This window comes from Coloeus monedula (assembly GCF_965178545.1).
Source record: "Coloeus monedula genome assembly, chromosome: 3".
NCBI lineage: Eukaryota > Metazoa > Chordata > Aves > Passeriformes > Corvidae > Coloeus > Coloeus monedula.
In genome coordinates this window covers 67,875,240-68,163,597 of record NC_138783.1, presented here as the reverse complement: position 1 = coordinate 68,163,597, position 288,358 = coordinate 67,875,240, and the positions used below count along the sequence as shown (strand labels likewise).

At 40.8% G+C, this 288,358-nt stretch overlaps 1 protein-coding gene across 3 annotated transcripts; it reads left to right on the top strand.

The window, feature by feature from the left end:
- Positions 1-47,173: 47,173 nt before the first annotated feature.
- On the top strand, positions 47,174-281,949 carry KLF12 (KLF transcription factor 12). Of its 3 annotated transcripts, XM_082278415.1 has the most exons (8): positions 47,174-47,305; positions 112,154-112,217; positions 137,237-137,326; positions 193,521-194,052; positions 208,655-208,790; positions 221,110-221,169; positions 259,051-259,208; positions 274,747-281,949. In XM_082278415.1, the coding sequence occupies exons 2-8, from the start codon at positions 112,197-112,199 to the stop codon at positions 274,926-274,928; spliced, it is 1,179 nt and encodes a 392-aa protein (XP_082134541.1). In that variant the 5' UTR covers positions 47,174-47,305; positions 112,154-112,196; the 3' UTR covers positions 274,929-281,949. The 3 variants fall into 3 exon arrangements, with proteins under 3 accessions (XP_082134541.1, XP_082134543.1, XP_082134542.1); XM_082278417.1 differs by lacking the exon at positions 137,237-137,326; XM_082278416.1 differs by lacking the exon at positions 221,110-221,169.
- The last annotated feature ends 6,409 nt before the right edge of the window (positions 281,950-288,358 follow it).

Genomic DNA, 288,358 nt, shown 5'->3' with positions numbered 1-288,358 from the left:
GTAATCATGAAAGCATTGTGATGAATAATATGTTCTCATTTAGATGTTTTGAGGCATTACTTTTTAGTTCACTACTATGGTATGAGTTCTGTGTTTCCTTTAAAAATACTCAAATACTACTTTTGCTGGTATCCTTGCTTTGTTGCAGATTTGTTGGGCAACTGAGAGCCTGTTCCTAAAAGGATTATATTTCATGTTTGGGAAAAACTCTGCTGTAAGTTTTAAAAAGAAGTTACACTTCTTTTATGACCTGCGTTCCTCTTTCTGCGCACACATCCTGTGGTTGTAATCTATTATTCTGATCAAGTTTGTCTTTTTACGATGAAGGTAAACATGCATTTAGAAAATGTCCTAGTAGTGTATTAACATGGAAATGTGGTTCCAAGTAGCAGGAACACGGTGATCACAAGCGATACTTGGTGAAGGAAATCACTGTGTTTAACAGTGTTGAGATCCGGACTATGTCTTAATTTTACAGTCCCTGCTTAAGTGCTAGGAATTTTCAGACTGAATAATTTAATAGGCTACCAGGTCTGAAGATGAAGTCAGAATTTGTAAGGGAGGATGCAGTGTTCACAGCACAGCACTTTTATTTAACACTTAATTATGAAGCTGTGCACAGAGAAGCTTTTGAGATTGTTGCCATTAGAAACTGAGCCCTTGTGGCTGGAGTTATGGTCAGGCTGCCGTCTCCACCCCCACCTTCCTCCCCTGCCCTCCTCCTGCTCCGCTGACTGACCTTCCCACGCTTGGCTGAGCTGAACCTTGAGGTGCTGCAGTGTTTTACATTGCTGGGCTGTAAGGTTTGAGGTGTGAGCGTGCAAGGGGTGGTGCCATCTGTGGGGACAAGAGTCTTTTCTTTTGCTGAAAACCTGCCAGCTGTTATTTAATATCACTGAGTATCATGTAACAAATATAAAAGCTGTATGTCAGGGAGAATGTCTCTTTTCCTACTGATCCAGGCTGGAACACAGCAAAGTTTCCATTTACTTCTAGCTATTGTGTAAAGAAAGCTCCATTGACCTATTTTGACACTCAGCCAGGGAGGTGACTCCATCAGTCAGAAGCTGACCATTTTTGTTTCCAAACGCACCCACCAGAATTTTAATACTGTGCTTTGTTTGAACTGAAAGGCTGTCATTTCAGTGCTTTTTGTCACCACTGATCTCAGCCTTATGTATTTTACATGGTATTTTGGAGATACACTATTAACCATCATTATAGTATTCTCTGTGTAAAATTATTTTGTGTGTAAGCCTGAAGAAAATTTCTGGTGAGTTTTCACATTACGCAGTGGCACCAAGTGATCTTTTGTGCAAAGATAACACAGGTTTGCTCTTTTGTAACCTCTTCTTCCAGGGAGATTCTGATCCTTCACCGGCACAAGGCATTTGAAGTTCTGCAGCTGATTTTTGCAAGACCAGGAGCAGGCCTTGAGGTCTTCTAACTCTACCTGTCACTGAGCATCTCCCCAGCTGGGAGCCAAGGGCATGCAGGACATAGCGGGATCAGATCCTGAATTAATTCTCCTGGGAGTAATAGATCCTCAGAATGATTTCTACAGGCACAGCTTCCAAAGGTACCCGGTGCTGATACAGAGCAGCACAGAGTAGTTTTTGCAGATCAGCAGAAGAGTGGTCACTTTAAGCAACACGGCATAGGAAAATATTCTGTAGAGAACAATTCATTAGCAGGACATTACAGCCTTTAGTCTGGACTTTCGATGGGTCGAACTGAGGGAAGAGATCCCTGTGCATCATTTCTGCCAGACAGGATGCCTTCAGGTGCACCTAGCAGCATTTTTGCTGTTGTTGTGAGAAGAGAAAATGAGCCCAGTTGTCGAAGATACTGAAAGCAGGGGATTTTTTCCCCAAAGGTATAAACATCAATTAGGCACTGAAGCTCCACTCACTATCAATCATTTGAAAATCTCGTTCTGCATGATGCTGCCTGGCCTCAGGGCTGGAGCAACAGCTGGGCACTGCCTTGTGCTTTGGTGGGACTGTGGTCCCTTAGCCCACTAAGTGGTCCCTTAGATCCACTGAGATCTTCATGTCAGGGAGGGAGCTCTTTAAACTCTCCATTCATTACCCTTTTTGAGAACCATACCACATTCAGTTTGAATATGTAACCAAGTCTTGGATTAAGGAATGGGCGTAAGCTTTGTGCATGGAATCTCTTGAGTATAAGTGAACGTCTCAGCTGGGATGGGCAGCAGAACCTCTGGTCTCTACCTTCAGTACCTAGAAAAACACTGGTTTTGACTGATGCAAATATATGTTAAGCAAAGTAAGAAAAATATAATTTATTTTTATGCAGTTACTGAGCTGTGTGAGATGACAGTAATTATTTTTACCATTGCTCAAAAACCTGCATTTTAAAGAAAATATAGGAGTTCAAATATGTTTGGCATTTGGGAAAGTCAGAAGAAATATTACATGTTGATTGACAAAACCAGCAATTTTACAAAATAATCTTAAAGCACAGTATCTAAAAAATGCTGTGATTATCTGAAATAAATCTAAGCAGAGGGATGTAAAGTTGAAATCTAAAAGGAATTTTCATGGAGATGTGGTGAACATATCGACTGATATAATTTCTGGTGAGATAAAAGATGGTAAAAAAAAAGAAATTGCTTACAGTTTCAGATATTCCCTTTACTGTAGCAAACTCACAAACTGTATATTGCCTTTTGCTTTCATGGTCAGAACTCGTATTTTTGCAAAAGGATGTCTTTCCAACAACAGACACTACATTTACAATAAATGTCTTACACGCATTAACTGTAGCTGTTTTCAGTGTGATTTTATACAAGCCAAAGTTTTCCAGTGCTTTAATATTCCACCAGACTGTGGAGGCCCACAGTTATACCCCTCCCTTTATCTGAAGAGAGAGAAGCTAAAGCACAAACTAGGCTAGCTAAATTTATGTCTGTCTTCTTGACAAACACTGTCCTTAGAAATTTAACATAGAGTAACCTGTATGTTGGAGATATCTCAGATATATTATGGCAATCGACAGTATTTTCAGAGTTGTGGTTCACACCTCTAGAAATGCTTGGAACCCAGTCTGTTAATTTTTTTGAATAAGATGTCAAGCGCATTCTTATCACTTCAAATTACCTTGCAGTTCTTTTAAGTGTAACCCCATAACATGACCAACAGTGAAGCTTTCTAAGCTACTGGGATACCATTGCTTGTTTAATTCATACAATAATCATTAACATACCTCATTTCAAGAGCAAAAAACTTGACTGGTGGAGAGAAATTCAAATGTGTGTTTTCCTGTAAGTCTGTCTTTGGGGCACTTGGGTGCTGGCAGTTGGCCCCTTCCCTTCACCGTGAAACCAGGCCTTCTCAGACTCCTAGCTCATCTTAACAGCTTTCCCTGGCTTTTCAGAGGCAACTGATCATCTCTATGTTCTCAGGCTCATATTCTATCTTCATTTGAAGGACTTGAGAGGAAACAGAAGACTTGCTTCCTCTCTCCAAAGAAGATACAAAATTACTTGTTCAGTGCTAGCTAGATGTTTAATGCAGAGTTTCTCTTCCTTAGCTTACATGCTCTATAAACAGGATTTCTTGGTTTAAACCCTGTTAAAAATCTTTCTAGAGCAGTTTGCCTTCATACTGTGATAAAAGTGGATATGAGGAGAGGTAGTGACCATACTTCTTCTCCCAATGAGCCAACACTGGGCAGCTACAGAGAGAGACCTCTGCCATTACCATTTTGTAGCATACACCAGCATGTGCCCACTCAATATTCATGACAGCATTCTTCCAGAGCTCTGGCTGGAGTGATTAAATGCCCATTGCAGTTTTGTGTCTTTCAAATATAGCTAAACCTTCAGAAATCTGATTATGACAGTAACCAGAAAGTTGACAGGAAAGTAATGGAGCTTGAAAAGGTTAATTTGGATGAAAAAAACTTGTCATGAATCCATGTTACAAAGCAGTATTTTCTAATCTGTGAGACTTGTATATAGTGGGCATGTGGTGGGAGAAAGGAAACTGAAAAAAGGATGTCTTTCAAACTGACAGATTTGATAATGAGAAATCTTCAGCTCCAAGTTTGGGTTTTGTTTAAAGTAAATATCTTCCTCCTGGCAAGACAGGCTTAACAAGTGAGGAAGTCTTTTTCAGGCACTACACTAAAGTAATTTTCTGACACTAATGAATCTGCATCGTTAATGCATACACACTGCTCAGATTCTCCTCTGCAATATTCAAGACTAGAGAAAGCCTCCTGAAATGAGTGCAATTATTAGGATTTCACTGGAATACATGATAACATAATTTGGCCAGCTTAATCACCTGTGCCTGTATGAGTTGGGGTGTGCACTCTGTATTTTCTGTGGAGTAAAGAACTGCTTTAATAGCCTCATATCTTTTGTTACAGATGTTCTGAAAGTGCTTGTGATGCACACTGAAAATTTCTTCATACAGTCATAAGTTTGACATTATAAGAGATTGTTTCTATGAGAAGGATGCACTGAAAGCCTGCAATAAATTATTAATCGTGTCAGTGACCCAGGTTTTGGACAGCTTAATTTATATTGAGTACATTTCTACCCAGAGGTGGCATCATTGAAATAAATGGGACTTTCTCCTCTGTAAGGAGACACAGAGCTCTGAGTAAAACTATCAGAAGCAGTTCCAAGCTGTGTGATTTTCGGAGAGAGATACTATAGGAGGAATGTGGTACATTCATAAGGAAAGATAAACCAAGCTGGGTTTTTTGTTGTATTGGGTTTTTTTTAAGCAGGAAGCAATATTGAATAATAGCTTACATATTTACATAAACAGCTCCATGAGTAAAACAAACCAACATAAAACATTAAAGAAAAAAACAACACAGATCTGGAATTTAGCTGAAGTGATAGCTGAAGCTGAAATGAAAGCTGAAGTTTCTGTAAATGATTGCAGGATACCATTTGGGTCTCTTCCTTAGAGCTGTGCAAGTTAGCCAGGCTCTTCCTAGGTGTCAGTCATATATCCTCCAGACAGGAATGCAAAGCTTATACTGCTCCGCTTTACAGCAGTTAAGATCTCAGAACGGTCTTTCCCAAGACCCTTTATTTTTGGGAGGGAGGAGGGTGATTTGTATTGATAACATGGACATGGCCCTCTGACACCCTTCTTGCAAAGACCATTTCTGAAACTCCAGGATGAGAAATTAAACTGGGGTTCAGCAGAGAAGGGAACATACTCTGACATAAATACTCACAAAACAGGCAAGGAAAAATGAGGTTCAATTAATTTAGCTGCCAGGTTGTACTTGACAATCTACACTCATTCCTAATGTCAGCCTGATCTTAATGTTGTGTTTTTATTGTGAGTTCTTGTTGACAACATGAACCACCTGCACAGTAAAACCCTGCTATTATCCACCATCACAAACAATGATTTTACAGTACATACAGTAGATTGAGTGTCATTTGGTATAAGTTGGGCTTTTGTGAAAGAGCTTAATATTTTACAGTTGCTTGTAGTAACTGTCATACCCTGGATCATGAAATTTTGCAAAAGTGTATTTAGAAATAACATTACTGTGGATTCCAGTGTGGAAGGCGCTAGCTAGCTTTTGTGATAATCAAGCAGGAGAACCATTGCTGTTATTGTGACAGATACAGCAGTGTACCTAAAAATGTACTTCCTTTTATATACAAACATTATTTAAAGCGCTAAATTCTGTGCACATGTATACATGACCTGTGTTTGCTGGACAAATTATGAACTGTAGGATCAGTATCCTGACTTCCAAAATATCTGAACAATAAGTACTGAGCACAAGTGAACAGTCAGCCAAGTCCTGAATTATGAAGGAAAAAGATGGGAAAAGCCTGAATTCAGCCATGCTGACTGAAGGTGAGAACAAGGCCAGAAGGTTTATAGGAATGTCCAGGATGAAAAAAGTTGTTCGAGATAGCAACATATAGGCAGAGTGAGAAGAATTTATCACCCTTGATAAGATGAGGGTAGATTTCCTGGGTTTAGTGAAATAATCTCAGGAGAAAGCAGCTGGCTTTCTAGTTGAAGCAAACAGGAAGCAAAAGTAAAGTCCAAGGAGCTGGGCAGGTAACTGGAGTTTGACATGGGCTTGTAAGAGTTAAAGAGACCCCCCATAAGCAACTACAAACAAAGAAGAAAGAGAGACTAAAACAGAGAGAACGATAACAATAAACGCCAGCTTGCCAAGTTTTTCCCATCTTGTGTAACAAGGAGGTATCTGAAGCAAAAACAAATACACATACACATTTGGAGCAGAAAGAAAAAAACAATATCAAGAAATTTATATCTGACCCATAAAATCTTGACAGATCTCCAAGAGAGAAAAAAATATGTTGTATTTAGGCCTATGGCACTTACCTGAAAGAAAAATATTATCAGAAATGTAATATTATTGTTTAACATTCTGGAGAACGTAAATAATTTTTTAAAAAGTTTTAAAACACGGGAATTAGTGTCTCCTGCAAGAAAAGATAGTGCAACATAGCAATACATGTGTTGTCTTAGAATACCTGTAGGTTTAAATGCCACTGAGCTTCAGGAAAGAAACTTAGATCCCTATTCATTATTGCTAGTAAAAGGTTGGGGGCTTTTTTCATTAGATTTGAAATCTCTCTGCAATGGTCTATGTAGAGACTTAAATTCCCAAATCATCTTGAATGGCTCCAGTTACGTTGCTGTAGCAGTGTGTGTTATACCAAACCAGCTCATCCTTGGGGGCTTGGATCGCCCCCAGCTCAGTGCAAGCTCTAGGCTTTGTAGATGCACTCACCTCTCACGGGACTTTTTCCAGCAAGCCTCTGTAGCTGGTTCTTAGAGGTTCTCAAATGCTTACTGCTCTTCAGTGAGCATTTTATTAGTTATCATCCCTCCAGCTGCAGGGATCTTTACCTTTTTTCACTGATGAAATGTAGCCCATCTCCCAGCTCTGGTGTCAGCTGCCTTACCTAGAAATGAAATACATCACATTGCAGATAAAAGCTGTGTTGATACCTTGAGATCAGACCTCCTTAAACAACCACCACTTAAATTTAGGTGTTGTAATGTGGAACTGAGTCCTGCCAGTGCTAATTTCACTTTACTCTGTAGCCTCTGGTCCTCATGTCAGCTGGTGCCTGCCAGCATCAGTCGTTGGTGAAGTGCTTATAGTGCTGACAGCTTCTCAATTAAGTGCTCTGGCACATGATGCCATGCTAATGGCCTGCCATTTTACCACCCTGTACCACAAAAGCTCAGACATCTGCTCCCAGATGGGCTGAACTTTATGTTTCCACAACAGTAAGGATCAGGGGATGACCCTGCACATGCAATGTTGTAGAAGATATCCCTACAGATAACTTGGTCAAGAAGAGAAGGTAGATCAATCCTTCTTCAGGCTGCTGAAGAAAGCCTCAGAATTAGAGACACGGCTGGTTACAGACGACTCTGACCACCACAGTGTCTGCTGGAAGGATAATATGGCACAAACAATCCATTGGATTTGTGGACTATATTGAAAACTTTTTCTTGATGCAGGTGATCAGTGAACCAATGAGGAGATGTTGGACCTAAAGGTGAAGGGCAGTGTGGACTGCAGCAACTGTGAGACTGTGGAGTTTAGGATCCTGATAGAAGTGAGCAAAATAAATAGCCAAATTACAGCTCTGTACTTCAGAAGAGCAGATTTAGGTCTGTTCAGGGAGTTTGTTCATGGAAAACTGTGCTGCAGGGCAAAAGGCCCCAGGAGAGCTGGCTGATCTTCAAAGACAGCCTTCTCAGAACACAAGAACAGCGCACAATGTTCAGAAAGTTGAGCAAGTATGGCACAAGGCCAGTATGGATGAACATGGAGCTCCTGCCTGAGCTCAAACACAAGAAGTACACAGCAGGTGGGAGCAGGGACAGACTACTTGGGAGGAATGAACAGACGCTGTTCAAGTGTGTAGGAATAGTCAGGAAAGCCAACGTGCAACTCCAGTTTAAACCAGCAAGGGAGAAAGGGGCAATAAGGAAGGTTTCTTTAAGTGGACCAGTAGCAGAAGGAGGACTAAGAAGAATGTAGAATAATGAGAATGGGCATTGCTCAGTGGGGCAGGGAATCCTGTGACAAGGGATATGGAAAAGGCTCAGGTACTTGATGCATTTTTTCCTAAATTTTCCTTGGCAAGTCTGCCCTCCGGCCCTCCAGGTCCCTGAGCCTTCTAGCAGTCTGCAGGCATGAAGTAGTACCCACAGTAGGAAAAGACGGAATCAGGGAGAGCTTAACCCACTTAGACATTCACATGGGATGCACACAAGGGTGCTGGAAGAGCTGGGTAATGTCATTGTGATGCTCGTAACATTTTTGAAAGGTCATGAGAGTTTCAAAATGGGGAGGTTCCCAATAACTACAGAAAGGCAAACATTGCACCTGCACTCAGGAAGAGCATCTGTGTAACTCCAGGCTAATTAGCCTCACCTCCGTTCCTGAGACCGTTATGGAGCAAGCTATTGCTAAACATATGAAGGACAAGAAGGTGATTGTAAGCAGTTAGCATAGACTTTTCAAGGGCAAACCATGCCTGACCAACCTAATTTCTTTTCTATCAAGAGGAGGGCAATGTGTGTTGTACATTTTGTGTGGCAAGCTTTGCCACAGTGTCCTGTAGTATTCTTATCACCAAACTAGCAAGATATGGGCTAGAAAAATGGATGATAAGGTGAGTGGAAAATTGGCTGTAACACTGGGTTCAGCAGTTTGTGATCAGTGACACAAAGTCAGTTGTATGATGGCCATTAGCTATTGGTGTCTCTCAGGAAGCAATACTGGGACAGCAGTGTTTAGTCACGTCATTGATGACCTGGCTGATGGGACAAACCACGTTCTCCAGAAGTGTGCAGATGACACCTAACTGGGGGGAGCAGTCACTGCTATTCAGAGGGACTTTGACAGCCTGGAGAAATGGGCTGACAAGAATTTCACAAAGTTCAACGAAAGCGAATACAAAATCTTGCATCTGGGATGGAATAAATTAATGCAACAATACAGACCGAGGGTCGGCTGACCGGGAAACAGCTTTTCTGAAAAGGACCTGGTGATCCTGGAGGACAAGAAGTTGAACATGGGCCAGCAATGTGACCTTGTGGCTGGGAAAACCAACAGCTGGGTATTGTATTAGCAAGATCTGCAGGCAGCAGATCCAGAGAGTTGGCCCTCCTTCTGTATTTGTCACTTTTGAGACTGTGCCTGGAATAGCATGCCCAGTTTGGAGGTCTCCAGTAAATAAAAGACTTGGATATACTGGATTGAGTCCTGAGGAGGCCAGCCAGCTTCTCTGAAGCTGAAGCACATGATCCATGAGGAAAGGCACTGGGTGATGGACCTCTTTAGCCTGGAAAAGAGAGATCTGAGGGGAAATCTGCAACTAAACGTTGTGTCTGCAACTACTTGATCAGGAGACATAAAGGAGACAGAGCCAGACTATTCCTGAAGATGCACAGCAAGTGGATGGGAGGCAGTGGCTACAAGGGGGAACATTTAGATACAATTTGGGGTTTTTTTTAGTATGAGGTTGTTTCAGTACTGGAAGAGACACAGAGACACTATGGGAAAAACACTCCATCCTTTGGACATGTTCAGGACTCAACCGGACACAGATCTGAGGAACCTGATCTGCTTAGTCCTGCCTTGAACAGGGTGGATGAGTGGCACCCAGATTTGGTCTACCCAATTCTGCAAATCCATGATTCTATGTCACCTGGTCTAAGGCTTCTACTATAAAATCCATAATAGGAGGAAGGAGTAAGTATTGATTGTAACTTGATTTAAAAATTCTCAAGTGGGGATGAAGATATATTTACAACAGCAACGTCTAGAAATCAGCATGAAAGGTTGCACAGCCGTAGCACTCTAGAAACATCCCAGATAGTGGTCAAGGGAGTTCCCACCATGTCATATAAATCTAATCTTGTTCTGCAATTTTTAGTGTTGTGTCCATTGTTGGAATTGCTCCAGCAAACACCTGTGACAAATTACAGTTCCTATTTTTATCTGGGTAGCTGGAGGCTCAGAATCCAGTTTCAGGCTCTGAGAATGACTGATCCTCAGCCAAAGAACACAGATAGCCAACCTGTATATGGCAAATACACTTAGTAATAATGGAACACGAAACTGAACTAAAATAATAACCATAACGATATGCCTGGTCAGTCAAGAAATGCAGATTTTTTTTCACCATCAGCAATATTTAAGCCAAAGTATGTAAGAGCAAAACAAAAAATAGAAGCATGTCACAGAATTGGGACATTCTGCACATGGGTATAACCCATCTGAAAAGAAATATCTACAACAAAATACTGGGAAAGGTACAAAACTCATAACTGTCCACAGTGTAGATTATGCATGCTAATTCAACCCTCTGTGAACTAGCATTTCTAGCAAGGCTGTTCCAAAATGTTATTAAGGGCACTGCAGCATATTGCAGAGTGTGTTGGCAATGCCAAAAACAGAGGGAAATCAGGAACACAGGAAAAACATAAGACAGCTGCCAAATACTGGTTTTCTTTTAAGGTGGGAAGCAAAGATACTGGGGTTTTTGAGAGGGAGGAAAAAATGCTGGCATGTTTTTTGCAGGTCTGTTTGTAAGAGCTGAGGAGGCAAAATGTAGTAGTTGAAATGGGTTTAATGTATTCAATTTCTGTGCATAATTACACCGGGGGGAACACATTTGACAAGAAACCAATAGTAATATATCAGCGCCTGTCTGGGAGCATCTCAGCTGTTACCATGCAGCAATTCATGAGCCCTTGGCTTCCACAGTTTCTGTCAACAGAACTTATATCTGTCCCCCAAAACCTCAAGTCCATGCCACCTGAAATTTAAAAAAGGGTCCATGTACTGCAGTTTGTCAAAGGCAAGTCAGAAGAGTAGTGAGTGAAATCCTAGTTTCACTTTTACTCTTGCAACATGATCGTTTTCAGGAAGTTTGTCAGTGAATGCAAACAGTACGAACTGAAAAACGCGGGACCTCTATTTTATAAGGTTCTTATCCAGTTGGGTCACTGGTCTCAGAGGATCGTGGCAAATGTTGAAGGGTTAAAATTCAGATGCCGAATGAAGCAAAACTCTGTCAGAGTATCTGATGCTGAGTAACCACTGAATCACACATGGTATCAACAGTAAAATGCACTAAAATTTTTAATTCTTTTCAATTAACATCAGTAGAGGAGGCTAATGGTAAGAGTACTGTAGAAATCTGAGGAAAATATTATTAATATAAAACCAAAAAATATGAGATATGCATTTAAACCAACAAAATTGAAACTATGAACAGTTGTGACTGATTTAAGGACTTCCATTCAGCTTTGTTCATGAACAGCCCAGATGTTATGTTACTGCTCCCCAGCTGTTTGCTACAGTCGTTTTGTAATAGGTCACCCTTCAGCAGAACTGACAGGAGGAAATGTATGCCCATGAACAATCTCCTTCAGTGCAGGAATTGTACTTTGTTCAAGCCCACCTTTGCTGGTGATTTCAGACTGGCTGTCAGCCTCTGTGTCAGCACAGCAGAGGCACAAGCACAGGTTCCCTCGTGAACCAGCTCCACACTGGTGATAGTAATGCAGGCACCAGGAGACCTTTCAACCTTGCAGCAACATTTGCTCAATTACATCTATCAAAGTCTCGAGCTCACCAAGAGAGTCTTGTGCTTTTAGAGGGTTTTTTTTCCTTCTTTTACATGGGAAAAGAAGTCGAGGGGCTGACTTACAGGGCTGAGGGGTGAAGGGCAGCTGCTAAAGGAGCAACACAAAATTAAGATCTAGGACTTAATTCTTGTGCAGAGACTACATTGGAAAGAAAGAGACAAAAGCTTTGGAGCTGGTCTTCCAAGGACTCAGTGGGTTTCACAACGCAGGTGAGAAAATAATATTTTCTTCCTTTTACCACTCTCCTATGCCCCCCTGTTCAAATTCCTAGGAGGACACCCTTTATCCCAAAATAGAAACTGCTTTGGAACAGGACAGAGTTAGTGCTCTACAGGAGGAATGCAAGTGAAACAGCAGGTAGCATGGGCGCAACTTCCTGGCCAGAGCACGAAGCACAGTGGAAAAAAGGGTGGAATTTTTCACTTCTGTATAGGTCCAAAACCTGTAAAATGAGAGTGTTTCTCATCACATTTCTGTACAGAAGAGTTGGAAACATTTTTCCACGCTTGATGTGAACAGAAAATAAAGTAGCTTTTTGACCATTTCCCTCCCTATTGGGAAATATTGCTTTTGAACATCACTGTCTGAGTTGTTTTTAACAGGTATTTCACCTGAAAATACAACTTTCTGATAGTCTAGGGGTTGTTAAGTTACACACAGACAAAGCTTTGATGTGAGGAAAACAGTCAGTTGAGAGGAGACTCCTGGCAGCTTTGAAAAGTGTTTGAGACTCTGGAATAAAGCAAAGAGAAGCAAAAATGTAAATTTCATACAGTGGAAATAGCAGATCTCCTTCAGAAATTAACCCAACAATACTTACAGGAAAATGAAAGTACAGCTGAGGCCATCACCTTCCTGCCTTTGCAAGCCAGAAGGTACTTTCTTTTTTATTTTCGTGTTTCTCATAACTGTATTGTCGAAACTAGAGGTCGCTACCTCAGAGAGACTGACAAATGCAGAATGATGATGAGAGCAAATGGAGAGGGACTCTTTGGCATTAGTAGGTAGGTGTATCAAATTTTTGTCTTTACTAGTGAGAATGTAATTTATGAGGTGTGGATGGAAGGTAATCATAAACCACTTCTTGCCCTTGTCAAAAGCACTTCACAAACAGCCTTTCTACACTTTGGAGAGCACATGCTTCCTTTTTTTCAGATTGAATTCACATCTGTGGAAAAATGCATTGGTTGTAATTTTCAAAACAGCATGGCTCTGCAAATGACAGTTTAACCTGCCCCTAAAAATAATTTTTACATTTCTAAAATGCATTTATGCATTACCAGATATACTGCTGTAAGCTGTTGCTGCATCCATAAGACACAGGAGAGTACTGTGAGAGCACAAACTGCAGAGGTTTCCAGAACAGGTATCCAACTCTGATTCAAAAGGTCAGACATCCCTGACATGAAGGTTTAGCAGAAGTGCAACAAATCAAAGTCTTAAGGCAGATTGTGTATCTGTAGATCTGATAAAGAGAAAATACCAAACTGTCTGATCTTAGATGCAATTCAGATTACTGGTGGAGGTGAGCTAGTAAGGAAAGTACTAATTTTACTGTTGTATTACCATATCTAAAACAAAAGTATAAACTATTAAATACATAATAATAGTGTATTAGCAGCTGTTGCTATTGACTTATGGATGATCCTCCAATACTAGCTGAGATTTTGTCTAAATACTCCAGGATAATGTTTGCAAGATGTTGCACAAAATCTATTTCAGAAGCCACAAGAAGGAGACTTAGGTATTGGAAGTATAAGAAATGAAAAGGAAATATTTTTAAGTTTGTTGCAAATGCCAGAAATACAAGCCAAGCCAAATGAAAGAGCTCTTATTGGCACCACAGAAATGTTTGGACCCCTGAAGCAACATAGGCATAGGTTTGTTTATGCTGGCTGAAGAAACTAATATTTGTCTGAACTTGCTATTTTCACTTTCTTCTGATACATTTACTAGAAAATATTGCCACTAAATAGGCAATTATTCATAACAAATTATCTTCTAGTGTAGAAAGAACCAAATGCAAGCCACAAAAATTAATTAAAGAATAAAGATAACTTACAGAATTTTGTGGAGAGAGGAGTCATGTAGCTGCCAATGCTTGTTATCCCAAATCTAAACTGTTTTTAGAAAACAATATCAAAATAATAAAGCACTGTAAAATAACCTGCACAACCAGACTGATCTGTATTTAGATTAAATTACAGAAGGGCAGTGATTAAATTTAGGTTGTCATCCACTGATATTTTACTTGACAGGATGCTGAAACCCACTGTCTGCTGAATAAAGAAAGGAGAGCAGCAGGATAAAAAGACTGATATTATCCAGGAGCTGCCATCGCTTCATAAACTGATTCTATGCATCAGGGACTAATGGTCCCAGAAGACAATGTCATGCTTGTGTGAGAGCATCACTCTTCAAATATGCTGTGAAAGGATGGGTGACCCCCTCTCAGAAATGGTAGTAAGACCTAAAGATTAGCAATCTTGGCAGAAAATGCTGTCATGCTGAGAACATCTTCCCTGAGAAAGTCTCTGGCATAAACCTAAATAAATGTTAATTGCTGAGCCTTATGAGGCTGCCATCCATGCCCCAAAGGACCTTACTGGCCTTGGCCACCCTTGCCTGAGGCCTCCCCCCACACCCCGCCCAGGGCCCAGAGGCCCCATTTCAGCCCAGCCTCAGGCATCCAGCCCTGCCCTGAGAAATGCTGGAGGTGACCTTCTGCCCAAAATATTGTTTGAACTACCATCCTGGATTGACCTCGCACGGGGCTGGCGGCCACGCATGTGCCAGATGGCCACTGGGCTGTCATCTGAACCCAACACTGCTGACTTACTCTGAGAGACCCTTCATGTGTCAGGCTTGTTTCTCCACTGGAGATTTGCTGTACATGACAAATTTTTGTTTCAAGGCCTCACTCTCATTTTGGTCTTTTGAATGGCCTGACTTCAGAAGTTCCTGTGAATTAACCCATTTCAGCACCCAGGTGAGATGCTCTTACTGTGCTTCTCTAAGAAATGTCTGGGTTCCAGTACAAAAGCCTGCTCATAAGGCTTTTCCCTGTTGCAGCTGAAAGAACTGTGTCCTTTTCTTTGTAGTCAGTTACCTCATGCATGAAAATCATCAGTTGTCGTAAGGGATGGTTGAAGACCCCAGAACTGATGAACTTTCAATCCTGTCACTTTTAATACTGACCATATGCCTGTCGCTTCAGTGGAACAGGAAGCCTTGCCCTTTAGAAATCAGTGAAAACAGCCTTTTGAGCCTTCACAATGCCACACCTTTATTTGTGAGATCAAAGAGCCAAATATTACAGAATTCCTGTTCTCCAGGTGGGTATTTAAGTAATTTTTCCCGTTTCAATGTTTTAAGTAGTTCATTCCATGAGTTCCATGAGGAAGAATTTCCATTTTAATAATTCTTGAGGACCTTGTCTGAAATGTCTTTGATTTTTCAGAATCCTTATCAAATTGCAGACACCTGAGCTGCACTCATTGTTCCAGCAGGATGACATACAGCAATGTGCAACCTTCCTACACTTTTTGAGTATAAATTTCTGGATTATGTGTAATAATTGCATTACCATGGTAGAGTCTGTTCACCTGATTTATTTCTCTCAGGCTTCTTCAGATTTATTTCTCCCCCCACTATTTGTAGATGAATGAGTTTTCCTGTCACCATGCTGAAAAACATGTAGCCTTGTTAAACTATTTACTGAACTCTATGATATTGTCTGGTCATTTCCCTAATATTTTAGACTTTTACAGACTTTAGGAGGGATATTTTTGCCCTTTCTTTATCTGTGATGACCATTTCAACAGCATAGAGGTCCAAATCATCTAGGAATATTCTTATTCAGTGAAGAATTCTCTCTTACAGCTGCTGTTTTAATCCCATGAAGTAGCCATGTTTCATATCGACTTTGAGTTGATTTGATTCTCAGTCTTCCAGTTAATTATGATCTTGAAGTATCTTCAGCTGTATAATTGTACCTAAAAAATACATGCCTCAAAATGCAATAATTAAGCCTTCAGTCAGTAAAGGTGAATTTAAATGAATACAGATAATCCCAGTTTTGCCAGGGACAAATAAGTTTAATGGCAATGTTTTGCAGGGTCGTGCAAGATTCCTGGAGCTGATTTTCAGTTCTTGTCTCTTGCTCATTCAGGCAGAAAAAAAAGAAGAAAAAATGTATCATACTTTGCTCCCAAGGTAGAAATATTTCCCATCATTCAAGGTATGTTTATTACAAACAGCTAAATGTAGCACTGCTGGTCAACTGCCACTGAACTGCTGCAGTGCAGTCCATCTCCCATGGTGGAAGAAGAGGAGGGAAGGAAAGAGAAGAACGTAAAGCACAGAAGACTGTAAAACAGTTTCCAGGCCCTATCTCACTTCAGCTCCCTAAAACCTTTCCATTAAAATGCATTGTGCAGCATCAGGAAAACCAAATCAAATTTTGGTGAAAGAAAAGGAGATGATTTTGTGCCTGTTCAGTATAGCCATGAATGCTGACCATTCCAGAACAGCCACAGATCCAGAAGAAAAATATTCAAATAAGAGGATGGTTAACCTCAACATGAGGCATTCCACATTGATAGTGTTTTGATTTCAGACCCTATACTGTAAGCACATCTGATAAATATTTAGTGGCTTAACTGACCCTGAGGAAGCTGAGAAATGAGTCACTGAAACTAGAACACCTGTTATTTATGCACTCAGTTCATAGCCCAGCTGCAGGTAGGATAAAAAGGCTCAATTCCAGTTGCAAATGCAAAGTATTTAAACATGTACTTACATATGCATTAAGTAGATCATAAGCAGTAATCAGATCTATTTATTTCTTTTTCAAAATATTTGGATGCATTTAAAATCAAAATTAATCATTCTCCTACAGTACTGTCACAGTACCACTTACAAACAAGTCTGAACCAAAAAGTATTAACACTATAATGCTAATATTCATAAACAGATCCCTGGGAAAAGGCTGATAGTAATTACAGTGAGAAAATATATGGATACCATTTAAAAAGCCTATAGAATCTATTTTAAACCACATGTCCACTGAGTTTGAAACTAGAATATAACAGAAAATTTTCTCTCTGGCAATACTCTGTTTGGAGTAGAGACCATATACCTTTCCTTGTGCTGGCATTGCATTTATCATGGTGTGGAATGTTAAAAAAAAGTTTAAAAATGGTGCAGTTGCAGTCTTAGGCAGTCAATAGGGCTGTTTTCACTGCTTTCAAAAGGGTAGAGTTTTCTAGTTTGTTTTTCCAGAAGGCTGATACCCAAAAATATCCTGGCACATTTATTAGAAGTAAGTATGAATAGGAAGCAGTTAAAAAAATGCACAAGCCAGCTCAGAGGAGCTGAAGTCACTAAGTCCCTCTTAATGAATAATCTAAGTTTCAGGTACCTTTTATTTATATACCTCTTTTGCTTTAACAAAAAGTATCAATTTAAAACACAGAGCTGAGCTGTATCCCATTTCCCCTCCACTGTTTTAAATAAGATATCCAGATTCTTTCCATTTGTCATGGGGCATTAAGGACATATTTTCATCGTGGATTATATAGTATCAATTGGTAATATGCCATGTTTCTATGGACCACAAAACATCATATAACCTGGAGCAAATTCCAGATGCATGGAAAAAATTATATTTGAACTACAAACCATGAAAATCTAGGGGAAGCTAGGCCTCTTTGGCTACAATTAAAGCATGCAGTAAATTTGTTCCACCAACAGGTTTTCCTGTGTTCAGTGATTGACAAGGTTTGTTCAACTCCTACGGCACTGTGCGTCCTAAAGTTTGTGCATGAAATTATTGCCACATATGGATGATACGGATGCTCTGCAAATGGAGAATGCAAAAGTGATTAAGTGAGGGAGCCAAACCCCAAGGACTTAGTTTACAGCCCTTTATGTTTATAGTTATATTCCTCTCCTTAGCAGGAGACAATACTTCCTTTGACTTCCAAGTCAGTTTGTGACTGAATGAGTGTAGTATTAATCACTTTGGTAAGTCTCAGAGAAAAGTCTTCCGTCAACAGGAGGTGAATCTTCTTACACTGCCCTGCCACTGGCAGCACCACACAGTGCCCCTGGCTTTTCCCCAGCTTGATGCCAATTTCTTCTGACTATTCAACTCCTTCACCTTTTCTGAGGATCCCGAGGAATCCTAGGGATGGCCATGGTTTTGTAATGGTTTTCATCCTTAGGGTTTTCACTAAATCTGCTGACTTATTTCAAATCAGTCATTAAGCAATTACGTTAGGATCATTTTCTTGGTCACCCTAACTCAGGCCAGACTTTGAACCAGTAGTCTTAGTAGGAAAGGTGAAGTGTTATTACCAGTTCTCTGGTAGTAGGTTTTCAAAACACCTTACAAGTAAGTCACTTACTCATGGAACTATCTGTAATGACACAGGAGATGTGAAAAGATGCCCTTTAAGTAGCTGGTTTCCGAGTTTTCTGTAGCAACCATCAGTTTCTCTCTACAAGCTTTATGTACATCTAATACCCTCACAAAGTCATGTTTGATGGCTTCTATACATCAGTGTTGTAGTAGTTAGGGGGAAAAAAATAACTATAGGCCAGTTTCACGGCCAGATTAATTTTTATTGCAGCCTTGAATTTTTGCCACACTGTTATGATGGAGGACCATAATAATCTATCACAAGTCTCATTGGATGTCACTGTCACGTATGTAGAGTGCTGGATTGAATTTGGTACAGTGGCTGTTATTTTTACTAGGAAACATTTCGACTGCTTCGTTATTAAGATGCAAGGAAAGATCAACATGTGCCTGACCTCTGAATACTATAGGTGCTTTCGAAATCACATGAATTTTCCTTAAGGTAGTCCCTTCATCCAGAGCTCCTATTGCTAATAACATCTATTTTTATACTTTTTTTTTCCAAAAAGATAAATGCAGCATAGGATATATGTGTAAATTGAAGTAAAAGAGTCACTTCCCTGTTTCACACTTATTATACCTTCACTGAATTTGGGCACAGAGGTTGGTGTCTACTCTGAAATACAGTGATTTGAGGGCAATCTATGAAAAGCAGATGATATAGATAAGGCATGAAAATCAGCAGGTCTTGTGGTATTTATTTTCCAGAAAGACCACCATGCTAGGTGTGAGTGAGCAATGAATAACAAAATTTGTGGAATAAATATTGCAAAAGAAGTGTTGTTTATGATAGGAAATGCCCTGACTTCTACTTTTGAGTCTATAAGTATTTTTAAAATACAGTTAGAAAGTTTTATGAGCATTAATGGAACGGTAAGGTTATGACATTAATGTGAACACTGCTCAGAGGAAGTAAGTAAAGCCCATATTTTTAGAGAGACAGGACTTTACAAAAAAAATGTTATGTTTGGGATTTATTTTGTTTTGTTGTTTGACTGGGGTTTTTTTGGCAGTTTAAGACAGTTCTTCCTGAGGTGTAGGACTGAATAAGTCCCTATTCCACATATCAGGACTACTGCTAGGAAAGATCTGTTTCCTAGACCAGCAAGTACAAGATGCTTTTCTTACGATTAAAAGACAAGAGGAGTGATGGTGTGGTCATGCTGAAGTTGGCTGTCTCTTTTTTTTTTCCTTTTGTGAATATGGCATAATATATGTGTGAAGCAAAGAGGCAAACCTGATTATCAAGGTAAAGAGTGAAGTTAAACACTTTGTTTTGAACAGCCTGTCAAGATGCTATATAGCTGAAAGCTTCTTTATGGTTTGTCACAATATAGCAGTATGTCTTGTACCTACTTTTCCCTCTGCTTGACTGGCATAGGGATTTAAAATCACTTCTCAAATGTATGTTCTGAATTCTGTAGGAGTTTGCTGGCTTGCTGTCTGATATTTCTGATTTTTGAACATAGACACATAAATCATTACCCTTTAAAGCCTCTTTTAAAATTTATTAGATTATAATCAACAGGGATCAATTTAATAAAAGCAGGAACACTTTTTAAAAAACATTAAATCTAACCAAAATTATTGCGACATTTAAGAGCAAAGTGCAAGGTGCTTACTGTTCCAACATTAATCATGTGCCAGGACAGATGGGATTCATTTCATCTCACTATAGCGATCTAAAAATTAGTCATCACATCTCATCTACTCACCTAAATTCCTATTAAATCAATGGAGAGAGACAGGAATCCCCAGGGGGCACACCAGCCCATTCTCAGGTAGGTGAGATATACACATGCTTCTTACCAGTAGGTACAGACAGAACTCGTTGATGTAAGACAGATGCTTCATTTCTTTGTCACAGGTAGGGATTTCATGCCGTTTGAGATCACTTAAGATACCCAAGATATCCATGTGGGTGTGGCAGATGGGACCCAGGGTTGACCCACAGAATACCTTTCCACAGTGGCAGCTGGAGGCTGGACAGACAGAACTGTGGATACTTCGGAGTTCCTAAAAATACACTAAATATATGACAGTTGCCTCTAAATTGTGTCCAATGACTGTAAAGGGAGCTCCAGGACATATAAGTCCCAACACTTACCTGAAAGTATCACTGCCACACTACCTAAACCTGGTAAGTAAGTTTACAGAAGAAAGGAAAACTCAAAACTGACTTAAAGGTTTGCTGTACAAATACTCAGAAAAATAATCAGGTCTGCATTGAGAGAGCATAGTGCAGGACCTCAGTTTCTCCCTTCTGCCTGCTCTGGGACACATAAGATTGAGCTGAAGATCTGTGACCACCAGATGAAATTACCCCTGGGGAATGAGGCTGGTGTAGGAAAAATTGAATAGCTCATACTAGCACTAGTTATCACCCCTGGTATAGGCTAATGAAGGCAGATTAGCAAAGCTGCTTGAAGTTACTGTGGCTTGCATGAGGCCAGAAATGGCATCAGAGGAGAGCACCAGAGTAGGTTTGGAAGAACAGCATCCTGCTATTTCAGATGACTTTCATTCTTAGTCCAGGAAAGGGTCAAAGACTACCTTCCTAAAAAAACCTAGGATTGTTAGAGGACAAAAAGGACATTAATGCTCAAAGCAACAGAAAGCTTACAAGCAAAGAACTGTTGTGGCTTCCTAGCTTCCCATGCCAAAGCAAAGGGAACACTATGAACCACCCACACTGCCTTTACCACGACCCTCTGCCTCTGTCCAAGTACCACATGAGAGGAAATTGTTCTTGACTTGAGCAATGTGCTTAAAAACCAAACCTCTGCTTTCTACAATCTTTAATTTACATGCTTATCTTACCAGTTTACCTTTAGTGTAGGCTGACTTGGCACTGGATTGGTTGCAACAGTAACTTTAAAATTTTTGATGTTCTTTTATAGTTATTCTCAGGTATTGGTTACATCAAAGTTTCTTTTTGTAGTTATGCCCCTTGCCTCCCACCATCCTGCTCCCAATGTTTTCTGTCGCTGAAGAGGCATTTCGAGCAACAGATGCAAAGCAACATTTAACAACAGGTTGACCTTGCCTACAGTATGTTGACCCGTCTTGCAAGTGGACTTCCTTGTCTCTTTGACAGCCTAGTAAGAAAACACCTCTAGGCCCCATACAGGAGCAGGAAGAATGGGAAGTTCCCACAGCCTCCAGGATTTTGTGCCACACATCAAGAACTTTTCTTTTGAAGAACTATTTTTTTCTTTCACTAGGCATTTTGCAGGACTTCCCTGAGGATTTTGCAGCCTTCCCTTTAAGGTATCCCCAAAGATTGTATTCCAGTGCAGTACCCACCTCAATGGGAACTGAGGGTTCTGGTTTTTATGTAAGTCATGCTTCTTAATAACCAAATTATAAACTCAAAGGCTTTTTTTCTTTAGGAAAAAGTAATATTCACTTAGTTGTCCTCTCATCTTACAGTTCAAATTCCATTTTTACCCTTATTTAATATATTCTTTGCATTTAAGTTCTCCAAGTCTGTTTTCCCTTTAGTTTCAGTATCTAATTAGGGCTACATGCATTAAACGTGCCTTTATTTTTGCTTTATCCTTACCAAAGCTGTAAGTTGGAAAAATTACTTCTGTCCATGTCCAAGCCTCAAATACTGTTTTTTAAACACATGCTGTGTCCCAGTCTGAAGATAGCTGTACTCCTCTGAGAGCTCAAGTATTTTAAGTACTCTTGCGATGAGAAGTGCTCTATATATGTTGTAGTGTTATAAAATGTTCATTTATAGTTGCCCTTTTTCTTTTTTAAGTGTAGATTCATATGTCGTGATTAGAAGTTGTAAAACAGTTCAGCACACAGAAGAAGAGCAATACATTGTCAGTAATACCTCCCTCTCTGGTATTTGATTGTTGAAACAAAGAGGTCTAGTGGAATGTTTGGCTCTTAAAATTATGCAGCTATGTCCCACAGAAGCTTAGCAGTTCTGGCAGGGCAGTAATTGTATTTTTCCTGAGAATTCTTTAAATTATCTGGGCACCAAAAAAAAATAATGACATTTTTAAAGTGGTGGATTCAGCTGGGGCTAAGCAGATATGAGCAGTCTGTCTTCATTAGTGTTTATATGGCGGCATTGCTGAGGGACACCAGTGACAGACAGGGACTGATTGTGCTTGGCACTGAACAAACAAGGTAGAGTTTGCTCCAAAGAGGTTATAACTTAAATACACAGGTACTGGGAGCTGGGGAGAGAAGTGTTGCATCACTCTGGAGGTTGGGAGTTGAGGCTGAAGAAGCCCCTTCTCCCAGAGCTGAACACCTCTAAACCAGATTGCTTCTCTCCTGGAGCCCTGGTCTTCATGTCACAGGTGCCCTTCTAGCCAGCTAGGGTGTTTTCTGCTGTGAAACCAGTAATGTTCTGCCTGTGAAGTAGACAATATTGATTTAAAAAACAAAAACAGAAAAAAAAGAGCCAGGCAAATCTGCTTAGAGCTGTCAAGGTTAAACTTTGAAATGATTAGTCACTTTCCATTGCAGTCAGTGCAAACATTTCTTAAACATTTCTTTTAGCAGTCACTTACATGAATAATTAACTCCTGTGACCCTGCCTTGTCACTTACTGGTTAACATGGTCAAATGCTATCATTAACTTTCAGCATTAGATGTGCTCTCTCATACTTTCCACCTGCTGATGCAAATGCTTGGTCTCCAAGCTCACATTTCTAAATGTAGAAGCACAAGCCCATGCAGACTCTTCAGAGGCTTCCTCCCATGCAGACAGTGAGCTGTGGTGCCACAGGATCCATACTTTCCTTGTCTTCTCGGGTCCCTTGTTTCTGGGCAGCCACCGGGAAAATGTGTCAGGGACAGAGCAGAGGTTTACCTCGCAGTGGCCTTTCTTTATCAGCAAAGCCAGGAAGCTGCACAAATCCCTGGCATGCATCCACCTTCAGCTTTCTGAGAAGCAGATAGCGTGTCTCAGCCTGTGCTTTATTTAAAGAGGCAGACCATTTGGGGTGAACAGTTAAGCTATGGAGCACTGGGGTATCATACTTGCCTGGATTTTTTTTCTCCCATCCAGAGAAAAATGCAACCAAAGTGGTGGGGGGAAATTTGCAGCTGATTGTGACTAACAAAGTGGTAAGGCCTCCTTGGGATGTTACTGACAACTTCTGAGTTCTTCCTTATGGGACCACATTTTGTAGGTCTTAATCTCGTGGGAAATTCTGTCTTGGAGACAAACACAGGATTTGATCTGAATGCAAAGTTTTCATTTTGCACTCCTACTACGACTAGGATGGGAAATTGTAACACAGCAAGCTCCCTCAGTTCTCTTGACACACAGGCAATAGCAAAATGCAATCAATCTCAAAGATTTATGTTCTTGTCCTTTTAAATCCCTACCTTGCATTACACCATTATCACAGTACATAAGGTAATGGCAGGAGTTGAATGAGTCATGGGAGACTTTCACTAAGATTTAATCCAAAATCTAAAAGCTGCCTACTCTGCATTGCCATGGCGTGGCATGTTTTTAAGCTACAGGAAATACGCTGTATTCAGCAACATCACATAATGTTAATTGCTGAATAATCTACCTCATGGTCCTTAGTATCAGTGCTGTAGGTGACAGGTTAAAAATGAAACTCTTATTATTAATTTTGTCTGTCACTAGCAAAGATAATTCTTTGGTGAAAGAGGTTACTATGGAGCCTGATTCAGGGGCAAAGACCCCCCAGAATTTAAATTCATCATAGTGGAAAATCTTTAAAATGCTCTTTGGTACATTTAACAATTCCTGTGGTCCCTCTGGGAACAAAATCTAAACCAAAATCTAACGTGAAGGAAACAGGTTTGCTGTGATGCCAGAAGTGCTCTAATTAATGTATCTGGTTTTCATGGTGATAAATGGGGTCTGTCAGAGTGTAATAATTAATTCTTAATAATGTGAACTTCTCAAGGTTATTTTGCCCTCCAGTTTCTGAAGAGCTCTCCATAACCAAAACTGATACTGTAAATAAACAAATCTTGATTTGCTAGACATGTGGTACAGGTATGTGTGTTAGTGAGCTCGGCTTCTCTCTGAAGCAGACATTTCACTTTTGATGCTCTGGCTTTGTTTGCACTTGCTTATCTGTCCACAAATGGACATGTTGACTCACACTGCCCCTGCAAAGCTGCCCAGCCTCTTCATCGGCAGGACTGACCCATGGTCTGGGTTTGATACTGGCAGCCACGCTGTGCGCCTGTGCCTCTGCTTTAATATTCTCATTTCTAAAATTATGGTCTACTTTGTTGCTGGAAGTGCCGACAAAAAGGACATGAAACGTTAAAAGGAGAGGGTGTGTTTTAAAAGCAATTGTAACACCAGGGAGGGGGAAATTTTTTTTTTCTTTCCTAAAACACTAATCTCTATTCTGCATCTGTCTACTCATTTACCCTCTGGTAACACTGTTGGCTCCCCCTTTCCCATCAGTTCTCTCTCTCATGGAAAAACTGGGCAGGAAGAGGTCATTGAAAACATTCTTGGGGATTGAGGCTACCAGGGCTTGTTGCTGCACAATTATGCAAGCAGATCCTTTTGAAAACAACTTTTAAGAAGGAAATACGGAGCTTATAGTGAACAAGTGAGAACAGTACTCAGTGTAACTGTGTGCCTAGTACTGACTTTCTGGCCTTAGACTGTAAATTGGGCTGTGCCAAGGTAGAGCTGAAGAACATGAAATTGAAAGGATAAAAATAATATCAGATAGCTATTTTTATGTTCATAATTTTAGGCTTTATTCTGTAATTTAAATTCTTAGTAGACAAAACTTGAAATTACATAAACTGTGCATTTAATAGTAAAGAAAACGTAGTCCTGTGAGCATAGGTGGCAAACCCAAACCTCCACTTAACCGTTACACAAGTCATTTTCCGGGAACACTGACTTTTTTTTTTTTGTTTTGTTTTTATTTTTAAGATGAGATTCTTTTGAGGAGTTTAGAATGGTGAACATTAAGCTGAGCTAGGTAAACACAGTTATGGATCCTGAGTAATCTTTCATTGCCAATCAAAGTAATGACTTTCTTTTGCTTGCCGTTTTTCTTTTTCTCTCTCACTTTGATTTATACCCTGGAGTTTTGCTCAGTGATTTTTCAGAAGCTGCAAAGAAGTTAAAATAAACATGCTTAGTGCTGAACAGATTCATCTTCTTTTCATATTTTCCCTCCAGTTCTTTGCCATATTCACAGAGCTGCCATGCACAATCTCTGCCTCTGGATGACAGCCCCTGCCATGGTCTGAAACCACAGCTGTACCACACAGAGATGTCCTTCTGGGGCAAGTTTCTCCTGTGGAGGGGAGGCAGTAATGTGCCCTTGAAACTGTCTGCCCTCTGGGTTAGGAAATGTGTCTTATCTAGGTCACTGGTCAAGTTATCACATCTGTATGCTCAACCATCTCGACTTGGCTGCAAGTCTGCTGCAGACACTGGGAAGCTGTTCAGGGGCAGGGTCCAGCTGCAAGATCAGGAGCCAAATTTGGGAAATACCTCTGCTATTGACTCTGCATGTCACAGATTCACTTCAGGGGAAAAAGATATGAAACTGCTAGCTCCTGGCTCTAGCACTATTTGTAAAATTCTCCTCTCCTTTTTTGATCGCTACTTTTTTGGTTTCACGTTTTACCTGTTCAACATAGGTTCACCAAGCTGACTGAAAAAGATATTAGATATGCTGGATCTTTCATACTGCTCAAATGTATTGTTCAGGAACACTGAATTTTTTGTTTAGATATGAACTATCTCATGTTTGTCACTGAGGTTAAAGTTACAGCCCATCTTACAGCAATAAGTTTGAGTCAGAGGGGTTACTTAGCACAAATGAGGGCAGAATTTTGAGATAAAAGCATAGAGTGATCACATTCCATTTTAAATGCTGTAATCTTTGTTAAGTTGTATTACAAAAATTCAAGGCTAACATTTAATAGACAGAGGGTACAAGCTGTGTGAGTGGTCATTATTACACTGCGTATATCCAGTTGCCTGTAAACTGATTTTAGTTTATTTTTACACCACTGCCACTATGGAAAGCAAGACTTGGTACAAAAACCCCAACCAAACAAGCAAACAAAAACCAAACCAAAAGCCCTCAGCTACTCACAGCTCTGCAGATGTCCCTAACCAATGCCGCTTTTACTTTAATGACTTTAGATATTAGTACCAGAGAAATCTCCAATCCTTGGGTAACTGCCACACACCCACTTCTGTGGATGCCTCCCTCCTCCTTTGCTTTGTCTGGTTTATGGCTCCTTTGCATTTTTGCTCTTTATCATTAACAGACAAGTGGCATATTGCACTCCCACCTGGTACTGTGCTTTCCTGTCTATATGCCTTCAAGTAAAAAACCCACTGAATCGATGCCTTGCCAACATGTCTAAAGATTGAAAAAATAACTTAAAAAATGCTGACATGTATTTGTTTTCTCAAAACAAACCTTGTGCCTGTAATGTTAGAAGCTCTAATTGCCTAGGGAATTTCATCCTCTGACAGTGTGAAAGTTGACAATAAAAAGGAATCTTCGTACAGGGAAGTCTTTTCATTTCACTTCACCAAATTGTTTCACTATGAATCAAGGTTGTAACTAGGATTACGAAGCAGCAAAAGGAGACGGGGCTTTCATTCAGGCCCTGTTTTGCCCTTAGTCCTGGCTTACCACCTTGTGTCCTGGGACATTCCTGCTGCTGCAGAGGTGGTGACAGCTCTGCCTCCATCTGGGAGGAATCCCCTAGGCCCGGGCATGATAAGGGGAGGGCCCTGGTACAAAAAGCATAGGACCAGAGAAGCTGCTGCTTTAGGACAAGGCTTCTGGGGCTAGAGGTGCCGAGAAGTTTTTGGAGAAGGCGCCTCCTTCCTTTTCCATGGGTCCAAAATAGACACTGGCACTTGATAACTTGCAGATATCACTGCAACAGAAGAGACCGGAAGAAAAGCAGTATCTATCTAGACAAGCCTTTACTAGTCCTCCTTTATCATCTAACTCTGCACTGGAATCAAATATTTTCAAAGAATCATTGGATCACTTCAGTTGCAAAATGCTATAACACCACTGAATCCAACCACTGCCAAGTCCCCCATGTTCCTAAACACCACATCTACACATCTTTTAAATGGTGCCAGGGATGGAGGTAGCCACTTCCTAGGGCAGCCTTTTGGTGAAGAAATTTTCGATAATATCCAATCTAAACCTCCCCTGGAGCAACTTAAGGCTTGTTATGTGGGAGAAAAGGCTGACCCCTTCCTGGCTACACCCCCTTTCAGGTAGTTGTGACTGTGCAGAGAGGGCTGTGCTGCAGCTCTGGAGGCCCCTGGGAGCCAACAGGCTTGGCAGCAGTGATACTGGCAGTGTTATCGCCCCAGGATCACCTCAGCCACTACACCAAAGCCAGAATGGAAAATGTCTTCCACATAGGCTTTGGGGAGCCACTCCTCTGGCATGTGTACAGCATCTCTCCCTTCTACAGGGCGCTGCATCTGCACCAGCAGCAGCTCAGGGTGAGGACAGCTGGGTAGGACAGGACTCAGTCTCAGCTGCTGAATGGTGATGTCTCAGGGGAAAAAGTTGCGGATATTTTATGTAAAACACACATGACATCTCGTGATTTCACCCTCGCTGTGCAAGGTCTGAGGTGTTATTGCTGGTACTTTTTTCCATAGGGTCTGACATAGCAAGAACTGAAAATGAGATGGGATACCCAAGGTTCCTAGCTTTCTTTGCAAAAACAGGGTGTAATGTGCTGAAGAGGGAGTGTCAGTCTTTGGCTTTCTTAAATTTCCTGGCTATTGTTGATTTATATCAGATCCTTGAAGCTATTTAAACACAGTGTTTTGTTGGTATTTCCTTAGTAAAATGAGCGAAAGGGATGACATATTTCATGTAAGCTTATGTAGGTATTCTTCTCAGAAAGACCCCAAGGGTTCTTTTGGCATCAGCACATCCATTAGGCAATTGTTGTTGAGATGCATAATATGTACCTGGTAGACTTTGTGGCTCCTAGAGGTTTGTCATGCTGTCTCCCTTTAAGCAGATATCTACAGCATTTTGTGTATGGCCTGCATGCAAAGTTCAGTTTATTTACGCTATATACCAAACTACTCTCCATAAAACTCCCAGGTCTCTCCTAGAAAACACTTGCCTAGGTTATGTGCCATGTGTGGAAAAATTCTGTACCAAATTACATTTTACAAGTCTTCATGCACGCTCATTTAGATGATTTATCACCCTCACAAGATCTTTCAAAGCTCCAAAAGGAAGCATATACCATATGATTATTGCCAGTGCTTACTTCTAGTTAAACCTGTCCTGAAAGAAAACAACAACAAAGAGAATATGAAAATAAATACCTTCAGAGTAATTACGCTAATTCTTGTATTTCTTTGCTCTTATTAGAAACCAGTGACAATTCTAGGAGCAATTCACAAGGACACTCATTTTTATCAGTTCACACTTGGTCTAAACTAATGGTCCTTCCACTTTTTTTTCAAAGTGGTGATAAAAGCACTGAGATCTGGTAAGAGCTGAGTTCAAAGCTCTGCCTTGCTGGCTGAAGACAGCACAATCCAGGTAGCAACCTGGGACCATATGGAGTTCCTTTGTCACTCCCAATGACAGTGACACTCTTCATGACACACTGATTTGGTCAGGGGTCAGTCAGGGGCTCAGTCCAACTGCAGGGTCTTAAAAGCAGGGAGGGCAAACCAGTGCAAGGTTGGATGGACAGAATGTAGGCCACAGTAAGGCTTCTTTTGACCTCTGTCTTGCTCACCTGCAAAATGGTCTTTTCCAGAAAAGCAGATTCTCCCTCAGAAGAGCACCAGCTTTCAGCTCAGCTCCTTGCATGTGTACCTTAAAAATGTCCCCATCAAACTCCAAGTGGCATTTACAAAGATGGTTGTGCATTGTCCTCCCTGGCTACCTACAAGGTTTGCAATGGTTACTATAAATTATGGGAGTATTTCTGATTTGAAGAGCACAGCAACCAAATTTCTAAACCCAGATCGTGCCTTTATCACTCACTGGTACCATCACCAAATCACCAAGCCTCCATTATTCTGTGTTTCTTGCACCCAAGCCATTTGCAATGGCAAGTCAAAAAAAGGTCCAAAACCAGTAAGACACTGAAAATGAGGGAAAAGTCTCTATATTTCAGACATTTTTTTCCTTAAGCTGTTTAAGTTTCCGTTCTTCATAATACTAGAACTGAGATTTTTTTTTCTCACCAATTAATTCTGTTTTGGTTCAGGATGTGCAACTAAATTACTGGAAATATTACAACAGCAACTTCTCAGAGTCTAAATAAAGTAAAACCCAAGCTATTACAGAATATATACAGCAGCTACAAAGAAGATGCTGCTTTGACTTGGAGGTCCAACAAAAATATGTTTTCCTCACTGAAAGATAATAGCAAAAGATAGTCAATACCAGATGAGAAAAAAAATCACTTGAATGATAGAGAAATACTGATCTCTTATTCTAAAACTCATGCTCACACTCACACACACAAGAGTGGGGAGGTGGGGTGTACCCTTTTTGTAAATGAAGAAGATTTGTCTCTTCCTAAAGTGAGCACTATGAATCCCCAACCATATGTCATAGCCTAAATCTCAAATAAAAGTTGCATGGGTTAAATTGATACATTAATACAAGTTAAATAACCAGAGGGGAGTATTAGTCAAAAGCTTGCTCCCACCAAAGATTTGATATATAGCTTCTGAGAAAAAAAAAAAGAGACTGCTCCATTCTGAAACAGGCCCTGGAGACATTTGGATATTATCTAATAGGAAGAGGGTTTATCCTGGAACAGACCACAGTGCATGAGAGTGACTGAGCAGTATGAAAAAGACTCCAACAGCAGAAGCACAAGGTAGTATCTATCGTTCCACCCTTTTCATTTCCCAGCCAGACATATGGCTGAATCTTGTAATTTAAATGCAGATTATCTGTCCCAGCAGGAGTGCCTGAACATCCTGGAACCAGTGTCACGTTTCAGTAGGAGTGTCAGTGACTGTTTTGTGTTGCATAATTTCAAAATATTTTGTTCTCTGCCAAATTTAAGTATTTTTATGCTTTTAAAGGATGGGTCTTCCTTCTACAGGTGCTTTTTAGTCTTTTAAGGGGTAAAGCATTCATTGATGTTTTTCTGTGCTACCTGAAAGCTAGTTTTTCTCCTGTTTACACATGAGGAATAAATCTCTCCAGTTACAGTACCAGGATAGCTGAACGTCAGAATTTCACCCTTTGGCCTGGGACGGAGCTGTAGTGTACGATGCACAGGGCCGAGCTGGATGCCAAGGGCCTTTTGATGCAGACACATAATTTAGTTGTGTAAACAGGTGTTTCACTGAAAATCAAAGTCAGTAGATATATGGCTATAGGTATAGGGGTTAGCATGTGACATTTTTTACCAGATTTTTTTTGAGGAGCAGGCATTAATAGCAAGACATACACCTTTCAAAATTTGATTGGGATTTGGACAAAATCCATGTCTGAATCCCAGGTATCCAGCCTGCCTACCTCCTAGCACTGTCTAACTCACTAGATGTTTACTCTCCAGAAACATCCTGGTCTGCTGTGAAATCATTCAAACAAAAGTTCTGAATCAGCTCAGATGCAGCCCAGTGTCAGGAAATGCCCCATGTTTTTACAGTGGGGAAACTGCAACATGCGTATCAATCAATGAGGCCCATGGAAAAGAAATAGATATGGACTGATTCTTGATAGATGTTTCAGAGATGTTTATTTCTCCAGCCGCATGGCCGGGATCTGCCAAGGAACTGCTCAATCCCGGGACCCGAGGGTCCTTGCCCGTGCAGGGGAACACAAACCAACCAATGGGGAACAAGGCTGAGCAGGGGCAGGGAAACACCATGCCTGTGCCCTCAGGGCCCCTCTGCCAGGGCTCCATGGCAGGGGGAGGGACCCCAACATTTCACCCGTTTATTTTTAACAGAAGAGATTTTAAACTTAACATTGAAAACAACTGGATAAACATAACAAGAACAGTTTCAAAACAAAACAAGCCACCCTCCTGAGTCTTTAAATGTCCAAACGGATTCTTTGGAACATCTTAAGGCTGACAGAAGGGAGACAGGACTCTCCGGGCATGCTTTGTGGGGAAACTGAGGCAGGAGAGGGTTTCTTCCATTTGTACCAGTTGGAACTCTAAACAACAATAGTTAATTTCTTCCCTCCCCCTCTTCATCCCCCACTCAGCATTGGAAAGGGATTTTTGGGGAAGCAATTGGCAAAAGCATGGTTTTGTGAGGGAAACCATGGGTGAAAAAATGGATTGGGAATACACTGGTGGTAATAGGATATAGGATAAAAGGGAAAGGTGGGAGTAGGAAAGGGAGACTGTAGGGGGAGCTTATAATGGAGATATTGTCTAACATGACTACGATTTTTAGCATATATACTGCCTTTTACAGAAACACCATCAGGCCCAGTGACGTCTGCTGCTTGTAACCCTTTTCTACCTTGCACAATTTTGAACTCCACCACCTCTCCATCTCCCAAGCTTGGGATGCATTTTTCAGGGTTATTCTTTTTAACAGCAGTTCTATGAACGAATATGTCTTCTTGGTTGTCACATCTTGTTATAAAACCATGATTTTGTTTAACATTATACCATTTTACTATTCCTAAAACCTTAGCTACGGTGATTTTTTCCTTTTTCCGAGTGGCTGCTGTTTTCTGTCTTGCTGTGTTTTTGCTTTCTCTTTTGCTTTCGCTTGCTCCCATGTTGGAATTGCCAGGGTTGCTGGGGCTGCCATGCTGTTCGTGCCTGTGCGCTCTTCCTGGGGTCGCATTTGGGGCTGCACGGGCCGGGCCGGGCTGCACCGCTCAGCTCCCCGTGTGCCGCCGCCTCTGCTCTCAGCTGTGCTGCCACTGCCTGGCACCATGCCCACGTCTCAGCCGGGCCCCCAAGTGGTGACCCCCCCGTGCCCCGCTCCAGCGTGCATTTCGTCTGGGTGCGGCTCCGCTCCACCGCCACCGCCACCTCAGTTGGGCATTCCCGGGGCTCGCTCCACCACGTGCTGTGCTGGGCCGGGCGGGCACCGCCGGGTCCCGCCGCTCCTGCTGCGCCTCGCTCCGCCGCCAACCCCGCAGCTCGTGTGGCTCTGCCCACGCACGGGAACTGCCTCGCTGCTGCTCGGAGGGGGCTTGGTCCATGTGGTCTGGGTCGCACGGACTCTGAGGTAGGCTTCCCTTCACCAGGACACAGCTGACATTGCTCAACAGTCTCGGTAATTAAATAATATTCACGAAAATATTCTTCCATCAGCATATATTTTGACTCAGAAATTAACTGTGTCCAAACGGTCTTCCATAAGTCTTTGGTAAGAATTAAATCCCAAGAAACGTAGAAAAAGTTCTTAAACAACCATGCCAGGAAGTGTTTCAGTTCCTTTTGAGCTTGAATTAAGATAAAATTTACAAATCGTTGTTCAAGAATCTTTTCACGTTTAAGGTAAATGTCCATATGCAGCTCTGAGAGCCAAGAGTCTTTCCACAGTTCCTTCATAGTTTAGAGATGGAACAGCAAAACAAAAACAAGAAGAGAAATCCGGAGTTTACTCACAAATCAGTTGCTGTCCTTAGGGATCAGGGATCGTTCTGCTTGCATATCCACCATTTGTTACAGTGGGGATACTGCAACACGCGTATCAATCAACAAGACCCATGGAAAAGAAATATCTATGGACCGATTCGTGATAGATGTTTCAGAGATGTTTATTTCTCCAGCTGCATGGCCGGGATCTGCCGAGGAACTGCTCAATCCCGGGACCCGAGGGTCACTGCTCACGCAGGGGAACACAAAACAACCAATGGGGAACGAGGCTGACCAGGGGCAGGGAAACCCTGTGTCTCCCCCCCAGGGCCCCTCTCCCAGGACCACATGGCAGGGGGAGGGCCCCAACACCATGTCATACTCTAGACTGACCAGACAAGGTGCCTAACCTGTTCTGAAATTCCCAGAGGGGCCTTAACCTTCCGGACTCTGAGTTCAGCTTTCAGGGTCTTCAGTGTTTCCCATCTCACCTTGGAAACAGGAAGGTTTTTGAACTATCAGGTTTTTGCAGCTCTTAAACACCTCAAGAATGCTTAAATCAGAATGTTGGAGAAATTTGTAGAGGGAGTAAGCTCTACTGCTGTTCAGGTTAAGTGATGGTGCAGGAAAGGCTGCGTGGGCAGAAGAACAGGAGAGAGAAAGCCTGTCTGCCTCAGCAGCTGTACACCTTAGGGGAGCTATAGATGTTGCAGGTGATACTGGATGATGAGAAGCTCATATACAAAGACACAGGCATCCCCAAAGGGATGGGGATGATACGGCCTCACAGGTAGTTTTTCTCAAGTCACATCTGTGTGGCCAACCAGGGCAGAGGTCCACACAATAGCATGCAATTAGTCACACAGCTAAATTGTTAGCATGAGCTGGTGCTATTTTGGCACTTGTCACCAGGGGCAAGGCCATATCACGTGTAGGACTGATGTGAAAAAATCAGTTGTGGCCATAGCAAGGCCTAGGAAATCCCAACTGCTAAGATTAGCTCCCAAGTAAAGGAGAAATGCCTCTTAAAAAGGCTACTCTTTAGACTGGAAGTAGGTAGCGGATTACAATGTGGGACACAGGAGAATTGACTGGATAATGTAGTGGATAGATAGAAGAGGATTCATCCTGAGCACTGTAGAGGAAGCCATACTACTGAACCTAACAATCTCTGTGGACAGAGGAGATAGATGGAAACACACTCTAAACCACCTTGATGGAATACCATTACTTTTTATGTCCAAACAACACAACTTTTCCTTTAACTTACGTGTAATGAAAATATTGATTTAAATAGAACTGAATCAAATGGGACATATCCCAGCACAAGAAACATTCAAACTACAGTAAATTTATATGTATGGTGAACGATACATCCCTCAGGAAGCAGTTATTACATTTATTGTCTAAACTAGTATGTGTGGTGCTGTGGAGAGCAATGGCATATGTAATAAATTTTCATCCCTAAGTACATAGAAAAGAAATAGCAAACTGAGAAGCTCATCAAAACTTATTTCAAAAAGTCACTGTGGTGTCTTTGTAAAGTTTCTTTGATTCTTCTCTAATTGCATGCTGGAAGAACAAAATCCCTCCTAAAAACTTGCATGCAGGGTGATTAGTGAGCAAAACTGGAGACAAAAGAGAAAGGACAAGGTAAGCAGTTTTTTGGGGGGCATTACTGTTCTTCTCACTGAATTTCCAAATGCCTCTTTAGCAAAATGTGTTTGATAGATTAGGAATGAAAGATTGTTTCCACGTTTTTTGACACTCATTAGGAATTCTAAGGAGAGAACTGATCAGCATTTGACAGCCTTCTTTTACAAGCACGTTCTTAAAATCTCCATGTTTTACTGAGAGGTTTTGATGTGCTCAAACCCCAAAATTTAAGGTTTGTCTGTGTGTGTTTCAGTTTAAAATTTCAACCAAGAAAATAATAATTTTCTATGCCTTTTAGGCTTTCATCCTTTGAAAATCTAACTTAAGGAATTCTGCCTTTTGCTTCTCACCTAGATAAACAGTCTTTAAAAAAAAAAAAAACAAAAACGAAACCCCCAAACAAATTAATGCCATCAACAACAGTAACAAATGTCCTGCCTGTGAGCACAATTAGTAAGAAAACAGCCTTAGTGGTGTTTAGCCTGCAGACACCAGTGGAGCTCCACAACCATAGATTCTAATTAAGGGATTGACTTTTCAAGAAAGATTAAAATAATGAAATGCATTTAGCTTTGCTACATGATGACAGGGAGGGAATAGGACAACCCTCAGCAACAATAAGGAGGTTGTAAACAGCAACAATGGACAAGAGCTGTTTAAAGGAAAAGAAAGAACATTTTCCTAGGCACCAAGAATAATAAGGAATAATGGATGCGTAGATAGAATAAATAAGTTCAATGTTGATTGTTGGTATTCTATTTCATCTTTTGAATGAACACAGAGATGTTTATTGTCAAGGATGGATTTATTCACGAACAAGGAAAATAGAAGGGCACTGATTACCTTGTTACCACTGCCAAATGTAACATCAGGTTTCATGTGACCTAGGAGAGGCTGTACCACTATATATCCGCTCCTCATGGAAAAGCTTGCATCAGGTCTGGTTTCTATGCAGCCTCTGTAGAAATGTTCACCAGAAATAACATTTACAGATTTACAAACCCACTTCATCCTTCAAAGGAGCAGTGGTAAAGCCACCACCTGGGTGCTGCAGAGAGAGGGGAGGAGCAGTCAGGAAGGCAGCGTAAACCACAGAGAGTGATATGCCCATGGTTTTGGCACTGCATTCAGAGGCAGGAGTGCTCTGTTTCTACCAGGAGCTTGAGTAGATTCTTGGCTCTGCCACTGGAATTGCTTTTTTAGGTGTCTAACCAGCCCAGTGGAGAGACAGAAATAATACGGAAGTCTTCATAGTCTGCTATTGCTGTTCAACCCTGCTGCAGGGATTTCTCCTACTTACTTCCAAGACAGAAACATTTTGGGATTAAAATAGCTCCAAAGCCCCTGTGAACACGAAGCTTCTAACATGTATTTCAAAAGCCAAACTCAACATTGTTAAGCAGTTCTAGGTTATCAAGATTCAAGCTCAAGCAGACATCTAGTTGCAGTAAATGCTAATGCTAATAACTCATTAGAAACACTGTGGTGTAACCGATTGTGTTTTTTGGGTCTTGATAGTAGAAGTAGTATTGCTGAGAGAAGAAGTGTCTTCAAATTCAGCTGTACTGCATCCATCAAATCTCTTGTTGAAAAACATAAACACTTCCACTGAAGTTACAGGATCTAGAGATGGATATGGAGCCAATACACAGCTCTGAGTGCTGAAATTTAGAGGTGAATTCAGCAAGGCTCAGAGATTGCCTTCTACATTTGTCACCTGGGAGCAGTTTCTGATAGTCCCCCAGAATGTTTCTTCTCAAACAGAAAAATAATCACCTTTGCCCCTCCCTACTAACATCAAAACCCTGCTTTTCCTCCAGCGTGTGGGCTCACCAGGTGAACACCTTCCCTCCAGTCCCTGTGGACAGAGCTGGGAACACGTATTATTTCTAAAGTGATATTTGTATCAAATTATTCAATTAGAAAGACAACTGGGAATTATTTTTTCCAATGCAGAGGATGTATGCAAGTGTAGCATTAAAGTGCCCCCCATGCAATTGTGATGGCATGTGATGGCAATATTTCCAAATAGTATATCCTACAACAAAAGGTCAGCAAGTAACCACTCAGACAGACACAGTGTCAGACTTCCTTTCTACCTGACATGCAATCTTCCCAGAAAATGAAGACAGAAATTACTGAGTACATTTGTAAAACATAGAAGGAGGTGTGTGTACAAAACCAATTATGGAAAGAATTGCTTTTTGCTGCTTTTTTCCTAGTGCACTGTTTTGGAAATTAACCTTCATATACTAATTAACCTCTGGGTGACTTTATGTAAATTAGATGGCATTCATTGCTATATTGCTATGGTAGTGTAAGTGATATAAAATGATATAAAGTTCTCTAAAGGTAGCCAAAAAGTTTCTTTTTGATGTGTTACACTTCAAAGATGCTGGAATGATCAGGCTCTCTTGGAATGAGAGACAGGCAAGAAGGATGGATAGATGAGGAAGAGAAAAGGTGAAAAGTGATGTGAAAGATCCTGGGAAGTTCACACATTTATGGGCCATATCACCAGCTTGATAAACATGCTGAGGACCACTACTCAATGCATATGTTGAAATTAATATAATCTCAGGACCTAGGCTCATACATTGAAAATTGATATTAAGGGTGTTAACTGGAGTTCTAGAGCCAGTGGTGATTTTGAAGAAGTAATTTCCATAGATCAGAAGTATCACTTAAGGAGCCAGGTGACTGGTTCCCTGATGACGTGCAATTAGTTTTCCCATGTTTCTGAGACATCAGGGAACAAAGAGTCTTGCGAGGAAATTTAACTAAGAATACAGTGCCCAGATTTATTAAGATCTGTTTTTATATCTGAAATATTTCAGACCAGACTTAGCCTAGGTGACCTGGTGTTACACATAACTACCCAGAGTACTTGGGACAGCAAAGATATGAGGAGCAACCAAATCAGTGTCAAAAGTGCTGGAATCCATGTGGAAGCCAAGTGTGACTCCTGATGTCCACTGAAGTGTTTGATATGACAAAGACATCTGCCAATTCTTTTTGATTTTATTATTATTATTCATAGCACAAAAATTAAAACATTAGACACTAAAATGTGCTTGTTACATGTTGCATTACATGTCATATATGGTCAAGGTCCTGATGTATCATTTAAATTAAAGAAAGAGCTAATTCAGCCCCTTGAAAAGATGGCTGAGGTGCTCAGCTCAAAATAGAACCACACCGTGACTCTCAACCGCCAAGAATTGCTGCCTTGCAGCCCACATGTAAGCTCCTCACATGCTGAGACAGAGGAAATTGTACTATACAACTGCATTCAGTCATTCTCCTTTACTAGTTTAAGAGACTTCCTGCTCAGTGCTCTGGCTGTGGTGAATCCCAGGCACCTGATTCTCCCCATGACACATCCAGAATAGGTATTTCCCACTGCACAGTATGAATTCAGAGCTGGGAGCCTACAAGTGACATGCAGTGAAACTCGGTATTGTCATGTTGTCTATAGATGTTAAAGCCAGGTGTCTGGAAGTTTAGCACAGTAGCAGCTACCCTGTAGGTGCACAAATTTTGCTGGATTTATCCTATCATCTGTGAAATGCTCCAAAACTTGGAATCATGCCAAACAGCTCCCTGGTTCACTGTCTGCATCAAACAGTGGATAGTCAGGCTGAGAAATTTACTTCAGGGTAGTGTAGGGTATAAAAAGGAAAATTTCAGAGAAATATTAAGGGAAAACGATGTAATTAATTATATCATAATGGCATTAGACAACTTTGCATGCTGCTATTACCTGGGGAGTGAGTTTTCAGTATGATGGAGAGGAAGGCATGGTGATAGCCCTCATGATGAGGCGTTTTGTCCTTGGGACATTCTGACCATCAAAGTGTCCCCAGTTACTCTACTGGGAGAGCAACACGCTTAACATCTCCCCCCCACCCACCCTTTTCCCAATACACTTGTTCCTGGGTGAAACAGTGGGTATGTCAAATACTGAGACATCACGGAAATTTCTGAGATGCTCTTTCCTTTTGCTCCCTCCATCTTGCCAAAAAGAGGCATTCAGTTAGCAGAACCTTTGGCACAGCAGCACCGAGGCTGCCAGCAGGGCACTATCTACAAGAGCCAGTCACTCCATAGTGCACATTCAAACCTCCACCCACTGCAGCCAGCATTTATTTGTGTCTTGGTTGGAAAGCCAGGTTCCCTCCTGGCTCCAGCATGTAAAAGAGGAGTGGAGGTTTCTAAAGCTGAGGCATGGTGATGCCTTGCAATCAGCCCCAGCGTAACTTTGCACTGCTACAAGAGATATAGCAAAGACACGATGGCATAGGAGAGGCACTCATAATAATGCTTTGGAAATGAAAAGAAAGCCTGTTCAGAGCAAAAACGCACAGACTAAGGAGAGGACAGAGCTGCCTTTTCTCTCTACCCCACGGCTGGCCTCATGCTCTGGTGTGTTTCCATGGAGGCTGTTGCTGTCACTACGTGGCTCACGCTGGAGTGTCACATTGGATGGGGGCCAGCTCAACAAGAAAAATAAAGTGAGTTTTTAAGAGGTAATGTGGTAAATGTTCTTCTCAGTCTGGCTACCAATATGTGCTGTCTAGCCTGAGGCGCGCAGCACATATGGGTAAAGCTACTGAAGTTTGGTACTTTTAACTTCTTGAGTCACTTTTTACAAAACCAAAGGAGATGCATTAGACTAATTGTGGAGATAAAAAAAAAGAAAGGTAAGGAAAAGCAAAGCTGAGTGATCTGATCCCAGCAGACTTCCACTGCCCATTTCTCAGTTCTTATTCTAGGGTTTGCAGGCTTTCCTGCATACTGGGTGATTTTCCCTGCTGCTTAGGCACCAGCAGAGCGAGCAGATGTTCACAGCAGCAGACGGCCAGGATAGCATAGCGCCCTGGCCATGCTGATAGGGCCCAGGCAGGTGAGAGTGTCCAGGGCAGCAGCAGATGCTGGCATTTGGGCCACCTGCCTGGGGCAGCTGTAAGGGTAGTCCTGCCCTCCCACTATTTCAGCAGCTGCTGGAGGAGGTAGCCTGGCTCCAGCTCCTCCTTCTGTCAGGGAAATTCAATTTTATCTCCATTGCTGAGGTTCAAATGAGTTCTGGTGCTAAGAGCTCCTCAGAGAATTTGGCCAGCCCATTTGGGGAGGCTGTGGTAGACAGGGTAACTTTTCTAGCAAAGCAAAACATAGGTAATGTCTGTTTTTCAGAAATCTGCTCCTCTCTCACTTACGGTCTGTCAAGGCACTTCAGCAGTCATTTTGTGGTGTGCCCCTGGGCTTCTGGGAGAGCATCACAACCTCCTCCTCTTTTTCCCATCTGTCAGCTCAGTAGTGACAATAGGGCAGACTGGAGTTTCTTTCAGCTCATTCGATTTCTATGGTTAGCATTTGCCAACTGCTCAACCATTTGTAAAAATCATGTCATCAGTTGTCATTAGAAAAAGAATTGATAACTGGTACTTAACTGAGCTTTGCAGTCACTCAAACAAATTCATTCTCTTAGTTCAAAAAACAGAAATCACACAAACAAGCCCAGACATTAAATGAAAGGGTTAGATTTTTTCAACTCTTAGATTGATATCCAGTGGTACAACTATGGTTAATAATCTGTGAAATTCAGCATCTAAAAAAACCCTATAACTCTTTTAAAAAAATAATTTACTCATCTGTAATGTGATATGTACAACTGAGTCCAGAAAAAGCCTCTTAATGCTTGTGAGTCATCAACATTCCATATCCAGAAAGCATACTATCCAGAAATCACCATGACCATGGATATGTCCATGATGCTCAGGTGCAAACTCTGGCATTTCAAGCCAACCTAATGACATAACAGAAGAGCTGAAAAGAACCATTTTTCATTTTCAGTCACAAAAACATAGAATATTCTGAGTTGAAAGGGACCCATCAGGATTATCAAGTCCAGCTCCCGGCCCTGCACAGGACAGACCGAGTCACACCATGTACATAAGAGTGTTGTCCAAACACTTCTTGAACTCAGACAGGCTTGGTGCTGTGAGCACTTTCCTGGGGAGCCTGCTCCAGTGCTCAGCTGCTCTCTGAGAGACAAACCTTTTTCCTGATACTCAACCTAAACCTCCCTTGACTCAGCTACATGTCATTTCCTTGAGCCCTGTCACCAGTCACAAGAGTGAAGACATCGGTACCTGTTCCTCGGCTTCCCCTCAGGAGGAACTTGTAGACTGCAATGAGGTTTCTTCCAGGCTGAACAGACCAAGTAGCCTCAGCCATTCCTCATATGGCTCTCTGTCCAGACCCATACTTGTTGCCCTCCTTTGGACACTCTCTAACAGCTTAATGTCTTCTACTGTGGTGCCCAAAACTGCCCCCACCACTTAAGGTGAGGCTGCCCCAGTGCAGAGCAGAGGGGACAATCCCCTCCCTCGCCCGGCTGGCGATGCTGTGCCTGATGCATCCCAGGACAGGGCTGGCCCCAATGGCTGTCCAGACACTGCTGACTCATGGTCAGCTTGCCATCGACCAGGACCTGCAGGTCCCTTTCTCCAAAGCTCTGTCCCATTCCTAATCTGATTCTTAATCTTTTCCATTCTTGATGCTGGGTAAATATTTCCTGAATACAAGAGTTTCTGGTACTGGAAAAGCCAAGTTGCATGGCCTTGAAATCAAAACAAAAGTTGTCAACATGAATGCCTTAGTAACACCGGAAAGCATCTGTAAGATAGGGAGGAGGAATGCTGTATGAGTAAAGAGAAAACATCTAAGTGCTTATGTATTGGGAGATTTATTCTGTTGTAATTTATTTAACCCCTTCATAGAGAACAAAGAACTTCACTAAATTAAAAACAACTGGGATAAAAAAAGTAAGTTCTTGGAATTATTTGTTAAACCTAAAATTGGTCAGGAAAAGCATGAAAGATTGTTATGATAACACCTGCAAAGAAGATATCCCAAATTTTTTTGGCTGCCTACTAGATGCAAAATCCATGCCCAGCTGAATGTGTTCCTTTGCTAACCTGACTGCAGAACACTCCTTTTTCCTGTGCACTACCCCCAGCCATTTCTGAAACATTTCTTCTGGCTTTGAAACTTCTCCAGGTCTTTAACATGATTTTGGAGCCTATGAAACCCATGCACAGGGAAAATTTAGACATCATCAGTTTTGCAAAGACACAGTGGAACGCAAAATTACCAGAAGCCATAGAGAACACAACACAGAGGGAGTTACAGGGAAAATTGGGAAAGATTGTCCTATACTATGTCTCTATCTTACCATAAGAAATGTAGTAGCTCTAATGTTCATGTGAACATCATGAGAATTCTCTGTGCCTCTCTTTATAAAGCAGTTTAAGGGATGACTCCCTTTTTTTTTGTCTCCTAAACAACCAAACAACACAGTATTTACAAGGAACTGAGATCATGGAATTGAACATAGACCTTAAAATGATGTAAGAAATTTTATTAGGGTGATATTTAGGTTCATAAATTCAGCTACAGAGTTTTGAAACGAAAATCCAGAGCAATCCATTCCCTTCATGGGCATTGCACGGACATGATGTTCAGAGCCAGGAAGTGCTCATCTCTGTTTTTTTTTGTTGTTTTTGGAAAAATGTTAACCAAACATTAAAGACATGCACAAATCAAAACCTTCCCCAGAACACGTCCTTTGGTGATTTCCTACTGCCTACTAACTTTTGCCAGTCATAGATTATACTAAATAAGGAACTGTTCCTCCTGTTCTTCTGGATCTTGAATAAGATCATAAGCCTTTAATGGCTCTTGCTATAAGATGGCAAGTTTAAAATGAAAAAAAAAAAAAAAAGCATGATCACAGTCCAAGGTTATAAAAAGGGTACAGAACTTTTGGATCAAGGGAGGGAAGCGCTAATACTGTGTGGCCCCACTTTCCTAGAATATGTGTCTTGGCAACATTGCTAATCTAAATTTGGCAAATTTAATATTTTGATCTCTGTCCCTGGAGAAAAACATGCACCTATTAATTATATCAGATAAGTTTCCTCTCTTGCGTAGTGTAACTGATCTCCATTATATACTTTATTGTATCATAGAGGCTGCATTGTGTACACTAAGACTGCCATTTATGCACTGAGCTAGGTTGTATATTTTGGGGGGGGCTTTAATGAGAGTGGGCTGAAGGGAAGATTTCCTGATAGCCTGTTTAAGAACAAACAATTAGTTTATATGAAATACAGAAAAAAATACAAACATGGTGTCCAAAAGCTCCAGTGTTCACACCCACAGAATAGTACTGCTGATGTCTAAGCGAGTCCCATGAAATACAACTGTGATGCTTGATAGCTGTACTTCCATGTTTTAGATTGACTGTTTTGGTTAATGGCCACCTAGAAGTTGACTGTAAAGCTTAGCATTTGATGGCAGAGTGCCATGTATGTTGAAACATTTCATAAGTACATTCAAAGAAACAGAAGTTGATGGCCTGGCCCAAAAGAGTCTGTGCTCTCACGCTTGATGGCACCTGTCAGATAAAGAGGCAAGGTCCACATATTCATGTTGAGCTTAACACCAGTTTGAATGGAGAAAGAGTAGAGAGAGCACTTGGCAGATGATCACAGGCTGGATTGCAAGACAGCAACCATACCTGAAAGGCTGTATCTGCTGATGTGGTCAATTCCTTGGCAAAGAAAACACGTTTATTTGCCTCTATCCAAAAGGGAAGGCTTGTGAAAGGAATTAGTAATACAATCCCTCAACTGTAGGTATTTGAATTGATTATCTGTCAACCCAAAGGTTTCTCTAAGTTCAGCAAATGAACACAATCTGTCTTCAAAAATGCATTGTGTAATTTGTTAAAGCTTTTGTCTAACCACGCATCCCAAATAAAAATGCATTTAGGTTTTGGTTTGGGTAGTAAGGTTGTTTTTTTTGTGTGTGTGTGTTGTTTGTTTGAATTAGAAAATTGAACTCAATCTGAAATGGAATAAACAATAGGTAACTTAAGGGATTTTTTTAATAACTGGTGTTAATTTAAATTACAAAATCTCAGAATATTAAGCACATTACTGATGTATTTCAGATGTATTTTTATATGTTTCAGGCACACATTGTTAAAATATGTTATTGATTTTCTGTTTTCTTTTATTCTGAGGTTCCAGTGTGCTCTCCGCTGGTGGTGGCATTCCCTATTTTGAAAAATGATTGGTTATTAATAAATAACCACTTAATGCATGCTTAAGTTAAAGGTAGAAGTTGCTAAACTGCTAAATTGCTTTGAAGAGTATTATTTATTTTCATATGGATTAGGACCTAAGACAAAATTATAAACCAAGACAATGAAGAAAATTTTGTATCAGTGGAGAACAAATTCAGGAGAGATGAGAGGCTGAGGATATTAAGGGGAGATTCTATAATACCTTGTTTTTGATAGGTTTTAGGAAACTCCACTAGGGGAAGAACAGCTACAGGAAGACTAGAAAGAGCCATCTCATATTGTAAGTGGTGGGACTCAATAAAAGTGATTCAGTAGTACTGCTCTGTAGGTAATAGGGCAGAATAGGAGAAGAACTATGGAAAAAGTCTAAAATCACATGTAAACACACTTGTCAAGCTTTAGAAAGAACAAGCAATCAAAAATGGCCAGTGGGCTGATTGTTCTCCTGGCTTCAAAAGTATGATTTTCTAATTTTAGAATAATATATAGCAATAGACTGTTCAGCTTCCTGTTTCAAAATTTAGGACTGCGTTTCTGAAAGAATGGCATGCTGAAAAGTCCCGTTGATTCAGAGGAAATATAATTGAAGTTTCTTCTTTCAAGGAAAAAAAAAAAAGAAAAAATAACTTTCTAAATCTTGAGAAATACTAAATGGTTTCAAAGTATTTCTGTGTTAAAATGTAAGCCAGAACATTTTCAAACAGATGATGTACGCTCAGCTTTGTTAAGCTAGATGAGACTGGAAACAGAGGGGTCAGGTGTATGGAGTGAGCCAAGATGGTGATTTAGTAGGACAGGTTTTCCATAAAAGCATGTGATTGAGAACTACATTTCTCTATAAATCTGTGTTATACATCAAATGCTAATGTGTAATATCCCTACTTCTGTATCAATCTATTGATATATAATCACGTAATACATTCCTCTTGCAAATGTAGCTACATATTTTTTTGCTTTAGATACTGCCCTGCAAATTCATGTATATGGGTAATAGTTTTTAGTAGCAGGCAATAGACCATGTAAACAGCCAACATAGCACATAATGAAGCTCACGAAGAACAAATTTTATCACCCAATGTCAGTCAGCCAACCTCTCATGTAGATGATTTCTTTAGATATAGTCTATAAATGAATAAAATATTTCTAAGTATGACTAAATAAATATTGATGTTTTACAGTATTTTATCTGAAATTCAATGGAAATGAGCTTTGTCTTTTTTTCAGGGCATAGCAATGTGTGCAATGTGATGTTTCTCTGTTATGCACCTTATCACACTGTCTACATGCAATCTTCTTCTTGCTATCACTATTCATTTTTCATGTGCCAAGTATTCATTAATCCTTTAACCTCGGTAGGTAGAAACTAGTTTTCCTCTGCAGAACACTCAGTGCTCCCTGTTCCAAGTGGTTAAGAAGGATGAATGTTGTTAATACTCGTGTTTTTTTATTGATAAATCTGAATATAAGCCGTGCATCTGTCCAGGGAATGTTTCCAGCTGTCTTCTATAGTAGCCTGATTCCTAAGGGATTGCATATTTTATCTTTTAAAACAAGTGTTACAATGTTAACTTTTGACTTGGGTGAAATCTAATGAATCACATATGTAACTTACTCAGAGTAGCTAGAGCTGGTTCTGATCTAAACTACTAGCACAAAGAAATATGCTGCCTGGGTCATTAGACTGTATTTTAACTCTATGCTCACTTTTCTCCAAAGGAAATGATTACACCAGAGGCAACATTACAATAGCAAATCATGCCTAATCTCCTTCATGGCTTGTGGAAACATATATTTCTGTTTTATAGCCATTTTAACATTTATTTACTATTCTTTTTTTTTTCCCGTGTGGAAATAGAGGTAAGATGCAGGGACAAATAGTGAAGGGTTATGTTACCCAAACCATTTATGCCAAGAGGTGGCAGAGGACCATTATAGGGAAAGTGATGAGTAGATGTATTTCTGGCAGCTGGCATGAAATCCTCTATGGGAACAAACACTGGTTCTGGTTCTTCTGCCTTCCTCAGTAAATATCGTGCTGAGCAGCAAATATTAGTTTGTATTTACTGAAAGTAATAGCGTTTTAGCAGTAATTATTTACCTGCGCTCTGCCTGGCTTTCTGTGTAAATACACAAGCTGTATGGGCATTTACAAACACCCTCACGTGACAGGCCAACTTCCTAGACACGGGATCCATCCCTCTTTTTGCTTCTTATTTATCCAGTAATTGTTATGACTGGGACTCTCAGGAACTGTTGAGCTGACAGTGAATTTGAGAGAATGAGGGGTGGGACTCAAAGAACTTGCCATTTTCTATCTGCTCTGACCATGGCTTCTGCCAGGGGCTAGCACAGCACTCTGATTATTCACAAGGCTATTAAGCTTCCTTAAATTGAATGGCCCCCGACCATTGCCCAGAAACCATCTGAGCAGGCAGGGCTGGTCAAAGCTCACCTGCACTCTGGCCACACCGTGTTTACTTCATGCAACACGAACCACACGGGAGGAAGCAGAAAACAGCCACATCAGCTTTACATTAACAAAAGGCTCTCCAAGGCAAGAGAATCCCTAGGTAACCTGTCAGGCCAGCTTAATAGCTCCAATACCGCCCAGGCATGGACCAGGATCTTTCCACCAAAATGTTTCCCTGTCTAAACACGTGTAAGAATGCTTTTGAAAAGAAATATAGATTTGCATCTTAAGGTTTAATGATGACTCTCAAGGTTTATATTTTTGTTTCCTAAGATTCTCAAAGTTCTTTTAAAACATTAATGTAACAAAGACTTTGTTTTAAACAAACTTTAAGATTATGGAATCTGTCCTTTGTATGTTGTTCATAAAACCTTTATACAACCCAGTATCTGCAGCCCTTAACGTGAGAAAAATCTTCCCCAAAAAGGAAGTTCTCAGTTCGCAGGGGCGCGACTCCGGCTTACAAGCGCTGACCAAAAAAAAAAAAAAAAAACCCAACCACAACCCCACGCCCCGCATACTTCTCACGAGCCGCAGTCTAGCTGTGCAAAGGAAACAAAATAAAAGCGAAGGGAAATGTTTGCAGCGCTCAGCCCCAGGTAACTGCGGGGGCCGGGCCCGGCCAGGCCCTCCGGCGGCGCGGCCCTGGGGCGGCCACATCGCCCAGTGTGTCCTTTCCGCCGGGATGCCCCTCAGTGTCGTGACCGCGTGTGCCCCCGGGGCCCCTTCAGCGCTGCTACCGCCCCGTGTCGTCCCCTCGGGGCTCCCCTCAGCTCCCCACCGCCTTGTCCTCCGGAGGCGTCCCCACCGCCTCGCCCCCCTCAGCGTCCCCTCGGCTTTCCCACAGACCCGAGTTCCCCACGGGGTCCCCCACGACCCCGCACCCTGCTGAGCTTCCCCCGGTGCCTCCTTACCCCGCCCCGCCCTCGGTACCCCCCCGCCCCGGGCCTCCCCCCGGCGCCCCCGCGCCCCCGCTGCCGGCCCCGCCCGGCCCCTCCCCACGGCGCCCCGCTGCCCTGCCCCTCCCCGCGGCCGGGCCGGGGCCAGGAGGGGGAGGCGCGGCCGGGCGTTCCCGTCCCCACCCCCCGGGGCGGGGCGGGCGGCGCACCGGGGCGGCCGCGGGGCGGGGGCGCGGCCCCTCCCTCCCTCCCCTCCCTCCGCCCGGCTGCCGGTGGGGGCGGGGACGCGCCGCATGCCAGCGACGCCACCGGCGCCCGCCGTGGCCGGAGCAGGGGCCGGGAGCTGGGGAGGGGGACACCGGTCCGGACCCTTTGTCTGAGCGGCCGGCGGGGTGTCGCGGCGGCCCCACGCGAGGCGCGGCCAGGCGGCGCCGGGAGCCTCCACCCCCGGCCCACCCTGCCCGGGCTCATCATGTGACGCGGGTAAGTCGGCGGCGAGCGAGCGCCGCGGCTCCCCGGGCTGCCCCCATTCATTTCCCGGGGACGGCCGCCGGCTGCCTCCGCCGGTGCGGGGTGCGAGTGCGCGGGGCACTGCCTGGGGAGCGCGGGGCGGGCGGACAGACAGAGAGCGGGGACCCTGTGTTAGGGAAGGAAACAGTTTCTTCTCCTGCTCTGCCGCTTCTGCTCAGGTCTGTGCCGATTCCCTTTCTTACCAGGATAAACGGCTAACGTGTGTGGGTTTTGCTGCTGCTGTCCCAGCCGGCCCTCTATTCAAAAAAACAAACAAACAAAAAATCGCTCCTATACTGAAGTTAAATAATTTTGAAGAAAAAGAGAGGGGGCAGGGCGGCCCCCCCGCTTCCCCCGGCGCCGCCGGGGCGAGCCGGGGGTTAACGGCGGTGCCCTCCCTCCCCCGCTCCCTCCCCCGCTCCATCCATCCCCTCCTCCCTCCATCCCTCCCGGTGCCCCGCAGGCAGCGATACCGGGGTAGGGTGCTAAGGGCCGGCCCGAACTTTTCCCTCAACTTTCCCGCTGAGGCTTTAGGAGGGGGAAAAAAGGGGTGGGGGTGGCGGCGTGTAAAAAGCGGGGGAAAAAATAAAAAGCGATAAGTGGGGAGTGATGAGCAGCGAACTGGGAGCGCCCAGCCCTTTGTGCTGCCGTCCCCGGGGGGAGGGGGGGGGGCGTGGGGGGGTGTGGGTGGGCGGCCCCCCTGCGCATTCGGGGCTGGGCAATTAATACATAAAAACAAATAACAAAAAAGTACAAAGTGTAGCGCTCTGTGGAGGGGAAAATCGGAGTGTAACACTGTATTGGGGGAAAAATCGAACTATAACACGCTATGGGGGAAAAAATAAAAAGAGTATAGTGCTGTATTACCTTCTGCAAAAATAATTAGCTTCTTTGAAACAAATGCTCGCTCTTGCAGAAGTCGGGAGCTTGGGGAGCAAACCGCTGGTATTTACATTTAAAGCGTGTACCGAGAGCGGCTGCGGGAGATGGGTTACCCCATGGCATCAGCGTCACCCTGTAAAGCCCTCCGAAAGCTTTCCGCTGCTGGGATGAAATTTCCTCTGGGATAGGATGTGGGCTCCTATCCGCCTCCCCCAAAATCCTGCACCACCGCTGGTGGTGGGATGTTGTGGGAGGCGGATAGGAGCTACCAGACGCGTTATTTTATATTCCCCTCCCCGTGGTTTGCAGGGATGCGATGCTCCGGTCCAGAGAGCGGTTTTTTTTTTTTGTGTGTGTGGTGTTTTTTTTTTTTTCCGGATCTTGGCGTGGCATTCAGTCCCGCAAACGGGCTTGCATGGGAAATAAGATGTTTTATGCCCTTGGGGAGGAGGTACACAGCCGTTTCGGTAGGAAGCACTGAAGAGAAGTTCACTTGATCGGGGTCTGTATAGAGCTTGTAAAATCCTGCTAGCTCTTGGCAGCCCCCCTCCCCCTGAGTAAGACAGTAAAATAGTTCATTTTTTAAATGATCCATAATGAAATAATGGTACTCTTCTCCCTCCCTCCACCACCCCTTTTTTGGTTTTTTTTGCTTTTCACTTTTCGTCTCGCCACGGCAGGTAGATAATTCGCGGCAACTTTGCGAGGCTGCTTTATATAGCGCTGGCATATGGGCTCCATTTTCTGCTCTCTGGTTGGTCTACAACTCTGAAATGCACAGGAACAGCAAAGTGGTCGCAGCGTAGGATTAGTAACTGTGCTGAATAGGTCACAGATGGGGCGATAGGAGCATTTTAATAGTGACGTAAGGCTGCATAAACCGAGTCTGCATTTTTTTTTTTTTTTTAACATATTATTCGTGCTGGGGGAGGGGGAGTGTCTTGAATATCTTTCTAATGGGACGTAATCAAGTTGAAACCTCTGTCTGCAAGCTGGCATGTCACCTATCGTCACAAACCAACCGCGCATAGCGAAGGGAAACATTGCGGATTTTTTTTCTAATGTATTTTTATTTTTTTTCCCTTCCCCGTGCTGCCGGAGGCTTTGGCAGCCGCTGCTTCGCTGCTGCTGGCAGGTGCCCGGGCTGGAGGCTGGTGGATGACATCACCCCCTCGGTGACACCCATGCGCGCCCCTCCCCGGGGCAGCACCCCCACCCGCTCCCCCCCACTGCCTCCAGAACAACAGTGGTGGCATTTTCCTCTTCTAATTTCTTTTTCTTTCCCCTTTTAGTATTTTTTTCCACCCTTTTTTTTTTTTGTTTTTTTTTTGTGTTTTTTTTTTTTTTTTACTGTGCCTGGAACTGGGAGGAGGGGGGCAGTCTGAGAAGCACCTTTTTTTGCGGGGAAAATAGCTTTTGGCAAAGACGTATGCCATAGGTCATTTGATGAGTGAGTGCACCTATGCTGGATGGGCTGGGAAGGAGTTTAGGATATGGGAGATACTGTTTGTTTTCTGCTTCTGATAGTGAGGCAATATTAGACATGTAAATAGGGGGGATGGGAAATGATGTATTTTTAATTCTTTTTTTTTTCCCCCAGCCGTAGTTCATGATAATATTTCCAGGCCTTTCTTTGCTTTCTTGTAGAAAAACCTTTTCTGGAAAGGCCCCTGAGAGCCCAAGAAGACTCTGTGTAACAACTTTTAAAAATAAACTTTAAGATTCCAGGACAGGCTAACTGTGGAATCCTCTGCCAGCTGTTTCTGTCAGGATCAGCCAGACCTGAACATGCACGAGCAGAGTTTCCTTCCAGATGAGAGGAGGCAGAAATGTGGGGCTGAAATAGCTCCTCCTCTGGGAGATGTTAGAATGGGGTCAGCGAAGGGCTTGGGCTGCAGAACCCTGTGGTAGTGACCATTTTCTTCTTTGCCTAGACCAAGGCTGTGTGTGATGGTAACCACCACAGTTAAATAGAAATACAGACCATGCATTTGAGGAAAATGAGCAATGCCTTTCCTGGGTGCTTGAGGAGGTCTCTGCTGCACAGGAGGGTTGCAGAAGGTCCATGTAATTCCCATGGAGTTTTCAGTGCTGCTATGCTGTCCCATTGTTTAGATTTTGGATGGTCTATAAAACAATGGAAAGTTGTGTGCCTTTTTTCATGGCTGGGTGCATGATGTCCACTTATGCAAGCATTCCCAAAGATAGAGTGCTGTAGCCTCCTTGCTTCAGGCTGCTGGATGACCTATGTGAGCCTTGCACGGCTGCTGGCACCACTTCTCTGGCTGGCCAACCTCCTTGCTCCTTCCTTCAGTAAGTGTTGTTTGCTTTGTGGGATAGGTCTCATCAGTACAAGGTTGGTTTTGACCAAGTCTTAGTTCGAATCAAGTAAAATGGGAGAGAGTGAATGATGTATTTGTTTATTAATAAAGATGGAGATATGAAAACATTTTTACTGAAGTGTCTTGCTTATGACTTTTAAAATACTGTATCTTGATTTATTTTGTTGGAGAATGATTGTGGTTTGCCTTTCCTTGACATAACCACAAAATGAGTAAAGAAATTAATTTCCCGAAATAAAAATTTTGTTTTTAGAAAAGCTGATATGGATGCAGCACCCAGACTTTGACCTTCTCAGCTCCTGACTTGTGGTTGTTTACTACAGCTGCAGCTGTGCGTCTTTGAAAGAGGAGGAGCTGCAAACACAAGCATGCTCACTTTTCCTGCTAAGAGGAAAACATGTAATAAACATGCTATTTCAAAGTGAGATGTTAAGTAAAGTGTTGAGCAGCCAGGTTGTGGCTTTTCCTTTCCTTTGTGCAAGATGTGCTGTGCTGTATCTGTAAGAGAAGTTTTGAGTCTTGCAAAACATGAAAGTGTGAAATGACTACTTTTCCTATGCAGTAAAAAAGATTTTTTTTTAAATTAAATTCATGCTTGCGCTAGAAAGGAGAAATGATTTTGCACTAGTACTGAGGACACTGTCAACATTGTTTGTCATATGTAACCTTACCCTATGTTCAACAACTGAACTTTAGACATTCCTCTTGCTTCAACTGAATTTTTTTTTAAAGTCGCTACTAAAGGCAAAAAACCCCCAAATAACAGCAAAAATCCTATTTGATGATTCAGTGTCAAAATGATTTAGTTTATAGCTAGACAGAGGTATGCTGACATACTTGATCGAAGTGTTGATGAGACCTTGTGGCACTCTTGCAAAAGTGGGTAAAATTGGACCAATCTGAGGATAGTTGTGGAGTCAATTTTGGGTTTTTTTTTATATATATGTGTGTATGTATATATGTAAATACATATGTATATAAACGCCAGTGCTAATTGTGCTGTGTTTGCATTTTGAATCTCTCTTCTGTGCGGAAAGTTTGGTTAGACTTTGTGCCCTGAAATATGTAAACTTCTTCATACTTCTGCAAAGTTTGGTGTGACTGATAGGTTTGAAGTTTGTTCCAAGTCTGTGCTCTTGTTTGCTCCCAAGCAACAGCTATAAGCGATTAGCTCAGTTGGTCAGAGCATGGTGTTAATAACGCTAAGGCTGTGGGTTCTGTTGCTGTATGGGCCATTCATTTAAGAGTTGGACTCAATGATCGTGCAGGTCCCTTCCAAGTCAGAATATTCTGTGGTTCTACAACACGAAAAAGGTAGACTGTTCTTTAATTAGTTCTATTTACCTTTTGACTACAGAGAACTCTTAAAATAATACTGAGAGATAGAAAGAAGAGGGAAAATGAACGTAGCTTTGCCAAAAAGTATATCCATGCTGTATGTAATACTGAGCTTGTGTGGACTTTCTTGAGTTCATTGTAATAGCTCTTCATATTAATTAGAAAGCCTTATCAAAACTTTGGACTAAATGAAAATCAAATTATTATATAAATTGTTTTGTTTTTTGCATCTGTGCTGCATAATGATGTGTTTTGATCTGGAGAAGACAGCTTTAAATTATGGCGTGCCTTGGTTCTGTAGCTGTTTCTGTAATTGCCTGCATTTTTGGGATGGCATGGTGGCATGAACGATCCCAGTATTTCTCAAATATATGACAAAACTTGGGAGTGAATACATAAAGTCATGTCATATATATTCAGGGACTGTATGCCATATACTGTCTGTTTCTTTGTGCACTAAACATCTGTACACATAGCTCCTGTGCCAGAAGGGTCCCTTCAGCCACAGCTACAAGGGTAGGACTTATCTAGGTGTTGGCTTGCTAATTTTTAATTTTTTTTTTTTTTAAGTTCAGTAAAATCACAAGGATGCAAAAGCTAAGGTTTATTGGAACTAAAACTGTGTGTTAGGATCAAGGGAGATGCTATGATTAAAGACTATTAAAAGTATATACTCAGTGATACTAAATAAAGTCTGTGAAGACTGTCACACATTGACATTTCTTACCCTCTGAATGCGATCCTAGTAATGTCTGTGCTTTCTTTTAAATCGGGTTTATTTGTACATAGATTTGGGGGTTTTTTTTGGTTGTTTGTTTCTTAAAACAAATGCCCTCGTGCAGTGGTGTTTATCCTTTTGTGGGTGGCTGGCAGTGCTGGCACTGACAGCCTTTGGAATTGCAGTGCAGACCAGCACCACTTGAGTTAAGGAATGTCTGGTTAGCAGTAGCAAGCTTTTGTCCTCTCTGTGAACCAGCCTTCAGGACGGGAATGAGGCGTGCTCTTTGCTAATGGCTGGCACGGTATTTGCTACATAGCAGAGTAATGATGGGACTCAAAAATCCCGAGCTTTGTTCCTGGCCTGGCTGTGGGGCGAGCGTGTTCTCGTTGTTTAAACATAGAACAATCAAATGCATGACCTTGGACATCAGCGCTGCAAAGGGGATAATTAATCAGATGATGTATCATGTCGGGAGACCCGAGTTCTAGTCTCGCTTTTGTCATGCGTCACCTGGGACAGGCACTTTGTTACCCTCTCTGTAAGGTGGTAAGCAGTGACCCTAATTCCTTATTAATGCAGGATGTTGTCCAGTGGTCAGAGCAGCAAAGAGCACAAGGTTTTGCGTGCTAATGCTGATCCTCTTGCTGATTGCCTAAATAATTTCTTTTTCTCTGCCTCGTCCAGGAAGGGCTTTTCTGGGGGTGATGTTGCATCTCTGTTCTGGAGCCTTACAGGTCCCTGACAGCAGCATGAGCAGCACAGTGATGCTGGCAGGCTGCGTGGGTGTAGAGGGTGTGTGCACAGAGCTCAGGCCAGCTGGAAATAAGGTCAGGTCCATTCGAAGAGCTGGAGATACTATCAGTGAGCTCTGGAAGCCTTCCTGGGCATGAGTGAACTCATATTCTCATATACTTTGTTCAAGTCTTGATAGGCTGCCATTGACGGGGGTAAAGGCAACTGTCTGTCCCCCAGCATTTTCCCTCTGTGGATCCCTGAGGGAAAATCTTACAAAAAAGTACTCTTTACAAAAAAGTACTGAACTTTTCGTTTGCTTGCTTTTTTTTCACTACCTAAATTGTCAGAAGTGGCTGGTGTGTTCTCAGATACTTTAAAATCAAACTTTGAAGAACCAGTCAGTGAGCATTTCTGTTGAAATGATTGAAGTTTGTTAACTGGAAATATGCATTATTAGAAATTTGTTACATCAGTTTCAAAGAATACCTGTGACTTTTGTTATATACCATGGATGTTATTCCTTTTTTTTTTCCCCCCCGTGGTACCAGCATTTTCAGATGGTCTGCTAAAAATTGAGGGGACCTGTTACAGCAGACATAATAATAAGTTGTCATCTGAGGTAGCCACTGAGATATTTAGGATTAATGATATCAATTGCCAATTCCTCCTAGAAAAAAAGGAAGATAATAACTATGAGTATTGTGTAGTAACTTTTGATAGGAATCTGAGCAGGACTTAACTTAAAATCAGAATAATACAGAAATAGGATTTTTTTGGGTATTCTCTTTGAGTGTTTAATGCTGGTGTGGAAGAGTTTTGAGTTAGTCTTCAAGTATGGGTTGGCAGTGCTCTAGAAGAGCATGTAAAGAGCTGTGATTGATGACACTTTAAAATCTTTTAAAGTGTTGGACAGTAGTTGGAGCTCTTCCAGTTCCTTTTTCAGAGAATCTTTCAATTGCAAGAAAATTGCAAGTAGGAAATGAAAAGATTTTTCTTAAGAAAATAGAGAAAAACATTCCTTTCCACCTTCTATAAATTGGTAACAGTTACAAAGTGACTTGATTTTTTGCTTTTAACGTCTAGCCAAGGAGATCTTTTGTATAGATAGTGCCCTACACAATTTTGAAAGGAAAAAATGAGCTTTTGAAAGTGAGAGCATGCAAAGTTCATCTAGTTAGGAGGCAGATTTGGAGGCTGCTATTTCTGATAGCATTGCCATTTTCACTTTTACTTTTGAGGTCTGTATTCAGCTAAATCGACATTTGGCTAAAATGTCTTTGTTGAAAGAGTATATATTAATAATTGGGGACCTCTTATTTTGAGAAGATGGTAAATTTGTAATTTTTGATTGTGACTTTAGTGGGATAAAGTTTACAATAGTAACATCAAACAATTAAACATAGTAAACTGAAAAAAATAGTGAGATTTAGTACACTTTCTCTGCTTTGCATCGCAGCCAGGATCCAAAGTAGATTTATTTTGTGCTTGCCGGAGATGTGCTCTCCTTTGGGTTTCACATGTTGCTGGATTTAGGAACACAGTATTTCCTTTACATTGCGATGCTAAAGAAGTATGTGGGATAGGCAGGGGTGGAAGGCTGGACTCTATGCATAGTAATCACAGACACCTGCCTAAGTCAGCTCTGGTGGATAATTTGAATAAAATACTTTCCTTTTCCAAAAAAAGAGCTTAGCTCATCCTTGTCTCAGAAGTGTGTACTAAAATCATGACACCAGAATAATTCTCATGGTCAAAAGACCTTCAGAAAACCTCTCTGTTGGCTGCCAGTCCAGGAAGTCTCAGATGTTTAGTTCACACATAAATGAGTACATTGTACTTGGTAAAAAATAGGTGAGAGAACACTTGCAGTGCTCAAATCCTGGGAGAAGCACTGGAGTCCATGAAGGATTTGGTGGTGGTGAGGAAGGCATAGCAGTTTCTGTGGGCTCTTGCTGTGGCTTTAGTTGTTTGGTGTTTAACTTAGCCCATATATTGTGAGAACAGGTAGACCCAGCCAGGCTGGGATTTTCTATAGTAGGGGCAGCATCAGGAGCTCAGTGGTTTGGTACGCAGGTCCTCTTGAGGGCATAGGCTCAAGCTCATCAACAGAGATGGAAGATATTTGTACCTTCAGATCTCACCCTCCTTCCCCCCAAATACTACTGAAGTTCCACTTGTGTGGCTTTCATGGACACATCTTTTTTTCTTGCCTTAAACAAAAAGGAAATAAAAAAGAGGAATTAGAGCAAAATAAGGAAGTTTCTTCTTGTGATGGATTCTGACTGCAGTTGATGCTGCATGTTCCCATCCATCAGTTCTCATGTGTGTTTAGCTATTGCACTGCCTTCTGCCTCCTGGCAGCAGCACTGCCCGGCCTCTCTTTGGGCGAGGAATGCTGCTCTCCTCCTCTTGCTGTAACCCTTCTGTTGATAACTTTGTCATTAAAAAGCTTCGTAATTCTTCTCTGCAGCCACATTTTCTGGATTCTGGATTATTTGAAAGTGGCTTCCCTTTAATGAAAACCGTAGCAACTTTAATTATTCCCCACCCCTGTTTTTTCTTAACATTTCTACTTGTACAGTTGTATTTTCAAGCCATCTGACCAAAGAAGCCTTTATAGATTACATTTATATATATATGTGTGTGTATATATATATTTGCTAAAATTGCTACTTGCTTTGCATAAGGGTTATTTTCTCAGTTGTTTAGTGCCTAACTGCCAAGCCCTTTGAGCAGGGCTGCCTTCCTGAAAGCACGGCTTTCCATGGCAGAGAGAGGGAAAGGTGGGGCGGAGGTGCTCCCCTGCATTTTGTTGGGGGTGCTGTAGTGTCTTTCAGCAGACCAGAGCAAGCCAGGGTTATTCCTATGCCCAAGCTGACTCCTTGCATATTGCTGTGATATCAAAAATAGAAACATGAGGGTAGTGTGAAAAGTCTCTTCGTATTGGTTACGTATTAGAAATATGAAAATAATCAGTGGAAATATTCTTCTTGTGTTAGACAATGTTAAAACTAGTTCAAAAACCCTACAATTCTTATCTCTCAAAGAATTTGTAACAAATTTTTAAAGGAGAGAACAGAAATGAGACATGTGCTATGGCAATCATTTGGTATGACCTAAACCAGTAATTCCAGTCAGTGTTTGTCAGACATTATAGAGTTTTCAGTTGAAAAGCTGAATGACTATACTGCAGCTCTTTTGAAGCTTGAGGTTTGGCAGCCGTGTCAAGTACAGGAATTGTCCTAAAAGTATCTTGACAGCACTGAAACGCCATAGAAGAAGCAAAGCCACAAAGCCACATTTAACCAACATCTAAGTTGCAAAGACTTTTAGGGATTTCTGCCTGGATGAACAAGTTCGAATTTAGGCACAGATGTTCAGAGTCTTAATTGGTGGTGGACAGGTTGGCATTTAAGCAGGTATCACAGGAAGTGTACACATTGAATAAAGTTACATTCACTGGAGGCAGGACTTAGTGAAGTGAGAAGAAATATTATATATAATACCTCAATGTGGGATCAAATCGTAGTTTCACTGATTTGTATATCAGAGAAGACCATTGTGATAATCTAATTCAATTTAAATGATGCCATCCGTAGAGTATCACCTTGTCCTGCACAAACTGTGCACAGTTTCTGGGAACTGGAACATTTTGTGAGTAGACGTTTCTAATGTAAAAAAACTTTATACAGTGGGCAATCAGCTGTCGTGTTTGGTGAGCTGTTCCAGTGGTTATAATTACTCTAATCTCTGTGCATTATTTCTTCCCTGAATTTATCCATATATTTGGCTTCCAGCCACTTAACCTTGTTATACTTCTGTCTCTTAAATGAGTGGTCAACCAGTCTCCTGTCAATTCCTTCTCTGTCTTCATTTTCAGAATATGCATAATTGAACAGTATTTTACTTTGTGGCTGTTAGAGACGGTGAATTGATTTAAATCATTTTGACTTCAAAGTAGTGGGCAGGAAAACTTGATTTAAACAATCAGTTTAAATCTTGTTTGGTTTCTGCAGTTCTTACTTATTTTCCATTCCCAGTGCTGTCTGTGGGGTAAGCGATGCTTAGTGCTCTGATGCACAGCAGGTGAAATAGTCTTTATGCAGAGTATACTCAAATTTTTATTTGAGGGGATGCACTGTGTACATACCTGTATATTTGAAAAGTTTGTGGAGTTAGTGTTCATTTGCTGTGTTTGAATTTTCAGATGTTTAATATTATAATATGACTGATGTGTTTCTGATTTACTAGGTAGATCAATTTTACAATTTACTTTGTCAACTATACTTAGAAATTGGAACTTGTAAACAGTGGAAAATATCATTAAAATATTTTTTAATAATATCTTGATTTCTTTTTGATGTGCCAGATTACTTCAAATATCTTAAAATGTATTAGTGTTATAATTAACTTTTATATTCAATAAAGGAAAAATAGTACTTAGTTATTAAGAAAAACTCAGTTTCTGTTAAAACTACCCTGGAGAGTTTTGAACTAGTAGGTATCACCCTTCAGTATATTGTTTATATTAAAAGACTGGAAGAGAAACATATTTACTCAGTTTCTTTTGCTCAAGGTAGATTTTTCAATGTCCAAATGATCCAGTAATGTGTGGTGGTTGCATAAGCTGTGAGAAATAAGATATTCTGTTCTACACCTGCTTATTGATTAGTTTGTGTTTCAGTTTTGTTTAGTCTGTGGTTTTCATAGGGTAAGTAGTTTCTTTGAAACTTTAACAGCAAATGAGTACTGCTTGAGCATTGATGAAAGAGAGAATGTAAATTGGTTTCATAATTTCAAATGTAATTTTGGTGAAAAATTTAAATAAGAGTCAGAATTTTTTGTTGGGACATATAATAATGTTACAGGAAAAAGCCATTTCTTTACCAGACAGATTTTGGAGCAGCCTTGGTTAGCCTGCTCCTTCTAAACACTGTCAAAATGTAGGATTGGCCAACTACTCTTGTTTTGTGAAACCGCATATGATTTTTCAAATACTTAATTTATTCTCAGCTGATGACACTGACACCCCAGTTCTCAGGTGCCTTTTTGGGCATATCTATTCAGTGTATTATCTGAAGTATGAAATAGTATCCTTGTTGGCCAAAGGTACCAGCTGAGCAGGAGCACCCAGGCTCAGTGTTTGGTGTGCTTACCTTGTGCTGCACTTCTCAGACCTTTCAGTCTCTTACACTGTTGGTTTTTTTTTTTTCCTTCCTATGTGTTTTCAAGATCATTCCAAATGTAATAATGCTGTTATTTGGATAGTTTGCTTCCTTTCCCCTGCAACTGCTTTTCATTAATCATACCAGTTTTAAAGGAGTTACTAGGAATACCAGGTGATTTTGCTGAGCTGTGCTCAACTTGGGGAAGTTTACTCTAACAGTAATTTTATAATTGAGGTCCTGCTGGTACTCAAACAAATTGGACCTTTTCACTTTAATTATTTCATCTTTTTTGGAGACATTTTTCAATGCTTAGGTATACACTGCTCTATTTCCTCAGTCTTTTCAAAGAGATACAATTATCTAAATAAAACTTAATTTCTGCATGTTCTGACTTTAAAACTGTGATCATAAGTAACCTTGTTTTAGAGGAAAACTAAAGATGGGCCTTTCTCCTTTTTTTTTTTTTTTTTTCCTGCCGTCTCTCTAACTTCTTGGAATAACAACTAAAGACCAAAGCAAGATTTTTTGCTTGCCAGTTTTTTCGTTGTGTAGTTTCATTCAGTATGGTAAATTCCTTTCTACTTTTATTTGTCATGGAGCCAGGCAAAATGATGTAGGACACAGAGCTATCAAAAAACATTACGGTTGGAAAGGTAATTTGCTTCTTCCTGAAAGAGTGAGAAGGAAGTTCGTTGTCTGTTTTGCTTTCTTTTTGCAAATTGACGTAACTAGTGCAGATCCTGTGAGAAGGATCAGGGCTGGAAACAAGGACCATTGTGCAGTCAAGCCTTGTGCAGCAAGTTAGAGAACTGGAAAGTGGTGGTCAGAGGAAAGGTTTTATTAATGCTTCAAGCTGCGTGAGAGCAAAATGAACCAGGTAAAGAGCACTAGAAATAAATCCTGGTACAACAGAGATTTTGTGATGAAAGAATATCACTTTATGCTCTTGAGAGGAATCCAAATGGGTGTTTACTTATCTGTGTTTTAAAAAAGGAAATACATTACAAAGCTAATTTTACAATCACCGTGTACACTGCTACTGCAAAACTAATTGGTCTGTGAGGAAAGATACCACCTTTATACGATCCAGTTGACGTTGGTGATTTGTTAGTTCCAGCATTTGTTCCAGTTCCTCCTCTGTGATGGACTGTTCTTCAGTCCAGTGTCTGTTGAGGCTTTCAGTGGGATGCTTGCACTTTCCTCCATTGGGCTTGCTACTGTTTATGATCTTTATGTTCTTTAGGAACCACCAGTTCATTAAGAAATAGCTCTATACTATCTGGCAGTGGTGTGCAAGCCTCCTGAAGGAGGCTCATGAACATCTCTACATGGAACTTTTGAACTTTGTCATCTGAGTACAGTGCTTTGTGTGGCAGAGAAGAAATGTGAGCCTAAAGGATTTGTGGTCATTAGCTTAAAATCTTTCCCCTGCAAAGGCTAATACTGATTTCATTTTTTTACTCAAGTGGAATGTTCAGGTGTTGTTTCTTCTTCTTCACCAGTAATGTTGCTCTTGCTTTCTCTATGCACCAACTGTTAGCCCTTCTATCTGTTTTTACTTTTGAGTTTTTAGGGCATTTTAAATGCAACATTAGTTTCCATTGCATAATTCTAAATGTAAAAGCCAGTCATACCTTAATTTACATTTTCATGTTATAGATGACATAGCATGTTACAGGTCCCTGGAGCCCTGAATTTCTGCCGAGGATTTATTGCAGCAGTTCCTGAAAACAACGTGGTGAAGCAGTAGCCCATTGGTTTCTGGTTTGGCGCCACAGGCAGCTGGAGCTGCACATGGTGGCTCAATGCTGGTGTCTTTTATTACCTTTGGAAAAGCTTGTGGTACCTCACAAGTTGCTACATGGAAAGCGACTCCATTTCTTTCATTTAGGTCAGGCTGTCAGATGCTTTTTGTTTCCTGCTCTTGTGTAACTGGGACAGCTGAGGTTTGAGGTGACCACGACTTCACTTGCAATCAGGCAGGAGGGTCCCAGGGGTCCTTTCCTCTCCTTGCAGTCGGGGTGCAGGCTGCCTTCTTTATGTGTCCTTGTGTTTGTTCTGCCTCCAGGATCTTGGGAAAGTATTTCTGTTCTTTCCCATCTGTTTCCCTGTTGTGCTCTTGGAATCTGTGTACGTTGCCCTTCTCTGGAATGAAGGCAGGACGCAGGGGAGAGAAACTACTAAATAAAGGGGTGTGGGTAGGATAGAAATGGTCCAAGAAGAGTGAAGGTGTGTGTTTCATGTGTAAATGGTGGCAAAACCAGCCCTTTGTTGCTCAGTGTTGACTCAAGGTCTTTTGAAAACTACTTGCTGCTGAATATACTTACCATGCAACATGGATTTCTCTTATTGTGGGACTGGTTATTATCCACTGAACATGTCCATTACTATCGTCTCAGTCACGAGCTGTGAAATGACATTTCTTATTCTGCAGACAACTTCCAAGACTTGTTGCAAGACAGAAACTGGTTTTCACTAGTTGCCAAAGAAGTTTATGTACCTAGTGTGATGCCTGGTGTGTTGTGTTAAGTGATTCTGTTGCAATGGATTCATTTTTGTTATTAGAACAATCCTCTGTTGTAATGTCAGAAGTCTTCTGGCTGCTCCTTCAAGGTTTTGAGTTTTATTTTGTGTGCTGTTCTTGAGTATGTACCTTTGTAAGTTGCAGATTCGTGCTGGATGCAGTGAATTGCTACAGCTGAAGTCCATACGTTTGGCTTGATGTGTATTACATCCGGAGGAGGTTCTTGAAGGGCTGGTGTTTCTTTGGTTACCCTGAGCCACCCAAGAGCGTCGCTGTCTTACCCAGTGTTGAGTTTCTCTGAGTAAGCAAAATGCAGCATCTTGAGCTCTGAGTATGTTTTGTGTATTAAAACAGTTCCTGAGGGTCTCTTGTAGGTAGATGTGAGCAGATGAGAGGGTGTGATAGGTATTTTTCTAGTCTGGATTCTTTTGGTGAAGTTTCAGAATCTTTGTTTTTCAGCAAGAATGTTTGGACACAAAATGTTCTCTAAATATATAATTTAAAAACACATTACCTGGCTTTTTGGAAACAGAAGTCTTACAGAACTTCTAACAGACAAGAAAATAGATTTCTGTGTTGCTTTGATCTGCCTTCAGTGTGCAGGAGCACAAAAATACTGTTGCAGGCATTTTGTTTTAAAGTTTTAAGGCTTCACATTTATTGAAGTGGAATTCATAAATTTGTTATTTCTATTTAAGACTTTACTTTTTCCTCCTTTCTTCTTCAGGTGGAGATACTATGTTATTGCTACTTCACTTATAATCTTGCTTCTTCCAAAGATCCCATCAACAAAATTACTTTGAGTATATTTTGTGCTCCTCACCATTTATTTTATGTCTGCAGGATGCAGTAAGCAGTCATGCCTTAAATTGTTGTAAATATCTGTCAAATAAGAAAAATAGTAGAAAAAAGATCAAGTAAGCAGCATTCTGTTACAACATGCTACTCTGTTCCTAGATTTGATTTCTATCTTCATTAACATTTGAACTTTACTATGAGATGCATAATAGTGTTTTTAGAGATGGTGGTGAGATGCACACCATAGGAGTGATAATTTGGAAGTCGTTTAAGAAGCGCCTCATTTTTACATGTGCAAAATGAATGTAATGCTGTTTACTCAGGACTCTTTTAGGTCTACCATTGGGAAAAACATGTACAAAAGCTGAGTAATACAATGGTTATAAGATGTGGGCTTCAGATGTCCATAGAGATTTCTGTAGATGCTTGATATGTACATTTCTTCAGTTGCCTCTGCATGCTGATATTTTTTTTGGAAGATATAAGGAAAAGTGTAACTTCTTTGTCAGACTGAGAATAACTTCTGTGAGCCTTGTAGCCATGAAAAGTGTATTGAAGGAGGCTGTTTGCAAGAGGTATTACCCACTTGGTTTCCTTGGAAACATAAAACATGATTTACAAATATTGACTTGAGAAAGCTGCAGCTTAGAGGAAATCCTAAACTGTTGGTTCAGGCTTTTAAATTAATATCTCTAAAGAGTTCAGGCCATGCTGAAAGTCACTGTGTGTCCACGAAATGACATTTTTAATAATACTGTGTTTCTTGGTGTAATAGCCAATTCTGAATACTGGAGGACTGGAAATAATCTGAGTTTTACTGGAAAATGGATACTAAACTGGGAACCCTGGCTCTAGTTTCACCTGTGTTGAACAGCTCAACTCCCGACAAAATGAAACAATTGATGCTTTTAAAAGTCAGATAGTTAGTGCCTTACCACTGATGGAGTGCAACCTGGAATACTTTCTCTTGGTGAAGTTTAGACACTGTAAATTATCATTTGTATCTTGTAAATGTTTTAAAACTCAGTGGAGGATGGTTTGAATGCTCCTTGTTATGTTCACGCAAGAGATGGTATGATAAGCTTAAGTAAATTACATTCACTGGATAACTTACTTTTATTGTATAGAAATTTTCATATACACTTAAAGACTGCTGATCTTAACTTGGTCTTGCTGGCCTCATTAAATTTTTTGAAATTAAAACTGCTTTGTTCCTGGAGCACACTGTTAGCTTATCTCGAAGTTGGTGTTAGATGAATGCTGGGGCATGGAAAGGGGCATCGATATGAGAGAAGAAGTGTACAGAAGTATTGCATATGTGTTGCGAGTGCAGACTGCTGGGTAGGGATTGCGTCTGTGCACTCATTAATGAGGAGCAGATCTTGGTTCAGTCAATCTAACTGAGGTTGTGGTTTAATTTGTGCTTCTCTTTGTGTCGGTGCTGGCTTAAGTGGTTCCTGTTACCACCCATCTCCTGTGGTGCATCTCCCTCTGTCACTCAGCTTCTGCTGTCAGCAGACTGGATTGGATCAAGATACTGCCCAAACTTCTTTGGTTTCACTGAGTTGTTCTTAACTTGCGTTATTTTCCCAGTTCATCTTATTAAAGATAATCAAAGCAGAAGGTGGAGTTGTATATGGCTGAAGTTAGAACAGGTATACGGAGTCGTTTGTTGAGGATTGTAAACATGGCTGAAAAACTGAGTATGAAGGCTTAGGAAGGCAAACATAAATACTAATAGGAAGATAATTATATCCGATGAACTCTAGTTCTTTGTGTAACCAGATAAACTACATGGATTACTGCAAAGTCAGTCAAGATGGGAACAAGAGTTTACAGTGTAAGAGTTCTGCTAAAATTTGGATTGTTTCCATGTGAAGCCATTGTGCCAACACAAACTGAATTTCATATTGCAGGACTGATTGTAAGATAAATGCCTCCAGAGGAATCTGGAGAGAAGTCACTAGCTTAAACTTTGAAGGATGAAGGGATAACTGCAGTGAAGATGTACAGAGAGTTCTCAGAATACAAAAGTAGAAGATAAAAATGTATGAGATGGCAATGTGATACTGCTTTTATTATTCTGGGTTTTTTCATTTCATAATATGATGAGTGTCTTTTGAGTATCACTCACTTTAAGTGATTAGAATAGTAGCCATATAAGGTATGCAACCTCTAAGGGAGAAGCTAGGAAAAAATACACCCTTACACCTATTGCTCTTTACTGATTTTCTAGAGCATCAGCACTAAATTGGTAGTTGCAAAAACTCAGTCCTGTAAAAACATGAAGGGGACTTCATACATTCACTGTTTTTCTGGCAGAATATTGATACAATTTTTAGTTTTAGAATCCTTGTTGTTTCTAGCAAGTATAGATAGATTCTAGAAAGAGTTATGTGATACTTACTTAGCTGTTGCTTGTATAATATTGGGAGGCTTAGAGCACCTCTTGGCTTTGTGGTGGCTCCAAAGCAGCTCCAGCACAGTGTCAGTCCTCAGATACATTGGCTCTTCCTCTAGGTTATATTGACTTCTGAGAGTAAGGTGGTGAAAGAAGTGAGAGATGACATAAGCCACAGATGAAGAGAAATATCAATTCAAGTAGAAGGTAAGTATCTCTTTCTTACTTACCTTCAGCCTGTAATGTGTGGAATCTCTGACTATCAGCCAGTTGTCTTACCAGGCATGAGAGCTACAAGGTGTTAAAGCTTTCTGGACAGAGCACTTGTGTTATCTGTAAACCGCTTATGAAGGAAAGAAAGAGAGCTATTTCTGCTAGAGGAAGATGGAGACTTGTTTTCAGCTCCATGATAAGATGTTTTTCATATTGCAGCTGAAGTCACCATTTGAGATGTTCAAGGCAGGTTGGATGAGGCTTTGAGCAACCTGGTTTGGTGAAAAGTGTCCCTGCCCATGGCAGGGGGATTTGGAACTAGTTGATCTTCAAAGATCCTTCCAACCTGAGCCATTCTGTGATTCTATGTGAGAGGAGCTAGTGTGGAGGTAAGTTGGATTTGCCAAGTCCTTCGAATCATAAAGGGCTGTTTCATGTCTTCTGTTACGTGTTTGTTACCAAGCTGTCATTGCTGACTGTGAGGTTCGAGCCAGTGGCAGATGGCTTCCTCTGAGAAGAGGAAAGGATGAGGAAGAGAAGTTATGGTAGAATTGGCAAAGCCCACAGAGTCATTCTCACTGACTGAAAGGAACTAATTATTCTGGACTTGGTTTCAGGTTTACTTGGTCTGGGCTCAGATCTGCACCCTGTATGACTTGAAAATACATTCACCAAACAGCAATATACTGGACTGTGCATATGTAAATAGTGAAGTTACTGGGAGAATATTAAATACTGGGTTTAAGAGAGATTCATTTGGCAAATGGCGAGTTAAAAAGGCCCAGTTTCAGTGTACTCTTAATAAAAACCAACCCCAAATCTGAGTTACTGCCAGACACCCTCTTTAGTTAGCAAACTGCAGAAGAATGTCTGTGCAAAATAGGAAATGTGTTTACTTGGCTAGCTTTTTTGAATTGAAACATTGCAGGTATTGTGAAATATTGTAGAATGTACAAATGAGCATGTTGTCCAGACAATCACATTGAAAGACATGGGGCAGTTCATACACTGTGGTGCACCTCACTTAGTCATGGTGGTAGTCCCAAACTTACGAATGTTGAGATTTTGTGGACTTAAGAATTTACTCTTAATTGGAGCATTATAAGTATTTTTCTATGTGTGGTGGGGTGAGATGGAGGTGGGAATGGAGAGGAGGGAGGAGGAGCATCTGCTTCTTACTGAGTTAAAGGTGTTTTGTTTTTCTGAAATTAATCAGTAATTGAATTAAAACGGGGAAGAGTTGGGAACAAGGTGAGCAATTGAGAGGGGAGTTGCTGGATGACCAAAGTGGCTTTTGGTAGGGAGGCAGTGGGAGGTAGAGTGGAGCACAACATCTGGTAACTTCCTAGTGAACATGAGAACTGGTTGGGTTTCCACTTTCCAATAGGCTATTTGGGAGAATAACAGAAAATAACTGAGTAAGAGCAGCAAGACCAAGACTCATTGAATAGCAGGGAATGAGGGAATAAGGTTGTGCTGCTCAGAAGTGTTAAACTACTGCCAGGTGCTCTGCTGAAAGTGCCAAGGTGCTGCCTGCATTAGTGTACAGGGAATATTGAAAATATGTATTGGTGGGTGTCCTGGTTTGAGACAAATTTGGAGGAATGTCTGAAATGAACATCCTCTGATAGAAGGCAGGTTACAGCCACCCCTCCCCCACCAGGTTTGGAAAGAATTTTCCTCTGAGAAAAGTGGAAAAAAAAGTTATTTATTTAACAAACAGAGTGCACAGGAGGCATGGGAAAGGGAAAAAAAAGAATAATGCTAAATAATAAAATCTCGTGCTGTGGAGAGAACTGGTAAAATTCAAAGTCCTTGTGGGTGTGGCTCTCTCCTCTCTGGAGCTGGGGTTTGGCGTGGGCCCCTCCAGACCACAGTGTAGGGCCTCCTGATGATGTCTGGTGTTGCTGAACAGTCCAGAAAAGGAGGAGAAGAAGAAGCCAAAGTCCCAGGGCTCCATATTTTAGCTAACAAACAAGAAGCTAGCTACAAAACAAAGGGAATGTAACTCTTCCCTGTTGCAGAAGCGGAGCAGCCGGGCAGAAGAAGCCAGCAAGCTATCTCTGTTTTGAACACAGCGCTGAATGAATTCCATCGACTCTCCCCCGTATCCCAGAGCTAGCTTTAAAGGCACAGAACTCATGTCTGGCATAGGGCAGACAACAGGGAGTACAGTATCGTACAGTCACCCCAGGACATTCCACCCCTTATTCCATATTGTCGGCTTAATGCCCAAAGAAATATATTCTAACTCTACACACACACACACACACTTATACATGTATATATACACAGCTATGTACAGTTACATACAAACAGTAACACTCAGCAAGCAGTGGTATACAGGCATTTCACATTACATGTGGTTCTCACACAACATCAGATCCCCCTGTGGTACACAACGCGTTGTTCCATCTTTCTGCATTACCCACCATGTGCAACCAGGTCCCTGAGCAACGACAACCCCACGGATGGATTTGTACTCGAGGCAGAATTAACCCAAACAGTCTTTCCTAACAGACCTCTGACATCCACCACTGGGACCTTATCACTGTCTGCTGTATGCAGGGGCTCAGATTGGGCAGGGCCAGCTCAGCTGGTGGAGCCTTCGGTGTTAACTAACCAGGTGGCAGCGGTGGGCTTTGTAATTCCCAGCTGAAAAGCCTGTGCGTCTGCAGGGGTACATCCAGGTTGGTTGGTTGTAAGAGCAGCTCTTTGTCCAGAGTTGTGCACCTGCACAGCATCTGGCTCTTTTCTGACTCTGTCTCACTTTCCACTTGGTAGCAGAAGCTCCATCCTTGCAGGGGTCTGGAGAGCACACCTCTCTGAACCAGAGGTTCATCTCAGCTGTAGCTGAGATGCTCTACAAATAGACTAAGGTCTGTGGCATAGGGGGAAAAAATGTGTGTTAACCTCGGATTTACTGAAAGTTTAAAGAGTGAAGTTTTCACTGCTTACTCAGTAGATAGAAGAGTATCTGTTAAGGGAAATAAACCACTGCAATGTCAAAATTGAAAACAGCCACTGAAGGATTTTTTTTTAAACAGCTCTGCTTTCGAAAAGTCAAGTTTTTAAATTTGCAAGCAGCAGGCACGTTGCACAGTGGAGTTTAACTTTCAGTTCTGTCACTAGCAGCTTTTTGCTTGGGATGTTAATTTGGTGTGTCCTGAATGTCACTATAGGTAAACTGAAGTTATTCCTTCATACTTTCATCATATTGTTTGGATTTCCAATAATGAAAGATACTGTAGTCTGTAGATACTTCTTTGCTACCTTTTCTTAGATACTTAAGCTGACTTTCCTTCATGCAGATTTTCATGTTCTATCACTTTGTTTGGGCTTCAGGTTAGAAAAAAAAAAAAAAAGGTTACTTTTTTTTTCCTTTTTAATTCTTGACAATTTGAGCTGCTCTTTGCTTCCTTTTCATAATAAAAGCACAGCAGATAAATAGAGGCCTCCATTCACATGCAGGTGATACCAAAGGAATTAAATACAGACTGCTGCGTTGTCTGCTTTCATTTCCCTGTCTAAGAAAATAGCTAACTTCATTGGGAAAATACAGGAACTCAGCACTGTTCATCTTGTCCAAGTATAATACATGAAAGAAACTATTAATTCAAGCTTGCACTTATATTCTTCATAGCACTTAAAAGTTCCTCCTGTCTTGTTGCCAGCCCTTCCCTCTTAATTAATCTCTGTGTGTATAATTTCCTTTTCCCCTTTCTTGTGACGTTGTTACACTGTCCTTTCTTGTTTGGACTTCGAAATCTAACCAGGTAATTGGGCAACAGCCTTCTCCAAATTTACTTCCCAGTGGCTAACTTCTCTAGCTGATGGAGTAGTGTACAGAGGAAGATAAAGACTGGGGAATGTGGGAGTGCAGGTGAGGGCTTTCCCTTTCCATCCCTGGTACAGGTTATCTGTGAATCTGGAAATGGTATCAGTGTTCATTTTTCTCTTTTTTAAATATTGATGATAATACTTGAGGGAGGTGAGTGGTGTTGTAAAGCTGCTAAAACTGGGCATTGTGTTACTTTGGGTTGAGACAGTCTGGGTGTGGATTAGTGGTGCAGAGTTTCAGCACGTTTACTGAAGTAGCAAAATTAGCCTGAAAATTTACCCGTGGTATGTGTAGTTGGGTACTGAAAAAGTGCATCTGCTTTTGAGACAAATCAGATTCTGGTATTAGTCTTCATATTGAGACATTGAAAAATGGGGCGTTTGTATGTATTTATAAATAAGCATAGGATCTTAATGAGAAGCATTCTTTGTGGATGGCTCTCCTTAAAAGTTCTTGCACGAGTAAGTAACTGGAGATAGTTACTCCCTTCCATATCTGGGAGGTACTGAGAGTCAACCAAAGAAATTATTACCTTTGCATCATTTGCCTTTGTGTTCACAGGCATAAAACTTGGTATAATATCAATACAAAGGAGATAGTAGCTACCCTTTTTTCAAGAAGTGCTGCCTTCATTTTTATCAGTACAGATTGTGAATAGTATGAGATGTTCTTCACATCATGTCACATTAAAGGTTTACAGATTTTACCAGGATAATGGTTTCAGACAAATGAAAATGTGATTCAAGTTTTAGCTCTTGCGAATTGTAGTGGTGGTGACGAGAAGCTGAAATCTTGGAGAGGCTGGCTTTGGATAGTATGTGATTTCTGTCACTGTTTCTATTAGAATGAAGGGAGGAAGAACAATTTTGATCTTTCTCTTCAGATACCAGCTACATAAACACATAACCCTATTTGTGTTTAGTGCATCACAACTCTGTTAAAACTGAAATTAGAAAAGTAAAGTTTTAAAACTATTTTTTTCTGTCTTCATACTGATTTATATCAGAGTTACAGTACATCCAAATGAATTATTCCTCTTCAGTAAGTCTTTCAGAAAGCGTATGATTACTGTAATCAACCTGTTTGCCAAGATCTTTCGTACGGAATTTTTTGTAATTAAATCAGTACTCAAAGCACACTTCAGTTTTGCTAACAGTAGTGCCTGATCAGAAGGCCATGAAAAATAACACAGAGTACATGGGTGGTCCCTTCGAAGAGAAGCTGATCTCCTCATTTGGGTCTGTCCAAAGACTCAGTGACTGTAAATTGTGTAATTTGCTTTGAGAGCAAAAAAGCTATTCAGTTATGTTAATCAGCAGTTGTGCATCATCATGGAGTTGAGCTGTGCTTTTTCTTGTTCTGTTGGAGAATTTTATCTATAAATGTGTCATAAATGCTTCATTTTCAAGAAATTTATTTGGTTTATTTGTACAAGACAAGTCATAGGTCAGGATACCCTTATGATAAGCATTTCACAAAGAAATTTTAAGAAGTCTTTAGAGTGAGACACCGGGTGATAGATGGACACAAGCAGACACACAGGAGAGCAATGAGGTGATTCTTATCACAAAAAAAGGCCACACACAAGTCAAAACAAATGGAAAAACAACCCAGGCCTTAGCACATCAGCATCATGCTGGAAGTTTGAATGTGGACAAATCCTTGTGACTACAAAATGCACTATGTAGTGTTTGTATATATGTAAAAATGTGTTCTACAGATACTACACTTTATATATATACGCAAAGGCGGTTTTTTCTGTGTGTTTCACCCATCTCCATTTGATTGTTGCTTTGTTGTACAAGAACTGCCTTGCTCTTTTTTGAGTGTTTGTCATTTCAGTACAGCTGGTGCTTGCACAGCAAAGGAACTCATTCATAACAGTGATGGTTCACTGCTCTCACTGGTTCTTCTTGACCTCCTCTTGTTTTTCCTCTCTACTCAGAAAGCAGCTCCTTGCATCAAATCTACCTGAGATGCATCAAAATTTATTTTCCCTTAGCTTTTAAAACCATTTGCAATCCTTTATGGTTGGGGTTGGTTGGTTTGGTTACACACACCCCCCCCATGTCTTGTCCTTGCTGTTGCCATTCATTTTCCTCCTATTTTACCTAACTGGTTGACATTCAGACCAGTTCAGACCAGAGGATACATGCATTGTGATCTGTCATACTTGCTCAAAATTTTTGTCAAGGAGACAACTTTGTCCCTTACTGTGTTTTGAGTATCTTCTGGTCTCTGTCTTTACTGTGCCTTCTTTTGGAGACTTTGAGTCCTCCTGGATACAGATTTAATCTGAAGTTGGGCTTCATGATGGGTGCTCAAAACCGCTCCCCTGCTCCAGCAACCTGCTAACCCACCCATCAATAAAAGTTGAGAAAAAGATTTAAGACTGCCAGAGTCTGGTGAGGGAAGACAGGAGGCACAGAGTTAAGGGTTTTGCTGCCACTGAAAGTGGAGTGCACCTCTGCCTGTGGCAGCTGCTGTGCTCTTGACACGCCTTTTATTTTGGTGCTCTAGCCTGCTCTGTGGATGGGGAGGGTGCTTGCAGGCAGGACTGGTCCTGATGGGTTGGCAGCCCTGTGCACAGGAAAAGAGGGTTACCAGTGCAGCACTTCTGTGTGAGCTGTGAGAGTAAGAAAGGTGAAATGTGATGCTGTGTGGTCAGCAACTTAGATGAAAAAAAAGGGGGGAGGGGAGGACAAAAGACAGTGCTAACAGTTTAATGGCAGCTGGGAGGTTTTTGCAGAAGTCTGGGAAGTTTATGACAGTTGTTGATAATAGCATGCAAATCCTTACGCTTAACAAAGCTTTAGTCAGCTATCAAGTGACAATAGCTACTGACATGGTGCTTAACTCTTACGCTGTAACATGTATAGCTGAACAAGAAGTGTAAAAAAGAGGTTGCTTCAAGTCATTCCTGGCTGAAAATGCCACCAGAGGTTGAATGCTTGCCTTTTTTTTTTTTTTTTTTTTTTTTTTTTTTTTTTTTTTTGGTTGTTGTTGTTGCATTACTCTGTGTGTGAAGAGATCTTAAGGCAAAAGTGACTTGCCCAGGACTGGTTCCTCAGCCGAGGCACTTTCTGTGATGTGCTGTAATGGTTTGGTCCCTGTGGTTCTGTGGTGTTGGTGCTTTGTGTGCCGGAGCTTCCAGCATCCTGTGAGACGGCCTTTGCACGGCTGTGCTTCAAAGCTCACTCCTTCACCTCTGATTCAGGCAGCAGCTGGGGCACTGAAATTGAATCCTGCTATGTTGGAAGTAAAAAGGAAAGTCGGTTGTGGACTGTTTTTAGAGAAAACATTACGGACAAAGAATTTCCTCAAGGAGCCCAGAACAGGATTTGGTACTTCTGTGCATCTTTGTGGGAGGGAGTGGTTGGAGAGAGGAGGCAGCATTGGGCATACTAGGGCCAGCATGTATTTCAGGGATCACTTATATTTTCACTGATGGTAACTTTGTTTTTCAAATACATGATGCAAAAATGGGGCAAATAAGTTCCTAATATTCCTTGTATAGTTTCAGAGGTATAACAAGATTCTTGAGTAGGTGATGGCTCTGCTGCATCTCTGATTTTTACCTCCGTTTTTCTTTCTATTCAGTTGTCTTACACATGTATGTAACTTCAGTTGAAGTTAGAAAATTGGAAAAGTTCAAGGTCAGACTTTTTCCAGAACATGACCTCCGCTGTCTCGGGCATGAGCAGCCTGTGCCAGATAGATTCTTACTTGGCAATTATGTCTGCTCAGCAGTAACAAATGTAGCAAGGTACTAAAGAGTTTGTAATGCTCACTTTGAACAAGTTGATAAAACGTGGTGGAAATAAGCCAGAGACGAATTGAGTGCGGTTTGTTAATAGTACTGCAGCAATTCACGGTAGTTTGAGCGTTGCCCATCAGCCTAGTTCCTCCCTCTTCTACTCAAAAGTACCTCTGCCATGCTGTAGAGAAGTGGAAATACTTAAGTCCAGTAGTACATATTTCTCCTTTACCTTCCTCTTTACAAATGCCACCATCATCAGCCTTCATCATCCTTGAGTTTTTGGCAGCATTCTACTTTGTTCAGTCAGAGCCAAGTCCTCTGGTTACTCTTCTGCAGACTGCGGGGAGGTGTGCTGGTGGTGGTAGGTGTCCCTCACTGTGCTCCGTGCTAGTAAACATTGGAAGAGATGTTAAGTGGCAGGCGCCAGGAAAGTATTAACCTCTTAAGTGTTTACTTAATTTTGACTTGAAGAATGAGCCTTAGATGTAAGTACTAAAGATCCTTCCACTAGTGGTTCTTGACCTGTGTCTTCGTCCCTCTGTTTGTCCCCCAAGAAATTAAAATTGTAAGTATTTTGTGCAGATGTTTTCTTTAGGTTGTTCTCTTCCAAGTGCCCAGTAGTTCTGTCACCTGCAGACTGAGAGGGTGAAAACTGAGGAGGCCAATACAGAAAATAATGAGTAAAAAACCCGAAGGGAGCGCAATAGTTTTGGTGTTTGATATATCCCCGTACACAAGGCCTGAGTAAAGGGTAAAGTGTCTTGAAAACCGGATCTACATAACATGCAAGGGATGGTTATCAGATCAGTCAGGCACTGAGGTGAACATGCATGTGTACGTTTTCTAATTAGTCACTCTTTTCTTTCCTTTTACTCTGAATTCCTGTCCTTCTGTTCCATGATTTAGTGGAGCTATTAAAAAATCAAAACAAATTACTTGCTTTTTTCTTCTTTTTTTCCTCTGAATTTCTTCCCTGCTTCTGATCTCTCTCTTTGCAAATCAGGTTTATTCCCTCACTCCCTTCACTCGCCGGTAAGTACATTCAGTCTTGGCGGGGAAGAAGCATGGAATTGTCGTCTTCCTCTCCTTGCTCTGAAAAGTTTATCTGGCAAGTTAATGAATTTTCTTTATTCCCAAGAGCAGCTCAATAAAGGAGAGATTTCTTCTCCCAAGAGCAGTGAATGTGAGGTGATTGCCAGAGCATTGTTCTTCTAAATAGCTTATTTTTCTCTGTGGCTGGACCCTCCCTCCCCCCCCCCCCCCCCCCCCCCCCCGGCAACTATTTTTAGAGTACTTGATTGAGTGATAATTTGTGTTTAGGCTTCCTTGAAGTACCCAGTAAGGTAATGCCGACTCGCGGGTGTGGGTGGAGCTTCAGCACACTCGTGCACAGAAGCTCAGATGGAAAATGTAACCCAAGTTTTCCTAGTAGAGTACAGGGATCCCTGTGTCGCCAGTTTTCAGCTGGGCTGTTTGAGGTGGCAAGGAGAAGATAGATGACCATGATGTAGTGGTTGGATCAGCGCGCACAGTTCACACGTAAGCAGAAGTGTCCAGCAGCAGGGCCGCTCTGGCCCAGCGCTTTTGGATGACCCAAGTGCACAGCTGTAGGGGAAGGTGAGCCAACAGCTTCTCCCGAGGCTGCTGTTGCTGGCCCTCCTCACACAGAGCACTGTGTCCAGCGCTTGAGAATGAGCCGCCCCGAGATCCGTTGTCATCTCCCCCCAGTGCCTTCAAGGCGTGAGGTACATGTTCAGTGTTCCTCAGAGCACGGGAGGAGTTTGGTATGTGGGCTTGGCCAGTCTGGCCTGCCTGCCTTGCTGCCTCCCTGAGGAACTTCCTCCCCTCTCCTGCACTCTCACTCAGTGCAGCTGGATTGCACCCCGGCTGCTGCTTCTGCCTCTCTCTTCCCTGCTTTGAAAGGCTTGGGAACCTCGCTGCTGTCCTCTCTCCTTTGCTAGGAGATTGATGCATCTCTAACACAGTGTCAGTGTCCTGGGAAGAAGTGTTGCTTGCTTTCCCTGGCCTGTAACTCAAGGAGTCACTGGCCCAGTTGCAGTGTTGTGCTGGGATTGAATAATTTGTGCCAGTGACCCCTTTCAGAGGTCTGTGGGCATGACAGGTTTGAAATGATTCCTTAGTTCCTGGCAGCTTTCCAGTGTTCTTTTAGTAATGGTTTTTAGGTGGTGTAGAAAGCTTGCTTCACCTTAGGCTTAGGTCCTGTGTTGTGTGTCTGGAGACAGCTGAGCAGTTCTGTTGTGTTCTGGGTTCTGGTCATCCTGAATCTGAGGAGCTCTCACGTGCAATAACCTGCCAAGTAATTGCTGTTAAAAATTCTACCGATGCTGTTGGGCTGTCAGCTGGGATTAGTTTCTTTTGACATCTAAAACTCTCAGAAGTATTTATAGCAAAGGTGCAATCTGTGAGAGCGTTCACGGAAGTCAGCTAGCAGTTGTGCAGAAGACTGTTCTCACAGGTTAGCCCTAAAGCATTAGGGTAAATAATGGTTGTTTTGTTAAAGTAGAAATGTCTCCTTTAGGAACACCCTTTTGAGTAGGGAGCAGAGTGAAGGCCCATGCAGCAGGACACCCTGCCTTGCTGCTGTCATGATGACTTTCTGGCATGAATGTCACAGCTGCTTTAAAATCAGTTTCTCGTCCAGTTCCTTCCTATTTCATGGTTTCTCATAGCCAATTTTTCTATTCAACCCACTCACATTTAAATTTATTTCTGGACATAAATAATGAGTTAACATTTCAAAAGGCTTCTTGGTCATTTTGACTTTGAATGAGAATAGGGTCCAAGACCTAGCAGCTTTAGCAATGTTTCTGAAGTATCTGAAGTGAAGAGATGATTGGGAAAATGACCTGGGTGTTAGTGAAATAGTTAGCATAGATTTCTCACATACTCCGTTCAAACCTTTTTGCCTTACAAAACCGCCTGTAGAATTGACAGCCATGACCGCTGCCAGAGCATCATGACACACCTGGGTTCAGGTTAATATCTTATATGGGTGACTCACATCTTTGGTAATCTGATCCTGAAAAGATGTGGAGTGGTCATGGGCCAAAAAAAAGCATGTTGACTGTGCCACCTCACCTGTAAACACAATTCGAGGTTGCTCTGCTGCATCTTGGAAGTGCACAAGGGAGATGCTAAAGTCTCCTGGAACACAGCTCTGCAAGCTTAGGTGGTTGGGGTAGATGCAGCTGTGGCAGTGTTGCTCCTCAGGCTCTGGCTGGAGGCAGGGCTGTGAAGTTGTGATGCATCCCAGGCACTTGCACTCTGCGGCAATTTGTGCATTGAAATGTAAAGCATTGATTGTAAAATATTGCCCACTAATTTACTGTCTTGTTGGAGCACAGCTTACCACAGATGTCCTTATGATGAACTTGCTGGTATACATTTAAGTTTGTTTAAGAAAGTGTATGTATAACTTAGGTCATCTTCTGGATTATCTTGTACTGTTTAGCAGGCTGAACACCCATCTCCTCCTGCTCCTGGTGGCATCAGAGGTGTTTGAGTGCTTTCACTCTTGCAGGCTTTTCTTAACTGTCCTGTTTTGGTGTACTCCTGTAGCTCTTTACATCTCTTTTCTAGTCAGCCTCTCCAGAGTACCCTAAAGTTATAGCAGAATAGCAGAAGTGGGAAATTTGGGCTTGCTTTTCTTTTTTGGGGTTGTCCACAGGTTTTCTGGACAGGAATGGTTTTGCTCTGAAGTGGTGCAAAGAACTAGATCAGCAACACTGGGAGCATTTCTGTAGCTCATTGCTTTGCTCTAAACTTGCTTGTGTTTGAGAGGTTATCTCTCCAGTCATAACTTTTAAGTTGTCTTAGTTCTTGAACAAAAGATTAATTTCTGCAGAACCAGATTACACTAGTGAAGTTTTCTTACTCGCCAGGAGTAGGTAGATGTGTGAATTTTTCAGATTTTGTGTTCAAAAGAGAAATATTTTCTTTTTTTTCCCATGTAGTCAAAATGAAAGTGAATATTCAGACTTGGGGAACAGGAAATAATAAACTATCCTTTTCTACCCAGAACAGGACTGCTGCTTCTGCCAACTGGCCTCTCTGAGAGAGCCAGTGAAGTTGTCAAGCCCATCTGTTTTCATCCACCGAGGCAGCTGGAGGTGCAGACACACAACAAGCGAGGGAGGGAGGGTGGGGTTTATTTTTCCTTCCTTTGCTCCTGAGCAGCAGAAATTTTTTCTTGCTCACTGACAGCATCACCATTTCAACCCTGTCAGGATTTTGGTAGATGGAATGATCTGAAGGGGGTGGAAACTTCTCAGCTAGATAAAAGAAGCTGGTCTCAGCCTCACATGCATGTATTTCAGTGTCAAGCTGCTGTGACTGACTGGGTCGCTGAGGGTAGGTGGAATAGTGGCCATTGGGGGCTGCAGATAGGATCCTTAATTTAAACAGCAAAATGGAAATTTTTTTTGATGAAGTAAAGGTCAGAAATGCTAAGGCTGGTATTAGCTGACTCAATCCTGGAAGAGATGATAAGAAAAGTGGTACTACCAGAAGTAGGACACATATAATTTATAATTTATCAGTGTATAGGAAAACACGTTTAATGTCCTGCTGTGCAATAAATGTATCCACTACAGGATCACCAAAGAGCGATAAGATGATCTGCTTGTTCTTTTAATTCACCTTTTTTTCACCTAGTTAAAAAGAAGTTGCTTTTATTCTTTATTGTCCACTTAATCTAAGAGCTTTATTTCCTGTGCTTGTATCTGTGGGGTTAGAAGAGTGAATGACAAATAGGAGCCTGCCTTGAGGATTACGTATTTGCCACCACAGCGTATTTAGAGGTGCACCATGAAGTTCATATTGCGGGCAATTAGTGAAAACTGTTATTTCTGAAATGGGAAAATGCGATTAACTGAAGGCAGCCTGAAGGAGTGTGCTGGCAACCTCTCGGCTGGCTTAGGGAAGAGGCAGGCTGTTTTGGAGGTAGGCACAGAAGTGCTATCTCACTGTGGTGTGTAGTTAATGGAACTAGACAGAGTTGTGGCATGTCTGCATTCGGGGGTCACGGTGGTGAGGGATGCCATGATTCAACCTGATGTAGCAAGGGAGCCTTGGCAGGAAGCCACCGTGTTTATAAGAAGCAGAGTAGCCGCAACTGCCAGCGGCCTTGAAAGATTCCGCTGTGGCTTTCGCTATGAATAGCAGGCACGGCTGCTGAAAGCTCGGGTTAAAAAAAAAAAGTAGATACCAGCAGGAGATACCGTGTGAAGGAGACATGAGTTCTGTCTCCCAATAACAATAAAAATTTGTCGTTCTGCACCTTTCATGGTTGTTCTAAGAAAAGGATTGAAGATCAAATAATTCCAAAACACCAATTACGCTGATGTGTGGGAGGAGGGGGAAAGAGGAGAGCCACCATAGTTCTGGTTTGTTTCAGTAGACCTGGAGAAGATGGACTCCTTACAGTCTGCTGCTCACCTTGTTGGATTAAAAATCCTCTCCTATCAGTGGTTTTGTTCTGTTGCAGAAATCAGATGGGTTTGTTTTTATTTAAAAATGCTTTCTGAAAATGATAGGCTGTATTAGCCCAACTGTAGAAATAGTGTCTTAATTGTTTTACTGCCACACAAATACATCTCACTTGCAGCCTTACTTGGGATTTAGGTCGAAACTGTTAAAACGAACTCCAAGTTCTGCAGTAGTTTTTATTTTGTACAAGGGATGTTCTTTTCTGTCTTATGGGAAGGGAAATCCCTGGAAGTTACACACCTCAGTCAAGGCTGAATCTGTCCCAATGTGTTTTGCAGTGTAGGTAGATTATATTTATGCATAAAGCATCAGATGTGAACTTCCTAGTCTGTGGCTGTGATAACAAATGAAGCATAAGAGCCAGGATTTTTTGGCTGATGTGTTGTGAAACAAAGTGTCAGTCAGTTTTGCCTTCTCAGTGTCGTTTATGTGAAAATGGTTTAAATTGCCAAAGATACGCTAAGAATTTTTGGCCAAGCTTTTCCACTGCAAATCTGTTTCTCTACCATGAAGGGGGCATGGATTTTGCTTTTAACCTGCTATATTATTCCACATAAGAGATGATATAAATCAACTTTCAAAAGAAGTTTTGTTTTCTTTGTTAGCTTTTCATTCTGCAGCCTATTAATCTCTTTACTCTTTCAAGTCTTGGGTATCTTTCCTCTGGTGTGTTACTGTGAATGCTTAAAAGGATGCTGAGCCTTTGTGGTACCAGGTTCAGTCCTGGCTTTTGTTTCTTCCGTGTAAGGATCAACTTCTATGAGATTCCTCCTATTTTGTAGCTCTGAGCTGGGCTTGCCTTGTTCTTTGTAGGGTGCCTGGTTGCCAAAACTCAGTGCCTTTTGCTGCTTCTGCTGTGCCTGGGGCATCTCTCCTGGCTTTGCTTGCCTCTCTCAGGGAGCCAGGACAAGGGCAGCCTGCCCCTGCCACCCTTTGCTAACCTGCCACAAGGTTGGTTGTGATGGATTGCATAAGCATAGTGCATGAAATCAGTGCAGAAGGGAAGGGGTGGGGGCGGGGGGAGTGCAGAGAAAGTTGCTGGGCATTATAGTTTTGTTCTTAATTGGTGCTTCTTGGTGTTCTGCATCAGAGGGAAATTTTACAAAACTTAGTTAGTTTTGAACTTCACTGGTGTTATCTGCTTCTTCAGGAGTCAGGAAAGGGAAAACTTGAGCTTGGTTTGGTCACTGCTGGGTTTGAATTGCAGGTACAGCATGTGGGTTGAGCATATGATGAACCCTCCAGCTGGGAAGGGAGGAAAAAAGGGATGGAATCTGGCTGGTCTACACCTTGTTTTGTAACTGAGTAACTGGATTAGAGTCTTTTTACCTGGTACCTTGTTCTTGCCCAGCATTCACACATAACATGTAGTTATGAGTGCTCTTGATTCCTGATAATTTGGTTAAATGTAGTGGTATTGTCATAAAATGTCTTGATGGGTTGCAGAGGTGATGATGCCAGTCCCCTGTCTTGTGATGTCTTTGTAGAGAATGTGACATTTCCTTATATACGTTGTTTACGTGTTTTTTTTTTTTTTTAAGACTTAACAGTGGAGTAAATCTCTGGGGAGCAGCATGTGTAAGAACCCCTTTCTCTTCCTCTCTGATACCTCTGCTCTTGTGATGAGAAAAATTACTTGAACCGGAGTCCTTGCCACATTGAGACTGTTATTAGCGAGACATTTTCCATGGGAGCTTTGGACTTGATGAATTTGCCCAGATCTCTGTTTACTGTAGAGCACGGTACAAACCACTCATGCCTAGATGTCTTCTGAAGAGCAGGGATCATTGTAATTTGTGTGCTAAGAAATTAATTTTGCATCTGGCTTGGGTTTTGCCTGTGGATTTCAGTGTACAGTTCCTGGCTGCTTTTTTGTGTTCGTAAATTTACCAGACTCAGGAAGTGCCTAAAACTATGTTGAGGTGGGGTTTTTTTGTTGTTTTTGTGGGGTTTTTTTTCCCTTTTGCTCCCCTGTGGTAGAGTTCTGAAGCTGCTGGGTTGGAAAACTGTATTGCAGAGCAGTGTAAATACATAGGGGGCTGTGATGCCATTAAATCTATTACAACAAATTGGTCTTGTAATGTCTGCATGGAAGAGCTAAAGTTCACAGTGCCATTTTGCATTGCCTCCCAAACTTCCTGAAAGCCACAAGAGTCTTAGATTTTTGATGATTTGCTTCCAGCCTTAAAGACTAGCTTTGAAAGGAATAGCAAGCATAAAATCTAATCGCTTTAGGACCTCTCCAGTTGAATACATAAACTCTGAGAAGACCAGCTTCCTGTGAAAATCCTGGTTGACAAGGCAGGTTTTGTTTCATTTTTTAATGTTCTTGGGTTTTAGATTTTTGTCTGTAGACTCCAGAGTTGACAAAGTTGAGACCAGAGGGTTTCCAGCAGTCTGAAAGAGCCCTGTGAGGGAGTCGGGGTACATTGGAGATTGGACACCCTTTCTCTTCTATGCCTGTCTCTGTGCCCAGCACCAGGGTTTTGGTAGAGCACCTCATCTGGGGAAAGAAGCCTGGGTTTACTTTCTTGTTGCTGTGGCAGAAGTCAAGGTATGTGTAACTGATTGCAAAGACCTGAGGGTGTTTGGATTGGGGAAGATGAGAAACCAGCTGGCCTGAGGACTGGTCTGTCTGAGAGATGGGGGAGTGCAAGTGGGTGTGGGGAATGGTGGTGGGGAGGGACAGGCACGACACATGGTGTGTGTGTCTTGCACCCTGTCACATCTCTGGACATTGTCCTCCACTGGGCAGGAAGGGGTTTACAGTCCCTGTGTGCTTCTGGCCTGGAGCAGGTGATAGCTGCCTGTGAGAGCATGAGCCAGTGGTCTTTAGTAGCAGACACCCACAAGAGGGTTTTTTTTTCTCCTAAGTGAAATTTATAAGTTCTCTGATAAACTTCTGGTTTTGGCTGCTCCCACCTACCTGTCCAGAGCTTTCCATTTAGGTATTCAGCTTCAAAAGACGTTGAAGAACGTTTGGGTTGGGCCTCAGAGATCTAGAACTTAAAAACAGGCTAGTAGACCAAGACTTGATTTTTGGAAGGTCAGAGTGACTTTTCTTACTTGCCCTGAAGTCTAAGGGCAGAAATGCGCTGTATCTTAAGAGCCTGCATGTAGATGAGAAAGGTGCAATCCATTTGCCAAATCGAAGAGCAGGTGGTCTGATGACAGACATACCAGTAAGGGAAGCTCTGGGAAGTAAGCATAGTGATTCAAGAGAGTTTCCCAACACAGGTGTTTAAGTGAAATGTGGATTTCTTTCTCAGGGGGGAGGAGAGGGGGAAGGGAAGATCTTTGAAGATGTTTTGGTGGTGATGGTGCAAGTCACGGTTGAGAAGAATTAATTCAGTTGTGGACATGGTTACATTTTTACCTCTTCTGTGCTTCAAAATTGGGCAGAAAGCTGTAATCTTTCTTTTCCTAACCAAATTCTTCTTTCCAGGCACGGTGTAAGTGTGTGAACTCTAATGCTGAATGGAAGTGGCTGCAAGAGAGTTAGGGTGGCAATGCTAGTGTGACTCCAGGGTTCTCCAGGGTTAAGACTGTCCAATTTAACACCCTGTCATGAATCATATTACCCACTTTCCTTTTTGAGTATCTTCTGTTCTGAAGACAGGGACATTAAACTTCATATTGCTCAGTGACCATAAATACTTCCTTGTGTTTGGGTCTGTGATGCGCTAGCCAGTTAACAATTCTGTTACTTTAAAATTACCTACAGTGCCTGAAAGATGAAATAAGGCCTATGTGACCTTCTCAGGTGTTGCCTGGTGGTTGTTATCAAATACATTGCATTTGTGTCTTCCTCTTTGGGGCTGTTTCCTGTTTGAGTGTGGTGGGGTTACAGCAAGAGACTTAGGTACTTTTTTGTCCGTTTATAGATCTTGAAGAGTGGGAACTTTGGGTTCTTTTGGGAACGGCAAGAGCACAGGAGGAAGGCAGAGCATTCCTTGTGCAGTATATGGAAAACAGTTTTGAAGCTTGGAACTGCATTTCCAGATACTCAAGTTGTAATTGACTTAAAATATTAAGGAAAAAATAAGGGAAACTGCTTTTATGGTGAGAGGTGATTGAAATGAAAAGCGCATGTTCAGGGGGCTATACCTTAGAACAGTTAGAAAAGCCTGGAAAACTTGATCTTCCCCAATATAATCCTTTTTTCTAGCCATTTAGAAAACTGAAGATGCACATAGTGTGTGTTAGTTTTTATACAGCAAGACATCTTGGATAAAAGTGAGTTGTAGCTTGTCTTTTCTCCTTTTGACTTTTCTCAGTTTCTTGCCACAGATCATCTATTTCCTTAATGATGCTTAGACTCATCTAGATCTTGCTGCTCCTTCCATCTTCCCTGAGGCCATTATCAAATCATCCATGTTCTCATGACTAAGGATAAAAAAATGTGCAGATGCATGTGAGGGACAAAAAGAAGAATGAAAAAATTCCAAATCCCCCAAACACTGCAGTGCACATGTGGTTTTTCCCAGGAGAGATTTGGTAGACTGAGCCCAAGATGGCACATATTAATTATTGTTTCTTCGCATCCTTTTGGAAGATGCTCAGACGCTGCAGAGCAAAGGACCTGAATTAATTCCATTTGTTTAAATACACTCATACCTTTTACATTTTGCTTTCTTTATGGTCAGCAGACTTGAGATTGTTCTATTACTGCTTGATCTTTTTTCCTGCCTGAGGCAAACATTTTAAATGTGCTAACAATTCATGAAGCCCTTTTTGAAACTCAGATTTTTTTCTTATTTAGAACTACTCATACACCAAAAAACAGTACCAGTATGTTGTAAGAGAGGCTTTCCTCTTAGTACATTGATCTCTGCAATTGTGAAACTCCTTACAGAATAATCATCTAAAATTTCTGTGACAAAGATTTGGCTTCTTAATGCCAAAGCATTTCCTGGATTTAGTTTTTACCTAGTATTTGTCAAGACAGTGGCATTTGTTTTGATTTCAAAGCAGCTCAGTTTTCATCTGGAAGAAGTCTGAAGCTGTGTTTTTGGTTCCAGACAAGAAGCTGGAAGGCTAGCAATGCGTTCTTCCTTCTGTGGCAGGCTTCCTGTAGAAAGCTGCTGAACTGCTCAACTCTTCTGCACTTCACTGTGTGCTTTACTAATTTGAAATGTTAATGCTCTGGAAATTATTGCTTTGGTAATATAACTATATTTGGGGATCATTGCATGAAGGCGATCTCATGCAGACTTGATATCTTTGTTATATAAATATATAATTATTTATATTATATAATTTATATAAACTATATATATTTAATGCCTTATATTTAATGGTAAATGCCTTAGCAATAAATGAAACTATCTAGAGGAGAAGGGTCTTTAATTTTTAAAATTCAAAATTATTCTTTTGAGAGCAGCTTACCATTTGCTCTTGATATATTTCATGTTTTAGCTTTCAGAATTCAGCATAGGTTAGTTGTGATTCTTTTCTCAGCCATTATTATTGGGGGGTGTGATAAATATTTCAGAGCTGGGAGTGATGAGTAAGAACTGGAAAATAAGGGAGGGTGATTCAAAGAAGCAGCAGGAGCCAAGCAGAATAAAGGGAACCATAAAATATCCAACAAATACTGATCTAGTAATATTAAAGAAACATATGTCTGACGTCATGCAGCATGACTTCTTTTTAAAAGGGATTTGAAGTAGTTGCAGGACCTTGAAATTCCCAGATTTAGCCTTGTTTTCCCTACCTATGTGCTGGAGGCCATGTCTACATGAGCAGGTGATGTACAGCAGCAGATGGAAAAGAGGGGAGCAGTTGTTATTGCAGGCCCTTATTACCTTCTTGGGGTTTGGAATACATTTTAGTGTGCAGCTGGAGAGGGGCTTCTGGTTTAGCTTCTTGCTGAAGCAACCTGGTTTACAGGCACTATGGCTCTCTTGGGAACTAGGGTGAGCTGATAGTCTATAGAAGCCAACGTGCTGGTACAGAGGTGGTCTCTGTTGGAAGCTGTCTCTAGAGACAGACACATCTGCAGGGGCAGTTCAGCTCTTCTGTCTTGAGTGTATTTGAAACTTAAGGTCACTAAACTAATTAGGATATTTATGCATTTAGAGCTTACATGTAGTGAGGCTCAACTTAACTGCTTGAAGATTGGTAAAAGATTGTTCCTTTTGTTGTAGAGTTTGTGGTCCTGTGATATAACTCTTGTTCTCAGTTACTGTTTTGATGAAAGATTTGTTGCACACTAAATTATCTGAAGTTTACAGCAGACCCAAATTTCCTTAAAAATGCCCTTCTCAGAAAGGTAAGAGGTCTCAGTTCATTTATTTACTCCGAACTTGGTTTGTGGAGGGATTGTCTCTTTATCTGTTATGCTTATTTGGCCTGGATATTCCTCAGGGCGCATGGATGAATCATTCATCTCTGTGCAGGGTGAGACACTTCAGTTTTTTTAATGAATAATATTGTGGCTGAACTTGTGCTTTGTTTTTTTTTCCTTGGGAGTTGCTGCTGCATAGATCAACCAAATAGGACGTAGCTACATAAAAACAATTTTCCCCTTACCGTGTACTGGAGGTTGTTACTGGGAGTCACAGTGCAACACACCACGTGCGTGCTGTCCATTTGGGATGTAACCTTATAGAGGACCATTGCACCACGTCCCCTCTTGGCACCTGGAGCGTCAGTTAATTTCATTCCTTAGTATGCCCATTATCTCCTACAAGCAGAATGTGTTGCCCTATAATAAATAAATGATTGGAACTTTAGATGTGTTTTATAATTTGTGTATCTTGTTTAAAGTGTCATAATCACTTGGACTTTTCTTGCCCATCTGATAAATGAGCTGTAGAATTGTGTAACTGTTAGCTTACACCGTAATTCATGTGTTACTTGTGCCTTGGACCAAAGGATGAGGGAAAGACAGTAGCAGTCATGAAGGGTTTAAAATAATTGGACTTAAGTGAAACTCCCAAAAAGTTAATGCTCAGAATATTGGAATACGAGTGTGTTTGAAGATTTCAAATGCGTAGGCTTGCAGCATGTTTAATTACCTTAAATTTCCTTTAAAATACCTTAAAATTCAGTTACCTATTACATGCAAATTACTGGGTTTTGTGTGCTACGTGCAGGTTTTTGTAGCACGAAAGAGGTTGATTGCCCAAGTGAATTAATGCCTCTCACATCTGCAAGTCTTAGTTCAGATCAAAAGTGAAATAAGCCATATGTGTTCAGAGTGGGCATGTGCACACATCACAAATGCTGCTGCACAGCCTGGCCTGGTTTGAGAGTTAAGAGATCTTTTTTTCTGTAGGAAGGATTCGTGCTAAAATACTAATGTTTCATAAGCAGTACAGATTTAGCCTCAATTGTTACTGTTTTTTAATTATTATTTGGATGAACCCCCAAATCATTCTTATTGGAAAATTTCAGTCAAACTTTTTTTCCTTTTTTTTTTAATTATTAAATCTGTGCTGCAATTTTCAAGTCGTATAGCCACAGGATTTGAAGGACTTGCATTGTCTGGAATTTTTCCAGCTAGTCCAGCTGTCTTCAGAGGAACTGAGTAGCTTGGCAAACTGTGGTGTGGGCTCCTTTGTTAAATATATCAGAGAGTGAGAGAAACAGGCAGTAGCTGTGGTGAGGGCTTTATTGTATGAGTACTTTCTGTCTTTTCATCTTGATCTCCTAAAATTCTCTCTTCTTCCAAGGCTTCCCTTTTTTTGTGCCAAGTTTCCTGAGGATGTTCAGACATGGCAAGCCTGGAGTTACTACTCTGCTGTCTTCTGTGGAGCTGCTGGGGGAGCAGCAGGATGTCCTGTTGCATTTTTCTCTGGTGTCTGTACTGCCCTGAGATGTCCTGCAAAAATATGTGACACAGGCTTTGTCCTGGGGTTCTCCAGCTACAGGAATGGCCTCTGAGCATCCTCCAGGAAGGCAGGAGCAGCTTTCTCATCTTTCAGTCATAATGTGTGAGGGATAGGATTTCTGAGACTTGTTAAGACCACTGGTGAATGTGGGACTGGGGTTCTCAGGTGCTTATTTGACATGGCTTACTTGGAAGTATGGATGAACAAATACAAAGATTAAAGCAAGCAGTGAGCTGCAGGTGTGGACACTTCAGCAAACACAGCCGAGAAAAATCAATTTTTCACAAATGAAAGAGGAGGGAAAAAATCAATAGGGAAAGGACTGTTATTTTCAATTTAAAGCCAGAGGAGTTAGGGTTTGATCTTGAAGTTCATGCATTCCTGTTCTCATTCACGTGTTGCACGGCTCTTTTATTGGGAGAACTGTAGACTATGTTGTATAGAGATCATTAAATATAAATGGTTGAAAGACTGTGAAATGCTCCCCATCCTTATTTATTTATTTACTCATCTGCCTGCAGACACTTCTCCCACTGTAGTTAACTCTTGTGGATGCCACCTCCCTGTAGTATTGGAGTGCATTGAGATTTCTGTGCTGTGAAGTCCACCAGCCTTTTCCTCCTGCATGTTTTGACAATATTTAAAGCACACAAATCAGGCTGTAGTTATTGATCTATGTTTGTTTCTTTTCACCAGACTGTGATTCCATCTGTCTACCTGATGGTGTGAGTGCCCCACAAAAACATGACCAATATTTTAAGTAGAAATACAGAACTCTACTTCGCAGTACACTCTGCATGAGGTCTGGTAAATACAACGTGAGTGGACAGAACCAGGTGGAATGCAGAGGACCCTTTTGTCTCATCTTGGTGAAGCCTGCTGTAGTGGCAGGGCATAGTGCCAATTTTTGATGTTAAAAACAGAAGCAAACCAGTATTTTTGGCTGATTCCTAATTGCTAGATTCCGCATTGCCAAACACATGTCTACGAGCAGTAACCGTGTGAGAGCCATGCTACTTGTAAATCCCCTTGTCTGGGAGGTAGTAGGCAGTAGGGTGTACTGACTCTTCCTTTACTGAAGCTCTGCCTGCTTGGAAGCAGGTGCTTGCTAGGTCTTGGCTCCAGTGGCAACTCAGGAAAGCAAGCAGAAGTGATCATTAGGAAGGTACTGCCAAATTCATGAATGATCTGCAAAACTACACATCTGTCACTCTCTTTAATCTGTGATAACTCCTTCTAGTATATATATTTTAACTTAATAGGGATTATTTCTCTGCCGTGTATGACTCCAGCTATGCCAGTTCAAAAGTCTTTTGGGGGAAGCATCCACACCCACTAAAGGCTTAGAGGTTCTGTAAAGGTGGCTGGGAGAAATAAGTCTGTCCTGGTTTGTATCAGTTAATTTCTTTGCTAAAGCAGCTTACTGCTCGAGTGCAAGAATATCAAGAACACTTTTGCTGAGGAATATGTAAGTGCATGTATATATATGTATTTGTATGTACTCGTTCATGAATATGTTTAGTGTGTGTAGATGGATATGAAATACGTCAATAAGGGAAGGTTACCTAGGCTTATTTCATTTAACACCTGGTGGAGGTACTGTGCTCAGGTAAATGTGTAGCCAGCACAATGCTGTGGTCAAGGGAGAGCTAAAAAGCCCTTATAGATCTTGTGTGGGCTGTGGCAACATCCAGAGATGCCTGTTCCAGTGTAAATTGTCTGTAGAGAGAGTCTAGGACACCTTGGGTCCCCATCTGATTATTTTGTTTAGATGCTTGACATTAGGAGGAAACAGACATAGACTACAATGGCAAAAAATAATGTAAAAGCTAGGAATTTTCAAACTGAATGACTGAGGCAACTAAATGTGAATCTGACTTGGAGTGGGGTGTGTCTGAATGGCTGAGATGCTCTTTAAAATGCCTCTTAAGCTAATACGTAAGGACTTCTGAACTAAACCATAAGAAGTGTACAAATGGCAAACTAATTACCATGTGAGAACACATTCCTGTATTCCAGGAGCTCCACTGAAAACCTGATACCCCAACCTCACCCCATCATAGGTTGCTACATACTCAAAAGTTCAGAGTATTTGAGTGTGTTTTTGTTCCCTAATGGGAAATACTGGGTCTGAAGAGAGAGAGGGGGACCACTGGCTGGGACAGGTGTGCCCAACCCCTCTGGCACATTGTGTCACTGTGTGGAGAGTGGTGGGAAATCACAATTTAGTCTGGTGTTACTCTCCTTCCCTGGCAGTTTCTTGAGGCTGTGCAACTTTTTTCCCCGCCAACTTCTGATGTGAAGTGAAGCTGGTGCATCTAATCAGGGAGAGTTGTTGCAGGAAGAATCCTTGCCAAGTGTTTTGAGGAAAGGTGGTGTTACTGTTCTGAATCTTTTTTTGGCTAGAACTGAATAAAGATATGAGAGACAAACAGAGAGAAAAAAAAAGAATAATTTATGTTGGAAAAGATCTGTAAGATCATAGTGTTCGACTCTTCATTAATGCTCAAACTAACATTTTTAGGAAATTCTTACAATTATTATATGTGTATGCACCTGGTGGGAAAACAGCCAAAGAAGCTGGAAGAAAATAAGATGTTTAGTAACCAGAGAGCAGAAAATACAGAGGTGTGTGGGACCCAGAGTGCTGCTCCAGTTCTAGGTGAGGTTAATGATGGAGAGAATAAAACTATCTCAAGGCTTCAAAAGCAATCCTCAGCTTTAACTGGCTACTGTCAGGTAGGGGTTGTAAAAAGCAGGAACTTCTCTAGGATAGTACAGACTTCTCTTGCTGTGAAGTTTTATTCCTTCCACTGAGGTTGCTGTAGTAGCCAACAACTGAAAGTACTTTGGAGAATTCTTCTAGTAAAGCAGCAACCTATGTGGACGGAGGGTTCCCATTCCTCTGCAGAGCTGGAGCATGAGTATAGTAGATGTTATTTCCTTTTTCTGTCTTGCTACTGGTTTGCTAAAATCCAGAACAGCCAGGAATACTGGTATAATGAAAGTACTCCTACCATTCCTATCACCATTTTATTATGCTTGTAAAAATAGGATGTTGCCAGATATGTATATTGTAGGAGTAATGGAAGCACAAACATTACAGCTGTGTAACTCGAAATTCTGCATTTTTCTCAATTTTTTTGTCTTCTTGTTTCTTTGAACCCCTTTTTTATCTTTTTCCATATCTGGTTCATCTTCATACTAGTGTCTTATATTTGTCTGATGGTTCCTTTTTGTGGCTCACTCACTCACCTTTTTATGTCTCTTTTCATTCTAGGCTCTTGCTCATGAGTATGGATATGCAAGATGCTCTTGGTATTTAAAACCTTGTAAAATCAATAGATACAGCTTGTCTCAATGACTTCATTTTACTTCCTGATAGTGGTTAACTCACTCAATTTTCTGATCCAACAATTTCTGTATAAGCAGAAGCAGGAAGAAAGACCCCACTACACTTAACAAAACAACAGCAACTAAAAGGACTTTTTTTCATCAGAGGTATATTCTGAAGCTTCTTAATGTACTTCAAAATTTTCCATACTGAAAGAGCGATTGAAGTGTACACCATTTCTTTTGTGTTTTCTCTCTCCATCTCTTAGCCTGTTCTTCTTCCTTTTGCCCATCATTTTTTACTCGGTATATTCTGTTCTTGTCCTCATATTTATCTGTCTAGTGCTCTTTTCCCTTCCTTTGTCCATCATTTTTCTTTTTAGAGAGGAGATTATACTGCTACTGTTCCTCCTGTGCCTAAAGGTAGCTGCTCCTGCTTGCCGTCTCCCTCTCTTTGTTTCCCTCTGTTAGTGGAAAGTTTGGAGGACACTCCTCTGCTCTTGTGCAGCTGCGTTCTTTGTTGGGTGGCTGATGTGCTTGGTCTGTTCATCTTCTTCCTTCAGTGTAAAAGTTTGAGTGCCTAAATCCTGTTGAAAATCAGCATATCCTTATGTGCTGATGAAATTACTGCCCCAGTGGCTGTTCTTGGAGCTTCAGAGAAGAATCTGGTCTCATTACAGAGCAAGGCAAGGCAACCTGGTATCCACCAGGGATGGTCATCCAAGGTATGCATGAGGCTGGACCTCAGTGAGGGACTTAGCAGCTTTCTTCAGTGAGTATCCAAGTGCATGAAACAGCACTGGGAAGGTGGGTCCACCTTTGCTGCGTGACTGGTTGTGGCTGTACCATGCTTCTCGGTGCCTTCTGGAAGAGTGAGTCTCTTGCTCCTGGATGACAGAAGCTGAGTGTGGGTTTTGACCCTCCTGACCCAAGAGGAGCAGCTTAGTCCTCTGCAGCTTCTGATGGGTGTGTAGTGTGGTGCTGACCCCCTGTTGCTGCTGCTCTGTTTCAGCCTAGAAGAATGGAACACTGTCAGTTCTTCTCAAGTGAATAATATTTGTTCTTTGGGTGTGGGAACCACAGAACTGGTAGCTTGTGCAGAGGATTTGGGTTTAAGATCAGCCTCTTTTTGGTGCATTAGAAGTTTGCTAATTCTGGTCAGCTCTTAAAAGTGTGGGTGAGGGCTTTGATCCTGCTGTGAAGTGCCTCCCTCTTCCCATGCACAAAATCCCCATCACAGGCTTTGAGTGCCAGAGCCTGAGGACCATGTGCCTGTGAGCTTGGAGCTGCAATGGGGGATGTGTGGACTCTGCTGTGTACTGGATCTGCTTTTCAGGTCTGTTTGTAGATGCCAAATAATTCCACAAACTGAGGAAGTGCCTTTAGCCTTGCCTTTTAAGCCTCATAGTTTATGGGATCTTTTTTTTTGTGGTTCTGATACTAGACGGTAGTTGGGATTATGAATAGCTAGCTGGTGGTGAAAAATCATTGGGACAAAGTGAAGCAGTTTGATCTGTAGTTTGAAGGATACTTCATTGCAAGAAGTGGTAAAAAAAAAAAAGCTTTTAAAATGAAGGCTGAGATAAGCAGTATCAGTGAAAGGACTTTAAAAAGGTTGCAGCTTGCACTCATAAAGATAGGACATGTATGGAAGCAATTGTAGATAATGGTTTACCTTGAACTGTCTATTTCTTTTTATATTGTTACCATAAAAGTTTTTGATAATTTTAAGTAGCTGAAAACCTGTATTTCTTTTACTGTCTCTAGTTAAATATGTCTGCTGGAAATCCTTGTCTTCAGGGACTGATAAGTCTCAGCGGTAAAAACATGTTCTGAGCAGAAACTTAACATAGGATAACTTACCAGAAATAGTTACATGAGGTATAATTTAGCTGCTGCCTGTAGAAAACCAATGTACAGGACTGGAGAAGACCCATTGTACTGTACTGCAAGGAAGTCTCCTACATAACAGAAATGGTGGATTGTCCAGAAAAGGAAGCTAATGGTCTGGATGTGAGTGGAGTTAAGGTGTTGCTCAGTAATACTGGTAGCTTTTACCCTGGAGGGGTCAGCTTACTTAAAGAAAATGTTGTCTGTAGAGACTATGCCAAGCTATTCCTAGATGAATGTAGGAGTGTGTGCTCTCAATTAGCTTAGCAACTGGGTCCAGAATACCACTTCTCTTTTGCTGGACCTACAGGTAAATCTTGGAGGTTTCATTATAATTTTATTTTCTTTTCCTCTATAAATAAACACCTAATTTAAATTTATCTTTTGGGCTGCGTGCTGTGAGATGCCATGCATATATAGGTTTGAACATGTTTACTCATATGGAAGCAAAGTCCTGAAAGTCATCACAACATATTCTACCTTGTCTCTGATTGTCTGGTCTTCGTTAAAGTGCCTGTTGACATTGTATGTGACAAGTAAATAGCACTCGTGGGTTAATTCAGTTTCCTTTTGAAGTATGTCTGTAAAGAGAGAAATTGAGAAATAAAAATACTCCTGTGGACTCTTCATATCCTTTTTTATGAAGAGTTCTTTTTATGTTTCACTTACTGTTTTGGAAGTACAGTTACATTAAGGATTGATCCCAGTGAAGTTTAATGAGAAAATGTATAGATATCTCTGTCAACAGTAGATGAGTCCTGAGACAATTCCAGAATTATAGGAAAATGAAGTGATTACAGGGCCAGAGAACATCATTCTGCCAGCTCTTGCTGATTAATTCTTGACATCTCTATCTTGATAAACCAATCCAAAGTGTTGTCTTACATGATTTTAAAAATTCATGCTACTAATGAAGAATGTAAAAAATTCTGGGAAGTTTTTCAGTTCTGCAGTAACAGCAGTTTGCATGTTCTCTGATTTGTCCACCAGTTACGGTTTTGATGAGACCACTTGGCAAACCCTGCCCCTTGCTGTGCCGGAAGCAGCGGTCTCCATCTGCCCTTCTCCTGCCATTTGTACTCCCTTCTGTGTGTTGGTTCCAGCAGTGATTTGGCCTTTGGGCAAGCAGAGTTTACTAATCTGGATGAAAACTAATTATTTCTGAAAGTCAGTCATAGATTTGCCCATTTGGTGACCTTAGTTCTCCAAAGCATTCAGTTCAGTATCAGAGTGGGGGAACCTCTCAAGAATCGGTGACGTGAACTGAGAGTGGGGGCAGGGGGGAAGAAAGAGCTGGTGGCAGCATGCTTTTAGATGTGTCCCTCTGTTTTGATGAATTGTGGCCTCCACCAAGAACATGACTGTCTTCTAGTTGAGTTGCTGCTCTGTTTTACAACTGAGGAAGCTGTGGCTGAGGTGGACAAAGAATTTCCTAGGTGGTACAGCATAAAAAACATTGCTGCAATTGGGGACTACCGTGTGCTCAGTCTGGCACCTCACACAATCAAGTCAGCCTATTTAGATGCGGAAAAAGGAAACACTAGGCCTGTAGCATTACTGATACATTATTTTGAAGGATTAGTTACAAATTTCTGATACTAAAAATTTGAACTAGACCAATGTGGGGTTTTTACCCTGCCTTGGTTTATATTTATGCCGTTGTAATAATTGTCATAAATGCTTTTTTCCTCTGATTTTCAGTGAGAGCTAATATGTAAAACTGTATTTGCCATACTTCCCTTAACACTTTTATTACTCACCAATATAATAACTTAAATCACTTGTGTTTTCCTCCTCAGAATCCATGAGGGTGAAACTGGCTTTGTATTTCATGAATAGTATGACACTGAATCTGTCAATTAACAGAGTGTTAAGATGTCTTAGGCAGTGTGCATTTATCCTCCTGCCTTCCATCCTTCCCCTGGAGAATGTGGGTTAAAACAGCTATGTCTTGTGACTGTATTTTGAGAAAGAGGATTCTTTGCTTTTGTGGCTGGGTTTTGGTTTTTTCTTTCTTGGTGGTGTAGAGTTGGTTTTTTTCTCTTTTTTTCTCCTGAGCTGTGTATTTTTGTAAGCATATGATTTGATCACTTAAAAAATATGGTGTTTCTCTTTGAAATTACTGTCGCAATGCACAGATGGTTATGGAATAGAGAGCTGGATATTTGGTGTGAACTCTGGGGTTTGGGTTTTTTGTTTTTTTTTTTTTGATTTTGCACTGAGTACTGCTGCTGGTTACCTGGTTACTGCTTGCTTATACAGAAATGTTGAATTACCCCTGGTGTGATGGCTGCACGGGGAGGAGGGTGTGGTTGTTTGCTCTTGGGCACCTGATGACATAGTCTGTGGAGAGCCATGCTGGTGAGCATCCCTTGCTGAGGGCGGTGGCTGCTCTGGAGAGATGCCCAAAGGTGCTGTGTGTGTTGTGAGCTGGACCAAGGAAGAGCTACTTTGCTCTCTTTGAGATATTTCCCAGGGATAGATCTGTCCTATGACCCGAAACCAAGCTTGACCTTCATGATTTACAGTTGAAATGCAGGCGAAATTTTTCACAGTCTGCTTTGTGTTCATTCTTGCTGCTTCTATATGCAATCAGTTATACCACTGCAAAAAACCAAAATTAAAAATTACTGTTGTTGCTGAAAACCACAGTTTTAGTGTGGTGTTATTAAGTATTTTGGAACTGGCATACAATCTGGACACTGCATTATCTTTCTAGAAGAGAGAAAGAGTACCATCTGAGGCTGTATCACTTTTGAAGTGAAAAGGGAACTGAACATGTCCTCTCAGTCCTCAGTGCTATGCAGAGTCTAACTTGAGCATTAAAGTATAATAATAGTTGTGGATTCCATATGTAATTCTGCTGATGCAATCTGTGGAGTCCTGGGTGATTAATATCATGTATGTGTCCTGGTGCTTTGTTCACAGATGATGGGAAACTACAGAAATCTGTTGCTCCTTCTGTTTTGTCCTCTGATGAGTATTCTTCATTTGTACATAAAAATCAGAAACTTGAAATTTCCTCTTGGCATATATTTTATATCTCAGATGAATTATACATGCTTACATAAACATACCATGTGTGCAAAGAAGAAAAAAATCCACACTGGTGGAGTTAGTATTACTTTGCTTTTCAGATCTTGGAAGTTTACAAAGTCTTTGACAGAGCAGTTGATTTGAGCTACTGAAGTCCCCGAGATGTAGTCTAATGGTATGTGCTAGCGGTGGCAGGTGATTTAGCACTGAAGTAATGCAGGTCTTTATTTTCAGTTGAAAACATTCGGTCACTTTTCTGGTGTCTGTATGAGCTGTGGCTATAGCTCTTGTTATGCTAGTCGGCATCACGAGTATAGGAAGCCCATGACACAGGAACTGATTTAAAATACAGTTTGTATTGTGGGAGAGCTGAAATGTCAGTGAGATAAATAAACAATGTACAGTGAGAATTTACGATGTGATTTGTATTTCTGCAGTATAGTACTTAAATATGAAGCTGCTGTGTATTTTTACCTCTTCAGAACCATGAGTATTTGGAGGTTTCAGGATATATTAGCACATACGTATAAAGAGACAATATCTATTTTTGCATACACACTTATATGCATATTTATGATATGGTGTTCTGAAGAAAATTGCATTTCTTTTTGAGCAGCTTAGAAGGAAAATAGAATTTGGAGGGGTTTTTTTCATTCCAATTGTAAGAATGCTAAAACTTGTGTGAAGCTCCCTTGAACTTTGGGTCTTAAAAATTTGTGTCACTGGATGGAGTCTTTCTATATTGTCAAAAACTGTATTGCCGAAGTCTTAATGCTTGAAGAAACCTAATAAACACAGGAAAAAACCTCTGAATGGCAGACTGACATAGGTTGCAGGGTGTCTCTGTAGACCGTTCATTTGGTCCAGTCCCTGCTCAAAGCAGGGCCAAGTTCGTTGAGGCTGCTCTGACCCCTAGGTAGTCAAGTGTTGAATATCTCCAAGGATGAAGATCGGGTGACCTTTTGATCAATCTGTTGCAGTTTTTGATTACCTTTATCATAAAAACTTCATTTTTTAATTTCCTTAATCAGAATTCCACTTGCTGCAATTGCGACCTTTACCTTGTGTCATGTTCCTGCCCACTTCAGAGAGGAGCTGGACTCTGTTGTCTTTGCACTGTATAAAGTAGTTGCAGAGACCACTATGTTCCCCACCAATTCCTGTCCTTCCTGAGGCTCAGCAGCTCCAGCTCTCACCGCCTGGCCTGAAGTACCACCATGTGTTTTGGCTTGTTGACCTGTCCTGGACTCTGTTGTGTTTACGTCTGTCTTGTACTGGGAAGCCCAGCACTGGACCCAGTACTCCAAACGTCTCACCAGAGCAGAGAGGAAGGATCATCTCCCTCAACTTGCTGATTATGCTTTTCCTAATGTATTCCACAAGGCTGTTGGCCTTCTTTGCCAAGAAGGCCCATTTCTGGCTCATGGTCAACTTTTCATTCACTGGGACCCCAGCTCCTTTTCTGGCAAGTTTCTTGTCAGCCCCCAGCATATACTGGTGCTTGGGGTTATTCCTCCCTAAGTGCAGGACCTGCCATTTGCCTTTGCTGAATTTCACAGTGTTCCTGACAAAATAGTTCTCTTACGTGCTGAGATCACTTGGAATGGCTGTGCTGCCCTTGAGTGTACTCTGCCTCCCCAAATTTTGTCACCTGTAAACCTGCTGAAACTTTGTCCTGTCATACCAGTTCTAATGAAGCTGTTGTACAGTATTGACACCTAGCAGTTGGCTGCTAGTGGGACTTTGAGTAGCTGGTGAATATATCATGAGGCCAAGTGATCTAGCTGTGCTATGTAGTCCAGTAATGGGAGGTGAAAGACAATTTATCTGGTGTATGTGATAAATCATAGTGGAATTTTTTGCTTTACTCTAGATATCGATTTTAACCCTTCCTCTTCTAGACTGCTTATCTATTATCTCATTTTTCTGGTTTTATGTGAAAATTTCTCTCTTGGCCACGCTTCTTCTTTGCACCTCTCCCCGCACGCTGTTTGCAACTTTGGAGGCAGGGTTTCCTGTTGGCGTGTGAAAGAAAACACTAAGCTCGGGCTTGTTCACACAGGAAGGAATCGCTAAAAATGACGAAACTGGGGCACTGGAGTGTGAGCAGGCAAGCAAAAATTCACAGATACACCTGTTTTAAAGGCGGTAGGAGTGCACAGTCACAAAAGAGCAGTCAGTTGCTGGACTCATCTGCTACTTCCCTGAAAAAAACTCATTAAAAATATTAGACTTACACAGAGAAATTAACAAAGCAAAATAAATGTAAATTGTATTTTTCTGTTAGGCATATTTTGCATATCTGCTTAATCTTTTTAAAGACATATTGTGTAGAACCCTAGTTGTACACTCTAGGGTTTGAAGGCTTCTTCCATGGTGACAGTAAGCTAGATGGACTTCCCTATGATTCATACGCTTTTGTTTCCACTGCTGAGGAGTGGAGAAAACGCAAATGCAGTAGAGTGAGTTGTAGCATGTATTTGTTTTCCTTCTCTACTTCTCAGCTGTGTTTGACTATTTTTTTCCCCCTACTTGCTAATTCCTTTCCATTCCTGTTAGTCTGGCCTTGTCTTTCACAAGTGTGTATTGATGCTTGCTACTGCTTTTAACAGCATTGTTGTCTCATGTGACTGTAACATATAAAAGAAGATAATTAAAAGTTACATAATTGCTCCATACCAATGAATGCTTACAATAATGGATTTATTAATACCCTTTTCAGACGGTGCATCCCTGTGCCACAGTACAGCCTGGAAGCATTCTGTTGACCATTACCCCTCTAAATATCCAAGATCCTTATAGCCAAAGCTGTATTAACATTGTGTGATCGAATTACAATAATATTAAATAAATTAACTTGTAAGGTCTTGTCATGCAATAGAAAAAAATGCTGGTATTTTTTATGGTGACTCTCTGGGTGTGACTAATAATATACAGCCAGATCCCAAGAGATCAGAGGTATTTAGTAGTGTCTGTAGATAGTAATAACTTCCGTATGTGGTTACCTTGAGAGTGTCTATGTTTTCTTGTGTCCTTTTATTGTACTAAAAAGATTTTCATTGTAGTTGTGAAAATAGTGTTGAGTGCATTCACTACTGTTTGTTGCTAACATACAGCCTTAGGTGTAGATTTACACTTACAGATTTATATTTGTCCTTTTGTACCTTGAGTTGAGATGCACTGAAATTAAAAAAAAAAAAAAACAAAACCTGGACCAAGTACTGACTTTCATATTTCACTAGGTATCACAACCAGTTAGTTCATCAGCTCCACAGACTTTGTAATGACCTAGATGTGCCAGTATTAGAGTTCAGCAGTATCTGGAAACTTCATCTGACTAGGGTTAGCAATAGCTTTGCCTCTCTGGGAAAATAAATTTAGCCAGGGGAACACAGACTTCTGCATGAAGGAACTGCCTTTTGTCACTCCTGTTGTTTTTGGGGAGCATGGATCACAAAGCTTGTATATGAAGTCAGTTTTAAAGAAGATTTTTTTTTCCAATTTAAAAGGCTACTCTATTACCTCATACTGAGGAATGAAAATGTATTTTTCTTACATTCCCTCTTGTTCTTGACAGCTAAAACTTTATCATAGTAGTTCGTATTGCTTTCCATCTTCACATAATTTTGCAGATATCATGTGTGATAGTTGATCTGGAAAACATCCTAAAAAGACAGAGAATTTATTGTAATTAGTCATATTTGGGGAGGGGGGGGAGGTTAATCCTAATTTTGTGTTGAAAAATGTTTACTTTATAGATGTCTTTAGGAGCAATTAAAGTAAATATCACAGCTCTGGCAAGCTCTCAGCTCCATACACTGAGTATTGCTCTATTTATGGCCCTAGTGGTATACTAAAGCAGATGTTCTGTGTTTAGAATGAATCAGGATGAAATCTTGGTGCTACAGGCAGTTTTTCTTTGCAGGTCCAGTGATTCTTTTCCTGAAGCCTGTCTATAATGGATATAATCAAGATGGAATGATTTTTTGAGGTAATCACAATGGTGCGAATTGCTAGGGAGAGACTAGATGATCTCTTGAGGTTTCCTCTATCCTAGTTTTTACAATTTGTGTGAATTTTCCATTGATGACTCTTTGGGTGGCAACAGAGAAAATGAAACTGTGAAAGCAGGGGAGGGCCAGGTGATGAGAATCCTGATCAGGCACACTGCTGGCAGGAGTGGAGGAAAAAGTCAGATACTGTTCTAGCTATGCCACCCCTTCCTGCTAAATTCTTTCAGTTTGGGAATAGCTCAGAAAACGCCATGGTCTTGTGGGGTCTCGCCTCCAGAGCGGTTGCAGCTTCAGCTCAAGCTAATGTAGACCAGCTACTTGAAGGTTAATGTTAGCTTAATTTAGTCTTAATGCCCCTCGCTTCTGTGGAAGAGGTGTTTTGTCTTGGTCTAGCTTGGGAGATGGGAGGGGAGAAGATGACTTGGGCAGGAAGCTGAGTCCTGGAGAGGTAGAACTTGACACAGCTACATCTTGTCCTCGCTGTCCTCCTCAAGAGGAGTCATGTTATGACTATCTACTAAGTCTTCTGTCTTGAGAATTTATTCTCCTTCTCTTTCCTGAATCCAGAAACAGCAATAGTCTGAGCGCATTGGGTGCAAGGTATGAAGAAGCTCCTAAGAGAGAGCAGTGGTTGCCCTTTCTGGCATGCTGGTCCTCAGGAAGCTTCTCAAGAGCAGCTTCTGTGAAACTTCTGCATCCCTGATACAGAGTAGAGATGCTTGTTTTGAAGGCATTTACAGGATAGTAGGAAGATGTTTGTGAATGTCATCCCTGGGTATTAATACAAATGTGCTTCTGTATTTAGATAATATGCTCCTCCTGAACTCATTCAATAGAGTGTTTCCTTGTGGGCTCTTTTCAAATGCTGATAAGAAAAACAACAATAAAGAAAATACGGCATTATTTCTTTCAGTGCATGTTTGAAAGAGCTTACTTTGTATTTGCTGACATACTGCAGGTTAAGATGTTTCCAGTTAAGCTTGTGGCTTTTGGGTGAATTTGCTTATTAGGAAGCCAGACCTCTCTGCTTTTCATTTTGAAATGGTGCTGGCTTGTTCTAATCCTTCTCTGCTTGTCAGAGCCCTTTAAACTGCTGGCCCCAGTCCATGAAATTTTTTCTATAAAAAAGGATGACTTAACCATATTTGATGCCCTTAAGATTAGGGGCTTGTCGAGATTTGTTGACTGCTTGACACTTGTATTTTAGCGTGCCTGCTGTGCGCAGCAGGACATGGAAGCAGACAGGAGGGAGAGATCACCGGACTGATCTAACGTTATTGTCACTCGGTCAGTTGATAAAGGAAAGAGAGATGAGAAAAGTGGGCTTTCTCTGTGTATCAGGTTGGAAAATACAGCTGGAAAAGCAAAATAATCTGACAGTAATGCATGAATGGGATTGAGAATAAAAGTGATGGAGCTGGTGAAAATGGCCCTTAAATGCAAGAAGCCTTCCCATGTTAGCCCTCTGCAGCTGTAAGCCTTTGGTTTGGTACCAGGGCCTGATGGGCCAGGAAGGGATAGTAAATCTGCCTGTGCTGATATGGCCCTGTTGGGAGCAGTTTGGGTTTTAACCCTTTATGTACATTCCCTGTGTGGGTTTGTAGAAATATCTGCATGCATTTTTTAATATACTTTTTTTCTTTTTTTTTTTTAAACTAAGCTCTGAACAGACCTTGTTTTCACCTCTGTATTTTCTCCCATATCAACTTCAGGCCTATAACACTGGTTTTTGTTCTGTTCTTTTTAAACTGTAAATGCACACGTAGGGGACTCTAATTTTCCGTAGTTTACTTTTTTATTATCTATAAAACTTGGTCTCTGTAACCAAAATTTTTTATTTTTATTGACTTATATTACTTTTTCCCATGTATATTGAAATGGTTTGATTTCCTTTCCCCCCCAAGAGCCCAGTGTTCATTTTGTTTTTCTAATCTTTAATTCATTGTCTTATGAAAATCATCAAGTTACAATCTGCTTCGTACTATAAGACTGAATTACAGTTAATTAAAAATAGGTGTTTTTAATGGGTATTTTAACAGAATCTTAATTGTGATAACTCTACAGGATGCAACTCAGTAGGGGTTATCATTAGGATGATGACATTTGCCACTTGTGGGAGTTTAAGTTGTTTGCAGTATTCCTTATGTTTATTACAAAGACTATTGCAGCTACCTGTGCTTTTAATAAAACTGTTTTCAGAATCTCTTAATATTGGAACATGCAGCGATATTTGCTGTTTGCTTCTGGACTGCTGTCAGTACTTTGATTGTGTGTGGTGGTGTTATTAACTGAAGTTTGCTCCTGTGGTGATGCTCTCATAATTGCTTGGTCTTTGGTAACAAAACCTTTCCAGTAGGAGAGCACTGTGTGAGACACCTTCTGTTTCATGGTGTCTTGGAGTAGGTAGCACCAGCCACCTCTAATGCTAGCAGTAAATTCAGGATATTGAAAACTCAGAATGTGGAGAACAGGGAATATTTGTACCTAACAAATAACCAGGAGCACATCTAGAACAGAAGAATAATTAGCTTTTGTATTAAAAAAACCCTTTCATAGTAGTGGATTAAACAGCAGGATGGAGTCAGGATTTGGCTTTCTAGTGGGAATAAAGCCACTTTCAGTGAAACTGAGAGGGTTGTTGTTGGATTAGTGCCACTGGATGAGTGGTTGGCACAAGAATGAAGCTTCAGGGAAGAGGGTGAAGGGAGAGCTGTGGTAAGAGGAGTGATGAGGGTTGGTGGGACAAGCCACAAATGAGTGTTGGGCTCGCAAATTCTACATCACCTTGTTTCAGATTATAATTTTAAACTCTGTTGAAGCCACTGAATGTCAGGCAGTGGAACATGAGACTGCTCACTCCATGGGGTGAGGACAGGGTGGTCTGGTTAACAGGCTCACACCCCTGAAGTGTGGGGCTTTGAAGATGCCAGTTATGGCACTAATGCTGGGGTGTGTGGGGGGGCAACTACATTTGAGCTGCAGAAGCTTCCAGCTCACCTACCAGAAGCCTATCCTGGAATCAAGGGAGGTGGAAAGGGATGTCCAGTGGTTGAAAGGGGAGCATTTCCCTTCCTGGGCCAGGATCCTGTGTCTCAAGGGTGGCTGAAGGGTTCATGAACCTGTGAGAGGTGGGAGGATCCTTAAGGCTTGAGATCTGGACAACTGCAATCTTTCTGTGTTGGGGTAACGTGGAAAGAAGAAACTGTGTCACCAAAGGGAGTAGTTGGTGGAAAAGGCTGGGCAAACTCCGAGACACTGACAGTAGATGATGGGCAACTGTTTGAAATCGGTATAATAGCAGAAGATCTGTTTGCTATCTCTTACATAATCAAATTCCAGAGATATTTTTCAATAGTTAATCTAATTTAGGAGCTTTCTCATAATTTCAAAATACCAGGTAGTTGTATTCCTGGCAATAACCAGAGAATGGCTATAGCCCCAGTGCATCTTCAGCTAACATGTCTCCTATTGCCAGCTGAACTGCTTTAGGCATTTAAAGTCATGTACCATGTCAGGTGTTACCTGCAAGTCAAAAAAGTAATCAAAGGGAACTGATAGAAAAACAAAAGCTTTGATTGTCAAGGAGTTGTTGAATTTAATCTTTAGGGAAGTGGTGGGTCTAGTTGTTCAAGTAATTCATGGTGTTCTGAGTCGGGAGAGTTTGTAGGGGTTATGGATCATGGTGGTTAGGAAAGGACAGCTTTTTGGGTGTCTTGGGTAGAAGTCTTTGAGTTTTGCCAAAGGTATGCTTAATTCCATCCAGCATCCATATTGTCACATTGTTTTGGTTACACCTGGAATACTGAGGGGGAAGAAAAAGAAAATGTTTCTCCTCAGTGGTATTGCCTCTGCTTTTCATATCTATTGTGATTAATGGTATTTAATTAATTTGTTGCATTCTCTTCCCTGAAAGATAATGAAATAAAATGAGTCCACTTTCTGCTCTGGTAGTGGGAGTATTAGGAGCATAACCTTGGGGTCGATTCATTTCACTGGGGTGACACAAAGTATGGGATCAGCCTGGCCAAGTTAGTAAAAAAACCTTGGTCTTTACAATTGTGTGTTTCCCCATGAAATACAGGATTTTTTCACTGCAGTGTTTTTGTCTCTCATTTAGTATATCAGGTGATGTGACTTTCTTACCATTCTCAGTTCCTGATTTTCGTAGTAATTTTTTTTACGGTGATGTCTATACAATTGAAGGACTTTGGAGTGTCGGAAGCTTAGCATGGCTGGTGACACCAATTCTTGCTTGACAGTAGTATTTAACCAGCTCATGTTACTTTTCTGTTTTTCCTTTTTTCCCCTCTAAGCTCTTGTAAAAATGGGATGCTTTTCCAAGTCCTCCCTGGCTCCACTGAAATGGTGACTTCTTAAGTCTTAAAATTTAGAGTGATCAGGAAAACAAAGGAACTCAAGACTGGTTTAGAAAAACTAAAGCTCTTAAAACTTATGGTACCCTTCACTTGACAGACAACTAAGTACTGTTTTATTTAAAATGATTTTTGGTCAAAAGCAGTTGCTGGACTGGCTGTGGTGACAGTGACGCAGGCCCTTACGCTGCCGCTTTCTGCCCCTCAGCTGCAGAGCCATGAAGGGCAGCTAGCACAGGTGTAGGTGTCCGTCAGTAGGTGAGATGAACCTGCCAGTTGGCAAGAACTTCACCTGCTAAAGTTGCTCTTCAGGTTATGGTTTCTGGGCTGCGAATGTGAACCATTGCCAAGCCAAAATTAAGGGGGTTGTTTGCCCATGTTGGTCTGCAGAATGAAATGTCACTGGGTTGCTGCATGCAGATGGCAAATCCTGCAGGCTGCTGCAGTCATCTCAGTAGGAGACTGGAAAGTACAAATTACCTTTGGAAATCAAGCTACTTCTGGATTTTGGACTTAAGTATGTAGTAGATTTGCAGACTAATGTTCCCCTGGAATACTGCATGAAATTATTTCCCAACCATCCCCTTCTCCAAAGGAGAGAAGCAAGTATATTTCTGTCTAAGCAAGGACAGGAGAATAATCAGAGCATTTGTGTGTCCTGTCAAAAATATGAGGGCTGTTCAAACAAGGAGAGAAATGACAAGGCCTAGGAGGCTGATGGAATATGACCGGGTATGTATTGGGTGGGTCTCTGGACGCATGTACCATTTCCTAAGGTTAAAGATGGCTTTTGCTGAGCTTTACCATGTGTTGGGAAGCTTGAAAAGCTGGGATGGAGAGTTTTCAGTGGAAATTCTCCAGGAACAGTACAGAGATAAATTTTATTCTCCTCATTCCTTCTGAAGGCATCAAGAGCATGAGTATGCTTCAGTGATTTTCTCTGGATTTCAAATTGTTACTGAAGGATTTGTAGCTGCTGAATCTGGTAGCGAAGCTGTTTTAAGCTGGTCAGTGCCTGATGGGAGTGTTGTATTGACAGATTTTGGGATTTCTCCCTTTTCTCAACCTTTTACCTTCAATATGCTGAGAGATGATGATTAGTAATAATGCCAGCCTGCACTTTTAAGGAAGGGCAGGCCAGGAGAAAAGACATTAAAAATTATTAATTGAAACACTTGTGGTCAATTGATCAATTTTAGAGAGTGTACTTTCTTATTAAAATAGACACTTGTCGCCCACATTTGTAGGATGCCAGCCAAATAGGCTCCTTAAATTGATTAATAGCAACACTGGTGGCATGTAGTGCCCCTTGTTCAGAGCCTGATTATGTAACTACACAGTCACATATGTTATAAACATATATTATAGTATTGGCTTCTCGCAAATTATTAAAGTAGATATTATATAATGTTAGAAATGCTTTTTGCTGTGTGGATGTAGTTTTCTCTCGTTTTAGCAAGAATGTTAGCAAGTGTGAGCAAGTAAGATAACCTCCAAGTGAGCAGAGGATGAGGCCCAAGGAGCTGCTGATCAACACTTTGTCCAGAGAACAAAAGGGCCCAAAGGCTGCTCCGCCCGGAGAACGGGCGGCCAGGAGGGTCCCAGAGCCGCTATCACCGCTCTGCCCGGGGGGGCAAAGAGGCCCAAAGCTGCAATCAGCCCTGACTGTCTGGAGAATTAAGAGATCCACCCTACCATTGGCTCTTACATAGCAGGCCCAACCCCAAGAATCAAAAGAAATAAAACCACAAGGCCGAAGACTACGCATGCTCTAAAAAGGCGGGCCCAAGGAGTGGCCATGCAGATCAATTCCTGGAAAATTTTTAATATGAATAGAGAACAGACAGTAAAAATGGTATAAAAAGGACTCACCTCTAGCATCAGGTGTGCTCTTGGCAGAGCGCCAAGGCACCCGGCCGTTATCCCTTTGCTTTATTTTATGTGTCTCTTATTGTCTTTATATTAAACTCTTTAAATTCTAACAGGAGAGTGAACCTCGTTTTTCACACATAGATAGATACAATGCTGTAGATACCATACTTTTTTCTTGAAAAAGCATTTTATTGATACATTTCTAATGGAAAGCAAAAGAAGGGGCCCTAGTTTTCAAAAGTGCAGTGTTGGAAGTTGTTGTGGGTTGTGCAAAGGCAGGAATAGGAGCTGAACATTATTATCCACTATGTAGAGCAGGATGCATTCAGCTTATGACTTTTTTTTGGAAGCATAACTCTGAACCTGGAAGTTGGGTTTCTTCAGTGTGTACCACAACTTGGAATAGCATTTGCTTGGTTTTCTTTGCTCTTTTTTTCCCAACTTTAGGGTAAATTGTGGAAGCCTGTCCTCTCTTAGGTGCTGTGGTTATAGCTGGAGAGGTCAAGGCCACCTCATAACTATTGCCACCTCTGTTTTAGAGGATCAGAATAGATTTGTTTAAGCAGTTTGGGTTTTTGCTAAGTTATCTAGCACTGATTGATGCAGTGAGGTAGAACTTGCATATGTGGGCACTTCTAAAGTGACTATATCCAGCTTGGTGCTTGGTGGAACGAGGCATTGGCTCTTGCTGCCTATGCCAGCCTCAGCAACATGAACGCTGATTTTACAACCACCTTCTGGTGATGTATAAACCTGCAGCTTGTTTAGCTTTTTTCTGCTGCTTGTGGGAACTATTTTGTTCCCTTTTTTAAAGGAACCTTAATGGGCACAACTTACCTGTTTCTGCTTACTCTTTAAGTGGCTTTGCTGTGAATATTGGCTCAGAGTGCTTGAAACTGTGGTGAGGGGAGAGCTGCATGGTATTTTTTCCACAGAGGGATGGTGGTTAGTGCTGTTCTCTAACTTTTTTACAACATCTTGCGCAGTGCAAAAAGGGAAGACATGCCAGTGTTTATATAAGCTACTACATACAAACAGTGTTACATTTTTTTATTCCTGCTTTGATTTTTCCGTTGTCCTGGTGTTCCCTCTGAAGTCAACTGTGAGGATACACTTTAAAAATTTTTGAGCCACATAAGGGTAGTATTTTCCATCTGAGGCAGCATTACTCTGTTTCAGAAATTCATGTGTTTCAGACTTTATTGTGGGTTAAACCACTGATAGCTTTTCTCACTACAGCTGGCTTGACCAAAGAGCAGATTTTGACACAGGTGTGCAGTGAATTTGTCCTCCTTCCTTTGGACTTGTAGCATGAGGCCTTTGGTGTTCATCCACTTTCCCTCAGATCAGGTAATCAGGAGGTTGCCATCACAATGAGAAACAACAGAGACATGGTCCACACAGAAATTGTATTCCTAAGTAAACTGATTCTTATGTTCTGGTTATTTCATTTATAAGTGCCTACAAGTGTGAGGATTACTTGTTCTTCTGGTGGTCTCTGGGATTCAGCAGCATCCTAGCAGAAGATAAAATTCTTGTTTTACTTTTGAATGGGTTAGAATTTAAAAGATTATATTACAAGTTTGAGAATAGAGAATAAATACTGCTGCCTGCACCTCAGGTAAAGCTGGCTCAATCCCGGACTGAGCATAAACCTAGTTTGAGTAAAAACATTAAACCAGAAGTGGGAGAGTGGGTGATAGTATCTGGTAAGGCTAATCAGTATTATCAGGGCAAAATAAGAGTAGGACACCCATAAAGTTAGGACCTTTCCTGTGCAACATCTATAGTGTCAGTCTAGTCTCAGTGGAACTCTCTTGCTTTAGGGGTTGGTCTTTATCCATTCCCCTGCTGTGGAGATACAGAAGAACCACTAGCAGGTCTCTTCCCTCTTATCCTACTTGAAGCGCAAGCAGTTTTCCTGTGGTTTACCTTCCTTTTCATTTAAAATTTGACTTCATTTTTAATACAGCTAATCACATTTGTTTCATCTGAAGTCCAAACAAAAATGTAGAAACAGAACGTACATAATCCCAATCTGAAATTAGGAATAACAAGTTTTAAATATTTAAATATTATTTTAGATTCTCATAAGCCCTTATGAGTCCAAATCTTGAATAATCCGTATATGGAGAGTAATAGATACTGTTTTGCTGAAGAAAGGGGAAAAATAAAGTCTGAAGGAGAAAAGATGACTTTTTAAAAATAATTGCAGTTCTTTGTGAATTCAGAAATGTAGTTAGGCTTTTCAGCCAAGCTTTAAAATGTGTATTGTTTTGAATGATATGTTAGAAAGTATGCTTTCTGTACATTCTTTCAGACAATTACAAAAAAGAAGTTGCCAAAAATTTGTGACTGAATATGGGCATGTTTTTATATTAACGCATACATATGGGGGGTGTGTGTGTGCGCGCACGTATATATGTATGTATAAAAATAAAAGCTATATTTTTTGTAGCAAGAAAAGGCTCATCAAGTCCTTTGCCGTTGTGCACATGCTGGTAAATAAAATTTTAAGTCTAACTGAGTTTGAACGGCGTGTGAGAATAAGGTGGTGAACTGACACACCTCGTGCTGCACTGTAACATGAGCATTTCTGTATGTCAGAGAAGCTGCCCAAAGTGATGGGTGACTGTGTTTATCATTATTTGTTTCATTTGGATCTAACGAAAAACAACGTCATTCTGTTAAAGCTAGAATTGTGAAGGGAGTATCAGGGCTTCAGAGCTATCAATTCAAACAACTGAGTGTTGAAGTTTACTACTTTTAGAATAAGAAGTCAAGGAGGGTGTAGTATTTGGCTGTATTTTTCTCTGCCCCCTGCAATTTATTGCACTGTTCTAGGTTGACCACTGATTATTACCTAAATCCAGTCATTTGAAGACTCCACTACTTCTCCAGAGTTTAACTAAGTCCTTTTCTACCTTTACAATATTATCAGTGTGCACATACACTTTCTAATTTCATTTTTGTACATTGATGCAGTAGCAGGGCTTTTTAAGTGTTACTGAAAGACATAATCTTTCTCTGAAACTTTATCTAATAGTTGTCAAACCAGGTACTTAAGTTCTAGGGAGAACAAATTGTTCTTGAAATTCATCTTGAAGACTCAGAAGGTCTGGGACTTACCCTTGAAGCTGTTCAGTTCAGAATAATTCATTAATGTCAAATAAAAGACCCTGTAAAGAATAATGTTTATTCCTCTAAGCCTCTACTGAAGGACTGTGTAAGCACTTCTCTAAAGTTTAGTCTTGGAATAAACCTTTTAAAGTGAGGAGCAGAATGAACATGGCGCGAAGGTTGTGTGTTTGGTTGATTAATTGTTCATCCACATTTGGCCAAGTGTATACTTTTTTCTGTGGAAACCTGTTGTCAGAGTAGAGGGTTTGGGGAAAAGTACCTCAGGCATCAGAAAAACAGCACAGCTATATGGTCAGATAGCCAAGGAAGTATTTACTTGCACTGCTATGATTGTAATGGCATTGAGATCATTCTGGTTTGGCATGAATGTATTGAAAGCATTGCCCCATAAAGGCTCAGCGAAAATTGGGGTAGATGTTCAGGAGGAGCTGCATCACCCCCATCCCAGACTGCAGTCTCCTCATCTTAGGTGCCCTAGGGACCAAGGCAGGTGGCAGAGCTGCTGCTTCTTACTTTGAATCCTAATGTGCTGTAGTACATGTGTGTGCCTCTTCTCTGTGCTAGATGTCATTCTTTGTGGGAGTCTGGATAAATATTTCAGTCTGTAGGAGTTCAAGAGAGCTAGGTATCACCTAGCAACAAGCATCCCACTCTCTGCCTCCTGCTTCTCTTTACTTTTATTAAAGTATCTGTGAAAACCAGAAGTTGAAGCATTAAGGTAATTTTCAGAAATATTTTGCGCAACTTTAGGTATTTTCGTTATGTTACAGCAGAGCAGCACAGATGTTGGCGTGGGGGCTGGCAGCCTAAAGTTAGTAACTGTGCCTTGTTTGAACAGAAGTCACAATCAAAGATTAGCAAAAACTTTAGCTGGAGGCAGAATAACCCTTATGATCGCAGTTGTTAGGGTGCATAGCAAGTGATCCTTTGGTCTTGTGAGGTCTGCATTTACCTAAACTGGATGAATTTTAGGCTGTATTGGTTCGTCTTGCAGCTTGTAGTGACTGCTGGTGGGACAGTGCCTTATGCTGGGACTTAAAATGAATTTTTTTTGCAGATAACTTTGTGGCAAAGTGTACTGGCTAGTTTCAGTTACAGTGGTACAGCACTCAGTTTACAAAGATCCTGGGGACCCAAGTCAGGAAAGGCAGACACTTGAAGTGTGGTTGAGGAAGACTTTGGGATATTATGCTCTGTACAGTGCTGAACTGTATGCCAGCATCTCCTGTCCAAGTTTTAAATGTCAAGGACTGTTGTGGATCTGTAGCTTGTGGTTAATGTAGATTTTATCTGTAGCTTCTGGAAAATGTCCGCTTTCTGGGGTTTACAAATTTCCCTGTAAGAGTCAGAAACTTATGAAAAAACGACAAGTATGTGGCTACTATTATTAAAAGGGTAGCTATTCTTAACACTGGGTTGTGGATAACCTGTGTTCCTTCATCTCTGAATGGTGCTGAAATGGAGCTTTCAGTGATCCTGCCTTACCTGATGGCCAGGGTAAGGTCTTGATGAGTTTGGGAGAAGTCATGCTGTTTTCGGGAAATCTGGTGTGATTCAGGGCCTTTGAAAGGGGTTGCAGAAGTCAAAATACAGATCTAAGAGCTTTCAAGAAGAAAAGTGCATACTTTAAAAATAAAGTAGATGGTGTAAGAATGTGACTAGTACAGTTATGCCCAAATAAGGATTTTTTTTTGGAGAGGGAAAAGTTAATAAATACTAATTCAGCAAATGACTTAACTTTGCAAATGAGTTGGTCTTTTCCAAATGTATGTTCCCATACCTATCTGAATTAGAAAAGGGTAAAAGTAGCACAAGGAGTAATTTGTTACTGTATTAATATGGATTTCCTTTAAAATTATCACGATGTAAAAGATAGTAAAAGTGATACCAGTGTGGACTTGTTTTTTAAATGAACTAATGTGGGTTTATATGTTCAAAAGTGGTCTATTTGTAGAGATATGAGTACCTCTACACCCATAAGGACTTCTGTTTTTCCTGAAATATGTTCAGCATGATTGTTCTGAAACTTCTCATGCTCCTTAATGTGGTCCAGGAGTCTTGGTCAGCTTCACCAGTGGGTGGCCATGCTGGTCAGGGTGGGATGACCAGGACATTTAATCTGATCAAGACAGGTTTTTAAAATAGTCTAGGTGTAACCAAATTTATTGGATTTTCTCTTGGTGTAGAAAAAGAAATCTAATGTTTGGTGGCATTCATAAGCTTTATGAACTGCTGGGGTCTGAAAATGCTATTTTAAGGTGATAGTTAGGCTTTGGGTAGAAGAGGACATAATTCTGTGTTTGCTACTTAAATTTCATTCTTTTGGTTGAAAATGATGGTTTGTGCTTTGCTCTGTGATTACTTAAAGAGCCTTTTTGCCTTTAAGGTTTAAAATTGTAAATATTGTGAAGTTGTCTTGTTGGGTAGATTTTCTTCTGCTATAAAACCTGCTTGATGCAAATGGAAGATGTTTCTACTTGGACTTCAATGTCTGATTTCCTATTCTTGGTAGTAGAAACTAACATTTCACTATAAGAGACTGAAAACCAAAGTCCAAAGTGAGTTTTGTGGTGGTCACACATCTGGCAGAATGGATGGTCCCTTTTTTCATATGCATTTCAAAGTCCTTTCATACGAAGTCAAAGCTTTTCAGCACTTTCAAAAATCAGGCCAAAGATTTGCAAAATTACTAGTTAAATATCATTTTCAGAGGAATGGTTTGCTCTTAATCTTCTCAAAAGCAGCCTAAAATAGAAACCCTTCTGTAGAGGAGAGCACCCCAGTGGTGCAAGGATGTGGGCAATTTAGTGCAGACCCGAAGAAAATTAATAAGCAAATCCAGTTACTTGTCATTGCTAAAGAAGTAGCTTTTCCATGAGGAGGACCGTTGGACATGATTTAATAATGCAAAGCAGCTGCAGCTGTGGCTGGTTGGATAGTGGTTTGTTAGTTCTGAAACACAGACCCGTGTTTGCTGTGTCACCATAGCCACCGTAACATAATAGGACTCCAGCGTTGGTGTGTAACTTGAAGCTGAGTTGTGTTGTAGGACCATGTGTGTCTGTGTGCATGTATAGAAGAGTAATGATGAGAAAACCTGGAGAACTGGAAACAATTACAGGTTAAACTGTCTTTCTCTCATGGAGATTCCATGAAGCTTTTGGATACATTGCATTTAATTTAAAAAATCTGAATAACTAAGTCATTTCCTGTTCAGGTTAGATGACCACATCATGTAAGTCCAGGATATGGAAACTGGGCTCCAGTTGTCCCATTTTTGGACAAGAGCACAGAGAAAAGAGGAGCTGGAAACTCAGAGGTGGTTCTTCAAGTGTGCAGTTTTAAAAGGGAAAAAAAAATGGAATCAGCTACATGAGATTTTGAAGTAATTCAAATAATGCCAAGGGAGGTTAAATAACAAAAGGGAAAGAGAGTCTACAAGATGCACAAGAGAAGACAAGTGGTCTACAACATGCTTACAGGCTATGGTATTTAGTTAGATTTAGTTAGGTCAGTGTTTGTGGTGATTTTACAGCTTTTTATAATTCATACAAATATTTGAAACTTACTTTCTTCTATTAAATGTAATATTTTCTTAGAAATAAAATTTAAGAGCATGATGTTTAATCAGTATCATAGTAGCACACTATATGAATGGACTATTTTTATGTTCTTAAGGGAGCTTCTTGTCGTCTTTTCACTGTAAAAGTTTGTGTAGTATTTGGAAACCTGTCATGTTGTCATATACACAGCAGTATTGAAATACTTGAATATGGTTTAAAATCAGGCAGGTGATGCTTTACTGCTATTTGAAGGATGACTTTATTTTGAATGGTAGAAAAATAACAGCAGATTGTTTATAATAACTCTGACAGCAGATTTAGATTCTTGACTTCACACCATTTCCATTATTGAGAGACATATGTAAGTAGCATTTGCTCCCAGATACATGCACATATTCTAGCAAGGGGTTTAAGGCATCCTGTCTGTTATTTAAGTTCTGGACATCTGAAGATTTTTTTCTCCCCCAAGGCTTTTTAAAAAAGTTGGACTACTGGGATTGTTTATTTTCTTAAACCTGAAGGAGCCTCACAAAACATAATATAATATTTAAATCTCTATATGCTTTTTACTTTTATAGATTAACACAGAATCGTAGAATGTTTTGAGTTGGAGGGGGCTTACTGATCATCTAGTTCCAACTTCCCTGCCATGGACAGGGATGCCACCGATTAGGTCAGGTTGCTCAAAACCTCATCCAACCTGGCCTTGAACACTTTTAGGGATGAAGCATCCACAACTTCTCTGGGCAGCCTGTGCCAGTGCCTTCCCACCCTCACAGTAAAGGACTTCTTCCTAACATCTAATCTACATCTCATTTAGTTTGAAACCTTGTCCTATGGTATGTGCCCATGTAAAAATTCCTATTCCAGCTCTCTTGTAGCCCCTTTAGGTACTGGAAGGTGCTGTAAGGTCTCCCCAGAGCCTTCTCTTTTCCAGGTTGAACAATCCCAACTCTTTGAGCCCCTCTTCACAGGAGAGATGCTCCAGCCCTCTGTTCTTCTTTGTGGCCCTCAGAATCAAACAAATCATGTATCTGTAGGAAACCTTGAAAGAAATACATACTCAGATTTTGTAGTGGTCTTGGACAGTTTATGTGTTACTGTTGAGATCGTGCATAGTATTTCTGGGAAATACAGTTTGAAATACTGGTAAAGAATGTTCCCCATCTATAGCTGCTGAAAGGTTTACCTGTACAAATGCAGGGTACTGGTGCATAATGGACTCAGAAGACTCATTAAAGCAGTTGGGACTTAGTGAACTGAAATAGCAGCTCAGAAGTTAAAAACACAGATTTGACTAAAATCATTAGTTAAGAGGAAACATAAGGCTTTCTCCAATATACTTTTTTGTCTTATTTATCCATTTTTGTTTGAAGTGATTATAAAACTTACTGTTCTTCTGACCTCTGTATTACTGTGGAACAGATGTCTGTGGTTAGATTTTCTTCTATTTACATACACAACATATTTGAGAAATTATTAAAGTTCTCAGAAAATACACAAATTAAATGATTTAATATTTTCTTTTTAGGATTGAAGTGGATCTACGGACAAATGGATGACTGAATATTCATATGAAGAGGAAAGCCATAAAAGTTGGTTGACATTTTTACAGCCATATGCATTATATGTATTAATGCCGTTATCAAAAATTTATATTGTGTTATAAACCAGAATAACTTAAATAACTGGCCTGAGCTTTGTATGCTGTATTGTCTTAGAGGCAGGGGAATACTGTAGCTTAACAGCTGTAGCTTAATGCAACATTTTATGACAATACCTGGGTGTTCAGCAGAAAACTCAGTAGTATGTTAAGGAAATAGGTAATTCCTTTGAGTCCAGGTGTTTGAATGGGCTCACACCTAGTGGTGTTCATCATTCTTCCATGTGAGGATGAAGGGAGAATTAGAGGGGTGTTGTCTTCCATTAGAGCTACTGGCTATGGCACTTAATATGTTGTGGAGTGGCACTCAGATGCCACATTGACAGGTGCTGTTTAAGAAGTCAAACAGGAGATGATCTTTGAAAGTTATCTTGGTGCTTTGTTTTCTTGTGATAGAGGGAAGGTTGTTTTACACCGTTTATTTCTTGTGATAGTTAAAAAAGGAGAAGCTATTGGTGCACCTCTGTGACTGGCTACTGCTTTAATTCACCAAGCCTTGACCTCTGCCAATCTGAGTTATTGGTGACTCTGAAGGATAAGCTTTTTCTGGGATGCTACAATGACCAAATCCTACCAAGCCTGTTCAAATGCAGCTGATGCTGCTTGTGGGTTTACACCAGAGCAAGTGAATTATATTGACAAATGTAGGGTGTGGTACAGTGGGATGCAGGGCACGATCTGGGGGATGCTGCACAGCAGCTTGGCTAAATAAAGCATTCTGAAAACTCTAATAATCAAGGAGGAATGTGTTATTGTGGAAAGCTTGTTTCCTTGTGAGATTCTGTCAACCCCTGAATGCCAGTCAGGGGTGGAAACAATCAAATAACCAGAAAAAACTGCAGGGTTGTTGGTTTTTTTTTTTTTTTTATCAAAAGCACAGTATTAGTTCAGTACAAGAAATGTAAGTGTACTGTTCTGTTAACTTAGGAAAGTAGTTCAAGAGGACAGAGTCTTATTTTTCTCAGTGATAATTTGGTTTTATCAATCTTTTAGTAGTTCAGAAGTTTTACAGTTTATGGACTACTGACCCGGGTACAGAAGAGTGTAATTCCTTCTTGGGTAAACATCTTTAGTGTTCACAACAGGTAGTGGACATGCTGACTCCAGCTACCTCCAAATTCACAGGCAGCATGAGATCTGAGGGAATCATTTGTATCCTTGAATTTTGTCTCCTGAAATAACAGCCATCAAAACAATCTCCAGAAGCATCCATAGAACATCTGCTTTATATACTGCAGGTCCCAGAAAACACCTCCAGCCTCCCAGAGCCAAATTTAAACCCCAGTAGAGACAAAGTGGTATTAGTAGCTGTGCAGTAATGTACACAATTTTTTCCATGGGGTCAGGGGCCCATATGCCCACATGAGGCAGCAGTTGTTGCCTGCTAAAACCAGAGCACAAAATCTTGAGGAATTTCCCTCTGGTTTGGTTGCTGACAAGTCAGCGGCTGCTGCCCATACCGATGTCTGATAGCTCGGTTTGGGCCAGTGTCGTGCCAGAGCAAACGCTTCCCTGCTCAGATCTCTTGGCTATGAATAGCAGAGTAAAAAACTGATACTGTCCAAACCTTGGAAGTGCAGTAATAAAATCCTGTGTGTACAAACTCAGGGAGGCACTTCACTGACAGAAAGTGTGAGAGGGTAAAAATACCAAACAAATTATCTGTAAGCCATCTCTGGATGTCATTATGTTACAGTGGACTACTCTTGCTGTGTGGTAATGTTTTGTGTTGGATTGAGGAATAACTGGGACACACTATGTCTTAGGTATTTGGTTTGGGAAGTGAGACCAGGGCAGAAAAAGTTAAGGATATATTTCTTGAGAGGGGCTGTCAAACCCAGAGTCTGTGCAGAGGAGAGATGGCTTCCAGATCAAGCAAAAGCAAAAGACTCTTGAAAGAATTAGATCTTTTTGCAGGTTTCTCGGGAAAGACTGTAATTGCATGAGAGCTGTATCTCTGTTAGCTCTGTATCTCTGTTCCTCTCTCTGCTTTTGCTTTCCTGGTTCAACACAGAGTGGCGGAGTAAGGAAGGAAGAACTGGAGAACAGGGCGACCTCTTTCTCGTCAAGTCATAGTTGTACTCTCTCATGCCCTTCTGATGACATCAGTAATTGTGGGGAAGCTGCTTAAAATATGTGCAGATAAGGAAGAGGGTACTGAGTTATTTGTTCACATGTTTTCTGTTTGGCAGCCTTTGCAAATGTAGGACTCTGAATCCAGCTGTTAATCTTTTATATTAGGAAAGTACCGTGATTAAATCATATCACTGAATAAGAAAAAAAATGTGGTTACATTGGAGGAATTCAAAGTTCGAGGCTAAAACTTCCTTTTCTGGGAAGAAATGATTCCAGAAAGCTTAAGCAATAGAGGTGGAGAAGGCTTCTCTGTGGTCATTGTTAAGATCAGTTGATAAAGTTCTGGCTCCCATAGGGAAGAGATTGGATTTCAGCCAGCACCCTGCCTTAGCTTTTTGTTTTATTGCTCCTCTGCTAATCTAGTTTTGAAAGATTTTCATTGCTAGCATGAAAATGTTGGTGTATTGTTGGGAGTGTAAACGACTTGTGTTGCATTGTCTGTAAGTTATATTGATTTATTTAAGGTCTTCCTTGGTCTGCCTCAAAATATATATAAACACGGTGTTGCATAAATGACATCTAAGCATATATGCAACTAATGGAGGAAAAAGGAACATAATTCTTTCTGTCTCGTAAAATGAGGTTAGATGAATATCTAGCAGAAAAAAGAAATATGCAATAGTAAACCTGACAGCAAATGTGTATATTGAATGCATGCAGCTTATGGTGCTTCTGCATTTTCCATAATACTGACAGCTGCATCCAGAAGTTTCTTTGTTGAATCAGGTATTTAAAGTTTATGTTTTTCAGTGTACAGTGGCTGAATGGGGGGTGTATGGGGGTGAGACTTGGGTAAGAGCTGGCAAGGAAATGGGTAACTGACAGAGGAAAACTGTAGCTCAAAAGGTCTGAACAAAATAAAGTCAAGACTTCAGAACCAAGTAAACAGGACTAAAAGAAGGTCAGAGAGCAAAACTGAGGGGGACTAATTGTTTGTGCCGGTTTGGACAAATTTGGAGGAAAATATCCTCTGATAGAAGGCAGGTTACAACCAGCCCTCCCCCACCAGGTTCGGGAAAAAAGAAATTTTCCTCGGAGGTAAGTGAAAGAGATAAAAAACTATTTATTTAACAAACACACAAGAAAAGGGTAATAATGCTAAATAATAAAACCTCTCACTGTGGAAACCTGGGAAGATTTCAGAGTCCTTCTGTAGGTGTGGTCTCTCTCCTTCTCCTCGGAGCTGGGTTGGTGTGGGCCCGCCTCCGGGGCTTTGGTGGAAAATTCTCCCAATGTGTTCTGGTGTTGAAACAGTCCAGAAGAGAAGAAGGGAAAAACCGATTGCAGGAAAACAAAGTTCAACTCTCCAACTCCCCCTGGAGAAAAGGAGCCGAAAGCTGGCTGAAAAGCAAGAAGGGTGCTTCCTTCATTCTTGCTGCTGCAGAAGCAGAGGAGTGCGTGTCTGTGTCCTTGAACAACTGCTTTGAAGAGTTTGCTCGGTTTTTTTCCTCTCCCCCCTCTCAGGCTCAGTTTAAAGGCACAGAAAGGCACAAGACTAATTTCTGGGCATAGAGCAGTGATAGGGGATACACATCATAAAGTCACCCCAAGACAAGGGGGAAAGAGGTTCAGATTGGAAAAGCACAGATCTGGGTTGTACTTAACAAGTGGTCATGGGTGCAATCATACCACTCACACTGTGGTTTCATGAACAGCTTCTAGAAACAACACTGGGCAATTCAGTTAACCAGGTTTAATGATGTTGTAAGTTATTTAATGCTGAAAAAGTGATGAACAACACTGAGTTTAGTGGTGTAAGGATGACTCCTAATTTTCTGTGTGTCATGTCTTTAAAAAAAAGAACCAAACCAACCAAGAGCAAACTTCAGCTCAGCTGTTTAGAGGGAAGGACTCAAGGGGATGTTTCTTGAGCTGTTGAAAGTCCACTGCATTTCAGAAGTCCCCCAGCCTCTGATGTGCCCTTGCCTCACCTCCTCTGGCTCCCGTGCAGAGCAGGGCATGGGAGGGTGCAGAACCCCCAAAGTGTGAGTTGCGTGCCTGGGGCTCTACCCCCACACTCCACTGCAGGATGGGCAAAGCCCCTGGGTCATCTCATCTGACTCAGGATCTACGCTGGTTTTGTGTGGAGTTTGGATTCATTGGACTTTATCTTTTTAAATTTTCATTGTTTTAATGTCTGGTCATGATAAAAAAAGATTTTTTTTTAATGTATTTGAGAAGGAAGTTTCAAGGATCTTCTATGGTTTTATTTGCATAGTCAGTGTAGTCGTAGCAATGTGATGATATGTTTGGTTTTTCTTGTCAGCTGTCCCCTCTGTATTGCAAAAAAATGCAGTTTTTCTAGAAAGAAAGTGGCTGCTCTTAAGGCATCTTTCTCATCTGCCATAATTCAGTGGATTCTTGGAATATAATTATGACTAGAAACATCAACTTGGTAAAATATATTAATCTCAAGGGAATTACTTTGCACTGGCCATCAATCTGTCTTTCTGTCATGTGCTCTTCCGTTTAGATTACTCTCAGGGAGTGAGGCTGCCGTTTGATGTTTTGTCTTAATTCATTATGATTATAAATTTGTTGGATAAAATAATGTAACAAATGACTACTTAAAAATGACTGATGGTCCCATTCAGCAAGGCAGGGGCACTGTGAAGTTCTTTTGGTTTCATCTGTTGTCTAGCATTTATCAAGATGGGTCCCTTAACAGTTGATTGGTGGTTGATTTTTAATGAATATTTCACAATGTAAATAGATAGCAGGCAATTGTCTGGAGCTCAGTCATATTCATAGGACAGATCTGCTTTTGCTTGCTGTCACTGAAAAATGTCAAAGTTACGCTGAGACTGTAGAGTGGGAGGAAAGCTTTTCCCCAAATCTTATACTCAGGAACGGGAGGAGCCGCAGTGATTTTCTTTCTTTTCCTGTTCCTTACATCAGCAGCCACGTACTGTGCTGTCTTTTGCTCCTGCCTTTTCCCACTGGGTGCTGGAGGGCTGTGCATGGTGAGCGCTGTAGCCCCCCAGGTTTGCTCACTGTAGGCTCAGCCCTGCTGTGAGTGGGGTGAGGTGAATTTGGAGCTGATGCCTGTGGCTGAAAAATTGCTGGGGTAATTTCCAACACCAGTATTTTCCAAGGAGAAAAAGGCATTTAAGATGGCTTGCAGCAAACCATTTCAGCTTTGTGAGTTTGCATATGAGCTCCTTCCTGTTCCCTTTGCCTTTGCAAAGTTATGGAGTGATTTCTGGAAAGACCTTGGTGTTCTTATTAGGCTTTCCTTACGAACAGCAGTACAAAATTTGTTCTACACAGCTCATTTCTTCATTTCTGCCAGACAGATGCTTTCATAATCTAAATGGTTTCTTGTTTATGGATCCTGGGTCTTGGCTACATTACATTCATTTCCTAACTATTTTGGTGACACACATATATGTAGATTATGGGCAAATCATATTTAGCAGTTGGCTTGTGATCTGACCTTGTTTAAATAAAATTGGGTTATGATTTTGAGGGTTTTGTTTTTGTATTTTGTTTCTGCCAATGTGGATCGGGAGTAAAACATCTATGGGGTATTCTAACCATTGCTTTTAAGTTTTATATATAAAAAATATACTGTGTATTTCAGAAGTGTTATTTTACTAGTTGAAGATAGCTGTGGTCTTTTTGCACTCTCACCCTTCAGAAAGGCATAGAAAGCAGGCACAGGGTGAGTTAGACTTGCCCTGTCAAAGCCTGGTCTTCTGCAAAATCTCATGCTTTGCTCTAAAATCAATAGAGAGATCATCATATGCTATAACTAAGGTTGTATTCTCAAATAGTCACAGCAAGGTTGCCCCAAAGTCTTTGTTCATAATTGGGAGAAAGGTCTTTGGCTCAGGAGTGGTGTGCAGGGTTTGTATCCAGTGTCTGCACAGACTTCTGCTCTGCTTGGAGCTGCTGTGGAATATTTCAGGTGCATTGGTTTTTGAATTAAAATCCTTTTTATTAAACAATTTTTTGAAATAGGAAGAATGGAGGATTGCATAAAAGAGGATGGCAGCAATTTTCATGAGAGGTGATGTGTGGGGGAGTAAAGCAGCCCCCATTGTAGTGCAGTTCACAGGAGAGTAGTTTGTCTAGAATTGACAAAATGTGATAAAAATGTGGAATATTTAAAATGTTCTTTTCACAGTTCAAGTCATTAAATAAAATCACTAAATAGCATTGTAAAGCAAAGGTAGATCTTGCTGGTGTTGCCTGGATCACTTCTCCACAAAGAGATAGGTGGTGAGGATGGTCTGTGGGTAGTAAATTGTGGATGTAGGTGAAAGCTGTTTAAGAGCTTGCTTCAGCACCTACTGACATAACTCAGTTCTGTAGAGTGCGTTTTAAACTACTTCTGAAAGTTAATTGGTAAGCCTTTATGATTTTATTTAGTAAATGCGTTAACATCTATGATTTGTATTACTTACTGCTGTTGATTGTAAGGCTTGGGGTGTGATAACTTCATCTGATTATTTAAGGTCATAGGGAGCTTTTAAATTTATCCCGTGATCACAATCCTCCTGTAAGCGTTGCTTTGTTTTTTAAAGTTCGAGGATTTTTTTTTGTCTGGTTGAGAGTTTTCTTTGTTTGGTTTTTAATTCATATTGAGAGCGAAAAAAATCCAAAAAACTTCATCTTGAAAAGATCAGCAAGAGCTGAGAGCAGAGTTAGGAAAAACTAGACTGTGAGCATAAAATAACAAATAGCTTTATAATGTGGGCAAAGACACCCTTGGTTCCCATTTCTGGTGTTGAAAACTTGTGTGGTTTGTGTTGGTGTTCCCCTGCTGGGAGGGAAAGGTGTGTTAAAAACAGAGTTCCTGCATCTCAGGTGGAGAAGAAACGGATACCACGGATACCTCTTGTCTCCAAAATTTGTCTTGTAGGCTATATATTAAGTAAAATGATGGAAACAGCCTAAAGATCTAGGTGAGAAATTTTCAGGTGAGCATTTCCTCAGTTCTGGCTATACTGAGAAGTGAGCCAAGAGTGTTACTGGTTTAGCTTAGATCGGGAAATGCTTCCGTGCATGTCCTGGCCCAGCAGGCTTTGTTTCACCTCATGGCATGGCCCAGGGCTACACAAGCTAGGTGACTTGGCAGAAACCTGGTTTGGTGTTTCCAAACCACTGTCTGTTTGAAACCACTTTTTTCAGTTCCTCTTTCAGCCTTGATATCTCTTCTGGGGACCAGTTCTAACTGATGGGACATAATCCACAGGGAACTAGATTGCAAATGCCTGGATTCATTCTTTTCAATTTCAGTCATTTTGCTGAAGGCTCCTGTCTTCCACTAGTCAGCAGAGAGCAAGTAAGCATCTCCAGAGGGCAGTTCTTCCCATGGGATTTCTCTGTCCTCCCTAGCAGGACAGACATCTCTTCTGTCTGTGAGCTACAATGGTGCAGACACTGAATACACGAGGCTCCACTCTGCTGGACTCATTTTCCAGCCCTTGGGTTTCCAAAACACCACTGAGCATCCCTGCTCTTGAAGCCTGACTTCTTTGCTGCTGCATGTTCTCTTGGGAATGAAAGAGCAGTCACCACGCCCATTTCACCTTTTAATCCTAGTGCACTTAGTGAACAATTATACTAATTCTAATAATGACTAAATTTATACTACTCCAGAGAGGGAAGCACAAGGCATTTAATTTCAAAGCTGTTTGACAAGACCATTTTGACTTGTGTATTTTCAGAAGTATGACACAAGTTTCCAAAGTGCCTAATGGGGAGAAACATGTTTAAATTCATACTCTCAGGTTTTCAGTTTCCAAAAAAACAGAATAATCTTCATTTCTGTTGAGCATGATCAATCAAATAAAACAAGTTTAAAACAGATATACAGGACTTGCTACTTCAGCTTGTTTCATAATGACCTCTTTCTGGTCATTAGTTATAAGGATGTAAGTTTGCTTGGAAAAAAGGACATTTCTCTTGCATGCAGGTTTTAATTCTCAATATCATGTAGCATCAGAACTCGCTGCATTTTAATCTTTGCAATGGGAAGGGGAAAAATTGTCTCCATCTGAACAGTGGTGCTGATTAAGATACATTGAATGAGATACTGAAATACTAATGTGTGTTCTTGTTTTCCTTTTCCTACATATCTGACATTAAGAATTTAGTAGTGGAAATAAATGTGTTTGGATTTTAGTATTTTTGACATGCTGTGGAGAGAATAATGTCAAACAATGGCAATTTGTCACTTCTCATATGATGGTGTAGGAGAATATGTTAGAATTCAGTAGCTAGCATGTAAGGAGAAGACAGTTAGTTTAATAGTGATGTCGACTGCTAACGGACCAGAATAATGATTCCACTGGTTACGGTATTTCATGTACTCAAGGACACATGTCTAAAAGAGAAAATAAGCTCCCAGTATTAATCTAAATCTTGACTCCCTCTTGTGCTTCCCACGTGGTGATTCATTAAGTCTTTCTTGTGCAGAGGTTTGGTGATGAGTCAGGAAAGGGCAAGTTCTGCTTTGAGGCTGTCACCCTCTTTTGAACTTTGTTAGTTACTGAGTGTTTCTTGGTGCTCAGTTTGATAGCAGTCAGCTGCAGTTGTGATTGCAGTCAGCTGTGATGGACATGTGGGCATAGCTCAAGTGAAAACAAAAGCCTAGGCTTTCAAACATTATAGGTAAGCATGTGCTGAGTTTCCATCTTAATTTTTAAGTAATACAGAAGTATTTCAGTAGTTGTATTAGGAAAAAAAACAAAATGAACCAAAAAAACCCCAACCACTGAAGCCTAAACACATCATAAAAGGTGTCTTAAAAATAGTGAGATACAAAACATTATTTTTCCTTGGCTTTATTTTTCCTTTTTGGTGTTTTTGTTTTTTTTTTTTTGTTTTTGGTTTTTTTTTTTGTTTTTGTTTTTTTTTGTTTTTGGTTTTTTTTTTTTGGAGAGGATGGTGCAACTCTCAAAACCCAAGTATTTGGAGTTCAGTCTTACTTTCATTTAAAATCATATGAGCTTGGCTTAGGTGTTTCTGAAGTGAGATGACAGTAAGAATCTCTCTTGCAAATTAAGAAGTAAGGAGTTTCTCTTAGTCTTAGGAAGATGAAAATTAATTTAGATGTGTAGGTTGTCTTAAATGCAGTGGAACTGAGATGATGTTTGCTGAACTACTCTTTGGAGATTTACATAATGGATGAGATACAGGAGCTCCAGGCAGCATGACAGTGGAGTTTATTTTATCACAGGAGGTAAAACAAGTGAATTGCCTTAATAATCTCTGCAGAAAGCAAAGATAATCTTTTTTTATATGGAGAAAGAGAGCCAGAGAGTTCGTAATATTCTGGCTGTTCATGTGCAAGGAACCAAACCTTTCTTTAGAATGATCTGAATCCATTCAACCATCATGCTTTCTTACTGAGGACTTTCAAAGCTCTTCAGGAAGGACAAGCAACATACATCTCTGAAAATGTCTTTTATGTAGTAAAATGAGATGATAATTCATGGCTTGATATAAGATGCTCATAACAGGCTGGGTAATTATTCTAACTGCCGTATATTTAAATATATGGAAAGCATTTATAAACCAAGTGTACCTGCTATTTAGTTCTGTAGTGGTAATGATAATTTCAAAAGTTTTAGAGCCTTTGTCATTTCAGAATGGGTGCATGTTAGAAAGAAGCTTCAATATTAAAAGGTTTCAGGATTTAGTTTTTTATCAAACTAGTTGACCCACTTTGGTCGGCATGGAAGTTTTTGATTGTCTACTTCAGCTGATAATACTTTTTCAGCATGGAAAATGGACAAAGAAACACTGGAAAAGTAAAAGAGTTAAGTGTAAGTGGTAATAATAACACCAAACTCCTGTTGTATGCTTTTCAGCTGTGTATTTGGCTTCAAGCAAGAGTCTGACTCTTATGTTACTCTGAATATAAGTGTGCCATTGCTCTTTGATCTGTAGCAAAACTTCCTAACGATCAAGTCTACTTATCACTTTTGCTTGAAGGAATAGATTTACTTTTGGGCATAGCAAATTTCCAGAAGAGTTAATGATGTCCTTAGTTTCTGTTTTTTGTGAGCTATATGCAGCTTAAGGATCCTTTTGTATTAATCTGATGTCAGTTGCTAGTTCTTTTAAAAGAGCCTGGGCAAGTAACTCATCATAAAGTGTTAGAAAAAAAGGCATTTATTTACCTAATGTGAAACCAGGTTATCAGGAAAAAAGTTGTAATTTATTGAATGTAGTATTAGATGAGTTTCTGCTTTTGTTAATGAAAAAACATACTTCCTGTGATTTCAGCAGTGATGGACAGTACCTAGCCAATCTACTAGGTATGCTGTGCTCCACTCTTAATTCCCAGATGCAGGCTGGGATTAGTTTTGCCAGATTTCCTCTGGATACTAGATAGCATTTACTGTTTATCAGTTGATGTACAAAGTTAGATTTTTTTTTTTTTTTTTTGCCAGTCGGGTATTTTTTTCCTGTGTTTCTAGTAAATGTGTTATTTCTGTCAAGTCACAAGTCTATATCAGTAACAATTACTGCAGTGTGCAAGGGAGGGCACCAAAGTGATAACCCGTCTGCTTATATTTGCTAGTGTCTTTCCACAGTGCAGTCTGGTGGGATCAGAGACTGAGGAATCTTTTATAAGAATGGAGTTGTTTTCATCAGAAAGTGTTTTAAAACACTGAAATTCTTCCACCCCGTTGGCTCTGAAATCTTCCACGTGGGGATCTTTAGAGTAAATAAATAAAACATCACACCAGGCAAATGTGATTTAAAGTGTCTGTAACTGTTCCCCAAACAGCAGTAAAATCCTAAATATGATATGAGCAAGGCAAACAAGGGGAAAAGTTCACTTCAGCCTCCAGACTTTCTATTTCCGCTATGTAGCTATGCAGCACCAGACCCTGTGGACACAGAAGATGCTACTGAAAAGTTGTTGTGTCCAAAGGACAGCCCCCCAGGTTAGGACAGCTTTCTCATGCCTTACTTCTCCACAGCTTGCCCTTCTTTGGGATATGTGTACATTTGTATCAGAGAAGTCTCTTATTTGTAATCCAAACCTAAATGACCTACCAGTATTTGCACAGAGCCAGAAACATTAAGTGGTTTGGGTTGGATGGGACCTTAAAGATGCGACCCTCCTTGCTGTGGGCATGGATGCCTTCCACTAGATCAGGTTGCTCAGAGCGCCATCCAAACAGGCCTTGAACACTTCAGGAATGGGGCATCCACAGCTTCTCTAGGCAATCTGTTCCAGTGCCTCACCACCCTCGCAGTAAACAGTTTTTTCCTAGTATCTAATCTAACCCTACTCTCTTTCAGTTTGAAACCATTCTCCCTTGTCCTGTCACTACATGCACTTGTAAAAAGTCTGTCCCCATCTTTCTTGTAGGCTCACTACAGGTGCTGGAAGGCTGCTGTAAGTTCTTCCTGAAACCTTCTCTTGTCCAGGCTGAACAATCCCAATTCTCTCAGCCTTTCCTCATAGCAGAGCTGTTCCATCCCTCTAAACATCTCGGTGGCCCTCCCCTGGACTTGCTCCAACAGGTCCATGTCCTTCCTGTGCTGGGGACCCCAGAGCTGGATGCAGCACTGCAGGTGGGGTCTCACCAGAGCAGAGCAGAGGGGCAGAATCCCCTCCCTGGCCCTGCTGCCCAGACTGCTTTGGATGCAGCCCAGGACATGTTTGGCTTTCTGGGCTGTGAGTGCACAGTGCTGGGTCATGTCCAGCCTCATCCACCAGCAGCCCCAAGTCCTTCCTGGCAGGGCTGGTGTTGATCTGCTCATCCCCAGCATGACTGTGGGGGTTTTGTTAAACTTTTGTGCATTTAGTTAAATATGCTGAAGGTCTCAGTTGCAAAAGTTTACAAGTTACACAAATATTAAAAGAGTATTTACTGCTTGTTGTGTTGCTGTACCATGGAAGTATCTGCTGCCTTCACTTCTTTCTGAGATAGCAACTCAGAAATGCTTATCATACTTTGATGAACCCATATTCCTTGCTAGTGGGGAGTGAAGCCGGGCGTTTCCATCCTGTATTGGCTTGGACTGCTTTGAACCCTGGGGAACATTCCAGATAGTCAGCCATGATTCTGCCCTGCATGGTTGCATGTTACTACTAACCTCTTTGCAGGCATTTCAGAGTGATGAGCATGTGAAGTACTTACTGGTATCCACCTTGAAAATTTCAGCAAAAATTACCCAATCCAGATATAAACCTTTACATCTGACCCTAAAGCAGTAGTATGGCAGAATGGGAAGGATTGTTTGGGTACCCATTTTGAAAGGCTTGCTTTGCCTGAGTTCTATAGGACTTGATAATTAGATATAGTCATAACAATATTAACAGTGATCTCTTGAATTGATCTAGTAGTTCCTCACAATTGAATGGTGATATGACTTTTTTTTTTCTTCCCAGTTGTGGTATATTCTGGTTTAATACTTAATTTTGTGTTTTGGAGTAATAGATCTAATCCATTAATTTTGCAAGTATTCTTTCATGTAGCAAATAAATTTAGAGTTCTGTTGCTTTTCAGGTATGTGACCAACTGAGAGTTGTCATTACTTAAGAAGATGCAACCAAAACCAAACCAAACTCCAAAATCAAAACAAGAACAAAACCACCATAAACTTCCAAACAGATGACAAAATACAAATGGGAACCACCACCCCTGAATGTTTCGGAGACCATTTTAAACTTAAAAATAAATGATGGTAGAATTTCACATTTTTCACTTAAGAGTGGATAATTTATTCTTGCTGGCACCAAACAGGTGATAAAATTACCAAGCTTTTTTCTAAAGATTTTGAAATTATGAATTCATTAATGTCTTCAGACAGTATAGAGTACACCTCTGCATACATAAAGCACATGCACATAAACATTGGGTGGAAGCTCTGTCTTGAAGGTAGGTGCTGAGCCAGGGGATGAACATTTTAGGAAACAGCACTAACAATGACGTAACTTGGGTGCTTTTCATCACAAAACACAGATTTTTTTTAAGCTGAAGTCTCATGAAGAGTGATTTTTAAGAAAAGGTATGTCTTCATGAAAAAATTCTTAACATTTTTTTTTGCTTTATGTGAAGTGGTGACTTGGCATGAGCTTTCAGCGTGGAAAGCATTCTCATGAATCACCTACATTGATTGAGGGAATCACTCACCAAATTTGTGTCCAAGATCATTCAGTGTCTGATAAACACTGCTCTTGAAACAGCTGTGGCTGTGATTTTAGTGGTGAGAATATTTTAGTAATGTTTATTGAATTTCAGCATCCAGAATAATGATGGAGGCAGTTTGTCTTATTATTCATGTTAGAGGTCTGGGTACCTTCAGAAAGATGCAGTACACATAACACCCTATGTCTATACAGAGATTGTTGTTTAAAAATATGAGCAGCTTAACCCATCCAGTTCTTGGGGTGCAAAGTAAATCTAGTAATAGCATTTTAGTCTATGCGAGACATAGCTAATGTGGACAGGAAATCGTTTTCATCATTTTACACTGTGTAACTAAGCCACGTGTTGGGTATAAATGTGATTTATACAGGCACAATTTCTTTTTATGTCCTAATGAGAAATGTTAAATATATTAGTATGACTTGGGGCTCGACACATGCTCTAAAGGCGGTGTATGATGCCAAGCAACCAATTATCTCCGTGCATTATTTCTTGAAAGCCTTGACATGGGTAAGGTCACTATACGTTTTTAAAGGGAGAATGATGCTGGATTGATACAGGATGAAAGGATGATACAAATAACAATACTTTGTTAGATCTTCCTGCTGTGCAATGTATATATAATCAGGAGCTCTGACTTAAAGAACACTAATGAGGATTTAAAGACCCAGCAGGGCTCATTTAGCAGTCACACATGGTTCTGTCAAATGCTTTTGCAAAGGGCACCTCTTATGCAAGGTACAGTTCAAAAGCAGGTAGGAATGAGTAGTTCTGTTGTATAGCTTGGTGTAATACTTCTCTGTGTTTCAGTGAGCATAGGAATAGGTTGCAGTGTGCTGGTGCTTTGCCAGGTGCTGCTATTTGGCTGTGGTTTTTACCAGTCATGAGCCCAGCCAGGAGCAGTAGTACACATGGGCAGGCTGTATCACTGCTTTTTCAGTGACCGAATAGTCACTGAGAGGAACAAAGGAAGAGGGCTCTGAAGCTGTTATTTGAATCTATACTAAGCTGTAGATGCTGTGTGCTGACCATCTCATTTACCTCTACGATAAATGTCAGATAGTGAAATCCTGCAGAAGAACAGACAGTGGCCTACCTAGCTTAAGGTACTTTTTGGCAGTGAATCCGTATCAGGTACTTGGCAAAAGAATGTCAATTCATTCTGGAGTGCAGCTCTTGAGACTGGAATGCCATGGTTTAGGGCTGATTTAACTTCCATGTTTTTGGCACGTATTATACATAAAAAAAAAGATGTAAAAATACAAATGTGTTTTCTGTTAGAGCAAATGACCATCTACCTTATCTGCTTCTGCTTTCAATAGTCAGTAATGCATGCTTAGGGAAAGGATGTAGCAAGGCTGTTGTGTGAGTGATGGTATTGCCCAGTACTTCTTCCAAGTCTGCAGAAAATCTAGGACACACATACTTGCATAGCCAGAGGTTGTGTCTATCTTTTTGTGCTTGATGATAGCTCTTGGTAGACAAATCTTTAGAAAAGTCCAATTGTTTTTGAACCAATATCCAGCTCATCAGACAAGCAGACTTGTAACAAGACCAGCTTCTCTCTGTCTGTAAGTCGTGGCTTCCAGTGCAAATCCCATGGTTTCCAGTTAGCACCTGCTTTGAGTAGGAGGTTGGACCGGGGACCTCCTGAGATGCTTTCCCACTAAATTACCCTGTGATCCTAAGAAAAACCCAGCTTGGCTGTAGCATTCATTATTCCCCCAGTTTTTCCATGGTATTTCATTCTGTAAAATGATGTGGTATAAATGAATTACGTATTAACTTGTCTTTTGCCTAGACACACACTCATGTATTTTGTTTATAACCTCAAATTTAATATAGCTGCCAAATTTGATTGGCTTTATATAGCAAATTTGGTATCTGCCTTTTAAAGAAGTTTTAATGAAAATTCAAAGTATCTGTTAAAAGTAATACTGTATGTGCTACTTGTATATCTCTTTTCTGACATTTTCCTGTGACTTTTATGGCTGTGTCTATAGTTACTTAAAATATTTGTTAATCTTGAAGTTTGCCATTATTTTAATAATTGGCAGTAGTTTTGTGCAGAGGACTTGTTTTTTAAACATGTTTGAGGAATCACAATTTTTCTGAGAATCTGTGGGAAATGCGTGCTGTTGACATTTAAAACTTGTTAATTAGAAATTCTTAACACTTAATTAGAATTGCCTTTAAAATGGGCCTTAATTCTACCGTAATTTATTGCTTGTGGAATCTAATTTGACAGTTTTGTACATAAGCATTTTGGTGATTCTGTCTTGGGTAAGAAGGTACCTCATGTGAGTAGTCAGGTATTGGCTTAATCTAGCAGTTGATGCAACCAGTCTGAGAACAAAATGTTATTTTATACAAATTTTAAAGATATTTGGCGGCTACTTACAAATTCTTATTCATTATTTGAGTTGCTTTGTATTACATTCACTAAGTGAACAGAAGTCAGTTTTCCCTTCTTTCAACTGTGTTTTCCCTTTTTTTGAGCTTTGTACTACTCACTAGCTTTAATATTTTCCCAGGAGTTTCCACTGGAGCCTGCAGTGACCAGGAAACCTCAGACTGTTCTTGAATAGAACAGAGATTGGGTTGGGACAGGGTGTTAAACATTTGCAGTGCGGGAGTTTCATCACAGCACACACCCTTTCTTTAAACATGTCAGCATAAGCAGTGAGTTGGCTCTGTGGTGAGAAGCGTGTACAGCAATTGTTGTTACTCCTACATGTAAGGGGCAGGGAAAGGTCATGCAGTAACACTTAGTTTCTGGCATATAGTCTGATGTTTTCATCTGAGTGTGCAATCGTTCCGTTTTATTTAGTTATTCCTGTGTTATTTTGGCCTGTCTGTGAATCAAATGAGCTTTATATATGCTTTTGCTAACTGGCTGTGCTTCTGAGGCTGAGACTGTGGTCACAGCTGTAACTGGCAGCTGGAGCAGGGCCATTGAAAGGAGCACTTGGTTTCACCACTTACTGCCTGTGGTATCTGTGACTTTGTACATGAACTGTGACAGATGGTTTCTGAGGTTCTGTGCGAACTGTCTGTGCACTTCGTGCGTGTGTCCTACAATACCTGGTGTTGGAAGGTGCAACTACACACAAGGTGTCCTCCTCCTCAAGCCTGCTGTTCCTGTCACAGGCAGCATGACAGGCTGAGCTGGAAGTGAGCCTTGGACTTCTGGGAACAAGTTGTTCTCTTACGGGTGCCATGTACTGCTCTGTCTTTAATAGTGAAAAACCCCAAAAGGTTTTAAACACTGCATGTAAACAAAGTAAATCTGGAATAAATATTAAGGCTTAGCTGAAATTCCCAAATTTCAGTCATTACAAAAGCTGGCTTTTCCTTGTTTCTCTTTTAGTTCTGCCTGCATGTTCTCCCAAATCAGTGAGAAACAAGGAATTACCCTTACTTACCTGCTGTATAGAAGCAGTACCAGTTGCCTAACATTTCTGTGGCACAGCTGCTAGAAGGCACTAGGCATATTTAATGTCAGCATGACCTTATATTGCTCTCGTTCAGAGGATAGAGTTTTGAATGTTTATGTTGTATATAAGAAACCAGATTTTGGCTCTGACTGTCAATTTATTGCTATGTTGCATGCTAGCGGACTGAACCCGGCACCTGGAGGAGCGGTAGTTCTGTTGCTGAGCTGAAGGGTTGGGTATGATCCCCATGCAGCAGTGGGACAGACAGTATTATTGGTAGTGTGTTTTTTGATTTGAAACACAAGATGGCAAGGGCCAGCATAATTTCTGGAGTGAGTGATGATGCCCAGGCCCTTGAAACTGCTTATGCAATTGTTTCACTGCTCCCTCTGGAGCTTTGCAGTCATAGAGCTGGAGGTGCTGTCGCTTTGAGGGAATGGTCCCTTTGGACTGCATGGAATGATGGTGCCAAGCAGATCCTGTAGACAGCATCTTCTCTTCTTGGCAAAGAGCAAAGATGTTTGGCTTGCCACATAACATCCCGTGCACAGATTTTGGACTAGGCTGTGGCTACCGCTACATGCTAAATGTTCCAGCGCGCAAAGTCCACGTAGTATCTGTCTTTATGGAAGCAGACTTTGCACAGTGGCAGGTGGGGAAACTGTGCCAGCCAGCTCCCTGTGCTTTCAGCAGCTAATGTTGTGACCAGAGCAGGTACAGTCAGAATTCAGAGTAAAATTGTACTCACTGAGTATCTGCTGGCAAGCTCCCGGGCAATGCCATTTAATATTCATTTGCTCAGCAAGGACAAAATAATCACAATTTAGACAACAGTGAAGGTAACCTTTAAGTAATATGTGCAAATTTGGTCAGTGTAATACTAGAAAAATTCTTTTATGTTTTCTGTTACAATTTTTTTTTGCCAGGTGGTGAGGTTTGCTTTTAATTTTAAGCCTTATTCTTCTTCAAACTCTCTTCTAAGCTCTTCTCCAGTTTCAAGGGCAGTTGACATAAGATAGTAGAACGCTGCTTTGGAAATTGAGCAGTAGTTTTTTGGAACCACTTGTCTTATAATAGTGGTCAGGGAGAAACGGCAATCTAAATCAATTACTAGGGTTTTTTTTGGTGAAAAAGCCATGAGTTTTGGCTTGATAGTAGTCTTTACTACTTGTCTGTACTTCAAAAACCCAAAGGAGAAGCTGTCAAGAGTTCATTTTACTATTACGTATCATCAAGTGTTCTGAAAATATTTCTTTTAAAGTAATTCTAGTATAAAGATAAATGTATTACATGCTTTTTGCACATGTACCCTTTCTTAAATATATGTCACTCCTAAATGATGGCTTTTTTCAGCTCTCTTTTTGGCAGAGAGGTTGGGCTTTTTTTGTTACGCGGGGCTTTTAAATGTACGATAAAGAAAATCCAGAGATACTTAATGAATCCATTGATATTCACAAAAATCAAATATTCTGTGTATGTTGTATTAGAAGGAAAACAATGAAGGCCTTAATGTTGATAAAAGTTAAATATGAGGCTTTGGTGTAAGTACTGTTAGTTGTAACCTATTGTATCTGAATTCCATACTATAGGAAGGATCTGTAATTCTTTGTAGAAGCACTAAAACTGGCAGGAGAGCAGAGCTGATATAAAGGGATTTTAAGCCGTCAAAGCTGAAAGGGTTGCCTGCTGAGTTTGAGAAATAGCAGATTGGCCTCCAGTTGCCAATGCACTTGATGATCCTCTGTCACCTGGAAGCTGACCATGTCTCTTCAGTTCTATTTATATTCTCTAAAACTAACTTAAGCCCAAACTAATAAAAAAGATTTTAGCAACAAAATTTGAGATCTCTGTTCTGTTCACTGAATATTGTCTCGAATTCTTTTCCTTGAGACAGATTTGTAAAAATATATTGCAAATTACAACATAGCTATTTCCTTAGGGATTTGAGTACTTCATAACTTTGGAAGTCTTCTGTTTATAAAATTAGTATTATTTTTTTCTAGAGATCTGGGAATTTGAGATGCTTGTGTTGCACGTGTACATCTTTGTACTGGTGGCAGTGGGATACAGCTGGACATGGTCTGGTACTTCTAGTGAGGATCTGAGCTGGGCAGCATGAGCTGAAGACCAACCCGTGTATGTGCCTCAGGCACTGACAGCATCAAGTCACAGCTGCTGTTGAAGTCTGGGCTCTACCTGGCAGGCACAATTGTAATAAGAGACCACACTCAGAGGCCTTCCTAGAAAGCTTAGAGCTGGGATGCCTCCCTGTTCCCTGGATGCCATGCAGTTGAATGTCTGTGTCCTTTCTCACCAAAGAAATTTCATTTTGAATTGAAACGAACTTGAATCAACCCCACCCGGTTTCATATGAAAATGATAAGAAGTCTAAGGCTTTACTTCACTTTTTTCACATGAATTGTTTTGGCTTTCCTTGAAGCATCAATAAAGGCAAACTGTAGTTTTCTGGTGAATTTGACTGAAAATTCAAGTTCAGAGTAAAGTGCAGAACTACCGGAATCTCTGCTTTCATTATGAACATTTCACACAGCTATAGATATAATTACATATGATGAAGATCTTATGGCAAGACATGGGCTGTTACCCCCAATTCCCTGGCAGAACTCCCAGTTAAGTGATTTTCTTCTAGCCACATGAATGTAGTTTCTTTAACTGGTACGTTTCATCCTAGAGAAAACTGCATTTTAACTGAATAGCAAATCTCATTGTATGGTGTATATAAAGGTCTTCAGAAAACTGAGTTAGTCAACAGTTTTCCTTGGCTTCCTTTCCCTATGGAGATTGTTATATTTGATAAGAGATGGTAATCTTTCATTCTTCTATTATCCCTTGAAGCTAAGAGGAAAAAAAACAATTTCACACTTTGGAAAACTTATCTAGTCATACCCTTAAAAGGTTCTGCTTTACCTCGAGTGGATCACTTCACATTTTTTGCCTTGATGTGTTATGCTGTCTCTTGCTTTGACTGATGAATAACTTCAGTGTAGTAATGTAAGCAACGAGAATAATATGAATTTGGGTATGCGTGTTCGGAAAAATCAACAAGGTAATCTTATTTATAGGGCATATAACTGACACACGTTACTTCGTGGTTAGTTCAGTGGTGTTTCTAAGATGTCGGTATAAAAAAAGCAAGATATAAAAATTTGTGTTTATAAAAATTTGTGTTTATGAACTATCAAGAACATAGTTATAACAAAAATTACTCCAAGAATATAATGATGAATTAAGAAATTATTGCATGTACTGAAAACTTGTGTAAAAAGAACTAGATGAGGCAGGGGAAGTTTTGTGTCATACCTTTGGTACAGAAGGACTACCTCAAGGTTGTTCATGGCTCTTAGCTGTTAAAATGTACTTCCCCTTAAACTTGAAACTTTCTGCTGTAGCTTGAATGCTGAATTTGAGACTGCTCTTCTCCCAACTGATACTTCATTTCTCAAAATCGAAATGTGTCATGTTAGAAGTTAAGTTTGTACAGAAAAGGAAGATTTGGGATGAAGCTGGGCCTGGGCAGAAGGGAGATGGGGGTGGAGGTGCTTAGTTTTAATCTTTGTTTCTCACTATCCAACTCTATTGGCAATAAATTAATTTTCCTCAAATCAAGTCCATTTTGCATGTGTCAGTACCTCGTAAGTGATTTTCTTGTCTTTATCTCAGCTCCTAAGCTTTTCTGTATTCTGTTCTTCCCCTATGCTGTTGAGGGAGAGGAGGAGTGCAGCAGTGGCTTGGGTGGGCATATGGTAGATGGCTAAGGTCAAGCCCACCAGAGTTTTGAAGACTGAATTGTCAGCTGAACCTTTTAGGTCATCGTGGAGAAGGCTGAACCATCAGTGTCTCTGTCTTACCAGTGTGCAGCTCTTTGGTGAGACTAAGCCTTTCATTAGTGACAGCAGTAACCATCATCATCTACCTTGCCTCTGTGTGTTTGTGAGTGAAACAAGAGGAGGAGACTTCCTTTCACAGTAAGGTAAATGTTTGTTAATTGATGCAGGAAATGTGAGGTCTGAGTTCTGGGTGCTCTGAAGCCTGAGCTCACTATGTTCTTCCTGGAGTTGCCTGGAGTAGGGCCTATCATGCTTTAGTGCTGAGCAGCTAGGTGTGAAAATTTTGGACAGTAGGAGAGACAACTGTGATGTGGGGTGGGGATATCTGGTTTCTGTCATCTTATGCTTAGAAGAAATCATAAAGGGGGTTTAGGGGTGTCTTAGGTAGTGTCTTGGAACAGGAGATCAGTTGTGGTATCAGATCCTCTGTGATTGTTAAAAGTTTCTAGTGTGATTCTCAAAATGTATGGCTTGCCCAAATGAAAAACTTGGCTACAAAACCTTAGCACTTCTTGTGGATGGCAAATGTCATAATAGTGTAATTCATAATTAAATAAACACTACAGGGTGCTGAGGGGGTTTGTATCAGCATGAGGTAATGAGATTTTGGGGATTTTTTCTTCCTCTAAAGTAGCCAAAGATAATTTGATTAAAAGTTGCAACGGAAAGTCATCGTCATTAAGAAAATGCCAGTGATGGTTGTAGAGGTGCTGTGCTGAAAATAGAGGCCTTTTCGGAGCGGGGAGAGTCTGGTTATTAAACTGATTGCCACAGCTTCTCAGAAGAGATTGTAAGCTTGAAAGCTTATCTGTCTTGTGTAACAACTGCTCTAATAGCAGTTGCCCATACGGACCTGGGTATGATTTGTGTTTTTAATTAATATTTCAAGGGAATAAATGGCCTAACGTGATTAGTGGCAGGTTCCAGCGGCTGGCACTGGGAAAGAGAGCATTATCTCTTTGAGGATGAGTTACTCATCCAAGAGAACAGATGTTTTGGTAAGGTCACGCAGTGTTTGGCTTGATTGTATGCCCAGTTTAGGACCTACATCTGCTATGTATACATCTGCTATTACTGCATATGTGAGAAAGGAGTCCACCAGGAGGATTGAGGTGGGAGACTAGAGAAGGAAGGGCTGTCGCACGAATTAAGGTATCCTTCACCTGAGCAATTTTGGGGGCTGGAAGTTAGCAACCACGGTTGATGAAGAGAATTGAGTGGCCTGAATAACGCATTGACTCAATACATCGCGTCACCAATGTCTGCCGGTGGGTCTCATGAGTGTCATCAGTTAATGTGGGCACTGGAGCAGCCTGGCCTCACTGGTGGGGGTGCTCCATCTGCTTGTCTGACCTTGGAAGCTCCTGGAAGAACTCAGTTGTATCTCCAGCCCCAGTGGGAGTAACTCAAGCCCCCTTGCCTTAGGTGACAGCTCACTGTATGCAAACCTCAACAATTATACCTGCATGTTTGCTGCATGGCTTTGAACATACTGTAGTGCAAGCACTGGTTATAGCAGTAGAGTGCCATTTGGAAGGATCAGATCTCTGGGTGACTTTGGGCTGAATGTGTCATCCCTGTGATGGTACACAGACTGGGTCTACTCAGCAGTGGCCCCCCAGGATGTGTCACACAATGTACTTCAAGTTATAAATGCAGAAGAGATCAAACAGTTTGGAAATAATTTACTCCTGTGATTATTGCTCCTGTGAATTATAAATTACCCAAAAGCCGGAGCTGTTCGCAGCCAGAGTATTTGCTCTTCAGACCAGCACTCGAAAGGCTGCTTTTAAGAAATAAGATTTTTAGAGAACAAAAGGGGAAACAAACACTACGAAAATTTAGTTAAATTGTAAATGTGTTAAATGGTACATGAACTAGTCAGGTTTTCATGATTTATCAGTTTTAAACTTCAAAGGCTCTGGTTAGCTTGCATTTTTAAAACTAATGAGTTTATCACAGCCAGTGGGGAAAAATGGTTCAAGTATATCAGCTGTAAATTGGTACAAAGCACTAAAAGGGACATTAGCCTCTAATCAGATTCTAACAGTTCATTAAACCTGCCTTTCCTCCGTGGTACTTTGTCTTCCCCCCTCCTTCTGCCTGTGCCTCCTGTGTAAGCCAGCCTCGTCCCTTTGCTCAGGCGGGTAAAACTTCCTCAGGGACACGATGCAGTATCAGCTCATCCTTCTTTGTCTGTGAGCTAAACAGCCTAAGGGATGTTTGATGATGGTGTATTCCTGATCTCGCTGTAAAATTCAACTGTGCTGCCTATAAATCAAGAAAGCAGAGGGACCTCTCAACTTGCAGAATAGGCACTGGGGGAGCTAGGAGTGCCACACTGGCTCCTGCTCTTTATCCACCTCAAACCACATCCAAACTGATGGGGCTCAGTGACACCTGAGATCTGCTGCTAATAAGTAAACAGTGTGCTGCCCTTGCTGGGAAGAAAGATGTAAAGCTAGGCACAATTTCATCCAGCTTATTTGTGGCATCAGAGACCCTTCCTGCTTTTTTTCCACCTCATGCCTCACACACTGAATAAAGATCAAGGTGCACAAAATAATTTGCTCAGCAAACATAGGAAGGACTTGTTTTTCTTCCTCTTCCTGTTGTGTCAAGCTTAAAAAGTACGGTAAATGCACGGCAGTAGCATAGCATGGACTGGGACATCTCAATAGCTTGACTCGTTTTCATTCTCATATGTTTGAATGCAAAGGTGTCCTGCTGAAAATTACTTGTTTGATCTGAAATTTTATAACTCTAAGCATTTAGAGCTTTTATGAATTATCTAAATCTACTTTTAAAGCAAAGAAATAGAGATTGCACTTTCTTATCTGCTTCACCATCAAGTTTCTACCTGTTCTATAGTAAGTAACCACAGCTCTGAGTGCTAAAATACACAGGGTTCAAAGTGAGGGTGACAGAGATTTTAAGCAGGTCATTTTCTCTGCTTGTGGCACCATGTTGGAGCATGGGCATATCAGTTTCCCTTCTTTTCAACATGTTATTTAAATTACAGTAATGGAATATACAAAAATAAACAGTTTCTGCAGTATTTATATCCTGGAAAGTAGAGGTCCTGGGATGAGGTGTATTGATCGGAAAAAAAGAAAACATTTAAAATAATTTAAGTTTTTAAAGCGTGTTTTGGAAGCTCCATTAGGATAGACCATTTCCCTTAAAATTCTGCTGAAGCAACCATGGTAAGAAGGCTGTGAATGCATTCCTTATGAATAACGGTGCTACGCAGCGCTGAACGGATCTGCTGCCCGTGAAACACATGGAAAATGTTTTTTTCCATTCTGGTGCAGTTACTGAGGACTACGAGGTACCAGAGCAGAGGTGAGTTTCCAGTCTAGAGCTTGGCCTTCCAGACACATCTGCAGATTAATAACTTACTGTGAATGAGTCATTTGTGAGTGATGTGTGCTTCAGTTACGTTGTTTGAAAAACAGCCGTGATGTCTCCGCATTTCTGTACCACTGACCAAAGTGTCTGGATTTGTAAGGTCCCATTCTAGCTTGAAGGATAAAATGGTTTTTATTCTCTCCATGTTGTCCAAACTAAAGGGCAGCTGAAGACACTTGCTTTGAAACACCAGCCTTGAGCCTTGGCTGGAGAAAAAATTGGTTCAGGTTGAGGTACTGTTTGAACTGAAGGCACAAGAGATTATTTTGTATGTCTTCATAAACTGCTCCAGTAACAGCAGGATGAGAACTTTCACAGCAGGAATGTTGATTCAGGGAAGCACAGTTCTGCAAATTCTTCTTCATCTTGAAGCTCTCGGCATATATTACGCATAACTACATGGACAGTGTATGTTTTTAACTTGCTTTTTTATGTCTTTGTCTCAGAGGTGTGTGGAGATTTTCATTGACAAATGCTGATAACTTTATAAGACAATGATAAGAAATTTGTGGAATCGTAGATGTGTGTTGATTTAAATGTGTGTGGGTACGGGCCTTCACTGTAACGTCTCTCCATACAAGCCTGTGCTTTCTCTACCAGAAGTACAAATGTTTTGACTGAAATCAACTATGCCTAAGTATACTGCCAAAACCTTCAAACTGTTTGACACCACTGCTTTCCTCTTCAGTTCTAAAGCAAGGAATTCATATACGTGTACCTGTGTGATTAAAGTTATGAAATAGTAATTGGAGATGATTTTCCCTTGTTGCTTACAAAGGCTTAGTTCTCTTTTAAGGATAACTGAAAGTATGATTTACTGTTTTAACAGAAGTAGTAACTTGGCAGCTACTCCTTGAAATTACTATTATATCCTCCTCTTTAATTTCCACTGAAAGAAACATACTTCTATAGTATCACAGAACTTAAACCAGTGAATTGAAGCAAGTGTTCTTTTCATAATTTTTTGATTAACCTTGTCCTTTTTTGCCTTAGGATATCAGCGCCTTTGAGAACAGAATGTTAATGCTTGATGGGATGCCGGCAGTCAGAGTCAAAACAGAGCTGCTGGAATCCGAGCAAGGGGTAAGCAGAGGTTTGTGTGACCTCACTCTGGTAACCCTTCCCCAGATTCTCTGTGGTTAGCTGTCCCTCCCATTTTCTTTTCTCTGTTTTTCTTTATTTCCACTCTTCTGGAGCATATTTTCTTGGGAGTTGTACTGGTGAGCATCTAGTCTGATCTGCTGGGAGCACAGAACAAAACTCTGCAGATGACTTACTGAAATCATCTGGGATAGCTGAGATGCTCTTGGTGAAATTTTACAGCTATTAAAAAAACGTGCAGTTTAATAAAAGAAAAAGGAATAGATTGCAGTAAAGGAAGCCAAATTCATATGTCTGGGAAGTCCATGTATGTATGTATGTATGTTTCCTATTCTGCCTTCTGGGGATATTTGCTGTACTGTGATTGTTTTCATCCTTTATATGCTTGTCCTATTCCAGTTTCAGTTTGTGGAAACCTGCTCTCTCTCTGGTGAAATGCACTTGTTTATCATTAAGATTAAGAAGACTAGAAGCCTCACATGGTTAAAGCTGATACCATGTCAACTGCTGAATACTGGACAGAGCATGTATTGGATTTTGAATTTTTTTGCAGAACTTGGCACTGGAGTGACAGTTTTTAGGAAAATGGGAGGGTATTTTCTTGCCTATGTGGTAAAGTGATTGTAGATTACAGCAAGAGTATCTGTATTTAATGGATTTTTTATCATGAAACTTTGTTTCCTTGTATACATCATGTTATTCCAAAGAACCTAACCCACTTTACTAATCTGAAGACATATGCCTTCAACAAGCAGCCTAATAGAAGCAGCAATGCTATTGCCTTGTAGGGAAGGGCTTTTGCCTAATTCTGTTACTTGGCTTTTTCCCTTTCTGCTATTTTGTCAGTTATTTAATTGAGAATTTAAGTGCTATGGAAGAGAGGGAATTAACTTTCAGGATGACTTAACTTGAAACACTTGCAAGGAAATACCAGTTACTCAGGGCGTTTTTGAGGCTTTAAGTTTGAGAGGGAGAAAAAGGTTGGCATTTAATCAAGTTCTTGCTCACCTCTGCCTTCCTGACACCAAATACCCTCAGAAATTACTCCATTACAATGTAGTTGGTGGGAATGTAAAAATTGAACTATTGTATGAGCCATGATGATGGAAAGACAGATCCATTTCTAATACCTTCTGGATGCTTTGCATTATGCCTTTGTATGTAACAGAAATGTTTCTCTACAGTGTTCAGAAGACAAAGGTTCCATTGGCATTTGCCTTTGTTCAGTTTGAAATAAATTCTGTGCATGATACATATTGCTGGGTCCTTTATGAAGAGTACTTCCTTTAGCAAAGCGTGAGTTGATTCTGGAAGACCTATTTGGTGTCTTAGGAACCGAAAGGAAATGAATGATCTATATAATTTTTTAATTTCCTTAGAGTTTTTTAATAAAATTTTATGGACTTCTGTATAAGCAGAAAATGATGTCATTTTTTCCCCAGTGACTGAGCCATTGGACAAAGAGCTCGTTTGATTTGGAATTTTATGCACTTTGGTACTAATTAAGTAGTGTCTGGTCAAGAGTCTCTGGCACCTTTATGATTCTTCATTAGGGAACAATCAATAAATACAAAATGAATTCTCCAGTTCACTAACAGGGGAGCTGGCCATTAGGATGGCAGTTTTCCAGCGAACAGCTTAAACTCTAAAGAGAGCTGGTTGAAACAGATGTTTGGCATGTACTTCGGAGACTGCTTTGAATATGTAGATGTTGGTATACATAACAGAGACAAATGTTTGAAGGATGTGATTACCAAAATCAGCACGTGGAGCTGTTTGGGAAGATGAATATCATAACTGGGAGGCAAGAAGTGGGAACTGAAGTGTGATCCAAGTTGTAAGAATTTGAAATTGTGGCGTCTGTCTGTGTTGTTATAGCACCCAAAGTCCCTAGAGTTACGCCTCCATCACAGCATACGTGTGTACAGCGAGATGTGACTTCTACTTTGAAAATTTGGGAACTAAGATGGCATTTTGAGTCTTCTGAGTGTAATGGTCAAAGCTTCATCACTTCAGAGCTGAACACCGGACAAACCTTTCCAAAACCCAGAGGAAGACATTTGGGTTTTTTGCTGTTCCAGCTCGGTATCAGCTGTTGGCTCTAGGTTTGCTGCAAGGGCAAAAGTGAGACATGGCTTAAGGGTTATGAAAGAAATGTTTCATCTGTGATTGGAGAATCATGAAGGTGGTATCAGTTGTGGAGGAGGGAAACCAGCAGGGTCTGGAGCACCAGTGGCCCTCAACCAGGATGGTGAGCACTCCTCTATCAGACCAGTGAACAGTGAGTTACCATGTTTTGCCCATGAGGCTTTAGGGTGCTATTGTCTTAGAAGGGTTACAGGACTGCTTTGAGTTGTCTCTGCTTTAAGTATGAGTCCATATTTCAAATAAACATCTTCTTGATTTTAAAGAATTTTTTAAGGATATATGCCTGTTTCTTCTAGGAATATTGGATGCTTTTCTGCAGGACACATGAATATGTCATCCAGAAAAGGTGTTTTCTCTGTAGTTGTGCCTTGGTTAACTCTTCCTTGTGATTCATGGCCTCCAAGGTGGGCTTCACAGACAGGACCTTGCTGGGGGAATTTGGGTGTTGTTTGGTCATTCATGAATGCAGGACTGTTTTGCACACCCAGCTGGTCCTCCCCTTGATCTATTGACTAAAGAAGTAGAAAGTACCTAGCTTAGCTTTTTTGCTAAAGTGAGCAATGATCATTGCAATAACTTCACAACATGAAAGTAAAAAAACTCAGAAAAAAGGAACATTACCTTTCCTTTTATACCTACAGCACCAAAATGAAAGTACAATTGGAGAAAAAAAGTTTTTATATAAACAACACCAGCCTTTAACCTTAAGTTACTTTTTCACTTACTTTTTGTGACATACAGCTGTGGTGAAATAGGCACCATCTGGCCATATGCATTTCATTCATAAGAAATTCATCTTCCCTGTACTGCTCTGGGCAACTTGGTCTTCACCAGGTTGTCTCTTGACTATGTATGGTGGTAATAGAAGTCACCCATGATGTAGATGAGAACCAGGACAGAGCAGACACTAGCATTTCCTGCTGTATTTGGATACCAAGCTAGGCAATCAATCAGCTAGACAATATGCCCTTGTTGTTTCTTGTTTTCTTATTGGAGATTTCAGTCTTTCTGCAAAAGAGATTAAGTATAATGTAAGGTTCTTCTCTACCCTTTGTGCATGAGCTCTAAGATCTTTAACTTTTGTTAAAGTTTGTTTTGTGTTAAATGTTTTGTTTTGTTTTGTTTCATGATTCCTCTGTGTCTTTCACTGTGTTTGGGTGCTCTGCCCACACCAGGGCTGCTGATACCACTGAAAAGTTTTAAGAAGTTTTCTTAAATAATAGTATTTCAGTCCTTACACTGCACAAGTGTTGCTTATCTAGAGCAAGTGAAGGTGGGTTTAAAATGCAATACTGCAGAAGGAATAAGCAAAGAAAGTGTAGTCCAGCTGAGATTTTAGGGTAGCCCTGGGAGAATGAAACTGTGTGAACTACTCCCAGCTGCAAAGCAGCCCGGTCTCTAGCTGATTCTGAAAGGAAATTGGAGCTGACATTTCAGCTACGCCCCATGCACTAGATCCTTGGAGCCCGTGACTGGAGAAGAGGTGAGCAGGACTCTGGAACTGCAGCCTGTATCGATGCCGTGAAGACAAACCTTTACCGATGCAGATTTAAAAGACACTGAGTTCAAGTTAGATCATTGTGGGAGAATAGGATTTAGGCAGTCCATAAGGAAGACTTGCCTTATGAGATAGGGGTTGCTAGTTAGATTTGGAACAAAGAAGTATTTACAAGGGAAATGGATTTTCTCTTTGCTTTGGAAAAAGTTAAAACAGTTCTTCATTGTTTTATTGTCGCCAATTTAGAGTAATTTAATGATTTTTAGAAGGCCATCAGCATTAGCAAGAACACATGCTTATTTTTCCAGTGAACTACTGTCCTTAATTTTGCACAGGACATTTAATGCAGTCTATTGTTTGAGGCTTCAGGAAGACACAGTGCTGCTTTAATGACTTTATCACAAATGAAAAAAAGACATTACATAAAAGATATCGCATTGCCCTTTAACAAGGCTTCATTATTATCTCCCCTACTGTGGAACAGGAGCTAGCATTGCTAATAAATTGGGAGAATTACTTTAGAAATGTGAATTTGCTTATCATTTAATATCCTCCAGTGACCTACAGCTTTAGATCTTTTGGGCTGCAGTAAAACCTTTGTCTTGTCAGTTATCATCTTCAAAAGAGGATGTGAAGAAGGTGATCCCTCCCCATGAGCCTGAAGGTGGGATACTTCAGCAGGAAAAAAAACCTTCATTCTTGTCTGTGCGAAAAACTATTCTGGAAGTAATACTTCTCGTTATAAAAATGCATGGAAGCTGGATTAATATATTGGTAATAGACACTGGGTAGAGAATTTATTGGCTGGTGGCTACTATTAAGAAGTTAGGATGGATAGTGTTGACTGGCTTCAGTGTGAGGTTTGAAAGTCCTGCTAGTCATTGCAGAATGTGGCCCGGTTTGTGAAAATTGGTAAATGTGTCTGACTTAGTGTTCAGTTGCACTTTCTCAAGTATTTGCTGAGTTGGGCCATAAGCTTTTGTTAAAAGGAGATATAAATGTGGGACTTACATCCCACAATCAATCTTCAAATACAGAGAATGATGAACCACTAATTTTCATCAGTCTTTTTGTTTCCAGATCTGCAGTCTCATCTGTTCCTTTGCCTGCATTTTGTCCTCTCAAATCATCACTGAAGGATTATATATCCTACTCTGAATTCTCCTCCTAATTCTTCTTGATCTGTCTCCATTTGAATCACTTATCATGACTGAATTATCAAAAGAAATTATTGAAATAACAAAAGCCTTTAACAAGCCAATATTGTTCTGTGTCTTTCATAGCCAGCCAAATTATCTTGTTGTTTCATATCTGAAGAATGCCATCCATCCTTATGTTGTTACATACATAAACATGTTTTACTTCAGCCTGGGTAATAGTGACATAAATATTTTATTTTTAAAGATTTCCGAAAATACCTATTCACGTTCAGTTGAGAATAGTCTCAGTGACAAAGCGTGCTCTGTGACTGTATGGGGAACCGTTCTGCGGTGATTCATTCAGCTTGGGTACATTCTTTGTATTAGTAGAAGAAAGAGCACTTCTGGTATTTGCTGTTGTCATTCGTGAATTCTGCTTCCTTCAATTACTTATTTGTTTTCTGAATTAGTTAATGTTTAGCATGACTGATTTGGGGAAACAAGTTGCGTATGGACAGTGCACATGTATCAATCTCTTCTGCAAAGAAAGCCCTTCTTTTACTATCTGTTGGTTTTCTTCATCTTGCAGTAGGCATCACTCCAGGAGTGATACTGAGGTGTTAGAATCACTGCTGGTACAATTCATTGGTTGCTTTACAGTGCCGTAAATGTAGGATATTCTTCAGAAAGAGAATCAAGATCTGACTCCAGAACCAGGAAGGACCTAACTCACAGGGCATGATGCAAAGCCATGTGAGTTGTACCTAAGGAGATAGAGCTGTATTTTCTGAGCACTGCTGAAGGTTGTGCTTGCAGCCCAGAAGGGTACAAGACACATTCCAGAAGGGTTATGTCAGTTGGATTAATTAAGTCAAATCAAGCATTGTAAACCAATGAATACTGCAGGTGCTGTTTCATGTTGCTTGGAAGCTTGCATGAAGAAAAAAGGTAGCCCGCTCCTACATCTTCGCTGTCATCCTGGCAGTCTTGTTCAATCCATTGCTGGTGACTCAATGACATTGGAGAGGGTAGGGTCAACTGATCACTGGTCCAAGAAAAACCTAACCCAAATGCAGAAAGGGAGTGGCTGTATGCATCCTGCAAGTCATACTTGCATGTGAAATCATGAATATCCTCTATTATATGGAGATGGGGAGGGTGGGAAAAAGATTGTGGGTGCTGCTTTTGCTTAGAGCTGGTGACCTGTATCTGAAACTACATCCTGAGACATCTTTACTGCTTCTGAGACCCAAACTGCCCGCTTTGGGCATGTCTCTGCACTGCTGCATTGCCAAACACTGAGTCTTCTCTGTGTTTCATGTTCCTTAGTCCTTTTGAAGTCAGCTCATGTGTAGAGAGCCAATGGGTTTTATCATGGATGTAGGTGTGGTTTCCTTACTTGTTTCTTTATGTTTTTTTCCCTCTAGGGATCAGACCCAAAAATGCAATGGAAAGGTAGTAGATTTAAGACTAATAGGAAATGATAGCTTAACCACCTCACCAGGCAGTCTTTTTGGCAAGTTAACCAAGACTGCAGAATAAAAATGCAGGTGGGGTTGTAAGATGTATGATGCTGTCTGAAATTCACACTAAGTGAAGTATCCCAGATCCTCTGAGACTTAATTTACTGACCACTATCTGCCATTGCTTTCCTTTCCTCAGCAGCTAAATTGACTGTTACAGAGCACAGCAGGGAATGTGCTCCTTAATCTGTCTGGTGGTGTTTGTTGTATGTGTGGTAGGAACAGGGGGATTTTCACTTGTGGGTGAAAACTTAATTGTGTGAGGCATTGTACCAATAAAGGGTGGTCCTAGGGTATCTAGGTTTAATTAATCAGAAGTTTAGACTGTCTTTTAATGGCCTTCTTCAGATATTAGTGACTGTGCTTATTAGGAATTCAGCAGCAAGTGTAAAGGAGTGAGGCAGAGGAATATCTCTGATCCAAACAGCGTGTGTTTAGCCAACAGTGCCATGCCCAAAAGAGATTTCCTATGTCTATAGTAATAGAAGGGCAGCAAGAAGATGATTTCACTTACAAGAAATATAGATTTTTATGAAGAACTATTTGGTAGAGGAGAAGAATAATACTTTGTCTGCCAAGACTGGAGTAAGTTTCATAGAGAATGTGGGATGTTACCCAGAAACTTAACACAGCTTAATATTGTTAGAGTTCCATGGGAAAATGACAGTTACAGAATATGTATGTTAAATACATTAATTGATAAGTTTTATGTGCTCATATGGATTGAAAAAATAATGTTGCATTTGGGAGAAGAGAAGTTGACCCTTTGATTGGAGCATAGTGTTGAAGTTCATTGTGAGATTATAGTTCGGTTGCTGTCTATCCCCCATCAACTATTTTGTGAGCTCACCTTCAAGCCAGTTTGCTCTGCTACCAGAGCTTATGATGGGACTCTCCTGGAAGACTTATTCAGCTGAGAAACTGGGCATAAAGAAAGATGAGCATGATATATACAAGCTGTATATGTGTCGGTTACTTGTCGGTTACTGTGAATCCTAAGTCTACATTTTGGGTTGAAAATTGATTCTTTCTTCAAAATGTGAAAGGTCAACTTTTCTATTACTTCACAAAAGAAGTCACTGAAAATAGTTAAAAAAGAATTTGTAAGAAAAATGTTAACCATCCAAATAACTACAATTAATCTGACTCCCCTTGATAACCCCAGTTCCAATGACTCTTGTGTGCCCTCTATTTCATTCTCTTTGGGGAATCTAATATTGACAGTTTATCTGTAATTTTGATTGAGTTTGCAGTCCTAACTGAGGAACCAGTGAGGTATGGATTTTTGCTCTTACACATTGTGCCAGAAGGGTATTAATGCTGTAGTCATGGAAGCTCAGAGCATGCCATGTATCAGCTGGTACACAGCACTGTATTCTAAAATCCTGTTGCACCTCTACCTCAAAACTCACCATAGGTCTGTGTTGTTTCGTGTCACAGTGCAGTGCAATTCTAAGATATAGCAATGAGCATTTTCGACTTCATATGTGGAACTATTATTGGCATATGAAAAGCAGTTACTCTTGTCTGGTAACTCACCTGCTTGGGTATCCGAAGTTTAGTTCAGGTTGCAATGGCAGTGAAATTCAATAGGTTACAAGTGTACATAGCCCCTCTGTTCCTATTAAGAAACTGAGGAAGGTGAGTTAGGTAATCCTGCTTTTCTTGAAAGACAGCTGCTTTGAATTACCTCATGTTTACTTCGGTCTACGATCATATAGTGCATGGGTAGTGCAGGCCTGCTGGTGCATGGTAACTTCTTTGTGGTCCAGAGCTCTTGATTAAAGATGTTTTCTATTGAAACATCTCTGTGAAATAATTGTTAATCACAAAATCTGTAAGTTACAGTTACTTAGCTAGGAGAAGAGTTAGTCATTGTGTTTGTTTGTTCTACTCTCAGGTGAGTTTAATGGAATTTTTTTGTTTTAATGCTCATTAGAGTAGTCAGGTCATTATGGCAGTCTGTATTTTGCTCACCAGGGCACGTTCGTATGTTCAAAGTAGAAATCAGATGGAAGTGACTGGGCTCTTGTCCTTTCCCTTTGACTTGGGTAAAGTGAAATATTTGCTCTTCCTGGTTCTCAGTTTGGTAATTGCTATACTGTATTTCTTTAAGAACTCTTGAAGTGAGAAGTATTGTATAAGTGTGCATTGTTACTATATTTTTATTACATGGTGGCTAGCCCAAGAAAAATAAGCATAAGCCAGTATAACTCAATAATTTACAGTATCACAAATGCTTCAGCAGCATAAGACAAATGCCATTATGTTATGATAGTACCAAAATTATTTTAATCCTTGCTGTTGGTTATGAGAAGGGATTACTTCTACTTTTCTCTTGTTCGTTGATGTTCTGTTAGCTTTTCTTTTCTGTTGGAGGTTGTTTTATAAACAGTCTTCTTAATGTATATTTTACTCTTTTTCTGTATCCTGCTGGGGAAGTACTGAAAGAGCTGTATATATTTTTTAGCATCTTTGGCTTTTTTCCTTATTTCTCCCTGTAGAGTCGAGTCCATACATAAATTACTTTAAAGTTTCTTGGTTTTTTTTTGTTTTTTTTTTTTTTTTTTGTTTGTTTGTTTTTTGTTTGTTTGTTTGTTTGTTTGTTTGTTGGTTTGGTTTGGTTTTTATTGTTTTTAAGTTCCCTTCACAATCTCCTCGCTCTCCTCCTCTCCCCACCCCCACCCTGTTACACATAGTGAGGATGAATATTTAATAAACTGTTATTCAGGCTGCATCTGCTTTGAGACATCCTTTTACAGATGTTGTTACTGCTTGGTTGCATCACTTAAACATACCAGAAAACCGTAGGAGCCAGAGGCAGAAAAAGCCAGCAGCAACCAAAGCTGGTGTTTGTCCTGCCCTGCCGGCACAGGTCGTTGCTCATGCCTGCCATTGCCCAAGGATGGAGCCCAAGCAGATAAGGACGGTAAGACCCAGCCCATCGGGGTGGGCAGGGAACAAGGAAGAGGAGGAGAGCTGCTGAGGATGCAGTGGAGGGAGGACAGGTGATCTTCCCAAGGCTTGTTCATGGAAAGGATCGTGTCAGATCAGCCCCCCCAGCGCTGTCTCCTCCAAAAGGCCTCAGTTCCCCTGGTTCCTGGAGGGAACACCAGCCATGCAGATGTCACATGCATCCTGCCTCCTTGGGCTCTGTTGATGTTTGTAGCTTGTTTCCTACTTTCGTAATATACGCTAGAGATTGGTACTGATACTGAGACACTGGCTTTGGCTTTGATCTTCCTCTGTGATGCTGTGTGTAGAGCTTATGTCATTGCAGTGAGGGAGTTACTGGAAATTCTGTAGCAGTCATATCAGTTTGTCCTTGGAAGACAGCAGCATCACCCTCTCCTGTCTGGGCTACAGATTTGCTCGGTTATGTTTTTAACATAGTAGATGCCCTTCCATGACATTTTTCGCTTTCTTTGATAGCTTTTTGCCAGTTTCTAGCACCTGTCACACATGGTAGAAGAAGGTGCTGCAAGGATATCGGTGAGCTGTATCCCCTTTTAGCCATGAACCCCCATTTTCCTTGTTCATCCTTGTACTGCTGATGTAGTGGTAGAAATTCTTGTTGCCTTTGATATTCCCTGCAAGTCTGTCCTCCAGCTGGGCTTTGGCTTTCCCAACACTACCCTTGTGTTCCTGTGTGGTATTTGTGTGTTCATCCTTTTCTTGCTCCTCCTACTATACTGCCTTTTTGTACTGGAGCTCCTTCATGTGTTTCATGTCTCCCAAACTGGTCTCCTGATGCTTCTTGCTTTTCTGAGTGGTTACATATACTAGTGTTGTACTTGGATCTCCTGAAATACCTTCCAGTTCTCCTGTGCTGTTTAAGCCCTTTAGAGGTATCTCTCATGGGATCCCACTTAAGTTCCCTGAGAACTTCTGCTCTCCTGTAGTTGAGAGTCTAGATTCATCTGGATTAGATGTTTGTTAGTACCATTCTTTCTTCACTCTCCTCAGGCTTTCAAACTCCATTGCTTAGAGGTCATCACAGCCACTGATTACCACAGCTCCACCTGTTCTCTTTCCACACAAACAGTGGTTGTTTTGGGTTTTTTTCCATATGGGATATTATGAGAATGCAGGCGTGATCACAGTGCACCCGATGAGAGGTGGTTCTTAGGCATACAATGGCAGCTGTTACCATGTACCTCCAGAAGGCACAAGCAAAAAGCAAGCATACAGCAACAGTGTCCTGGTATACCGGCCTGTACCTGTCAGTGTGCAGCTGGGGACCACATGAGCAGAAGGTGACGTTTAGTATTGCAAGTGTTCACTGCTCGTTGAGCTCCGTGGAGATTCCCCTGATAACCAGAGGCTGTGCTGTAGGTTTTGACCTGTAAAACCCTGTCTTGCACCTGCCTACTGCCATCCTGAGACTGCAGTAGGAGCTTAAGATGTAGTGGTATAAATGGTGGTGGCAATGAGAGCATTTCCTGTGACAGACTCTTGATTTATTTTCCCATTACTTATAGTAAAACAGACTTGTGGATTTCTAGGGAGTCCATAGGATGAGGTGTCTGGGGAGGGCAGAAGCTATGGTGTTGAGAAAAAAAGACTTGAATTTTTCTTCCTTCAGCTACTGAGTGTTGTGGAACAATGCTGTATGATAACTTCATGGTACTATAAACATTATGTTTAATAGAGTACATAGGGCATTTATACTAATATGTTGTTCTATTGTTGAGTAAAAAGCAGTAATGTTATTGATGGCTTTCGACAAAAAAAAAAAAGTCCCCTGTGGAAGTAGTAGTGGTGTGGGCCATGGTTTTTATGGTAGAACAGCAGTTTGGGAAGCTTGTGTCCACTGTTAGCTCCTCTGAGGTTGTGCCAGTGCAGGGATGTGCTCTAAGCTAGGAAAAAAAATAGGGAAAAAACCAAAACACCTTTAAGAGTTTTTCCTCTCTAAATTTGGGTTATTTTACAGATCCAGGTTAAGGTGTAGGTATAAACTGATTAAAATGTTAGATCTGCAACATCCACAGTTCTGTGTGATCTGGAGGTTAAAACATGCTGTGCAAACATGGTGCAGAAACATTATTGATTTTCATGATAGAAAACTTATAAAACAGCACAGAGAAATAGAATAGAGGCCAAAACAGTCTCATTGGCTTCTGAATAGTATTCATTTTACAGAATAAGCTAAAAAATTCAGAGTGAAAAGGTAAGTATTACTTATGCCTGGTCTTGGAAAACAGTTAATAGGTCGGCTTATTGAAGCTTGAGTTTCTTTCCTTTGTTGCTGTACATGTGAGTTTTCATGAGTGGATTTAGACTGAATGACTTGAAATATGCTTAATTTTTTCCCCTGAATAACCATTCGCAGTATTGATGGGATAAAGAGATAGTTTAAGACAACTGTTAACATGAAATAAATGTGTAAGTTGTTAGTATTGAATACCCAAATATTAATTTATTCTTAGGTTAAAATTCCATAAATACTTCAAGTCTAAAAAGAGGTCACCTTGAGTTTCATAACAATTTTACTGTGTAGATTGTGACCTTACTGTAGTAAGAAAAAAGAATAAGTATTTCTTAAAGGCTAAACAGTAATAAAATAGCTGCCTTCTCTAGAAATTCAGTAGCTTTAAATGGATTATGGAGGGACACTTGCAGCTTCTCTTAAATTGGTGTTGGCAAGTTTGTCTGCAAACCCTAAGCTGAGAAGACACAAAACAGTACTCAAAGTATCATAGAATCATTACGGTTGGAAAAGACCTCCATGATCATCAAGTCCAGTCTTTGACCTAATACCACCAAGTGCAGTAAACCGTATCTCAAGGTGCCACGTTTCCTTGTTTTTTGAACACTTCCAGGGATGGTGACTCTACCACTTCCCTGGGGATCCTGTCCCAATGCTTAACCAGTTTCAGTGAACAAATTTGTCCTAATATCCAACCTGATAAAGTAAATCCAATCACGTATACAGAGCATAAAATATCTGGTCCTCAGTGGAAAGCATGCTGTGAGCTTGTTCTTGAAATTCAATATTAAGTATTGAATACTGAATATTAAGTGTTCAGCAGAGAATGTAAATATCTGCTTGGCTTTTAAGAACTGAAGAAGTTCTGTTACTTACTCGTGGCACTAACTCAAGGCCAGGGTGTACCATGCAGGAACCTTGAATCTGTAAAAACTGCTACCATAATCTCTAGAAGTCTTTAACGGTCTTTAAAATAATTGAAAGAAATCAATTGGATTAAATATCCTTGCATTTTAAGGCAGAGTAATGTATGACGTGTTAGGTAATACATTACTAACATAATACTTGTTCTTAGTTTTGTTTGAACTCTTCTGTTAAGATAATGTGCAGTACATCTACAGCAAAGAAGGTTTTTGTGAAGTAGTGAATTTTAAATATTCTTTATTGACTGATTTTATTTGTATCAAATGCCGGGATGAAGCGTGTATGAGAAGGTTTATTGTTGCTTATGTACCCTGATTTTTTAATATGTTGCTTGCTTTCACTCAAATGGTTTCTAAAACCATATTATGTCTAAAAAGATAAATGTTTTTGTTGTTATCCATTAATTAGTGGTGAGGGCAAATTACATCAGCAAATGTAGCTGGAGTGCATACTCTGTTAAGCTAACTTTCTGTTTAAAAATTCCATAATAACATTAGATGAATTTGCCTTGCTCAGTTTAAAATAAGGGAAAATACCTTTTGCCGTCTAAAAGATGGATGATGTAGGTCAATAACTGAGCCCTGACCATTTCTCTGGTGTGTTTAGGAGTTGCTGTTTACATTGAGTGTGTTCCTGAGCTGCTGCTCCACGGTGTAATGTCATTGCCAGAGAACACGATGACTGTGCACACCCATGGGTGCCAGATGCAATTTAAGTAAAAGCCCATGTGAAGGAGTATGGTATAGGCAGTAATGGCATGAAAGGGTGAAGATGGATCAGTGATGCTCTGAATCCTTGGGAACTGAAAGTAGGCAGAGGGATAGAAATTCATGGTGGGAATATGTTGCCATGCCAACCAAGTAATTTCTCTAACAGGAGGAAACTGGTAATGAATAACTGCTGAGTGGGAACTTTAAGAGAAAAACATGCTCTGTGCAAAACCAAAAGGTTACATTTTTGATAATCGACCTTCATCATTCCCCCTATGAAATTCTGCGCTGGCAATCTGTCTGTCAGAGCTTCCTGCTGTCCTGTACCAGACCCTGCTGTGCCCATCTGCTAATCTGGGAAGTGCCTGCCCGCGGTGTGGTGATGGGTACCAGTCCTGAGCCCGCGCCACAGGCTGACCTGAGCCCTTTATGGATCAGTTCGTAAGCAGCTGTGAAATCCAGATGTGGGTTTCACCGGTCTGCCTCCCTTAATAGCTGTTCTGGGTGTTCCCTTAAATCGCTGACTAGTATATTTACTTTGTCTTCCCTATGTCTTCTAAAACAATGTGGAAACTCTGCAGAGAACTGGCATCTTTAAAAAATACTTCTTTCTAAACCCTAATCGGCCATGTGTTCTGGAACTTGGACATGTGTTGTTTGTGTTTGGTCTGTAGCTCTTTAAAGCCTTCATATTTTATAAAAGAAGGAATGAAAAAAGACATTGAAACTTTATCTAAAATGTTGATTTTTCTTTTCGTTTGTCTTGCCTTATGCATTGCAGAATTAGTAGTGCAAGGCACTTGCATTGCTTTACCTCCAGTGCCTGTAAAGCAGTGTTCACTTTGTGCCATGATCTGTGTTCGGATGAGTACTCCCCCTATCAGGGTTTGTGCACTTAGGGTGGTACAAGCCACCTCTGGGATCAGAAGAAGCCAAACATGTTAGTAGGGAGTATCTCTGGATAAATTTGCCCTTCCTGAGTTCTGAGCTGCTGCAGCTAGGCTTCTGCTGGTCCCTGGCATGGCCAGGTATCATAGAATCATAGGATGCTTTGTGTTGGAAGGGGCCTTAAAGAACATTTAATTCCAGCCCCCTGGCGTGGGCAGGGACACCTTCCACTAGATCAGGTTTCTCAAAGCCCTGTCCAACTTGGCCTGGAACAAATAGCTGCGCTGTGCACCTTGTGTGGGTGGCTTGTGCTCCTCTGCTGGCTCCTCTCAATTCCCTTCTCCTTTAGTTGTGTACATGCAAATCTCCACTTTCTGTGCTTATGTTTTAAATTATGACCTGTCCTTTTTTGGGCAGGGTGCAAGGAGTGCTTATGAACCTTAACAAGATTTAATACTCCTTGTGGTAATAACCTTACTATTAGTAGTAGTGAAGGCTAGGTCAGACATTGGAAGAGGGTGTCCCATTCCTTTGTTCTTCCCACCTCTTTCTTTCTCCAACTCCTCAACTGCCATCCCTGAACAGATGCTGGTACCTGTGGGATTGCTTAGTGAGCCGGTTCAGCCTGACAATCTGACATAAAAGTAGCTTGGAGGGAGGGGGCGAAAAACCCAACAAAATTTTGGCTTTCTGGGGAGTCAGGCAAATGCTGAAGTAGTCTCAAAGCAGAAGGAATGTGCAGGGAAGGGGAAGAGTGACAACGCATGCTTGGATATGTGCTACCCTAATTCATGGCTCGTGCTCTTAGTCATGCTGTGTGGATGAAGCGCTGTTTGGGCTTTGCCTTTGCAGTTTGCAGGTGCTAAGTGACTGAACAAGGAAGGCATTTTGACTCCAGCAAAAGACAGCTAAGTGACACGGCATGAAATAATGGAGCCGCCTGACAGCACAGCCTGTACTTATTAGGGTGATACGGAGATCTCCCTGAAACTGTTTTTTCTGATGGAATCTGCTGCTGGTTTTTTTGTTTTGTTTTTAAATCTGTTTTTCTGAGCATGAGAGACTGCACATGTAAAAGAACAGCAGTTCTCAAATACCATGAAGAACTGTGTCTGAGGCTCATCCTTTACAGCACCTCTGTGTAACCTGTGCTGTTGCTGGTAATGGAGTACATCAACATTTTGAGCCAAACAAGGATCAAGGCCTTTATGCAGGTGATGTATCTGCATGCTAGAAGTCTTGGGAGCATGCAAAAAAGAGAAAAAATTAAAATGCAGTGGCAGGATCTCTTAAGATTTATTGCACCATTATCTCACGTAAAACAGTAAGATTGTCCTGGCATGACTGAGCAATAACAATGGTGTGAGAGTATCATTATTTATTTTGTCGACCTGCTGATTATCCCTAGACGTTTCCAGCAGCCAAGGCATCCTCAGCAGAGAGGTCTTTTGTTTCACGTACAGTACAGTTCAAATACAGTCATTTTAAGGAAGGAAGCTGGATCTACATCACGTTTCCTTCTTCAGTATGTTCCATAGATGGGATCTTTTCATCTCTGAGTTAGTGAGACTCTGTAAGTGGGAATGGTTTCTCCTCCTGGCTTCTGTTTGCTTCTGTAAAACCTGATGGATAAGCCCCTGAGCACATGACTTGGAAGTTTACACTGGAAAAACATAAAGAATGATCCTTTTTGTTATTGACCTGGAGGAAAAATGAGCTCCATACAATATATACCCTCTCTTCTGAGTGTAATGAATCAGCAATTACGGCTGTCCATAGAGCCTGGAGATTGCACAGCTCAAGATACAGCCCATGACATAATGCTGTTCCATCTACAGTCATAGGTTTATTTTTGGGGGAACGTTATTAGTGAGTAATAATAAAATGTTAATACAATTCAGGAACCGTCTGGACACTACTTGAGCAGGAAGGTTGGACCAGATGACCCACTGGTGGTCCTTCCACCCTGACCCCTTATATGATTCTGTAATCTTAATATGTATCCCAAGAAAGGAACTTGAAATTAATAAACTACCCATTTTTGTAAGAGGAGCTTTGTAACCTGAAAGTGATGCACCAAACATGAAATTTCAATGTTTTAACGTGGATAGAGTCTAGTGCTAGTTGAATGGCTTAAAAATGAAGGTCACTGGCAAATAGCAGAAGATACCTGATCAGAATGGCATTTAACAGTCTGTGATCAATATGGATACTACTATTACTGATTGGACATGGTTACTGTTACATACAGCGTAAAGGTTTTGAAGCAGTTGCAATGCCAGGGTTTTCAGTATGTGCCTAAGACTGTTTTCATTATGTATTTTTTGTTCTCAGTATTTTGTTTATCTATAGCACTTTGTGTATTTCTAGAGATGTTTCTTAAAATTCACTTATCAGTTTGCTCTAGGCAAAAAGTGGCTAAATTGAAGCTTTCAAAATAGCCCTCTTCGTACAAGATACAGATAAATGTATTCATTATGGTTGAGCTTCAGTTAAAGGCTCAGTCTAATCTTGAATTCAGAGTGCATCTCCTCCCAAGTAAATCATCTCCTTCACTGCTACCCGCCACTTCAAGTCTGACCTTGAGGAAGTTAAAGAACTTCTCACCATTCTCATAAGCTTGGGGAATGGAAGAAAAAAGAAGGTTGAACTCTGTTGGGTCAAGGAAAGCACTCTTGTCACAGATGTCCTGAACATCTTAATCTGGTCAGATGTTAGGTGGAGAACCTTATCTGAGTTCAGTTGTCAGGGAAGAATGTATGGAGGAGTGTTTATCTGGGCTAGCCAGCCTCTAAGTCAGAAAGGAATTAATAGATGAAAAACAACTGCTTCCATTGTGCCCTGATAAGAGCAAGAAGTCTGTGCCTTTTCCAAAACCCAGGTATTTGTTTTGTTGCTCTGTTTGGGGAGTGAGGTGAATGCTGCTTTAGATGATGTCCAAATGAATTTTGTGACCCTAATAGGAAAAACCAGCTTTTCATCTAATATGTGTGATTTCATCTTTGCTATGTTATACTAACCTCTGTGTCATGTTTTCTCAGTCTAAAAATCATGGTTAAAACCTGATCATCAACCCTGTGTGTTTCACTACTTTCCTTAACTCTAAGTGCAGCTCTTGTCTTTTTTTAAATGCTTGACAACCTGTTCATTAGATTGGTATCCAAATGGCATCTGATCAAGTACGTGGCATGACATCAAATGGTAATATCCACAAAGGAGCTTAGCTGACACTTAACCTTTGTTATGTGGGCATGTGGTGGAACATACTGTGCACTAAAGCAGTTCATGGTTCCAGTCTGGTTGTGTGAAGTGGTAGCAGTAGCAGGCTGATTTATTCAGAATCCTCATAACCACCATGGTGAGTCACGCCAAAGGTCCATTTGGCCACACACTCCAGCAGGATCTCCAGCAGGTGAGGAAAACAGGGAAGATGGAAAAGGTCCATGTTGTGTGATCTTTCCTTGGACATAACTTTGATCAGTCAGCATTTTTTAGGTGATTTTAAGCCCATTGCTATACTTGAGCCATTGTGTTTAATAGCCGCTAATGAACTCTTCCCAGTAAAACAGTTTAATCCATCTTTTAACTCATTTATCTTTCTGATTTCTGGGACACCTGTTGCAATGTGGTGGTAAATGTAGGCTACTTCTTTTTCAGTTATTTTGCAGCTATTGTCTGCCAGTTGCATTTGGTTTTATGTTGGGAAGAATAATTTCCATGTCAATCAGGATTTTGATGTTTATCGTAGGACTTCAGTCATCATTTTCCAAAACCTAAGCATATTATCTGCTTTATATATCCTTGAATGTTCATGTCTCACATCAGCCTTGTAATCTTTTCTACTTTATTTCTTTCCCCCAGTGCTAGCATAGATGTAAAATGCATGCTAACACACATTTTTAAATATCAGGTTCAGGATTCTTCTTCGGTAAGTTAAGTATTTAAATGTTAAATAGCAGTGTCTGAGCTAATCATGCTTAATCTTCAGGACTAGCAAGTCAAAAATCCTCTGGCCCCTTGATTTTTCACCACTGGGTAGAATGGGTATGGTAACCAGCGCAGATTAAGGTGTCAAACACATCAATAGCATCTGTTGCTAGAGAAGGGGACCAGATGTATGTGCTGCATGTTGAATTTGTTGAGTTGTTAGGTGGTGTTTTGTTTTGGCCTCTCCCTGCATATTCCTTAGGTGTGATAACCTGCCCGACATGGTGGAGCTTATGTTCTCTGGCAAGTGGTCACATTTGTGTTGTCACTCATTATATATGTAAGATTCTGTAGTGGGTTTGCATGGCCAGGTTTTCGTAGTGGGGGCTACAGGAGTGGCTTCTGTGAGAACCTGCCGGAAGCTTCCTCCATGTCTGGTAGAGCCAATCCATGGAGCTCCAGGATGGATGTGTCACTGGCCCAAGCTGGGGCAAATTAGAAATGGTGGTAATGTCTCTGTGATAACAGATTTAAGAAGGAAAAAGAAAATTATTGGACAGATCTAATTGAAGCCAGAGAAGAGCAGGGTGAGAATATGTAAGAGGAACAGCCCTGCAGACACCAAAGTCAGTGGAGAAGGAGGGGAGGATGTGCTCCAGGTGCTGGAGCTGAGATTTCCCTGCAGCCCGTGGTGAAGACCATGGTGAAGCAGCTGCCTCCCTGCAGCCCATGGAGGGCCATGGAGATGTAGAGATCCACCTGCAGCCCATGGAGGAGACCAACACCAGATCAGGTGAATGCCTAGAAGGCAGCTGTGACCTCATGGGAAGCCCTTGCTGGAGCAGGATCCTGGCAGGGACCTGTGGACCCATGGAGAGATGAGCCCATGATGGAGCAGGTTTCCTGGTAGGACTTGTGACTCTGAGGGAGACCCATGCTGGACTAGACTGTGCCTGAAGGACTGCAGCCTATGGAAGAATGACCCACATTGGAGCAGTTTGTGGAGAACTGTTGCCTGTGGGATGAACTCGCTGGAGAAGTTTGTGGAGGACTGTGTCCTTTGGAAGGGACCGCACACTGGAGCAGGGGAAGGACTCTTTTCTCTTAAGCAGCAGCAGGAAAAATATGTGATGAACTGATCGTAACCCAGCCTCAGATTCCCTGTACCACTGCAGGGGAAGAAGTATAGCTGAGGAAGGGATCGGGAAAAGGTGGTGTTAAGATTTATTTTATATCTTGTTATCCTGCTCTGATTTTATTAGTAATAAATTGAATTAATATCCACAATTTGAGTCTGTTTTGCCCATGATGGTATTTGGTGAGTGATCTCTCCCTGTCCTTATCTCAACCCATGAACCTTTCCTTGTATTTGCTCTGCCCTGTCCAGTTGCAGAGGGGAGTGATAGAGTGGCTTTGGTGGGTGCCTGGCATCCAGCCAGGCTCAACCCACTACGGTTTTCCAATGAGTTTTCATGCTGTAGGTTTTGGTTGGCTTAAAACAAAAATGTTACCAAAAATGCCTCAGCCCCTGCCCGAAACAGGAAAGTCCTTGATCTACACGAAGTTCATTCTTGAAAGATAGGAAGTTATTACCATTTTGGCCATGTCTGTCTTCCATGCAGCATTTAAAAGAATGGGTTGCACATCTGACACTGTAACCTGGCATTGTCTTGAAGGAAATGTTTTGTTTCCCAAGAGAGCTGCTGTAATGTAACCCATTGCCACCAGAGCAGCTCCATTTACATGTTCTGTTTACAAGTCAGCCTTGTATGTGCACAGTAAGGGTTAGTTCTTCCACATGCATTTTGTGTTATTACCTTGTAACTCAGTATTGCAAGTTCATTCTGCAAGTCTTTGTAGATGGATATCAGATATAATGAATATAAGGAAAGTCTCTGAAATGTGACTTAAAACCCAGAAATGCCATATGTTAAGTGTTCTTTAAAGGGCCAAGAATACTGCATATTAAGTAGCATGACCTTTAGTGCCAATCTCTTGATGTAATTAGCATCGGTCTTCTCACTTAAGCAACTTCTTATGTCAAGTGGCAAGTTCTTTCTTGGCATGGTGCTGCTGAGCGTGAAGCCCTCTTGTCTAGGCAGTGTAACTCCGTGCACATTGTGCTTTGGCTGTTACCTACTGCACTTTTTCATTGATTCTAGATTGATTGGATGGAAAGTATACTTTAGAAAAACTTCTTTCTGTGTCTACTTTGAAATGTATAAAGTATCCCTCAGAAATCACAGAATTCTATGTCTTATATCTGAAAAGTGCTAATGGGTTTATTGGTTATTTCTTTAAACAGGTGCACTGTTCTTTGCAAATACATTGTTTGCAAAGTCAGTGACATGACCAGAGACCATTTGCTGTAGAGCTAAATGCTGCTTGATTGTTTGTCGCTATCTCATTGTTCTTAATTGGAACTATATTGAACTTAGGATCTGCAAAGATCTTAGTTTGTCTTTTAATTAAAAAATTATACTACTTCTTTTCTGACCTGCTTGCTTTGCCTGCTGTTCATAAGGGATCATTTGGATGTAATACAGCTTAAATTAAACTTTGTGAGTTTCCACTGTTACTGAGCTGTTCGTATTTAACATCTTCAGCTTCTGAAGTGTAGTCCTCCTCTTCCACATGAAATTTGTCCTTGGTATTACTGCCCCATCTTTGGGTCCATTTAGTTTGGTGGGTGTGTTTTTCACATTCATGGGGCCTCATCCCTGTGGCACTTCCGTGTGAGGGAGGATTTCTAGAGAGGTAGGCTGGCAGGACAAGCAACACATTTCCTGCACCTTGCTGGGAACAGAAGTGGAGCTTTATGGAGGCACTGATTCCTCTACACTCCAGGGTCTCGACTTCCCACAGTGTTGAGGCCTGGCTGGTAGGTGTGTATAGCAGTGGGGAATTCAGTAAACCTTGAACTTGGATTGATTATTTCTTCTATGACATGAATAAGAAAGCATTAGTATTAGTTGAAATGTTTGAGTGCATCTTCCAGAGGAAATGGAGTATTGAGCAGTCACTGGTGACAGTGGAATAACGAGTACAATCTGTTGTCTCGTTCACTGATGGTTGTTTGTCATGAGCACTGAACAAACAGAGAGCTTTGCACAAATGATAGTGTGCAATCACGTAAATGAAGCACAGGGAGAATATTTTAGGAGCAATGGTACATTGAAGTTGTCCGTGCATGGTCCCATTGATCCCAGCGGGATTACTGACAGAAAGTACCACTGGATGTGAGTTGATTATACACGACTCTGGCTGCTCAAGCAGATGCCTGCCCCTTCTGCCTTGCCCTCAGACCCCCACTTCATTTTGTTGTCACCGTCCCAGTGACTGGGACTGGAAGCCAGTACTGCTTCCAAAACACAGTATCCTCCTACCTTGTCTTCTTGGCTGTATTTGGCTGCACATGGTTGACCTCAAGCTCCTTCTTTAACAGTAGCATTCCTAGTGCATCAGATTGAGGAATGGGTATACAGTAAAAATGAGTAATTTTTTGGGGAGGAAGAGGTGATTCTCAATCCACTAGTTCCTTAGTGCTGGTGTGCAAGCCCCTATGGCAGCATGAGGGAGGAGGCAAGTTGGAGGCAGGAGGGCAGTGGAGTTACTGCCTCTTGTAAGATCAGGTTTTAATGTCATTTTCCACTGGTGTGGTGCAAATGCTACTCTTGGTTAAAAAGACCAAGGTGATGAGTTAATTCCTTACCTGGTGGTAGCTAGGCCACTTGTTGTTATTGTATGAAGATTTTCAGCTTGAAGGCCTTTTCTCCAGTATTTATAATTTTAAAGATTGCATATAATGCATATCCCTTTGCTTGCTAATAGTGGGGTTTTTTCACTGGAGGGAATAAGACCAAGAAACAAAAGAAAGATTAAAAAAAAAGAGAAAAGGTTGCCTTTTATTCTGAAAATAGATGGTTTTAATTGTTCGCTGAACTCAGTGTTACTTCTGGGCAACAATCACAGATTTTCTAGGGTCTGTGGAGAGATTTCCACAGATTCATGTGAGTCAGCAGTTCAAAAATAGAACCTAAATTGCTGTTCACACTCTGGACAGCCTGATAAAATTACTTTCTTTTTTATTTTGAGGTTACAAGGTATTAGAAAAATACAGAAAAAAATTATAGAAAATACTTTTGTTATGATTTTCTTTATCTGAGAAACTCTACTTAAAACCTTTATGCTAACAGATGCAGTTCATACTAGGTAAGCACCAGCAACAATAGCTTTGTATTTCCTGGAATTCTTTTAAAGTCTATTTTTCTGTGAGTTTCAAGTTTAGTTCGTGGTAAAGAGGTTGCCCGTGCTTCTTTTGGCACATATCTTAATGATTCTCTTCAAAAGTTTATAATCAGATACTTGGTGACAAAAATTAATGTCTCAATGGAAGCCAGTAGGGAGAACTTCTGATTGATCTTCTGTTCAGAAGTTATTGGCAGTGTGAGATATTGTCAGAGTAAGGACAATGTCGGTTATGTCCTGTGAAATTTTGGAGAAGCAGTCAAAACACTGTTGTTAATTTTGAACAACCTAACTTTTGAGCTTGGATCCCTCACTCTCCTCGAGACCAATGGTTCATATCTTAGCAGAGGTTAATTTCTTTCTTCATTTATATGAAATAAGTAAATTGAATACTATGCACTTGACCATGTGTGTGTGTTTTGGATGAGATCTTAAAACCTGAGATGCTGTTTATTCTGTGTGGGTGTTAAAGATGCCCCTGTTAGGCTATATGCTGCTTGCAAGTTGCTTAGTACCGTCTACCCTATGAGATGAATGCATTTCAGCAGTGTTAAGTGTACATAGTTGCAAAATGTTCTGGGATCCTTCAGAGCGGTCTTCCACGTGTGTCTGTTGCACACATTTATTGTGCCTACTGTTGTCATGTTCCTCTCCATTTGTCGTCATTGTTTATTGCATTCATGATGGTTACTGTGTTAATCACAGTTTCAGAAAGTAATAATCTGTTTAATATTTTGAGCTGGCATGGCTTAAGTTTCATCCAGACTTCTATAATGATGCGAAAAAATTTAGCTGTAAATTGCTCCCTGGCCTTCAGGAAGTGCATTAATGATTGCTGGGAGCCTTGACTTACTCCTGTTACTGAAGCAGGCTGCAGGTATGCAGGACTCCATGGAATAAAAGCCATGCAGCATCAGGCAAGTATTCAGTTTGTCTGGAAGTCCAGGATTTTACCCTTTTATGTAGCATTTGTGACTCGTCCTTTGGAATCCCTCAAAGTCAGACAAAATTATCATTTATAGCAATCCTGGTGGGGTGAGTTAGTCCATAATTTGTACTAATACTCAAAGAAAAGCATAATAATAGGTTAATACGGAGGTAATGTGAGGAGCTAAAGACAGCTTGGCCTGAAGATATTTCCATGGCAACAGAAAGGTCCCTACAGATGTCTTCCTTCTAAACCTGATGCTGTTTATTAAAGGGTGTCTGTAGTACAATCTGTAATTATCATTAGGTAAAGAAAGGTTGTGAACGTGGGTGTACTGCTTGGCTGATGCTTTCTGACTGATTTGTTTGGCACAGCTTTGAAATACAGTTACAAAAGAATATTAAAAACCTGATATCATTTAGCAGTTTCTCTCTGCAGGTAAGTTGAGACTTCATTTGAGACTGTACAGGGATGATAGTTTGAGAAGTTGACAAACTCTTTTGGCACTATGATTATTAAAGATAAAAGACCATCAGAAGCATGCTGGACAAATGAAAAAATTCACAGCTGCAGATAGTAAGGGATGTAGTGTGCAACAAACCAAGGTTTTGTAAACAGCAAAAAGCTTCTGTAAGTAAAGGGAGACAAAGGAAACTGTAAGACCGTTATCTAAAGGAGAAATTGAGAAAATAATTGAAGACAGAAGTTGGAATACTAATCTACCTGTCTTCTGTCTTTACAAAGAAGGTTGATTGGTATCAGCTACTTAGCATGGTTGAAGCTAACAGCAAGGTGGAAGGAACTCAGGGTGGAAAAAGGAAAGAACAGGTTAAAGAACCCTTTCATGAATTAGAAGCATTCAAGTTTGTAAGCTTAAGGTGGAGTCTATTCTTTTCTACCCAAACAACTGCTGGAAGCAGTTTTGTGTCCAAGAGCAATTACCTTGTAAAAACCTTAAAGGGCAGGTGATATCCCAAAAGAGGGCACACAGAGAGTATGTTCTTAAAAGAAAGAAGGAAGATCTTGTGATTGCAGACCAGTCAAACAAATTTGGCATCATGAAAGACACTCAGAGACATAACTCTTCAAAAGCACATGCTCATGAGTAGGTGTAAGCTGGACATTTTATGACAGTTTTGTAATAAAGCACGTAGACTTTAAGTCTTCTAGTTGGTTACAGTACTGAGGACAAAAACAATGATTGAATGTAGTGAGCTTGTGTGAAATGGGTTTTATGAAATTACTGCTTGAGACAGAGTGATTTGGTGACACTGTAGCTCAGCTGGGGTGAAAGAACAGTCCAAGTGTTTCTTCTCAACTTCAGTAAGGCTTTGATGGGAGACATATGTGACATCTCAGAAACAATCTGGAGATTTTACAGTGTATATGAAATTATTACTATGTGGATGACTGCAGACATACACAAGCATGTGATGTGGATGCCTGCAAACAGATTAAATGGTGGTGGTAGTCTGTTTGGCAGAGGAATATGTATCTGGTGGTGTTACCGAATTACGGATGGTAGGATGCAGTTGAACATAACCACAGGATCACGGGATAGTTAGGACAGGCAGGCACTTCAGGATATGATCTGGCCCAGCACTTTTGTCAAGTAGGACCACCCAGAACAGGTTGCTCAAGGCTGTATCCAGTCCCTGTGTGCATATCTCCAAGGATGGAGGCTCCACAACATTTCCTGGCAACTTGTTCCAATGTTTGATCATCCTCACAGTACAGAAGTTTTTTCTCTTATGTTTAAGTGGAATTTTCTGTGCTTCAGTTTATGCCATTGCTTCTTGTCCCACTAGGCATGACTTGGGAAAGATCTGGTTCCATCTTCTCTACTCCCTCTTATGTGTATTTGTTATAAACATTAAGATGCCTCTGAATGCTCGCTCTGTGTTGATACACAAATGTTGAGGTTTAGGAATGGTATTCTCCACTTTAGTGCTCCCACTAAAACTGAGCACTGCTTGCTCCCCCCTCCTCTTCTTCCCTGTGGTGGGCTGGAGAGGAGAATTGGAGGCACAAAAGGCAAAGATCATGGGTTGAGGTAAGAACAATTGGCAGGAAACAGTAATGAGATAAGGAAACTAACAGTAATAGCAAAAATAGTAGTAACAGAAGTAGACAAAAGAGAGAGTAATTCACATGCAAAAAATGCTCACTGCGAAGCTCAACCTGACCTCAGCCACACCACCACAACCGCTTCCTCCAGCTTAGTACTGGCATTATCCAGCCACTCCTTCGGCTCAGAAACGCCGTTATCCAGCCACTCGCTCCAGCTTGGAATTGGGGTTATCCAACCGCTCTCTCCAGCTCAGAACCAGTGTTACCCAACTGCCCCCTCCGGCTTGGAACTGGTGTTATCCAGCCACTCCCTCCAGCTCAGAACCAGTTACCCAGCTGCTCCCTCTGGCTTGGAACCAATGTTATCCAACTGTTCCCTCCCACTGGGAACTGCCACCACACTTACTTGACTGGAAGGAATCCCTTCTCCCCAGAAGAAGCTCCCTTCTCCCCTTGCCCCTGGCAATGACATGAGGTGGTATAGAATAAACTTCCATGTACTGGCCATGCCGCCTCCCAGCTACCGCAGGAATTAGCCCTGTCTTGGCCAGAACCAAGACAACAAAGCCTGTGAACTTCAAGCTGGACTGCAAGCATTATAGAGGATGAGATTAAAATTTGTAAAATGGAGGTGAGATCCATATCATTAAGAGGAAGACCAGTACAGAAAATTAACAAATAATTTTAGACTGGGAAATCAAGTCAGTAAGTGCATAGCATAAAATAACCGGATAGAAGAAGTTTGATGGATAAATATTCATTTAGTCTAGAAAGGAGAAAAAAGGGCAGCATCCAAATTTTTTAAAAGGCTGTTTATAGGCAGCAAAATAAATATTTCATATTCTCTGAGACTATGATGAGAAATTTTAGTTTTCCCAGGGAAAACCACGTAACTCTGATGATAGCTAAGTACTCTTAACAGATCCTCTTCTGAGGTTGTGAAACCCTAGTTCTCAAAGTTTTAACATTAAATTGAACAAACCTTTCTAAACCTATCTGATTCAACTTTTAGGACAACAAAAATCATTGGTTTCTCCCTTATCATGTGGAATCTTACATTTCTCTGCGCTGTGATCTTGTACAAAGGGATTTTTCATTGTTGTGAGGGATGGGGTGTCCTTTGAATGTGCTTTAGGATGTGGTCTGTCACTGTTGCCTTGGAATTTGCTTTTTTAATTGTTTTGCCTGGGTTACAGTTAGGAACTGAAGCAAATGTGAAAACCTGAGTCAGCTGTCAGAATTAGGGTGATACTGTAACTCCCTGTAGTGTGTGCATGTCTGATTAGGGGCCAGCTGTCATTACTAGAGGAAAAAATTTAGCAGCAGTCCATTTTACAGTGTTAATAAATTATGCCCTCATGAGTTTTGCTCACTTGTTTGCCTGGAACTGACATTTAAAATTGTAGCTCAGTCAGAAGATGTTAGTTGATATTCATGGTAAGGTCCACATCTGCATTTGAAATGTAGTGATTTTGGCAGCTAGGTAAACAGTGAGTAAGAGGGGAGGAGAAATGTGGCAAATAGATTTGTGAAATTATTTTTTTATAATATCTTCCATGAATAATATGGTACAGTGCTCTTCTGTTCATATTGATAGGCATTTTGCATATTACTTTGTGGTACATGATCTCAGCTGAGATGGGAGCAAGAATACACCACCCCAATAACAGAAAATCTGCTAAAAACCAACGGATTATCTTTGTGTACCTTAAGATGAGCAAATCAACCTTTGATTTATTGCTAGCCTGTCTCTGCAGAACTTTGCCAGTGCCTAATCAATGTCTGAAACTTTCCAAAAATTAAAGAGAAATTCTGACTGCTTCTACAGCATTAGAAAAAAAAAAAAAAGGTAACTCAGAAGACAGAAGCTACATAAGCTACATAGAGCTGAGCAAGTGCTTTTGCCTTCTTCTTTTTCTTTTTGATCATCATTTTAGCATCTCCTGTAGATGATTCTTTTTATTGTTTATTAAGTTAATCCCAAGTTATATTTGGGTTAGTGTCTGTTAGGAGAAGAGAAAAGCAGTGGTCTTGCAAACACAGTTAGGGCTGTTCCTTGAGCCTTGTGAACCACAGCATTTTGTTTCACTTATTTTCTCAGAGCCTTACAACTATTTTGTGCTTAATTGCAGCTTGCCTTAGTTGCAGGAAGATTCCTGGGGGGTTGTGTATTTTATTTGAATTAGACAGTGATGGTTGCAGAGTTCTAGAAGTGTGAAAGCAGAGATCCTGATGTACTTGCTCGAGGCTAGTCAGTCTCTGAGTTGAATGGTAAGCTGACGTATTTACTTTCTAACCATGTCTCATGCTGAATACACTTTTTTAATGTTGTAAGGGCTGAATCATCTGCTTGTTTTTAATAAAAATGAAAACATACATCCCAAGATTATTTGTAAAGCTTTTCTTTGTAAATTAAATGGAGAATGAAGGAGGCACCTACCACTGCTTCTGGTTTATGCAAGCGTAGATAAAGTGACTGGTGCAGGCATAATCTCTGGCATCTGTAGATGAGGTGAGTAACATTATGCAACCAGTACAGTCCTTCCTTTCCTAGTGGTGTTTGCAGTGGGAGTTTGGATTTTGTATTGCCTTGAGATGTAGAAAATTCTGTCACAGGACAGGAGCCCCTTCTTGTAGGAGCTGGTCCTTTTTCTGACTCCCTAAGCCTGTCCTTTATCCTGTAGACTAATCAGTGCAAAAACATGTCTGTATTTGAACACATAGCTATTTTAGTTTATTTTCCAAGTGTTCTTCAGCAGAAGAGTAGCTGAATCCATATTGATTTAAACTCTCCATAGCTTCCATCAGGTACAAAAGGGTGCAGGAGGGCTTTTCTGAAGAATTTTGATGTCTAGAAGTTGTACATGACCAAAGCCAAGGCATTTGAATGTGACACTATGTGTTATATTGCTTGCTTTCTTGTACATCACAGGTGTCAGAGAAATACTTGATTTTTATGCCCTGTTTGTTTGTCCCAGTCATAATTATAATCAGAGAAGGGCAGTGATACATTTGGTGTGCCTGTTAACGTCAGTGTGAAGTTTGCATTTTCAGCTCTGTAGGCGTTACTAACATACAGCAGTGTTACAGTGGGAGTAGTGCTGGAGTGAACTGGGAGGGTCTGGGACACTGTGGGTTTGTGGACACTTTCAAGTCTTTACTTAAACAGTCTCTGAAAACAAAAATTCCGTGACAGGCATCGTGTTTCACCTAATTCTGATCAGCTGTTGTGTTTTAGATAGTTAAAGCAATGTGGTCACTGCTTGCAACTCAAGACACAAACAAAAGAAGCCCCAATGTTTTTCCTTTCAAGTGCTGTATGCTGCTGTTCTGCACACTCTGTGCATGTCCAAATCAGGGAGCTGCTGCTTGGCATTTCACTGTTCCCTGGGTCAGTTAAGGTAACTTCTCAGCTTCAAGAAGATTTTCAAAGAAAATGAGCTTCATACACTTGTACTTAGAAGCTTAGATAATTTCAAAGTCAGTTGGAGATGAGCTTGATTTTAAGATCCTTCCTGTAGCAGTCATTGTAACAGGTTTCTGAATGGTGTCAAACTGCAATGCAGCTGTTACCTGAAAGAACTGTGTTTATTACTGCTGGAAAACAGTAGTGAAAAGGACTTGAAAGGAAAATGATAGCTAGCCAGCAAAGAATCAGAGTTGAAAGTGCCTGAACATTGAGGGTGCTCTGGAAAATACGCAATTTTTAGAGGTGCAGGGAGATAGCATGTCAGCGTGCTTTTCTGTACCATGTGAGTCTGAGTTCAGAATCTAGTTTTTGCATGGATGTCAACTTTACAGTGAGTGGGGTTCAAATGTCAAAAGTCAAGATACATCTGTCTGCAGGATTGAAGCTATGCAACAACTAAAATTTAGCTTAACAGTAGTAAAAACGACCCCAAATGTTTCCTAATGGTAGGTATTAGAAAAATACTGAACCAGTATGTTTCACTTACAAGGATTTCATATAAGCTTGGTATGCTGTGTCAGGGGCGGGGGGGAAGATGGAGGAAAGCCCTAAAGAAGTCGTCTGAGGAATATCTGTCATGACACTGCTTTCTTTTTAAAAGAAACTCTACTTGCTACTGAATAGAGAAGAGATGTCGATGGGTTTGGTTTCTTTTTTTGCTTGCTTACTTGTATTTTTTCAAACTTTCTACATTGAATGGAGTGTTAGAAGACCACTTTCTCCTCTTTTGCTATCCAGCACCTTTGACATAGAGTTGTGAGAAACTAAGCAAGCATAGTCCATGCAAGTATTTTGGGTTTAGACTGCCTTTATAGACAAACTTCTGGGTTCTTGGGCTTCTGGATTCTTGGTGCATATATTTGGTTGAATCCACTCACCAGGGCACTGGGAATATCTGAAGGTGTTTGCTATTGAGTTTTCAGCATTTACATTGTATATTTCCTGACTTTAAATATGGAACTTCATAATCTTTGCTGACTGTGGCTGTGGTTAGAACATTTGATTGATTACACATTAAAAAAATCCATCAAGATGTTCTCAGTTTCAGACTAACAGCTCTTTTTCCTAGTTGTGACTGTAGCCGAGATCAGAATAAAACCCTGTTGCCCACAGAGTGTTGGTGGTGATTGAAAACAGCTCCTAATTTAAAAATTGGCTTCTCCTTGATGCAGAACTTCTGGTATCAAATTTAATCTCTCTCCTGCTGTTCCAGTGGTTGGGCTTGCTTGTCTGGGAAGAAAGTCCAAGTAAATTTTGGAAGACGTTGCACAACAGCATGAATCAGTAATTCTGGACAAGAAGGTAGTTTCAGGGATGGGGGTGGGCAGCTAGAGAGAAGACCATGCTTTTATTATGGTTTAAGTATGGAGTGCAGAGTAGAGCAAGGAGAGGCTGTGCCGTGTGATCTCTGTGGGTGGCAAGAGATAATGTTTAACGCGTGGGAATGGCCTTTAGGGACATAGTCTTTATAATGCTATCTGATTTAAAACTAAAAATATGACTTGCTCCAGCCCTGTAAGATAGCTTGTAATTCTGTGCCCTCACATCTACTCCAAGAGCCACATGATGATGTTTGATAGAAACGGATTTAGCTGCTGTTGTAACTGGCAATGCCATATCTGTTATTTCCCTCAGGTTTTTTTTTTTTTTTTGTTTGGCCTTTGTGTCCCCAGATGTCTTTCTGTGGGCATCTCCTATGAATGCAATTCTTGTCTCTCTCTAACAGCAAACCAGAAGGAGTTGGCTGTAGTTAACCACTACTCCTGTCCAGTTCTGGCAAGAAAATAGGAGTAATGTTCTTCCCAGAAACTTTGTTCATTTGCTCAAAACACATTAAATATTTCAGTTACTTCTGCAATTTTTTCGCTTGGCTTTTAATACTGAGCTGGGTAGTGTGGAAGGAATATAAAGCCAGTAAAAATAGGGTATGTTTGGAAAGGAGACATTTAGATCATATCAAGGCAATCAGAAATGTATGAAGAAAGAAAAATGTAGACCATGCTTCTCTCAGAAGGACTTTCAGATGACTACATTAAAGTGGCTGATGGTTCACTGGAGAGCTGATGGTGCTCCCAGTGCAACTTGGGCCTTTGCCGAGGGACGTATCCTGTTGGACAAAACTGCTCATGTGGGCCGACTCCTAGGAAGTAAACTTATGAACTTGCATTAATTACTGACACATTCTCTTTGAAGACTACTGGAATACCCAAAGGAGCAAACTGATGTAAAATTCATGTCAGAGTTTTCTTTAAATGGATCCTTTCCTAATAAGACTGTGAATTCAGTGAATTATGAATGTTGTGTATGGGGGAGGCGTATGGATGTAGCAGAGAAGGAATAGAGCTGAGGTGAGAGGATGTCAACATTTTTTGCAAGCCTCTTCGGCCAGTAACATTAAGGAAGCAGCACAAGAGTATTTAACTCATGTTTGAGATTGCCCTAGAACATCTATCTTTGTGAGTTTGATAATTTTTAGGTGTTGTTTAGTTGTTGTCTTAAACTTGCACCTTGTAAAAAGAATGATTAATGAAATATGCAAATATAAAAAGCCTTTGGAATTGAGGATGGTTTATTTCTGAGTGCTTTTTACCTCTTTAGTTCCAGTGATTTCAATAACTGTCTGAAATTTAAACTTCTTTACTTTCTCTAGTGGATAAATCAATGACAGGATCAAAGTACTGAAAAGCAGGATCAGGAACTGTTTGACCTGTCTTGAAGACTGAGACAGAACAAAGCTTCTTAGATTTCTCTGCTTGCATACATTTTCCCTGTTATTTTTTGTGCACCTTTTAATTGATTTATTTCTCTGTTAGCAGAAATTCTTCTGCCTTGAGTACCAACTAGCTTTACAAGTTGGAAACTCAGATGTGTCCTATAAACCTAAGAATTTTCCTTGGAAATGCAATCATTTGGTAACCTTGGAAGGTTTCTCAAGGGTGGAACACATTTCAATACAGAAGCTTTGCAAAAACTATGTTGTGTTTTGTTTCCAGGTCTTCTAAGTCTTTGAAGAGTTTTGACAGTGCTGTACTTCTGAGTCTCAGCTGGGCCTGAGCTGAGATCACATTTGGGAATATCTGAAGAATGAGAAATAGGGTTGGTTTGAAGGACAGAATGTTGCAGTTGACTGCAATTTTTCTGAATTTTAATCAAGCACAGAATTTGCTCTGGGGCATACCCATAGATCTGGTGAAGGCTGTTTTACCCCAGTCAGTTCATTCACCCCTAGTGCAAAACTCATGCAGAAGGTTTCCTGGGAAGTACGTGCCTCTGACTCTTTCCCCTCCCAGTAGTCTGTGCTGCAGCAGTTGGGACGCTGGAGCAAAATAACTTTCCCTGGTTAACTGACAGAGAAGAAAGAAATGGAAGGAACCATTATTTTCCTGTCAAGATTTCCCTGAAACAAAGAGGTGTGGAATTATGCATGCTGAGGGGTGTCTGTGGTCCTCTGATTAACAGCAGAGGCCCAATTTCACCATCAAAAGCATTCTTAATTATAAGCCGTGTTGAAAAGGCTGCCTTGAACATTGAAGAAATGATATTAACAGAGCACATCTGTCTTTGCTTAGGTGATCTGCAGGCATTTTGTGGGAGTATTTTATTAAAAACATTGGAAGTACACAGAAAGTAAAAGAGAAAACTAGAAATATGTTATTTGTTTCAGTTTAATCACAGCAGAAGGTGTTGCATCACTGAGGAACTCGAGTAGCTGATCCTGGCTTGAGTGTGAGAAAGCTTCCTGCTTTGCTGCCTTAGCAAAGCCTGATATTCTTCCCCTGCAGCTGGTGACATAGTGTCTATCACAAGGTTTTCCTCAAATAAAAGACATCCATCTTGGTTATTTTATGAGTCTGCTGATTAAAGAGATTTTATTGTAATTACTATGACTAAAACGCTACAGCAGAAGATGGAAATGTTAATTTACAATCTGCTTACTGACCAAGGGTCATGTGATAATGGATTGGGACAGACTGTGGTTTGCAAATGGGTGTGAGTATTCGGAGCCACTAATTTGAAGTGGCAGATACAGTGCCATGGTGCAGGTTTCAGAAGGGATGTGTTTGATTAACCGGCTATGGTGCAGCAGTGGTTGTGTGACAGGTTGGTTGAAAAATTATCACCTTTGGTTTTACGCTGGTGGCAGCCATGTACATGGTAAAGGAGGAGAGGGAAGAAGAAGAAAGATGAACAGGGATTGAAGATACATCTCTGGCGTGTAGTAAGCAGACTGTGCTCCAGACCCACCACAGCACTTACATTTCCAATTTCTATTTAACAACGGGGATTTACATAGCTATCTAGATACGTAGATCAGGTCTTTAATTCTGTCTCTTAAAGATGTGTATATAGTCACAAATGTTGTACTTTTCCAGCTGTAGCATTGGCCCTGGTCTTTTTTCAGAGGCTTTGTAACTCAGGATGCAAGATGTCAGGCACCCACACTCTGATATGGTGCTAAAAGATTTGAAAGTTTTATAGATGTGGGCTCAGATGTTTCAGACAGTAATAGTGGTGGTAGCCTAATACCAGTTTGAATGGGTTTTACTGCTTCTATGGAAATTTTGAAATAGAATATTCCATAAGCAGAGGGATAATCCTTCCTGAAATTACCCATCTTGATATACATGTCCTGTTAAAAAGGTTATCCTAATGTGTAAGCATAAAAAATAATTTCTACAAATTTTACTTCTTTATGTATGTTACTGAAATCTCATGTATAGGTTAATTTATTTGCAGTACTGTTGAGTCTTGTTATGGGCTCTTAGTAGATGACCGTACTGAAACGTTAATTGTAACTGGCTTGAACTAACAATAAACTAAAAGAGTGTTGATAAAGTTCTTATTTTGGAAAGTGATATTATATTATGGAAAGAATAGTTGGCAGTGCAGAACACTCTGTTTATATTGTGGCTTTGAAGTAAAGTTTTTCAGTTGATCACTCTAAAAGCAGTGATATATCTGATAGCATCATGGGGAATTTTGGAGAGTTTTAAAAAAAAATTTACTACTGTTGTGTATGATAATTTGAAAATAAGGATAGAACTTAAATGCAGATTCAGGACAACTGATAAAGGGCTGTTTAGGTAGATATCGTTGCTTTACAGAGGAATGTATGACATGTTTCTGGGATAGCATTTAAATTATGTATGATTAGTAAATGATCAATTACAACTGTGCTCCAGTGGTGACAGTGGAAAAGAGGAGTAGCAACATCCTTGTAGCATTAGGTCTGCTCTACACATGGAAGGATTGCAGGCTGGAAGCAACAAGTGAACATGTTGGGGATTTGTTTCTGGGAAATAATCACCAGAGCATACTGTATATTCAGTACAAAAATATTTCTTGCTGAACGGTGTGAGCGGCTACTGAATATCTGAAGAAGATACAAAAAATAAGAAGCCAGAGCTGAAAAAGGCATTTTAGTGATTGGCCCCTAAGGAGCAGATTCATGAGCACAGCTTGAAATCTAATGGGATTAGAGTTGATATTAGAATTCACTCTCTTCTCTTTTGATCTTTGACTATGTTAGGACAGTATTAGGGTTTTGCTGGTGTCATAAGCAGAAATGAGTTGGAAATTCTCAAACTCAAATATTTATTGGGATATTGAGGGGAATAGTAATAAAAACTGGCTAAAAAGAAAGAAGTGGTGCTCATTAGTGTTTGTTTGGGGTTTTTTTTTGTAAAGGATTTGCAAAGATGAAAAAAAAGAGAAAAAATAGATACTCAAGTGAAGCCTATGTTTCATACAGATTTTTCAGTTGTTCTTCGGGTCACAGTAGAAGTGCTGTCAGTCAAAGAATAGACCTGGCCTCAAAAAAATTGTCTTTATAATATATATGTCTTTATACTTACATCTTTACATGTATAGATAAATAAATTATACAGTATGAATATAAACACACATATCTATCTATATACAATTATATTTAAATATATTCATTTGTATTTTATACTTTTTGTATGTGTATCTCTATATAAATAAGAATTGTTGTTCCTCTCTTCTTGAGGAATCCCAAAATGAATGGATTTGGGTTGGACATTATTATAGACAAATGCATTCTCAGGCTTGAGCTTAGATAAAAGCCTTGTCAGTTGTTGATATAAGTATAAAGTCAGAATGAAAAGGATGGAGTAATTTGGTAGGTAGTGCCAAGACAGATGTTTAAATTATTAGGTGTCTATTTTGGGGTGGCAAAAGGAAATCTATTGCTGTGTTTGTTGGGGATTCTGGATTTCACCAAACAAAAGCACTGATCTCACCCATTCACTACCCTGAAGCACATATGATGTGTTTATTGACTTTGTCACATCTCTTAACACTGAGGCAAAATGTCAGTGGATCTGTTATAATTTTATTAGGATGTCATTTCTGATAGAGTTGGTAAGCCATAGAAAATAGTTGCTGACCTATATGTAATTACCCTGTGACTGAGAGCTCTGCTGTGGTGGAAATCTGTGCTCAAGAGACCATGGAGTATGTACCAAAAGCCTGGGTCAGTCCCTGAACTAATGCCAGATTCTGAGTTAAAAGGCAAGGAGGGAGGAGGGCAGGAAATCTTGACAATGCACAGCACTGCTGAATAGCATGTGCACTGTAGTGCCAAATAAAGATGCTGCACCTCACTGCCATCAGTGTGCATTTGGAAGGTAGCTGGAGTGCCATTTCTAGCCCATGATGACATCGGGTAGGTCTCCTGGCCCTGGTCCCAGGCAGCCTGTGGTGAGGCTGCCAAGGGCTTTGTGGGGAGCGTGATTTCAGAGACGTGCTTCAGCTGAGTGTATGAATATGTTGTTCAGTAATTTTTTTCCAATTTTTGCGTGTTTATCCAAGGTTTTGACAGAACTTTGAAGTATTGTTTTGTGGTATGACTTGACTTCAGTTTCAAGTGGCCCACAAGGGAGGGGACCTAGCTTTCTCCCTTGATGCCATCGTTCACACCTTGCATGCCTTCATTGCATCCTCAGTCTTGTTTTCACTAGGAAAGAAAAGGTGGTCCTTATTGACTATAAACAAACTTCTGGAGATCTCCTGGCAAGTAGTCCCATATTCCCAGAGCTCGATGAGTGGCTGGCAAATGGTAGTTAGCAGTACTGCACGCAGCAGCCTTTGGCCATAATAAGATCGTCTGTTCTCTCCAGAGCAGTCTCCTTGACATGACTCTACCAGGAGAGGTGTTCATTGTCCTGCCATCAACCCCTTGCATAAAAGAGGTTTCTGTGCAGTGAATGTACCAGCACTGCGTGGCTGGGATAAAAGCAGTGATTCATCACCCAAAAATAAGTGCTGTGCTGATTATAGCTGCCAAATACTCAATCATGAGTCTCCTCCCTGTTAAGCATTTGCCACCTCTCTGACTGTGGTGTAAGCAGATGGTGGGCAGTGAGAGTTAACCATTGATGAAGTCAGTCATTGCTGGAGCGAGTGGTGGCCTTGCAGCTGCCCCAAGGCTTTTGGAACATGTGAGGCCGGGTCTGCAGTCCTCCCCTTTTTTTGGTAGTAATCTTGGTAGTTTAAGCAAGCAAAAAGCCACAGCTCATTGCTGTTGGAGATGAGTTAAATTTAGTTGCTGTTAATGGAAATTAAGTTTGGTTTTCATGTTTGCTGTCTTCTTCATCAGAAATTGTTATTCTATAAGGTGGACCGATTCAATACGTCGACTTGAGCTCAAAACTGAACTTGGTCTCAGGCACCCGTGCTATTTAGTAACCACACAAGTGTTGTATTATCTTTCCATTTGTTTTATATCTAGAGTAATAGTATGTAAATCACAGATTGTATCAAGTTGAATTGTGGCTTCAGTAATATAAACTCAGACAATATTTTAATTTTCAGTAGCTCTATGATACACCGTAAAACAGAAAAGACAGCAATTCACCTGTGCCCTGCTCATTCTTTCTAATCACCCATGTATTTTTAGTTTTCGTTTTCAAAAATGTCTCCATCTTGAGTGCAAATAATGAATCTTACTCCATTTTATCAAAGTAATTCATTACTGTAGAGCTATTTTTATTGTGTTGGTCACTTCAGAGTTTTCTGTTGAGAATAAATTGAAACACTTCACTGGTTTTGGTATTAAATATGCTTAATAACTCTAGTTCTCTTGATTGCCCTAAAGGTGATAATGCCCTTCCTGGGAAAGCCAAGATGAAGTTAAAATTCAGTATTCTGAACATCCTTGAAGTCTAATGCCTTCTGAAAGCCTATAAATGGTGTTTCATTTAAAGAAGAAGAAAATAAGTCTTTCTGAAGCATCCTATTGTCAGGTCTGTTTTAGTTTGGATGAGTAACATTGTGCTATTTCTGCTCCCTGCTGTGCTTTTAATATTTTTACTGCAGCTTCATTCTGACCCATGTGTACCTGTGGCCAAAAATTAATCTGGACAAAATGAAGGGGATATTGGCAGATGGAGGAAATCAGAATTTCTCAATGAGATTGTCCTTTTGTAGAGATACTTTGCTTCCCTTCTTCATTACCCACCCACTCTGCAGCTTGAGGTCTACAGTTAAGAGTTAGAAAGGGGATGATTATGCAACTTGCAACATGAAATCTTGTTTATCCTTTGGAATTTTTTAGTTAGGGTGAGAGATCTCTCTTTTTCACTGTACAGATGGAATATTAGAAAAATCACGAAGGGATGTGTTTTCTTACCTTGGTTTTAGCCCATTTCAGAATGTGTATGTAAGCTGGTGGCTGGACCTGGTTAATAAGGGCAAGCTTTTTTAGGTGGAAATCCAGATCTCATTCTTTGGGGAGACAGCAGCCCCACTCAGCCCAGGAGCTCTCTGGCCTCTCCTGGCTCTATTGATTATAGGCAAAGGTTACTTCTGCACAGCTCACCTGTGAACAATTACATTGTAGACATTGAAATGCAGGCTCAGGAGATACTAGCCTGCCTGAAGCCTGTTTGTGATACACCATTATGATGGCAGGTCCTAGTGGATTTTTTAAAATATTCAAAGTACACTCTCCTCAAATATTCATACTTAAGTTTAACACCTATTATTGTAATAATAAAATCAGTTTGACACACTCCTTTCACCATCAGTAAATTTTCTGGATTTTATCTTGTGTAATGTAGGTTATTGATTTATTGACTTAAGCTGTAGTGTTTTGTTGAGTTTATTTGGTTAACTTAAAGTGAACTCACAGCAAGATTTCAAGAGGCATGTTGACCCATGAATACCATAAGTAGAATAATATTTGATAAGTAAGTGCCTCTCAAATTTTCATAAGCTACTTACCTGTTGAGGAAGGAGGTTTGTCTGGATTAATTCAATAGCAGTAACATACCAGAAATACCATCCTATGATAATTTAAACAGATAATATATTCTGGATTTTCAGCAATTTTATTCTAGGGATTTTTAAAATTTTATTTGCATATATCCCTTTGCTTGAGGAACGGAGTTCAGTGCTAGTTGTGGTTTCAGATCACCTTGCCCAAAGATCTCTTTCCCTGTTTGTGTGTTGAACACGCTTCTACAGGGCAAATGCAAGACCAGGAATTTTAAATTGAGGGCTTGCTTTTCCTAATTTTCTTTCTTAGATCCTTCAGTTTTGAGCTAGATAAACTAAATGAGCTAATCTATTCAAATTTCTCTCTGTTTCATGTGATTTTGAATTTTTTTATTCTTCCATAGTTTTTATAGTGTTCTGTGTCATTACCGAAAATGTATATGGAAGGAAAATGAGTAGCATACTTCCTACTATTTATATACCATGGATTTGACCTTTCTGACAGATCTGAAGCATTGAAGGCAAGACCCAGAAACGTCTGTTCCCCAGGAGGATTTGACTGCTTGTTTGAGTGTAGCCAGACTAGTTCTTTTACTGGACAAAGCTAATCAGTAAGGGAAGTACTGTAAGAAATGTCTCACATCGTTCACAACCTTTCATGCAGGAGAGGCCTATTGAACTCAGCATGAACTTAATGATACCTTTCCAAGCACCACCAGTTACTGTATTTGTTGCCATTGTTGTACACAATTGGTACTGCAAGTGCTGCATTATGTTCCTGAGACTTATTTTGGTATCTTGAAAGAGTTACAAAGTAAGCTACTTTTCCAGAGGCAGCTGGTTTAGCCTCACAATGATAAACATATCCCTGCATGTAGTGTCTGTTACTTTAGGATGTGAGGAAGATGTGATTTGAAATATCGTAACTGTGGTGTGTAATGAGTATTTCTCAGATCAGATGTGTTAATATTGTTCTGTATTTGGAAGTCTCTTGGAGACAGGTGGGATGAAGGCAAACCATGAATTAGGTTTTACTTGCCAAACTTCTCCTTTTCTTAGGTTTAAATCTTACGTAGTGCTATAAAAAGATTGGTTGTTTTGTCTTACTAATGTTCCTAAATCTTTCACATTCAGGTACATCATGAGCAGCATTTTGAAAGAGCACTGATGCCTGAAGCAGGGTACGGTCTGCAAGTTCTGGCCTAAACAAACGTTCTTTCTCTTTTGGGATCCTCAGTATGAATAAATAACCTGACATTTCCCTCAATAGATTCACACATTAGGTTTTTTGAGGTTTTTTTGGCAGGCAGCTGGCCCTACTAGTTTAACTATCAGCCCTGTTGAGACGTGTTTTTAATAGTCAGAGTGGATCAGTTGGTAGGCTGGCTTTCTTGGCCATTTGGAAAGTGGTTCCTCAGAACAGGACTCATTAGTTGGTTCAGCAGCAGCTCTGGTCACTCTAAGCAATACCTGTGTCCCACAGGACTGGTAACTGAGCTGATTCACCATCTAATGTTATGCTGAACATGTTATACATCATAAAATGAAATTAGCTTCCTTTAATCAACAAGTGTATCAGCTTTGTTGTATTCCGTCATGTAGCACAGTCGCTGAGGTAAAGTCTTTGGGCTAGTACAGCTGGCTTTGTAAAGTCCAAATGAAGACCTTTCAGTATGATAATGAACTTCCTTTCAATTTAATAAAATGCTGTATCTATGACAGATGGTAAAGTAAAACTGTTATTTTCCTTTCCTATGAGAAAACTCACATTTTGAAAGGGAGAGAAGAGGCAAAAAATGGCCATCAATCTTGGAATTAGATTCCAGGATAATAAAGCTATTGATTATATGCTATGCAGGCACTGAATTAGTTAGTAGTTAAATATAGAGGGTAAAGTCAGTGGGTTTGAAGTTGAACAGAGTGTTCAGAAATGCTTAGTGCACTTGAGGAATAGTTCCTTGTGTATCAAAAGTTCTTGTTACCATAAAATGTGATAAAGTACCTCATATGTCTGTGAAGATCACCTTGGTTTATATGAACTGTGAGCCCTTCCATTAAAGTCTTGGAATGGGATTATAAAGCCTTCTCACAACACTGTTGTTGTGTTAAGTGATGCCCGTGTCAGCTAGCCACTTTGGACACTTAGTCATAGTCAAGTGTTAATCTGACTTTCCTTTTCTTCTAATTCCCTACACAGCAAAATAAATGGGAATTAGCCTGATCTGTTCCTGAAGCAGAACATCAATAGGTGTTGCAGTGACAGAATTCAGCTTAAATCTTCTGTTTGACTACAAAAGTCTGGAGGAATATCATTGTTTTTACTAATAATGTATTTCCTAAGGCCGAAAATCTTGTTTATGTGTTTGTGGTCCCCTTAAAGGTAGAGCAGCTCAGTGCTGCATGCCTCTAATCAGGCTAGAAAGAGAGGTGATATGTATCTCTCCCATTTAGGGTGTCTGACTTGGTGGTTGAAATGTTAAAACTTCAACTGCTGTGGCTCATATTCTGCTTTAGATGCCCTAAACCCCCATATTTTAAAGTACAGAAATAGCAGGTGATGTTCCTGCTCTCTTTTTTTTTTTACTTAGAAGCATGGGTCACTTAACCACTAATGATGTGGAAGACCTGGGTTCAGTTTGCACCAGTGCCTGAAGGGATTCAAGTCTGTCTCCCGTACATGCAAGGAGAGCTCTATTTATGAGGCTTTTTGTGGTTTATGAGGTGCAGTTATGAGGCTGTTGTTCTGAGATGGGATTTTCTGATGCATCCTCTTCAAACTGGCCTGCTTTACAGGTTTTAAGATTTACAGGACAGGAGAGACAGAGAGAAAGAGAATTTTGATCAGACTTTACTTGCTAGGCAAATTTTCAAGAATTGTTCGTAGCAGGATTTTTCTCTTAACTTGCTGTGTATTACCAGAGAGGTAATTCATGATATCTTGATTCTATGAAAGACAGATGATTTTAGCATCTAATTCCTGCTGTGTGCTGCTCACAGTCTACCCACACGCCACATTTAGCACATAAGCCAGAGGCTGCTAATAGCTGTGCTAGAGGAAGACAGGCTTACACCATCTCGCACATTGCTTACAAAATATACTTCAGTGGTTTCATCCAATGATTATCTAAAAATAATGTGGAATCAGAGCTCCAGACTCCCTCCTCATTTTTTTCCTGTGAAATGCAAAGTAAAGGTTGGTGGGGAACTCGGTTTTCCCAACTGAACCTTCCGTTTTCCAGAGGAACTTCAGTGCTGGAGTCTAGAGGCAGGTGGTGAAGGGCGGTGGGTGGCTTAGCCCAGCACCAGCTGGACAGGCAGTGGGGTGTTCTGCTGCCCCGAGAAACCACTTTCCTGCTAGCTATGTTAGGGTTTTTATTCAGTGTGATGGGGTTTTCTCCTGTTGGGATTTTTTTTTCTTCTTACAAAGTTGATCTGAAGCATATAACCCTATCTAGTATGTAATTAGTGAGGGTGTAGGAAACCTTCCTTGCCATCAGAACTTTCCATACATGCTTCAGTCTTTCTTCGGAAAATTGGCCTGTTCACAGTCGGTAGACCTGTTGTTCTTCTCTGGTGCAGCAGTTACTGCGAAATTTGTTGCCTGGGAAGCACACAGAAGATGAGCTTTTTGCCATGGCCAAAATATCTGTGAAGATGGGCAGTAGCTGCCAACCTTAACTGCTGTGTAGTGGATTGCAAGTCATGGAGTAGACAAGCTGTTGGAACATCAAGGAGAGTACTGCAGAAGGGTATTACCTATGCCATCAGAGCATGATTTTCATTTATTCATATCACTGTGCCTCTAGAAAACCCATCTGGTGGGTGGGGGAGTGGTTGGCTCGGTATCAGCTGTTCCTGTGTTGTGGATTGAGAACATTTAGACCTGGTCCAGAGGAGGGCTAAAAAACTGATCAGTGGACTGGACCAACTTACCTATGAAGAAAGGCTGAGAGAGGAGTTGCTTGCTCTGAAGAAGAGAAGTAGCAGGAGAAGCTCCAGGGAGACCACATTGCAGCCTTTCAATATTTAAACAGGGCTTATAAGAAAGATGAGTAAAGACTTTTTACCAAGGCCTGTGGCAACCACAAGGGACAATGATTTTAAGCTGAAAGCGCATAGATTTAGATTGGGCATAAGAAAGAGATGTAAGTTTTATGGTGAGGTTGGTGAGATCAAGAATTAGTTGTGCAGAAAAGCTGTATTCCCCATCCTTGGAAACGTTTAAGGCCAGGTTGGATGGGGCTTTGAACAACCTGGTGTAGTGAAAGATGTCCTTGCCCACAGCAGCGGGGTTGACTAGATGGTCTTTGAAGGTCTGTTTTTCAACCCAAGCTTTCCTACGATTCCCTACATTTGTATGTGCATGTGCAGGGTAGTAGAGGTGAAATAAGAGCAGTGGTGAGTGTACAGGCATTCTGAAGGAGGTGCCTGAGCTAATCAGCACAGTTACGCTGTGGCCGTGCCACAAGCAGCCCCACAGAGGAACCATGGCCCTGTCTATGCAGGTGGTGTTCTTTGTCAGAATTTGTCTTCTGTGTTGCTTGAAAGCAGCAGTCTTGAATTACTGAAGTGAAGTTGTGGGATGCCAAGCCATTTATGAAACAGCTGCACTTTACAGCTTTTTGTTTTCTCTGGTTAGATTTTCGTGCCTGTAACATGCAATTACATATATATTGAAGCTACAGATACTCTTTTAAATTCAGTGGTAAAAGAGCCCTTAAACCAAAGTGTGAATTCCCCAATTTAATTTGTAATATATTAGGAGCTGTCAGTACTAATTAGTGCTGTAAAATAGCTTAAGCATAAGACCCACGTGTCAACAAGAGTAATACTTACTGAAGAAGCAGAAATTTGAGTATGGCTGTTCAGAGATGCATTTGGTCTGCTCATCTCTACTTGGCTGTGCATGGCAATTATGATCAGTGGAAAAAGAGAGTGACTGAATTTATAAATTTCTTTAGATTACTTCATGCACCTCTCCCAGAGTAAATAAGCACGCTGGGTTTTCAAGTCTTCCTTCCGAATTGCAGCAGTGAGCCAGCGTACACGTAGGGATCAGCTCTTGCACTTTAAACAGTGGTGCTCCTCAAACAGTCAGGAGGAGTGTTTGGAAATGCTCAGTACCTTTGGATCCTTCATGTAAGCTTTGACTGTTGAGAAGGGTGAATCCATGTGTCGGTGTATGCATCTGAAAATGCAGCAGTAAGTTCTTGGAGCCGATGGACACACACAGTTAAGCACCTTCCTTCTTTGACCATAACAATAATTTCTGCTCAAATATGGGTTGTGATTTCAGTGATGTGGCAAAACATCAGCTCCATAACCAGTACCAGGTGTCATGTCCTGTTTGGTCTAATGTGTGGAAGTCTGACAGCACTTACCCTGATGTCACTGTTGTGATGTTACACAACATCACCTTGCAGGCAGTCCATTTATGTCTGTATTTAAAATGAAATTAAGAATTACAGAACCTTTTTTTTTACCAGTACAAAGCAGAATATGGGATTTTTTTCTTCTGTCCCTCTGCATGCTTGCAAGAGGTGCTTGTGTGCATCTTTTGCTGGGTCTGCATAGGTAGGTAATTGCACAACTGCCAGCATTATCAATTTGTACTCTCAGGGGTTCTCTGGTTTACCCCAGCCACTGCCAGTTCCTCCCCATGAGGGTGCCAGAGCCTGTCCCTGAGCTCAGTGCCATCTTCCACACTCCAGGAAGTCTCAGATGGCACCATGTGCCTATGCCTGGACATCTGAGTTAAGCCCAAATTGTTTTGCTTAGTGAAAGAGCCAAGAGTAAACTTTGTACAGAATGTTGTTTTGTTAACAAAGGAGGGGTGAGGAGGAGGGAGGGAAAGAGGATTTAGGTCAACCAAAAAACTTTTGGGAATTGATTTCAAATGCACTAGCTTGTTTTAATCAGTAAAGAAATAACAAAAAGATCAGAAAATACCTGATGTGTTCTTTGACTGCCTAAGGTTTAAACGGGTCAGTGTGTATCATTAACAATGGTTCATTCTAATATTTACTTCTCCCTCTCCTCCTTTTTTTTGAAATAGAAACTTCTACTTGGAAGTAAAACTACTTATTCTGTTGAAAAGTAGTTCATGCACCAAAATAAAAGCATCCTTTTTTCCTTCTACATTTCTTCCATGTTTTCTTTTCACAAGCACGAGAAATAGCTTGTGTCTGGTTGCCCATCTCCATGGGTAGCATATAAGGAGTTTCCTTTAAGTTACAATATATATCTCTGAGAGGGGCTCAAGAGCATTGTTTTGCCTACAGTTTAGTTTTAGGTGTCTAATATGGCATTTTATATGTATTACTTGTTGTCAAAACCCAACAGCACTGTCTCTTAACAGAATTTAATTTTAGGTGTAGTCATATATTCTGAAGTTGATCGAAGCTTAGGAAATGAAAAGTTATTAAGCAGCTGTTACAAACACCTTCTTTGAAAGTTGATGTTTCTTCTGTTTGAAAGCAATTCGTTCTTCACAACAAACTTGGAGTGATGTCATCCGTAACTAATAACATGGTGATCGTAGTTTTGTATTAACTCTGTTCTGAGAAAAACAAGTAAATATCCAGTTTCTTCCAATGTGTAATAATATCACTGTAATATTGTTAGCTATTAAAAAATAATCAGTTTGAGTTCATTTTAGTTCAGTTGCTAAGATGTTTATTTTTTAAGATTTAAAGTATAATGAAATATTGAGTGTGTACAGTCGTCTCAGTTTTCAGATATGAGCCTTTCAAATAATAGAAATTGTTACAGATACATATTGCAGGCTTTACTTCAGAGCAGGACAAGTACTGTGAATAATGATACTTTGTTTTATGCTATTTATATTCAGCCCTTAAAGGTCAGAAAGAATAAAATAATATAAAGAGAGTTTCATAGTTAGAATGCATTTAATTTTTATATTGAGTGTTACAATGTTTTAGCTCTACTGTTGTAACTCAAAATTTGATACTGTATGGGAAAAACTCTTGAGATTTTTCCCTACCTTTTCCCTTCTTTAAAGTGGAGGTAGTCTATGTTATCCTCATCTAAAGGAGATTTCTGAAGACTAACCATTTTGCAGAAATCAGTAAGTGATTATTATTGCCATAGGATAAGAACTGAAATAAGGAAGTCTTCATGGTCAGCTCCAGAGCACTGCATTAAATGGTCTGTACTGGAGTGTTTGTCTGCTGGCCCATGTGTAGTGTCCGTGGGTTGTCCATCTCATAATGCATGTGCTGTTCTACTTAGTCTTTACTGTAAACTTTATATAATAAAGACTCAAAGAAGGTGCACAGAGAGGGTTTGATTTTTATTCTCTGTCTTTTTTTCTGTAACAATGTGTACTATGATGTACCAGGTCAGTGAATTGAGTCAAAATCCATTCCAGAGGCATTAGGAACTAATTTTCCAAATGTACATATTCATAGTTTATATGAACATTTACTTTATGGGTAAAAAGTCAGGAATAACTGTCCCAATTCTACCTTTCCAAGAGCCACGCTAAAAGAACGCTGGTGAGCCTGAATGATGAAGCAATCTGCCTTTGGGCAGCGTTAGGAGGAGGGCTGGCGGTGCTCGCTTTGCTCAGACCCTTAGTGGGCCATTACTGCAATATGCACTTCTTGTCTTCATTTTTTGTGGACGAGTGTTACAGAGGGACAGGATGTTTCACCAGTGGGTTTCTGGGATATCTGCTGACAGCAGAGGAATGGTGAACCTCAGCAGTTTCGGGTCCCAGGCACTGCTGGGGCATTTTGCTTTACTTGGCACAAGCCCTTTTGTGTGGTCACTCCAAGCTTCACCCGTCTCCTCTTCTCCAGGCTGGGACGCTCTCCTTGACATCTAGCCAAGCCCTGCAGCCTTTCCGGCCAAGCCCACACCCAGAGGGATGAGCACCATTTCCCTCCCACCCTCATCTTCATCTCGTAGGCCTCCCTTTTGTATCCTAGGTAACATTAGGTGACTTAATGCCTTGCTTAGGATTTAAGTGCCTAATTTCCTTAACTTGCAGACTCACTTTACATAACCCCTTGGAGCCCGGGTCCCTTTGCTGGTAGTATCCCAGCCTTCCCAGGCAGGACTTACTATCAAAGTTTCCCCTTTCAGACAGTGCCATACCCAATCTCTGCGTTTTGTCTGACTCTGTAGGTCTTTTTTTTCAGCCAGTGTTATTCTCATAAATTTGGCTCTTTTTCCTTCCTTGAGGTCAGCTCATGTCCTCCTCAGTGCTGCCTGGTCCCAGAGGAAGGGTGGCAGTGGGAAGCGGGAGAAGTAGTTCAAGGGGTTAAAGAGGCAAACTGCTTGCACCCAGGTTAACGAACTTGGAGTAGAGCTACCCACACATGGAGGTTGAGTAGTTTTGGATATACAAACTCAGGCCGTGGTCCCTCAGTACCAGTGAATAGGAGTACCAGGCATGTTTGTTTTACTAGGGCCAACAATAAGTTTGAGGAACAGACAGCAGAAAGTGCTAGTTTTAGTAAAACTTGATTTAAATGTTTTCTCTCTGAAATGAACTCTTTTTTTTAAGCCAGTGAAAGGGTTAATTTCAGTCAGACCTAACTGTACCTATCTCTACGCCATCTATTTATTTTACTGAAGAAATGTTGACACTGAGTTCAGCCTCAGCTGGGAGGTCAGAAGAACAAAATGAATATAAAGCTTGAAGGATAGTAAACAGAAAGAGGTTCATTTGGGAAAATGAATTCATCTGGTGGAAATTAGGATGAACAAAGACAAGCGAGGAAAGGCATGGAGAAGCTCAGTTGCAGCGTACCGATAACACGCCAGATGTGAGTTTCAGTCATGGCACCTCCATCACCACCACGTATGTGTGCGACAGGAGGTGTACAGGTGTCAGAGCAAGACTGAGTAATGAGGAATGATTGAAAAGAAGTACTGCCCAGTCTTTTATGCCTTTTCCTCATCAGCTGTATTTAGCAGGTGCAGAGTCCTCTTGCAGTATCTGGCACTGCTTGCCCAAGGAGGAATGACTTGGATGTGTAAGACCAATTTGTGAGTGCTGAGCTCAAAGGCTGGTTTGGTCATGGCTGAGTTTGCCTGGAACTGGGTGACAGCTTGCAGGTGGTTAAAGGGTATAAATAATAGTTTCCTGCATCATTTGTCACAGTCCTTTTTGCTAATATATTTATGAATATTTCAGACTAACATGCAGAGTAAGAAAAAGTATATCAAAGCTTTGCATTAACAAATTGTTGGCTGCAAATTTTTCTTCAGGCTTTCATTGTTTTTCAGTGTAAGTTGGCTTATGTGGACACATTGAATGCTTTTATGTTAGTTTCAAAAAACCCCACAATATAATTTGAATATTTTTACCTAGAAATGTAAATGCTGCCCAGTGAGTACTTTCTACAAAAATTATTTTTACTAAGTCTTGATAATTTGATGGACCTCTCTATCAACAATCCTGCTTGGTAGGTACTTGTGGAAACTTCTGATGTGTGTTCCACATCGGGCAAAATAGCTAGTCTAGACTGACAAAAGAGAATTCACTTTAAAAATCCCAATGTATGTCTATTAGAATTTTTCTTACTATTTTTTAATGTAAACATCAAGGATTCAAATTTATTAACTCAAGTTTTTGGATAAACGGAATTGTAAGATTCTGATTTAAGGCTGTAATAGAGAAAATAAAGAATCAAGTGAAATCAAAATGGGAAAATCATCCCAAAAACATGGGGGGAGGGGTTAGAAGGAGAGCTGGTAGGTGATTGTATGAATTCTTGTTGTCTAGAGTTTTATAAACTTCTTTTTTAAATCCCCAAAATTAAATTGGGGCAATACAATACAATATTTTTTTCCTGGTATTTTATCTTTTATTTAACAATTATTTATGGATCTGCCATTTGTTTAGAAATTATTTTCACATCTAAAATGAATTAGTACCAGAAATACAAATATGTTATCAATATTTTGTTCATGCTTAAGTAAGTAGTAATCCAAGCACTGCACCTTTGTTAGACTTGTTTCTCTTCAAGAGTTGTGTCATAGCAATGAGCATAAATTTGTTTCTTTCAGTAGATTCTTCCTTTGACAGAGCATTCTAGTAACACTGCTCAAATATAAATAAAACACCTGAGCTGAACATTTAGTGTTCTGAATGTGTTTATGATTTAGGGAACAAGGGGGTAGGTTTTGTTGCTTATCAAAAATATCACAGCAGGCCCATGTAGGATTTGAGGTACTGAGAATTTGTCCACACTTTCAAGATATGTATCTTTTTTATGTTTAATGTACTAGATAGTACAGGGGCTGATTAGTTTGTTTGGTATAGAAATCTGTAATCACTGGTTTTTCCTTCTGTGCTGTTTTAGAAATCCTTTGATAAACCTGTCAGTTTTGGGACAGGCGAGTGGGATACCAAGTAACGTTAATGCTGACTCTGTTTTTGCAAATGTATTATTTAAAAATGGGTAATTTCATATGAGTTGTATTTGTGCTTACTGTTAAACATGTTTAAAAATTAATGCTGTTTGCATAGGGATCTCCTTTCATTTTGAAGCATGGTTTCCCAGTCCTAATTTGAACTGTTACTAAAGGTTGCAGCACGTGGTACTTTTTTAATGTCGAAGTAGTTGTGGAATAGTATCGTAGTGTGACTGATCAGGAAAAGTTAGAAGATAGTGTTGACAACCTTGGAGCTTGAATTCTGCTTCTGTATTTATGGGTGGTTGATTTGCATTTAGTCTCCATTTCTTACTTAATTCTGTTCCTAGTTTGGGGCATCTTCTGTAGGTTCTACACATTTAGCAATACTCTGCTAACAAAGGCCACCTGTGCCTCATAGCATGTGCTATGGGAGTTTCTTTTGCCTCTTCAGACTCACAAAGAGAATAGTAATACTATTTTTAGGCATTGAGGGTTGGAAACATCCACTTTGAAATCAAACTTCCAAGTGTTATGCAGAGATAATGATACATTAAGTGAACAATGAGTATTTTAAAGTGGGTATCTCTCAGTCTCTCCTGTTGAATCAATTCCAGCTCGGTTAAATGTGTTTTCATTGAGCCTTCTTTTTATTTTAATAATTCCTGGACTCTACCCTCTGTCTTTCTCAGCACCAATTGCTGCTTTTTATAAAAGCTTCAATGGGAGTCATTGTGACAGAGTCTGACTCAAGCTTACATGGGAGTGCCATCTCATAGGGATCTCTTTTCTTCCCTGGAACACAAATTTAACCTTGACCCTGAGCAACTGTTTGTTGGAAACTGACAGTAAGACACATTTTAATTCCTGCTTCCAGAAAGGAAGCAGAAAGATCCAGCTGTCTTGCATTTTGCCCTCTTCTTCAGCATGACCTCCTGTGTTTCTCCAATGCATCCAAGCTGAGGAGTTCTGTCAGCCTGGGAAAGCCTACAGCAGCAGCCTTGAGCAAAAAGGCAGAAATGCCTGTTCACTTGGTGCTTTAGCACATGGAAACAAAATTTGAAGTATTTTGCTCAGTTTTGGTTTTCGGCTGTGAACATGTTTGTCATTCTGCCTCTATACAGCTGTCTGTCACCACTGTACTGGTGCACCCTTCATGCACAGATTAATAATAATAACTGCATCTCAAATTGAGCTGTATTATCTTTTCTGAGGGATAGCAGAGTGTTTCAAGTAGAGGTTGTTTAGTTCTTTTATTTCTGCATGTTGTATTACTTATTTTTCTGAGACTTTTTTGTTGCTTTGGTTAAAGTGGGGATTTTCAGGCAGAAGCGAGTATTGTCAATGTAATTTCTCATGCTGGGAAGGGGTTTTGAGAAACATCTCTTCCTGTAATTTTAAAGAGGAGTTCACTTCTAGATTAGCAAAATAAGCCCCAAAAAGAGTCTGAGTAAAGCACTGGGTACTTGAGCCATAACCTACAGGGCTTTTTGAAGTGCCCAGGCTGCTACTTACCCAAGCTAGCTGCCGCCTTTTGTGCTCAGCAAGTGCCCACTTGGGGTGGGACAGGGCAAAACCTGACATAGGCAGATATGTTTCATGGCCAGCACCTACAGAACTTCGGTTTCAGGGGCACGAACCTTCTACCCTATTCACAGGAAAGATCAGGAAAATATTCCATTTCAATTTTAAAAGCAAACTGTGCAGAAGTTGAGCACACCATGTTCTAAACCCAATTCACCTGCTCATCTCATGGCATTAGAGTTGTAAGCACATCTGTGTGCTATGCAAAAGCAAAATGACTCCTTCTAGAGCCAAGTGGATTTTGTCTTTTAAAATGTATTGGTTTTCATTGACAGAGAAGTGTTAGAAAATCTGTAACGTGCACAGTATTTCCGGTTATGAAGGTTTCACCCTCCAAGCACGATGACCAGAGCTGAAAGCTGCTCTAGCCGGGCACAAGTTCTGCACTGCCTGCCCAGGAGAGACTGCATGCCTGCACTGCCGAGCCTTGGCATTTTGGTGCTGCAGTGGCAACTATGTGGTTAAAGTTGTGGGTAGCTTTTCAGACAGAGTATGATTTTTCTCATCTCAGTCTTCTTTAACACTGACAAAACAAAATCATCTTGTCTAAAATTGCTCCTGCCAGAGCAGAATGAGGTGGGACAGCATGATGAAAACCAGCAAGGGGTTTTGTGTGATTTGACTGAAGAGTTAAACGTTTAGCAATTTATTTTTTAACTTCCTGTCCTCAAAGCTAGCTTATTTTATAAACGCTAAATTTAGTCCGTTCTGTTTCCGTCATCAAGGACAGCTTTTTTGGTATGCTTTCTTACAAAATGTTTGACCTTGGGAGATTGCTGCCAGAAAGGAAGACACTTCAAAAGCTGACAGCTGATTGTTGGAGGTTTGTAAACTCTGTTGTGTGGGATCCATAGAAGTCCACAAAGGCATGAAGACTCACTGTGGCTTAGTACCTTGTGAAGCTGATGAACTGCAAGGTGTCAGGATGAGTGGCTGACAACAAAAATTATCTTTACTTTTTCTCTGGTTTTAACCTCAGCTGTGTGGAAACTGAAAACTTCATGTGTTCTTTAGGATGGGAGACAGTGCTGGTACACAGAGGAGTTGCCATGAGTAGAATAAGAGTAGAGTCAAAAGGGGCCACTGCAAAATTTCCTCACAAGTTGAGAGGAGGTGGAATTCAGGGGGCTGGAAAGAAGATGAAGAACTGTGTAGGAAAGGATGGCTGCCCAGCAGATAGGATGCTATCAGCCACAGAGTCACCATGTTTTGCTCAGGGTAGTGTGGCTGGTTGCGAGGTAGACTGGTTGTTTTTCTATAATGGCCTGGGAATAAGGAGTAAGGAATGCTTTTTTATTCTGCCAAGAAAAGCTTTGTGAATAGGGAAATCACATGTTATGTTCCTGGTGGTATTTATTAATGACAAGCTAATGAAACAGAGGACTGCAAAGAATACTGGTATACAGCTTTAAAAGGGCAGGCACAAAAAGCATGAGCCAAGAGCATTGATTAATAGAGGCTGCACCTTTATTAAAAAGCCTTTTCTAGGAGGTTGCCATCCTAACCTGCCTTCCAGTTCTGGCTCAGCCAGATTTGAGTGGATGGTGAACAGCATAAGGATGCAACAGCAGTATTGCAGAGACATGTGTTGCTGAGATTTGCTTCTGAGACCCAGCTGGTGGCAGGGCTGAAGCTGTCCCTCTCCACTGTACCAGTGGGCTGAGCAGTGAGATGAGGGAAGCCATGTGGAGATGTACCCCTTCATGTTGTATTTCCATGGTCTGGGCTGGCATCCAAGGCAGCCCACTGAATTACAGGGACCTTAGGATGAACCCTTCCTAAGCCACCAAATGTTCTGAAAGCTGCCAAACTCTCAGCAACAGAGTTTAGACTCCTAAAACCAAACTGAAGTTTGCAAAACCATCACAGACACTTTTGGGAGCCAGACAGGAAAAGCCTGCTTCAGATGCCCAAACTAGCAATCTTCTGAGCCCACACCACCACAAGAAGCCCAGTTCACTAGATAGACGGAAAGACAAAACTAGAGAGACAGAAGAAATGAACACACAACTATTTTTCTCTTCGAGTTGAGCTGACATAATGGCTGAAGGTATACTGAATATCCCAGCCACAGCTTTATTGTCTTCTCAGTTAGAAAAGATGTAGTTCCATTAAATAAAACCAACAACAAACACTCATTGTCTAGGGAAACAGTTATTTCTCAGTTAATAACATTAGTAGAAGATGCTAAGAAATAGTGTTCTGAGAATTCAGCCATTCCTTTTGGCTTCCGTGCTGCTTTTCTTCCCACAGTTCCTTATTCTGGAATAACTGTCATCATTGGGAAAGGTTTACTTATACCATCCATTTTCAGAAAATAATGATAAATTTAATGTTCAAAGTTTTGATTCATCTACTGATTAAATAGAGTTTTGGCAGCTTAGATAAAATCTGAGATCATGGTGAAACATCTGTACCACTTGTAGCTTGTCGGCGATTGAATCTCGGACCCAGACCGGCAGGGAATCTGAACCGTTTATTCAAAGAAGTGAGTTGGTTTTATACACTTTTCTAAGGCACAGCATTTCCTTATATAAGTGACGTGTCCCGTGTTGCCACATCAGCAACACACTTCGTAGGGGTCTGCCCTGTGACACCTCCTCCCCCAGGGCCCGGTGGAGACAAGCCTCTGTGTGCTGCCATGTGCTCCTTTGTTCTGCCATGTGCCTTTGCAGGCAGCTTTTACAGCTCACAACCTAATTCTCTCTTATAATTCCTCATAGTAGCTCACTGTAAGGGAGCGTGAGTTGTTGGGGTAGATCTCTGTTTACCACCAGCAGAAGAAAATATAGCACTTGTTTATAATTTTTACCTTAAATATGAAACATACAAACCTGTTTTGATAAGGATCCTGCTGTCTCTTGTAATGTCAGCTGACAGAAGTCACATCCTGAATTTACCAAAGGGCATCCTTAGTCTTAGAGTTTTGTCAGGGAAAGGCAGCTATGGAAGGGCATACCAGTTGTCATCCTGTTTGGAGAAATTCATAAAGGTTTTGGGCTTAGTTTCACTACTGAAGACTGAAATAATAATATTAACTGCATTACCATAGTACACAGAGACTGCTTGGCCCCTCCAGCAGATAAGAAGAGAGTACCTAGGGAAGGGTAGATGCAATATAAGGAATGTACAAACAAAAGTAAATGTAGAAGAGCTGTTAAAGTGATTTGTGTGATAGTCTGAAGTTATATGTTACTTTTTTTTAATTCCCAAAGGAGTAGGTGTAATTACTGTAGTGAAACAAAGGCCTGTTCTTAGCACAACCTAGAAAAATCTGTAAGTCGTGACCTGTGCTTTGTCTCAAAGACCATTAACTCTATCAGCAGAACAAATACTTTGTGTGTTATCAGCTACAGGAGGGTTTGGGTTTCTTCTTCACTCTTCTTGTGAGGGACCTAGTGCTTCTTGCTGCAAAGGTAGGTGGGACTTCGGGGCAGAAGCACTCAGTTTGGTGATAGACTGCTCTTGAGGTCTATGTGGATCCCTTGTGTCCAGTCTCAAAGGTATCTTTGAAGTCACAAGACTACTACCAGCAGTCTGACACGTATGCACTGGATAAATCAAGTGCCTGGTGCCCTCAGAGCGCTTTAGGGTGCTCTGAAGTGCGACAAAAGACAGCAACAGCAGGTAATCCATCCTTGAGCTCACAGAATAACACATTGTGTTGCCAAGGCAGGTGGCAGTGGGTCAACCTGAAATCTGCCTCTGGTACCCAGGGAAAACCTGGAAGTAAGGCAACATGTAGGATTTCTTGCATGGTGGATTTATCTGCCCTGTGGATAGAGCTGTTGATTCACGCTGCTTCTAGATGACCCATGTCATGTGCATGAGGGCATCCCTCATCTCTCTTGCACATGAGTTGATGCCATTTATCCCTCTTCTCTCAAACATTTAAGGTAGGAGATGCTGCATTTGGCCTTATGAAGGTTCAGGTGTAGCCTGTGCAGGGTGTCCCTCTCCACTTTGCTCTGCTACCTGTCTGTTCAGTTTAGCAGAACCAGTCTGTCTGCCCAAGTGCATATAGATGAGACTTGTCAAGATTTGACAAATTAACTTTTTGTGCCATGTATGTTTATGGTTTTGTCGTTATGATGGCACAATAGGGGATCTCATTATGAACAGTAGTCAGGATAAGGTGTTTCAGAGGAAGTTACCAGGAATCATTGTAACCTGGCAATTGCAGGCAGGTTTGCCTTCTTGAGGAAGAGCTTTACATAGCCTTGTCACTCATAGCTGGTTCTGTGCTTTGAAAAGTAACCTGTTCTTCACTTTGTGTTCTTTTTTAGCAGAATTTCCCATTGTCTTAATAAAAAGGGATTTTTTTCTTTTGTTATTTGTATTGCAACAGGACAGCAGGATCCAGGGTCCAGGTGAATCCTTCATTTGGATGGTGGTCCCTTTATTTTAAATTGAAGGGACCACCTTTAGTCCACCTTTAGACCACCTTCTAGTCTAAATCAAAACCAGGATTGGTGCGTTTTTAGCAAGTTACTATTTTAAATTAAATTAAATTTGTGTATGAATAGAGGAAGATACTTACTGTTCCAGAGATGTTTTTGCTTTCAAATGAGGGAAAATGTCAGATCCAAGAACCAGTCTAAATCAGCTGAATACATGCGATCTACGAGAACATCTCATTTTCAGCGTGCCAAGGATAATATCCAGTTAGGCCCTTACTACTGCAGTTTTCAATATTAGTGTTTGTATTTTCCTTTTTCAGTAGAATTCCATTCTCTGTGGAAGCTTGACTCTGACTCAAAGGAAGGAGAGATTTCCTTGGAAATATTTAATGTAGCTGATTATAAAAATCCCAAAGGGAATTAATAGCTTGATTGATTGTTAGTTTATTGACAGTAGACGTATTAAAATATTTCTAGCTTAAATATTTCTGACTTTATATTTTTATATACTTAGTACATACCATAATCTAGAGATCAAAATAATGCATTTAGAGCTGCTTAGGTACTGTAAAAAGATTGCTCGTTAGAGCTGCATAGGGAGTAATCATTTTGGATCAAGTGAGGTTTGAAGGAGCAATGTTTTGTATTGAGGTTGGTTTTGGTACTACAGCTGTAACTGTGTGAATGCCTGTCTCTAGAGAAGCTCTGCTGCAGTGCAGTGCCATGGAGGTCCTTCTCTGAGGAGCTGAGAGCTGTGCTTTGCCTTACAACCAGGTTATAGATGGGCATTTCCACCCTTGCTCTGCCTGGTGAAAATTACTTGAAAAAACATTGTTAAAGACTGGTTATTAATGATGTACTGTCAAAATGGAAAGATATATCAAGTGAACTTCTCAAGGGATCTGTCTTTGGTCTAGCATTATTCAAAAATTCTATTAACCTCTTTGATGACAGAAATAAGGGAAAAACTGTAAAAATAGCAGATGGCACCACTCTAGAATAAATTTAGTCCAACCAGCTTTGAAAGAATTAGTCCAAAGCATAAAATTATTTTATGAAGTCAGGAAAATAGTTCTTAATTAGTATGGGAAAAAAATAATAACAATGGGGAAGGCTATGTAATGGGCTATTTCAGAATGATGAATTGCTGTAACCGTCGCTCCCTCTAGCAGGGCAATCATACAAATGTGTGGCTCTGTACTGACATGTTAGTTCATTATCAATGACCGTTCAGAGTGCAGAAGTCAAACATAGAACTGAAGGGCTGAGGGTAGCATAAGGGACCACCTCCTGAAAAGTGTTGTGGACAAAACTGCAAAGATCACTGTAAAGAGCAAATGAGTACTAAGGTATGTCCTTTTAAAGAGGATGTATGACAGAAAGAACAGGCCAGGTCTGCCTAGTCTAGAAGAAGGTAGACAAGTGGGGGGAAATAATGGTCTTTGAGCATGAGGAATGGTAGTAACCATTTTTTCTTCATGTCTGAGTGGTGACGACACAAGAGAGTAAGGCTGTGGTTTAAAATTAAATGTTGGAAAAAGATGTTCTGTCAATATAAATAGTTGTTACTGCTGAAGATACTAAAATTTTTGTCACTGGTGACTTTGCATAGTGCAAAGAAACAGGATGATTTTGTACCATTAATCCCGACAGTTTCTAAGAAAGGGGAGTAGAACTTTCTTTTCTTTTCAATATTCTGTTCAAACAGAACATGTCTCTGCTTTCTAACATGATCTGTACTTTAAAATTTTGGGCGGACCCAAGAAAGGGATACAAGTCCTATGGCTTTCACGACCAAGTTGTGTGATGTGCATTAGCAACTGGGTGTGCAAGTCATCTTTAGCCACATGTGTAACTATGTCCCTTTGTTCTTCCTCAACAGTCTCCAAACGTCCACAACTACCCAGATATGGATGCTGTACCCTTGTTACTAAACAACATGAAGGCAGACCCCACGGAGGATTCATTATCTACAGACCATTTCCAAACACAGACTGAACCAGTGGACTTGTCAATAAACAAAGCCAGGTCGTCCCCTACAGCAGCTTCATCTTCACCAGTTTCCATGACAGCATCAGCCTCCTCCCCTTCTTCTACTTCTTCTAGTCGGCCAGCTTCATCCCCCACAGTAATAACATCAGTCTCCTCAGCAGCATCTGTACCGTCAGTATTAACTCCAGGTCCTCTTGTGGCCTCTGCCTCTGGTGTTGGAGGTCAGCAGTTTTTGCACATTATCCATCCAGTACCACCTTCAAGTCCCATGAACTTGCAGTCCAACAAAATGAGTCACGTGCACCGTATCCCCGTGGTGGTACAGTCGGTACCTGTTGTCTATACAGCTGTGAGATCACCTGGGAATATGAACAACACTATAGTAGTACCACTGTTGGAGGATGGGAGAAGCCATGTCAAAGGTAAGGTGGAGCCACTTCTGTGCGTCTGTGGCATCTCTGAAACTGGTCTTACATGAGAAATCACGAAAACGATTATAAAGCTGTTACGTTCCATGCTTACTGTGTTGTTGCTGAAAAGGTGTACAACTTACATGATTGGGAGGAACCTTTAAAAGTCTTATCCCAGATGATCTTTAAAGTAAATAAGTATTTAAATGAAGACTGAGTTCAGCAGTGGTGTTAGATACTTGGACAACTTGTCGTAGGTTTTGTCCTGAGCGAAATAAATCTCTCCAGAAGCTGAAGAAGTAGGAGAATGGAAAAAATGTCAGTGTATGACATTTATGACAATATAGAAAATAGCACAGATGGACATGGAAAACTCACCAGCTGTTTCAGATTTAGCAAGGGGAGGAATGGCAGAGAGATTGTTCCCCAGCAAGGAGAAAGCAATCATTGGGCTCTAGGAATGTATGAAGGAAAGGCTTGTGGACCAAAGAGCATTAGCAGATGCAGAGAAGTAGGTTTTATTAAGCTCAAAGAGTGGAAGTGCAATACTTTGAATTAGGTTTCTTCTTCCAGATTAAACAGCAGAAGGGAAGGAAGCCACACAGAATGTTTATGTTGGGAATGAGTTTTGCAGACACAGGACCCCAGAGGCACATGGAGGTGTGAAGGGAGGAAGAGGCACATGTCAGAAGGATGGATACACTCTTGAGGTGTCCAAAGAACACAGAAAGTGCAGCTGGAAAGCAAGAAAAAGTGAAAACTCAACAGTTACTAAGGGAGCAAAAACTTGTTAGAGATAGTGAGATGATGGGTGGAGGAAGAAAAGAAAAACCAGATGTCTCTAGAAACTTCAAAAGCACAGCTTTATAAAGGTGGCATTAGTGACAAAGATGGGAATATGCAGAAAGGAATGAGATACTCATTTCAAGGCTCATTGCATGTGAGTGAATAAAATACAGTAATTTTCCCCTGAAATGAGGTATTGAGGCAGAAAGGGAGGGTATTGACAGATAACCTTACTTTGGGGCTTATGAGACTGGAGGACATTTAGTCTTACAACATCTCTTGTGTTCCTAATTGCATAGTGAACAGGTCTCAACAACTTGTATCTCACCTCTCATGTCTGTTTTGGATAAACTGGCAACCGTGTGCTACTGTACAGGACTACAGTGATGGGTCATTCTGATGTTCAGGGGCATCCTGTTGTCTATTGGTCTGTGATTCTCCTACTGTTCCCTCAGTACCCAAAGGGGGGACTGTGCCCTCTCAATAGGCTTGGACATAGGAAATGAACTGAGTTGATGTGAGTTAAGTTTTAAGCCTCAAAATGATGGTTTAAGTTTTATTACACTTAATACAGTGATGTAATTTTAGCTCTTTGTGCCTTTCTGTCAAGAAATTATGAATAAAACCAGAACTTTGCACCATGTAGTCTAGAAAGAAAAAAAAACAAAACAAAGCAAAAACCAAACAAATCGGAAAAGGAAAGTTTTAGTCTGTATTTTGATTTTGGAGCTTCGAGGTGCACCTGACCTTGAGCTCATCAAGAAATTTTCCCATTTGTTTTCTTTTCAAAGACTCTAGCTGGCTCTGGTAGTAGTCTCCTCTATAGGAAGTACCTCCTGATCTCGTAAAACTGGAACTTTGGTACCCCAGTTTTCATCAGCAAAATTCCAGAATTTAATGTGCTGTAGGGATTTCAGCCCATGAACTCCATGCCTTCTGACCTGCCCTGACAGTGTGGCCTTTGTGCTCTAATTGGCAGAGGTCATTAGCCATTAGCCCCTGCATCATTTATTAATGCACAGTTAAAGGAAAAGAAGGCATTAACAATTCTTCAATTTATTAATTTTTTTCTCATGAGTTGTATTCATTTTGTTGTCCCTAATTATTTTGATTAAAAATTTATGGTTAATTTGAATAAATACAATAAAAGAATAATGGGCAGCAATCCACTCTAGGTAGTCATCTTTTATCAGCTTTTGCTGGAGTGTTTCTCATTCTTTAATGCAAAACAGTATAAATAATTAAATGCAGTGATATCACACAAATTAACTAATTAAATGAATTTCATATGTGTGCAGACTAAATTCCCTTCTGTGATCAGCTATTGCACTGATAACAAAAAATAAATGTACACAGATCCTAACATGACATCGTTGTCAAATTGAATTAGTTCTTAATCCTCTACCAGCTGATGGACAAATGCAGGTTTGGAGTCATCTAGAGTCAAAGCTTTCAACTTTTACATGAACACTGATAATTTTCAGAAACAGAAAAATATGCTTTCTGAAACAGTCGATCCACAGAGAGCATTGGCAGCATAATCCCTGGGTTATTCCTGCTTTGGTGCTAGTTCAGAGACAGGAGTGCCAGTTGGGAAGCACTTAAAGTTATGTTTTGCATTAATCTTTATCTAAGCCCTTTTCACACAATTGAGATTTAGGCATTTGCCTGAACACAGATATTTTTAAATGCTAAAATTAATGAAAATAACATCAGACTTGAGTTCAGATCTATCCTGTTTTTCTAGGTGTCGGGTGCTGAAGGGAAAAAACACAAGAAACAGGGCATACAGAAAAGCTTTTTCTTTGTTATTCCCAATTTTATTTTTCTTGTGCTGAATTTTCCTCTTCTTTCCAGGTTTGACTAGAACCGTTTAATCTTTAGTTTTTTGCAAGAACCTTCTCAAGTTGTCACCATCCCTCTAATACTGCCTCCAGGTGTTTTGCTCAGGTGGCTTTCTGCTTCCCTTGATGCTTCCCACTCCTCCTTTCTCTCTCACTCTCTCTCTCAGACAAAACTGTCCTGGTGGCTGCTTTTTTAGGCAGTTCTAGCAAATAGTTCTTTCTTCGTGTTCTGTTTGAATTCTCTCTTCCCCCGGCACAAGAAATTGCTATCTTGTCTTCTGTTTCCTCTTCTTTTTCTATTTTTCTGTTTTTTCTAGTCCTTCCTATCTTGCTGTCTGCTCTTTGAGTGCCACATTCAGTAGCTCTGCTTCTTCTTCCCCTCCTTTTCTGTTAATATTTTTAATCTGTACTGTCATCTCCTCCTCCGCCTCTGTGCATCCTTCTCCATGATGTCATTCATCATGGCATTCTTAGTATTACCGTCCTTCAGAAGAGTTTCAGATCTCCTTTTGTGCCTCCCAGTTTGCTGTTTATTTCTGCTGTCTATTCTGCCTCCTCTCTCCCATTTTTTATTTTGCTTGCAAGATTTTTTTTTTTGTTTCGAAGACACGTATATACAAGGTGCCAGCAGCATCCCATCAGGTCCTGTGGCATGTGCTACACCCCAAGGTGGGCAATGGGAGACAGGGCTATCCACGCTGCAAAAGCACCCTTACGTCAGAGTGATGTGCTTTTGCAGGATAAAAACCTAGTCTAAATCAAAACCAGGATTGGTGCATTTTTAGCAAGTTACTAACAGTGCTTAATTAGAAGGTAATTAGTGAACACTGTGTGCAGTATAGGTAATACAGCACTTACCATTTACAAATCTTACTAATTTCCTACAAGTTCCTGACACCATTCTCTAACCCCACAACACTCACCTATGAACACACACACAGTTACATGCAGACTCCCCTGCTGACCATGCACCTTCCTCCCCTGATTCACCCACTGGGGGGACGCACTCAAGGGAGATCCCCAGAGCAGCAGGGTCTCTGTGCAGCCCCCACAGCACCAACCCAGATGTGCAAGTTGCCCCCTACAACCTTCTCCTCTCATTGTTTTGTACACACAAAGCACAGTAGTGTGTTCGGGCTGTTAGGCACAGAGGGGAAGGGAGCCAGGCACAAGTCCTTGTGGACACTGTGAGGCCAGGCTGTGCCCTCTGCCTCCCCTACAACATGGCAGAGTCAAAGCTCCCTTCCTTCAGTGGTCACTGCTCTTGTCACAGCCTTAAGAAGTGCTTGGAGGTTTTTTTTCTGTGTGGATTAGGTGGTGGCGACTAGACATTATTGTACATTAAAATATTCCATGAAAGACCATTATAGTCCCATGAAAATCACTTTCCTTGCCTTTTTTTCCTCCCTGTTTAGCAATGGTGAGGATTGCTAAAAGTTTAATTAGAGGCACAGCGGGTAGCAGCACCTGTAGATAAGACTGCCTGTTGATTTCCCTTAAATCCCTATCTTCAGTTGTTCCAAGTCTGTCTGTATGTTAACCATTTAGACTAACATTTTCCATACTGCATGTCTGCCTCAAGCTACTTCTGTTTTTTCTCTTTTTCTTCCTTTAAGAGGAAATTTTCAAGAAAAAAACTATTCCCCTCTTCCTGAGACTGAGCATAGAGAAAAAAAATGTAGCATTTTATATGTTGAAAAATTGATTCCAGCTTTTTTTTTTGGTGAAAAACTAGAACCTCAGCGGTTTATGACATGAACCTCAAGCTTGGTTTGGATCATTGTTCTTTGCTTTCAGAATATATCCATGAATACTCCTGGCAAATCATGTCCCTCTAGCAGCAGGTTTTGCCAAATACAATATCCTTAAAAATTGTTTCCTGTAATTCAGAGGAGTATTCACTGAAGAGCCTTTCAGAAGCTCCTTCCTGATAATGGTGCACTAAGGGCTGGTGCAACTTTGATATTTCTGGGGTTTTGGAATTAAATTTATGGATTCTCGTTTTTACGGGTTTTTAAGTTTTCATAAGACGCAATCACTTGCAAAATTCAGCAGTCAGAACATAATAAATTTAAATTTGCCACCTGAACTTTGTCTGCTTCCCTAGTACATAAACAGCTGTAATGACATGGGCTTGGGCTATTTTTATGTTACATCTTATGTAGACCTGGCAAAAAATACACAGCTTTTGTCTTCACAGTTTGCACGTGCCATATTCCTCACTGTGAATATATTAATATGTAATAAATGCAGTATCTATTGCTGCAGATTTTTTGTGACTTAAAACAGGTAGTACCATTAGATTAAGGTATCCACTGCCCTAGTTGTTTTTTTAAAGTACAGCCTGTTACTTCTGCCTACTGTAAAGTTTATTCCACAAAGGTAAATGCAATTTGTTGTACGATAGAAATTAAGAGAACTGCTCCATATGTTAAAAGGCCAGATTATATGGTCTGTTTGTATAAATTATGCTATGGAAGAGACTTTTAATTAAAACCAGTAGTGTTGCCTTTTTTGTTTCATGTGAAGTGATTTCTACATTTTCGTAGATGGCTATTTTGGATTTGAGTTGTGTTGAGGCTGAGAGTTTTTACTTTAGCTACAATTATTTTGTTGCTATGCACAAAAAACTTTTGTGGCTGTACATATTCCAGCCTGTCTGCCTCCACCCTACTGCCCCCCGAATGTTGAAGCTCTCTCCTCATGTTGGTTGGTTCAGCTGGAAGAAATGCTAGTGGTCCTGGCAAAGCAGGAACAGGTTGGCAATGGCTGGCCAGGAAGAGAAGCAGGCAGAGGAGAGACTTTTGTTCAGGGATGTGTGTGCTCCTGGAGATGGTGCACCTTATTTAAGAACTGGAGTAAACAGTAATTCTTGCCGGAATGGAGAGTTAAAACAGAGGCTGTAAGATATGCTGTGGTATTTGAAACTGAGGAGGCTGATTTAAGACAAAATGGATTAGGTTAACTATGGGGACTTCCCTAAAGAGACTTCTACTTAAATTTCCAGAAGAGTACTTTCTAGTGATTTACTAGTGACATGCTTAGTTTTTTTCACTGTAGAAGCAAATGCTCTTTTAAGATTCATCAACATGATTTGAGATCATGTACATTTTCAACTAGGAGGAATTTGAGGAAGGGAATGAGGTAGATGCATATTGCAACTTGATTTGTGAAGCCCAGCATAAGCGGGATGAGTAAATCTATTTTGACATATCCTGAGCACCCCTGCACCTATTGGAGGCTGTTGGTTCCTTGTCTTCCACGCCAAGAATGCCTCTGGCCCTTCAGTTCTGTATTCTCACCAGGGCTGAGCTTTGATCTGGTTGCTTTTATCCCACAAATTTGGATCCAGCAGAAACACATGCCTAAAACTTCTCATTTATTTTATCTCTGCCTTGGGTTTTATTGTGCCTTGGGCCAACCTGCTGGAAACTTGATGTCTAAAATATTTCTGGATTGTTCCAGTGTGTAAGTTGCAGTCTGCTACCATCGTTTTGCAGTGTTTTATTTAATATTAAATATATTCTGTCCTTATTGTTTTCTTTGTTTACTTTTGGTGATAGAGTATTTGTATACTGGATGTTCAGCAAGATATAAATCTCACTAGTCTTAGTAGTTTCTTTTTTTTGTTGATGAGGTCTCCTGGCATTGAAATAGCTTAGAAAGAGAAAAGTCCTTTGTTTAAAAAATGGGTTTGTATGTTTATGTATACAACCCAATGACAGAGATGCTTAAATATGTGCATATATTACATCCATGCAATCCCTCTCTCTTCTGTATTTCTCCATACAGCTATTCTTTTAAGAGGTTTATGGCAAAGTATTTGACTGTTGAAATGATTTTAAATATTGCCTTTGATTGGATCATAGCAATTAATATTCTCTGGTAGATTAGTTACACTGTGCATTCAGTGCCAGTTCCCATTCTCTGTGAACCATAACCACGCTAGGTGCAGTTAACTGCTCAAGCCATATAGTCCCATAAAATCTCAATAAAATCTGAAAACTGTGGAGTATGGGTAATCTTGCTATAAATTGTAATAAAAATTACCCCTGTAGACTCTATATTCTGACCATTACGTTCATGGATACTGCTGCTTTGTACATAAAGTTTTATGAAATAAATCGACCAACTCTGCTGCCCCTACCAGGCACCAAGCTGTTTTGATCAAAAATCTGATAGGTGCACTCAGAGCATTTCTCCGATGCATAAAGCATTTGTAATGAACTTTAAATAGGAAGAAAAATGCAGTATATGTGCTTCATATAGTATGAACCAGCTTAGGAGAAGGAAATTGTGAATACCATAATTCACATGCATTTGGTAGGTCTGTAAAGACAGGATTTTGTTTCCTAGAACACATTAAATAAACCTGAGTACAACACAGTCTCTGAGGTCATAATTTTAAGTAGCTCCTGTACATCTTCATCTGAAAGTGTTGCTTCCACCATTAAAAATGCGTAGTGATGTCTGTTGCAATCTTTTTTGATGCTCTCCTGCTGAGCAGGTCTGCACTGGTGTCCTGCTCTCTAAAAAAAATTCCAAGAAGGGGGATGTTCATTTGTTTCAGACATCAAGCTATGGTGTGAGGCTGCACCTCTGCAGTTTTAAAGGCTATTTTCCATGAGTAAGCGAGAAGGATGGGGATGAATTTTTCCCTCTGCTTGGTGTTCGATCTGCCCAGATGCATTTATTATCAGAGACATTTGAGACAGTTTCAGTTTAAGAAAGAGTGGAAGACTCGCTCTTGGCCTGCAGCTTTCTTCTTGCAATATTTTAGGTACTGAGCTATGCTGCATGCTAAAATTAAAAGTCCAAAGTTGTGCTTAGACACTGCAGTATTCATAACTCCAGTATTTCTGATGCTGGCAGATTAATAGCGTATTGTGCTAAAACATGAGTGCCATGCAGTTTTCTTGGCCATATTTTCTGTTTCCATCCTTCTGGGAGTTTGGCAGCAAATGTCCATTTTTTACTTCAGTCCTTCATGCTCTGCAGACGCAGGGACACATGTAACAGCAGTACTAATGAGATTCTTGTAAATGTTAATTTTGGCATGTGGGGTAGTAGTTGGTTTTCCATCCCTAATGGAAGTAAGTGCAAAGCAGCATTGCTTACAGCTGGAGATAATCTATAACCTGTTGTATGCCAGCATGGACTGAAAGCAACTGGAGAGGAGTTTATTGGAAACAGCAAACGTGACCCTTTCTGGCTTATTTGAGGCACCTCATGTTTCTGCTTCATTTAAACTTCATCACAATAAAAATCTGCGACTGCGTTTCCAAGACCAAACCCATCACCCAGGCATGGATCAGAACTGGCAAGGCCAGAGTGACCTCCCTACCATCCAGGTTGATGTCTCAGCTAGCACAGGTCTTGATGCCACTGCCCACTGCAGAGCCTTGTAACCCTGCTTCTGACAGACAGGTTCTAGTGGGTAAATGGCAGGACCACTTGCAAATCCCATAGTGAACGATCATTTTGATTAGCAGGTTGATAAGGGATCCGTCAGAGAAAGCAGGGTTGGGAGTTTAAAATGTGAAACAAAAGCAAACAAACTCTGAATTTGTAAATACTTTCAAAAAGCAGGAGCAGATTTTTAATTATTTTAAGAGAGTAACTAACGGTGATTCAGTTTTTATTGTGGTGTGGTGTATCGGCAGACCTACATGTGTGTAAGTTTACAAAGTTATTAGATGAGAAGTTAAGTTAATGCAGAAAACTGAGGTTTTAAGCTGAAGTGAGACAGGGGCTTCAGTATTTCAGGATGCTGAAATTTTCTCCTTTCACACCAGCAAGCATCATCTCATAAAGAGTCATTCTGACATCAGTTAATTACTATGTGGCTTAGCTATAAAAGAGAGGCAAAACTCCTAATGGTTACTTAGTTTTCTCCTGCTCTTAAATATTTCATTCATCTTTAGCCCAAGGGGCTCATACTTGCCTTTAAATCAAAGATAGGATGCAGACATAAAATTACTTCTAGTGGGTCTTCATGAGCCTACTGATGGGATGAGTTTTCATCCCTTTCACTCACAGGAAATTTGACTAGGGAAAGTAAATCAGGTTGCAGTAACTGAGAACTGCCAGTGGTGACAGCAGTGTGGTGGTGTATGGCCCTTTTCATGCTACCTGCAGGCATCCAGATGCAGGATTTCTGACAGTGCTTGGCTTTGTCTAACCAGATCAGAGCACTTGAGATGTGTATCCCTGATTAATCACTGAAAAGAAGCAAAGGTATTAGGACATACCTGGCTGAAGCCCAAATATGACAGACAGGGGGAGGAAATTTACCTACCATCTTAGTATCAGCAGCACATGTGTGAGAAGTGGGAGGAAGTGTGCTGGGCTCTTGTTAGCCTGGAGTGATTTAAATCCACAGTCCCCTCCTTCCCAGGAGTTTCCAGAGAATGTGGGCAGGAGCACGAATTTAGAGAGTGAAGAAAAAAGGTACCTTAATGGTGTGGCTGTGTGCTCAGGTTATTCCCCTGGGGAGGTGGAGACTTGATCCCGTTCCTAGGGGTTCATCTGCCCTTAGCAGCCAATAGGCTGGATTCTTCCCAGAGAGTGTGCTTCTCTGACATGGCTAATCCTGTACCATGTCATAACCAAGGCAGTCGTGTGCCAGAAAGCACAAATTCATGCAGTGCTCATTAGAAAGCTCCTATGCAAGTTTAAATCTCTTCCAGCGTTGTAGAACAGGCAGTTTTGTGCTCAGAAGCAGGATCAGGTATAGTCTGACCCCACAGCCAGAATAAATTTTAAAGCCCCAAACTGTTCAGTTTGACAGAAATAGAAGCAAGCTTATATCTGATCCAGATCAGGCTTTTTCCTACTGGCAACTGGCAGCTGGCAGATACAATATTAATGATGATAGACTTAAGTTGTGTAGTATTTACTGGCTGGTACGTGCCTTATGTGAGACCCGTTTGCACATCTTCCCTTAAAACAAGTGCAGGAAGTGAATTCACTTGTAGTGCCCAGAGGGAAACTCCTTTTTGGTACAGTTTGGCAAAGGGGTATTGAGAAGTGATTGCATGTATTTGTGTACATCATGAGCAATCTTCTCTACTTTCTGTAGCAAAAAAGGATCATTGTTTCTTGAGGCTAACACGGATGGGAAGCAATGTGGCTGCTTACAGCCTTCAGCACTTGCAGACGTTCTTAAATAACTCCCCTGGCTCACCAGTCTATTCAGCATGGAGAGCTAACAGCTTGCTTCTGTAGCTCCTGTGCGCTCATTCAATGGCACCTTTATCCCATGAAAGCAGCAGTCTCTGACTGGTTTCTTTTTTCTTGCCTCACCTTAACCTTATTCACACTTCACAAAACCACCAGGTAGCTCTGTTGGACAAATTTTGCCTTTCAAGAGGCATAGCAAGGGCAAGAAAACCAGTTCAGGCTTAGGGCTTGAGCTTTATTAATTAATATGTCTGCCTGTGTTTGTGAGGACTCAATTCAGTGACCAAGACAAGTGCCTTCTGGACCCATGGTCCTACGTTCAAGGAAAAGCTTGGTTGTTAGAGCAAGGTACAGCATGAAGGGAGGTTAAAATGTATGTTTAATGGATTTTCTTCCACCTTGCTTGCCAATTGCATACTGTTACTCCCTTGTCCTCCACCTTTTTTATCTCATTTGCTAAACTATCTCTTGCCTGCATCTCTTCATCCTCTCCTGTTTGATGTTCATTAGGCCAGTAATTACCTCTAATTCAGTGCTTATGAACTGAGGCTGGTATTTATAAACCTTGGTGGCAGAAATTCGACAGTTGTTCTTAGATGTCCAAGAGAAAGTCAAAGCTGTTGACATAAGTAGGAGTCATGAACTCCTAATGTATAACAGTCCTGTGCTACAGTTTGCACACTGCAGAGTGGTGAGAAGGAGATATCTGTTAGGCTTTCGGCCAGTTCGTTATTCACATGGATCATTTCAGGGAGGAGAATAGCTTTAAAGGCTGCTTTCCCCTAGCAGCTGCAGCTATGCTGATGAGAAAACAGGGCAGTTTACACCAGCTGGCAGCAGCAAAGCTCAGCCTCCTGGTCAGTCACCTCAGCTCCCCAGCACCTTGGCCACCCAAGTCTTCAGGCTGGAAGGAAGTGACAAATGAAAAGAGAGACAAAAAAGGGTGTATATGTAGGCTGACATAAAAAGCAAGGGAATAATCTCTAGAACATTGTTTTAGTCAGTTACAGTCTTCAGTTACGTTTACTGCAAATACATAATAGCGCATGAACTACCTGCCTTTGAATTTACCCACAGATAGATTTCCATTCCTCACCTTTTTGTCCTCTCTGTGCTCATGTGTGGCAGCACCTCATGATGTGGTCAAACATTGGTGTCTGATGGGGCAGACTGTACCCAGTGGGCTAAATTGTCCCTGGGTGCAGAAGTACAGCCCTATTAGCAACTTCGTGTCTGTGCTAGAAGTGTACAGAGTAGGACTTACCAAGCAGAAACAAGGAGAAGGTAGTTAAGAGCTTTCATCCTAGCACATTCCTGCAGTAATCTAAAATCAATACCAAATGTCATAGGAGACTCAGTAATACCTTAAGAGCCAGCAATCTGCAATTATAATGAAACAACATGTCATATAAAGAACAAAGGTACATAAGATTCGTCATATACATTTATACCATCTTTTTTTTGTAGGTGTATTCACACTCAAGTGATCAGAATTCACATATAAGAACTGTATTACAGACTAAGTTATGTAGCAACTTTTCATCATTTCAAGTTAGGTTTAGTTTCCGAGGCAGCTACTTAAAACCTCTGCTGTGGTGCAAGTCAGATTAAACCTCGGTTAAGATACACAGTTTTTTGTTACAATTTTTAATTTTGTGGACAGATAATTAATTAGCTTTCACAAATGCATCACCTATAGCACATTTAAATATTGCGCTGAGACAAGCATAACTTTTTGTAATGAGATTCACTTTAAGGCAAAAAAAAAAGCTTTTCTCAGAGGGTAGTAAGGCACTGGAACAGGTTACCCAGAGAAGTTGTGGATATCCCATCCCTCAAAGTGTTCAAGGTCAGGTTTGATGGGGCTCTGAGCAACCAGGCCTAGTGGCTGGCATCTCTGCTCATGGCAGGGGGGCTGGAACCAGATGGTCTTTAAGGTCCCTACAAACCTAAGCCTTTCTATGATTCCCTGAAAAAACTCAAGAATTACTGAAATACAGCGTAATAACGTCATTCTTTTAAGAAGGAACATTAGGCAACAAAGCAGAAGTAGCGCTTCTTTCCAGATAGTTTTCTGCCGCTGACTAGATGAGCTGACTAGATGGTTCAGTTGCTTTTAAATAAGATACTAGATTATCCCTAGTTTTCAGGTTGAGGTTGCACATTGAATACCATCATGTGTAAGTTGTGATTTTAAGAAGTGCAGTCAGAATGGTGCTCATTCTGCCTAAAATAATTACATGTTTTGAACAAGTTCTAAGTTGTTTTGTTTGTCTCATGTTAGCCGTGGTTCGCCGTCAACAGCCTTTGCTTTGTTAAGCAAAAGGTGTTTACCATACATGAAGAAAGTCCAAATGTAGCCAGCATTACTGAGGCACCTAACCTGTGCCTGTAGAAAGCTAATGGAAGTAGTATTGGCCAACTATATATGCACTGTGGTTCCAGAAGGGGTTGTTCCATCAGCTTACTGAACATATATTAACAATATTTTCCTTAGAAAATTCTGTAACATGAAAACCTCAGCTGAAGGTTAGTTTATAATCAGTGTTCTTTTACTCACAGGTGGTTTGCAGCTAAGACATAAATTAAAATTTAAGACCAACTTTCCCTAGATTCATCATTCATTTGTGGAGTGATTTCTTTTCAAGATCCAAGCTATTCATCAGTGCTAGTTACGGCTGCACAGCTCCTGAAGTATCTGCAGCCCTCCCATTTCTCACTGTAACTTTTCTAGTCCCTTTTCTAGTTGGTGAACACTGTAACATAAGAAAGATGGCATAATGGCAGATTTGACTATAACTTTTGGAGCTGCTCCCTAGCTGTGGGCCTACTGAACCATTCATGATCTGTAAAGGAAGCCTGTGATGCTCATTGTCCAGGTCTGTGGATAGCCAGAGTTGAGTCGGAATTTATACCTTTCTCAAAAATCATGTTACAAGAGCCAGAGGAAAGTGTCCTGTCTCTGACAGTGCAGCACAGGAGAGCACAAGCTAACCAACTGCAGCACTATCCCAAGTCACACTTGTACTCCATGTTTCCCCTCTGTGCCCATCGCTTGGTTCCCTCCCCCTACCCTGCTAAGTTGTGCTTTTTTCCCTTGGAGAGCAGCAGCCATCATATAAGGAAGGCAGGTCACAGGCCTTTCTGATCTCCTCTCCTTTCTTGTCTCTTTTTGGCAGAAGACCTAGCTCTGGTGGGTAGACCTGGCCGTCTGCCAGGTGCACACCCAGCTGCTCTCACTCCTCCTCCACAGAACAGGGGGAAAGATAGACTGCAAGAGCTCAGGGGTCAAGATAAAGGCGGGGAGATCACTTACCAATTACCTTTACAGACAAATAGGACTCAGTGTGGGGAAAAGTAATTTATTGCTAATTAAAGTAGATTAGGATGGTGAGAACCACCATCCCCAACCCTCTTTTCCAGGACTCAACTTTACTGCTTGATTCCCAGCTCTTCTCCCTCTCCCATCCTGGGGGATGGGGACTGGGGCTGTGGTTAGTCCATAATGGTTCCTCTGCTGCTCTTTCTCCTCACACTGTTCCCTTGCTCCATTGTGGGTTCCCTGTAGATAGTAGTTCCCATCAGGACAGTCTGTCTCCTCCAGGGACTGCCCCATTATGAAGAACCTTCTCCCCTCCATCTCCTTGTACATTGGTGTCTGCAGAGCTGTTTCACAGGATCACAGAATTGTTACTGTTGGAAGGGACTTCTGGAGATCAACCAGTCCAACCCCCTTGCCAAGGCAGGGTCACCTAGAGCAGGTTACACAGGAACACGTCCAGGAGGGTTTTGAATGTCTCCAGAGAGGGAGGCTCCACAATCTCCCTGTGCAGCCTGTTCCCATGCTCCGCCACCCTCAGTGTAAAGTGTTTCTCACACTTATTTCCCTCACTCCTCTCTTGGCCAGTTGTTTTGCCTTTTCTTTTAAGCCTGTTTTCCCTGAGACACCCTCACAGTCTGCAATGCTCAGCTGTGCCCTGCAGTGGGTCAGCTGGAGCAAATGGAACCATCTGTGTCCAGCATGGGGCAGCCCTGGATGCTCCTCATAGAAGTCCCTGCAGCTGTCCCTGCCAGCACCTGGGCACTTGCTCCATTGCCATGCAGTATGGATACTGTAAGCTGTGCACAGGTAAAACAATCCTGCAGTTCCTGATCTTCATGTTAATAAGACCCTAAACTATGTGACTTTTCAAAAAAATTTGTTAGTCCCCCCGACACTGGTCACATCAACGTTGATTGTGTGAGGTTACGTGTGATGTGGAGTGAAGAATCCTTCAGAGGGTGACAGGATGTTGAATTGCGTCCGAAATCAAGTGACTGGGGTTTTAGATGCCTAAATTTTAGTTGAGAGGAATGACTTGGGTTTCATCCTGATACCTCATAGTGAACAATCAGAATCAAATATTGCTCCTGAAATTTTGCTGTCAAATGTACCCTTGAGCATTCTGTGTTCTACAGAGCAGATGTAACCCTTTCCCTTTGCTTTCTGAAGTCAGGCAGTGTAAGTTACTTGAGGGTAAACTGGGCTTTTGTTGGATGTGGTATGTGCAGTTGTATTTTGGTACCGCTGAGTGCACTGGTGTAGCCTCTGTGAATTCACAGACCTGCATGCCCCTGGAAGTGCTCACATCCAGCTGTGGCCCCACTGGGTGGCTTTGCCCACCTATGAGCCGATTTAGGAAGCTCAGCACAAGCGGTGCTCTCCAGCCAGAGCAGGCGGATGTTTTGTGCGCCCTGTTGTTGTTCTGGGTCAAGATTAATTTCAGCACGCTCATATTAATCCATTATATGTCTCTTTCCAGCACAAATGGACCCCCGAGGCCTATCTCCCAGACAAATTAAAAGTGACAGTGATGATGACGACCTGCCAAATGTGACCTTAGATAGCGTTAATGAAACTGGATCTACAGCGCTCTCCATAGCCAGAGCAGTACAAGAGTAAGTATCACATTCCCAGAGCAAGATGAGTGTTGCTGAGGTGTTCCCAGGCTGACGGAGGTGCTGGTGCTGCAGGGGTGTCCTCCTGCCTGCGGGTTGCATACATGCGAGCACCTCTTCCGTGGACCTTGGTTCCCTTTAGGAACAGATGACTGTATCTCTTGTCTCTTTCTCATTCTCTTTTTCCTTCTTTCTCTCTGCCCTCATTATTAGGTCGAGTTTCAAACTGAAATTGTTTCTTCCCCTTTTTTTACTTGGAAAGCTTGGAGGGGTTTTATATCTTCTCCAAAGGGAGACCGGGTTGGATTGCCACTCAAAAACATGTATTTTTTTCTTGACTGAAAGCAGCATCAGGAAGTTGATTCTAGTTGCTGTCAGATAGGAGTTAGAAACATTTCTCCTGAAGGACAGTGTCTTTGGAAGGAAATTACTGAGGGGCTTTGAACAGTTTTTCCATTGCTGTTATTTTTCTGTGTACTTTTGCTAACTGGGTGGACAAATAATTTCTTAATTTAGTGCCTGCACTGCTTGTTTGAAAAGAAAGAAACAGTTTATCATGAACATTAGTAATTCTCTAGATGCATGAGCTTGTTCAGTCACCGTAGCAGCTGGAAGGGAACCAACTGTGAGGTAAATAAGTATTAATATCCCCATTTATAGGTGAGGAGAATGAGGTTATGCATAAAGGTCACCCTGTAGGTCTGAAGCAGAGCTGGAAATAGAACTAGAGCCTCCAGGCACTGAAGCCTGTGCTAGACCCACAGAACACGTTACTTTATCTGAGAGGTTCAAAATATGGGCATTGTGGACATTACTAAATAAGAATGGGTATAATAAAGGCCGTTAGACATTGCTATTGTATAAATTATTATAGATGCATTTTACATGTCTTAATATGGTATCTAAAAATGTTTTGCTTTGTTTTCCTGGACATCAAAAGAGCTGACGTTTCTAAGCCATGTTTGGGGAGGGACAGCCTTTGGTTTTTTGGTTTGTTTTGGTTTTTTTGCCTTTTTACCAGACATGTACTAGCTCATCTTCTAGCCAAGCACAGTAATTGTGAACCTCAAACCGATACTTTCCTTAAGCAGAGAGAGAGGTCTTTATGGGCAAGGCAAGGTTCTGTGATTAGCAGGCTCCTTTTCTGTTGTGATAAAGGAGGGGAAGGTTTCTTCACCAGTGAGGCTTGATGGACAGATCCCATATGTATTTTCAATTTTCTAGTCACACCACCAGGCCCTGAAGTGCTAAGTATTTTTTTCTCAATTTATAGCACACATAATAAGCCAGAAAAATAGCAAGTCATGATTTTGTGCTAAATGGTTTGTCTAATTACTGAAAAAAAGGAGCTATGGAGCACAAGCAAATAATTCTAATACATGACTAGGCAGGCAGATACTGTTCTCTGTGATGGATACTGCTTGAACGCTTAGAAAATTGGTCAAACCACAGAAAGCTTTTTTTAGCTTTTGTACAGTGCATTCCACAGTTTGTGAAGGTAAATATGTTGAGTATTACTTGGCTGGCTCTGGAGCTCAAGAATTAAATTAAGAAATTTAATAATATAACATCAACTCATTCTTGTTACAGGTTTTATTTAAACAGTAATATGTTAGTTTATTTCAAAAGCCCCATTAGGAAAATCTAATTTGACTGTGATCTGCAATTTGTCATCTTTACTTCATTCACGGTCACAGACACCACACATACAGCTGCTGAGTTGAAAAGGAATGTTGGCACTTCATGCCGACTTCACTCAATCTGTTTCTTACTTGGTCTGCAATATTGTGCCCTACAGGCAGGCTCTATTTTGATTTTAGGCATCTAATATGTACCTTAATGTTAGATGTTTAGCAAAGCACTGAAAAAGTGCCCTCATTCCACTGAAAAAGAAGCTCTCATTCTACATGCCCTTGTTGCAGAGAGGAAAGTGCCTCTGAAGCCTTCCAACGGGAGATCCTGTGTGCTCAATTGAAGCATCTAAACTTAGCAGACAGGAATTTCCTCTGAGGACATAGAAAGGCACCTACTGTTCTGCTGAATAACCAGGCAGCATAGGGATATGCATAAAGACTGCTTCAGTAGTCAGTAAATCATAGGTCAAAGCTTCGTGCCTGAGGGAGGCTGGCTGGCCCTCGAGTCTGGACGACTGTCCCACAGAGTGTGTTCTTTTCTAAGTGAGCTTGTAAGCTCTTTCTGGTGAAGAGTTGCCCAAAAAATAACTTCTTGCATAGAGTGGCTGTGAAGTACACCACAGTACTTCCAAAGCAATGGCAGCATCCTTTTCTTCAGTAGTGATTGGTGTTGTACAGTCTTGTCTTTGTTCAGCACAATACCAGGCCAAGTTTGTAGATGCTTGGTAGCAGGTGCAAGACAACAGTTGACCTTCTTCTGGTTCTTTTTCAGACACGTTTTAAATTATTCTGCGTAAGGTTTATTAATATATATATACATATATATATATTTGCCTACTGTCAACTATTCTCCAAGAGCAGTAAGGGGGTTCAGACTCTGGTGATTTCAGTATCTGGTGGTGGACATTTGCTTTGGGTTGATCCTGTACAGCCCCTCACACAGTGTGTGGGGCTGTGAGGGTTTGCCTCAGTGCCTTGCCTTTCCTTGCCTCCTGCCTTTCCCTGTGTGCTGTCTGTGGGGCTCAGGATTCATCTTGCTTGTGTGGGCGTCTGTATCCATGGCAGTTACCTCACTCCCTGCACACAGGCCGGGTAGCAGTTGGCACATTCAATTTAATTTAGGGACAGAGAGAGAGACTCCAGCCTGTGAGCTCCTGTTCCTCTCTGTTGCCCTCAGGCAGTGCAGACAGCTGCCTGGGACACACGTCAGCACTGCAGATCCCTGGTGTGAGGTGAGGCTACGGCAATCCACAGCGCCTGACTGGGGAGCCACTGTGCCAGAAGCTGGGAGTGACAGGATCCTAGTGAATGCTCCCACATCTTCCCTTGCATCTCAGTCTGCCAGGTGTTAATCACAAGGAAATCAGCTAATCAGTTTTTGGGGAGAAACTGTTGTTTTAATACAGTCATTTTTAAGCTTGTTGTTTTGGGAATGATGCTTACACAGCTGGGTCACAGGACAGTTTGGAATGCCTATTTGAAAGCTTTGCTTTTCATGTCTTCTTAAACTGGATAGCATCCACCTATGTTGCTGCTTTGTTTCAGGTCCACTGTGGTCTTATAAGAACAAAATTCTTAGGAATAAAAATTGTGATAATGAAACACTAAGCCACGTGTTTGGCATTAGTTCTTATTTACACAAACAGAATGTAATTTGCCTGTATATTTGTAAAGTGACCAAGTATGACTATTTTTTCTTAGGGAAATTACTTTCTTGCTGCAAGCATTATGTTGGCTGAGCTTCCAGACTTCTTTCTCAGTAGTTCTTTTGGAATGACTTCATAGTCCTCCTTCAGTTCAACAAACCCTATCAATAATGTAAAGTTATAGATAAATAAAGTCATTATTTCAAGCAGGGTACTTTGGTGAAATTTCTTCCTGTGACAGTGCTGCTTTATGGCAGTTGCTCTGCCTTACAAAATATGGACTAAGAATAATTTATTAATCTCAGATAATATGCTCTGTCTGATAATAAATATTGCAGCATTATGTAGATTTCAGTGGGCTTTGCATTGTAAGCAGCATTTCATCCTTTCTGTGGCGTGTTTTACAAACTCATTTTGACATGTAACATCTAACAAAGAGCAGATTTGCTTCTGTATGCCTGACACCATTGATGCTTATTACACAGCAAAAATGGCATCATATATTCAGGGCCAAATCTCAAATACACTCCAGAAATCTTCATGAAGCCAAGGGAGGAGAAGGCCTTAGTCAACCCCAGAAGACCAGTAAAACTTTCTTAGGGTCCCTCACAGAGGCAACATGCTGTTCCCTCAGCCTGGCAGCCTTTCCATCCCTAGGCAGAGCAGATGCAGCAGGCCTCAGGAGCCATCCCCATAGTACATAGTAATGCAAGCCCTGAACAGAACATTCATCTCCTTATTTCCTGCACGCTTGTTTGGTAAAATACGTTATTTTACAGCATGCAGCTCTTCCTCCCTGAATATGCATAACTTAAGATCTCCTACTTGCAGAGACTGAGGGCAGAAGCAGGAGAGGCAGAGGGTAATTTTTAGCATGAACTTTTGACCAGTATGTTGGTAAAAATCCAAAGATGCAGAAATTCCTCTTTCTCTCTAGACTTTTTTTTTCTCCTTAGGTGTTGTAGGTGGAGGAAACGCCTTTGATGGAACCATTTTTTCTTTCAAATGTCAAGGAAAAGAGGAACTGTGCATATAAACTGATGATGCTTCAGATAGTGTATTGTTTTTCTGGAGTAAGGGAGTGACAGAAATTTCAGAAAGGAAATCCTGTCTACTTGTAGTTATAGCTGCAGTTAATTCAGAGAGAGATGGGATTTGTCATTTGTATGTGACTTTTGTGACCTTTAACATGAACTCCTCTTTGTGCTGAGCTGAGTGCCTGGGAGTGCTTGTATGAAAATGAGGTTAGGCACCCTACCCCAGTTCTCTTTGGCTACTTTATGTGATTGATATATTGATGCTCATGTGATCATCTTACTTTATTTTTAAATTCTCTGGCATCTATTACTGCAGTACAATAGGAGTTAGTTTTGGATACAGCACTAGCAAAAAAGAAATTCCACGACAGACAGACAGCAAAGCCACCATACCAATGTGCTCTCTTAAATTAGTACACGCTTTTCAAGTCTGATTTTTTTTCTGTAGATTTCTTTTTTTCTCCCTCCTCTTCACTGTAAATCAACTTCTGTGGTTTATTTTTATTTCTTCTGAAGTTTGTATCTTTGTTTCCATCAGCCATTCATTTTCTGCACTGGTATAGTTTGTTTTCCTGCTTCAGTTGCAATCATTACTACTATTGTGCTATTCATTATTAACTTGCACCTCATTTTTTTCTTCCACTTGCAGACAAAATACTTTGTCCCAAGTCTCCAAGAAACATAAGTGAGGGTGTTTTGGCAGTGCTTGTATAAACTTTGCTTCCCTCTTCTCTGGTACATCTACCCGCTGTGAAGAAGTGCTCATTTTAAAAGTGGCACACAACTGGATGATGATTTTACAGATGGAGAATTGGCTAGTACTCATCCAGAATTCCTCAATAAAGGGGTTTTTTTCACTGGAGAACGCTAATTGGTTTAAAGTGAAATTGTGGGGCTATATCAATTTCAATTTTACTTGTCTCTGAAGAATACCCAAGTCTGGGATGCATTTTTCCACTGCAGCAAGACTTTAGAGAAGGTTGCATAGTTGCTGCAGTTGGAGGGAAATTGGACCACACACTCAGAAAGAACTGTCTATGGGCCTCTGACCTCCCCACAGGCTGTAACATGGTGAGGCTTCTCCTTGGCCTCCTCCAGAGTTCTACAAACTGAACTGACTTGCTAAACAATGGGAGGCATTTATGCAGATACGTAAGCAAAAGACACTGGTGACATGGAGCCCTGCAAGGCATCTGTATTATGGTTGGTGCCCCCACTGTGGCGTTATTTCAGGGATGTTTCTGTTCTAGTTTTGTTTTATTTTTGTCAGCAGTCTCAAATAAGTATCCTGTGTCAGAAAAGAACAGGTTTCTGCAGTGAAAGTGTTGCTGGGATGGAAGTTGGCTACTGACCCAAGGGCACTGCGGAGTGTGCTATGTCTCAGCTACCTTAGGCAACCTTTGGGCGCTGCTGGACTGTCTGGTTTGGACATAACCTTGCAGCAAAGTTCATCTCTCACAATGCAATCTAGAAGTTAGGCTCAGGTTTTTTGTATTTCTTTAGTGGAGAGATGCTTCTAGGTCCAATCATCTTATCAGTTACGATCATCTGCCTTTCAAAAGGTATCTGTCTTCCCCAGCAGCTGTAAAGAAACCCAGACAAGTGGTTTAGGGAGAGTGATAAAACTTAACACTGGTGAAGTTATATATGAGAAAACCCCCTCTGTGTTGTTTTCTAAGGCTATGGTGGCAGTCTGTGACTTGAGAAGAAGCTGAACTAGTACATCTAAACTTTGGCTTGCTGCAGCTACTACAGGTGTGATTTCTCCTGCCTGCGTGCACTCCCTACATGCAGTTCAGACAGCTTGCTGAAGAAGTATTGACTTCTTCTACATTGTGTTTATATGGCATTTTATGAAGTTCGTGCTAGCAGAATCTGAATTCTCAGAAACATCTGTTTGTATGTAAAAATGAATGGGCGTAAAGCTGTATTAAGGACTTCTACTTCAAGAGCTTGAAAGACCTATATACTTTTGGGAATTGCTCTTTAGGCAGTAAGTTTGAACCTTAGATTTCAATAATCCAGTAAACTCGTATTATTCTAAAAAGGTTTTGGTTTTTTTAATATGTGATATTTGACAAAAGAAAAGTTCAGTAACCTGACAGGCAGTAAAATCAAAGGATGCCATCCTGTGCATGCACTAGGATTTTTGGTTTGAAAATTTTCTGCTATATGTCCCAGGGCCTTTTGTCAGGATAACAGATTTCCCATCAGCCAATGATCATTAGAAACAAGGGCTAGTTAAATGGCATCTAAGTCAAAACCAGCTTCTACAGAGAAATTAACATCACTGCCTGCTTTGAAAGGACTGTATTGCTTAAATGGAAGTGTATCAGGAGACAGGAGTATTGTCAAATTGTTCCCTGAAGAAAACTAATTTGAAAATAAGTGTGTTTTTAGCTTGGTCTACACAAAATCATGTCTTCCTGTCTCCTCTCTAAGAATAAGTTTCCATGATTGTTGAATAGGTGATTCTAGAGCTTTTACCACACCATTGCTAGGAGTAATATTTTCCTTTTGAGAGAAATACTTAAATTAAGTGCATAATAAGCTCAGAGAACTAAGGAATGCTGGTTCTGTTAAAGTCCAAAGGAGTTTTGCCATTAACTTTTTTTGGTCTAATGATTAGTCCTGAAACTAACAGAAGTCTGGATGCTAAAAAAGAGTAACTCTACCGTTAGGCAGTTTGGGGGACCAATATCTCACAGTCAAAGAGTTACTTGTAACATGTATTCATTCATTGATACCTTCTGTATGTCTTTTTCACTTCTTTTATCTATCACACAGAAACTTTCAAAGATTTTGTTTCCCAGCTTCAGTTTAGTGTCTGTATTGAATTCACATATAAATGTCTTCTTAAACAGAAGTTAAATTTGTTAATTAATTTAAATTTTAGTCTAAGAAGTGCCGATCGTTTCAAGGTAGTTGTCAAACTTTGCCATTACTGGAATTTTACATTTCTAAACATGTTTACACAAACGTGCTTTGGAATAAAATGCCATGAAACAATAGCGTATGATTATCATTCATGTAGCATTTTTTATCTTTGGAGTGCTTTGGAAACATTAACTAATTAAATTGTGCAGGTCCTCTGTGTGTTCAAATATTATAATTATCCACAGGTTAGTGACTTGCTCAAGGCCATGCGGCAAAGCAGGGAATAAGTTGGGATCAGGTACGTCTGCCTCTTACTCCCATGCTTAATCCACTAAAATGTGTTGCTCCAGAGTGAAGCTTGAGTCATTAGTTGTTAGATATGTGAAATGCATTTTATGGATAGTGAATCAGGCATTCTGTAATTGCTTGAAGAGCATGACACCGAAGAATGAATTATAAATAACCTTATGAATTACTGCTATCCAGTTAGCAGTTTATACACCTCTTTGGCATCTCTTTCCCCAGTGATTCGTCATTCACGTTTTTATGTTTTTTCTTTCTAAATCAGCACAGAAAGCAGGGGCAGAGCTCTGTGCCTTAAGAAACTTAGAGATATAGCAAATATTCATAGCTATGGGTTGGATAGCAGAACACTACCAGAAAAAGCCACAATAAAACTACCTTGGCTAACTGCTACTTTGACTTACCGATAAGAAAAAGAAAGAGCATTGTCCTCTCCTGTCACTTGAACCAAAATTACTTCTTGTTTCATTATCTCGATTAGATAAGTTTTTATCTTTCCTTTTCCATAAGGCAGTTCCTGTGATTTTGTGACAGACACACATGCAGCACAATTAAATCTTAGTAGCAGTGCTTACACTGATTTATGGAAATACTGTCCTGAGTGTTCAGGTCAATGCATGCAAGAACACAAAAGTTGTGTAGGTCACAGGTATGTAAACTGCATATAAAGGAGGAAACTATTAAGAGGGGAACGCTGTTTGGCAAGGCATAATTGAATGAGCGTGTAAATACAGGGATTTTTTAAAAAACCTACTTTTTTTTTTCCTTTCCATTTTCCTTTCTCCTGCATAATGGAAAAAGATTGTGGTAGGTTTTCCCATCTGTTAGTTCAGCCTCTTTGACTAGTGATTTCACCACAACCTCATTTCTCACAGCAAGTACTTTTTAGGCTGGAGATGAAAGAGGAGTGAATGGAAGTTCTTGGATGATGGATATGGAGAGAGTTTTTTTGTGCTGAGCCTGTGTACCAAGGAGATGGCACTGTCTTTGTGTATGTGACCTAGAACATGAGTGTTACTATTTTGAATATGTCACAGAAAGGATACTTGCAGCTTACAGCCACCACACAAAGGAAGTTACTCTAGTCAAAATAAAGGAATTGAAGGCTGAAACAAGGAGTAAAGCAGCATGATGGCTGATATTATAGCATCTAATCCTGAAGTAACGACAGTCACAGGTTTCAGGGTCAAATTCTGCACCTCCATCGTGAGAGCAGTGACAAAAGATGTGTCGAGCATGAGGTTCTGGTCATACTTTTCTTTATTTACCCTTGTGAGATACCCTGAGTTGCCACAGGATAAAGTAGTGCAAGGAAATACGAAAGCTGAGGCAGGCAGAAAATAAGGAAGAGACCAGGGTGGATCAGAGGAGGCTGCAACAGCCAGAGCTCTCTGGTCTAGCCTGTGTTGCTAGCTTAGGGGGGGCATGGAGCAGGCTGACAGGCACTGGGGCCAGAGACTGCCCTAGAAAGTGCTCACCCTAAGGCCTGTATACAGTATCTGCTGCTGGCTGAAAAGCCCAGCATTGCAAACAGAGCCTGAAAAATAAATTAACCTGGGAATGACCAGAAGCTGACATCAGGCAGTAAAGGAAATACTTTATGTACTCATTAAAAGTCAGCAGTCCCAGTCTTGTCAAAATATGTCCCTCAATTATTTGCATGAGAAGTACAATATTTAGCATAATGCTGGGATAATGCACGATAAATCAGGGATGCACAATGCTGTCAAATGTCTGGTGACATAAAAGTCACCATGGTGTTTCTCTTAAGAACTGAGGACCACTGCTGTTTCTGGAATCAGTTGCTTGTCAGGGCCAAAGAGTAAAACCATTTATAAATAAATTCACAGGAGGAACTGGAATAGTGACCAAAATCTCAGTCATAAAAATTTCAAAAGCACAAAAACGGGGTAATGCTGTATAATAAATTGTTTGCTGAAAATTACTTGCCAAGCTGAACAGGTTGATTCCCTTTGCACTAAATTTTTCCACTTCAGAACTGCTTGCTGTCTGTATCACTACGTCATTTCTGAGATCCTTTGCCATTCCTGAAGCACAGTCAGAATAATAGAATGTGGTTTTCCTCCTGCTTGAGAGGAACTACAGTACATGCAGTTGTGTAACAGGTAATCCTTGTCAATATACTGCACAGCATAGAGGTTGCACTATCCCCAAATGCTTGCAACACACATGAAGTACTGCAGATACCCAGGACCAAGATGAGCCACAATAGCACAGGCAGTTGAGACAAGATGCAGATTTTCTGCTTTGGGGGAGGTCTGGTAGAGGTGGTGTGAGGTTCTGAAATAGGTGATTGGCTCCAGCAGTGTGTCAGAGCACCTGCACAAGGTATTAACACTCCCACAATATAGTCAACAAAGAGTTAAAGGCTTTGAAGTTCCACAGGCAGAGCAATCAGCTTCCTAGAGCTGTCTCTACTTATATCCTGGGTGGGTACTTGGTTGTGACTTGTCTCTGCTCTCTTTGGAGCTTGGGCTTCTGAACTGTAGTAGTTCATTAAAATAGTTTGGAAAAAAAAGAACAGATCACATTCCCAACTTTCCGTTGCGGAAATGAAGAGATCAGGTTCTGAGCTTACCTATTTCTACCTGTTGTAACACCCAGAGCATGCTATCCTCTTCCCACTGGCCATCTCTCTGTTTAAAAATGCGACAGGCAGCAGCAGCAGTGGTGCAGCCACCCACGTACGGCATAAAAGCCTAGTGGTTAGAGCACTACCTCAGGAAGCCAGATACTTATATTTGTATGCAAAAGATACCCAGGAGTGGTCATTTTCTTTATTCTGCACTTATATTTTGGATTAGGAAGTGACTGTTACAGATCCCTTTTATGCCAATTGCATGGTCTGAGGTGTGTTTTAGACATTTTCATAGCACAGGTAAGCTTCAAGCTCCAGAGGCAAGGGTTAGGTATTTCTCTCCATGATTTCTGGGTTGGAGAAGAGGCTGGGTGGGAGGCCACAGCCCCTTGGCTTTCATGCCAAACAGAGAGTAGCATAGTAAGTTCTAGGTGTCAGTGAGATTGGTTGGATGATGCCTTGGGTGTCTTTTGCTTCAGTGCCTGGATACTGTAGATTCTAAACAGAGTTTTAGTTGTCTGTTAAATTTCACCTTGTAAAAAATTCAGCATGCAAATACTTAACCTCAACAACTGTATTTTGGTCTGCCATATTACTTAGTTGTTCAAAAGGGAACTTTATGAAAAGGAGTGTACAAAATTTAGAGTTATGACTTCTGGGTAGTGTATTGCTGTTTATATCACTTGTGGGAATAAATGATTTTCCAATAAGACACGGAGATGATTGCAAATTAATTGACATGGAAGAGAACCGTCGATGTTAATGGTTTACCAGTAACCATTTTTCCAGTGCATATTGCTTTCAGTTGAGGGCTAATGGGACAGATTTTGTCCCAGTGCTCTTTGATTAGGTACTGACACAGTTGTAAAATAAAATCTGTACCTATTTGATACTGCGGGACAAGTACCTGATATATATTTCTGAGAAGAAAAACACTCTACATGGAGAGTGAAAAAAGAGTGTGCAAAAACCCAAAACAGTGTCAGGCAGTGATAGAGCTGATAGCCTAGACTTCAGAAATTCTTCACGTCATTTTGTCATCTGCATAGCATATTTCTGTCATGATCGGAAATTTAGTATCTAACAAATGGCAAAAACAGTATAGAAAAGCCAATAATTACTGCACACTTGAAGCAAGGAAATGTGACAGGTTCAAAGTATGCAGTGCAAAATTTTGAGAGAAAATAGATTGTTTGTAGGTTTCCAAGGGCCAGTGGAAAATGCAATTATATAAATCAAGCAAAGTTGTTCTGAAAATTTCCTTTTCACTTCCAACAATTACTATGCCAACCTGGCTATTTTAGTTGAGCATTATAAAAGATCCAAAACATTTTCAGTGCAAATGCATTCAACTGCTAGTGTGCTAGAACTTTTTTATTATTCATATTGTTATTCTAATATTTTTTGCTAGTTTCTTGGGCATTGGCCTCAGACTGCTTACACAGTGCATTTGAGGTCTCAACCACAGAGAGGACAAAAGGGGGTTATTCATGTTCTTGGCTTCCTCAGGTTTTTCTTTCTTTTCCCCTAACTTGGTGGAACTTTTTCCAAAAACCATCTGTATGATGCTTCTTGTTTGAGCACATGCAGTAGATCAGAATTTGTCAGTGAAAAGGAACACTTCATGTAGTCCAAATCTCAACCAGCAAAGGAGTTTATATAGCTATGGCACTGTATATTTGTGTTGTTCATTATTCAAAATAATATTTTAGGAGATTGCCTATTTTCCCTGGAGTCCCAGTTCTAAGTAAAAATGTTAAGGCCTAAGTTTTTCAGTGTTGTGTTGGGAATAATGTTACTTTTACAGCAGAATTCTGGGAGCAGACATTCACTCCAGACACTATTTCCTCTTCATGCAATGTCTGCCTGCTGTAGATTCTAATTAGAGTTTACCTCTTTGTCACTGATTATTTTTTAATAAGAAAATATGATCCATCATGATCCAGAATTAGCACTGAGTGACATGTGGGCCCTTAAGCTTTGACTTTGCTCCCATGAAAATTAATCACAGAGCTCCTAATGACTTGCTTATCATTAGCTGGGACATCTACAGAGCAAATTCAGTTTGAGAAGAGTTTTGAGTGAATGGGAAAATCCTAAAGTGCCTTCCACACCAAGGCTATGTGCCTTACTTATTTGCAGTAAGTTCCTCAAGCTTGTCTAAGTCCCCTTCGATTATTTGGGGTAACTTAAAATTCCTAATTGTCTGTGTTCAATTTCCAGAGAGAGCATGTGGGGCTGTGCCAGGTCAGCTGTTAACCCTTTTCGTTTTTTCAACTCCAGGTATGAAGCATTTTATTGTGTATTATATAATGTTCTGTTTTATTGATTAAGTCTAGTAGCAGTGCTTTTCAGGTTTCTTTCCCTCTTTATGTCATGACTGGGGGATATGTGGGGCTAGGCAAGATCTGAAGTTGAGTATTGCAATTGCTTTTTTTATTTTGGGACTCAAAGGGTGGTGGGAAAGCTGCATTTTTTTTTTTTAACAAATCCTGATGTTTAAAAGATCAGAATAGAAAATATCTTGTCTGATGTTTGATAATGTAGTTTAAAATGTTCAAAATAGCCTACTGAAACTGAGTAATGAAGTTAATGTGGATCAATGTAGCTTGTGTTACAATGGGTCATTGGCAGTTACCGTGAAGCAAAGCTGCAAATGTAGGAAGAGCTCTTTGCCAACATCTCCTTGCTTTTATTTGAAGGAGGGCAAAATTTGAAAACCTTACTGTGTAATGTGCCTGGTAGATGCCCTGCTTTCAGGTGCAGGGTTTAAATGCCAATCCAGTGCAGGGGTGACTGGGAGGCTGCAGCAAGTGTTGTCATGCCATGAGGGCCCTCAGGTTCAGCCCACTTGCCCAGGTAGAAGTGATGTCAAATGACAGAAGGATGCACCAAAGCTGGTAGGGTTCCTGGTATTGTGGCATTCATTGGTGTTGTTGCCTTAGTGAGTTTTAAAATAGTGTGCAGTGAAATGTGCACTCTCAGTGTGCTTGCCTGTCCTCCTCTCTTCTATTGTTTATTTTGTGAGCCTCTCAGAAGATTCCTTTGGAGTTGTGTTTATCATGGGGCAAGTGTAAACCCATCAACTCACTGCTTCATTTACTCTTAGTGACCTGTGTGCCCTCCCTCTGTGGAGTACAGAAGAAATACAACTTCACACATTCAATATAAACAAATAAGTTGCAGAATAAATCAAATTCTTCACATTTATAAGTGCAGCTAAGCTTCATAATAAAATTAGGAAGAAGGCATGTTTTAAGAGCAATTACACTTTCAAATTGCTAATGAGTAGTCAAATACAGAAGTCATTCCTCAAGTCTACTCCTGTCTCCAATTTGCAGTTAATTACATTGCAACTGGTATATTTACATTAAAAATTTGCAGGATCTTATTACTCAAACATTTTCAAAGTAGCAGCAGGAGCAATTTCTCTGTTACAGCTAATACAAAGCTTTTAAGGTTTCCTTGGCTATGAAATTGAAACGATACATTTATTTTTTTCAAATCCTTAGTATTTTCTTTGTTCTGATTGAATTATCAGTGTAACCTCAGAAATTGTTCTGAAGAGCCTACTAGTCTCTCAAAATGTTGTGTTTCTAAAATATATGCATATTTCAGATACAATTTTTAATGTAGGCTTCTTTAGCTGTCATTAAATTAACTATAGTATTCTGTGTATTGGATTCTATTCTGCAGGAAGCATTTTCAAGAAGGAAGCTTATGTTGTTCATTTTTTGCTCTTTTTTAATGTGTCAGGATTTTGCTTTAAAAGTCACTCATGCGTTTACGTGGAGAGTTTACACTTACCATAGTAATGAATATGAGATCCTGTTAATGAGGCCCCCTGAAAAACATGCATGGTTAGATGTAGATGAAGATGGCATAAGTCATCTCATGCAGCAATTCTAAACTGCTGAAAGTTAGTGTGCTCTGACTGGAGTGAGATGAGACTGAAAGGTAATATTTGGCAAGGCAAATAGGTTCTAATCAAAACAGAAATTCCGAAGAGAGCTGTTGGGTTTTTGCGGCTTTTTAAAATAAAGGACCAGATTGATCAAGAAGTCACATCTGTCAAACCTCATGTGGGCCATGTGGACCTGCCTGTAGATTGAAAGGTGGGAATGAGATCAATGAGACTAAATTAAAGTCAGTGCATTATTTGAAAGTATGAATTCTTATGGTGCACTTACAACTGCTGGCACTGCTAGGAGTCTTCCTCACTGCTGGTCCTGCTTCTTGGGGTATGGCACTGTTGGAATTTGGGAACAGTAAGTGCTTGTCAGAAGTGAATTCTGCTTCAATTAAATGCAGCTATATGAGTGGGTATATTTCATTTGAATTAAATTTCATGCTTACCCAGGTCTGGGTTTTTTTTAACTTTGTATTACTAAACTTACCTTTTTCCACTAAATTGAAAGAAAGTTATCCTTCCATAAAATTACACTCAGAATTATGGTATTCCACTTACGAATGTACCAAAGTATTCTTTGTTACTTCAATTTCTTTGTGATGATGGAGCAGAGTTGATCACAAAGTCTTGAAGAAACATTTTTGTAGGTTTTTTTTCCTATTTTTTCTTACTGGGTTCATGAAATCTACTAAAAGTTGTAAGTTTTACCCAAAACCAATTCCACATGAATCCGCATGTGCCGACCTCTGTGGATGGCCAGAGGATGGTACTGTTGCTTCAGTTCATGCGCATCTAACTGTTCATTTGCTCTAAAATGCAGAGTGTTTTGTCCATACTGCCTCCTCTGATCCACTGGGGACAAAGTGATAATGTGTGTGAGTTTCATGTGTTAGGGGCACAATGTGCGTCTTCATCTTTGATGTCTTGCAAAGGGTACTGCTTTTGCTCTTGTGTAATCTCCCCCGATCTTCTTTTTAACACCTTGTCCACAGGCTCAGCGAGATGGAGGACCCAGATGCCAGATTCTGGAATACAGCTTTCCTGCATTGGCACGTGGGTTCATGGCTGGTTTCTTGGCTTGCACCTCTGCTAACTTCTTGGCTACTGTCTAGTTGGCAGCTGTGGCACTGCCTCTTGGGCTGTGTCAGGTCAAGCTGCTTTGGAGTTGGATGGTTTTCCTGATCTGAATTACTCTGCCGGACACCATTTTCACCTTAGTTTGCTTTGATTCTCCACTATTCTAAGATGAACGTTTGCAGTGTTCTGTTGTATTCCTGTCATTTGTAAGACTAATTTGAAGCAGTCATTTGTCACCAGTTCAAAAAGAAAATAAGCATTGCAGTGCAGAGTACACTGCTTTACTTGCTAGCATTCCCATTAGTTAGTAAGAATGTTAAGGCCCAGGTCTGTGCTTGCAATTCATCTCCAGGACCAACTTGTTAACTACAGAGCACAGGCTTTAAAAGATACATTTCTTATGTCTAAACTTTGATTGCTTTCAGCCAAAAGTGAATCTAGCATCTGTCAAACAGAAAAAACCCACACACATTTGCAGAGGTAATCTGGATCTTTTTTAAAGAACAGGATAAGGAATAATTATGATGATAGTAAATAGGAAGTTACTGGTAATAATTAAGAGCACTGCCAGCAGAAAATATTTGATCTTCTCTTGCCTGATTTGGAATGTCCTCATTTCACATTTTAGTTTTACCTCAGGTTTTTTATTGGGCTTTTTTGGTTAGTTTCTTGTGGTTTTTTCTTGTTTGGTTTTTTTTTTTTTTATAAATAAGATAATGAAAAATTAATGCATATAGGATAGTGAAAGCATTTGAAGCAGTTCCCTAAACTACATGTTTTCCTTCATGCAGCTCAGTGCAGAAACGTTACTTTCAGTGGGAAAACCTGCAAAATCAGGAGGTCATTTACACTCCGCATACTTAAAATAAAGTTCAGATTAGTCATACCTACTATGAAATTTTCATTCCTTCTCTCAGCTAGAGTGGGACTTTGTTGTGCTACACTGGAGGCACTGGTATCTCTGTTACACTCATAAACCTTTCTTAATGCTTGAGCAAGTAGCACTTCTGCTTCACTCTGAACAGAATCTTCTACCTGTGTGTTAAGGTTAAGCTTTGCAGGCTGATCTGACCTCTGAGGAAGGCACTTGAATTCCTCATTATAGTCACTAGAGGGAATTGCATGTCCCAGAAACAACCAAAAAGGAGCCCTTACCCATCTAGTTTAGGTGTATACGTTGCTTATGGCCTAGGGAACGTAAGTGCTTCTATGGGAATACAGCCCAGTTACATCAGATCAATCATTATGGACTGTACAGGGAGCCAGTAGGAAATAAGGGCATCATTTTCCCTCAGAGGTAGTCTCTGTAGCCCTTTCTGGATTATGATGGAGCAGAGATGAGTCATTTGTCAAACAAGCTGGCAGCAGCAACAGCAATTTTGCCATTTCTGCAGATGAATTTCATTAACTAGCTCGTCAACAGAGTGCAAGACCTGAGGTGTAGGTTCTCAGCACAAGCTGATTTCATTGGAGTCCTTGGTGCAGGCCTAATCAAATGAGATACGAGGGGAGCAGTGGAGTGTCTCATCTCCCTTGCTGAATATGGGCAGCTGTATAGACAGGAGCACGGAAGTCATGGGATGGGGAAGGAGAGTGGGTAAGAACCTGTATCCTTGCCTGAGCATGGGCAGGAGTGGGACTGTAGCCTCCACCCTGGAGCAACACCAGGCCAGAAACAGCTGTGGCTATGGGAAGTTCAGACATGGAAAATGGGCAACTTCCAGAATGAGTATGTATGAACATGTGCCTAGTGGTTAGTACCCAAGGAAGCTCCAGCTTAACAGTGAAGGACCTGACCTCATGGGTTTGTGGGAGGTTGGGTAGGACCAGTCATGGGACAATGGGTGGGAATGGGGTCATGGACCTAGGCAGGCTTTTGGGTGTCTGTCTCCCAAATCAGGGTTTCAGCATGCCCATTTTCACACTCAGCACTTTCCAAACTGTATTTTCTTCTTTCAGATAAGCTTTCAGTGCTTTTTAGGTAGTAGAAATAAAGTTTTTCCATTACCTAGACTTTCCTTTTCCCTGTTTACCTGTTTCTGCCCTTTTGCCAATCAAATGATGGGTCTGATTGTTCTTAATTTTTTCATCTCAGCCACAATGTTTGCCCCATCAAAGAGATTCTTGTCACTTTCTGTGTCCTAGGGGCCTTGGAAATCATATTCATGTATCAGGTTGAGCTAATTCTCTTTTTTCTTTTTTTTTTTTTTATTTAAGTGCCGATGATTGTTGTCCCTTATGCATTCTATTCAAGCAGAGAAACAATGTGTGCTGTTAAAAAGGGAAAATAAGCAACCACAAAGATGTTTTTCCCCTCTCTTGCACCTCCAGTACATTCTGTAACCCAGTTACTGTAATTGTTTTTAAACTTTTTTTAAACATGCATACTGTCAAGAGATTGCAGTAAAACAAGTGTTTCTCATAAGGCCAGTGAGACTGAAAGGGATGAAAAAAGATGACAGAGCAAACAGAAAATCCCATGTTTTGTTTATCAACTTTTTTTTTTTCCCCAGTGGCAGATTCTTGGAGAAAGGATGTGTTTCCTTCAATGGAAGACTAGCTTAGGGTTTGCTGATTCCCAAGGCAAAAAGAAGGCATAGTTTCCAATTTGCAAGCTATTCAGTGTGTGTGATGAACTGAAGTCATTTGTGGATTTGTATGTTGCGTTTTGACGTGATTAAATGTTTTAAGTCTATTGATTTCATGCTGGGGATTAATGATGCTGAATGAAAGAGCATCAAAGAATAAAACGTGTTTACATGCTCGATTAAAATACCTTAAAAAAAAAAGCCAGAGTACCTATTATTGGATAGGAATGTGATAAGTGAAGCACAGCACCAATCACGCATCCAGCATCGATAGGAAAACAAATTAACTTCTTTAGGCATAGAAAGAAGAAAAGCAAAAATTTGATAAGGATTGACTGTACCTTTCTAAATGCTTAACACTCGTGTTTGACTCGGTTTTTTTTGGAAGAGGGGATTAAAGAGGTTTCATTATCAGTTACCACAGATCTGTTTTACTGAATCAATCAAAGCATGATGCTTAGCTTCTTGGGATTAATGAGACGATCTTTTAACTGGAGAATTTGTTGGTAACAGCAATGTTAATAAAGGACAAGACCTAAAGATACTCAGTGCAGCTGCGGACATGAGATACAATAAAGATGGTGTTTGCTGCTTTGAATTTGCGTAATACTTCTAGATCTGTTTGCCTTGGCATATTAGCTCAAAAACATATCATTATCTTAAAATGTTCATAGTGCTAATTGGTTTGTATCTGCTCTCTGCAAATGTTCCTAATGGCTGTCTAGATTCTTGGGTTGTATCTGGAATTGCAGTTAGGTGTCACATTCTGTTTACCAAGATAATAGTAGATGGAGGTGAAAAAGAACTATTTGCTTGTTAAATCCACTCTGTTGTAAGCACAATATAGGCTTTTCCAATAGTATTAAACTGTTAGCACCCCTTTTGTCAGCCAGAATGCCAGGCAAAAAATTTATTTGTGGTATATCTGTGGAGAAGGATGCCTTAATGATCAGGTTAGCATGTGAAATACTCGATGCAGGTGAAATTCTCCCTACTGAGCTAGGGAGAAGTTTAAATCTGCAATTTAATGCAGCTGAGTAAATGTCTGACAAGACCAGCTCAAGCACTCATTTGCTCTTTCTCTCCTGATGCTCTGATCTGGATTAGCATATGTAAGATAAATTCAGCATCAGTCCGATACACCCTACAATTCATTTGTCTCAGAATGGGGTTGAATGATTATCCTAGGTTTGAGGCGGGGAGGGGGGGGTGGGCGGGGGCTGACAACGTGCAGTTATTTTTTTTTCCTCCCATTTCTATTGCTTATTACAAGACCTGAAGCCCTTGGTTACAGAACAAAGTGTCTGAGCAGTAACCAAGCTTGTGTAAACCCAAGAGAAGAGTAATGACTGTTCCTCGCAAGCTTCCTGCCTCAGTGCAGGTGCAGGAATCAGGAGGGCTTGAATAATTCATAAGGTGCAAATTAGCCCCAGCTTGCTCCCGCTGCTCGAATTTTGCTTCTGCTTACCTACCCACTTGCTAGAAAGAACAGAATAAAGAATGTTTGGGAAACTAGGAAGAGAAAGGCAAAGAGTGTTACAGTTTAAAGGCCAGAGTCACAGAGACTGCTGAATGCTGGGTGTGTTTGAAGGCTTGGTACTTGTTGAGGAATTGGACTGTACATTGATTATTCATTGAGTGTTTTCTCAGGAAGAAGGAAGCTCTGGGGACCCATTCCATTGCTCTTGGAGAGGAAAATACTTCCTTTTAAGAATTAGGTTTTTCCTGCTTTTATTGTTACAGTTTCTAAAAATTACTGGGTAAAAAAAAAGTTACAAGTTCTTTTAAAGCCTGTTAAGGTATTGGAGAGAGTATATATTTGTGGTGTCACTCAATTCAGGGGTTCAGAGAAATTTGATGAGAGGTTTTGGATGTTAGGATGTTTACTGCTTTGAGTAAATACGGATTCCAAGGGCATGTATGAAACTAGTTACATATGGAAATGCAGTTTGCAATAAGCTTATATTTTTATCAGAGACAGTATTTCTCTCTTTTAAATAGTTAGTGATGGTTAACTTTTCTGTTGGATTACTTACCTGCTTTTTCTGCCCAGAAGACCAAAATGAGAGGCAAGTGGTGTTCAATCTTTCTGTGACACAAGATTGCAACTCGCCCAAACATCAAGTAAAAAGTCATGCTGAGCACTGTTGCCTGACACAGCTCTTGGAACCGCTTGTGTGTCGCCATGCAGTACAGAGAGGAGCTGGCCTGAAAAATGCAGGTTGTTTCTGCTATGAACCTGAATATCCCTTTGGCATCTCTCACGTGGGAGATGGAAACAGCTGACATCTCCAGCAGGAGCAGGAACAAGATTGTTAGTTTTCCCTATTGGCAGGTATTCAGATGGAAAGAGACTCTCCTAGCGTTTTTGCTGTGCTGAATATGAAAAGAGAACAACAGCAGGAAAAAAGCTTTCTTTTATCGGTTTTGGAGGTTTTCTGTTTTTTTCATTTGTTTTGGGGTTTTTGTCCACCATTCATCCCTTTTTTATCTGTCCCCTCTGCCCTGCCCTCTCTTGGCTCTCACGTGCAGCAGCTAGATCACGTTGCCATCATCTGTTTTTGTATTTCCCTCACTTGGGTTGCTGGAATAGGAGCTGGCTCTCATTTCTAGTTGATTCTGTCATTTCCGCTAGGCCCCAGCTTGGGCGAGTGCCAAGACCAACAGGTGATCCTTGTAGCTGCAAAGCAGCAGGAAGAAGGCTGTGCATGGAGGAGACAGTGCACCAGAGGGGCTGCCTGGCCCTGCTCCATCTTGCTGTATAATTAATGCCCCCCTCCCCAACCCCTCATACTGAGCAGAAAATCTGTGCAGAACAGCTCAGCTGTAGGGAAGATGGTAATAAAGAGTCCTGGAAGAATATAGGCTGTGTTAAGTGCAGAGATGTGCTCCCTCTTGGGGAAAAACTGTGGTTGGTCCTTTGTGAGGAACGGACAAAATTGTATTAGCTGCCCTAAAGTAATATGCGCTCCATCAACCGTTGCAAGTAAGTAAGCATTCTAGTAAATTTCGGTGTTATGCTCACAGGACTTCTTATTTGTATTGGAGCTAGTTTGTAATGAGGTGATAATTTAGTTAAGCTTTTCTCTACAAGAAGTAGCTTGTGAAGTCACATGGAAATTATTTGGGCAGAGAGTTAAATCTGGTTGGGAAGGACCACTTCAAACTGTAGGACTGGGGGCAGCTGGAGCAGGAGCTGTACAAGCTCTGCATTCTCTGGACATCACTGATGGGGAGGCATGACTGTGCAGGGCTTCACAGGGATGATTTTTAGAACACATGAAAAAATTCCAGGAACCTTCAGGATGGCCTCAAAGAGCTATTTTTTTCAGAGGAAACTCCTAAAGGACTTTTTTTTCCTATGAAAACAAAGTTATATTTAGTAGATGACAGTGGCTTAGCAAAACCGGTTTTAAAACGTATCTCCAAGACTTAGGTTGACCCCTTGGCGCATACCATGATGTGTGATAATGTGTCCCTGAAAACCGTAACTGCATGTTTGTGTTTGTGAGGCAGGCTGATGTTTTGAGATAGACACATGTTAGCTTTAATCCTCTGAAAAACAGATGATACCTAAAATTCTTTCTGCTCAGTATACATGGAAGCCAAAATGCTTCTTCCACCTGTGGGCTCACTGCTAGTAGTTTGAAAGCTGAAGGTTTCATATAGACAAGGTTTAAGTTTTCTGCGTGCACTTCCACAGGGAGTTGGGCTCTCTCAGTGCACCACAGCGTGTTCCCCCAGCAAGGGGAGGCTGTGGGGAGCAGGGAACTGGGAAGCCTGTTATCAGCTCTGCCAGTGAAACTGAAGTGCTGCAGCAGATCTGCACAGCAGAAGCATCACTTTGACTGGCTGTTCCTGCTGTACACAAACAGCAGTGAGATCAAACTGTTATGAAACATCCACATATTTAGTAATGCTTCTAGCAGCTATCTGTCTGCAGTCCTTTTGACTAAGCCAGCAGCGGTTTTTCTTTGTGTTATTCTGCAGTTTGTCAACCATCCAATGGGGAGGAAGTGTGGGATACATTGCATTTCAGGGATATGTTATGTATATGCAAACCTAAGGGTGCTGCAAGACCTGAACTGGCAGCAGATTGTTCATGAATGCACGCTTCCCTTGGACATGTCTCCCTGTGCTTAATGGTGCATCTCGCTATTTTTTTCCCCTTGTGTCCTTTCCTTTCTCCATGCTGGTTTACTGCTCTTGTCCCCTTACAAAACCTCTGGTATATGAGGCTATTAGCAAGGGAGTGAGGTGTTTCTGTCAACATTTTGTGAATTTTTCTCTTCTCTCCTCTGTGTCTTGGGAGACGATCCTAATCCCTGCATTTGCAGTGGGTTCTGGGCAAACCTGAATAGTCTCTGGCAGCCTTCACTGTTACTCTTGCTTCCCCTTGGGTTACAGGACTAGGGGGAATGATTTCTTTCTCAGATGCTCACCCATGACTCTAGTGACCTCTAAAAAGCTCCATGGGCATGGCAGGATGTCATGGAACCAGAAGCTTTTATCTGTAGGGTGGTGAGGTGGCTGTTGCATCAGGAAGCAGCAGTACCAGTTGTGGAGGCTGGAGAGTGAGCAGGGATACTTCCCACCTGCATTTGGCTGCAGTATGGTTTGCCCTGGTTTGGGCAAAAGCCCTCCAAAGAGTGCTGCAGCCAGGAGAAAGGCATCCTTGGACAGCCTCTGGAAAGTCAAGTTTTCCAGTGCCTTTGGCAGGCAGCCTGAAGCAGATCTATTCCTTATGCCAGCCCATGGAGCGCTACCCCTCGCGGTTCTCCCTCCTCACGGTTCTCCCTCCCACTGCAGCACATACCTTACTCTTATTAATATTCTGGAGGCACCAGCAGCATGCTTTGTTCTGGATGGAAGGTGGTTGTCCAGAGTGCAGGGAACTGTGTGGCCATTGTTTTTGTACTGGTAGATGGATTTGGTAATGAGCGCTGTCGTTTTTCCTGGTCATTTTTTTCAATTCACCTTCCTCTATTCTGCCTCCTCCCTGACCTGTCCCCAGTGTGCTCAGCATGTGAAGGATGCTTTAATCCCTCTGGCACAAAAGAGGGAAGAGCTCTTGGTACACCAAGGTGCATGGTAGGGGCAGGCTCACACGGCATTGTAGCACTTCAGTGGGAATAGATCAGCTACACCAAATGGTCTGCATGGTTCCCTAAACTGTGAGCCCTAGAAACCAAGAGTGAAACAAGTCAGTAGCAAGCTGTTCTCGTGTGCACTGTGAGTGTGCAGAGCCCCTCATTGTGGGTTGTTGGTGCACTCTATGGTGTGCAGGGAAAAGAGCTGCTCCTGTGCATTTGGCCTACTGCATCTTGGCCCAAAGTCATGGATGTTATTGTGCCATCACTGTGAAATTAGTGAAAGCTTCAAAATCTGTGGCTCCTGCTGCTGAATCCTTAATAGGCATATTTACTTTGTAACTGACTAAACTTTTACATATATCTGCTTTAAGGCTGCAACACCTTCACACATAAAAAGATGCAGATAAGCATGCCAGCAAAACAGCACTTTTGGAAAAAATCAGTAGATTTGAAGAGCACGCTAACAAAATGTCCAGTCACAGGGATTCCTGTGAACTCAGTGTGGAATGAGAAGAGGCACCATGCTCGGAACCTCATGTCCCCCAGATTAGTAACTGTTTAACGTTATTCCTGTAACCTGTATACTTCCTCCTGTTACACCACCTCCTCCTGTTTTTCCACCCTGTGTAGTTCTCCTGTTTCACCAAGTATTAGCCCATTGTACCACACAGTTTGTCTTTTTAACTACTTTGTGAAGTACCTAATGCTCTTTTGGGTGCCACAGAAGTGATGATAATAATAGTAACAACAATAATAATTTTCCAGGTGTACTATATCAAGTTGTGTTGTTTGCGCAGACACAAAGTAAGGGTGACTGCTGAATGCTGATAACTCAGCTGTAAGGTAAGCCTCTAACACAGGAAGGGAAATGCTCTGGTTTATTTATGAATACACTCAGAAGCAATGTCTGCCTTCCAGTATACCCATGCTTTTTAGGATAGCACATTTTACTTGGTGCAGTATTGCCAGAGGTCAATAATAATCAGGGCTAAATTGCTTACAATGCAAAGGTAATGAAACACTCTCATTACACTCCATTTCTCATTTTCATTGTTAATTCAATGTTGTTCAACTTTTCACTGGTTTCTCCATTACGAATGTGGCAGTGAGACAGCCAGGCTGAGCCATCTGCTGCTGGTGCTTGAGAGGTGCAAAGAGACACCACAAAGAAAATTGATTGACTGCAGTTGACTGTATTAGAGAGAGACCTTATTTGAACCGGCAGTAACTGGAGGGAAGTGTGAACTGGCTTTAATTCTCGAGCAGACCTCTGAATATTAAGGATGTGCGCAGCAGTTGGGAGGATACATTCAGAGTCCAGTCATGTTCGAGATCACATCCCTTTGGCTTTCTCGTTGTTGCTGAGGCTGTTCACAGCTGAGGGGAATTCTCTAGCTTTTGGATTTAATGTTAGATATGTAATTGGGTGGAAAATTAATGTAAACTTAAAATAATTTGGTTTCACAGTCATTATACTCCTTAGTGTTAAATTATTAAGCTTTGTGTCTCTAGTATCTCCCAAAAGCCGTGCCATTACCGATCGTCTGGCTGTCTTTATTAGGTTATATTTTTCCCTAAAAGCAAGGCCTCATGTACAGTGTAATTATCCAGCAGTGCTGATTAATGGCATAATTCCCTTTTTCTGTAAAACTGCTGTGTAAATTATTTTCATTTCATAAAAATTACTTGTCAGGCAATTTTGTGGAGGGTTTTTTGATTTTATTTTATTTATTTTTTTTTTAGGTTTTTATCCACCCTCTCTATCACTGTGTCATGGTAATATCATTAAACACTGTTCTGTCTGAGCTTGGTACAAGCACTAAATCCTACAATGATTTCAGTGGAGAAAATTAAAGTAGTTTCCATGGTATTGTTACTTCTACCACCAGACTTGAGCAAAAGTAACTAAGATACCCTGTTCTGGTAACAGGAGTGTTTTTGGAGGTACCTGTCCTAACAGTGAGATCAAAGAGACTTGATGTGTTGAGCCAGCTGTTGAAATCTCTGACACATCTCAACTTTCAGATTTCCTGTTGCCACTTACAGTATGGTTTCAGGAACCTCAGCAGCCTCTGTGTCTTTTTTTTTTTTGCTGCTGTCCCTTCCCCTTTTGCCTTGGCAATGGCTCCTTACCCTTCCTCTAGCCTCTCGCAATGAGACTGAGAAACCCACTCACCACCTTCCCATGCCCTTAGATATTTCTTTATGCTCCCTACACCTGTTTTCTGGGCTAGATGATGCTGAGAAGATTCCTGCCATGTCCTTCTTGACTATGAAATGTTCTTGAATGGGAATTGGTACGACACTCATCAGCTTGTCATTTGGGTTTGATGTGAACAAAACAATGGACAGTGCACAGTGAAGAGCCCTGCCTTGCTGGGCTGAAGGACAGCCTGGGTGTTGCAAGTTGAACCTTCTCCTTTCTGATGAGCGTGTTTCCTTTGGTCTGCTGTTTTTAAAGCTGTTGTTTGTTACATGTGCCATGTATTTGTAAGTACTCCAAGTAATGTGGACGTCCTCCTAGTCCTGTTGGTGTAAGAACTAGCAACTCCTCTGATACAGGAGTCCTTCGCTAAAGCTGGCATTCAAAAGCTGGTTTCAAAAGGGCATGTTTCACTAGTTTGTGTGTAGAAACAACTGACCAAAGTCTAAAATCCTGCCCACTGAGATCCAAGTGAACCCAGTAACCTGGCTGGCGTTTACCAAAAGAGCAGAGAAACAACATTGCGATAGAGAGATTCTTCCCCTGGAATACCTGCATCCCCTCCCTCTATCCACCTTTTACCTTACAGCATTAAAAAATAATCAGTAGTTTCTACCCCTCAGCCTCTGAGGCTGTTACTTGACCTTAATGTTTAATACCCATATATGGCCCTGCCCTTTGTGAACTTGTTTAATCCTTCTTTGAGCTCATCTGCGTTCTTGGCCCCTGCAATGTGCAGTGACAGTGAGCTCTAAGTGTGCGTTATGTGAAAAAAATTAAAAAGTTCTTCCCTCTGTTAAATTTAAGTCCCCAGTTCTTAGAAAAAATAGTGAATAATCACTTCCTATCATTACATTCTTGGCTGTACAGAGCTCTACTATCTCCCCTCAGTTATCTCACAGATTTGGCATTCACAGGTTAACATGGTTGTAGGCCAGCTGTCAGAGAGGTGACTGAAATCATTTTCATGGGGAGCCTTTTCCACTCTGCACTCTCTTCTTGAGACCAAATTAATTCTAGATCTGCCATCGTTTGAATCTGTTACTAAGAATAGGATAAATTTAAGAAACATGCTTAGCATGGACTGCTCTGTCACTTACTGCATTCGGAACATCACTTCTTCTGGCACAAATAGTTAGTTACAAAGCATAAAACTGCTGAAATACCAGTCATTTAGCTGCTCTCACCATTTGTGTCTGAAGAGACGGTAGTTGGTTCAGCTCTCACTCTTAGGTACCACAGAATTATGCTTGGTGCTCATTCAGCTGCTTGACCTGTTGGCGTATCCCTACAGAGCTCCTCATTTCTGCAGTTCCAGGAAGAACTAGGATTACTGTACCTATTGGTATAATTATTTCCAAATATCTCTTTAGCTTGTATTTCTGGAACTAATTTGTTGTCTTTTTACATTGTTTTATGTCTTTTTTTATTGTTGTTTAATCTCATACACCTGTACTTTTATTAATCCTTTCACTGATGCTCTGTTTGCTGCTGTGAGCTACAGCAATGAGCAGATGGAGTCAGATGAACCTTTTACAATTTAAAAAAAAGTTTAATGTGTTTAAAAACAAAAATGTGTATTTTGCATAACATATTTTCCTGAGTTATAAACTTCCACCACTTGTGTTAAAAATGATCCTGATATATTTTTTCCCTGCTTCTTCTAATCTCAGTGACCTTAACGACCAGGACTTTAGTTGGCGCATGGCTTGGCAAATAAAGGCTGAAATAGTAAATGGACTGTCCTCTCTGATGTGTTTCATAACTGTTTTCTGTCAGGCATTTGCAATAGTGATTTTAAACGTTTAATTATGCTCAAAAGTCATTAGAAACCTATTACGTATGTCTGACTTGGAAGTGAGAGAAGTAACCCCTTCAATAAACTTCTCCCCCTTCCCCCAATTCCACTGTAACATTGTGGTTGATAATATTTTCTCATAATTAATTAGCTTTATAGAGATCATTGTCTTTAAATTTCCCTAGGCCTTCAGCTAAGGGTGGCTGTTGAGGACAGATGTTTGCAGGACATTAGGGAACATTTTCGTTCAGAGCAGCATAAACCTACTGTGTTTCAGTACACCTCCATACTGTAGAAGGGATTTGCATCAGGATGTGTACTAAACAGTAGCTCTGCTTTAGCAGTCCTTTCCGTATAATTGGGGCAGAAAAAAAAAAAGGCAGAAGTCAGTTGCTTTGCAGTAAGGCTCTGCTTAATTGTAACAGAGGTAGGGCTGTAAACCATGCTAAGTCATAAAGGTCACAGCTTCTGTGAGAAGTTTCTCTATTAATAGTCTATAAGTATTTTGTTTCTGCCAAGCTAGTGCTTAGAACCAAATTAGTCGCTCATTACAAGTCTGATACATTAAAGTCAAGGGTGTATCAGCATGCCCTGTGTTGCCTCCAGACACCTTCTGCAGTGCCTCACTCAGACTGCATTTTCATAAATGCACACATATGTAAATATAAGTAGGCAAATGACTTAGCAATTTGTTGAGCAGTCAAACAACTTCTAAACCAAATAAGCCGGGTTTTTTTTCCATTCCATTTTCTCTGTTCTTAACAATATTTTGCAAATCACCACCTTTTTTTATCAGCTGTGTGGAAATAGTAGACATTTCCCAGTGTCACCTGTTGCCTTCAGCATAGCAGCTAAAGATACTGCCATGGATAAATAAATATTAGGTGCTTCTCTGGGTATGGCTCCTTTCATCAGTAGAGTTCATTCTTCATTTACTGGAGAGAGGTGGACTTCTCCATCCCATTTGTAAACATTTATGTCTAAGATAAATGAGGTGAATTATCCCAAGAATTGTCAGTTTCCCCCTGGGTCTGTCTTTCCTTTGACCGTCAAAGGAGTCTAAGCAAACCACTTAAGTAAGTTAGAACAGAAAAAAAGAATAAGTTTTAAAAGGAGCATAACATACGCATATGTAAAGATATCATCCCAGAGAAAAAAAATCCCTCTTTGAAAATTATCATGTGAGTTCTAACCCTAAATTGCATTATGTGAGTTCTAATCCTAAACTGAGCACCCAGTAAAGTCCAGAAAAATGGAGTTTGAAGGATGAGTTACCTTGAATCACATACACGTTTGCATTCAATAGGTATATGGGACTGTGACTAAGGATTTCTTACCTGCCAAGTATCACCCTGGTTATCATAGATTTCTTATGCCCTGATTTTTAAGGTGGCCCAATCAGCCATATTTTTCATTCCATTCTATACTTCAATTCCATTTCTACTGTAAAAAAGAATAAAAAAAAAGTAAAAAAAAAAAAAAAGTGGGCAGTTAATTAGTCTGTGTGTCATTCCTTTCTCTGAAAAATGGTAGTAACATTGTCCATCAGCCTCACTTGGGTATTGAGAGAATAAATTCATAAATCTGACCTCTGTTCACATTTTATGTTGATTCTCATAGTAAAGCCTATGAATTATAGATAAACCTGATAATAATTGAGAATAAAGGGAAGATGGAGGTTTACTGCTTTGTTTGGTCTCTTTTTGCTCTCTCTGGTAGCACAAAAATGAATTGTTTATTACTGCAGTCCTAAGGGTGAGACCACTGGTGATTTCTGCTGCTCTCATAAATTGTGTTGGGCCCTTGAGATGCAGTTTTTAAAGTGGTCATGGTTCAGTTGCCATTTCTGAATTGTAATTGTGTTAGACCCAAAAGCAAAGATTTTGATCCCAGTGGTGCAAGTACACTCATGCAAGCAAGCCTTGCACCTTCAGAGAATGTCTTTGATTTTTGTGGGGTCTCACGTTGACACAAGTTTGACCATTTCGATCCAATTGCAGGATTTAATGTTTAGATTCACCAGTTTCAGGGGCTTTTTACCCACACACAACACAGAACTATGTATGTCAGTGTTGGGTCGTTTGGGCTTGCTCCTTAAAAAGCAATGGGACAGTGTAAGCTTGGTCTTCTAGAAGACACTTTATGTCTGGGATGCTTCAGTTGTGATGTGACAAGGAAGTCAAGTTTTGGAATATATGTGAGTGGAAGTCTTCATTTGTTGATTTAATATCTGAACCCTTTAGCAGTGACATAACTTGATGATGTTGATTCCTTTTCCAGAAGTAGCAGGGATAACTTGGTTGCACAGAAGAATGGACAAATCCAATGGGCAGAGTCCAGTCCCTGTCCCTTGTCATGGGTATTTGCCGCTTGTCTTGCGTGGGTACCCAAGTTCAGCTGAGTTGTGGTGAGCCATGCCAGGGAGGGCACTGGCACATGTTGGCTGCCTAACCTGCTTCTCCGTAGGGTTAGAGGTGTCGGTGGCTTGGGATGGAGAGGGTTAGGGTTTTGAAAATAGCCCAGACGTAACGTGTTGATGCTCTAGAGCACCACGTTAAGTGCCTTCCATCTGTAACTATTCCAAAAGGCTGTTCCCTGAGTGCTCTCTGATGTCCCTGTGTGTCCTGACCATGGCCACACATGAATGTGGGCATCCTCAAAATGCTGATAGTATCTGTGAACTTAAAGTCTAGTACCTTGGTTTTTAAAACACATTTATGGGAAATTGCACAGCGGGAGGGGACTGATCCACCTGAACTGGGATTATTTGCGCAAATAAATTGTCTTGTGTGCTCAAGGGCTCACAGAATCAGCTCTAATTGCAGCAGTTCACAGATGTTAAGGGATTATGCATGCATGGACCTCTAGAAATCTCTGTTTAAGATATTTCTGTGTTTCAGTTTCATTCATGTGAATGTTGGAGTTGTGATCAAGTCAAGGGACACTTGAGAAATACTAATGAGCTGGTGGAGGTACAGTATCCAACCTAATACCCATTGCAGGGGAGACACTAAGCAGCAGGATGGGGCAAGGACGTGCTTGCCAAGACTAGTGGCTGAGTGCCAAAGCTAAAGGTAAATATTAGGAGAGAAAAGGAGAGGCATTCAGACAAGGTGTTTTTCCTTGAGCAGTAGCTTTCTTTACGTGTTGAGTTTTATGATACATAAAGTAGCCTCAGCTCATCTAATAGTCTCCACTAGTATAGTGTCTGTATCCCGTGTCCAAAGAGAGAGATTTGTAAAATTGTTCAGTGCTTTAAAGCTGTATTGTTTAGGTAGACTTTTTTCCCAGTTTAAATTCATTATGAAATGGCACCTCTTTGTTCCATTTCCTTAGTGTCTCTTTCTTTTTTCTCTGTCCCTTGCCCCTTCCTTTGTGAGGGGCTGTTGTTAGCTGAAAAAAAGCACTATTTTCCAGTATTTCTCCAGGTGACTGATAGGGAAAGGGGGAGGGGAAAAATCTTCCTTTCTTTTTTCCCACTGCAGGCCTCAATTATTCTGTATGCTTTGAAGAACCTTGTAGCTTAACTGCAGGAATGGCCTGATTTCTTTTATTGAAAATGCCTTCCAGTCATCTGACCCAAGCTGTGCAGCTTGGAGCTCTGAAGTCTTTATTTTGGGGGAAGAGAAGGAAGTGTAGGATTGTTTGGAGGGTTAAGGAACAAAGACCAGGACGCTAAGAAAGGAGAAAACCACAATCTGAAGGAGGCTGCTGCCATCTAGAGTCGAGACGCTGTTTGCCTTTTCAGGAGCGGCGTTCAAGTAATGTGTATGTGAAGACAATAGTAGAGGAAAACCGCTCAGAGCAATGGAACAGCTTTCTTTGCTTTTCATTTCACCAGTAATAATAGGAACTTCTAAAAGTATTTTTTATTCTTAGTAAGTGCACTTTTTTTTTTACATGTAATCTAATACATTTTTTACATGCAATCTAATAAATTATTTTGGATTAAAATTTTCTCATCACATGTGAAAATTGAGACTTAACATAGTGCTAAAAGGAGGACAATACTCCTACGATACAAATACAATTTATACTAAGTACACAATTAGAGGAGTCATCAAAAAATCTCAACTAAGCCGGGTACAGATAACTGAGACTGAAAACATTCCCTTCAGTGTTGTATTCAATATGGTGTAGTTTTTAATCATATATATTATATTGCTAGGATATGCTGCTAAGAATAAAACCTAAGTTTCACCTTTTTCATGTTTTAAAATTTCTAATTTTATAATATAATATTGAATTCAAGACTTCACCTGATGGCCAAGTTGAGTTGTAGAGGTGTTTCGAGTTTTCTTTAAATTTTAATTTGGAGCACAAACTATGTAACATGACAATAGACCCGAAAGTATGTGTGTAGCAGGTAACCAAGGTGGTTAGGAGATAAGCTTCCAGTGTAGCATGGCCTCTTTCTGGCCAACTTAACATTTGACCTGAATTTTAAGCCCTTCTGTGGCTGTATTCCTGTAAGTAGTTGCACTTAAAGCAAATGAGATTTAGAAGAGTACATGTAAAGATGCTGTCAGAATTGTGGTCTGTATTAGGACTTGTTGACTAACAAGCATCTTTTTGCTTGTTCTTGCTTGATTTAAAAAAGTCTGCTCAGTATTTTCCAAACTGATGGCATTCTTTGCAAGGGCTTACAGAGTATCCTGGGAGTATGGATGGAAAGGCAGCCTGTGTGTAAAAGGGTCTGTACAGAGGGGCTGTTCCCACTGAAGTGTTGCAGGGCTTTGCTCATCTCCCTCGTGCCCTCCCCCTCAGATTTTTCTCCAGCTCCAGCCTCCCAGTCCTTTGTGTAACACCATATTGGGAAGTTAGCACATGCAACAGGAGGCAGCTTAAAGGGGGAGACAGAACAGTGCAGGTGTACAAAATAGAGCCAGTGTGGAGTTGATTGGAGTGAGGCTGTGACTTTTGACTTAGAAATCAAAAAAAAGAACTGCTCGCTTACTTGTCTTACACTTTTCCCCCTCGTAGTTGCATTTAGAATTAATGACCTTAGTCTGTATGACTTGAAGACTTGCACCTCGAACTGGCACAATGGCAGACACATTTTGTCCTGTGTCACATTTGATGCCTTCAGTTGTCTTTGTCTCCTTTGCTGCTCCCTCTGCTCCTCATTGTCCAGTTTCACAGCCCCAAGAGAAGATCAAGTGATGGGTCCTTCTGGGGAGAGAACCTCTCTTGCACAAGGCCAGTCTCTCCCATCAAAGCATCACCCTGCCAAAGTCTGAGCTTGCAGGAACAAGCAAACGCTGTTGATGAGACCAGGTACCTGTGCTCTCCTGCTGTGGGGCAAGTGGAATCATGTTTTCATGAGGACTGGGAAGCAAGCTGCCTCGTAGCACAGCCATTGCATAAAGCAGCACACCCCATCCAGTTCCTGAAGTGATGGATCCTGTTGCATGCTTGTAGAAGTATGGCAGTTCAAGCAGACTGTCCTGACTTGAATGTATGAGACTGTCCCATCCCTTGCAGAGTGGTGGAACAGCCTCTTTCTCCGTGGTGGGTTGTAGATGGGGCTAGGGGAAAGAGGGCAAACATCAGGTAGAGCAGAGCAGGACTAGGCTCAGCACAGCATGCACAGGCTTGAAGTACTGTAATGTAATACTTGGTTCTGTCTGTGCTTTCAGAAAAGGTGCCTGTTGGCTTTACAGGATCCTTATGTCTTTTCATCTCTGGTGCATCCAACTTCCAGAGCCTTGATGTAACTGTTAATTAGAAAAAGCATTTTGAGTAAGTTTGCATATTTCCATTCTCTATATATTTAATTTAGCCTCCTTTTCACTTGTGTCACTGAATACTATTTTAATTTTCAGCTATTCAGACTTTGACCTCTTGGTTTTAGTCAATTAAATGTGTAAACAAACTGTGCTCAGAGACCACATTTTAGCTAGATACATCTATACGTACAACACTCCCTAATTTAAAATCAGAAAATGCTCTTTGTCCTTTCCTTTGGCTCTGGCAGCATTTCTTTGACCTACGAACAGAAAGGAATATGATTCTGTTTTCATGGAAGTTCAGCTTAGGATCAAGCATTTCACATACTTTGATAAATCTCCTCAGCCACTTTTTAAAAAGGGGGCTGTCAAAAACTGCTTTATAGTTTTACTCTTCCTTTTTGTTCTCAGTTCTTTGAATTATCCCGAGTCTTGAAAATAACTTCACATTCGTTAGTAGTTTTGTCTTTTTCCATTTTCCCCCAGTATGCTCTTGTCTTGTTATGGCAGCGTAGACACAACTATTAAGAAGAAGTTAAATTCGCAAAGTACGTGAAGTCTTTTTTTCTTTCGTGTCCTTTGAACTACTTGATCTCTGCATTTAATTCTGAAGTCTAAAATTAAACCCTGGCATTGTATCTTTCTCTACCTTGCTCAATTCTCCACAGCTCTGAAAGGAGAATTAGACATATGACACATTACTCATATTATTTTTCTTTGTAGTTGCTGCAATTAAAAAGATTCACCACAAACTTTTTGAGGGTTTTGGGGGGATTAAAATTCTCTGCTTCCTGGACTAATTACTTCATGATTACTGGACATGATTACTTCAACTTCCTTTTCCTGCTTCTGTTTTAATACATTAACACAAGATTTCTGTCTACTTTCTTATTTAGGCATAGACATCTCAGAATCATAAGCAGGACCTTCGTTTAGAAAAATAGGTAAATTAGTTGGTTTGTATTCTTCGACAGATTGAACATTTAGGCATTAATAAATTAATTGCATTCTTTGTAGTAAGAGCTTACAAGGAAAACTATGGAGGGGAAGAAAACTTCACAGGAGGTATTTACCTGGATTTTAGGTTTCTGCGTGGTTGCTTCATTCTTTATGCTGGACACCCATCCTCATTTACAATGTCTTTTCTTACATGGCATCCACACAATGTAATATCATTAGATGACACATACAGCATGTGGGTCTTATCCTGCAAATGCTTCTGTCATGCATTCACTGAGAACATGGCATTATTTCAGGGAAGGGTGCTGCATTCAGTACATGTACAAATCTGAACAAAACCTGAGAGGAGCTGCAAACTGCTTAGATTGCTGGAGGGTACAGCTGTGAGGGCAGAGTAAAGGAGTTTAATACATTTGGCTTGGGGAGTGCAGCCTCATGCCTTGGAAACTGAGAGAAGATGAAACAAGAAGGAATGAATTAAGACTCTACAGCAAAGTATTAGGTGAAAGCAGTCAGCAGATTAATTTAGTCAATTTAAAAAGCTTCCTGTCAGCACCTTACTTTTACATCACAACATATGGTGAAGAAAACCCCTTTAGTTTATTTAAATGAAACAAGATTACAAGGATCTTTTGTCAGTGATCTTTGTAAGTGGGGAAAAAAGAAAGTATGACAGTGAGCTCTAAATTTGTTGGATGTTAAATTTGAGGGAATCGCCTGTTGTAAAGAGCAGCATGTGTTCCTGCTGCTTCCTGAATGGTTTATATTACATCCCCCTTTCCTCTGTCATGTCCTGTGGGACCTTTGTTATTACAGGTGATGTCCCTGTACAGCTGCCTTCAGGAGAGAGGATGAGGTGTCAGGTGAAGCATATGTGATTCAAAGTTCTGCTACCTTGCAGTGTCTTCTCTGTGCAAGGAAAAAGAGCATGACCTGTGCTGTATAAATGGCTCGCTGTACTCCCATCATATTAATCGATATTTCTGTATCAGTTACCATGCTGATAGTCCCAGCAGTTTTATCTGTAGACCTAAACCCAGACAGAGCTGCAAAGGGAGTGGAGAGGGGTGGCTGAAATGATGGCTCCTTGGCTGTCAGTAGGAGGTTGTTAGCCAGTGTGACCAGAATTTTCCCCCAAGATAATGAGTGTTAGTAGAGTTATCTTCTTGTAAGTTAGCTCTTCTGTGTTTCATAATTTGAGTCATTAGAAATTTTACTACTTTCTTTTTTTTTTTTCTCATATTCAGTGAATGGCTCTTCGTCAAGATGCCTTGTTTGTTTGTGGTTAGTTCAAGTAAAAGAATGTTTATGTTACTGTGTCACCATTTAAATGGGCACTACTGTCCTTGAAATGTCAAATAAAATACGACATGTCAATTACTGTATGTCAAGCACATGATGTATTTTCAGCCACTGTTGATTTAGATGGGTTTTGATGTGTGCTTGATGTATTCTAATGGTGCTTCTTCAGTTCAGTGAATGTCTTGAAAACAGCATTGAATGGCATATAAATCACAGCACCACCTTTTTCAGGGACTTCTGCCAGAACATGAAGTAGCAGCTTTGAGTTCCTGTGAAAATTTGTTCTATAATGGCTCTTTTGTCCCGGAGTTGGGAGCCTGTAGTTTCTAGCAAGTTTGCCAGCAGAGCAGAAGCAGTCTGATCACAAAACTGTTTAATCATTACTTTAGAAAGTAATGATTTTTAATCATTACTTTAGAAAAAGAAAACATTTTCCTAAGAGATCTTTTAGAATCCCATGCCAGTATGTGGCTTGCATTTTGTCTGGTGATGTGCATGTGGTAGAAAAGCATGCAGTAGCACCATAGGCCTCATCATCATATACTGTCAGTAAGGATTTCTCCTAACCATATTCACCTAAAATGTGCACCTACATGAAGAATGAAACACTCACATCTATCATTGCAAAAAGTAAGGAGCATTTCTGACTTACAGCCCAGTCAGAAATGAGGACAGGTCACTTTCTGATCTTTTCTACAACATACTTCCAGCATTTGCTGGTTGTGCTTAGTGCTCATTTACTCTTCTGCCTGGAACCATGTACATTCATACAGCCATGTGATTCAGCCAAAATGATGATACTCTTCGATACTGTGGTGGCAGGAAGAGGAGGGAGAGGAGGAAGGGGTAGTATGCCCACGTTTGCCCCCACAGAAATAATATGGAGCAGGACTAAAAATACGCAGGAAATCATTTGCAGTGCTCTGGGGCTCCAAGCCATGTTTTCCTCCCTTCCCTATCTTCACTCTATTAAAGTGTAATACATTGCTTTAATGAGAATCTGTGCATTTAATTTGTCTATACTTTCAAAGGGTATTGTTGAGTAACGTGGGCTTTGAAATAATGTGAAACTTCATAACAGAATTGTCCTTCAGCATGGCTTTTAAATGCATGGGTAGAGTTAGGCTTAAACCCTTCAGAAATACAAGCTCACCCATGGCACGTCTGTGTAAACCACATCTCTGCTCTTTGAACTCCAGAGGGTGAAATAAAAGCTGCCTGTCACAAAACCAGATGAACACTGGACAATTTTTTGTTATTGCTCAATTTTTGTCACAGAAATGAGGCAGTAGGATTTACCATCCTGGTGTGAAACAGAGAGCAGTGCAGTATGCACTACTCGTTTGGCTGATACTCTGTAATTTTACATACCATCTCCCTGTCTGCTTTTTCCAGAAGACGTTTGTCAGACTCCTTGTATGAAAAGATGCAAGAAGTCCACCTGTGAGGCCACCAGCCACTGAAAAGGTTAAAGATGTTTTGAAAATTACTATAATTTACTGAACATAAAACACATTGAAATTCAGACAGCTTGTTTTTGTAGGAAAGACGCTAAAAAGAGCAAGAAATAACTGGCCAGGGAACACAGCTGTTTAACACTTCCTGGAGCATTGGCAGAAGTGCTACAGCTTCATTCTGTGCCTTCTGTGGAGTGAGTGCACGGCAGGAGAGGGACTTCACTGTGTCACACGGTGCTTCTAGGTCACACTTAATTAACATTATTACTATTAAAAAATCAGTTCTATCAGTATTAAAGAACTCTCTACCTACATATGTGTACCTAATATGGTTGCATTTTAGTGTCCAAGTGTGAGATGTAAATGAGAAATGGATTTTGTGGTTGCTGTTACAGCTAATATGAAACTCATTACAGACTTCCGCTTACCTACCCAGGCAAAGGGGGAGAAGGTGGCCTTGGACATAGGAGCTTCCAAAGAGGATTCAGGGATGTAATTGAAGTGAATGGCTTCCCAAAAAGAGTATTTCTAAAAAAAAAATACTTAGCACATCAAGTTGTGTGTCCAAATTGTGGTCTTGTGTCAAAATCTACTTCAGTCTGCAACAGTAGTCCTCCTCACTCAATCCCTTCTGTATAGGATAAAAGTATGCAACAGGGGAAAAGAAGTGAGAACTGTGGTGGAAAGGAAGAGCCCTTCTCTTTCTTCCCCCTGAAATGTGTTTCTTCGCCTCTGAGTGGGTGTCAAAGGTGCCTTGAGTAGGTGAGGTGTCTGGCTTGTCTTACTGAGGCAGTTGCTTGCGATGGCCATTGTTGTCTCATCTGACCCTGTGCTGAATGCCAGTCTGATGTCTCCCTCCATCTGCCTAACACTTTCTCTTATTTACTGCAGTTACAGCAATACCATTCTGCTATGCTGGGAGTTTTGGATTTGGATTTGGTTGTTTTTTTTTCCTGTGCCTCTTCCAAATGAACAATTGTGACAGCAAAATGCTTTGATAATTATCCCTTTTTACCGCATGCAAAGGCTCCAAATGTTTTAGGAAATTATGGGTGTTTTTTGATCTTTAAAGTTCTGGTATGTTCCATCCCATTTAACAAAGCAAAGCAAAACAACATATGTGCAGGGTTGAGTTTTGCTAGATTTTAACAGACTCCAATTTCTCCAGTAAAAGCTTGAGTGTAAGCATGCTGGTTGTTCTTAATTACTATATTGGCAGTACTAGCTGATGCTTTATTTGGTGACTGATACTGTTTGTAAAATCTCGTATAGTAAACAGGCAGAGATTTTAACAGATTAGAAAGGGAAAAATATTTAGAAGTGGGTGTGGGGATTTTCTAGCTGTTTTTTTCTCCAAAACGGAAATTTAAAAAGTAGAACTAAAGGAGTCCTGATGCGGATTTAAGTTATTAAGCCAAATGTCCTGTTGGTGAAGATTTGGGAGGATAAAGACTTTCAAGGAGGTAACAGGAATTCCAGAGATGAATGAATTGGATCATGTGTCAGCACAACTGGTTTTGGGCTAATATATGCAGGAAAACTGTGGCAAACCAAGGGACCACTGGGCCCTAGACCAGTGCTGCTGACTGCACAGTTAAGATATTGAAATTCAGAGCACTGTCTTCCAGCCACTCAGCTCTGTTGACCTGCGCTAATGAGCAACGTGCATAAATTAGCAAGGTGAATGGAGTAGCCCATTGTTACCATCCCTTGATTCTCAGCATTGTAGGAGATGAAGGTGGGAGGGATATGCCAGCTTCTGAGAGAGCAGCTAGGCAGATTCCCTTTGCTTGTTTGCAAGGTTTCCTTTGTAATATGAGTGTCCTGACAAGTGTGAAAATAAATCATAATGATGGTAGTGTAAAACATAAATACATCAAGTATTGATAACAAGGGTATAGAAACATTATGTAGCACTAAATAGGACAGGGAGCATCATGTGGATGAAGGATGTCTGATCTCCATTTCTAAGGTGTCTGCAAGAAATTCTGCTGGTGACAGGATGATTTTTCTGCATTGATGGAAACTTGGTTCCTTCCCTCATCCGTGAGACAATTTCAAATCAAAGGAAAAAGTTTGCTAACCTGAAAAAGGGTGGCCATTTAACCTCATTAAAAATGTTCATTTAACTACTGTACTATATGACTACGAATTCTTTATTTTGTTGGGCAGCATTGTTTCCAAATGATTAACCTAACTAATTCTTGTAGGATGAAGTGAAATAAAATTGATTTCATAAAGCCAGCAAACGTGAATTTTTTTCCCTGTGGCTAGTGTGTAGGGAAGGGCCAGGTCAAAAATCTGACAGTTGCAAAGCCTTTTCAATTTTATATGTTTTTATCCTTTACTGAACAGAACATGAAATGTCCGTTGGAAATAGTAGAATAATTTCCCTCAAATAATTGAATACTGGACATCCCATATGTCCTTTTATCAGTGGGAAAATATTCCTTGCCAGCAGTCTGCATTGTGTTACATTTCAGAAACCTGAAGAGGCAGCTCTATTTAAATCTTACCCAGTGTAAATCCCTGCATAAATTCACATACAAAGTAATAGTGAATATAAACACCCAAGTCCTCAGTTCAGTTTTTGCTTTAGCAGAGCTGGAGCATGCATAGAGTGAAATCTTGACCTTTATTTTGATGGCAAAAAGTCATCAGGATTTTGTTCTTGCCTTTCTAAAGAAGATGATTGTCATCCTAAAGACGTCTGTAGTTTTTCCTGACCGGGGAATAGCCGCACTGAGGGCCACCTAGTTTTTCGAGTGGAGGACCATGAGAGCAAGCCCGTGAAACCACCTTGACCCAGTGAAGCCCAGAGGAGTGGAGTTGCTTGGCTACCAGCCTAATCAAGGCTCTTTGAAAAATATTACAGTGTACTTATCGGGAAGAGTAGACTTTGTACTCTGAGCGCAACTGGAACAATTTCTGTGACAAGCAGATATGTTGAAGATGTGTTTCCTAGTACAAAATGTACCCTATGGCTGTATGTAGTCTGCTTACAGAAGAAATTTTGCTCTTAATCAAACCTTGCCTTGCCCATGAGCACTTGAGATCCTAAATGCAGTTCTGCCTTGGTGAGAAAAGTGTTAAGAGGACCAGTTCATGAAAACAATCCTCTACTTTCCTCCTTCTGTTGGGAAGTCCTACGTTTGACTCCTGTGAAGACAATGGGACCTTTGCCGGACTTCAGGAGGCTTGTGCCCAAGCTGGTATCTTTGTGGCTGCTGAGCTGATGTAATGATAAACAAGGAATTGTTGAAATTTGGCTTTTTGTTATGTGTTAAAAGTACATTAGTGCTCTGCTGCATAATTAATTAAAAGTGGAAAGACTCTACTCACCACAGACTGAGTATTTGCTGGGTGGAAATCAGGTGGATTTTAATAATGGAGAGAAGAAAAGGAATGTTGCCCACATAATGCAACAGTTCTGTGCAAAACCAGTAAAAAGATGCAGTAACTCTTCCAGCTCATAGATGGTTGTCATGCGTTCCTGTTTCTCAGGAGTTGTGTCTGAGTGGTTTCTGCAGCTTTCAAGGACACTTTCCATCCCAGGATGCAAATGAAGCCACTAGTAATCTTTCAAATACTAGCAAATACAGTGAAACTACAACTGTGTAAATTTCTACATCTGTAAACCGTGACACTCAGTGACAAAACCTGGCCCTGTGATTCTATAGAGAGACAGTTCCCAGCTGTGGAATTGGCAGCAAGTCTGGGGGAAGAGGTGAGAAATTAAAGGGAAGGAAGGGAAAAGAAATGTCAGTCCTTGGGAAAGGACTATGAGAAGCTGGGCCTGGTGAAGCCCAGAACATTGCATCAGGTGAGACTATTACTATAAATAGATGTGGAAAACCACAGATGCAAGGAGAGGTAGTGGTTTTTCTTCATATTGCAGTAGTGTATTAGTACTCTGTTCATGTACTGGGACCTCACTGTACTCACTTTGTTTTGCCAACAGAAAACAGCCATAAAGATGTGGCAAGGATGCCGTAATCTGAATGAAGGAATACATCATTGATATGCATGGCTGTAAAGCCAGGTACAAGGTAGCATATTGAACAGAAAAGCTGACTTCTTGTATAAAATAAATATGTCAGGATTCCTTGTTGTTAACGAAAATGCTTAGAAACCCAATCTGTATGGTCTCTGAGGTGTACAGTTTTGATTTATAGGATGTTTTTCTCATGTTCTTTTATAAACAATTCCTTTCAATAGAAGAGGGTGGTCTGAAAGGATAAAACAAGCAAAACTATGAATGTCAGAATTTATTGATTAGAAAGTATGTTAGCAAAAGAAACCCAAATCCCTGAAGTATGATCTTGCACTCAGTAAGTTTTTTGTCCCCCAAATGAATTAAATTATTTAGTCTCTTTTTTCCTAGCGAGATCAAATAGGTATGATATTTATATTGTCTCTGTAATAGGTGAATACTTCACAATATATATTCTCACACAGGAACTTGTAGAGGGCTGTGGGGCATAAAAAACTGGTCTTCTGAGATGGCTTTCTGTTGGGTGTGGCAGGCTGTCTTTACGTATATGTATAAACACCAAAATGTACACTTCAGTGTAGTCCATTTAGTAGTTAACAAAATCTGCTTGATGACACAGAGTATGACAGATGACCATCCATAATTGCTTTACACATAGGTATCTAGGGTAATCAAATATTTAACTTATCAATAATAACCCTTCTGAACAGGAAGAAATTAAAGGTCATTCACATGAGCTTCAGTCCCAGTGGAAGCAATGTCCTCATTTAATATCACTGACTTGGCAAGATGTTAGTGGCAATTCTGTCAGCTAAGGATACAGAACAGAGAATTTTTAATCACCACTGAGGTGATCAGTTGCACATTTGTTAGTCTGACCAACAAGGGGAGGTAGATGCACAGGCAAGAGTCATTATACAGTCACTGAGACTGACTACTGTGTTGTACAGTGTGAAAAATCAGAATTAGAGATATTTGTTTCCCTTTAAAAATATTTTTCTGCTGAGATTACTAGTATTGACAAGGCTTGTTTGCATTATGTGTTGCCAGAAAAGTGTGAAGAAAAAGTACGAATCATGAACAGGAGAGGTAAAAAGCAGGGCCCTGTGAGAGCTGAGTCGTAGGTGCTCAGTTACCCAATTTTCTGCTCTGTTTAGAAGGAAACAAAGAAGAAAGAACAGACTCGGCATTGATGCAGCCTCCGTCTGGAGGGAGAGTGGTGCTGGAGATCCTGTGAATGATCACTGCTGTTCTGCCAGCTCTGAAAGGAGGGGATGAAATAAGATGCTTTTTCTCTGCTAGGCCAGGTTCAGCTCCCAGGCCTGTACTAGCATGCATCAAATACGTGTGGCATACAGGATTTCAGGAATTATTCCTGCTTTCAGGAAGATATACAATGCTTTGTCTTCAGATCCAAAGAACGGACCCTTGCCCATGCGCTTTGTTCCACCTGCAAGTTCATTGTGAAGATCTGTTTCCCCACTGCTTGGGGTTTCCTTTTTTCCATGAATTTTCACTCCAGATCAGAATAATATCAGGCTAAAGCAGAGTAAACTAATTTTGGAGGGTTTTTTAAGAAAAGTAAAGGTTTATGTTAGCTGATGGTCACTTAGTAATCGATCATTATAATGTGTAGATACATGTATTTATGAATACAAACATTTTGTAGGAACTATTTAGAAAAAACAAGCATTCATTAAAAACTCCCTTTAGAATATGAGTGTGGCTGAGCACTGGACCTCGTTGCCCAAATAAATACTTTTTTTTTTTTTTCTGTCTTCAAACATTTTCAGACTTAAACAGGACAAGACTATGAACAACCTGGTCTAGCTCTGAAGAACCTTGCTGAGCAGAAAGTTTATAGTTCCCTCCACAGATGAGTTTTTCTGTTACTCTTTATTCCATGATAATACACTATGTTACAAAAGGAGGTGTTAACATGGGGTTCGACATCCAGAGCAGTCTTTGCACTGTGTTCAGCCATCCTGACGAGCTGGAAGGCTCCATATTGCAGCTGTGCATCCTCTGCAACATGGGCATCTTAGAAAAAATACTTCTAAACATATGTAAAGTGCTGTCATGTGTCACCTCAGAATCTCTGACAAAATCTAAAGACAAGTGTCTCACTTAATATGAGTCCATCTGTCCAAGGGAGAGGCAGAGCAGTGAAACAGAATTATATTTAATATTACTGAAAACGTTACCTCTGTGCGCAAAACATGATAGCATTCCTGTCAAGTGTTTCTAAAACTTTTATGGGTAGAAACAAACTCTGTATGCCCTGGCATGCTAGGAGAAACATGAAATTCATTCTTTTTAAGGAGCATCTCAGTAGTTCAGTAGGGCTGGTCTGGGAGTTGCAGTTGCCTATCTTTGCCTACTGCTGGATGTAGTAGTGCAAGTTGTCATACAGCCGTGAACTTTCTCAAAGCCAGGAAGAAACATTCTAATAATGTCGGCAATGCCTGGGTACAAGGTAGTTAGCAGGTAATTCCTTTGCTTTTTTGTACAGTAGCTCTCCAGGGTAATACTTGCTTGGTTAATAAGGATCAAATAGATGGAATGTTTTTGGTGGGGTTTTTCTCCTGTGACATTGCAGTTGATCATAGATTTGATTCATGGGTTTTCTCTGTCAGAAGTGCTTTACAGTCCTCCGGTCACCAGATCTGGGAGGCATGCGTGTGTGTGTCATAAATGCTTACTGGCCCAGCGTCCTGTCCTTAGAAACCCAGAACAGAGGAGCTGCATGAAAGGGGAGAATAGGGTGTGTATTTGGGTTTCAGCCCACTGTGGAGCTAGGATACACCTCAGAACACCGCACTTAGAGAACTGGGAAGTGCTCCTGGATCCCACAGCACGAATATAGATCAGGAGGATCAAACAAATGTCTCATGTCTCAGCTTAACACAACTGATAACAGAGGTGATGAATCATTTTGATAAAGTGTGCCATGGTTTACATTAGTGCTTTTCTTAGTAGGCCCTGAAGTTCTTTCCCTTTACCAGAAGTTTGTTCTGTGTATAGTTGTGCTTCCACTTCCACCCCAGGCGGAGCAATGTTGTGACACACTCGGGTTTTGCAAGGCAGCTCAGTAGTTCAAGTACCTTTATCTGGTCTCAACAGTAAATGCTGCAGATAAAGTCAAGGTCAAAGATGTGCAGGGTGTTCTGTTTGCTGACTGCCTACGTCAGGGGTGTAACAGGATGGGAATGGCCGTGTGGAGCTGGAGCAGAGGATCGTCTTTACTGGGGCACTGCCTCTGGCACTGGACACCTAGGACAGAGCGTAACAGGAGAAACTTCCTGTGCTCCTACTCCTATCTGCCCATCTGCTCCTAGTGCAGTTTCACTCCAGCTCCAGCTCAAGCACTTTCTGAACCAAATGTATTCAAATCATCTTTTATCTCTGTCTTGTTTATCCATGTAATTTTCCCATTTAATATTTGTGCTGTTTGTGTATGCTGCCAAATTCTTCCTTTCTTTCTTGACAAAAAGTATAATTTCCAGTATAACATCACCTTAAAGTACAGTGATTGAAGTAACTACTGCTAATAAAAGTGTAGCACATATTTTCCTTTTATGATCACCTGAAGTACTGCTTGATATGTTTTAATGTCTAACATTCCTAAGGCAGCTGTTTGCCTTTCATGAAACATTAATTAGAATCTAAGAATCAAAGAGGAGAAAAAATACATATGTATATACGCATGTGCATCTGTTTATGAACAGGAGATAGTAACAACTTTAAATTTTTTTTAAAAGTACGTATTTGAGTGAAGATTTTTATCAGGAGATGATACTGATGTTAAAGCATTTTATAGCATAAAACCTACTGTGTTTTTATGTAGTAGGATTTTGGCATCTGACTACTAGGAGGAGTTTTATAAACTGTAATGAGAAATAATCCATGTCATATTTCTTCATGGTGTAATGTGTAGTGTTTATAAGGATACTTTTACCACTATCCTGAGTGGGATGGTAACATTACATGACCTACCAGAAAATGAAATTACATTATGTGAAAAGCTGCTACAAAAGAAAGTAATTGAGAGCTGGAATCTGGGAAATGTGATTCAAAGCCCCTTTTCAAAAAGCCACAGGATACCCACATGTCTGTTAGAGTGTGAAACTTAAGGTCTTAACTAATAGAAGATACTTTGTCTTGAGTGACATTAGCTCCATGAATGAGTGGTGGGCTGCTGTGGATGTGTTCACTCCATTCAGAAAAGTGCCAGAGGAGCCAAGCAAAAGTGTTGGGACTGTGATCATCCCTGTTTCTGAGGGTCCTTGGTGGGGACCTGCTCTAAGAACCAAAGGAGGACTGACAGCTGCCATGGGGGTGTGTGAGCATGCTGCTCAATGTGCTCAGGAGGTGCCATCCCACACTGAATCCAAAGGCTAGGCTTTTAAAAAAATAAGTCTGTAGTTAGTCACTTAACAGCTCTAGTTTCTATAAACGTTAAGCAGCCAAAACCCATGATGCTTCTTTTTGCAGCCCTGGTTCCCTTTGAATGCTGAGCAAATGCTAGAGATCCAAGGATTTTCTTGAGCTGCTCATTACCATCTGAATGCAGGCATGTTGTACTCTAGTTTCAGCTTTTATTTAATTGGCCTGTACTTTTACTTACTGTGACTTACAGGCTGACCCAGAAGCTTTGCATGTCTCATAAAGATTCACATTGTTAAGTTTATACACTATTTGTATATTTGAGTATTGTATAGTGACATATTTTTCTCTTTACAAACATAAAACCTGTAAAATATCTGAATGCCCAAAATTCTTCTGAGGGTGGAATGAGTGGTTCTATCATGTATTGCCAAAGAACATTGTCAGCTCATAAGTATTTGACATGGTCATATGTCCCAAGTTTCGTTTTCAACCTATTTATGTGGTTATTTTTCTGTGTGTTTTATACTTAAGTATTACAAGAAGCAACTTCTCTGTGGAGCAAAAGGTGGATTTTCCAGTTGTTCCTGGTACCGATGTGTCCATGTTCTCAATTTCTTCACACATACTCTAAATTTTACATGGAAGCTGTGGTTAATCACAGCTGGTTGCCACTAAAAGGGTTGATGACACTCCCCTAACCCATGGCCACAGGTTCTTATCCTCTGCCATGTCAGTGCAGGTACTTGGCAGACTCTCCTACTTAAGGAGTCAAGCTACCAAAAGCTTCTCAGACTTTTTTTGGCAGAATTTTCGTCATTGTGGGTCCTGCACTGGCTTGGTGCAGAATCAGGCCAGTGCCGGTGCCAACACAACAGAAAGCAGCTGGAGTAGGACTGCCCTGGGGACCATCTCATCCAAATCCTGTACTCCTCTGCCCAGGGGCTGAGAAGCACAAGAGGACCACAAGTCGTGTTACACGGTCTGGCCTGCTGAGCCCCTCATCCACGCTGACCAGATGCCGCACGGTCCTGAGCCACATCTGGTTTTTCTTCCCATGGTAGCCAGAGTGGAGGGGACATGGCTGATAAGTCCTGGTTCTCATCTAAAAGGGAAGAAAGCATCTGTTTTTAGCAGCTATGGACTGTTATTAGAGTGCAGCCACAAGTCTCTCAATTAACTACAGGGCCAGCTAGGGAGGAAGGTAATGCAGCCTGACTGCTGTAAAGGAGAGACTTAGGTAAGGTGACAGGAATGTTGGGCACAAACTGGTGTGACCTGTTAGCCCTGGATCCGTGTGTTTTCCATGAGATCTTTGGAGGCAGGCAGAATGCATAGCCAAAGAGTCTGAGCTTATAGTGGAGGGGCCAAGGAAGAGTAAAAGTGTTAATCACAAGGATGAAGATGCAACACTGGGACACTGTTTGGGTTTGCAGAGCAAAGAGCAAAGCGTGGCTTGCTGCACGTCCCTGGCTCCTTGATGGCCATGTCAGCATGCCCTTGGCCAGCTCACTGGGATGCCTGCAGCAGCCAGGAGCTCGTGCTTGGGTGCCCAAAGGTTACCCTGTGTGTTTGCCGCAGGGTGAGCACACTGGAGCACACTGTGAGTGGGGAGCAGCCAGTGTGCAGGGACTTGTGATGTGTCACGGGGCTGAACACAGTTCAAGGCTTTAGCAGTGTTTCCCAGGCAGCTCTGCTCTGCATATTGCTCAGTATAAAAACACCCACTACTTGCGGGTTTTAGCAGTGTTACTGCCTATGCCAAGGGCTGTTCACAGTCTGTGTAGAACAGAGGCAAAACACCTAGAAGGTCATGGGCAGTATTCGTAGACAGGAAAAATAATCCTGCAGCCAGGGTTGTTACAATCCCCATCTCGTGCAGTGCAGATCACGTTCAGCAGAGCTTGATGGCCATCTAGTGGTGAAGCCCCAGTCGGTGTTATATTTTGCAGCCTTCTTGGTATCAGAGACGAGCACTTGGCCATGTGTGAGTTGCAAAGATGCATGTTTTCACTTCTAGCTGGAAGTAACAGGGCTGGATTTTTATAAATCACCCTAAATGCTCTCATTGGTTTTACTCATTTCATCCTAGCAATGTACTGGCTACAGGTGTTGCAGCTGCTCATGGAGGCAGCCAGCAGTCTCCCAGGATTCCAATTAGGTGTAACAATTTCTACACTAACATAGAAATTACACTGGTTTTAGAAATAACGAGCTGCAAATAAATAAACATCAAGCTGACAGGTCAGAACAGTTCTCTCCCTTGTTATCTTTCAGACTTCATGTTTCAGTAGTAATTTAATACATCCTGCTGAGCTGTTATGCATGGTATCAGTCGACTGCAAAAGCCAACCTTAAGCCTTAAAGGCTGCCTGAGATTGTGGCCATTAACAGGAGAATTGGCAGCTCCTCCTCAGGGCACCCTGGTAGCTCTTGGCTGATGACAGGTTTCCAAGTCTTGTGTCTGTGCAGTCTCTGGGGAACACTTAAATTTGAGAGAGGCTGCTACAATATGGTTTGGTTGGGTTTTGGTTGGGGGAGGAGGGACATTGTAGTCTCTTCTTGTGATGTTTTTTCTTAATTTCTTTTATAGAATTTTAAAGTGTATTTTAAACAAAAAGGAAAAGTAAGTCAGTTGAAAAAATAATTCCCTGTGAATTCCCTAACACATCCATTTCAAAGTCTTTGTCCACCATGGTGCCATCAAACAGTAGTTTTGGGAACCTTGTACTGTGCAGAGTACAAGGCAGAGCCCCTGTGGCCTTTAAAAGATATGAAATGTGGTTTTGAGGACTTTCCTTCTGTCTGTGTGGTCAGTGAGGGTATTTTGTAGAAATAGCTTGAGAAAGAAGGTGTCCCTTTACTGCTTGCATGGCAAAGGGAAAGAACATCAGGAAATCATCTGGAAGTTACTGTGAGAGGGACTAACTGGGGAAGCTCAAAAAAGCACTTTGTGCCTTTTTTTTTTAGGGTCTTTGGTGATATCCCCATTTAAAGGTACACAACTTTTGCAAGGCTAAAATAAAGCTGGTGGCGTCAGATAGATTCTGTCTCCTTTTCCACCAGTGAACGTGTGTGCACTGGGGGTCCCCCTGAGCCACAGGAGTTGAAGTGGCAGAGGAAAACCACCTTGTACATATGCTCCCACTTGCCATGTGAGTCTCCTCTGCTGGTTAGTTTGTTATTTGCCTGGCACAGCTGTGAAGGAGAGGCATGAGGTGACATTTGCTGGTTCTAGCTGACAGTAGCTTTTCTCCTTGCTGTGCTGAGCAAGCGATGACTGTGAAGCTCTCGGGGGATGGTGACAATACTCATCACCTCCTGTGGCTTACTCAGTTGTTTTCCCTCCTGTGGGATAAGTAGGGTCCTACACTTTTTTGAAAGAGGGAGCAATCCAGTTAAGAAGCAGCAGCATTGATTGTGTGCCACCTTCATGGCACTGCTCTGTGCCACCCTCTTCTGTATAAATATCTGGGAAAGCACAGAGCAGTTTCCAGCAGTGAGATCACTTTCTCGTATGTGACAAATAGCTTTTATGAGGTGCTGACTCTTCTCAAGGTTCATTTTGTCTCAGGGCCGGAAATTGCAGCAGCATTTTAACCTTTATCCTCCTCCCATTTAAATTAGCTGTACTATCCAGGATCTGAATGCTCTGTTACAAAATAGGGTTTTAAGACAGCTCATAAGTTATATGCACCAAAAACGGTGCACAAATACTTATTTTTAAAGATCAGGATTTTCTGGTCTTGAGCACTGGATTTTGTATGTTCAGTATTAACATTTGATTTACATGTTTGTTTTTATTTCAGCTGATGGGATGTTTAAAAAATCCCAACTGGAATAGTGAAACCATTCTCAGTGAATCGTCTAGCCCAAGACTTTTATTTGTTCTGAGATGCAGATGCTTAAATGCAATTCCTAAGCCATTTCTGTGAGAGCTAGACATAGCAGTATTCCAATCATATAGTTAAAGTGCTAATGTTTCTTACTCTCTTGGGGACAACTTTTTGCTACTTAACTTAATGTTGATACTACAGCTCTCTGTCCTCTTCTTTTCTCCATTTCAGGAATTCTCTGCTCATCTGTTTACATGCATCGTATTATAGGCAAAAATAATTAATCTGGAGAATCTCTTGCCTGAAGATGAAATATGAATATATGTTAAAAGAGTACTGTTCAGAAAGAATGTACTTTTTTTTTATTAGTGCTTTAAATTAGGATTGTACTGTGAAAATATTTAAACAAAAAAATGCGTAATTTGTACTACCACTAATTCAAGGCTTTGAGATTTGTGTGCAGAGCATTAGAACATCAGTGAAATCACGTGCTAATGGTGTGAGATGCTTTATGCAAACTTTTAACCCCATTTAAACAGTCCTCAGCAAGTTCTGGAAAGCTCTAGGAGTTCAGTGTATGTCATAACAGCTACAGCTGTACAGGAGCTCCTCTAGCAGGAGGTGGCAGGTCCGTGTTACCAGAGGCTCTTCCCAGCAGATGCATCAACATCAGTGCTCCTTTCAAATGCCTGTCTTAGTACTGTGGCTTCCCCAAAGGTTCATGCTTTTCATTCAGATTGATCTTAAGAGCCTAAAAGAGCAGGCTGATGAATCTGTAGCCCATTTACCTTAAATGTCAATAAACCTGGGAAGCCCCAGAAACCTGATGAAGGCCAGAGTGGTTCCAGTACTTAGCTAAACAGGCTGGTGTAGCTGTGGATGAACGTGATTGCTGTGCAGTGTAATCGTAGTGAGGTTGATAAGACAATCAGTTAATAATGATTTATGGCTGGGTAGTATAATTACTGACATTCAATGAGGGTTTGGATCTTTGCCTTCCAACCTGATAATAATTTATCTGAACAAGCCAAATGCATTGCTGTAGCAAGGCTTTCTTCAAGTATTAGGTTCAGCACACATCATACTTAGAAACCCATGCAACATGACTTCAATGTTGTATTTTTAATTGCTTAAAATTAGGATAACTGATAGGCCAAAGGACATTGCTGTAAGTGGAGTATCTTTGATAAGCATTTGTGTGTTTCTGTCTCTTGTTCTAATAAACTTCATTTATCAGTGGTCTGAAAGGAAATAAAATTCATTGGCTTGCAAGTGGCAGATTGAGAATTGTTAAACGAGAAAATGGAAAAATCCCTGCTGCAGGGTGATCTGGATCTGTTACCAGTCTGTATTCAAGCAAACAACAGGTGTTCGGCCTAATGCGAGGATCCATAGTTCAGATCTGGGTACTGGAAACACTTTTTCATAAAAGGTTTCAGGATTTTTATCTATTTAAACTTGTCAAAGAGAAGTTATGGAGGCTATATATAAAATTGTTTAGAAAACAGTTCAGTGAGCTTGTACCTGGACACATGTCAAATAGAAATAGAGCTCAGATAAAGTCAGGCTGCTTCATTATTGGAGCAGTATTTCAAGGATCATGGTGGGTTTTTTGGGCAATAAGCACTTCTAAATCAAGACTTCAGTTATTTCATACTGCAAAATATGCTCTAGTTCAAGCACTATTTGTGTCAAAATGTGGAAAGGGAAATAGTTAATTCATTGTTTATGTTACTCCAGGCACAGTCACTTCTGTTACAGCTGATTTTTTGGGGCCTGGGATATACACCCCTCTCCTGCTTCATTTTTTTGCTTCTATTCTGTTTTTCAGTTCAATTTCACCCTTCAGTATTGAGAGCACAAGGCGTCAGAGGAGGTCTGAGTCTCCAGACTCCAGGAAACGGCGCATTCATCGGTGTGACTTTGAGGGATGCAACAAAGTATACACGAAAAGTTCCCACCTGAAGGCTCACCGGAGAACGCACACAGGTAAGATTTGCTGGCACTGTGCCCTGTGGTTAAGACAAGCAGGTTCCTTTCTGCCCAGTTTAGGGCATAATGAGCTTGTCATCCTACACTAAGAGCCAAAGGCCTGTACCTGTACAACAGAGATGTCTGTGAGTGCCCTGGCATTCTGGTGCAGATCAGGAGTGTGCTTTTGGATGGAGCTTCCCTGTCATCCCCTCTTGGCAGCACAAGAGCGGTGGCAGGACAAACCAGACTCTTCTCAGATATAGAAACAGAAAAGTGGCCTCTAGGGGCATACTTGCTGTGCTTCAACAAACAAAGGGTGGTCATTGCTTGGGACCAACTGGAGCTAGTCCAGAGAAAACCCTCAAGAAGAGCATACAGTGTGGTCCTGAATCTTCAGCAGCACTTTTTCCACTCTCCAGACCTGTTTCTTTTGAAACTACTTGCTTTTACAGATGTAGCCTTTGGATGCCAGGAGATCCTGAAATCCTTCAGTCAATTCAAGTGTAAACTCAAGTCCTCAGTATGTCTTTCTGGAGGCTTTCAGAGGCACCTACCCCATACTGGAGAGGGAAGTCATCACTCTATAAGAATTGGTTGCACTAGATCCCTACAGCAGTGATGCAAGAGAAGTGCCTAGAGGAGCTGGGTCCCATTCAGGGGTGACCATACTTAACATTCAGTCAATACCTTGTGTCTTTACTATCTTTATGGGCTGCTACTGGTCTATATGATAGGCATGTAAGGGTAGCTGAAGCAGTGATGTGTAATAGTTGTAATTTTATTGTGGATAAACTCAGGAGCAGCAATTTGAAGTTATCGAGCAAGTTTAAAAGGGAGTTGATTGGATGGCTAGAAAGGCAGTGGACAGAACACTCTGAGCCTCAGTGCTATTCCTTACTCTGATGCTGATTATCTTAAATTAAATTTATTGATCCTCTGCTCTTAATGGACTTCAGCATTCTTGTAGCTCCTTGGAGGAAAGATGGTGTTTATCCAGCATGTAGGACAATGTTGTTCTTTGCTGAGAATCTGCTGGTGCTTTCTGTGATCTGTGATTTGATGTACTCTAAAGAGTATGAGATATTATTTTTAAAAATTAAGTGAAGGCTTCTCAATTTCAGTTGAGGCCACATCTCCATCACTCTTTCCAGTATGTCTTTTCTGGTAGGACTACTGTTTCGCTTCCTTGTTCAGAGAGGAATTTTGAAGTCTCCATTCTAATATCCCCTACTAAAACAATTTCTGTAAGGTAAGAGTCCCTTCCTTAAACAGCAGAAATGTTCGGGTGATTTAGAAATTTCATTACATTTCCCCCCCAAGCCAATTTTCCTGCTCTCTTCACACCTTCCCATTAAGATGACCCTTCTGCTGTCTCATTATTTGTCATGTCTTGTCTCTTCTTTTTTCTTTCTCCCTGTTCTTTCCCATCTTAAATGTGGTTTTTCATCCCTACCTTTCTAATATCTTTTATATACCCTTACCCTTTCACCTTTTTCTGTCAGTCTTGTTTTACTTCTTTTATCCCAGTCTAACCCTACCTCTGTCCCTTTCCTTCTCCCTTCCCGGATTTCCACATTGTTTCTTTTCTTGCCTGTATCGCCCTTTGAGCATTATATGGCTGTAACAAATTCAAAGACAGAGAGCCCAACAGAGAAGAACCATAGAGTGTTTGGTTTGTTACAAAAATACCATTTATCTGCTTATACCACAGGGAAGTCATTCTTCTCTATCCTGTCAGACTGGCGACCAGCCCAGGAGTGTAAACAATCATCGTGTGAGTTACCAGACTAGATGTGAACAACCTCAGAAATGTCACACCCAAGTTAGCCCAGAAATAGAGGAGGCTCTTTTTTGCTGTGACATTTTAAAACACTGAGAATTACATTTGTCAGACATCTGTAATTCTTCAGTGATCTCATGGGGCAGACCAGCGCTTGCAGCTAATGCACCCAAATCAGTGTTAGGTAGTCAACATGACTGAATCGCAGGTTGTGCACTTAGGGTGCTCAGAAGGAGGCACTGAAAGCTTGAGAGGACGTAGTTAATCCCAGCTTAAGCATCTGTAGCTCTCCACCAGCATGAAAGGAGCTTGTCTACCTGCTGTAATCATAGGATCCATCTCCCCAGCTGTGGTTCCCTGGCAGCTGGATGTCAAGGCTATGCTATCTGTCTGGGATCTCTGGGTAGTCAGAGAAGAGGGATTGGCACCTCTGGGGCATGTTATTCCCTCTTCAGGTATACCCAGGGATTGGCTTGCAAAGGTGCTTCTCTTTCACTGCTGAGTACAGAGGAAGCCCGGATACCTGCCAGGCTGTGAGCTGGCTGAATGAATTCCCACGCCAAAAGACAGCTGCCTGAATTATTTTGTAGTCATGCTGGAAGTTGGTTTATTATTTCAGGGAAAAAGAAAAATAACATCAAATCAAAACCCTTCATTAAATGGTCGGCTGATAACTGCTTTATTGACATTGCAGCAGGTACAATGAAAGAAGTGTAGTCTAGACAAATGGTCAGTGCTGAATTTAGCCAGTGGATCCAGTGAGAAAATCTGTGTCATGCTGTTAAAATTAAATGTGTTTTACAGGACACTTCTGAGTTCTTGATAAGAAGTTGATATATTCAGACTTACACGAAGCATTGGCCATGAACGTACTCCATGTACTAATCTCATCTTGCATTTTTTATCTTGGCCTTTAGTTTTGCTTCAGGTAACAGAAGTTAATTACTCACATATGACCCACAGTAATTAGTGCAGTTTTGGATAAGTATAGATGAAGTATGACAGCTATGCACGCAAGGGTGAGCAAGTTTCAGTAGGAAACTTTCTGAGAAAAGATCACAGAAACTCGGCATTGCATAATCTGTACCTTACTTTTTTTTTTAGGCAGGCTGATCTTGCTGACAGTTGTTTACCTAAGCAGTATGTGTTTGAGAATTTTTTTTTTCATTTACTCAATGATCTTAAAGATCTTTTCCAACCTACATTTTCTTTGCGTAGCCACTGAAACATTGACAGTAGTTTGGACAGAGGAGGAAAAACAATGTGGTATTTTAACAGGATGAACAGATTTGTTGGTTGGAAGGTACACTTCTTTTCATCCTAATGAAGAACAGAAACAGAAATATTATAGATGGTAACAGTTAAATTTAATTCTCTTGGAGTAACTCCTAGGTTTTTTAAGGATGTGACCATCTAGCTCCTCAATACTTGCCACCAGTGTCCTCAAAATGTAGTGTGCTGGTGTGGGCATGGAGTCCACTGGGGGGCGGACTTGAATTACATATTGTCTCTCTGGCTAGGAAAACTGCAAGTGAAACCTCTGATAGATAGGGCATTGCATAAATCACAAGTGCTGGTATTAAATTTCTCTTTCTAGTATCAGCGTCGTGTTGCTGTTTTGCCAGATCATCAGATAAAGCTATCAGGAGCTATCGGGTGTGATGGAGAGCCTTCGGGGCTTGCAGGCAATCTCACAGCTCAGGTTTATCAACTCTTTCGGCAAGCAGAAACTGTGAGAAATTGGCTCACTGGACTTGCATTGAGTTAGTTTCTGCTTCAATGAACTCAAAGAAAATTACTAATGTGTGACTCCACAAAGGAGTAATCTTTAAAAATGGGAAAACCAGCAGCCATGAGTTGCATTCCCAGTTTGTGTTCATCTGTGTTGCACTTGGCACGGGCCCTGGTGCTGGCCCCAGGAATGGGGAGAGTGTAACTGCTGTTTCCAAGGGGTCTGCACCCGTGCAGCCCTGGTGGGACTCACCTTCTTCACTTTGCTGCTTTTACTTTGAAGGTGGAGAAGGAAGCAGTCATAATGCTATTTTATTATCTGTAGTGGCTATTTCAGGCCTTTTAGACAGTACTAAAGTTGCCACTGACACTTCCGGTAGGACAGCTGAGTCCTACAGACTGAGTAAATACTTGTTCTTTCCACTGTGTGAACATCTAAATATCTGAAGTTGCTCATGGTTAAATCCAGTTCTAGCTCATCGTGGCTACCCCCTTACCATATGGAGAAGGCCAAGGAGTTTAAAATGTTGTGTGAATCATCCTGAAGAAGTCAACAAAGAAAGAAGGTGCCTGCTTTGAGGTTGTGTGGGACATAATTTTACAGTGTCTGAAATACAAGAGATTTGTTCCCTGACTCTCACCTCCACAGGATTTTCATTTACTGTAGTAGTAATCAGCATTCTGTATTTCTGTGCAACCTTATTTCAGTTGTTAGTTTAAAATTTCTGGAAGAATGTGACAGTGCAGCTTTCTGGGGCCAACAGCTGCAAAAGCCTGGGACTTTTCAGGTGGCATGAAGTGGGAATGGATTTAATCCATGGGTGTAGGCACCATATATCCACAGGCATGGCTTTGCTCCTGCCTCGGAGGAGTGGAGAAGGCCAAGGTCTGTAACCAGAGCACTTTTGTGGGACTCAGATACTGGGCTGAAACTGCTGCTCTTCATCCGTGAGCCCCAGTTGGCAGTGGGTCTGAATCACCCTTCTCAGTCTGCTGCTGCAGTAGAGGGGCTGCTCTGTCAGGCTCTTACAGAGCCAGGCTGAATATACCCCCCAAGCCAAGTGAATTTTTTAAAAAGTGTTTGGTGCTTTGTCCTTGATCAACGCCTATATCATTCCTGAGAGATGAGAGCAAATACCTTTGCCACAGACGTAATGAAGCCTATTTGTCAGTGTCAAGGGGTCTTCAGCAGTGTTACATGGAGACAGTAAACATCTCAGAAGTACAGATTTGTACCTGAGAGAATGACAGCATTCCCTCCCCAAGATGTTCCTTTGTAGCTGGGTTGAGACACCACCCTAGAAGAGAGAGGACTAGTGAGTACATGGGTTTTATTTAGTCTGTGCTTTTTCAAACATTGCATTCCTCTCACTCACTGTTGCTCCATATATTATTTTAATATGAAAGGGCCCCTGTCATTAGTCTTTGTTCACATTTTCCTTTGAGCGCTTTCATAGTGGACTTAAAAAGTCAGAGGCACCAAAAAAGTTATTTTTGTTCTGTAAGTTTTAAAACTCCATTCATTACCTGTTGTTTTCTTAAGGTCTGTTTAATGCCTTTTGCTAACTATAAGTTCCACAGAGATATTTAGAGGTTTGTAATCCCTTTTTTAGACAAATATTGGGAAGAAGCAACATTTTTAAAATAATCTGTCTGGATTTTACTTGAACTGTGTAGATATTTGGTCTATAACACCTCTTTGTCACCTACTCGCCAGACTCACTCTTCAAAACCCCAGCTTTTCTTTCTCATGTTCTATGTTCTCCCTATCCTTGAGCTCTTCCTCCACCATGAAAATCTGTCAGGTGAAAAAACCTCCAACAGCAGGTTCACATGCTGTTTCAGAAACTGGGAATTTAAATAAACAAAGCAAATTACTTTGCTTTAAGTAAAATAGGAGGTTCTATTTGTATTGGGTGATGCTTTTATTTTTTAAGAAATGCTTTCTTTTAGTGTTTAAGATTTACTGCCAGTTTCAATAAACAGTAGAGCCTTCCAATGTGAAAACGAGTATATTTCACAGAAGTTTTCCTTTCTAGCTTTTCTGCTCTTTCTTCATGCAGTTTCTCTTCAGAAGATAAACAGATAATTTAATAAATGAAACCTGAGCCTACTCCCATTGCTGTGGCGGGGTTCACATTTCAGGACAGAAATACATTTAAAAGCAGATGTCTGCTGGTGCAGTATGTACCAGGGTGTAAGGGCGGGCTCACCAAAGCCACCACGGCCTAGAAAGGTGATGTGGAAATGGGAACCTCTGCATGTAGGGAGATAGTTGTCGGAGTCCAGCTAGTTACAGGCAGGTGTCCATACCAGAAGGCGCTTGTACATCCAGTTCTCTTCTAATAGCTGCTCTGTGGAAAGTTAAATGATTTCATTTTTGGCACATTTTGCAAGCTCTGAATTCACCTTACACATGGGGAGTCATTCCTCTGCATTGTAGGTCTGATGCTGTGCCGATATGGAAGGGCGCCCATGTGGTTATTCCAAGGCACTTTGATGGGAAAGCAAGTCTAATTGCGTCTGTGATTACTTTCAGTCTCAAGGTTATGAAAAATATTTGCTACAGTGCCCCTTGACTTTGTAAATATGGGGTGCATATGTGTTTTGTCTGTGTGTGGCACGAGGGAATAATGATAATTTCATTATGCAGAATAAGATTTTCTCTAAGCCAACCATTTAGTACTTAATGCTCTACCTCCAAAGAACTGCAGTTCATCTGAGGTCTCTGGCGTGATTGTGGTCTACCATGTGTAGCCCTGAAGTGCCATGAAGGCAAGAAAGATGTCTTTACTCTCACTACTTCCAAAACACTTTCCCAGATGTTGCACCCAGACCTGGAGGAATAAATGCACAGGACAGGGTTTCCAACTCTCGCAGCCCACTCAGTCCCCAGCAGAGGGAACAGCAATTTGTTACTGGTGGTAACATGTCTTTTGAGAAGTGTGTCTGAAGTTGCTTGTGCCCATCCTGTCCTTGTCAGGGCAACCTTTGACCAGAAACACAGTCTTAGAGAGTGCAGCATGCTCAAAACTGCAAGTAAGCTTCACAATAGCCTTTTAAAAAATGTTTTATTTGGGTTTTCTTATTTCCTGCTTTCTTTTTTTCGCTCATAAAAGGAAACAAGAGGTAGAACCTGAAAATTACTGTTTTCAGTCTTCACTTTTTTGCAAATAAGCAGTTAGAAACCTGGGTATATTCTACAAAAACTTCTTGTTTCATGGGAAAGTAAAAAGATCTGATGACACCTGTCACCTGTGTAGGATAAGGAGTTTTTTTCTGCACTTCCATGTTTTCTCCACATAGGATATGAAATAGTATTTTGGTCACATTAATGAACTTTCCCCTTGTCTCTTGTCATGCATATTTTTGTCAGTTAATAATTTTCTTTACTATGACATATATGTAATCTGATTTTTATTGGGATAAAAATTGGTATATCTTCTTTTGAAAAGTTTAATTTCATTTCCAGCTCACTTAAATGGGAGGTGAGTTTTTTAATGCTCTGTTTCTGTACACAGCTCAGCACACCAGTGCCCATTCTCTGCTTGAGCCTGACTTGTAGCACAGTGCAAACAACAAATAATCAGTTGTGCAAACTAAGTGAGACACAGCTCATCCTTGGAGCCTTTTTGTTGTTTTTTGTTTGGGTTTTTTTTATTATTTCTTTGGCAGGTTGTTGTTGTTTTGGTTTGGGTTGGGTTTTTTTTTCAAAAAACAAAAGAAAGGTTTGAGTTTTATACTGAGAAACATGAGTATTTCCCTTGATGAACGTGGTGGAGCAGTGCCTGGAGCATCCAGGAGGAGTGGCAGTACCAGTATCAAAGGCAGATGGGTAGGGAAGTGTGGCTTCTGTGGTGTCTCCCTTGCAGTTACAGACCACAGTGAAGGAAAGTTGCTTTATTTGGGGAAGGCCAGACTAAAACCCAAGCCTGCAGCATGCCAGTTAAGGAGAGTAAGTGTGCAGGTGCTGGCACCCTCCATACATTTGGCTGCAGATGGAAGTATGGATCTGTTACATTACCTTTCCCAAATACTTTAGTAAGTGAAGGCTGCTATAAGAAGCAAAACCTCAGTCTTTTACCACAACACTGAAAATTCAGTAGTCCCATATATTTGCTGTGGCTGTTGTGAAGAAGACAACTTCATGCCATCTTCCACCCCAGATATATCTATTATACATATATATATATTAAGTGTGTATGTATATACACTTGACATACACTTAAAAACTTCCATATATCCACCATGTCATACAGAAAACAAATTTCAGGAAGGTTACTAAAACGGTATTTTTCATTAACTGTTGGGATTTGGTCTGGCTTCTGGATTCAGGTGCACAGGAAGAGGCCTTTTACATTTCCAAATGTTTTACTTTTTCTGTTTTTACAGGAGGTAAAATGTATCATTCTGCATCAGCAGTGCCCTTGGTAATGTATGTAACTAATCCTTGTCCCAGAGCATTAATTCATTCATATGTCACACAGTACTTGGTAGGGCCCATTGTTGGACAATGTCTCTGCAGAAGCCCCAAAAAGAGAAAATGTGGAATTTTCTTGGATTCCCCCTCTTTCTTTCTTTTCTGTGCATGTGGTTATAGAACAGGCCAGAGACTGATATAATAGATTTCCCTTCTTAAATTACAGAGAATTGAATTTTGTGACTTTAGTCCCAAAGGCTTTTTGCTGGAATTTGTATTTAAATAGTGTCAGACTGGGGCAGCTGTATACCTAGAGAGGCATGTGGGACAACAGCAGTAGAAGGAAAGAAGGAGAGTTGCTGAACTGGTACTGGTCTTGCAGAGGGAATGAGAAAAAGGGCCAGGATGGCAAACAGGACCCAAGCTCATCAGTGCAGTGAAATGAAAAGGTATTTGTGTGTTTTGGTGTGAGAAAAGGACTCCCATCTGAATTATCACAGGTGGAATTTGTAAATAATGAGTTCAAGGGCTGCTGTAGTGTACTGAAGTTCTGTCTGTTCTTCTAGAGTGGAGGTTGTCACTGTATATTTGAACTGAAGAAATTGTTTTCTTCCCAGTTTCCACATGAAGAAACCATGTCCCTGTGCTTTGCCTAAGTCAGAGAACAAGAAATAAAAAACCTGAACTTCAAGACATGTCCCAGGCAGTACAGTATGTTCCTGTTCTGCTCGTAGAAATTGTTTTGCCAGACTTGCTCAACTGATACAAAACTAATCTCTTCCTGGAAAGATATTTTATTTGCATATTTTGACAATACTGAAACATAAAAGTCAAGTTGCCTATGTTCACCAAAGGGATAGAGTGAATTAGTAACTGCATAAAGTAAATAATTGGATTATTGCATCAAAAAGATTGAAAATATTTCAAACTTTAAAAAGGTTGAAGCTAAGGTCTAGAACTTTCATTACAGAAAGTATAAGGTGTTCCTAATGTGTAAGTCATAGCTTTGCTGTTCACTCTTCACAGTTTTGGGAAGGCTGATGCTCGCTGGTTTGGTTTTCTACCTGCAGAATGGCCTTGGTATTTGTTACACAGTACTACTGTGAAGAGAGACTTTTATGAGGGATTATTTTTCCAAAAAGCTTTATAAGGCACTTTGAAGTTGTAAAGTGCTTGATAAGTGCTCTATTTTTACATTAAAAAGTTATACTAATAAAAATATCACATAAAATGTAAGAATTGTCAGTTTTCCCTTTCCCCCGTGTCTGAAAGCTAAGCTCCCCTCTTCCTCTGGGAGTGCCTGAGGATGTTGATTATCAGATAGTGGTTTTGCTGTTAAAAGATTCTTTTCTGCCTGAAATGTCTTATTTTTAGTAGAAATGCGAAATCTAATTAGCCATTATTTGTGGTTTTCCATGTATGATTTCTTCTCCTAGCGTCCTGTCAGTATGGGTGCAGTAGGACTGTCCCATATGCTTCAGAACAATTCTGGTGTTTACATGGAAGCTGAAAACAGCTGACATAAATACTACACATTACATTTATTGCATAACATCCGGTAGCAGAAACCAAACCAGGAATCACCAGGAGATGTCCTCAACCCTGCAAAACTGCAGATCTGTTTGCTTTGACTACAAAATGTAGCATATCAGACATAGGCAGAGGCATGCTTGCTGGCTTGTCTATTTTCTTCCAATTTGTTTCGGGCTAAATCCTTGTGACCTCCTTCAGTTTTTAGGTGGGGAATACTTCTCCAAGAGTAGTGACAGTAGGACCTTGGGGCATAAAGATGTCTTTATGCACAGAACTGTGCATGTTCCATCTATTAAATTGTGCCAATTTGACTAAAACCCGTTGTATTTTGTGAGTGGGATGAGGGGGTGTCATCTCCTCCATGCCCCGTCCTCTCTGGAATTACTACACAAACCTATACATCAGGTTTTGTTTTCATGTGCTTTCTAACTTTGTCTTTCACAGGGGGATGAAAGCTTAAACATAGAAAAAAATCTGACTAGATAGCTAAACCTTTATCCCTGAACAGTCCCAGAAACAGGTAGAGTTGTAATGCCAGTTATGTTTATTTCCTCATTAACTCTTATTTGGAATAAAAGTGTTACCAGCATTTCAAAATGCTGCATACCATTGCAGGAAGGAGCTGCAGAGAAGAGACATAATGACTCAAGAGTCAGGGTGACAATACCGTATGCAGAAAAAATGGATAGATAGGGATGTCTGAAGAGGACATAAATAAGAAGGGACATGGCACTCATCTGTAATACCAGAAAGAGAGGGGAATTTATGCCAGAAGAAGAGAACTGTTCACAGCTTGAGCACTGGGATATTTTGTGTCCTGGTAGTAGACAGTGTTACCTCATGGGTGCCAAGAGCCTGCTAAACTGCTGGGTAAATGAAACTTAAATAATACACAAATGAAAGGAACTGCAAGTGCGCAGGAAGTACATGGGGCATCTCCAGTTGTAGTAAATAAGGTTCCTTGCCTAAGGAATGAATATAAGCCCAGCTCTGTTTCCTAGAGTTCCAGAACAGTTTCCCTGCTGGCAGAATAACCCATAACTATTTACATGGTGGTTTTGTGGTGTCTCTCTTTGAAACATCTGCCATCAAATACTGTGATACCAACTAGTTGATGGGCAGAGGATAACTTCTGAAGAACATCCCACATGGGAAATTATGCATGGCACAGAACAGACCCTGGTCCCTTCATCTGTTACATGGCATGTCTTGTGCTGGTACACAGAGCTTTTTTAATAAGGAATATGGGAATGTCATTGGTTTATAAAGTAAAAGTTCAAGAGATTTACTTCCCTGGGTGAATGATCTTCCAGATGTCAGGGTACTTGAATAAAGATATGGGAAGACAGATGCTGGGCTGTGTGAAGGGTGGAAAATTTTGAAATGGCTGAACAGTGATCATTATTCAGCATTATTGATTCAATATTTGAAGGGATTTGGAGGATTTAATGAGCAGCAGTTGTAACCATGTTCTTAAGTGCGTGTGTGAGAGGAGTCGTGGTAGGTTAGGAAAAATAATATGGTAAAAGTAATTAAACTAATTTGGATTGAGGCATCTGGACTACAAAAGGCAGGGGTTTGGGGGGCTGTTAGAAATGGATATTGTGTTAATAGAAGATTGAAAAATTACTATTCCCATTTGGAGCATTGGCTCATTCCTTCAAAAATTCATAATTAACACCCCCAAATAATAGAAAATACTCATTTTCTACGGAGAGCTGTCTAGAAATACTTTTCCATGCTCCGGGGTCCCACTTGTTCTATGTAAATGGCTGTTGTGGTATACTGTTCACTATCCATATATTGCAGGACAAAGCAGAAGAATAGTATCGGAATTTCTCTGTGTTTTGGGATATTTTTGTCAGGTTTCAGGACAAAACAATAGAGCTCTCAAAGGCTGAAATAGAGGGTCAGCAAGTGTTCACAGCTTCAGGCATCTGAATTTTTAAATTGATAGATTCTTTAAAGCTTTACTGAATCAGAATATTCAACTAAACAGGATTTTTTCTTCTCCGGTTTTTCTTTTCTCCTCCTCCTAATTGCCACATATTTTTAGTCTCTTTCTGCAGCTCTCCTTGCTTCCAATTTCCCAAAACTATCTACTGTTTTGACTTCTTCATTTCTGTGTTTCCACCACCCCAAGCAAAACCCAGACAGCCTGCATTTGCTCCTTAGAGCTGAACGAGAATTTGAGTGTCTGGGTGCGTGAGGAGTCAAAATGTGCCCACACTTCAAGCCAAAGAGTTTCTTAAACGCTTAAACTCAAGTGCTCACACAGAGACAGAAGTGTCTGAGTCAGAATGGTTGAGTGTTTGACTTCAACTCCACTGCAATCCAGTCTTGAAATGTAGATAGATAGTTAGATAGATAGGTAGAGAAATATATGCACTGTGGTTAAGTTCTTCCAGTTAACAGGCTCGTTTTGTTTCCTCCTCCTTGCCCTGCTGAGGCCCAGCTCCTCTCTGTTGGTTGCGCTGAGGATTTCAGCCATGAGTGCTCAAGCTCATCAGGCAAAGCTGGTGTGTGATACCTGACACCAGCTTCTCAGCTTGTAGCAATGGTCCTTTCTCCATCATTTGAATTCCTGGGTCTTCTGGTTTTGACAAACTCAGTAGTTAGTCTTCATGTCTGGAATGACACCAAATAAAATGTTAAGGGTTGGTATGTGAAGGACATTTTTTTTCTAGCACTTGAGCATGCACAGATAATGTAGCTGTTCAAAAGAAAAGTGGTAGTACTATTCTTTCCCTAAAAATTACATTTTCATAAAATGTTGATTAACCTTAATGAACAATCGTATCTTTCACAGTTGTCTTTACAGTGGCCTTTTTAAGGTGCATATGAGTGCATGTCTTCAGAGTAAGGCTACTTTGGCTGGTTTTTTTCCTTCTTATACTAAACGTGTGTATTTAATTGAAAAAAATAAAAGATCCTCTTAGGTTGAGCTTGTAAGAGTGATTCTCCTTCAGTGGAGTAAATACCTTGAAAGGAATGTGGTCAGTCTTGTCTCTTTCACATAGCTCCAAAAGGGCTGGGTAGGCAGGACTCACTGAGGAAGGACGCTGGAAGCAACACCGTGGGAACTCCAGCTGAGTGATCTGCACTCACATCCTTCCATCAGCTGACTTTCATTTCTTACCTGAAGCGATAAAGTTTTAATGGATGAACAAACTGTTTCTGGTATTTCTCGTGCAAACCATCTGTTTCTGCATTGGGTTCTGTTTTCTACCGAGGGAAGGAAGATCTGGAATTCTGTGTACCAAGGGGAAGGATTTCCTATCTTTAATATTATTATTAGTAATCTGGACAAGGGGATCAAGTGCACCCTCAGTAAGTTTGCAGATGACACCAAGTTGGGGAGTGTTGATCTGCTGGAGGGTAGGAAGGCTCTGCAAATGGATCTGGACAGGCTGGATCCATGGGCCTGTGGTATGATAGTCAACAAGACCAAGTGCTGAGTCCTGCACTTGAGTCACAACAAGCCCATGCAGTGCTACAGGCTGGGGGAAGAGAGGCTGGAAAGCTGCCCAACAGAAAAGGATCTAGGGATGCTGGTTGACAGCTGCTGAACATGATCCATCAGTGTGCCCAAGTGGCTGAGAAGGCCAATGACATCCTGGCCTGTATTAGCAATAGTGTGGCCAGCAGAACCAGGGCAGGGATTGTCCGCCTGTACTCAGCACCGGTGAGGCCACATCTTGAATCCTGTGTTGAATTTTGTCCTTCTCACTAAAAAAAGGCCATTGAGCTGCTGGAGTATGTCCAGAGAAGGGCAATGGAACTGGTGAAGGGTGTGGAGCAGAAGTCTTACCAGAAATGGCTGAGGGAAGTGGGGTTCTTCAGCCTGGAGAAGGAGAGGGTCAGGGGAACCATTTTGATTTCTACAAATACCTGAAAGGAAGTTGTTGCAAGGTGGGGGTTGGTCTCTTCTCCCAGGTAATAAGCAATAGGACAGAAGGAAATGGCCTCTAGTTATACCAAGGTTGTACCAAGATAGGTTTAGACTGGATATTAGGAAAAAAGTTCTTCACCCTGGTTGTCCAGTGAAGTAGTTGAGTCTCCATCCCTGAAGATGTTTAAAATCTCAGATGGTTTTAAGTAAGAATCCAGAGATTAAGAAATATCTGTGGTGTGAAAGTGTCTGTGATCAATTAAGCCAACCAAGGTAGTATATGGTGAACAAGAGAGTTTTAAAGTGTGTTGAGGGATGGGCAGGACAAGCGCTGCACTTGGAAAACATACTTATGGTGTGACGAGAGTGTTGGAATCAACCTGCCAAGTTGGATGGGGGTACTGCTATATTTTACAGTGCCCTGCACCAACTATTTGTGGCAAGAATATCTATGTAAGACAGTTTGGTGGTGAATTTGAGCACATTTGTAGCACAGTGTCATTGGCAGGAGTGTGCCTCCCACCATCTGCCATCTAGCTTGTGCCTGCCTGTCCAGCTCACAGCAGCTGCTGGATTCGAGGTGCCCAACGCTGTGGCCACCCGGTGGCAATGAGCACTGTTTGGTGCTCTGTGCTTGGTTGGGGAGTATGAAATTATCTAGGCTGAGTTGCTGCTGGTGCAACTGTTGTGGTCAGAGCCCTGATTGCTGGGTTCTCCTCGCAGCAACTGTTTCCCACCCCCATCTGACATCAAAACTGCAGCACAGCCCAGATGGTGCACAGAAGGTACCAACCCAAGGAGCTCAAATGTTGCTGACAACCTCGCTGACATGTCATGCTGATGTCTGTACAGCACTCGGTTTCCTTACAGAGGCCATTTCAGCTGGATTTTTCAGGGCTGTTTGAACTTTGTGATGATACTCTTCGAAATTTTCTTTTGAAACTGAGGGCTCTCTGCAAAGCATTTATTGACTTTTGAAGAGACACAGGGAGGGAGGTTCTGCCTACGACAAAGCAAGTGTTGCGTCACTGGTTCATGTAATTGAAATAATGTCTTGCAAGCTGCTCATGATTCATAAGAGATAATAAATAACTGAAGAATGATTGTGCCTGGCAAAGGAAACAGTCGTTGCAGAGATGCTGTTTCATTGTCCAGGTTGTGATTAGCCGGTTTCAGAAGGGGAAGTAAAATTTTAGACGCACAAAAGGAAGATAAATACGGACCTCACACAGTTTCCTTTCCTCAGTTTTGGTTTATGCTGAACTGTGGGATCAAGGTAACTGCCAAGAGCATTTCTACAGACACTGAGAGTAGGTGATAGAAGTCACAGAAAGTATAGCCTAGAAGCATGGCAAAAATGGGATTTTATAACAGTTTGCTTTATGAAAGCACAGAATCCAGTTTGGCTCTATTAACCTTGTCCTCTGACATAATACAACATCATTCTTACCCTTAAATATAAAGCAAGATGGTAGGATTTTCCAAAAATCTGCATTAGTCCAGGTCTGAGCTCACTGAAGTAAATGGGTATTTATGAACAGTGTTGTGCAAGTCCCATAGCTGAGTACATTTAAAAATTGTACACCATTCCTAGTAGCATCTTATGCAAAATTAATTTTACTGAAGTAAGTGCAGCAAGTAAAGAGGAGGTTTTGCAGATTGAGTTTTTATGTTTCATTGTGAAATTGTAGTTGATTTTTACCAGCTTACTAAGAAATGTCCCGGAGTGCTGTTTACACAAATAATCAGAAACCTTCATAAGCATTGTAGAATAGTGGAAAGTCTGTGTCAGCCCGTGGTAAATTGTGGAAATATCAGGTAATCTGGTCATCTGGGGAGAAAGTGTAGCCTGACAAGATGGGGGTTGCAAACCCATATGGTAATCATGAGAATAATTACACAGCCCTTTGTCCTGATGTTAATCCTCGCATCCCTCCTGCAAGGTAGGATCTATATTATTGCTTTAATCCTGTTGATTTTCTTAATCATGTGAATGCCAGAGGAATGATAAATCTCAAGGCCTTTTTCCTTATATTCAGCAGATCCAGTACCTCATAATTGTGTAATTTGGCCTAAAGCAACCCCTAGGCAGTGCATGTTCATGGGAAGCGTGCAGAGGGGATTGTGGGGATTAATAGCAACAAGGGGAAAGTCACAACCTGTTTTTCCCCTCCCCTCTTTCTTTCGTTTCTCCCAGGAGAAAAACCCTACAAATGTACCTGGGAAGGCTGCACCTGGAAGTTTGCTCGATCCGACGAACTGACGAGGCATTACCGCAAGCACACGGGAGTGAAGCCATTCAAGTGTGCAGACTGTGACCGCAGCTTCTCCCGCTCGGATCACTTGGCGCTCCACCGCCGCAGGCACATGCTGGTTTGAGACACGCTACCTGTTCCAGCCGAGTTTAAGAGCTGGGTCTCTTAACTACCCGCAGTGAATTCAGCAGGGCTGAATCCCCCTCTACAGTGTTAACAGACAGGGCTTTCCCTGATGTCTGTAACAAGAAATAATAACAGAAATCAAAAAAAAGCAGGAAAAGAAGTGCCACTCTTCTCCTCGCCATCTGAAGTTAACCCTGTCTGCCCCTCAGCATGGCTACCCCCTGAAAGTGTCATCACAATCACCTGGGAAATAGCAGCCGAAATGCTACAGGAATGGGCATTATTTTACATGCTGCATCCTTTGACAAGAAATGTTTATAGCTTGTATGTTTTCTCAGCTGCCAGACATTTTGTTCCTGAAAAATCACTGCTGATTGGAGGATAGATACCACGAACCGATGATGATGATGACGATGATGATGATGAGGATGATGATGAGAGCAAGACCACTAGATCTGTATTATGCCATCTTTTCCCCTTGTTTTCAGTACCATCTGGCTGATGTCAGCACTGCACCGGAGCTGTGCTACAGACAAGCTGCGTGTGAGTAGGCAAGAAGATACTGCTGGAGAGGTCCCGCTGCCAGAGCTGGAGGGTTGCTTGATCAGACTTTTGCAATAATGGTGGTGGCATTTTAATATCGTACCACAATTTGTCATTATGCCCTAGAGGACACCAGCCATTTAACCTTTTTCTTTTATCTTTTTTTTTTCCTTCTTTTCTTTCATTGTTGTTGTTGTTGTTGAAGTCTGTAAAATAAGCAAAGAGCAGCAGCATCTCTGCTGGAGTACCATATTAAGTATCTGTATTTTACCATGGACTTATTAGAGCCATTTTCTGATTTGTATAGAAAGAGCCTACCTAGAAACTACTACCCTATTTTCAATGTGCAGTTTTCTTTCATGCAGGTATCCTCTTTCCCACAACCATTATTTGAACACAAGGAAATAGTCAGATCTTTTACTGGTATCAAGATACTTGCTGGTATCAAGGTTAGTGGTATAGCCATTCATGAAATGGAATTGAATGTATCATCAAAACAAAACAGAGAAGAAACGGCTGCATCTCTTGCAGAGAAAAAGCAATAATGAATAAAATGGCTCTTGAGACAATAATTTACTCCACACCAACAGAAGTGGGGGGTATGCAGAAGCAGCATGTAAGATTTAAGCATTTAAGTTAATCTTTTTGATGGTTTCACTGACCTGCTAGGTACCACAATTAAGTACTTTTATTTCCTTTAACATAATACTTGTGTCTGGAAAGCAGGAAAGATAAAGGAAAGAGCTGATTGTTGAGGAGGTAGGGGATGAACTGTGGGTAGGACAGAGAAATATTTCTGCAGTGGTGCTCTGCAAGACATTAGATTTCTCCCTGGGAGTTAGGGAATAACAAGATTTTGCCAGCTGTCTAGTATGATATAAATGGCCCTTTATATGGGTACCAGTGGCTGCCTCTGCTGGGATTTTCAATCCAAGCCTTTTCAGATTAAATAAAAGGAAATTCTTGATCATTCCCATACAGCCCTATAATTGCAAACCAATTTGTATTAATTGAATTATGTAGGAAAGAGAGAAACTCTTAGTCATCAGTTATTCATGCAAACAGAATAGTGTTTTTCTGTTTTCTTTCCTCACGAGGATCTGCCTATTCAGCTAAATTCGACAAAGGGGAGGCTTGGCAATATTTTTTAAGTGTTGAGATTTTCATAGCTTAGAGATGAAAGATGTAAACGAAAAGGTCTTTTGCAATGCATTTAATTATGAATATTTGGTTCCAGGAATTGCACAGATTAAACTTGTGATGCCACTTGTTCGTTTTTAAATGTTTGACCGTCTCAGTATCAGATTCCTGAAGTAAACTTAGTAATGTTGGGGGGATTCTGAAATCACGGTAACCTTTAAGAAAAAATGACACAGAGTACCCATACAGATACAAAAGCAATTGCAGTTAATTGAGGATTAGTATGACTGGGATAATACTTTATAACAGCATTCACCAACCCCAGAGTTTGATTGTTTTAAATATCCTTAATATTCCCCAGAATGGATAGTTTATCAGCTTTCTGAAAGAACTTACTACTGCTAAAGCTCAGGCTTCCCACTGCGGAGTGGTCAGCAGAGAAACTCAACACAAATTATTCACAGTCATTCTGGGAAAAATGCCTCTATCAGTTCCCACTGACCATGTCAGTGAGCTACTTCCACCAAATTCAACAACATTCTATAATCCATCTCCCAATCAGGGACAGGTCAGGGCTTCTGGATAGACCATGAGGCATTGCAGGGCAGCAGAATTGTGTCTTTACCAGCAGCATTACTGCTGTTGATTTAAAAAACTGGTTGTCAAAGTATTGTGTGTGAGGTGCTTCATGGATTATGTCTGAGGTCTGTTTTTTGTGTACTTCCATATCATGCCCTTAAATGCATCTGTCATTGTTGGCATTTAGGGAAAGAAGTCAGGTCAGGTAGAACTCCATTGATAAAATTTTTTTCCTGACCAAGAATATTTTACCAACTAATTATTTGAATAGCAGTAATTCCGTTGAAGAACCAATGGCATACAGAATTCCTTTGGGGATCTGTGATTTTTTTCTCTCATAGAAAATTAAGTTTATTTGAGCAGAAGCTCTTAATGGACATTCTGTTAGCATACAGGAGGATGTGATGTTACTCTTGAAGGCAGGGTGCAACTGGGAGTGATCAGTGTTCCTCTTCAGGCTTCCCCTGTAGTCAATGAAGACAGAAAAAGTACAGGAGAAATGGAGAGAGGCCTTAAATTTTACCATTCAGCTTTGAAATGCCCTGTGGAGGAACATAGGTATGACAGACTCTGGAGAGGCTCGTCTCCAAGGCTGAGGTTGGTTTGTGTGAATTCCTGGTTTTTCAGCTGGTTGCCTGTTACTTTATGCATTGGAAACACTGCAACAGAAAGGGGGTCTGGTTTTATTAAAAAAAAACCCAAAGGGATAGAGGGTTAAAGCAGCACTCATGCCAAGGGACACAGGCATGGAGTGTGGCAATGGTAGGAGAATGAAGCCGAAAGGTAAAGGAGCGTGTGCTACATTTTTTCACAGGCAGGAAGTACATCCTCAACCTTTCCAGCACATGTGCAAGGGCTCATCATGCTGCTGTTACCTGTAGACTTGCACAACCAGCAGTAATCCACCACTGGGTTTCAAGTACCCAGTATGGTTCTTGACGAGGTTCTCGTTCATACCAGCACCTGCAGGCTTTGATCCCAGTTACTCCATGAGGTCATTTTCTGGTTTTTGTCCTCTTCAGAAGTATTTTAAGAGAAGTTACTTGGTGGGATGGGGGTTTTTGAATGTGGAGCTGATTTTCCCCAGATCCTCAGTGTGTCCTTGCCTTCCCTGGCTGTGATTCAGACCTGCCAAATTTCTGTGCTTGTGCAAAGACCACGGGCAATTGCTCCAGGGTAGTTTCCTCAAAAATCCTGGTACCCCACCACAGGTCTGTGACATTTCCTGGCTGTGGCGAAGGCTTACATCATGTGTAGCATGTGGCAATACCAGATCTCATCCTGACACGATGCAGTAGGTCCATCTTAACTGAACAGTGGGGAGACACAAACAGTCTTTCAGAAAGACAGAGATTCAGGCCACCATGCTGTGACATTGTCCATTACAGCTTGCAAGGAAATTATGCCATGAAGTGTCAGATTTCATATGTTTTCAAAAGTTCTAAGTGGATTTGTCAGGAAATCTCAGTAGCCAGCATTTTAGGAAAATGTAATGAGCAAACAGCTCTGATACAGAACTTTTAAAATTTTTAATTGTCATTATTTTTTGAGCACCCCTTATATTCAGCACTGTTAAATTGGCTCATTGCAACAGCAGTTTTTACTTGGGGATGAAGATGCAGTATTCCTTATTCTCTCTCATGCTTACATAATTAATTAAATAGATTTAGATTGACTTGTATATGTGATTATTTGCTGGAATAATGTATAACAAAATTAACAGTGTTGAAAATTACATCAGTGATGTTGATGTTTGGCTAAACTTGCAGTGCAGAGCATGGACAAATAGCTGGACAGCCTTTCTCCCCTTTAATAATGGGAATAACAGCGATCATCAGTCTCGTTTTCCATTAGCCACACTGAAAATGTATTCTAGTTGCCATTTATAAATTTATCTTCTGATAATAAATGCTGTTTAATGTAAGAAAATCTCTTTCTCCTTTATTGAAGGTGGGTACCTCAAAATCAAAGTATGACTAATAATATCCCACTTACTTTTAGTTTGAATTTGGGTTTGGAAAGATCATTTTATGAAACTGCATTTTCCACAGCAGACGAGTCTTAAGATCGTTCAGTAAATCCATGCTACTCCCCCATGCTCATCCTTTACACTCATGTATATAAACCCCAGCACTTCCCAAGCCCCTGCAGTGTCTCTACCCATGTTCAGGTAATAAACAAGTTTATTTAAAATGAAAATTTAGGAAAAAAAAACCAGAAAAGGAAGAATTTTAAATAAATACTGTTATAGAAAATACCACCTTAAGAAACCAGCTCATGTTATTGTGTTACGCCTTTGCCTGTGATACATGACTGGAGAAGTGCACAAAGAAATTGTTGTATTTTCACAGTTTTGCTATAGCGTAGCAGTTGCTGTGTAATGTAGGCTTATGAAGTCATGCCCATTGGAACCTTGAAAAGGCTTCAATTCCCCACAATACACCAGTTTTTGGCATAAAAATGTAACTAAGGATACTGCATCTTTAGAAATCAAAGTAACTTGAAAATATTTTACTATACTTGTAACAGTTAAAATATCATGTAATAGATGTGATAATGGAAAAGTAGTTTCAAACTCACAGTTTTACATGGGGTGTTAAATAGATTAAATGAAGTACATTTTTAAACAATCCTTACCTTCATTTTTTGTCAGGAAGCCTGTTAAGATAATGCCTTGCAAAGCTGAAACACAAAACACAAGAAGTAAATTGTTCTGTTTTATCAGAGCGTGTTTTCTCTGCAAAATGGAGTGGCCACTTCTTTGCTGTTTTGCAGATGATGTGTGATATAGCAAAGTTATACTGAGGAGTCCTTCAGTGTCAAGTAAGTCAACGCTCAATGTCTTTGACTGAATAAAGGAAGAAAACACTTAAAATGAAAACCATATGAAAGGTTTGGCGTTTTGTGATTTTTTTTTCCTTCTGGCATTTAACAATGAACTGCAGATACAGGAATGGCAAACACTCATATGATTTTATTTCTTCTTGTATTTCCCTGACTACAGTACATCTTGATTAAAGGTTGCAGAGCTGAAATAGGCAGCTGCTTTTTGCTGATTCCAGGGGAGTTTAGTCTTCTAGATGCAGTAACATGTCAAGAATATGCATTGTAGCAGAACAGTTCTGACATTTAAAATACACAAACACTTCAGTGAGATAGGCTAAAATCTTTTTCAAAGGTGAAACAGAAACTGAAAGTGCCTGTAATTAGAACTGATGGGATGTTCCTATACTTTTACACAGCAATAACTTAATGGGATTCTGTTAACAATAAGGTGAAAATGAAATTTTACTTGGAGAACAATAATGCAGCACAGAAACAAACACAAAAGTGCCATTTGTATGTTCACATGTTGAGATACTGTGTTAGAGGTTTTAGTTATTTTCTCAGATAACATCTGTCATATATTTGTAAAAAGAAAATAAATCTTAGTTTACAAATGACTTGTAGCTGTACCGATTCTCAGTAGGTGTGATTGGAGGTTGTTGTCAAAGCAGTGTTTTAGTGGATTTCTTCCTAATTTATGTTGGATATGCCTGTGTATCCAGGGTATTCTCTAGTGAAGCAATCCAAAAACCAGCAATAAGCCCAATGGAGCTTTTTTAGGGAATACGATAGAACAGGGATTCTCTTGAAAAATCCTCTGCTTTGAACTCTGGAAACACAAGAGTTCACCTTATGTCTCCCTTCTCTTCATCATGTAATGCTCATAGTATTTAATACCATCTTGGTTGACTTCATGAGTGGACAAAATATATCACTTCTCTTTCTTTTGGGGACAAATGAGTGAAAAATTGGGGACTGTCAGTCTAGAGACTATTTGAATAGCAAACAAGAAGTCAGTATTCCTAAAATGAAGTATGGAGATTTTTATATTGAGTGGCCTAAACATTTGCATCAGTAGACTAATTGATCTTACCAGAAAATGGCCATCTCTGACTCTTGCACTCTTATTTTTTCTCAATTTTTTTTTGGTAAATATTAACTACTGCTAATGGATTCCTAAAATAGCAGTGTAATGCCAGCCCTCATGCTTCTTCTGTTTTTAAAAATTAATTTATTGGAAATCAAAATGTAACTGGTTGTCTTAATGCCTTTGCCAAGGAACATTGCTTTCCATCCTTTGAATCTGTACCTGTCATTTATCCAGGCAAAATTTTGTATTTCAAAAATTCTGCATTTTGTCTATACTTCTGCTACCATCAGTGGGTTGCTGCTGAAGTCTCACTGAGGCTCATACACAGATGAAAGTGCAGGTGCAAAAACAAAATCTCCCCCAAAAAAGCGGAGGTGGGACGCACATGTAAAAATTACATATTCATGCAGATGAGTTAATTATGTGACAAGGCTGCTTGTTCAGTAACAAATTTAAATGTTAACCACTGGCAGAAATAATCCCATCAGAACATACATATAGTTAATCTGTTGTCCTGAGTTTAGCTCCAGATATTAAGCACATAAAAGAATACAACTCATGCTGGGGATTTTGGGAGAGCACCAGGGAATGTGTTACCAGAAGGACAAAGGAACCATTTGTTTCTTAGCCAGTACCTGAGCCGTTCTTGGAGAGGAACATTTGGTTCTTTGGTCTGGAGCAACAACACTACGAGGGGGCGCCCTTAGAAATCTGCCATGTTGGAAGGTTTGGCTGATTCCAGCCCTGTGTGTTTTAGTTCTTCTGTAGGAAAAGGCACCTTGTCTTCACCATCCCAAAATGAGCCAGTTTTTTTACCTTCATTCTGAAAAGCAAGTTCTGAGTTAGGGTTCTTTTTTTTCTTTTTTTCTTTTTTTTTTTGGGTGGGGGGGAGGGGTTAGTCTGTTTCGTTTTGTTTTGACTTTTTTGGGTTTTTTTGTTTTATTTGTTTGGGTTTTTTGCTTTGGCAGCGTTATTCTATAGCAGCTCATTCTCACTGACTTTACATTATGAAATAAAATCATTTGCCCTTGTAGTAATTTTTACATTATTCAACACAGAGTTCTTCAATCCTCCAGAGGAGCAAAGCTGGGCATGTGAATTTTAGCTATTACAAAAATAAGGATAAAAAAAATGAATTGAATGAATGGCCTGCAACATCTTTCCCAATTCAGAGTCAGAAGTTTCAGTGAGCCAAGGTGCTCTCAGTTACAAAAGAAGAGGTGGTTCACACATTGACTTGCTCTGTGCTGTGACCTCAGCATTTAAAAAGCAGTAATTCAGTGTCTGGCATGGTGATGGATTTGATGGATTGTCTTAAGCATGAACCATGAAATACATAAATAGGTTCAGATACCGCTTTTCTCCCTCTCCCTTTCTAGGCCTTTCTAGATGTAAAAGAGCTTTGGAAAGACAACTTGAGCCAAATCTTCATGGCTGAACTAATACTTTTCACAATTCAGAGTTCACGTTGTCATTTCTGGTTTCAGATTTTTTCACTGCTGCATTTCCATCTTAAACCTGCATGGTTTCTTTCCTGATTGTCCTATACATGGCTTCCTTGGTAATGTAAGTTCTTCTCTGAACACCTACACAATATTCTCTCTTGACCTTTTGTCTGTTCTTACAAAGTTGTGTTTCCCATTTGCACATTTGTAGAATATACACAGAGATAGTAATGAATTACTTAAGTTTCATGCACCATCAGTCTTAAGACCTTCAACCCACACACAGACACATGCATGCATACACATCAAGGGAAAGAGAGATTTGGACACTGCTGTCAACATGTGGGGTCAAAAATACCATTAAATCAGAAAGTTCTTTCAGCTGTGTTTAGTAAGAAACAACAATACTGAAAAATACCATTCTTGGCCAAGTTACTTATGGAAGAAGCAAATTCCCCTATGGTGTTATTTGAATGAAAACCTAAGGATGGGATTGTATTTGGCCCCAAATTGTTCCTTCTAATCAGGTCATTACTGTTGTATGTACCAATGAGTGTTAATTTGATCCTCCTGTGTAAAAATACAAAAACATCCCGTAGGTTACCAAGCGATTCATTTGAGACTGAAGCTTCACAGCAATGGAATTAGTATGTACAGCACCTCAGTCTTTTTCCTAGATAAGATGCAAAAGGAGGGCCATTATCAGTAACCCCATAGAGATAGTAGTGTCAATAGAGCTCCTACATTTAAAAGGAATAAAAATACCAGTGCTAGCAGGCAAACATATTAGTTTTTTAGTCTTTCTTTTGCCTTCTTTTCAGAAGCTTTTAAATACAAAAATTACTTTTCTTCAAAAATTAAACTTCTGAAGATCTAATTTCCCAATAGTTTCCTCTGCATTTATATACTATGTAGTGTTTAGGCAATGCCTATGTTATAAGTTTATTAATATTATGTAAGTGTTGTTCTTGTATTTATGTATAGTGTATGTATTGTAAATATACTCAGAGCTTTTTTTCCTCTTACTGTAAAAAGGTGATTTTTGCCCTATGATAATGTAAAGGGAGTCCCCTAATGAAATTCTGTCAGAGGATGATTATTCCACTCTATTCTCAAAGATTTAAATGAACAAGTGTTATCGTTTTAAATGGTGTCTCAGACATATTTTGTTGGTGCATTGCTTTTCTGTATTCAACTTTCCTATGAATTGAGCTGTGAATTGAAATAGAGTTTAAACCTTTAAATGTATGCATTTGTACAATTATCTGAATGGAGGCATGAAGGTTAAATAAAGCATTTTGTATGGAACAAACCCCCTAATTACTACTGTGGATGACTCAAACCTTCTGGAATACCAAGTTACTAACTTTTTAAAATTAAACCTTTGTTTTCTATAAACATATAGTGATTTTTTGATGGAATGTTTGCTTAAGAAGTGGATTTTACTTGCTTTTCTGATTTTTTAAAAGCCATCACAGAGAGTAGACATTCTTTCTCCTTTCACAGAATTTGTGCATTTGTGGCAAAGCTGGAACAACTAAAATAGCGCTCAGCAGTACAAACAAAAAAAATGTCCTGGGATTATATAAAAATATTTTGTGTTAGTATGTAATCTGAGTTCCCCAAGTACTTTGGAAGGGAACTCTTTGCCTCTGCCCCTCTCCGTTCCGTGTGTGTGGGGAGGCTGGTGCAGTTGATGTGCAGCGTCTGTAAGGTACCGCTGTGGCCGAGAGAGGGTTTGTTCACTGTGTGCCCTTGCAATGAAGGAACAGCTGCTGGAGGAGGGCAGTGGCACACTGGAAATAGCAAGTTCATACCTGGTTAAAGAGAGTTGGTATTTGCAATTGCTCCTAGGGACACTCTTAGGCCTGTGGGCTTCTCCCTTGTGTCTGACCATTCCATAAAAAAGCTTCCTTTACGTTTGAGCCAGCCTAGGACAACTGGATGTAAAGTCAGAGGCTTGGAGATGCACTTCACCTTTACTGGTGAAATTTCCCCTTAAAATTAATTTTTCCCTTCCCTTGAATTTCCATTCACTTACTTTTAACCAATATGTTCATTTATCTAGTAAAAGCTGTAGTGTTACACAGTTACAGTCAGAGAAACGAGTAAACAAAGTGATTTGGAGACCTTTGAGCATTATGAAGAGATGTTTCTCAACCAAAGCTGTGCTAAAACAGATCTTCCATCTCTCAAACCGCTGATGAATTTAAAAATCAGATAGTCACACTGGCCCTTCCAAAGCACTTCTGCTTTCCACACAATAAGCTGTTTGTTCTTCCTCAGTGTGTGTTTAATTTCATTTTTTCTCCCAACAGTGCCATAAGTATAAAATGCATCACTGCCTGTTTAGTCTGACCTCCTCAGTGAACGCCCACACCATCCTCTGCCCTGACCCATGCTCGGTTCCTGAAAAGTTATTTCTTCCACTTGCACAAACAACTGCTCAATTGTCATCTAATCCCTTCCCCCTTTTTTCCCCCTTTGTTATTGAACAGTCCACTTGGAATGAAAAGTTGGCACGTTGTGTTAAGTACATCTTATGGGGCATGTCTGGCTCTCCATGAGCATGACAAGGAGTGGCCTCTGGTAACCACCTTCAACTTCTCACATTGAGTTACTAGATCAGATAAGCCCAGTTCCCTCTCTACGTGCAGAAAATAATCACATCGGTATCATCCTTGAACGCAGGGAGATTGCCCGCCTCCCAGACAGAGTTCTGGCAGTGCAGACTTTCACCCGTGGATTTACAGTACACGTCCTCGTGTCCAGCCTCTAACAGGAAAGCTCCTCTCTGAGAGGTCTGTCTGAAAGATCTGCTCGCTGCACTGTGACCCAGTGGCATGAGATTTTGGTTGGGAGTTGAAAGAGCAAGGCCAGGGGAAACACATGTTGGTGATCACCAAGTATTTATCCTTTCCAAAGTGATGCCAGCGCCATGGTCCAGGCTGCCACAGATGTAATCGGTCTCTTCAGCAGTGTCTGTGGTGCACACTGGAAATCTGTCCCTAAACAACCCTCCCATCCTTGCAAACCAGGCAAAGTTAAACCCTTTAAATAGACAGATTCAAAGGCAATTGACTGAAGCTGAAGTGACTCATTAGTTAAGCCAAAAATGCCAGAATCACAGATTGGTTTGGGTTGGCAGTGACCTCTGGAGGTCAAGTGATCCAGTCCCCTGCTCAAACAGGGACACCAAGGGCCAGTTGCCAGGATTGTGTCCAGATGGCTTTTGAGAATCTGCAAGGATGAAGACTCCACAGCCTTGCTAGGCAGCCTGTGCCAGGGGTCAGCCCCCCTCACAGTGAGAAAGTGTTTCCTGATACTCAAAATAGCACCTGACCATTTGGAGTCCCTGCCTGTCACTGTGGCCATTAGGCAGAACAGGCTCTCTGGTTCAGGTTTTTTACCCAGTCCGTAACTGGCTACGGTATTTTCGGTGAGAGGCCCCAAATAGCAGCAGTAGCCATACCCTTCCTGTGGAAGCGTACTCACAAAGGCATTTACTGCCTCACATATTTGTCTTACCAAAAATATATAGCCCATAATAACTAGACCTGCCCCTTACAAAGGAATGAATAACCAGATTTAGCCAGCAAGCTGAAACATGTCAATATATTTTATCCTTTATGTTTTCATTTGTATCTTTGCACAACCTTGCTCACAGGTGCACTGTGCCCTTTCCTGGTTATCTTTCTCATTTGCTGGGGATATTGATCTATAAAACCTCCTTGTAAAATATTTCAAATAAATTCTTTGTTTTTTCTGGGGTGACTTCTCTACACCTGTATTTTTGGGCCTATGCAGAATATTAACAGACAGAAACTAACAATAAAGTCCAGAAACTACTGCAAAAGCAAACAGTGAAACCAAGACGCTTGCAAAGCGCTATAAATCTCTGCTGAGCTCGGGTTGCTGTTTAATCTTTATATACAGGTACGTCTCAAGGTTATCTGCTCCTGAGGGGTTCTCTGGAGGCTTTTGTGATTTGTCATCTGCTCAGCTTATCAGTCGCAGGTATTTCCCCTTGTAACATTTATTATGGGCTCCCCTCTGTGTTTCTTAGAAATGCAATGCCCTGAAGAGGCTCTGGCATGCAGTTTGTAAGGAGTTATTAAATCTCCCTCTCCCGTGATCAAGTGGATCGTAAATGTGGCACATGCAGCATAGCATGTGTGGCAGCACCAGTGGCTGAACACCCTCACTGGGACTGGATGGAAACAAGGAAGCCTGCAGCTCTGGAAAGGAGTTTTCTGTCTCCATCCAGCAGTCTCTGGCTGGAAAAGCACAGTTAAATACATTCACTGAATATGTCATGTATGTAGAAGAGAATCTACTGCAAATACCTTAAATAAAATAACCATTGTGGCAGCTTAGCTAAGACACTGTGTCTGATTTTGAGGTGGAAAAAGTCAGTCTTTTCCACCTGGATGATCATGGCCATCCTGCTGTGCCATTCCATTTCAGCAGAGGCAAATCCAGCCCTGGCTGCTGCAACCACGTGTCACCATTTCTGAGGAGCTGGCAGACTTGGGAGAGGAACAGCAAAATTGCTTCATCACCAAGATGACACGGAGCCTCTCTGCGCGTGGCTGAGGCTGGCACAGCAGAGGATTTCCTGGGAAATGGCTTCCTCTCCTATGTCCACAGCCTCATGGCAATGTGCTGCTGAAAGAGAGGGCTGGCTGCTGTGGGAAGCAGGATGCAACTGTTCCCCAGCTATCGTTTTATCCAGCAGATAAATCTGCTTTAATTCCTCATTTATCCTTAAATACCTGCTTTGCCTACACTGACATCTGAGTTCTGACTGGTAGCACATATAGGCACACAAGTACATGCATACATATGCTTGGTACATACATGTTTGTGTATTTATACATGCACACATGCATGCACTGTGTGCATGTATGTAGGTATGTACTGACTAACTCTTTCTAAAGGTTGTTGGGGCAGAAGGAGCACTACTGGGAATGTATTTAGGAGCCAGGTGTCCACGTAGGTATGCAACAGCTGAGCAGTAGTTTTAAAGCCCTTTACTTTGGGATGTTAGAGGTGAAGTGGGTGCCACATCCCTGGAAGTGTTATAGGCCAGGTTGGATGGGGCTTTGGCCTAGTGGAAGGTGCCCCTGCTCATGGCAGGACGATGGGAACAAGATGATCTTTAAGGTCCTTTCCTACCCAAACCATTTTATGATTCTGTAAAAGGTCAAGGGAGGAGATGAATGCTCAGACTCTTTCTATGCCTGACCCCCACACTGGAGCTGGTGCTTCAAAGGGCTCTCTAAAGCCCCACGTGCCCCCAGACCTGGCCTGTTCTCATCTCCCCCACTGGCAGCAGGGGTTCAGACCAAGCCTGGACTGCAAAGAGCATCCCATAGGAGACATTGTGACCTCCCCCATGATAGAGGGGTCCAAGGTCACCTGGACAGCCCAGAGTCCTGCACACAGCACCATCACCTCAGTACCCAGGTGTGGACAGAGGCAGAGCCCCAGGGGACAGCACGGCCATGAAAGCAGAGGTTTAGCCTCAGCTGTGCTGGGGGACTTGTCTCACATCCAGGCTGGTGGATGGGTCTGCAGGTAAGGGATTGTGAGCAGGAAATGGGAGCTGCTCCTTTGGTGCCCGTCTCTCATCAAGCAAACTGAGGTCTGGTACTTCGCTGCTTCCAGCAGGAAGGAGCTTCGTGGAAATTGAAAACCCTGAATTAGCTGAGATGAAATTGATCTCCATCTGCACAAATTGGTAACATGGCTGTTTCAGTCTGCTGGTGAAGTATGCAATCTGTTTCTGAGGCGTTTTGTAAA

Bases quoted from the DNA above. Each gene is read 5' to 3' on its own strand.
- KLF12 (XM_082278415.1), top strand. From the start codon at position 112,197: ATGAAGAGGAAAGCCATAAAA. The intron at 112,218-137,236 runs GTTGGTTGACAT...TTTTTGCCTTAG, and splicing joins TGAAGAGGAAAGCCATAAAA to GATATCAGCGCCTTTGAGAA. The intron at 137,327-193,520 runs GTAAGCAGAGGT...CTTCCTCAACAG, and splicing joins TGCTGGAATCCGAGCAAGGG to TCTCCAAACGTCCACAACTA.